General features: G+C 39.5%; 2 protein-coding genes and 3 pseudogenes across 6 annotated transcripts; 2 read left to right on the plus strand and 3 right to left on the minus strand.

Annotated features, from left to right (window-relative positions):
* Positions 1-13,030: 13,030 nt before the first annotated feature.
* On the minus strand, positions 13,031-98,145 carry MOSPD2 (motile sperm domain containing 2). 2 transcript variants are annotated; one of them, XM_043896162.1, is made up of 15 exons: positions 97,995-98,145; positions 97,766-97,835; positions 75,700-75,855; positions 73,706-73,792; positions 71,935-72,089; positions 67,647-67,707; positions 64,973-65,011; positions 55,580-55,704; positions 28,407-28,583; positions 27,515-27,627; positions 25,397-25,493; positions 24,521-24,617; positions 24,011-24,140; positions 16,096-16,198; positions 13,031-13,932 (listed from the first exon to the last, which is right to left on the minus strand). In XM_043896162.1, exons 1-15 carry the CDS (start codon positions 98,019-98,021, stop codon positions 13,891-13,893), a joined length of 1,479 nt encoding a protein of 492 aa, XP_043752097.1. In that variant the 5' UTR covers positions 98,022-98,145; the 3' UTR covers positions 13,031-13,890. The 2 variants fall into 2 exon arrangements, with proteins under 2 accessions (XP_043752097.1, XP_043752096.1); XM_043896161.1 differs by having other exon boundaries at positions 13,031-15,541.
* Positions 98,146-98,321: 176 nt separating this feature from the next.
* On the plus strand, positions 98,322-213,608 carry FANCB (FA complementation group B). Of its 4 annotated transcripts, XM_043896171.1 has the most exons (15): positions 98,322-98,510; positions 108,739-109,803; positions 114,110-114,262; positions 115,037-115,129; positions 120,359-120,487; positions 123,369-123,535; positions 124,124-124,554; positions 124,673-124,910; positions 125,696-126,017; positions 154,383-154,631; positions 159,115-159,197; positions 159,388-159,475; positions 164,057-164,160; positions 203,307-203,450; positions 213,591-213,608. In XM_043896171.1, the coding sequence occupies exons 2-10, from the start codon at positions 108,871-108,873 to the stop codon at positions 154,398-154,400; spliced, it is 2,484 nt and encodes an 827-aa protein (XP_043752106.1). In that variant the 5' UTR covers positions 98,322-98,510; positions 108,739-108,870; the 3' UTR covers positions 154,401-154,631; positions 159,115-159,197; positions 159,388-159,475; positions 164,057-164,160; positions 203,307-203,450; positions 213,591-213,608. The 4 variants fall into 4 exon arrangements, with proteins under 4 accessions (XP_043752106.1, XP_043752105.1, XP_043752102.1 ...); XM_043896170.1 differs by lacking the exons at positions 159,115-159,197; positions 203,307-203,450; positions 213,591-213,608 and having other exon boundaries at positions 164,057-164,787; XM_043896167.1 differs by lacking the exons at positions 154,383-154,631; positions 159,115-159,197; positions 159,388-159,475; ... (1 more) ...; positions 203,307-203,450; positions 213,591-213,608 and having other exon boundaries at positions 125,696-126,598.
* Positions 135,030-136,012, plus strand: LOC122689587 (annotated as a pseudogene).
* Positions 213,609-217,642: 4,034 nt separating the features above from the next.
* Positions 217,643-219,074, minus strand: LOC122690555 (annotated as a pseudogene).
* Positions 219,075-219,381: 307 nt separating this feature from the next.
* On the minus strand, positions 219,382-241,187 carry LOC122690556 (annotated as a pseudogene).
* Between the last annotated feature and the right edge of the window lie 1,177 nt (positions 241,188-242,364).

Consider the following 242,364-nt stretch of genomic DNA (forward strand, 5'->3'; position numbering starts at 1 on the left):
TGCACCACACATCATATGGGATCTTAGTCCCTGACGAGGGATCGAGCCTGTGTTTCCTGCAGTGGAAGTGGGGAGTCTTCACCACTGAGCCACCAGGAAAGTCCCTCTATGCATCTTCTAATGCAAGAGGTCTGCGGTGGACTCTGAGATGGTCTTTCCTAACATTTCTAAAGCCGTGTTAGTCAACTTGTGGTCAGGAGCTGCAGTATCAGCCTGACCTAGGTGCCTGTTAGAAATGCAGAATCTTTGGCCCCGCCCAGCCTTTCTTAATCAGATTCTGGCTCTTTTTTTTCATAGGTTCTTGATTCCTCTGAATTCACTCTTTGCAAAGGGCCAAGAACTCTTTATTGTGCACGCTCTCTTTCTTTCAGGTCACCAGGTCCTTCTTGAGAAGTGATATTTTCTTCTTATATCACTATATATAACGATATATCTTCTATAGCTCCTTTATAATTGATTGGTTTTTCCAAGCTGATAGTTGAGGGGCAACAAAGCAGATTTCTATCTCTTGTAACTTTCTGAAACCATAAAACTTTGAACTTGCAATCCATTTGAAACTATGTTTTGTTTAGGAGCTGCCTGGCAAATAGTCTAATAGTGTTTTTAAATAAAAGCAAACTGGTTCAAAACTGTGAAAGGTGTACAAGAAGCACAAGTTTGTAATCAAACAGTCTAATGCGTGCTACTTGCTGGAGGGCAGGAAAATCCAACATTGAATAATGAGTCCTGTGGACAGGAAAAGGCATGTGGAAATTTCACCTATAATTGAGTCAAAGAACATTAGATTCAATAACTAGAGAAGGATATACCTGAGGTAAATAAAATGCATTGTATTTAGGTACCTCACAGAGTCAGTCACCTTTTTTTTTTCCCTCCCCGAACCTTTAACAAAAAAATGTATATGGTTTTTTAAAAAATGTTATTTATTTATTTATTTGGCATACCAGGTCTTAGTTATGGCATGTAAACTCTTAGTTGTGGCGTGTGGGCTTCAGCTCCTTGACCAGGGACCGAACCCAGACCCCTTGCACTGGGAGCACAGTCCCAACCTCTGGACCACCAGGGAAGTCCCTGGATTTTTTAAAAAATAAATTTGTATTATGTTTTGGCAGCACTGTGTGGCATGCGGCATCTCTTTTCCCCCAACCAGGGATCAAATCTGCTACCCCTGCAGTGGAAGCATGGAGTCTTAACCTCTGGACCACCAGAGAATTCCTAAAAACTGTATAGTGATTTTTAAACCATGAAATGGAAGGGTTAATAGGTACAAGTAGCCAAAGATCGGAGCCAGAAACATTGAAATTCATGGATGTAAGTGAAGAAGAAAATACAACTGGCTTTAAGTAGAGCTCTCAGCAGAATTTCAGTCTTCAGAGAAACATCGAGATGGGAAAGAAGGCTCAAAAAGGAAATGCCATTAACGCAGAGGGAGAGGCAGGGTGAGGTGAAAGCATTATATGCAGTTATATCCAAGTCAGCTAATACTTAGAAAATGCAATTAACTTGAAACATACTTGCATTTAGTGGCTATAATGAAATCCTCTAAGTTAAGATTCCGATAAAGCCCTTGAGGTCTGTTTGGATTTGCCCTTAATGAAGGAAAGCCAACAAAATTAGGGATGCTTCCTGGAAGTAATACCTGCCTGTGGGCTATGAGCTGGGTTCCAAAGTCATGTACAGGTTGGCTGAAATCCTGCTGAGCAGAGAGCAATGATGGCTGGCTTTCATGATAAGCTTCTATCTAAGGGAGTCACAAATACACTTCACATGTTTGATCCACAGAAAGATAACAGACAATATTGGTCCAGATAGGGATAGGAATGTCTAAGGGAGAGTTAGACATCTGTAGTCTGGCCATGACTGAAATATAAACTAGCTATAGGGAGGAAATTGGATGTGGAAAAGGAAATCCATGGATAGTCTTGGAGAGTGCAGGTTGCTTTGAGTTAACTCTTTCCGCCATATTCAGTTAATTTTACAAATGAAATTTAAAGAATGGGAGTCGAAAGAGCTGTAGCAGGCTGAACAGTATAGAGCTTTATGTTTACAAGTGTCATGGCATTTTAACTTTGTAGCATCACTTTGGCCTTAATACACTTCTTACAGGTATACAGGACCCTTCCAGTGTTAATACTAACACAATGTTTTCCCAAGTGTAGGCTCAGGATCCTTAGCCCCAAAATATATTGCTTGAAAAGGGGATTCCATGGTTATAAAAATTGGGTAAATACACAATATTCTCAGAGATTTGTCATGTACATTTGTACCTTAAAATTCTGAGAAAGTCTATGGGAGAAAGCTACAATTTTGTTTAATACAGGGTTTCTCAAAATTGTATGACGATGGAAATTTTTTGGCCCAGAATAAACTATACAGTTAGTGCTCTGGAGGATCTCCTAGGATGGGGGGTGGAAATGCAGGCCTATGGAAAGAGAAGGCAGCACTTGAGCAACTGTTCAGGCATGATCTCAATGAAGCCAAAGTTATCTCTGCTGTGATATGAGTAGGGTAAGAAAAGCTGGGGGGACTCCTTGTGCACTCAAATTGTGGGTGAGCCCAAACACCATCCTACCCCCATGAGCCCTTGACAAACGAAGCCGGAAGGAATTCCATCAACGTGAGTCTTGGAAAGACAATGAATGGCCCTGCTGACCTATACTTCCCATCAGGGCTGCAAACCAGCTATTCTCGATTCTTTGAGAGCAGCCACTGACTATTTTACTCGCTCCTTTTTCTCGGCCGCTAAGTTATATGCTTTGTGTAAAGCTGGGCTTGGTAAATGTTAGTTAATTGACGTACTTGGGGGAAAAGGCTAGAAAAGAGGAAGGGGAAGGCTAGCCTTGGACTTCCGGATAGTCTGTTTTTATTCTTTTAAATTGATTGATGATTGCTTTACAGTATCGGTTTGATTTGTCATACATCAACATGAATTAACCATAAGTATACATATGTCCCCTCCCTCTTGAATCTCCCTCCCACCTCCTGCCCATTCCCACCCATCTAGGTTATTACAGAGCCCCAGTTGGAGTTCCCTGAGTCATATAGCAAATTTCCATTGGTTATCTATTTGCATATGTTAGTCTGTTTTTTAAAACCTAGGAATTAATTCCTTCATCAGGTAGGCTATACCCCTGTGGCATGTATGTACTTGGTGCTAGGGATTCGATGGTGACTGTCATGTCTTCCCATGCGGAGTTTATAGTCTAACAGGGAGAAAGGCATTAATAAATATCACACAAGCAGCAACATGGATGGACCTAGAGACTATCATAATAAGTAATGTATATCAGACAGAAAAAGATAAATATCATATGATATCACTTATGTGTGGAGTCTAAAAAAATGATATAAATGAACTTATTTATAAAATGAAGCAGACTCACAGACATAGAAAACAAACTTATGGTTACCAAAGGCAGGAGAAGATAAATTAGGAGTTTGAAATTCACATATACACACTACTGTATATAAAATAGATAATCAACAAGTATTTACTGTATGGTGCAGGGAAGTCTACTCAGTATTCTGTAATAACCTAAATGGGAAAAGAATCTGAAAAAAAAAAAAAAGAATAGATAATGTAAATGCATGTGGGTTTCCCTGGTGGCTCAGTGGTGAAGAACCTACTTACCAATACAGGAGATGTGGGTTCGATCCCTGGGTTGGGAAGATCTCTTGGAGGAGTAAATGGCAACCCACTCCAGTATTTGCCTGGGAAATCCCATGGACAGAGGAGCCTGGTGGGCTACAGTCCATGGGGTCACAAACACGACTGAGCGACTAAACAACAATAACAACAGCATAACTGAATCACTTTGCTGATTTGAAACTAACACAGCATTGTAAATTAACTATACTTCAGTTGTATTTGTGTGACATCACACAAATATCTAAATATAAGTAGCAATGAATGCTGTGAAGAAAACATGGTACTATCAGAGGACATCTGATAGGGGAAATTGACCAGTCACAATCACATCCTTGGAAACAGAGGCCTTTTCTTTTTGAGATATCACTGATATAGAGCATTATATTAGTTTCAGTTGTAAACATAAGGATTCAGAATAGGTATATATTGCAAAATGATCACCACAACAAATCTAGTTAATGTCTACCACCACATGTAGTTAACAGAATTTCTTTTCTTATGTTGAAAACTTTTAAGATCTACTCTCTTAGCAACTTTCAAATATCTAATACAGTATTATTGACTATAGTCACCATCCTGTACATTACATCCCCAGAACTTGTTTATTTTATGACTAGCACTTTGTACCATTTAGCCTACCACCCCCCTCTGCCTCCATGCTCTGTAGCTATGAGTTCATTTTTTTCAGTGATTATTTTTTGAGCCCACAAATAAGTGAGATCATATGGTATTTGGCTTTCTCTGTCTGATTTATTTCACTTAGCATAATGTCCTCAAGATCCATCCCTGTTGTCATTAATAGCAACATTTCTTGTTTTTTATGACTAATACTGTATTGTGTATATATTGTGTATTTATCCATTCATCACTGGACACAGGTTGTTTCCATGTCTAGGCTATTGTAAGTAATGCTGCAGTGAACATGGGGGTGCATGTATCTTTTTGAATTAGTAATTTTGTTTTCTTTGGATATATACCTAGGAGAGGAATTGCTGCATCATACAGTAGTTTTGTTTTTAGTTTTCTCAGGAACCTCCATACTGTTTTCCATAGTGGTTGGAACAATTCATATTCCCACCAGCAGTGCACAAGTGTTCTGTTTTCTCTGAATCCTCATGAATGCTTGTTATTTCTTGTCTTTTTGATGATGCCATTCTGACTGACAGATGTGAGGTGATATCTCCTTGTGGTTTTGATTTGCATGTCCCTGATGATTAGTAATGTTGAACATCTTTTCGTATGCCTTATATCCTTTACCTTGCTTACCAACCATCTATATGTCATTTAAAAAAAAATTTCTTCAGACTTTTTGCCAATTTTTTAAATTGTATTTTTGTTGTTATTGCCATTTGGCTATATGAGCTCTTCATGGATTTTGGATATTAACCCATCATCAGATATATGATCTGAAAACATTTTCTCCCATTCTGCTGGTTGTCTTTTCTTTCTTTCTTTCTTTCTTTTTTTGTTGTTCTTGTGCTTTTTAGCTTGATATTGTCCCTCTTGCTTATTTTTACTTTTATTGCCTTTGAATTGGGAGTTAAATCCAAAAAAATCATAGCCTAGACCACTGTCAAGGAGCTTACTTACCCTCATATATTCTAGGAGTTTTATGACTTAGGTCTTACATTCAAGTCTTTAATCCATTTTGAGTTAGCTTTTGTGCATGGTATATGATAGTGGTCCAGTTTCCTTCTTTTGCATGTGCCTATCTAATTTTCCCAACACAATCTACTGAAGAGACTACCCTTTTCCCATTGTATATTTTTAGCTTGTCATAAACAAATTGACCATATATGTGCATGGGTTTCTTTCTGGGCTCTCTATTTTGTTCTTTTGATCTGTATGTCTGTTTTTATGCTATTTACCATACTGTTTTGATTACTATAGCTTTATGGTAGAGTTTGGAATCAGGAAGCATGATGCCTCCAGCTTTGTTCTTCTTTCTCTGTATTGCTTTGGCTACTCAAGGCCTTTGTGGCTCCATACAAATTTTAAGATTGTTTGTTCAATTTTTGTGAAAAATGGCAGTGGAATTTTGGTAGGGATTATATTGAATATGTAGGTTGCTTTGGGCCATTGGGCCATTTTAACAGTATTAATTCTTCTAATCCATGAGCACAGAATATCTTTCCATTTATTTGTGTCTTCTTCAGTTTCTTTCACTAATGACTTATTGCTTCACTGTATGTGTCTTTCAACTCCTTGGTTGAACTTATTCCTAGGTATGGTAGTCTTTTTGATGCACTTGTGTATGAGATTATCTTCTTAATTTCTCTGATAGGTCATTATTAGTGTGTAGAAATGCAACAGATTTTTGTATATTGATTTTTGTATCCTGTCACTTTATTGAATTCATATAGTCTACATTTTTTGGTGAGGTCTTTAGGATTTTCTATGTATTTCTATGTATATTATGTCATCTGCCAGTTTTATTCCTTATTTACAATTTAGATGCCTTTTATTTTATTTATCTTTGCCTAGTTGCTCTGGCGAGGACTTCCAATACCATGTTGAAGAAAAGTGGTGAGAGTGGGCAGAGAGGTGCCTTTTATGAACAAATGAGGAGCTGAGAACCATCTTGAAGAAGTGAGAATGGGAGGTTGGGATGGGAGGAAGTTCCAGGCAGAGACATGAAACCAGACTTTTTAGAGCAAGAGAGAGGGGGAAATGAGGCTGGGAAGGTAGCAAAGGCCAGCTCATTCAGCAGCTTGTAGGCCAAGTTAGGAAATTTAATCATGGGCTGAGAGCCATGGAAGCCACATAAAGTTTTAACCTGGGTATGACAAGATGTTCATTTTCAAGGGTCCTCAGTGTCCCTGACTATGGAAATGACTGCTTAGAGTCAGAAGGAAAGCCCAGACACTGCCTAAGATTGTTGCAGAAGTCACGTGAGAGACACTGTGGATTGAAGGAGGGAGTTTGCAGTGGGGAGGGGAGAGGCGCTGTAGGGTCAAGGGTGAAGGTCAGGTTTCTGGCTGGTGTAAATGTGTTGCCAAACCAAACTGGGTTTCCCCCTCTCACATCCAATGAAGCCAGTCTATTGATACCAGGTTGTGGTGAAGGAAAGTGCAGGCAACAAGCAGGGAATATGAGTGGTTAATGCTCAAAAGACCTGTTGGCTTTCAGCGAAAGGTTTTTAAAGATAGGGCTCTAGGGTACACGATCAGCTTGTGTGCATTCTGATTTGGTGGTGGTAAAGTAACCTGGCCTCAGCATTATCAGTCTTCTGGTTCCAACTGATCTAGGGTCTATGTGCTTGTGGTTCACATACAGTTAACTTCTTCCAGCTGATGGGGGTTTCAGTATTTGCAAAATAGCTCAAGGATATGGTCATAATATTATCTATAGTCCCTGAGGGGGAACTAAAGGTCCTTGACATTGTTCAGTGACTAAACTATTGTCATTTTGTCTTGCTTGCTTGTTTTCCTTTGTTTTTGCATTTTCTCACTCCTCTGATTGAATTTGCTTGTTGGAATTCACGGAAGGCCTAAAAGGCTCAAGTTTTTCTATAAACGAGAGGCAGGCAGAGGACATGGTGGGGAGAGGGTCTCTCTTGGGAAGGCCCCACAGGGTCCTGCTCGGTTACAACACTCCCTTTTCCTTGATACTCCTCAATCTTGAGGGGGAATAGGTGCAGGACAAGAAAGGCAATAAGGTTTTGGGTAGAGAGGTTAATCATAAACTTGGTTTTAGGGATACTTGGTTTTACATGGATGGAGGTTGATACCTTCCATTGAGATATAGGACCTGGAGGACTGGGTATGGGGGAGGATCATGAGTCGTTTTTGACATTTTCTGATGGACACCTGGAACTGCTGAGTTGGGGTGATGGGATGGGGGGTTACCCCCCTCATTCCTCCATGCCGCCGTGCATCACCCTGGGCCCGGCTCCCGGCATGCCCGGCTCCTTGTGCTCGCTTGAGCTTCCCTGATAACTTAGTTGGTGAAGAATCCGCTTGCAATGTGGGAGACCCTGGTTCGATTCCAGGGTTGGGAAGATCCCCTGGAGAAGGGAAAGGCTACCCACTCCAGTATTCTGGCCTGGAGAATTCCATGAACAGTCTATGGGTCGTGGAGAGTCAGACACAACTGAGCGACTTTCACTCACATGTGTCTAAGACCTAGAGGGGGAGTTGTGGTTAGACCATCAGAAGGTTAATGGCTGGCTAATGCTAACTGTAGGTCTGGGTATAGAGGAGGTCACCTTTGGAGAGAAAGGAAAGAGAGCCCACTTTTAACTTGAATGCCTTAAAGACATGGTGGAGGAAGAGGAGGCAAGGAGAAAAGAAAAGCAGGAGTTTGTTGTGTCAGAAACCTTGTGGTTAATACAGTCAAATGCTGCTGCATGAATTCACTTCTGATTCAGATTAAAGCACGTGCAATGGATGACCTAATAAGGAGGTCATTGCTTGACCTCAGCAAGTATTGTTTTGCTGCAGTGACAGTAATAGACACTAGGATGGAGTTAGACAGCATGGAGCAAGATGGAAGTGGAGATATGGTGAGGACCCTTCCTAAAGAGGCTTGTCTAAGAGGAAGACCATATTTCATTTCTGACTTTGGCCCTAACTATGTAAGCAACCTCACTTATATCTGGCTCTCAACCCTTAGAAACAAGATGATTGTACTTCACTGTGGATAGAATGGTAAATATGTTTTCCTTTTAGTCATTTGCAATTTTCTTGTGTCTTTCAACAGAATCTTGCTGATGGTGATTCTAGTTTTAGGACTCATTGCATGTATTTATTATACTAAATGACCTCCACCACCACCATGAAATGAAGCAAACCAAATGCTTTATCTGCTGTTAAAAAGGTTTGGACTCACCAGGATATGGTTACTATATCACCTCTGTTTTGGCATCTTCCTAATGAATTTGACTATACTCAATTCTACCCTAAGCACTGACTTTATAGTTCCAATCTCTATAAGACATACCCCCACCTCTGATGATTAAGATCTTAAGTGATTTAAGAGATCTCAGAGCAGTAAATACTGGTTTGCAAGGAAGCTTTGCTTTTTGCATCAGTTTCCTTTTAAGCAACTTACTAGTTCAGTTGCATGAAAAAAATTTAAGTTTGGGTAGACTGCATCATATGATTGTTATTCCCCCTATTTATAACTTTCTCCCTCTCCACCTCCCTAAAAAGAAGTCACTGGAGTTACAGAGTTGGAAAAGTACCCAAAACACATTTCTGGCATTTATTTTATGACCGAGAACAGTGATTTGGTATTTGACTCAAGCACACTTTCCCGTTAGTGGGTGAAAGCGGTTCAGGGAAAATTGAATTACAAATAGGAAGTTCTACTGAATGAGTCTCTGTGACAGTATTAGGGTGAGGGTTTGCTGCAGAAAAGAGAGGAGTATTGGCATGGGAAAGACAAATGATTCACTTCTTAGTTTGTTATAGTCCCAGATTCTGCAAAAGGGGATAGTCATAATATTAGTGGTTTTAAAGTTTCTTGCAGTCAGAAAGAAACAACACTACATACTTACGTAGAGGGAACGTCAAGTTAGAATTTATGGGGCAGTTGCAAATCCACATAGAAGGAGTTTGGGGTGGCTTCCAGAAACTACTGAGACTTTTTGACGCTCACATGTACATACACAGCTCTAGAAGGACCTGAAAATTTGCAGAGGACTTTCTGGCATAATAGAACTCAAGGCACTGGACTTTGATCCAAAGTAAATTAGACAGTAACTATGCTGGGAGTCCCAAGGCAAGTCTCCATGAGGAAAGGAGTTTTTTTCCTTCCTTTGTTTTAACCTTTTCTTGTAGTTACTTTAAGAGAGTATATATAGGTCTAAGAAAACTAACTTAAAAAAACTAACTGAAATGGATTATTCTGAAAGAAAAGAGAAAGTTAAAAAAAAACCAAACTGTTTTTCACTGGAGCTTTTTTGACAAAAGCACACAATTACTGGAAGTCATTTTTGCCCCAGCACATGAACTCATTGTGAGAATGTTTCTTGGGTGTTTTTTTTTTTTTTAACGACTTAATCAACGTTGACATAGTGGTGGCATTCTTTCCCTTACCAGATTATTTACAAAAGTTTGAATTGTTGTGTGCAGTGAAGTTATGAGGTGAGGAAACCAGCTGGGATAGAGACATACTGTCCTCCACACCTGTCTTTCGGTGCCTAACACAGAAGTTCTAGTCTGTTTCTTTTCATGTGCAGGACGTCTGTGAATTCAGAGCACTCAGACTGGGTAAGATTGGGTCAGCTTTCTGATCCTGTTTCCTGATCTGTAAAATGAGGGGACCATATTGGTTGAGCTTGCTGATTCCACCCAACACACACCCTTTCCCCTTGAGAGGGGACTGGGGCTCATGAATGTGATGGAATAACACTTATCCCAAGCTTACATAGAGGAAGGGATTTTGCATATGTGATGTTTCTTTCTTTAAAAAAAATATTAATTTGGCTGCACCAGGTCTTAGTTGTGGCACTCAGAATCTTCAGTCTTCATTGCAGTATGTGGGATCTAGTTCTCTGACCAGGAATCGAACCCAGGACCCCTGCACTGGGAGCACAGAGTCTTAGCCACTGGACCACCAGAAAAGTCCCCAGATGTGATGTTTCTAATCAGTTACCTTTGAGTTCATTAGAAAGGAGATTGTCCGGGTGGGTCTGATCTAATCAGCTGAGCCCTTGGAAGGGGACCTTTATCCATCTGAGCCTCCACGGAGGACGCAGGTGACTTGACAGTTTGATTTTAGTCTTGTGAGACATTATCCAGAGAACCTAGCCAGGGTGTACCAGACTCGGCCATGTGAACTAGGAAATAATCTGGGTTGCTTTAAGATGCTGAGTTTATCATGATTTGTTACATGGCCATAGCTCAGATGGTAAAGAATCTGCCTGCAATGTGAGAGAGCCAGGTTCGATCCCTGGATCGGCAAGATCCTCTGAAGAATGGAATGGCTACCCACTCCAGTAGTCTTGCCTGGAGAATCCCATGGACAGAAGAGCCTGGTGGGCTGCCACAGTCTATGGGGTCGCAGAGTCGGACACGCTGAGTGACTAACACTTTCACTTTACTTTTAATAGAAAACTTACATGATTTGAGTTCTTGAGGTGACTAGACTGTGGCTGAGACAACTAGTAGCTGCACCCTGCTAGATGCCCTTCTATAGACTCATGGATAAACCTCTCTGAAAGTTGATGAGGCACAACGCGGCCCTTCATCAAAGTAAACAGGACATTAACCTGTACCTTTCAAATCTTTTTCAATAAGGTCTGTCTGTAGCTTAGAATACCAAGAAACTTTTCCAGCCAAGGGTCTTGAGTGGTTATTTGTGTTTTGTCAACTTTGCTTCTCAAGTTAGCTATCTTCTCTCATTTTCCTCTCTTGCTGTTTAGGGAATGTGGAATTCTCAGACCTGTCCTTCGATATGGTAACCTGTTACTCAGTCGAGGCAGTTTTGAGTGGTTGTAACAAGCAGTGGACTTGGGAGACTAGTTCAACTCTTGGCTCTGAAACCAACTAGCCTGTGACCTTGGGAAAAAGGGTGATTTCTCAGGCTTTTGGTTTCCATATCTGTAAAACACAAGATCTTATCATGTCTTCTCACACTGTTCAAACAAAGGAACATGAACAACTGGTAGTTTCAAGCATCACTCAAATTCTCAAGTCTAGAAAGACTTGAAAGAAAGCTCAGCCAAGTGTGCATGATCTCATTTCTGTGGGTCAGGGAGATGTTCCTTTATATTCTTGCCAGCTGAACCAGTTGTCTCTAACATTTTAACATGTGCCAGAGATTAGTGTGGCAGGGGACCTGAGAGGGGTAGGGAAGAGGATCTTCGGACATTACAGGGAAGTAATTATAGTCAGTGTTAAAGATGGAATTGTCATGAAGATATAAAAGATCCTATGTGATATTTTTATGGAACTGTTACAAATACAGGGGGAAACTGTTCTGGGTGGAAAATTGTGGTATCACTTTAGGGTGTGGGTGTGGTGTTTTGAGGGGTCTAGGTGCCATGGCGGAAGGAAGCGTCAAAACAAGTCTTCCTCTGACTGGTGGGGGATACTCCTTCATGGGGTTCAAGGCAGCCGATCTTCACTGGCTTTCTCCATGTGTCCCTTCACCTGGAAAGCAGAATTCAGTGATGAAGCAATAAAGGGATAGAACAAAACAGGGAAAAAGTCTGGGGCACTGATGTGTGGCTTTGAGTGAGATGGGATATTCAGAAAGACCAACCCCAGTGTGAAAAGCTCTGGGGGCTGGGAAGGAAGGTGGTGGAGGCAACATCAGCAGAGCCAGGCGAGCCTCTCCAGGGCAGCTTTAAATGCAAGATCTCCTCCCTCTCACACTCCTCTTGGGAAGTAGTGCTTTGATGATCACAGTCACTTGGGGATGAGGAAACTGAGGCAGAAAGGTTAATGAACATTCCTGAGTCACACAGGAATCAAATGACAGTAAGGGGACTGGAACCCAGGTGGTCTTGGTTCAGAACCCTCACTCCTGGCTACCCCTGCCCCAGTTGAGACAGATGGGATTTCCATTCTGTGCTCTTGGTCCAGGGAGAAAAAGGGGAGCCCTGTGCTTCTGGGGACCCATGTGGTGCTGACATCAAGAAACCTCAAGTTGCTAGTAAAAATCTAGAGGAAGAGCTGGGTTGCTGTAAAGTAACTGATCCTTTTCTAGCTCTTCTGTTCCCTATAACACTGTGTCTTTTGGGAAAGGTCACACCCTCACTGTCCTGGGTTAGGTATGGGGCTCCCTCGTGGGTTACTACTGGTCTTCGTGGCTCTATTTTTAATTTCGCAAGTGGTTTTCTATCTCCATCTCTTTTACAGTTTAGAAGATGGACCTGTCCTTTTGGTCCTATTTTAATGGAGCTGCACTTGGGAGTTGTGTTTTCCAATGGCGAGGAGCCCACACACTCTCCGGGGCCTTTGTGGTTCCCATCCAGGGCTGCCCCCCACCCCCAGCCACTCTGATGCCTTCTCGCAGGGATTTTCTGCCACATGCCCGGCAGCCAGGCAAGACTTGTCAGCCTGCTTCCTTACAGGTTCCTGGCAGGCAGGCAGACAGGCAGGTGTGTGGGTACTAGGACGGGGGATGTGGGGCAATTGTGATTTGGGTGGCCGCTCTAGTGGTAGAGTCCACGATGGAGCCCCAGCTGTGACAGTGAGGCCAATGCTGAGGCAGGAAAATGGAGAGCGGCCCCAAGCAGACCCTGGGCGACAAGAAACAGGATACAGTGAGGTCGGGTTCTCCCGAAAACACAATTGTCTTTGGAATTCTGCAGTGCCCTCCTTAATAAAAAGATAAGCATGTCCAGGAGAAATTAATGTGATCTCTGAAAGGTCAGTGTGAGCCTGAGCATTGATTTTTTAAGATGCTTTATGAATTAGAGACCAGAGGTTTTTCCTGATGATATTTATTGCATAAATGTAATTATTTTTCTAAAACATATTAAAATAGAAAGCATGTTCTTTTGATCAATTTATACAAAGAAAATACCAATATAGTAATAAAAATACTGAAAATATATGAAAAGCACCAGAACATTAGAGAAATTACACTGGCAACAATTCTAGGAATATATTTTTTTCGCAATTGTACAATAAAGTGCTATTAAATCCAGTCAAAATTAGTGGCAAGATATAAAAACAGTTATGGTATATTATGAAATTTGAGGCTAGGTTTACCAGCAATTGTATTTTTAGGCTACTTGCCTATAATGATACTTCATTAATGTTTTCATGGAAACTCTATGAATTTCCATTCCCAAGTGAAAACAATCTAAATGTTGGTCCTTGGTAATCTGGTCATAAACAGGTAATGACATATTAAAAAATAATTATAGAGTACTCAAAATAATCATACAAATGTGATTAAATAAAATCAAAGGAAGACAGAATAAAATCAAATATATGTAACCAATCAAGACAAGTACAAAAGTTTAGATGCCTTTGATTTTATGGTTAATTTTCAGTACATTTTGCTTAGTCACATTTAATAGACACACAAATGTTAACAAGATACGTTATTAAATTCAACTGGCCAGACATCAGGGAAAAACATTTTAGTGAGTTGATGTAATTTTCACATGAAACATTAAAGGGACACCGTTAGGACAGTACATTTCCAATTTTGACTAATTATTTCCACATTTATCTGCCGAAGAACAAAACACAGACAATTAGATTACGGTAAAGCCAGCGATCTACCATATAAGGGGCAACCGCTGTGCACACACAGGGAGAAACTATGAACAGTACTCAGGGTGGACTGCAGTCACTTTCACTTCTGGAGGTGGCAAACTGAAACAGAAAAACCCAAATTAAGACAAAGTATGAGACCAGTGTCCATTTAAGGTTTTATTTCCTAGGCCAATTTTGAAGGAAGTCTCTCTCTCCATTCTTCATAATGCCACTTTGGATTCATCAAATTCTCAAGATGAAAGCCGCCAACACTACAACTTCAGAATAAAACATTCTCCAAACGTGGCTCAATCACAACTCAAAATTTATTTTACAGGCTATTTTTTGTCTTTCATATAAAGTAGATTTACATGTGAACCAACAGGGACCCGAACTGGTTATATTGATGAGAAAACAAACTACTTTCATCAGGCTCTGCTCCTGCGAGGTGTTTCATGTTAGGAATTGAGGAACTGTCCTCAGTATTGCTGTGACAAAGGTGGAAGATCAAGTCAGTTAACCTTGGTCTGAAGGTTGGACAGTCAATCATCAAGTAATATTTTTCACTCTTAAACAGAGAACTGACAACCTAGGTTTCATTTTTTTTTCCCACCCTCTTAAATACTCCAGTCTTTTGTCAAGTTCCCCTCTCATGCCTGATTTTAACAAGAAACTGAAATGTAAATGAATTATACTGCTAGGCATCTTTTTCAAAAATTAACTTTTCAAAAAATATATTTATCTAACTCCTTTCATTTAGAAAAGAAGGTGAAGATGGTCCAATGGAGGATCAGGCCTTTATAATAGGTGAAGCAAAAAGGTGTGTGTCCAGCCAGAGAGCAACATGAAACTGCATAAAAAAGACTGGAGAGTTCTCCTTCCAGATGTTACTGACAGATTTCAGAGAAAATCCAACCAGACTTAGTTCCACAGTCCTACCTCAACGAGAGTGTGATTGTTCAATACAAAGTCTGAGATTAATAAAAGGCAGGCAGGCCTTTAAGGAAGACGGATAGGAAACAAAGGCTGAAGGTGGTTTGGCATTAAGTAGTTGTACATTCCAAAAGAACATCAACTAGCATGTGTTAGTAGTTCTCAAAATGACAAAGTCCTGGTTACAGAAATGACTCTCTATAAGTACGTCTCTTTTTTTTCAATATACATTGTTCTATATACACAGTATAGAAAAACTAAGTTGGCTCAGCTATAATAACTGTGTTAAAAAAAAAAAAAGCAGATGACGTTTTTTGGCTGCAACAAAGCATGGTACTTTTCTGTTCAGCTAACATATATATATATATATATTATATATATATGATAAAACGAGCTTTCAAAGTATTCAGATCAGGAGGGGAAAATAAATTATCTCTAAACTATTAAGTCACACAACAGATATGCCTTTACTTACTTGAGTACCTATAGACTCTCATAATCAGTCTCTTCAGTGTTTGCTTATTCTACTAGTTTATTTCAAGAATGTTTCAGTTCTGCCCCTAAATGCCGTACATCTTGGTGGAAGCACAGATGTGCGACACTTGGAGCATGGTGGTGAAGTTCTGAGTCTTATTTTCTCCCACTAAGGCCCACTTCTTTAACTGTACAACAGATAGAAAAAAGAAACCATAAAAGCAAGCGAGAGCACAGTTAGGGCAAGCAGCAGCTGCTGGAACCAGATACATCGTTGGACTTGGTCTTCAAGCTTCCTAGTGCTCTCTACCAAACGATTGAGCTGAAGAGGGAAAAGAGGACGAAAGGTTTGTATCAATACAACAGTACATTAATCATGTGCATGCCAAACGAATATTAGAAACCCCACAAACATGTACGGGAGAGAGTCCATGTACTCTGAGAGGCTGGGATGGAAAGGCAATGAGGAGTTAGACTTGGCTGATGTGGAGATGTGCCTCTCTTTATTCTTGTTTTGAAAAGGTCTAATTTTCAAGTTGAGAAAGGAGCGAAGATATCATTTCCTGGAGGTACTGAAGCCAACTCTTCAGAAAGAGGCCCTCTACCTTTTTCAAATGTAAATGCACTACATGGTACCTTTTCCCAGAGATCATGTTTTTCGATGAGCTTTCAGAAAGTACAGAGCTTTCAGAAAGAAACAGCTCTCTGAAAGTAACTCACTGCTTACCATTTCTGATCTGGCTTCCCTTCACAAAGAGGAGAGCGTTTCTGTCATGTCTATGCCAAAAGGCTTCCTTATGTCAGTGGGGAAAAATGAATTTCTAATATTGATTAACATTAAGGACTTTGTTTTAGTTGGGAAGAAAGAACACTTACCTGATGGTAGAGGTCTTCGCTGGTTTTATCTGACGTGTTAAAGGCGTGATCTTTCAATGTAAGACTGGATGGTTTACAGCTCTCAACAATATGGCATCTTAACCTATGAAAATCCAAAGGAAACACAACTTCTTGAAGCTGTTAATGAATTTTTTAACAAGTAAAATATAAGGTGAAAAAAAGTAAACACAGAAAGAAGTGTGTGTCACAGTGGTGAAAGCATTCACTTGTCTGCCCAGAGATACCTAAGGGAGCCGCTGAGCGTGTATCTTCGAAGGGCAGCAGAATTTGTCACCCCCTCAAAATATGCCTCTGTGGCACAAGGTTTATCTTGAGCTGGTTCCTGTGACTCTGGTAGAGACTTTTGTTTTCAGGACTTCTGTTTTCTACTGGTCCTCTTTCCTGCCAGAGATGGTTGTTGTTTTCTCTCTGTCTTTTGTGGTGTTTGGCATAAGGAGAACCACAGGACAGGTGAGACTTTGCTTTTGTTTCATTCTGTCCTGAGAGCTTGGCTTTATGACCATTGAGAGTATTCTCTCTGGTCACTGCCAGCTAAATGATGATCTTATCTACATGCATCTCATGACCAACTGCATAGGCCGGGGATCCGAGACACAAAGTGATAAGCAGCCTTCTCTGATCCTTCCAGCTGTTGTGGGAGTTTGGCATAAAGGGCCCTTGTCCTCGCAACCTTGCGTCCTTTAGTGTGGGAAAAGTCCTGTTCCTATAGCGCCCACCCGGTGTCACAGATAAGGAGGTTTGTAACTGAAAGCATTATCACATTCTTGTGGGAAACTGGAGACACTTATGACACTGTCCTTAGCACCTGTGACAGTGAAGGTCTTGGCTTCCTGAAGCTAACTCTGCAAGTGAGCTTTCTGAAATTTTGAGGGCTGCATCTTTGCACCCCGTTTTGGGCTGCCTCTTGCATCCATGGTTAAGTCATCAAAAGGCTTATTGGTGTGGGTTGCTATTGAAAGTAATATAAGATGTTACTTGTCAATGGCCAAATGATGGATCTTTTGAATTGGAGAAACTTTTGTGTTTAACATGTTTCAGAGCTCTCATCCTAAACAATTACCTTCTTCGCTATCTAGGGAAAGACTAACTTGAAAGGAGGACATGAAGGAGTATGGTAGTCAGCCTTAGGGACATCCTTAGCAAGATGAAATGACAAAGTTCTTTTTACCTCCACTTTTAGAACATATCTATCAAATTTAGAGAAGAGTTAAAAAGATCAGTTCCCCGCTCCCAGGGACCTTGATTGGCTGTGCAGGGGTGTTCTTAACATCCACAATTATACTGTAGTTATCAGATACACCAGATGGCCCCCTGGGGAAAACAGGCACACTCACACAGGAAATATGACCACAATTCCTCCCAAATTATCAGGAAATGGATAAACCAATATTCAGAGGCTGTTAGAAGCAATAGTAAGGGCTTCCCCTACCCGCTCCCTGAAGGTGAATTGGTCCAAGGCTGAATTGTACACTCAGAAAAAGAGCATTCAAAGGCCTTTGTTGAATGCTTTATCTGAACTTTGTAAAGCATGCTGCATTAAGCCCTGAAACTCCAGAACATAGAAATCATTTGATTTCCATCTTAATTGGAAATCTTCTCCCTGATATAAAGCAAATTGAAGAAAATGTAGTTGGATGGGCAGGTCAGTCCCATGATATCATTCAGGCTTCAATCCAATTTTTTGAGGCATTAAAAGCAACTGTCTTTGTCCTGCAAATCTTTACAAAGCCAGAAATTCAGCTCTAGAAGCAATTCATTTCAAAAACCTGCCCTATTTATTAATACCTCAAAATATCTGTAGGCATTGTAAAAGACCAGGACACTGGAAATAGAACTGTTCTGCATTTGGAAAAACTTTAAATGGTAATTACTCTAAACCTCTGATATTAGGCAAAGTACCTCCAAAACTCCAGGCAAGAAACTTAAGACACTTTCTCTGTGATATAAATTTTCTATCCCCACCTTCTTTAGGACCTGATAGCCAGCTCTTAGAAATGCAAATTCTCGGAAAATGATTTTCATAAGAAGGCAAAAAAGGAGCTATTTTGAAACTGGACAAATGAAAAAACATATATATATATATTAGTTAAAAAAAAAATCTTAGCACCCTGAGCAGGTAAACTTACTCCAACTGCCAGAAACACAATTTGGATTCACCTGTTCTTTTATAAGCTAGTGAGTTTTTTGTTACTGTATCAAAAATTAGGGCTAAAATTTTGGAACCAAAGCTTTAAGGTCTCTGTATGTTTACATGTGTTTATATATGTGTTAACAAATGTGTGGTATTTTTCTATCTCTGAATGGTACTGTAAAAACTAATTCATAAAAGTTATATTTAATTGGCATAAAGAAAAATAAGTGCTTTTCAAATTAAATATTCCTAGAACTCTCAAATATAGAAACTAACCCCAATTTATTTTTCAAGTTCACATGATCTGGGATAATTTTTGGTAAATAAAAAGCTGGGTTAAGTTTGTTGGTTTAATTCAACAGGCAGATCTTCCGAGTTATCAAGATGAATACAATGAGAGAGATGCAACTTATTCTACCTGGACTTACCTCTCAAAAAAGCTCATGTTAGCTCTGTTACAAAATCCGTCAGCAAGAAAAACACCTCTGACACTGTGCCTTGATGTCTTTATGAGTAAACTGAACAATTCTATCTAAATCACTTGACCTAACAAGTCACAGGGATAAAAGTTTGTAGGTGAGCTTTTCAGCACTGAGGATGTTTTATATCTCTTAAAAATAGTTTTCTAAATATCTTTGATTACTTGAAAGTTTAGAGTTTTGCTAAGTTAAATGATAGGGAATTAACTGAATATCTAGGTCATTTCCAAATAAGATAAAATACTGAAACATTACTAAACATAGGTTTATCTACTTTGGGCTTCTTAGTACAGAATGAAAGATATTTGGATATGTAAGACATAGTCATATCTTGTGCCATGTTAAAAAGCTATACTAGGAGGAAACATCTGCTTTTAGAAATTATGAACTATATTCATAAATTTTCCAGTTTAAAGAATGCTGGTGTAACAGATTACAAGTGCTTGTTTTCACTAGAAATTAGTTTCCAAGAGTTATGAAAATTATAATGCTAGAAATTAGTATAATTACTATATGCAAGAGTTAGGATATTTTTGACCAGGAGAAGTGAAAGTAGTTATATCCTAAAGTAAAACTAGTTATTTCAGAATAGAAAGTAGGAGAATAAAGGACAAATTAAAGGCATATAGAAAGCTGGGAAGAGAGAGGAACAGAAAATGTTACCTTGTGTAGTCAAGAGGGCTAAAATTGAATAACTGTTTTAAGAGTTTTAAAAATAAGCTTAATATCAATAGTCTAATTACATAAAACAAAATTTTCTTTCATTTATTGGTTAAAGGACAGTTTTATTAGACTACTGGTCTGCCCCTGATAGGAGATTGTGAAAGGTTTTTCTTTACCCTTTCTAAGTAATCTGCCTAGAAATCAAAGATTTTAGATTGTATTAAAATGATTTCCTGTACTTCTAGTTATCTTTATCATCAGGTCTTTGATTACTTTAGCAAACAGTCTTTTAAAGATTAAGAGCTAAGTTTTGGTCACAACTATATGACCATCTGTATTTGCCTTTGAAAGTTAACTGTCACTTTGGTTAATTGGATCCTTAAATATTGTTCCATATTAATTTATGATTCTATTTAGTCAAGTGTCCAAAACCCTTTGATATTTTTGACAAACTTCCCCACATCAAATTCTAAATGAAATCTTTCTGACCTCTAACTAACTTTGGGATTTTCCACAGGGCCTCTGTGGAAAGATGTGTTTTCTTTCATTATAAAAATATATTAAACCACTTAGGCTTATTTGATAAATTATGTGAGTGAAAGTGTTAGTTGCTCAGTCCTATCCGACTGTGATCCCATGGACTGTAGCCCGCCAGGCCCTTCTCTCCATGGGATTTCCCAGGCAAGAATACTGGAGTGGGTTACCCGTTCCTTCTCCAGGGGCTCTTTCTGACCCAGGAATCAAACCCAGGTCTTCCGCATTGCAGACAGGTTCTTTACCATCCGAGCCACCAGGGAAGCCCCAAATTATGAGAGACACATTGTCAAATAAGAATACTAAACCTTCTTGATTGTATTTGTAGAGATACACGTTTCATCTTCAAAGAGACTCACAAAAAGGACTCTGACAAATACTGTAGGATTCAGGTTTCTGATAACTTGAAGATTATAAAACTGAACTGGGTAGGAATTTCCAGAACTAATGGAAAAACTGGACTCAAGCAGAACAAAAATTAATAACATGGAATTGAATGAAGCTGATGAAAATGATTGTAATTTTTATGACTTTTGGTTAGAAATAGAATGTTTTGTTTTTCCAGACTTAAGGAAAACTTTTTCTCTTAAGGTATCTGTGATTTACTGCAATTTGGTGAATTATGCCTTTGTAAGCAGAATTGAGACAATGTTTTCCCCTACCTGATCCCTCCAAAATCTGGAAACACTTAGTGTGATATTCTCATTTTCATGGTGATACAGTTATTTGCGTAAGTTCAATGAGAATCTGTTCCCCTTGTAACAGGGCACAATTGGAGACATGGTTATATTATCAAGGTTGATGACTCAAATGTCCTATTGAAAATGAAATGCATAAAGCAGGTATGACCAGATGGCTGTAAGGAACTAAATACACTTGGGGAAAAAACTCACCTGGTACCTTGTTTTCAGACAGCCTTACTAGGTAAGGAAAGTCACTTCCTGGCAAGCTCAGGAACCTCAGGATACTTTGGGGACCTCAAGAAGAGAGGAATTTGCCTCAATTGGCACAATAACCTTACTTACCCATGTTTACTGTGCTTTCCCTGACAGCATCTCAGAACTGGCTTTCTTTGGTCTTCAGCTGGAGGTGGTGATGGCCTGAGCCATTTGGCTGAGTTACTTAGTTTTCCTCGGTTTCTCCCACATATACAGGAGGTATCCATGTTATGAAACTTCTGTTTCTCTCCTGTTCATCTGTCTCTTATACAGTGGGTCTCAGCCAAGAACTTAGAAGGGTAGAGGGGAAATTATTTTTCCTTTCCTACATCTTCTAACTTTATTGCATAATCAAAGAACACAATTACACACAGTCCTCAATAACCTATGAGAAGTTTTCTTTTATATAAAGTATTCAATAGAATTCACCCAATCTTAGGATCTGAAGGAAACCACCCTTTCTACATGGGAAGCAGTGCTCTCACCTGGCCTTCAGTACTAAACCACCAAGTCTCCCTGTTTCTGTAAGTGATGGATTGTCTTTTGACAGTTATAGAACAGCAAGGCATTAGGAACTGATTTACAAAATAAGATAACAAAACAACTCATATGTAACAAGACTAGGAAAAAAAACCCAGTAATTTTAAGGTATGGTTTCATAAGCAATTCAAAAGTAGGCCTAATATAACTTGAAATTTAAATATCTAAATATGCCATTTAAAAACACATCACAACCAGCATGAGCCTTATCTAGGATCTGTGTTCCTTTCTTCCTCTTGACTTAAGGCTGACCTCTACCTGGGTTTTAGGTTTTGTTCCTTCTTTCTCAGGAATTTCATGGTCAGTGATTTACCTTGTAAGGTCAGCTTCTCCTTCTAAAATCGTTCTTACCGTGGTTTTAAACAGTGCTCAAACAACTCCCACTAAAAACCCCAAACATATTTGTCCTTCTAAAGATGACCCTGGTCCCACCTAAATAAGCCAAACCTTCACGAGACCCAAACCTTCAGGAGACTCATTACCTATGTTTCTTGGGCAGTTGACTCCTGCCAACTGAAACTGATCCTCGTGAGGTCATCAAGGACCTCTGTGATGTCATCAGCAGTGGCCACCACTCACACGTCATCTTTGACAGACACTGGTAGCAGTTTGCTCCTTCATGAAACATACTCTAACCTGGGTTTTGAGGGCACAGCTCACTTACTGGTTTCCCTCCTGACTCCCTGTATTGTCCTCCTTTGTTTGGCCACTAAATATTCCTCTAGGCTAGGTCTAACTGTAACTTTTACCCTCTTTCACTGGGGAAAAGTCAGACCTAGCCTAGTGGAAATACAGCTTGTCTTTCTAGACCCTTTCTTATTTCTCTTGCTCTCTTACCTATGAATGACCTGAAAATGGTAATCTTGTCCAAGGCATTTCACATCAGGTCAGTGTTCTCCTACAAAGGTGACCAGACTCCTCCTCTGGGCCCTGCTTCCTCTCCAACAGTCTTTCTTAGTATGGGTCCTCTCACATTCTGTTCCCGCCATATGCGTTATATAACCTCCTCTATTTTTGTAGATTTAAATCAACCAAAACCATTAATAGACTTCCCAGCTTCTCGTCTATAAAGCGAGAAAAATAATTACCTATACCTAACTTTCCCAGGTGGCGCTAGTGGTTAAGAACCCACCTGCCAGTGTAGGAGACATTAAGAGACACAGGTTCGATACTGGGTCAGGAAGACCCTCTGGAGAAGGAAATGGCACCCCACTCCAGTATTCTTGCCTGGAGAATCCCATGGACAGAGGAGCCTGGTGGCCTACAGTCTATAGGGGTCACAAAGAGTTGGACACGATGGAAGTGACTAAGTATGCATGCAGAGTTGTCCTAGTAACTAAAAGAATAAATATGAGTAACACACTTACACCAGTACTAGCATATAGGAGGTTCTATTTAAGTGTTAATATTATGTCTGCCACAGTCTATTTTCTACACAGCCTCCCAGAGTAATCCTTTACGTAAGTCACTCACCTCATGGCTCTGCTCATCACCAGGTAATGGTCTCTCCTCTTAGAATCAGCAGTTCTCACTATGGGAATGATTTGGCTCCCTGCTGCCCCCTTACTTGATCCAGGCTCCAATGACTTTACTGTTCCTCACACAGGCTAGGAACACAGCTTTTTCATTTGTGGTTCTCTCTACCTGGAAAGCTCTTGTCCCAGTTATCTATGTGGCTTTCTCTCATTTCCTTCATATCCTACTCACATGTCATCAGAGTGGCCATCTTAACTATCCTCAACTGAGCTTCCTCAATACCTTCTGGGCTGCACCATTCTTCAGCGGTGGGTGGGGGGGTGGGTGCAGAGGGGTACACTGAGTGGCATCCCTGATGTCTACCTGCTAGATGCCCACAGCATCCCAATGTCCAGTTAGGACCTCAACAGTGTCTCCAGTATGACAAACAACTGTCCCTTGGGGGGCAAAACTGGGCACACAGGGAAAAAAAAGACCCATAACCAACCTTCTCTTTCCTATACATCTTTTTAAGATGTAAAAGACTTGCATGCATGCACGCACAGATGTACATGTGTAATATGCCTATACAGTCACGGGGTTTTCTCCTCTTAAATAGGCTAATTGTCATACATATTTTTCTGTGAGCAGGTTCTTTTCTTTTCCTACTACTATATCAGATGTCTTTTTCCTGTAACAGAACAAATAGACATACTACACTCTTGAATGGCTGCAGAGTGCTCCCCAGTGTGGCTATTCTCAAATGCATTTCACTGTTACTTTCCTGATGATCATTTGGGCTCTTTTTCATTTTTCACTAGTACAAACAATGCTGCAGCAAACATTCTGGTACATAAGGTGAGCATTCCAATAAAGGTTAACTGCTGGAAGAGAAACACCTGTGCTTGTAATTTTGACACATCCAGAATCTTGCACTAGCCTGCCAGCAAGTCTCTGCTGTTAGCAATCCTAGAGCCACTCCAGGTCCCATTCACCTGGGCACCCTAGAGCCTTTCAGCACGTGGGGCCCACAGTGTAAGCCTAGTGTCTGCCAAGCGCAAGAAGGAAGGAATGCCTGCCTAGCCCAGGTAGACACATCCCTCTGTGGGATTTTTCCCATCGCAGTTTGAGAGCTTATGAGTCAAAAAGTGTACCTGTGCTCCATCACTTTGTTTCTAGGAACTTCCTTCCAGAACTGAGTTAATTCTGCTGGACCCGTGCCAGATGTCTGTTCCATTTCTGCAGCCATTACCAGAAAACGGTCTTGGGCAGAGACTGTTAAACCTGCATTCCAAAAGGGCAAGTTAATACATAAACAGGAACCTTTACAAAGGGTTGGGCATGTGGTTTAGGCACTGTTCTAGAAAACAACACTAAGGAAAAAGAATAATATGGAACTATTGTAAAACAGGCAGCTCTCCTATAAAGATGAGGACTTTTGTGGTTTGAAATTCAATTTCAGCTGGCATTAGTTTCAACACGTTTAGTTGTTCAGTTTGTTAAATGAGACTCATTCAACCATCTGGTTTTACAGTTGGCCAGAGTATGGTGAGGTGACTTGCTGACAGTCCAGTTTTGGGATTCCAGTCGAGCTCTGCTGACTCATCGCCCAGCCCTAGGTCCCCCATAAATACCCTGTTGCAGCCACTCAGGTGACAACTCACCGCCATGGGGAGACACAACTATATCAACTGATGCACCAGGGTCACAACTGCTATTGCTGGGCTTGACTCTGTACTTTTCTGGAGCAGTTGTTCTCACCTGTTTATGAGGACAGTAGTCACAATAACTTTCATGCTCTTTGGGGGGAAATGGTTTAAAAATGACTTTTAAAAACCAGTTAATAAAGTCCATAAAACCACCTTGGTGGTTAAAATGTATCTCTTCCCATCAACAGGTAAAAAGCACCTCAATTTATTGGGAAGAAACATTCATCAGTCCAACTGTCACTGAGCCCTCCTCTTAAATTAAAAAAATGAGCCCAACTGTTAATTATTAAATTCAGGTGGTTAACAGGATAAATATTTCATATTCAAAAACACATCCTACATTAGAATACATGTTACAACAGTGTTTAGAAATTTAAAAACATTAGATAATCAAAGGGCATCCAGAAAGATGATTTAAGGAAGTAAAACCTACCATATGGGTAATAGTGGGCTCAGTCCTGTTCTACTTACTGCTCAGCAACAGGTTAGTATCCAGTATAAACTACACTCCAGAGTATACCACACTTGGGGGGAAATGCACTTTTGATTTTACAGCTTTATTTTTCACTCTTACGTATTATTCATATAATGAAAAAAGGATTTTTGTTTTTTTTTAAATAACAAACATTAAACCCTGGGACTAATTTGGACAGTACCCTATTACTGCATATTAAAGACAGATACAGACCTCAAGGGAACATTTTAGATAAGCTCAGAGCTAAAAGGCACTTTAACAAGCCTAAAAATATCATAAATAAAAACATGCAAGCTCAAAATTATCAATCTTTCAATTTCCACACATAACTTATAAGTTATCTTTCAGATATTTACCTTAAATGCCACTATGTTTTTTGTTACATTTGTCAACACTATCAAAGCTTTCTTCTCTCCTGAGTCTGTACTTCCAAAATACAGTTCTTCCGCTGGGCTACGTGGTAATAAAAGCATAAGGCATTGGTATTGTTCAGGAGAAATGAAAAACCTAATCATCAGCTTGAAGAAAAATATCTGGTTATGCCCATTTGTATAAAGAGATTTCATCAAAGATTACAAAACAATTACCTAATACATTTTGTATTTTAATCTTACTGACTGAATGAATGCATGCTATTTGAAAAGTCCTATGGTTTCCCCCCAAGATCTAAAAGAAAAATAGGCAGGAACAGAAGGGAGAATTAGGAGGATTCTAAATTAGTCCCATAACCAGCACCATCTTCAGGTTTATTTACTGAAACTCTTTGGCAGGTGATAGGTAAGAACCAGAAAAGAAATTGCCACTTCAACTTTACCTAATTACAAACATTAGAATGGGGCACATTTCTATACACCAACTTAAAAAAGTCAGAGATATATTTAAGTAACAGAATAATTCCTGACTATATATAGTTTTTTTCTAAGTAACATGGAAGGAGAATAACAAAAGATTTGCTGTGGGAACTATAGGAAAATTGGCCAAAAAAATCACTAAGCTTCAAAAAGCAATTTTTACTGTTAGCCACTGTAATGCCCAGGATCTAAAATAAAAATGTAAAGACTCAAGCAAAGTTTGTATAATTTAATTACATGAGCTAAATTTAAATTGCATCAGGTGCCTCTCCAAACAGTGCAAAGGACTATGATTTTTTAATAAAAAGGTGAATTCGCCAGATAGCCCTTGACTTTGAGCTCCATCTTTAAACACTCATTTTATATCAGCAATGTCTGCATATCGGATATTTATTCATGTAGAGAACACACACTGTTAAATAAGAGCTCTCCCTGGAGAGCTGTGCCTAGCTTTGGACAAGACATAAATTGGCATGACTGCTGGCTTCCTTTAAAAACCCATGTGAAATATACCACAGAAAAGATAGGAAGTTTCTGTCTTCAACTGCTCTCAGTACCCAGCACAAAAACCATGAAAAGGTCTGGGGAGACAGAGGCTGGTTAGGTCCCTGGGTCTATGGAGGAGAAGCACTGTGATTTTCTGGTGGGCATTGCAGAGTTGGCTTTCTCCCTAGCTGGCTCTTCCAGCCATATCACGATAGCTGTAGCCCAGGAACTAAGGCTGTGACAGGCCTCCAGAGGGAAAAAAACACTAGTTTGCAAACTAGTAGAGGGCAAAATGGGGAAAAAAATTCTGAAGCAGGGAAAATGACAAAGCAAAACCATGGAAAGGAGAACAGGCACGTGTGTTTCCCTCCCTGCAGCCCCCACATACACACTCATGCAGATGGACAAGATAAATCCAAATATAACAGTAATCAAAATATGTGTCAACAAATCAATCTTGTCAGTTAGAAAATTTCAAATTCGATCTTTAAAATGTCTGGCTCTAGTGTTCATGAGTCTTTAACAGTTATATAGAAAGGTTTCAAGTAAAAGGATAGAAAATGATACAGTAGGCCGTTACTAAAGACAGTTGATAAAGCACTGTTAAATAAGGTTATATAGATTTACCAACCAAAAGCATCATTAGTGAGAAAGCTCTCTACATAGTGATAAAGAAATGATACTAAATTTTTTGGATTGAACACCCTGGAGAGAAAAATAGAGATGTGCTGAAATCTGGCTTTGGTAAAAATCCTATTTTTCTGGTTCAATTTTAGTTTTGGAAGGTTAAATCAATAAAGGGCTACTTCAGTGTCATTTCTGGCAACCTCAAACTTATGCAAGTCAAAGACAATCAGTAAAATGAGAAAAATGTATGTCATTCAGATTTGTTGTTAGTACAGGAGTATTCATTATTACCTGATGTGGGATAAAGGCCTTTTAAACTCACCAGAATAAATAAAAAGGTAGCTACAACTATCCACTATGTTTGAAAACCAAGGTGAGACTTCAGATACCCCTTAATTTTATATTTCCACAGTTTCAAAAAAAGTCCAGAAATTTTCTTAACTTTGCAGTTCTCTCAAAACAATCAAGATATGTTACAAAAGCATAGCTAATAAAATCCTCAGCCATTACCTGATGTGTAATAAGGGCCCTTTAAACACACTCAGTGGTTTCTTGAAAGTTTTCATTTTGGAATCAACTTTTTCATTCTCATCTGCTTTGGATATAGGTTCCATTATGTTACCCTAAAGACAAATTATATATATATATATATATATATATGAAGAAAGATAAAAAAATTCAGTTTCACACAGGCAGTGACAGGCAGTTCATTAGGTCACAAAGTAAGCATTATAGTAACTCGATCCAAATTATAATCTTTAAGCTAGGTTTACTATATGTTAAATATATAATTTAGATATAATAATCAGATCATTAACCTATATTTGAGTGCCTACTATATAAAGAAGCCCCTTTAGAAAATGTAACATGGTCTTTCTCTTAAGAGTCTTTTTTAGTTTTTTTGGCCACACTGCATGGCTTGTAGGATCTTAATTCCCCAACCAGGATTAAACCTGGGCCCTGGGCAGTGAGAGCACTGCATCCTAACCACTGGACCACCAGGAAATTCCCCTCCCTTATGGATTTTTAAATCTTTTCTACATAGAATATATTTATATCCTATCAAGTTCCTGATATAAAAACATAACAACTCAGTGCACTTTAAAAATGACAAAGACGGGGTAGATCAAGGGTACGTTTTAAGATACTTTTATTTTAGATAAAAAAATTTTTGGATAAAAGGATTCTTTCAAGGTGTGTTTTGCCAATTTTTATATAAAGCATGGAATCAGCCTTTTATATAATGTAGTGGTACTAAGAGTCAGCTACTGCCATCCTTCTTCTTTTTACATTTCAAGATATAGAAGGGCAGCAAATTTAGTGAATTATCCAAACTCACATAGCCAGCTGGTGGGACGAGATCACATCTTTTGTCTCTATTACATTTTTTTGTTAAAATTACCTTTTTAGGAAGAGTTGTTTGTTCTTCATTAGAAATTGTTTCCAAGGTATCTTTGCCATCACTTTCTATATCTTCTTTACTTGAAGCTTCATCCTCACTGGCAATAGGCCCATTTTCACACAACGGTGTTTGGAAATCATCATCTACAAGTGGTGGATAGCTATACTTGAAAGGATCCTGAGAAAAAGAATTTTGTATCAGCTTGCTGAGAGGTGGGTGGAGAAAAAATTCTCTTAGTAAAGTTAAAATCCATTCCTCTGGCCAAGGAAACAGAGTTAATTAGATAGGGAAATTTAAAACAAAGCAAGCATTTCAAAACAGCATGGGAAAATGCAATAAGTGGTGTGGGACAACTGGCCAGCCATCTGTAAAAGAACCAAGTTGGATCTTCAGCTCATTCTTTATACCAAAAAGAATTTCAGATGGGTAAGAGCTTTAAATGTGTGTATTTTTTTAAAAAACCATGTAAGTTTCTGGAATAGGGGGATTAAAAACAACAACAAAACCAAGAAACACAAAAGCTGAGTAAGGAAAGGCCTTTCTAAGTATAACACAAAACCTAGAAGGCATAAAAAATATTTATAAAAAAGGAAACATTTCTGATTGAGGGCTGAGACAAGATGGCAGAGCAGAAGGATGTGAGCTCATCTCTTCTCATGAAAACACTGAAATCACAACTAATTGCTGAATAACCATTGAGAATAAAACACTGGAACCGACCAGAAAAGATACTCTATATCCAAAGGCAAACAAGAAGTCATAAGGAGACAGTAGGATGAGCACAAGAATGATAAAATCAAATCCCCTACCTGCCAGGTGGGTGACCCACAAATGAAAATAATTGTATCACAGAGGTTCTCCCACAGGAGTGAAAGTTCAGAGGCCTACATCAGGTTCCCTGGCCTGGGGGTCTGGCATTGGGAGTGGGAGCCCCCAGAGCATTGGGCTATGAAGGCCAATGGGATTTGATTGCAAGAATTCCACAATACTGGGGCAAACAGAAACTCCACTCTCAGCGGGGACACACAAAATCTTGTGACCACCAGGACCCAGTGGGAAAGCAGTGACCTCATAGGAGCCTGGGCTAGACCTACCTGCTAATACTGGAGGAACTCCTGCTGAGGCAGGGGGTGGTTATGGCTCACTGTGGGGACAAAGACACCGGTAGTGGTAGTTCTGGAGAGTATTCATGGGTGTGAGCCCTCCTGCAGGCCACCATTTCCTCACTGAAACCTGGTCCCTCCCAATAGCCTATAGGTTCCAATGCTGGGATGCCTCAAACCAAACAACTCACGGGGTGGGAACACAGTCCTGCCCATCAGCAGACAGTCTGCATGAAGTCTTCCTGAGCCCACAGGTGCCCACTAAACACACCCCTTCACATGATCTTGCCCACTAGAGGTGTTCCAGGACAGAAGTGACTCCATGTCTGATCTTTTTTTGACTTTTGACCATTGCCGGATTATTGCAACTGGATTACAACTAGTTCCACGAATCACTGTTTTGTTTCTTGTCTCCAAAATGTTTGTGCTTTGTGTCTCCCTGCTGCATTATGTCTTTGTAAATGTTGCTTGCTGCATTACTTATATCCTATCTCATTTATAAGATGAGTTGTCTATCACAGTACCAAGTGTGCAAACAGGCCTCCAAAGAAACTTCTCTGGCTAATCATCTTAGGGAAATACATCACATTGATAACATAAAATAATTTTAATAGTGTGGTTCTAGGTATGGGAAGAGGTAATAATTGAAAATGTCTCCTGGATCATAATTAGACAGATCTAGAGAATCATTAATTATTGATGGGGGTCTACTGACTCAATAGATGCTGAGTTTGAGCAAGCTCTGGGAGTTGGTGATGGACAGGGAAGCCTGGTGTGCTCCAGTCCAAGGGGTCACAAAGAGTTGGACACGACTGAGTCACTGAACTGAATCCAAAAATTAGCACCTGGAGTGGCATATTAAGTACTTTTGCCTGATCTGGGAGGGGCCTTCCAGTGTCACAGGACAAAATTTCATCATAAAATGTCTCCCAAGTATTGGTTAAATTTCTGACCAAGAGGGGAGGATCTGAGAAATGGAATTATTTCCTGCCATATCAGACATCAGCGATTGCAGCCCCCTGCCCAACATGACCTGGTGAGCCATAGGACACTCAGGAAGGAGAAGAATATCTCCCATCTAGCAGCCATCAAGACTTCAGCCACTTGCTATGGTGAGTCCTGAGGAAACTCGGGATATGAGAATACAGGATTATAGGCCCCAGATACCTGAGGTACATGTCAAGGAAATGATTTCAATGAGCCCTGACTCTTGCATCTTCACATACACAGAAAAGTTGCTAAATTCTTTACCTGAGGGGCTGCCTCTCAGGCCTTAAGTCCTCAAAATTCCCACGGAAAAGAACATAATTCTTAACTTTTAGGTTGTGAATATTTTTTAAGTGTACAGGTGTAAAGTAGACACTTCCCATATAGGAACAAAAGAAGCAACATTTGGAACACTGGCACTGATGGCAGACATTCCCACAGACATCTGTCTGACAAGATACAGCAGGAAGCAATTAGAATGGTCATGGCCCCCTTTCTACAAGACTGTGGAATGGACATCGACAGTGTGCAACTGTTACTGGGAAGAACTGACTCCACGTTGGATCTGTTTCTTCTACTTTAACCTTTGCTTCCCATTGCTTTTGTTCACTAAAAGGATGCTGTCCATACATAGTGGCCTGCCTTGGGTAACCCTGCCCCACTGCCGGAATGTTAAACCAAAATGCCTTTGCTCCAGGCCCTGTCCACCTGTGGATGGCTACAGGAAAGAATTAATGCATCCTCTCCACGAGACTGGCTATTCCAGGAGATATTTGCAAGATTAATGGAACTTTTACTTGACTTCCTCGCCTTCTCCCATCCCTGTTCTATAAAAAGAACCTGGCATCCAGACCCTGATATGATGGCTTTGGAGACACTAGTCTGTCATCTCGGTCTGCCAGCTTTCCAAATAAACTCGTATTCCTTGCCTCAACACCTCATCTCTCGGTTAATTGGCCTGTCATAGCAACCAGAGCAAACTTGGACTCAGTAAAAGAGACACAAGACTCAGCTCTGCCCACAAGTTGGCAGGAACCAGTCCCTCCTAACAGGAAGCCTGCACAAGCCTGTTAAATAGTTTTTCTTTTTTAACAATGCTGTATGGCTCGTGGAATCTGTTTCCTAACCAGGAACTTAACACGTGTACTCAATAGTAAAAGTGTGAACTCCTAACCACTGGACCACCAGGAAATTCCCAGGACAAGCCTCTTAGACTGGCCTCATCCACAAGGGGAGAGAGAGTAGAAGCAAAAATGAACTACAACCCTGCAGCCTGCAGGATGGAAATCACAATCACAGGAAGTCAGACAAAATGAGACCAGCAGAGGAATAAGTCCCAGATGAAGGAAAAAGATAAAATCTAAGAACAACAACTATGTTTAGTGGAGACAGGCAATCTACCTGAAAACGAATGCAGAGTACGGACAGTAAAGATGATCCAAGGTCTTGGAAAAAGAATGGAGGCAGAGACTGAGAAGAAAGAAAAAATGTTTAATAAACACCTAAAATATCTAAAGAACAAATAGAGACAAAAACTACAATAAGTGAAATGAAAAACACACTAGATTAAACCAATAGCAGAATAAATGAGAGAACAGATGAGTGAGTGGGAAGACACAATGGTGGAAATCACTGCCACAGAAGAGAATAGAGAAAAAAGAAAAGAAATGAGGACAGTCTAAGACACCTCTGAGATTACATTTAAAGCACCAATATTCACATTAAAGGGGTGTCAGAAGGAGAAGAGATAAAGGACCTGGGAAAATGTTTGAAGAGATAATAGCTGAAAACTTCCATAACATGGCAAAGGAAATAGTTACCAAGGTCCAGGAAGTGCAGAGAGTCCCAGGCAGGATAAACACAAGGAGGAACATGCCAAGACACATGTTAATCAAACTGACAAAAATTAAAGAGAAAATATTAAAAGCAAAAAATAATGTACAAGGGAATTCCTGAAAGATTATCAGCTGATTTTTTTAAATCAGCTGATTTTACAGCAGAAACTCTGCAGACCAGAATGGAATGGCATGATAATATTTACAGTGATGAGAGGAAAAGAACCCATAACCAAGATACCCTTCCCATAAAGGCTCTAATTCACAGTTCGCGAAGGAATCAAATGCTGTCATGCGAAAGTTAAGAGAATACACCACCACCAAACAAACTATGCAACAAGTGCTAAAAACAATCTCATTTATAGACTACTGTATCAAAACACGGTAACAGCAAACTGAAAATAATAAATACACACACACAAAAGGAAAAATGAAATCAAACACAACACTAAAGTTAGGCATCGAATCATGACAGAAAAAAAGAGGAAGCGGGGAAAAAGACCTACAAAATCAAATTTAATAATTAATAAACTGGCAATGACAAGAGAATTTCCTGGCAGTAGCGTGGGTAGAATTTGGTGCTTTTACTGCCATGGCCTGGATTCTATCCCTGGTCAGGGAACTAAGATCTGCAAGCCATGCAGCAAGGCCAAAAAAGAAAAGACAGTAAAACAAAAACATATCAATAATTACCTTAAATGTACATGGATTTAATGCTCTATCCAAAAGACAGACTGGTTGAATGTATGCAAACTCATACATACATAAGCTGTCTACAAAAGACCCACTTCAAATCTAGAGACACAGACTGAAAGTTAGGGGACTGAAAAAGGTATTCCATGTAAATAGAAATCAAAAGAAAGCTGCAATGTCAATACTCGTATCAAACAAAATAGACTTTAAAATACATACAGACTGTTTTAAGAGAGAAAGGACACTATACAATGATCAAGGGATCAATCCAAGAAGATAAAACAACTGTAAATATACTTGCACCCAATATAGGAGCAGCTCAATATATAAAGCTGGTACTAAAGGCTGGAGCCATAAAATGAGAAATCTACAGTAACAAACTAATAGTGTGGGATATTAACACACCACTTACATCAATGGAAATATCATCCAGACCAAAAGTCAATCAGGAAAAACAGACCTTATATGACACATTAAAATAGATCAACTTAATATTTATAGAGCATTCCATATGAAAGCAGCAGAATACACTTTCTTCTCAAGTGTACATGGAACATTTTCTAGGATTGATCACAAGTAAGGCCACAAAGTAAGGCTTGGTACATTGACGAAAACTGAAATCACAACTATCTTTTCTGACCACAATGCTATGAGATAGAAATCAACTAAAAGGGAAAAAAGTAAGAAACACAAACTTGTAAAAGCTAAACAATATGCTAAGAAACACTCAGTGAGTCACTGAAGAAATCAGAGAGTAAATTAAAAAATACCTAGTGACAAATGACAATGAAAACATAAAGATCCAAAACCTATGGGAAACAGCAAAAGCAATTCTAAGAAGGAAGCGTACAGCAATACAATCTTACCTTGGGAAACAAGAAAAATCTCTAATAAAAAACCTAAACTGAGTTCTGACAATACATGGTCCACTGGAGAGGGAATGGCAAACCACTTCAGTATTCTTGCCTTGAGAACCCCATGAAAAGTATGAAAAAGCAAAAAGATATGACACAGAAAGACGAACTCCCCAGGTTGGTAGGTGCCCAATATGCTACCGGAGAAGAGTGGAGAAATAACTCCAGAAAGAATGAAGAGATACCACCAAAGCGAAAACAATGCCCAATTGTGGGTGTGACTGGTGATGGAAGTAAAGTCCGATGCTATAAAGAACAATACTGCATAGGAACCTGGAATGTTATGTCCATGAATCAAGGTAAATTGGAAGTGGTCAAACAGGAGATGGCAAGAGTGAACATCAACATTTTAGGAATCAGTGAACTAAAATGGACTGGAATGGGCGAACTTAATTCAGATCACCATTATATCTACTACTGTGGCCAAGAATCCCTTAGAAATTGGTGTAGCCCTCATAGTCAACAAAAGACTCTGAAATGCAGTACTCAGACGCAATCTCAAAATTGACAGAATGATCTTGGTTCATCTCCAAGGCAAACCATTCAACATCACAGTAATCCAAGTCTATGCCCCAACCAGTAATATGGAAGAAGCTGAACGGTTCTATGATGACCTACAATACCTTCTAGAACTAACACCAAAAAAGATGTCCTTTTTATCACAGGAGATTGAAGTGCAAAAGTAGGAAGTCAAGAGATACCTGGAGTAACAGGCAAGTTTGGCCTTGGAGTACAAAATGAAGCAGGGCAAAGCCTAACAGAGTTTTGCCAAGAGAGTGCACCAGTCATAGCAAATACCCTCTTCCAACAACACAGGAGACGTCTCTACACATGGACATCACCATATGGTCAATACGAAAATCAGACTGCGTATATTATTTGCAGCCAAAGATGGAGAAGCTCTATACAGTCAGCACAAACAAGACTGGGAGCTGACTGTGGCTCAGATCATGAACTCCTTACTGAAAAATTCAGGCTTAAATTGAAGAAACTAGGGAAAACCACTAGGCCATTCAGGTATGGCCTAGATCAAATCCCTTATGATTATACAGTGGAAATGACAAACAGATTCAAGGGATTAGATCTGATAGACAGAGTCCTTGAAGAACTATGGATGGAGATTCATAACATATGGTACAGGAATTGGTGACCAAAACCATCCCCAAGAAAAAGAAATGCAACAAGGCAAAATGGTTGTCAAAGGAGGCCTTACAAATAGCTGAAAAAAGGAGAGAAGCAAAAGGCAGAGCAGGAAAGGAAAGATATACCCAAATGAACGCGGAATTCCAGAGAAAAGCAAAGAGCGATAAGAATGCCTTCTTATGAGAACAATGCAAAGAAATAGCGGAAAACTACTGAATGTGAAAGTCTAGAGATTTCTTCAAGAAAATTAGAGATACCAAGGGAACATTCCATACAAAGATGGGCACAATAAAGTACAGAAATGGCAAGGATCTAATAGAAGCAGGGGAGATTTAGAAGAGGTGACACAGAAGAATTATACAAAAAGGTCTTAATGACTCAGATAGCCATGATGGTATGGTCAACAACATAGAGCCAGACATCCTGGAGTGTGAAATCAAGTGAGTGTGGGCCTTAAGAAGCACTACTATGAACAAAGCTAGTGGAGGTGATGGAATTCCATCTGAGCTTTCAGATCCTAAAAGATGACACTGTTAAAGTGTTGCAGTCAATATGCCAGCAAATATGGAAAACTCAGCAGTGGCCACAGGACTGGAAAAGGTCCATTTTTATTCCAATCCCAAAGAAGGGCAATGCCAAATAATGTTCAAACTACTGCACAACTGTGCTCATCTCACATGCTAGAAAAAGCAAGAGAATTCCAGAAAAACATCTTCTTCTGCTTCATTGACCATGCCCAAGCCTTTGACTGTGCAGGTCACAACAAACTGTGGAAAATTCTTTAAAAGATGGGAGTCTGAACCACCTTACCTGTCTCCTGAGAAACCTGTATGCAGGTCAAGAAGCACCAGTTAGAATTGGACATGGAACAATGGACTGGTTCCAAAGTGGGAAAGGAGTACATCAAGGCTGTATATTGTCACCTTGCTTAATCTATGCAGACTACATCATGTGAAATGCCAGGATGGATGAATCACAAGCTGGAATCAAGACTTCCAGGGAAAATATCAACAACCTCAGATATGCAGGTGATACCACCCTAATGGCAGAAACTAAAAAGTAACTAAAGAGCCTCTTGATGAAGCTGAAAGAGGAAAGTGAAAAAGCTGGCTTAAAACTCAACATTCAAAAAACTAAGGTCATGGCATCTGATCCCATCATCTCATGGGAAATAGATGGGGAAAAAATGGAAACAGTGACAGACTTTATTTTCGTGGGCTCCAAAATCACTGCAGATGGTGACTCCTGCCATGAAATTAAAAGTCTCATGCTCTTTTGAAAAAAAGCTATGACAAACCTAAAGAGTGTATTAAAAAGCAGAGAAATCACTTTGCCAACAAAGGTATGTATAGTCAAAGCTATGGTGTTTCCAGTAGTCATGTACAGATGTGAGAGACCATAAAGAAGGCTGAGCACAAAAGAATTGATGCTTTCGAACTGTGGTGTTGGAGAAGACTCTTGAGAGTCCCTTGGACAGCAAGGAGATCAAACTAGTCAATCCTAAAGGAAATCAACCCTGAATATTCACTGGAAGGACTGATGCTGAAGCTTGAAAACTTTGGCAACCTGACGTGAAGAGGTGACTCACTGGGAAAGACCCTGATGCTGGGAAAGATTGACGGCAGGAGACAGAAGATGAGATGGTTTGATGGCATCACTGAGTCAATGGACATGAGTTTGAGCTAACTCTGGGAGATACTGAAGGACAGGGAAGCCTGGCATGCTGTAGTCGGACATGACTGAGTGACTTCACTTTCACTTTTCACTTTCATGCACTGGAGAAGGAAATGGCAACCCACCCCAGTGTTCTTGTCTGGAGAATCCCAGGCACGGCAGAGCCTGGTGGGTTGCAAAGAGTCGGACATGACTTAAGAACTGAACAACATCACCTAAAGCAAATAGAGAAAGAAGAAGAAGCAAACCCCAAAGTGAATAGAAGGAAACAAATCATAAATATCAGATCAGAAAGAAATGAAATAGAGATGAACAACAGAAACGATCAATGAAACTAAAAGCTGGTTCTTTTAGATGATACACAAAACTGATAAACCTTTTAGCAAGACTCATCAGTAAAAAGGAGAAGGCAATGCCAACCCACTCCAGTCCTCTTGCCTGGAAAATCCTGTGGACGGAGGAGCCTGGTAGGCTGCAGTCCATGGGGTCGTGAACAGTCGAACATGACTGAGTGACTTCACTTTCACTTTTCACTTTCATGCATTGGAGAAGGAAATGGCAACCCACTCCAGTGTTCTTGTCTGGAGAATCCCAGTGACGGTGGAGCCTGGTGGGCTGCCATCTAAGGGGTTGCACAGAGTCAGATACGACTGAAGGGACTTAGCAGCAGCATCAGTAAAAAAAAAAAAAAAAAAACAAACAAAGTGAGGACTTCCCTGATGGTCCAGTCTTTAAGAATCTGCCTGATAATGCAGGGGATACAGCTTTGATCCCTGGGTCACAAAGATACAACAAGCTACAGGGCAACTGAGCCCATGTACCACAACTATTGATGCCTGAATGCTCAAGAGCCCATACTCCACACGTAAGAGAAGCAACCACAATAAGAAGCCGGCACACCACAACTACAGAGTAGTCCCTGCTCACAGTAACTAGAGAAAGCCTTAACAGCAACAAATACCTACTGCTGCCAAAAATAAATGAATAAGAAAAAAAGGTGGAGGGTTCCATTAAATAAAATTACAAATAAAAAAAGAGAAATTACAATAAATACCACAGAAATACAAAGGATCACAGGAGACTATTATAAACTATAAGCCAATAAAATGAACAATGTAGAAGAAACAAATTCTTAGAAAGTTACAATCTCCCAAAAATGAACCAGTAAGAAACAGAAAATATGAACCAACCAATCACAAGTATGAAACTTGAAACTATGTTAGAAAAATTCATAACAAACAAAACCCCAGGACCAGATGGCTCCACAGGCAAATCCTTCTGAAAATCTTCAAAAAAAAACCACTGAGGAAAAATCACTCCTAAACTCATTTTATTAGGACAGCATCATCCTGATACCAAAACCAGATGCATATCACACACCCCACAAAAAAAATCACAGGCCAGTATCACTGATGAACACTGATGCAAAAATCCTCAACAGAATACTAGCAGACCATATTCGACAATACATTTAGAAGGATCATACACCAAAATCAAGTAGCATTTATCCTTAAGGACACAAGGATTTTTCAATATTTGCAAATCAGTGTGATATACCACACTGACAAACTAAGAATAAAAATCATATGATGATCTCAATACATGCAAAGAAGGTCTTGACAAAATACCCATGAAGAACAGTATGTAGATTCCTTGATAAACTAGGAATAAAACTACCATATGATCCATCACTCTTACAGCAGAAAGTGAAAAGGAACTCAAGAGCCTCTTGATGAAGGTAAAACAGGAGAGTGAAAAAGCTGACTTAAAACTCAACATTCAAAAAATTAAGATCATGGCATCCAATCCAATCACTTCATGGCAAATAGATAGGGAAACAATGGAAACAGTGACAGACTTTATTTCCTTGGGCTCCAAAATCACCGCAGATGGTTACTGCAGCCATGAAATTAAGATACTTGATCCTCGCAAGAAAAGCTCTAACAAACCTAGACAGCATATTAAAAAACAGAGACATTACTTTGTTGATAAAGATCTGTCTAATCAAAGCTATGGTTTTTCCAGTAGTCATGTAAGGACATGAGAGTTGGACCATAAAGAAAGCTGAGCACCAAAGAACTGATGCTTTTGAACTGTGGTGTTGGAGAAGACTCTTGAGACTCCCTTGGACTGCATGGAGATCAAACCAGTCAATCCTAAAGGAAATCAATCCTGAATATTCATTGGAAGAACTGATGTTGAAGCTCCAATACTTCGGCCACCTGATGCAAAGAGCTGACTCAATAGAAAAGACTCTGATGCTGGGAAAGATTGAAGACAGGAGAAGAGGAAGACAGGACGAGATGGTTGGATGGCATCACTGACTCAATGGACATGAGTTTGAGCAATCTCTGGAGACGGTGAAGGACAGGGAAGTTTGGCGTGCTGCAGTCCATGGGGTTGAAAGAGTCGGAAACAACTGAGCGACTGAACAACAACAACAATGATCTAGCAATCCTACTACTGGGTGTATACCCTGAGAAAACCATTATTCAAAATGTACCCCAAAGTTCGCTGCAACAGTATTTACAATAGCCAGGACATGAAAGCAACCTAGATGTCTGTTGACAGATGAATGGATAAATAAGTTGTGGTATACACATACAATAGAATATTATTCAGCCATAAAAAGGAACAAATTTTAGTCAGGTGACTTGAGGTGGATGAACCTAGATCCTGATACAGAGTGAAGTAATTCAGAAAGAGAAATACAAATATTGTGTATTAACCCTTATATGTGAAAAGTTGAAAAATAGTACTAATGAATCTATTTGCAGGGCAGGAAGAGAGACAGACATAGAGAACAGACTTGTGGATACACTGGGGGAAAGAGAGGGTATGACGAATTGAGAGAGTAGCCCTGAAACATGTACATTCCCATGTGTAACAAGCCAGCAAGTGAGAAGCTGCTGTATAACACAGGGAGCTCAACCTGGCGCTCGACAAGCTAGAGAGAGGATGGGGGGTGGGGAGGTTCAAGAGGGAGTGATACACATGTATTTATGACTGATTTAGGTTGTTGTAGGGCGTAAACGGACATAACATTGTAAAGCAATTATCTTCCAATTAAAAATAAAATTTTAAAAAGTCACCCATTTATGCTAAAAAAAACCTCTCCAAGAAATAGGCATAAAGGGAACATTTCTCAAAGTAATAAAAGTCACCTATGACAAACCTACAGCTAACATGATACTCTATGATGAAAAACTGAAAGCACTTCCTCTAAGATCAGGAACAAGGCAAGAATATTCACTATCACTTTTATTCAACATAGTTTCAGAAGTCCTAGACACAGAAATTAGAGAAGAAAAAGGAATATAAATTGGAAAAGCAAAACTGTCACTGTTTGGAGATGACATGATACTATATACATAGAAAACCTTAAAGATGCTTCCAGAAAACTACTAGAGGTCATCAGTGAATTCAGTGAAGTTGCAATATACAAAGCTAATACATAGAAATTTCTTGCATTTTTATACACTAACAATGAAAGCTCAGAAGAGAAATTAAGGAAACATTCCCATCATCATCACATCAAAAAGAAGAAAAATGCCTGGTAATAAACCTACATAAGGAGGCAAAAGGTGTATACTCTGAAAACTGTAAGATGCTGATGAAAGAAATCAAACAGAAGGAAAAATATAGCATACTCTTTGATTAGAATAATCAACTACCGAAGGTAGTCTACAGATTCAATGCAATCCCTAACAAATTACCAATGGCATTTTTTTGCAACCTAGAACAAAAATTTGAAAAATCTGTGTGGAGACAGAAAAGACCCCAATAGCCAAATCAATCATGAGACTATACTACAAAGCTACCAGTTATCAAAACAGCATCATACTGGCACAAAAAGAGAAATACAGATCAATAGAACAGAAGTACAGAAATAAACCCACACATGTACAGTCAATTAATGTACAACAAAGGATGTAAGACTAAAAGTTGGGGGAAAAAATCTCTTCAACAAATGGTGCTGGGAAAACCAGTTACATGTAAAAGAATGAAATTAGAACATTCTTTAAAACCATACACAAAAATAAACTCGAAATGGATTAAAGACCATTTAATGGTACTATTTAATGAGTACTATTAAACTCCTAGAGGAAAACATCGCAGAACATTCTTTGACATAAATTGCAGCAATATCTCTTACAAGCTGACTCCTACAGTCATGGAAATAAAAACAAAAATAAACAAATTGGACCAAATAAAACTGAAAACCTTTTGCATAGCAAAGAAAACCATGAACAAAATGAAAAGACAACCCAGAGAATGGAAGAAAACATTTGCAAATGATGTGACTGACAAGGGATTAATCTCTGTAAAGAGCTCATGCAGCTCAATATTAAAAAACCCAAACAACCCAATCAAAACATGGGCAGAAGACGTATATAGACAATTTTCCAAAGAAGAAACATGGAGAGCCAAGAGGCACATGAAAAGATGCTCAACACTGTTAATTATTAGAGAAATGCAAATAAAAACTACAAGATATTCCTCTAAGATCAGGAACAAGATAAGGATTTCCACTCCCACCATTACTATTCAATATAGTTTTGGAAGTCCTAGCCATGGCAATTAGAGGAAAAGAAAATAAAAGGAATCCAGATTGTAAAAAAAGAGGTAAAACTCTGTTTACAGATGACATGATACTATACATAGAAAACCCTAACAGTGCCACCAGAAAATTTCTAGAGCTAATCAATGAACTTAGTAATGTAGCAGGATACAAAATTAATACACAGAAATTCCTTGCATTCCTAGACACTAACAATGAAAAAACAGAAAAAGAAATTAAGGAAACAATCTCCTTCACCACTGCAACAAAAATAAAATACCTAGGTATAAACCTACCTAAAGAGACAAAAGATCTATAAGCAGAAAACTAAAACACTGATGAAAGAAATCAAAGATGACACAGATGGGGAGATAAACCATGTTCCTGGAAGAATCTATATTGTGAAAATGACTATAATACTCAAAACAATCCACTATCAAATGCAAATTACCTAATTATCAAGATTCAGTGCAATCCCTATCAAATTACCAATGGCATTTTTTACAGAACTAGAAGAAGAAATTTTAGTTTGTATGGAAACACAAAAGACCTCTAATAGCCAAAGCAATCTTGATAAAGTAAAACAGAGGTGGAAGAATAATCCTTTCTGACTTCAGACTATTCTACAAAGCTACAGTCATTAAGACAGTATGGTACTGGCACAAAAACAGAAATAGAGACAAATGGAATAAGCAGAAATCCAAGAAATAAAGTGCCCATAGGTGCCTGGGTTTATCTTTGACAAAGGAGGCAAGAATATACAATGGAGAAAAAACAGCTTCTTCAATAAATGGTGATGGGAAAACTGCACAGCCACATGTAAAAGAATGGAATTAGAACACCTCCTAACACTATACAAAAAACAAACTCAAAATGGATTAAAGACTTAAATGTAAGGCCAGAAGCTATACAACTCTTTAAGAGGAAAACATAGGCAGAACACTCTGACATGAATTGCAGCAAGATCCTCTTTGACCCACCTTCTAGAGTAATGGATAGGAAAACAAAATAAACAAATGGGACATAATTGAACCAAAAAGCTTTTACACAGCAAAGGAAACTATAAAAAAATGAAAAGACAACTCTCAGAATGGGAGAAAATAATTGCAAATGAGGCAACTGACAAAGGATTAATCTGCAAGATATAAAAGCTGCTCATGCAGCTCATTATAAAAAAAAAAGACCCAATTAAAAAAGGGCAGAAGACCTAAACAGATATTTCTCCAAAGAAGGCAGACACATGACCAATAAACACATTATAAGGTGTTCAAGATCATCAAATATTAAAGAAATGCAAATCAAAACTATAATGAGGTCACCTCACACTGGTCAGAATGGCTATCATCAAAAAGTCTACAACAACAACAACAACAACAAATTCTACAACAAATGTTGGAGAGGGTGTGGAGAAAAAGGAATCCTCCTACACTGTTGCGGGGAATGTAAACTGATGAAGCCACTATGGAGACCAATATGGAGATTCCTTTAAAATAAACAAACTAGGAATAAAAGTACCATATGACCCAGCAATCCCACTACTGAGCATACACCCTGAGAAAACTACAATTCAAAAAGACACACATATCCCAATGTTCACTGCAGCACTATTTACAAAAGCTAGGACATGGAAGCAATCCAGATGTCCATCAACAGATGAATTGGTAAAGAAGTTGCAGTACATATATACAAAGTAATATTACTCAGCCATAATATGGAACAAATGTGAATCAGTTGAACTGAAGTGGATGAACCTGAAGCTTGTACACAGAGTAAAGTAAGTCAGACAGTGAAAAACAAATACTGTATATTAACACATATATATGGAATATAGAAAAATGCTACTATTGAACCTATTTGCAGGGAAGAAATGGAGATGCAGATGAAGAGAATGCACTTGTGGACACACTGGGGGAAGGAGAGGGTGGAGTAAATTGAGAAAATAGCACTGACATATATACACTACCATGTGTAACACAGAAAGCTAGTGGGAAACTGCTACATAACATAGGGAGCCCAGCCTGGTGTTCTGTGACAACCTAGAGGGGTGGGGTGAGGGGGTGGGAGGGAGGTTCAAGAGGGAGGGTATATGTGTATATATGTGTGTGTGTGCATGCGTAGTTATGACTGATTTGCAATGTTGTATGGCAGAAATCAGCACAACTCTGTAAAGAAATTATCCTCCAATTAAAAAATAAATTAACAAAAAAACTATGAACTATCACCTCACACCAATCAAAATGGCCATCATCGAAAAGTCTGCAAACAATAAATGCTGGAGTGGGTTTGAAGAAAAGGGAATCCCCACGAATTGTTGGTGGGAATGTAAATTGGGATAGCCACTATGGAGAACAGTACAGAGGTTCCTTAAAAAAAAAAAAAAAAAGAGCTACCATATGATCCAGCAATCCCACTGCTGAGCATATATTAGGAGAAAACCATGTTCAAAAGGTTACATGCACCCCAATATTCACCAAAGCACTGTTTACAATAGCCAAGACCTGGAAGCAACCTAAATGTCCATTGACAGAGAAATAAATAAAGAAAATGTGGTACAAATATTCAATAGAATATTCAGTCAGTTCAGTTGCTCAGTCATGTTTAACTTTTTGCGACCCCATGGACTGCAGCACACCAGGCTTCCCTATCCATCACCAACTCCCGGAGCTTGCTCAAACTCGTGTCTGTTGAACCGGTAACGCCACCCAACCATCTTATCTTCTGTCGTCCCCTTCTCCTCCTGCCTTCAATCTTTCCTAGCATCAGGGTCTTTTCCAATGAGCCAGCTCTTCGCATCAGGGGACCAAAGTATTGGGAGTTTCGGCTTCAGCATCAGTCCTTCCAATGAATATTCAGGACTGATTTCCTTTAGGATGGATTGGTTGGATCTCCTTGCAGTCCAAGGGACTCTCAAGAGTGTTCTCCAACACCACAGTTCAAAAGCATCAATTCTTCAGCCCTCAGCTTTCTTTATAGTCGAATTCTCACATCCATACATGACTATTGGAAAAACCATGGCTTTGACTAGACGGACCTTTGTTGGTAATGTCTCTGCTTTTTAATATGCTGTCTAGGTCAGTTAGGTTCTGATAATAATGCCACAGGAAGGTAGGCTCTGGTTAACTGATTTCCCATGAGGGCAGAAGAACTGAGTCCTCTGGTGCATTTCAAAATGGCTCTTCTTCCAGCTCCCCCTGCAGGAAGTTCTAGGAGATTTTTCCCTAGTATTTACTTTAGAAATCTGGTCGAGCTCCTGGAGGTAAATGTCACAGTGTTGTGGGGTCCCTCTTGTGACTGGATCCCTTGGAGTTGTTAACTGAGAATTTTCCAGTGAGCCTCCAGCAATCCACCAATTGCCATTTAGGTTTTTAACTCCTGCAGTGGTTTCTGCTTTGTGAGTCTCCACTCTGGAAAACCTAGACTCCCTACATAGACTTGACTGTCTGAGTAGTCTGCCTTGTGTCTACCCCTCTCTTACGAATTCATGAAGAGCTGTTGCTGTCATCACTCTCTTCAGCTTTTTACTTTTAGGACAAGGTAGCAACTTCCAAGCATCTAATGTGCAAAACCAGAAACTGGAACTCTCTGTCCACTTTCTAAAACGAAAGGATTCTGGATTTCTTTATCACCTTTCATGCTTTTTGTCATACTGAAATTTGGATAGCAGGCTATTTCTCCAGATAATCAATGAGAGGCAGAGTAGAAATTTTACTCCTCAACACCTAGGCTTAGAGGAGCAGAGAAAGGAAAATTGTGAGATAGTAAGTTGAGAGTTGAGTCTAGTTGCTCAGTATTACTCAGCCATTAAAAATAAGGAAATTATGCTATTTGCAGAAGTATGGATGGACCTGGGATGATCATACTAAGTGAAGTCAAAGATAAATATCTCATGATATCACTTATATACAAAATCTTAAAAAAATGGTACAATTGAATTTATTTACAAAACAGAAACAAGTGCATAGACTTAGAAATCAAACTTATGGTAACAAAAGGGAAAAGCTGGGAGGGGAGGAATAAATTGGAAATTTGGGACTGACATATATACACTCAGTTCAGTTCAGTTCAGTTGCTCAGTCGTGTCCAACTCTTTGCGACCCCATGAATTGCAGCATGCCAGGCCTCCCTGTCCATCACCAACTCCTGGAGTTTACTCAAACTCAGATCCATCGAGTCGGTGATGCCATCCAGTCATCTCATCCTTTGTCGTCCCCTTCTCCTCCCGCCCCCAATCCCTCCCAGTATCAGGGTCTTTTTCAATGAGTCAACTCTTCTCGTGAGGTGGCCAAAGTATTGGAGTTTCAGCAGCAAGGGGACATATGTACACCTAGGCTGATTTCATGTTGATGTTTGACAGAAAACAACAAAATTCTGTAAAGCAATTATCCTTTAATTAAAAAATAAATAAATTTAATAAAATACAATAAATAATGAACAAAGATCTACTGTACAGCACAGGGAACTCCACTGAATATTCTGTAATAACTTGAAGAATAGATACACATATATGTATAACTGAATCACTTTGTTGTATACCTGAACTGTGGCTCAGTGGAAGAGAATCCGCCTCTAATGTAGGAGACCCAGGTTTGATCCCTGGGTTGGAAGATCCCCTGGAGAAGGGAATGGCAACCCACTCCAGTATTCTTGCCTGGAGAGTCCTATGGACAGAGGAGCCTGGCGGGCTACAGTTCATGGGGTCGTGAAAGAGTCAGATATGACTTAGCTACTAAATAACAACAACTAGTCTCTAGTTTGGGTGTGGGGGGAGCAGCAGTTTAGGGCTTCCCTGGTAGCTCAGCTGGTTAAGAATCTGCCTGCAAAGCAGGAGACCACAGTTTGATTCTTGGGTCGGGAAGATCCATTGGAGAAGGGATAGGCTACCCACTCTAGTATTCTTTGGCATCCCTTGTGGCTCAGCTGGTAGAGTCAGACACAGCTGAGCAACTTTCATTTTCACTCTCAATAAGCATTGTAAATCAACTATACTCCAATAGAAAATAAACAATAAACAGAAATATTTCTGAATGGCAACAAAACGAAATCTAACCAATAAATCAACCAACCACAAATTAAAAAAAAAACTTTATAAACAAAGCATTTTTAAAAAGTCCGTAACTGGGAAAATATGTATTACATATAATAGAAACAAAAACCACTTTTTCTTATTATAGAAAAATCAACAAGAAAAGAGTAACAACTCAACAAAATAAGGAATAAAGGAATGATGGAGAGTTCATAGAAAAAAGTAGATTGCCTTTTAAACCATTAAAAAATGTTCAACATCACTTACAATAAAAAATGCAAATTCAAACCATAGTTAAGTCTTTTTCACCTGAGACTGACAAAGATTAAAATAAGGAAAATAGGTGTTGGCAAGGATGTGATTCAAGCATTCTCACACATTAAATAGGTACAATCTCTTTACAGAAATTGGTAACAGGTATCACAAATCAGCTATTGAAGTTTAAACTAAATGTAACGACTGACCTAATGATTTCAATTCAAGGAGTTTATCTGCTACAGATACTGCTGCTTCCATGTATTAAGAATTCGTTATGAGAATATTCACTGAATCAGTGTTAGTAATGGTAAAAGATTAGAAAATTAATGGTAGTTTAAAAGAGAATAGAATAATAATACATCATTAGATCCACACAATGGAGTATTCTGCAATGGTTTAGAGAATCTATTAGATCTCTAGCAATCAATATGGTATGACCTAAAAATAAATGATATGAAAAAAAACACAACAGAATAATATACTAAATAGCATATAATGACTACATTAAAAAACAACAATGGACTGAGTATTTCTAGAAGAAAAAACTCTGAAACAGTGACTGCTTGGGGGAATTGTAGTGGCAGTGATTTGGAAAAGTAAACATACTTTTAATTTTCATTGTGCTGCTATAATTTTCAGTCCTTGGTATTGTTTCCTTTATTTAAGGAAGTGTGTATGTATTTAGGGGAAAAATGTACTTTAAGGAACAGTAGTCCTATTACTATTGTAACTACAATTCTGAGGAAATAAATCTCCAACAACAGAGAAGGGAAATAAAATACCTTTTTCTACCCACAAAAATAAAATTAATAGCATGTAGTAAAAACTACTTTTAAGAAACAACACCTGTATTGGCAAATTATTTAACAGAACAAACCAATCAAATAGTTATTTTAACCAAGGGTAGTATCTGAAATGAAACATACTTTTTGAAATGAACCATACTTTGTTTTTCTAGGTTTAGAAGTGAAATGTAAAGCCTCAGAAGAGGAACGGAGGAAACATGAAGTTTAAAATAGTGCTTCGGGGGAGGAGTCAAGATGGCAGCCTAGGAGGACAGGGAGCTCACCTCTTCCCACAAATACATCAAGAATACACCTACAGATGGAACAATTCTCAGAGTACATGCTGAACACTAGAAGAGGACTTCGGACAGCTGAAAGGACAACAAAGATCTCTGCATAACCAGGTAGAATGAAAGAAAGAAAGAAGAAACAGGAAGCTGAATGGGATCTTGCACCTCAAGGAGGGAGGGGCAAGAGAGGAGACTCCTGAGCCTGGGGAAGCCCCCTCATTGGCAGGGATATCAGCTGGGACAGAAAAGGAGTTTCAGGGGCTCAGAGAACGCAGCAACCAGTCTGTGGCGGGCAGCAGAGTGAGACCTCCACAGGTGGTCCATGCCACAACCTGTGCACCCCAGCCCAAGATGTGTCTGCAGATGCAAACGGGCTGGATGCTGGAATGTTGGGTCTGGAGAGAGCAGACCTGGGGAAAGCCTGCGGCCCGTGGTGGGGGGAAAGCCTGAAGGGATGGGCGGGTGGAGCTCTACAACCAGGAATATTTATGGAAGAAGCCTGGGACGCCATAGAAGCAAAGTGCCATTGTTCAGAGGCATGTAAAGGGTGAGGCTGTCACTGCAGGCTCTTTCAACATGTACTGACCTTTGCCTTGGTGGGCTCCAGGAGGGGCTACCTCCTCGGTGGTCCACACACACTGACCACTGCCCCAGTGGTCTACTGCCTGAGCAGGCTCCACAGGGCTGGGGCGAGACAGATCCTTCGCTCTTGGAGAGTACACACAAGGTCTCAAAAACTGGGCTCCAGGGCAAAGCAATGACTCCATGAGAGTCTAGACCTACTTATGGGTCTTGGATAGTCTCCTCGCCAGGTGCAGGTTGGCTGTGGCTCCCTATGGAGGCAAGAATACTGGTGGCAGAGACCTCAGAGAATATTGATGGATATGAGCTTTCCCAGATGGAGGTCCCCATTTTGGCACCAAGACCTGGCCCCATCCAACAGTCTGCAGGTTCCAGAGCTGAAATACTTCAGGCCAAACAATCAACAAGACAGGAACACAGCACCATCCAGCATCAGACAGGCTGCCTCAAGTCATACTGAGCTCAAGTGAAGTTAAGTGAAAGTTGCTCAGTCGTGCCCGACTCTTTGCGACCCCATCCATGGAATTCTCCAGGCCAGAATACTGGAGTGGGTAGCTGTTCCCTTCTCCAGGGGATCTTCCCAACCCAGGGATCAAACCCAGGTCTCCCACATTGCAGGCAGATTCTTTACCAGCTGAGCCACAAGGGAAGCCCTTACTGAGCTCAAAGACGCCTTTAAACACATCCCTTGGCATGGCCCTGCCCACTGAGGGCAGGCACCAGAAACAAGAAGAACTAGGATCCTGTAGCCTGCACAAAGATGACGACAAGCACAGAAGGTTAGACAAAATAAGATGACACAAATATGTTTCAGATGAAGGAACAAGATAAAAACCCACAAGAACAACTAAATGAAGAGGAAATAGGCAATCAAGCTGAAAAAGAATTCAGAGTAATGATAGAAAAGATGATCCAAAATCTTGGGAAAAGAATGGAGGCACAGACCAAGAAGATTTAAGAAATGTTTAACAAAGAGATAAAAGATTTAGAGAATGAAGAATTAGAGATAAACAATTCAATAATTGGGGCTTCCCTAATGGCGCAGTGGATAGGAATCCACCTGCCAATGGAGACAATATGAGTTCAATCCCTGGCTGGGGAAGATTCCACATGCCAGGGAGCAACTAAGCCCATGTGCCACAACTACTGAAGCTGGTGCACTCTAGAGCCTGCAAGCAACAAGTACTGAGCCTATGAGCCACAACTACTGAAGCCTGTGTGCCTAGAGCCTGTGCTCTGCAACAAGAGAAGCCACCACAACGAGAAGCCCATGTACAGCAATGAAGAGTAGCCCCCACTTGCTGCAACGAGAGAAATCCCACACAAAGCAACAAAGATTCAGTGCAGCAAAAAATAAATATATATATTTTTAAAATCTAAAAATCAAAAAACACAATACAAACTAAAAATATACTAGAAGGTATTAATAACAGAATAACTAAGGCAAAGAATGAATAAATGAACTGGAAGAGTGGTGGAAATCATGGCTGCAGAACAAACGAAAATAGAATGAAAAACAATAAGAAATGAGAAAGAAAGAGGGAAAGGGCCTGAGAAGCTATTTGAAGAGATTACAGCCGAAGTTTCCCTTGAAAAAGGAAATAGTCACCCAAGAGCAGGAAGTGTAGAGAGTCCCTGGCAGGATAAATCCAAGGAGGAACACCATGAGGTACATATTAATCAAACTGACAAAAATTAAAATACAGAGAAAAAATGTTGAAAGCAACAAGGGAAAAGCAACAAATAACATACAAGGGAATTCCCATAAAGTTATCAGGTGATTCTTCAGCAGAAACTCTGCAGGCCAGAAGAGAGTAGCATGATACATTCAAACTGACAAAAGGGAGAAAACCTCCAGCCAAAAACACTCTAACCAGCAAGGCTCTCGTTCAGACTCCACAAAGAAACGAAAAGCATTACAGACAAGCAAAAGCTAAGCGAATTCAACATCACCAGACCAGCTTTGCAACAAACGCTAAAGGTACTTCTTTAGGTGTTAAAAAAAAAAAAAAAAAGGCCACACCTAGAAATATGAAAATCCACATGGGAAAGCTTACCAGTAAACATACAGCAAAAGTAGGAAATCATCCACACACAAATATGGTATCAAAACCGGCAACTGTGAGGAGAGTACAAATGCAGAAAATGGGCAATGCATTTGAAATTAAGTGAACAGCAACTTAAAACAATGTTGTATATATATACATGTAGATAGATAGATTGCTATATCAAAACCTTATGGGAAGACTTCCCTGGTGGTGTAGTAGATAAAAATCTGCCTGCCAATGCAGGAAACACAGGTTCAATCCCCGGCCCAGGAACATTCCATATGCCTCTGGCAACTAATGCCCATGTACCACAACCACTCTGCTCTAGAGCCCACGAGCTGTAACTATTGAGCCCACATGCCTCAACTACTGAAGCCGTGCACTCCAGAGCCCATGCTCTGCAACGAGAGAAGCCACGGCAATGAGAAGCCTGCACGCTGAAGCTACAGAGTGGCCCTCACTCTCTGCAACTAGAGAAAGCCTGTGAGCAGCAATGAAGACCCAGGGCAATAAAAACTAAATAATATTAAAAAACATTATGGGAAATGTGAACCAAAAAACTACAACAGATACACTATAGATACACAAAATAAAAAGCAATACAAACACTCAATCATGAGAAGAGAACAAAAAGGGAGGGAAAAAGACCTACAAAAACAACTTCAAAAGAATTTTTAAAAATGGCAATAAGATAAAAAAAATGGCAATAAGAATATACATATCAATAATTACCTTAAATGTAAATAGGTTAAATGCTCCAACTAAAAGACACAAACTGCCTGAATGGATGCAAAAATAAGACTCATATATATGCTGTTTATAAGAGACCCATTTCAGACCTAGGAATACATACAGACTGAAAGTGAGGGGATGGAAAAAGATATTCTACGCAAATAGAAATGAAAAGAAAGCTGGAGTGGCAATACTCATATCAGACAAAACAGACTTTAAAATAAAGACTGTTATAAAAGACAAAGACATTACATAATGATCAAGGGATTAATGCAAGAAGAAGATATAACAATATAAATATATATGCACTCAACATAGAGACCCTCAATATACAGGGCAAATGCTAAGGGAAATCAACAGTAACACAATAATGGGAGACTTTACCCTTCACTGTTCACCTGAAACTTATCACAATATTGTTAGTTGGCTATATCCCAGTAAAAAATAAAAAGTTTAACAAAAAATAGAGAATAAACAGAAAATAATGGGGGACTTTACATCCCACTTCCACCAATGGACAAATCATCTAGACAGAAATTCAATAAGGAACATAGGCCTTAAATGACTCATTAGACCAGATAAACCCAACTGATATTTACAAAACGTTCCATCTAAAAGCAGCAGATACACTTTCTTCTCAAGTGCACATGGAACATTCTCTAGAATACATCACATCTTGGGCCACAAATCAGGCCTTGGTAAATTTAAGAAAACTGAAATCATATGAAGCATCTTTTCTGACCACAACACTGTAAGATTAGAATTAAATTACATGTAACAACTGTAAAGAAAAAAAACACACACATACAATCACGTGAAGGCTAAACAATATGTTACTAAACCAATGGATCACTAAAGAAATCAAAGAGAATAAAAACATATCTAGAGACTAATGACAAAACATGACAATCTAAAACCTATGCAAAGCAACAAAAGCAATTCTAAGAGGGAAGTTTATAGCAATATGATCTTACCACAGAAAACAAGAAAAATTTCAAATAAACAACCTAAACTTACACCTAAAGCAACTAGAGAAAGAGGAACAAACTCCAAAGTTAGCATAAGGAAAGAAATCATAAAGATCAGAGTAGAAATAAATGAAATGGAGATAAAACAATAGAAAAGATGAATGAAACTAAAAGCTGGGTCTTTCAAAAGATACACAAAATTGATAAACTTTTAGCCAGACTCATCATGAAAAAAAGGGAGGACTCAAATCAGTACAATTACAAATGAAAAAGAAATTACTATAAGCACCACAGAAATACAAAGGATCATGAGAGACTACTACTACACATGCCAATAAAACAGACAATCTAGAAGAAATGGACAAATTCTTAGAAAGGCACAACCTTCCAAGACTGAACCAGGACAAACTAGAAAATGTGAACAGACCAATAACAAGTGATATTGAAACTGTGATTTTAAAAACTCTCAACAAAGTCCAGGACCACATGGCTTCAAAGGTGAATTATACCTCACATTTAGAGAAAACTTATCACCTATTTTTCTGAAACTCCTGCAGAGGAAGGAAAACTCCCAAACACGTTCTAAAAGGTTATCATCACTCTGATATCAAAATCAGACAAAGCACAAAAAAAGAAAATTATAGGCCAATATCACAGATAAAGAGACGCAAAAATCCTCAACAAAATACTAGCAAACCAAATCCAACAATACATCATGATCAACTGGGATTTATCCCAGGGATGCAAGGATTCTTCAATGCAAGCCAATTAATTAGTGTGATATATCATATTAACAAACAGAAGAATAAAAACCACATAATTATCTTTGTAGATGCAGAAAAAGCTTTTGACAACATCATGCATATCGATATTATTTTAAATGTAAATAGATTAAATGCACCAACCAAAAGACATAGACTGGCAGGGTGGATGAAAACATGTGCATGTACACACTTCTACTTACCACATCAGTCTGCTTGACCTCCCCACCAAATTGTATGTAATTATTTTATATTGTTAAGTTAATCATGTTCCCATTACAGCTTACAATTGTTACTTTTATTTTTTGTCTGGCTATTGACTGTGAAAACTGATAAACATCTTTTACTTTTGTGATTATATTACTCACTTAATACCACTGTATCATGATTGGTCAACAGAAAAATAATAGACCTTTATATCACCAAAACTAGGATCTAACAGAAAAAACCTGTAATCACTTTTTAAAATCTAGATGCATATCAGAATTATCTTGAAACTTTTTGAAATATACAAATGCTCAGGTATTTCTTTTTCTCTCCAGAACTCCACATATGTTTCTAACGAGCAGTCATGTTTAAAAACAACTCGACTATATCATGATCTTTTAGTTTTATCTAGTATATTTCACTTGTTTCTATTTCATATTCAGGGATCCCATTTCATTTAGTTTATGTTCTCTAATTTTTCCATCTCTTCGTTTTTTTGGATACTCTTTCTCAAGCCTTTATCAAGTGTAGTAGAAAAACTTTTGTATAAACATATGTAAATGTGTAATATATATATATTTTAGAAAACTTATGAATTTTTGCCTAACTAAAAAATTATGACATTTTGATTCCACCTGTTTGATTTAGTATGACTAGAATGCTAGATTTCTAATTAAAAACTAGATATGCAATAAGCAACAAAGTTTTACTGTATAGCATATGGAACTATAGTCAATATCTTGTAATAACCTATGATAGAAAATAATTTCAAAAATAATATATGTGTATTTGTATAACTGAATCACCTTGCTGAGCACCTGAAACACTGTAAGTCAACTATACTTCAATAAAATATATATATTAAAAAAATGGCAAAGTTCAACAATGCAAAACTGCAATTACTTTTGCACCAACCTAATAACAACCTACTATATAGAACAGGGAACTCAACATTCTGCAATAACCTATATGGGAAAAGAATCTGAAACAGAATGGATATATGTACAACTGATTCATTCATTTTGATGTACACCTGAAACTGACAATAAAAGTTAAAAAAATTAGAAATAATTCAATATTAGGGGAAGAAAAAGAAACATCTTTGAAATCATCTTTAATGACCATCATTCAGTAATAAGAGTCTTTTCATTTGGTTTTTCAGATGTCTAGGAATCAAGATACTCATAACCAGTTTAAGGTTCAGTTTGGCTGAAGAAATAATTGTGCATGTCTCTATATGAAAAAATTTCTATTTTTGTTACCCTCATCCCATCCAGTTTCTTTTGCAGTGAGTTGAAGTGCTGTGGAGTTCTCTGTAGGATTATGTTGTGATAGCCCGGAAATAGTCTCAGACATAAGGATATATATATTTTATATCTTTTAAAATAAATCTAAGTCTCAGTTCATAAGTATTATCTAAGGACCTCATACTATTCTGCCTTTCTTTTCTTAAAATCATCCTTAGCTGGTTGTCAAAAGCTGCTGAGAACTTTCTGTATAATACACCACTCTGGTGGAGAGTCAATTGTGGTTCAGATACTTTATCCAGTCTTTCATAGGTTCCAGATGTACTGTACAAACAAAAGATTGATAACTTCCCCCCAAAATTAACAATTCAAGTTTTTTTTCCAATAAAAGAAAACACAGAAAACAATACACAAAAACTTTTCATTTTGCTACTCCTTTGATTCTAGTTGAATGTAATTTTGCCAGTACAAAGTAGATTGCAAAAGTCAAATAACTGAAGTATTATCAATTAAATTAACCCAAAGCATACAAAATCCATAGGTTTAACAGTTTATTTTAAAAAAAAGTCCTTATCCAATTATGTTCATTGCTACGGAGTACTAAAAATTTAACACATAACTACTTACTCCTGGTCTCTTATTTGTAAGTAGTATGATCATTTCCAAAAAATATTATAGTATATATTAACTTTAAAAACTGTTCAACAGTAAATAACTGAAATCAAACTAAAGTGACATCAAAAGGCAATGAAGTGATTTATAGTCATTCATTAAACAATTTATGGGTCATCTCTAGACAGTGGAATACTATGCAGCCACGAACAAGAATAAGACAGCTTATCACATAATGATTTTGAATGATTTATAAGAGATTTTGTGAAGCAAAAAGCAGCTCACACAATAGTGTATAAATACACTACTTGGTTAAAACCATGATGTGAGGGAAAAAGAATTATATATATATATGAATACTATAGTTGTTTATATATTACATATTTAGTGTAGTTTTTTATATAGGTAACACAGATCCCTGGAAATAAAAAAAAAGAAATTAAACTAAAGCGGAGAACAGGATGGTAGCCATAGCAGTACAAAGAATTTTTATCGAATACTTGTTTCTGAATACTTTTACTGAGTATCTTTTAGTTTAAAATCATATAAAACCATGACCTATTCAAACATAATTTAAAAACTCAAAATTTTTAATAAAAAATGTCTATAACTCTGGTTGCTATTTTAGAGTATCTAATTTTTCTTAGGATGTTAAGATATTGCTTTTCTGTTTCTGTTGAGGAAAGAATACAGCCTCATGTGTCACGACCCAGTCTTATTTTAAAAACAGGTTTTAGGTACTGTACTTACAGTTCCACCCATGTGAGGAGGCAGGTATTCCACACTGACATAGTCTTGGATGTCATTTTTACTCGTAAACTTCAACAAACTCACTGCTTCTGGACCAAGCCAAGTTTTCACAATTTTGAAAGCAGCTGAAGAAAAAGACAATCACTGTATTAAATTCCTTTCATTCTCTTTCTCGATTTACTTACCGTATGTGCTAATGTAGGTCCTCTGAGATTAGTTTGGGCTATAATCTGTTAATATGTATTTTTCCATGGCATGATAGTTATATTCACATTCTCTAACCCCTTATGGCAGAAAGTGAAGAAGAACTAAAGAGCCTGTTGATGATGAAAGTGAAGAGGAGAGTGAAAAAGTTGACTTAAAGCTTAATATTCAGAAAACTAAGACCATGACATCTGGTCCCATTACTTCATGGCAGATAGATGGGGGAACAATGGGAACAGTGAGAGACTATTTTTTGGGGCTCCAAAATCACTGCAGATGGTGACTGCAGTCATGAAATTAAAAGATGCTTGCTCCTTGGAAGAAAAGTGATGACCAACTTAGCATATTAAAAAGCAGAGACATTACTTGCTGAAAAAGGTCTCTAGTCAAAGCTGTGGCTTTTCCAGTAGTCATGTATGGATGTGAGAGTTGTACTATAAAGAAAGCTGAGCACCGAAGAACTGGTGCTTTTGAACTGTGGTGTTGGTGAAGGCTCTTGAGAGTCCCTTGGACTGCAAGGAGATCCAACCAGTCCATTCTAAAGGAAATCAGTCCTGAATATTCTTTGGAAGGACTGATGCTGAAGCTGACACTCCAATACTTTGGCCACCTGATGTAAAGAACTGACTCATTGGAAAAGACCCTGATGCTGGGAAAGATTGAAGGTGGGAGGAGAAGGGGACGACAGAGGATGAGATGATTGGATGGCTGACTCAATGGACATGAGTTTGAGCAAGCTCCAGGAGTTGGTGATGGACAGGCAAGCCTGGAGTGCTACAGTCCATGGGGCTGCAAAGTTGGACACGACTGAGCAACTGAACTGCACTGAATCCCTGTAGGCATTTATACTTTAACTGTGCCTGATGGATTTCAAATGTTCCAGGAAGATTCTGGATTAAATTACCTTGATGTTCATTAACAAACTTATGGTTTTGGCCTGTGAACAAATCCATCAATGATCCTGACTTCTAAGATTTCCAGACAATGAACCAAACTGCATTGTGATTCACTACCTGTACAATACTATGGGAAGAGTCATTTGCCTTATGCTTCTCTGATAAATCCCCAATCTAAAAAATCTTCTAAAATGGGAAGTCAGGAAGAGAAAGAAAAAGCACTTCCCTTATGTATGTGAGCCAGACCCAGACTTTCCACCCTAACCTTAAACTTCTGTGCGTTTCTCCTAAGCCCTGCAGCTTAGAGTTATGACGATATTATACAATCTCCAAGAATAAAATTCTCAAACACAGCTATTTAGTAACTACAATTTTGTTCTATCATGCCATTTTGATAAACTTTTTAACCTTCTTTCCATCATGACTTCCTAAGCACATTTTAATGGAATTAAAAGAGAAATCCTGAATTAATTTGCAAAAGCATCAATGAAAAAGTCAGGAAATAAAACAGCATGATAATGAACATTAAACAGTAGTTCAGAAAATTGCATTTTTACTTTGGCTAATTATGTTTAAAATTTTCTACATAACATTTACATTTTCATTAATTTCAATTTAAAAAGTCTGAGTTGGCATGTTTGAAGCTATGGTACTTGAAAGTAACTAAAGTGCTAAAGCTGACTTTTTATAACAGTTTTTATTGAGATAAAATTTACATACCATAAAATTCACTTTTTTAATGTATACTCATCAATGATTTTTCTTTAGTATATTCACAGAGTTGTGGAACTCATCACCACTATCTAATTTTGGAACATTTTCATCATCCAAAAAGAAATCTCCACCCATGGGCAATCTCTCCTTATCTTCCTTTCTCCCTGACAACCATTAATCTAGTTTCTGTCTTTATAGATTTGCCCATTTTTATAACTGTGTTTTTATAAATATGTGTTTTTATTTCCTACTAGCTTTGTTCACTCAGCATGTTTTTAAGGATCATCTGTAATGGAGCATGTATCATATTTAATTCCTTTTTATGGCTGAATAATTTTTCATTTCATGGTTATATAACATCTGTTTATTTGCTGTTTATTAGCATTTGTTATTATCAATAACCTCAGATACACAGATGATACCACCCTTATGGCAGAAAGTGAAGAGAAACTAAAGAGCCTCTTGATGAAAGTGAAAGAGGAGAGTGAAAAAGTTGGCTTAAAACTCAATATTCAAAAAACGAAGATCATGGCATCTGGTCCTATCACTCCATGGCAAATAGCTGGGGAAACAATGGAAACAGTGACAGACTTTATTTTCTTGGGCTCCAAAATCACCTGAGATGGTGACTGCAGCCATGAAATTAAAAGCTGCTTGGTCCTTGGAAGAAAAGGTGTAACCAACCTAGACAACATATTAAAAAGCAGAGAGACATTACTTGCCGACAAAGATCTCTAGTCCAAGCTATGGTTTTTCCAGTAGTCAAGTATGGATGTGAGAATTGGACTATAACGAGAGCTGAATGCTGAAGAATTGATACTTTTGAACTGTGGTGTTGGAGAAGACTCTTGAGAGTCCCTTGGACTGCAAGGAGATCCAACCAGTCCATCCTAAAGGAAATCAGTCCTGAATATTCATTGGAAGAACTGATGCTGAAACTGAAACTCAAATACTTTGGCCACCTGATGCAAAGAACTGACTCACTGGAAAAGACCCTGATGCTAGGAAAGATTGAAGGTGGGAGGAGAAGGGGACGATAGAGGATGAGATGATTGGATGGCATCACCAACTTGATGGACATAAGTTGGAGCAAGCTCCAGGAGTTGGTGATGGACAGGGAAGCCTGGCCTGTTGCAGTCCATGGGGTTGCAAAGAGTCAGACACGACTGAGCCACTGAACTGAACATTTGTTTATCCATTCATCAACTGATGAACTTTGGATTATTTCCACTTTTCACTACTATGAATAATGCTACTATGAACCTTTGTGTAGAACTCTTTGTGTAGACACACATTTTCAATTCTCTGGGACATATACCTAGGAGTGAAATTTCTAGGTCACATGATAACTCTGTATTTAATTTTTTGAGGAATGGCCAACTGTTTTTCCAGTGGCTGAACTATTTAACATTCTCACCCACAATGTATGAGGGTTCCAAATTCTCTACATCATTATGGACACTTGTTAGTTTATTCTGTATTTTTGATTACAGCCATCCTAGTAGATGTGAAGTAGTATCTCATTTGGTCTTAATTTGCATTTCTTTAATGATGTTGAGCAGCTTTTATGGGTTTATCAGCCATTTGCATATTTTCTTTGGCAAAATATCTATTAAAATCTTTTGTCCTTTTCAACTGGGCCACTTGTCATTTTATTGTTGCATTATAAAAGTCATTTATATATCCTACTCACAAGTCCCTTTTCTGATGTCTGATTTGTAAATATTTTCTTCCATTCTGAGAACTGTCTTTTTACCTTCTTGATGGTGTCCTTTAAGGTAAAAAAGTTTTCAATATTAATGAAGTACAATATATCTATTCCTTTGTTGCTTGTGCTTTTTGGGTCATACCTAAGAAACCACTGTCTACTCCAAGGTCACACTGATTTACCCCTATGGTTTTTCTAACAGGTTTATAGTTTTAACTCTGATCCATTTAGAGTTCATTTTTATAGATGATGGAAGGTAGAGGTCCAACTTCATTCTTTTGAATGCTGATATTCAGTTGTCCCAGTATCATTTGTTTAGAAGGCTAATCTTTCTCCACTTAATTGTCTTGGCACCATTGTCAAGAAATCAATCATAAATGTTAGGATTTATTTCTGGACTCTCAATTCTATTTTCCTGATCTTTATTTCTATTACAATGTTCACACCACAAAGTCTTAATGCTTTATAGTGAATTTTAAAATCAAGAGATGGACTTTCCTGGTGGTGCAGTGGGTAAGAATCCACCTGTCAATGAAGAGGAGACAGGTTCGATTTCTGGCCTGGGAGGATTCCACATGCCACGGAGAAACTAGGCCCGTGTGCTGCAGCTACTGAGCCAGTGCTCTAGAGTTTGCGAGCTGAGACTACTGAGCCTGTGTGCCATGATTACTGAAGGCCGCTTATCTAAAGCCAGTGTTCTGCAACATAAGGGGTCACCACAATGAGAGGCTCACACACTGCAACCGAAGGGTATCCCGCATTCTCCACAACTAGAGAAAAGCCCAGACAGCAGTGAAGACCCAGCATAGCCAAAAATAAAAAAATAATTTAAAAAAATCATCAGTCAAAAATAGTTTAAAAATTAATAAAATCAAGAGGTGTGAGTCCCTCAATTTCACTGTTCTTACTCAAGACTATTTTTATTACTCTGGGTCTCTTGCATCTCCATATGATTTAAGGACAAACTTGTCTGAATCTGTTTAAAAAAAAAAAAACTGGGGGCAGCAGTTGGAATTTTGACAGAAACTGCATTGAATCTGTAAATCAACTTTGAAGCACTGCCATCTTGGTAATTAATAGGTCTTCTAATCCATGAATAAGACATGAATATTTACCTAGATCTTGAATTCCCTTCAGTGGTGTTTTATAGTTTTCAGCGTATGAGGCTTCAACTTTTTATTATTTTTATTTCTAAGTATTTTATTCTTTGTGATGCTATTACAACTGGAATGATTACATAATATCATTTTGGGTTATTCATTGCTAATGCATAGAGACACAATTGGTTTCATGTATTGACTTTGCATCAGGTCACCTTGCTGAACTTGTTTACTGGTTCTAACAGGCTTCTGTGTATGTATGGTTTGTATTTCTTAAAATTTTCCATATAGATGTCAGTTGCAAATATGAACAGTATGACTTCTTTTCCAATCTGGATGGCTTTTCTTTTTCTTGCCTAAGTGCCCTGACAATCTAAATGGTAAGAGCTGACAACTTTATCTGGCTCCTGATCTTAGGGGGAAAGTATCCGTTCTTTTACTAAGCATGATGCTAACTGGGGGTTTTCAAAGATGAAGTTTTACACAGATGTCCTTTATCAGGGTGAGGAAATTCTCTTCTGTGAAGAATTAACTCTACCCAAAGAAAGGTCTGGCCTTTATCCTCAGTTTTCAGAAGTAATCTTCATGTCTGTTGGAGTGTCTTTGTTTGCCTATACGCTTGAGTCACTGAACAATATGATTTAGTTTGGGGGCTTTGGGTCACACCGTATCTGTAGACCCCTGGAGAGACTGGAGACTGAGATGAACCATGTGATAAACTGGTCAGGCCTAAGTAATGGAGCCCCAATAAAAACTGTGAACGTCAGTGTTTGGGTGAGCTTTCCTGGTTGGCAATACTCTACGAGCACTTGTCACGTACTGATGGTGGGAAAGTAATGCACTTCACATTTGATACTTTCCTGGTTTCTGCCATATGTTTTTCTTCCTTGGCTGATTTTAATCTGAATCCTTTCTCAGTAATAAATCATAGCTGAGTATAACACCTTTCAGTGAATTCTGTGTGACCGTAGTAAACCTAAGGGTGGTTTTGGAAACCCCTTTGCATTACAGTTGGTATCAGAAGTGAGAGTAGTCTTGTGTGAACTACTGTGATCCCCACTAACTATTCAGACATTCCAACTCTTTCTGCCTTCTATTCCTAGTTTCTTGGGTACTGTTATCAGGAGAGTGCAGTGGATTTTCTCAAATTTTTCTTGTGACTATTAAAATTATCACGTGTTTTTTTTCCTTTATTAATATGTTGAATACCTGGTTAATTTTCATATGTTGAACCGACTTTGCATTCCTGAAATAAATCCCACTTGATCACAGCATATAATACCATTCACATGCTTGCTAGATTCAGTTAGTTAATACTTTCTTGAGGGTTGGTTCATTTATATTCATAAGGAATATTAGTCTCTAGTTTTCTTTTCCTGTGATGTTTGATATTAGGGATATACTTGCCTCATAAAATGAGTTGGGACATGTTTTATATTTTCTGGAAGAGTTTCAGAAGAGTTGGTATTTTCTTCTTCTATATAGGTCTAGTAGAATTTACTAGTGAAGCAAATACCTTGTTCTAACAACCCAAGAGACAACTCTACACAAGGACATCACCAAATGGTCGATACTGAAATCAGACTGATTTATATTCTTTGCAGCCAAAGAGGAGAAGCTCTATAGAGTCAACAGAAACAAGACCTGGAACTGCCTGTGGCTCAGATTATGAGCTCCTTATTGCAAAATTCAGACTTAAATTTGAGGAAAATAGGGAAAACCACTAGGCCATTCAGGTATGACCTAAATCAAATTCCTTATGATTATACAGTGGAGGTGATGAACAGATTCAAGGGATTAGATCTGGTAGCAAGTGCCTGAAGAACTATGGATGGAGGTTCGTAACACTGTACAGAAGGCAGTGACCAAAACCATCCCAAAGAAAAAGAAATGCAAGAAGGCCAAGTGATCATATGAGGAGGCTTTACAAATAGCTGAGGAAAGAAGAGATGAGGAAGGCAAGGGAGAAAGGGAAAGATATACCCAACTGAATGCAGAATTCCAGAGAATAGCAAGGAGAGATAAGAAGGCCTTCTTAAATAGACAATGCAAAGAAACAGAAGAAAACAATCAACTGGGGAAGACCAGAGATTTCTTCAAGAAAACTGGGGATATTAAGGGAACATTTCACACAAGGATGGACACGATAAAGGACAGAAACAGTAAGGACCTAATAGAAGCAGAAGAGATTAAGAAGATGTGGCAAGAATACACAGAAGAACTGTACAAAAAAGGTGTTAAAGACCGAGATAACCATGATGGTGTGGTCACTCACCTAGACTCAGACATCCCACAGTGTGAAGTAGGCCTCAGGAAGCACTACAAAAGAATAAAGCTAGTGGCGGTGATGGAGTTACAGCTTAGCTATCTAAAATAGTAAAAGATGATGCTGTTATAGTGCTGCACTCAATATCTCAAAATCTGGCAAACTCACTGGTGGCCACAGAACTGGAAAAGGTCAGTTTTCATTCCAATCCCAAAGAAAGGCAACACCAAAGAATGTTCAAACTACCATACAACTGTGCTCATTTCATATGCTAGTAAGGTTATGCTCAAAACCTTTCAAGCTAGGATTCAGCAGTACGTGAACCTAGAACTTCCAGATGCACAAGCTGGGTTTAGAAATGGCAAGGGAACCAGAGATCAAATTGCCAACATCCACTGATCATAGAAAAAGCAAGAGAATTCCAGGAAAACATCTACTTTGGCTTCACTGACTACACTAAAGCCTTTGTGTGGATCAAATCAAATTGTGGTAAATTCTTAAAGAGATGAGAATACCAGGTCACCTCACCTGCCTCGTGAGAAACCTGTAAGTGGGTTAAGAAGTAATAGTTAGAATCAGACATGAAAACAACAGACTGCTTTAAATTGGAAAAGGGGTATAACAAGAATGAATATTGTTACCCTACTTATTTAACTTATATGCAGAGTACATCATGTGAAATGCTGGGCTGGATGAATCACAAGTTGGAATCAAGATTACTGGGAGAAATAGCAACAACCTCAGATATAGAGATGATACCACCCTTATGGCAGAAAGCAAAGAGGAAAGAGCCTCTTGATGAGGGTGAAAGAAGAGAGTGAAAAAGCTGGCTTAAAACTCAACATTCAAATGGTTATATTTGACTAATTTAAAATTAAATACTCTGCCAAATAAAAGACTTGTTTTCTAAGTAAACAAAAACACTCAACATTTAAAAAGCTAAGACCATGGAATCTGTCCAATCACTTCATGGCAAATAGAAGGAGATAAAGTGGAAGCAGTGACAGATTTTATTTTCTTGGGCTCCGAAATTACTGTGGATGGAGACTGCAGCCATGAAATTAAAAGACACTTGCTCATTGGAAAGAAAGCTATGACAAACCTATTCAGCATATTGAAAAGGAGAGACATCACTTTGCCAACAAAGGTCCATAGAGTCAGAGATATGGTTTTTCCAGTAGTCATGTATGGATGTGAGAGTTGGACTATAAAGAAGGCTGAGTGCTGAAGAATTGATGCTTTTGAATTGTGGCACAGGAGAAGACTCTTGAGAGTCCCTTGGACAGCAAGGAGATCAAACCAGTCCATCCTAAAGGAGATCAACCCTGAATATTCATTGGAGGGACTGATGCTGAAACTGAAGCTCCGATATTTTGGCCATCTGATGGGAAAAGTCAACTCACTGGAAAAGACCTCGATGGTGGGAAAGATTGAGGGCAAGAGAAAGGGGTGACAGAGGATGAGATGGTTGGATGGCATCACCAAGTCAATGGACATGAGTTAGAGCAAACTCTGGGAGATTGTAAAGGACAGGGAAGGCTGGCATGCTGCAGTCTATGGGGTCACAAAGAGTTGGACATGATTTAGCGGCTAAAGAACAACAGCTAGGGAAGCCATTTTGGGTCTTGGCTATTTTTTATGATTTTTTAAATTAATAATTCAAGTTCTTTTGTTATACTTATTCAGAATCTTGAGTCCATTTTCATAGTTTGTGTCTTTCTAGGAATTTGTCCATTTCATCAAGGTTATCTAATTTCTTGGCATGCAATTATTCACAATATTCCCTTACAATCCTTTAAATTTCTCTAAGGTCTACAGTGATGTCTCTTCTTTTATTCCTGACTTTAATAATTTGAGTGGTTTTTTTTTCATTCATCAGTTTAACCAAAGTTTTGTTAATTTTGTTGAACTTTTCAAAGAACCACGTTTTAATTTCATTGCTTTTCTGTACTGCTTTCTATGTAACAACTGACTTTGGCAAACACGAATGAAAATGCACATTCTAAAAATAACATTAAATTTACAACCACACTGAAACTGCTAAAGAAAGTTTTTCAATGGTTTAAACTTTTTTTGTCAAAGAACATATCATGACTGTCATAAGGATCATGTGACAATAGAGATTTGAGTAAGTATTAGATTCATCCCATTTTCTTGCTCAACTCTTGAAGCCCAGGAGAAAACCTAGCTAAGGCCTGCGTTCTGTGATATACCTCATCTGAAGGTGACGACTGAGGCTTCTGGCTACAGTTTTACCTGAATGGTTCAATATTTAAAAGCTGTTTTTAGGCATGACTAAAGGGTGTCCCCAGAGTCTGGGAACAGAATGTTAGCCCAGTTTGCCTAGGAACAGCCTTTGACTATTCCATCTCCAGCCTGTTAAAAGTACACACTGAGCACAATACAAACATTGTTTTAAAAAACAAGTATAGAAATATCGCTAAACTGGGAAGAAATAAAGGAATCGGACATTTTGTATTATGAAAGTATAAGTAATATACTCACCGTTCATTATCCAAGGCATATCGAAGATCACAATTTTTGCTGAAAGATGGGGGAAAAAAATTCATTGACTGTAACTCAGTCCTGCAATAGCAGTATCACTCACACCTGATCAAGAAAAAACTAGTGACGTAAATGTAACTAAAAACTGAGATATATGACTCAGGTTTAATCCCGTGAAGTGTGAGTAGTGCTAGAAGTAAACTAACTTCTCACAATGGTGAGGGGTTCACCCAGGAGGATGGCTTATGTGTAATGAAAAATGCACTATCACTGCCCGCTGGCAAATACCCTGTTCCTTTATTCATTTATAGCTTTTGTTTTTTGCAGAAAAGTACAAAAAATAGTTAAGTGGGTAAGTGGAGACTATGGATATGGCATGTGGTATTAGTGCTAAAGTCCACTGAGCTTTAAAATGATTTCAATGTCTAATTTATGGTTTCAATTATAATTTTATAGAGATTATATTGTTAAACCCACTCTTGACAGTTGTCCTCATTTTTAGTAAGTCATGTTTTAAGAAACAAAACTTGTTTCAACTTTTCTTAATATTATCAGCCCTAGGAAGCCAATAATTCCGAAGTATACAGAAACATTAGTTGTATACTTAGATGAAGATATTAAATAGCTCTATTAACAATTGTGACAAAGAATCAGAACTCACAAAGGGGACTTTTGATATAAAATTTATTCTATTTCAGATGAATCAAAAGACAATTTCATTCTTCTCTGAACAGGGAACCTCCTAGAATAATTAATGTAGGACAAGTAAAGTACATGTAGGGCAGAAGGTACATGGAAACAGGTACCCTGGTGCTTAATACCTCAGTCTTCATCTGAGATATGCCTCAAAAGATCTGGATTCAATAGTTTAAGAAATAATAGTTACATTTCATGACAAATTTTAAAGCCTGGGTGTTCACTGGAAGGAATGATGCTGAAGCTGAAACTCCAATACCTTGGCCACCTCATGTGAAGAGCTGACTCACTGGAAAAGACCCTGATGCTGGGAGGGATTGGGGGCAGGAGAAGGGAACGACAGAGAATGAGATGGCTGGATGGCATCACTCACTCGATGGACATGGGTTTGAGTAAACTCTGGGAGGTGGTGATGGACAGGGAGGCCTGGCGTGCTGTGATTCACGGGGTCGCAAAGAGTCGGACACGACTGAGTGACTGAACTGAACTGAATCTAAGATTCTATAAAATTCAATGTCTGCAAAGCATTATGCAGCTAGAATATATACATTATACAGTTATTTGGAATAATAGTGTTCAATTCATCTTCACATAGACCCGTGAACTTATTAACAGTTTCCTCAAAAGAATCTTAGATGTATTTTATAAAGTAGTAATAATATTTGTGCTCTTCAAAATGGCTCTTCACCCATTTTTAAAAAAAAAACTGAAGTGTTAAGTATAAAAAAAAAATGGCTCTTCACAAACTGCTTTGGATATTTCAATAAACGAGGGGAGATTTTTCTTTCATCTTGTACATAAAAGAAAGAAAACCTAATAATATGGGGTAGTGTTTCCCTACTGACCAATGAGTGGCACCACTCAGCAAGTCTTAATGAATCAGGGTACATGCCAGATCCAGGAAGAATTCAGAAGGAACAGGAGATCCTACAGGTTCCCCAAACCAAACATTCCTTTTACCTAAAAATGTTCATGAATACTCTCTCTGAAAACATGAGAGCACAGGGCTACGAGTGGCACTGATCCTTGATATCCATCATGCTTTCTGTCTGCTCTTCACTTCACATTAACACTAACGTGAAAGCATGTCAGCAATAACCACCACAATGTTGTAAAGTTATTAGCCTCCAACTAAAATAAATAATTTAATTTAAAAAACTCACCAAAAAAAAAAAGCTTGACCTAAAAAAAAAATATAATGACTTAGGGATTTCCTGCTTTAGTGTCACCTGAGTTACAAGTTCCAAAAGATCCCAACTGTGGAATTTGCCAGGGGTGTATCCAACCAGACCTCAGTTTTTTTCTGATATCCCTGTTGCATCTCTCCTGTCTCTTTACTTTCATCCTACAGGGGTTAAAAGTTTTTGACTATCTATGTGGGATGGCATCTTGATTCTTCAGGGGGAAACCATCATATAAATCTAATCAATCAAACATGAATATATAACATGTAGGAGTGCCTCATTTAGGTAATTAACAGAAGACTCACAATTAAAAAACAAAATCTAAATGCCAACTAGTCAAATGTTTTCTTAGTAACAATTTAAAAATATCAAATCAATAGAAGCAGTGCATTTTATGTTTGAGTATTGCTTATCACACAGTATACTTATCAATACTGCTCATCTGTTTCTTGCATGTAAGAAGCTCCAAATAATACTTAAAATTAATTTCTCAGTTGAAAATATTAGTTAAAAATGGTACAATCTTAGAAATATATGTATGTTTTTATGTCTCTACATGTGTGTGTATGTGTGTGTTACAGGATGACAAATACACAGATTATAAAGGACAGTGATTATTTATTTATGAAAATTTTCTCCTGTACCTACAAGGATATGCACTTAAACTTCTATTAACACATTTAAAGCTCTTCACCAAAAAGTAATGTCTCAGGTTTTAAAGGCTATAATAATATAAAGCTCACAATTGTCGTCTATGGTTTCAGTATATTTTTATAAACAAGAAAGTTACTTACAGAGGTATTTAGGGTAATAAACCTTAAAGCAGTTGATGATAAAGCGTACAAAGTCCATGTCCTAAAATAAAGAATATACATTTAAATTTGAATAATGTCCACATTAGAAGATTTTAAATTGCATATTTCTAAGGGTGATCAATTAAATAAAAATGAGGTAATTATTAAATTCTTTAAAAATAGCTCATAAAATAAGTATCTATATTCCCAGAATTTGGTTTTTAAGTCATTAACATACTTAAAATAATCAATCTTAAAACTGAATTAAATATATGGCTGAGTCCCTTTGCTGTTCACTTGAAACTATCACAGCATTGTTTGTTAATCGGCTATACCCCAATACAAAATAAAAAGTTAAAAAAAATCGAGTTAAAGAAATGAAATGCTTACACATCATTCATCTTACCTCAAACTAGTTAGATACTGAAGGCTGCTAAGGAAATGTGGCATTATAAAATGGATCTAAGAAGGAACTCTCATAGAAAAAATCTAAACATCTGTTGAACAATTAAAGAATTATTTACAACATCACTCATTATCAGAGAAATGCAAATCAAAACCACAATGAGGTACCATTACACGCCAATCAGGATGGCTGCTATACAAAAGTCTACAAGCAATAAATGCTGGAGAGGGTGTGGAGAAAAGGGAACCCTCTTACACTGTTGGTGGGAATGCAAACTAGTACAGCCGCTATGGAGAACAGTGTGGAGATTTCTTAAAAAACTGGAAATAGAACTGCCATATGACCCAGCAATCCCACGTCTGGGCATACACACCCAGGAAACCAGATCTGAAAGAGACATGTGCACCCCAATGTTCATCGCAGCACTGTTTATAATAGCCAGGACATGGAAGCAACCTAGATGCCCATCAGCAGACAAATGGATAAGGAAGCTATGGTACATATACACCATGGAATATTACTCAGACATTAAAAAGAATTCATTTGAATCAGTTCTAATGAGATGCATGAAACTGGAGCCCATTATATACAGAGTGAAGTAAGCCAGAAAGATAAAGACCAATACAGTATGCTAATGCATATATATGGAATTTAGAAAGATGGTAATGATAACCCTATATGCAAAACAGAAAAAGAGACACAGATGTACAGAACAGACTTTTGGACTCTGTGGGAGAAGGCGAGGGTGGGATGTTTTGAGAGAACAGCATCAAAACATGTATATTATCAAGGGTGAAACAGATCACCAGCCCAGGTTGGATGCATGAGACAAGTGCTTGGGGCTGGTGCACTGGGAAGACCCAGAGGGATGGGGTGGGAAGGGAGGTGGGAGGGGGGATTGGGATGGGGAACACATGTAAATCCATGGCTGATTCATGTCAATGTATGGCAAAAACCACTACAATATTGTAAAGTAATTAGCCTCCAACTAATAAAAATAAATGGAAAAAATAAAAAAAAAACCCTAAAAAAAAATAAAGAATTATTTAGAACAAATATACAGACTACAGCCTGACTACTGGGAATGGCAATATATATATGTACATAAATTCTGATATGTCTCTTTTTTAAACCTAATTTCTATACCTCATAATAGTCATAAGATATATTTTATTAATCTTTTACACAGCAGTTAATCTGATCATACCAGCTCGCTGGATCTACTTCTACCTTTATTCCTCTTATGTAGGAATCAAGAATAAGAATTTTGTTAGTGTATATTTAAATACTCTTCATTGACTTCAATTTCTGGGAAATATAGCTGACTGTTGGTTCTACTGCACCGAACACAGCAACATGAAATTAGATTATCAGGGATACTATTTACATGGATCATTTCATTTTGTATGTTTCCACTGGCCATGGGATGACTTACTCATCAACTATCTTGTAAGGACTGTAGGATGAAAAATACAACCAGGTAAACTTAAAGGCATCAATTACTAAAAGGTGAGCTGTCCTGGAGATCTGAGTCTATAAAGTTATTCCTAGCATGTGAGTTATAGCATCTTTTAACTCCAATAAACTGAAAATAAGCATCCTTAAGTATCTTAAGTATTTACTATGGAATAAACCCTAGCATATAATAATACTTTTATAACTAGTCATTATATCTACTGTACACAGGTTTTAATAATCTGTAGTAAAGTAAGAGTCAAAGAGAATAATTCAAAATTTACATATTTAACTACCTAGTACATGATCTGTGGCCCCCAGACTTTGCCTAAAAAGTCCTTGTCCAATATTCTTGTTTTCACCATTTATTTAACTGAATCACCTGGCTTATAAAATCCCAAATTACTGCTAATTCAAGTTGATTTAATAGGATGCCACTGGTGTACGTATATTGGTAGGTACTACATAAAGAAGTTCCATGAAACCCACTGCTCCGCAATCTGTGAGGATATTTTCAAGGATGCTATTCATTATCCTGTAAGACGTCTTCCCTTTGAAGACCCATGAAAGACTTTTCTTCTAGTTCAAGTATCAGGAATGGATGAACTTCTCTTAAGACACAGGTTTTAAAGTATGTCCACTGAGTAATTTTAAATGTTTCCATTTCTTTCAGGCAAGCTTAAAGCCAAATTGGTGGCCTAACTCTAATAAATAATTGTAAAAATTTTTGACTTACAATTCTGTATACATCTTTACAGGCCAGCTTAAATCTTTTGTGAATTGTGAGGATTACATATAATTATATATATATAAACATTATTATGTATAAACATAGAAATATATAAACTATATAAACATAATTCAGTAAGATTCTAGTACTTGGAAATATTAATGATTTACATACTAAGTAATGCAAATAAATCTTATTTATAAATTAAAGTTAATGAAATAAAATATAAGTAGTTTGAAAAATTATCAGACAGCTCAACTCTCTGCCCCTGTATTTGTTAATAAAAAACATTAACATTTTTTTATGATTCTGGGTTAATTCAAATACTAATTATTAGAATACTATCATACATAAAGGATAACAGAATCATAATTTATTTTCATGGGATATTTATTTATCTAGGCATTTTGGTTTAGATTTGAGATATAAAATGATTTACTCTGTAATCTAGAACTCACTGACATGGAAACTAGATTGAAAAATGAATCAAGGGCAAATGACTCAGAGATACAGAAAGATGAAAAAAAATGTGGGCTTACTGCCTAAAAAAACTCTAGCTTTTTTTTTTAAATGTCTAAAGTTTCCCTTTTTGGGGTGAGATATCACTATGATATAATTTTGTCACCTTTTTCATCTAAAAAAAAAGCTATTTTCCAGTATTACTGCAAATTCTTTATAAACAGCATTGTACATAGCTACACATACGCCATCAGTTAGATATACCATAAGTCACCACTTCACTGTGTTGACATTTACATTTTTCTAATTTTTCACCATTTTAAATGACACTCTGAAAAAAAAATTCTGATGTACAAAGGTTTATTTTTTGTACCAAGGTTTATTTCTTTAGAATAGATTTCCAGAAGTTAATTACCAGGCAAAGAGTATGAATACGAACACTTGAACGATATTAACATACTTTGCCAAATGGATTTTCAAAAAGATTTCAACACTGATGCAGGCGGGTCCCCAAACGCCACTTCACTGCCACCAGCATTAGCCTAGGTTTGAGGGTTAGAGACAACAGCTCTAATAAACAGACAACAAATCCCCATCACTGCTGAAGGGTTTGCAGTCAGCACTAAGGGCTCAAATGAAAGACTGGTAAGTTTTATTTATTTTGTAAGATTGGCAAGAATCACCTGAAGAAAACTGGGTTTGAAAACTAACCAAATCAAACAGAAAGTGAATTTAAAGGAGCAAACAAGAAACTCCAACAAAATCACAAAGTGCTGGATATGCAAAAACACAAATGAACATCCTGCCACTGCAAAATCATGGCATGCAGTAATGGTATGCTGGAGAGCCTCCACCACCGTGCTCCTATTTTCGGAGTGCATTCCTCTGTGCCAGGCACAGGGGAGGTGCTATAGAGGATATTGGCTCTGATAGAAAAGTTACTGTTACCACATCTACTCATTACCCTGCCAGCCTTGACATCCAATATCCTGCATATCAGGCAAGGAACATTTCTAGGAAATATACAGTTTCAATGCCAAATAGGTTTAGGTTTTTTGCAACTCCTATTCCATGTTTGACTTCAATCACAATTCTGGGCAGGGGGAATAAATTCCAAACATGACTTGATTAGCTCAATTTTATAGGATTCTTTGGTTGAGTGGCCGGTGATGGGAAGGACAGGAGAGGAGGATGACACCATGATAAACAATGATTCAGAATTAATGAAAAATGCTTACTATGCTATTCAGTCCAGTCTCTGACAGGTCAAACATCACTGTAACAGGCTTCCCATTTTCTCTCTTAGCATACCGTTCCAACCAGAATGCAATAAGCTTCTTTTTGTCCAACATGGTCTTATGGTCTTTTATATGGTACTTCACCCTGATCCAGACTTTAAGCAGAACATAAGATAAAAAGAAAAAATATTTAGAGCATTTTAATACTATTTTATGCATATATCATTCCTTTCCCTTGAAATTTTTAAATTTATATTTCATTATGTTTATCAGATTAAAAACATCTCTTCCTTCTTTTAAATGAGAAACAGTGTATACTTGTTTCTCTTACTCTTAAAGAGTCACAGGCATTTCCGCCCCCTTAGAAAATACACTTTCCCCCTTGGTAAGCAAGGGAAGAAAGACAATACAGGTGAACAAGTAATATTTGCTAATAACCTACAAGTACTCTACCCTGTGCTTAACAATAAAGAAGGCACTAGAGAAGCATGTTATCCAGAGGAAAAGCCCAGACAGAAGCACCATGGTGGCAAAAGCGGGTGTCGTGCGTGGGGGCAGAGCGTGGCGCGTGTTGAGAGTGGTGGCAGCTAGGACAAAGTGTGACGAGCAGTGGGAGGAGTAGCTGAACAGAGAGACAGGGCTGGGCTCGGAGGACTCTGCGTTAAATGCTAAGGCGTTTTCATTTTCCTATTTCGAACATCTCTAGGCAGCAGCACAGAGGGGAGGCGGCAAGAGGCAGAGAGGGAGGCCCAGCAGGCTGCATCCTGGGGTGGGGATGGGCTGGGACTGAAGTGAGGAAGTGCTGCTGAAATCAGAGGAGGGGCTCAAGTGAAGCTCTGTCCAGGGAAGAGTCGATGGCTTGTGGACCTGAGCTGGGCAGTACAGGGAAGGCGGTGGCGGGATGTGTGTGAGTGCTGTGTTGAAGGCGCCAACCGCCGAGCCGGTGCGCAGCTGGCCATGTATGTGCATGTGGCCTGGGGGCCAGCCTGGGGTCACCGCGGTGTGGTGGATGGGGGCTGAAGGAGCCCGGGTACTTGACATCACCCAAGGAGGCGGCATCAGCTAGAAAGGGAAAGAGGCCAGGAAAGGAACAAAGCCTGGGAAACACCTGTGAGGCACCAAGTGGAAGAAGAGAAACGGGAAAGCAAGCTTGAGCAGGAGCAGCCGGCACTGGGAGGAAAACGCTCCGAGAGGCCGCAGACCGGGCGTGCGAGGCGGGCACGGAGCGTGCAGCACACTGCTTTGGCAGGCTGACTGCCTAGGATGGGGGCTCCGCCGCGGCCGCCGAGGCCCAGCCGTGGTGCCAACCAAGCTGTGTTCTGGGCAAAGGGGAGAGAGGACTGATGAGGGAGACTGGCAGGCTGCCGGTCGCCGCACTCAACACACTGATTTAGGAAGAAGCAAGGGGAGAAGACTGTGGGAAACTCGAGAAGAAAAAAAGTCCATTTAGCCATCCTCAGTGACTGTCAAAAACATTCTCCATCAGGATGCGGGTTGAATTTTCATATCAGTAAATTAGAAAGAAGAAAATGACTCTGAGTTACATCGTTTCGGCTGTGTGATGGGATGCGGCATTTGGGCCTTTACAGCCTGCTTTATTATAATGTAAATGGCACATTCAACTACTTGGTCCACCTGGCCCTAACCACTCCCACTGTAGGAAACCTGACATGTGGTTCATACACAGAAAGTTATGCCTATAATCAATTCAGTTGAGATGGATGACGTCTCAAAATCCTGAAAAGCCAGTACATATATTAAATATACTCACACAACTTGTTGCCTTCTTTGTCATAACCGTGGAGATAAATGCCACCAATTTCCAACAGCCACCTGGGAATGGAGGCTTCAGTCAGGTCTAAAAGGTGACAAACTTTAATGAGTAATTCTAACTCAGAGGTCTTTTAAAGAGAATACTTACAACGTAAAGGTTACTATTACATAGTGGTTCTGATACAGAAAAAGATAAGGCTATTTTTTTTTAAAAGATACAGCTTTTGCAAACATCCGGAAAGTACCTCTGATGATAAAAAAAATAGTGTTTCTTACTAAGTAGGAAAAAACTACATAAAGACAGAGATGAGAAAAATGGAAAAAATCCATTTCCTTTTACATGTCAGCCATTATGATGTGGACACATTTTCATGTTCTGATTTTATTTCTCATAATGACTTGCAAACAAATATTACTATTGGACAATTTCAGAAGAACATGGCAGTAAATATCCACATCATAGTCTCGGAGGTGATGTAAGAAATCACTATGGTTTCTCTAGTAAAATGTTTTTCTACAAAGTCTATTTTTCTACAAAGTCTGATAACCAGCAGAGTTTAACACATTTATAATCTTGGCACAGGTGGGAAATACTTCAAGAAAAATGCTAGATCTTTTAGCAGGAGGCCTCCTCTCTAGCAAGGTCAAGAACCAACACAGCAAGGCAGCAAATGCCAAGGCTTTTGTGTCATTCATCAGTACTTCCCTAAGAACTCTCAAAGATGTCTTTATCTTTCCCCACCCCTCTTTCATCATATCTCTGCCATTGGCCACTAGAAACTAGCAATTCTATGTAAGAGAAAACTATTGCTGAGTTTAGGTTTATCCTGTACTTAAAACGATTTAGGAATATCAGGTTTATATTTCTTGCTGGATTAATAAATGCTCACTGTTCAAATTACCTACAGTTTTTATATTTCCAATCAAATTATTTTTAAAATACCCTCCTTCTGATAGATTCCTTCTCCAAATATGATGACTGGAAAGAGTATCTGCTCTGGATTTATTTGTTGACTATTTTATATTAAATTTCCAGACTCGGTCACTCCAGAGTTTATAATCCTTATAGTCAGGAAACCCTTCTTTAAACCTCATTAAAACCAGTAGTTTCAATGACTTATTTGAAAAGACCCTGATGTTGGGAAAGATTGAAGGCAGGAGGAGAAGGGGATGACAGAGGATGAGATGGTTGGAGGGCATCACCAACTCGATGGACATGAGTTTGAGTAAGCTCCAGGTGATGGACAGGGAGGCCTGGCGTGCTTCAGTACATGGGGTCGCAAAGAGTTGGACACGACTGAGCAACTGAACTGAAACCAGTAGTTATGCCTGTTTCTTCCTGTTAAATTTTTTAGGAGGAGAGAGATAATGGGTAACTTTTCCTGAAAAGAGATCATCATTTACTTGAAGACTACTACATAATCCCCTCTAAGATCTAAAACTCTTTTTTTTGGGGGGGGCACAATTTCAATCTAGAATTGGACCTTGAAATCAAGATGTTAAGAGGAGGCGGCTACAGGCATCCTTGGGGATAAGCTTGCATTTGGGGGATTCCCATTCGTCTAGTAATTCCACATGGAGCACCTATTAGCACAAGCAACCCTGGGAATAGAGGCAGACACCAGGCAACAACTGAGAAAAACAGGCAAATAGTATCTCTCTCCAGGCCTGGTGGTGAAGATGCTGAGCTGCTAGTTTAATTAAGGTTCTAAACCAAAAAGCTACAGAAGAGGAGACTGTGCTGTTAGTGAAGAACTTGAGTGTGATTTGGCTCCTTGGCAATCTGATTTCCTTGTGAATAATCCGACATTTAAGACTTATTTATAAGATGCTTCTCTCAAAGTGTTACTGGGTCTTTATAAAACCTCGTACCCTGATATTTATGGTGATGCCAAGAATATTTCCAAATACGCTATTTGATAAATGTAAAATAGTAACATTTATGCAGGGGAGGGATACAGTACACAGTCAAGGTTAAATTGAACAGCTTACCATTGACAGCCATTTCTTTCCTCCACTGAAAACTCTCATCAAGCATCTTCAGTGTTTCATCTACGACATTATGCCTCCAAGCCAAGTAACTTTCAACCCAGTTATCATCTTGCTGTAGTCTTTCAACATCACGTGAATCATACTTATCTGACTTATCTAGGGGAAAAACAGTAATAAATATCCATGTCAGATAAATTCTGCAGTGAATGATAACCAATACTAATACCAAAGGAGAAGAAAGACCCGAAGGATAAAGCTAAGCTATTTGAAGATAGACACAGGGATGCAGTTCAGATGAAAATGCAATTTAAAGGATTGATGGAATTTCTAAGTGTGACTAAAATAAAGTTATCTAAAAATTGCAGCTTTATTTCAAGACAGGCCACCACAGGTGTAAAAAAAAAAAGAACATAGTAAAATATTTTGCATAACCCTCTCTAAAACCATAAACGAAGATCTTGGAAGAGCAATTACATTATTGGAACTTGAAGTCCTCACCCTAGTCAATGAAAAATGAACTTTTGTGTAAAGAAATAACTAAGTTGTACTTAAAAAGACATGTATTTGACAAATGTCTTTTTTGAAAAGGAACTAAATCCAAAATGGAAATGATGTATGTAGTAGTCAACATTTCCCATAGTTCACTGGAATGTGTGTGCGTGTTGTGTTAGTTGCTCAGTCGGAGTTAGTTGCTCCGACTCTTTGCAACCCTCTGGACTGTAGCCTGCCAGGCTACATTCATGGACAGAGGTCCATGGAATTCTCCAGGCAAGAATACTGGAGTGGGTTGCCATTTCCTTCTCCAATGCATGAAAGTGAAAAGTGAAAGTGAAGTTCCTCAGTCACGTCCGACTCTTCGTGACCCCGTGGACTGCACCCTACCAGGCTACTCCGTCCATGGGATTTTCCAGGCAAGAGTACTGGAGTGGGGTGCCATTGCCTTCTCCACATCAACCTCTACATACCTCTATACCCTCCTTCCACGCCCCACTCTATTCTCCTGTAACTGAAGTTTCCTTGTCTCCTTACAACCACCTCTGCACATCCAAATTCTACCATTCTCTAACACTCGTTTCAAATGCTTCCTCTCCCATAAAATTTTCCCTAGGCCCAGAAGTAATTCCTTCCCTGTGAATAGCTAGTGGACCTGAACTATGCCTTTCTTAAGGCACTTAGCGCATTTCCCCTTGAATCCGAGTTACTGGCATTTATGCCCTATCTTCCTGTACAGAAATCTTAACAGCACAGTCTATACATCCTAAGAAGCCCCCAGAGCGGATTACAGCAGAGCCGATGAAAAGACTTTTAGGAAATATTTGTGGACTGAATCTTTTCCTTTCCTATTTTTATTTTCTTGGGCAATGGTACCCTCCCAGGGCCCCAAGGAAGATATTTCAGAAAATCACCTTCATCTCCATTTTTTTTTTTGCCCCTAGTTAGTTACCAAATTGTATAGATTCTATCTCCTCTCCATTTGTTCTGACTTATTTCAGGCCCTCATGGATAACAGATGAAAGGGCAGGGGAATATAAAGTGCATTCATGGAATTATCTTCTTTGAGACCCAATTTCCACATCTTTAAATTGCATTAGATACTCACAGAGTTGTGTGAGGATCAGATGAAAATGTATATATATATAAAAGTAGTTGAAAGTTTAAAGCACTATAAAATATAAGATGAGGCCATAAGTCATGTATTGTAGAGTGTTAGCTTGGATATGGCTTTCAATATCTGGTCTCTACTTTTCAAACGTATACTCCGCTGTAGGTAAACCTTGGAAAATGGTATTTTAGCTCTGCTATTCAAACATTCATCAATATTCAAAGCAAAAAGGCCCCTGGGAACACCTGCCCCTCCAGAAGGACCATCCAGTTTGGCCATTGGACAACTTTCTCCAATGGACCAATATGGTTGAAATTACTGTCTGCCTTCAAGAAAATTTCTCCCAAAAACCCAAGTCTGAATAACCACAGTTTACTTAACAGTTGTTCTTTCAAATAAAAAGGGTGGTCCACGAAAAATATGACTAATTTAGTTGGTAATTCAAATGCACAAAAGTATTTTATGCATACTTCTCGACTTTGTTTTTCAGGCCCTCATGGATAACAGATGAAAGGGCAGGGGAATATAAAGTGCATTCATGGAATTATCTTCTTTGAGACCCAATTTCCACATCTTTAAATTGCATTAGATACTCACAGAGTTGTGTGAGGATCAGATGAAAATGTATATATATATATAAAAGTAGTTGAAAGTTTAAAGCACTATAAAATATAAGATGAGGCCATAAGTCATGTATTGTAGAGTGTTAGCTTGGATATGGCTTTCAATATCTGGTCTCTACTTTTCTAACGTATACTCTGCTGTAGGTAAACCTTGGAAAATGGTATTTTAGCTCTGCTATTCAAACATTCATCAATATTCAAAGCAAAAAGGCCCCTGGGAACACCTGCCCCTCCAGAAGGACCATCCAGTTTGGCCACTGGACAACTTTCTCCAATGGACCAATATGGTTGAAATTACTGTCTGCCTTCAAGAAAATTTCTCCCAAAAACCCAAGTCTGAATAACCACAGTTTACTTAACAGTTGTTCTTTCAAATAAAAAGGGTGGTCCACGAAAAATATGACTAATTTAGTTGGTAATTCAAATGCACAAAAGTATTTTATGCATACTTCTCGACTTTGTTATCCAGGACACTTAAAGAACATGCACTTTCTTTAAGATTTAATAAAACTTACTGCTTTATTAGGGGCTTTCTAAAATAACATTGAAAAAAAATAACATTGACTTTAAAAAAAAGTTTTAACTGAGAGTGCTGGCAATGAAGACTATATTGGCCGTTCACCTTGATTCAGGCTGAGGAGGTGACAGCTTTGCATACCAATGCTTCCATGTAATCAGAGCAAATGAAAAGTGCAGAAGGCTTCTTAGCATCACTGTGAAAACAGCTCTGACCTCATGGGTTCCTGGAGAGACCTTGGCATCTCCAAGGATGCAGAGACTAAGCTCTTGAGAACCCCAGGACAACATGTGGTTTAAGTGGTGAAAACTGGGAAAATTATTTGCCATAAGCGGAAGAATCAAACATACTTGCTGTTATTATCATTATTCCTACCCCTGTTGGTATTACCACTACAGTGTCCCTTACCAAGAAATGTAAAGCTTACTCCTCCTGGAGAGCTTTTAGGAATGAAGATTTTTGCAATCAGAAATCTCCATTTAGATGAAAATGATTGTTATTAATAAAACATGTACTTAAACACATGAGATGCCTGTTGTTAGACATTATCCCTAGATACAAAGAAATGGAAATAGAGCGCTAGAAAAGAGAGAGCAAGAGAGGACTGGGGAGAAGGTTCTGTAGGTGGAGGGAGAGAGGCGAGACAAGTGGGGGCAGAAGAGGACCGAGAAGAGGGCTACGGTAAGGAGACGGAGAGAAGGAAGGAGACAGAGAAACAGAAAACTGAGCATTCGAGGTAAGGAACACTTGACCTGGACCACAAGACCAAGTGCAGGACTGTTTATGACATCAGTCTGCTGCAACACAGCTCCCAGACAACTGAGCTGAGGGGAGGCCAAATACACAGCCCCAAACATGCTTCTCTGGTATACTGATTATTTTGAGCTATTTTTAATAAACAGCAGATACAGGAAAATCTCTAGAAGGTGAGCAGAAGTCATCCTTTTATAAGAAAAAGTTATCCTTTTATAAGAACTCATCCTTTTATAAGGGAAGTCTCCATTTGTAAGGATGCCGCCCTCTCTGTAACGGGAAGAGAAGAATGATACGAAATCTCCTGAAACTCTTTGTCAACATAGAAGGCAAGGACTTAAATCTGCACAACCATACCCTTGTTTACTGAGCTCTTCCTGGTCATCTCTAATACCTGACTCCCCACCCCAACATTTTCTTTTGTCTTTAGCTGGAGATGGTAGTGAAGGTGGTGACTTGGGCCACTTTGGAGAGTGACTCAGTTCTCCTGGGTCTCTCCCAACGTATAAAGGAGGTATACATGTTATTAAATGTGTTTGTTTTTCTCCTGTTCATCTGCCTTTTATCAATTTATGAGTCCAGTTAAAGAACCTAGAAGGGTAGAAGGAATTTCCACAGAACCCTCAGGTGTTAGGGAGTTTTCTGAAAACCTGTCCTTTGGTAAATCCAGATGTTACAGGGAAAAGCTAAAGATGTACACCCAGAAGGTATCTGAAGATATCAAAACACACAGAAAGATATCAAAACCTTCCCCACTCCCCACCTAAGACATCACTTTACTTCTCAGTGACTAAAGCACAGAGATATAGAGATCAGTCTCACACATAGATATATGTGTACACTGTCAATACCTCGTCCTGATTACTTTCACCTTGCTGAGGACCAGTGAAAACTGCATCACAAACCAACGTGAATCCCAAGTAGCAGACTTTTAAACCTCATCCTTGCACTTGTTCAAAACAGTTCAAAGCTCATTTCTGGCCACTCCTCCGTTAAGAAACCCTAATGAACTTTGCCACACTTACTATGGTTTACTGTCTCTTTCTACTATTTCTCCTTATATGAATTTTGCTCTATAAATTGATCTTATATTTATACAGTATATCACCAAGCCAACTGGACACTCCTAATTTTGCTGAGAAAGCAGCAGATAAGTGGCAATGGTGATACCTCTGAGTGAGACAGGACTAACTGTTCCAGAGAAAAGATGACTCCTCTCAACTCTCTTTCTTCCCCCACGTGCACATGCACACTTCCTTCGAGCTCTCTCACATACACACTTTTAAACGTTGCAAGATAAAGAGAATACAGTGCTTACTCATAAAACAGCAAATTACTAATTAACTAATCCATTACTAACTTTTCTCTCTTGTATTTGTTGGCTGGTGAAATTACAAACCAGCCAGAAACTATGTTTTAAGGTTAACAAATATGAAAAAAAAAATTCATAGCCAGATTCAGGATATGGGACAGTGATGCAATCAGAAGACCCCTGCTATTAACTATGTTCAGGGAGACTGAGCAAGTCACTCCAGGCCTGACTTTTCTTCTCTGTAAAATGTAGATAAGGTCTGCCTTTTCAGTCTTATGAAGATCAAGGACACTTTGAAAACTTTTAACACAATACCAATGAATTTTTATTAACATAAGATAGAATGCTACCCATGAACAGAAAACTAAATTCTAATTGACCTATTAGTCAGTTGAGAAAATCTTGAAATTATATTGTAGTTATTAATAAATGTGCCTAGAATGCATATAAAATGTTAAAAAATTCAACAGTATTTTGATAATGAAAAACAGAGAACAGTTATCAACTGGGTGTCGTAATGTCAAAATGCAGCAAATATACAACTCAAACATTACAGTAGTGTGAAATCTCATGTGTGTGTGGGTGCGTGTGTGTTTGGTCACTAAGTCATGTCCAACTCTTTGCGACCCCATGGACTGTAGCCCACCAGGCTCCAATGTCCATGGGATTCTCCAGTTAAGAATACTGGAGTGGGTTGCCATTTCCTTCTCCAGTGGATCTTCCTGACCCATCAAACCCGAGCCTCCTGAATTAGCAGGCAGATTCTTTACCACTGAGCCACCAGGGAAGCCCTTAAAACCTCTTAGCATCTGTTATTTCTCCAAGACTCTGAGCAAGATCCACTTAAAAGTCCTGCTGGGGCCCTGGAAGAACATTTGTACTGGATGGACGACTTCTATTGGCTGGAGCCTGTATATGTCAACAATGGGAGTGATCAGGCTGAAAGAACAAATATTCCCTTAAGGGCATCCTCTGCTGATTGGCCACAACCTACCCTGAATCTCCTCTTTCCTGTGAAGCTTTCAGGTGAAGAGACTGACAAGCAGGCGGCTGTCTACGGTGGGATTAAGCCATTGGCCATCACCAGCGATTCTCAAACTTTAATACCTTTCAGAGTCACCAGGAAGGCATGTTAAAACAGGGATGACTGGGGCCCTACCTCTAAATTCATGGGGCCCAGTAATTTGTGGGTGACATCTCAGAATCTGCACTTGCACCAAGTTCCTACAGAATGCTGCTGCTTCAGAGACCACACTTTGAAAACTCTGGGGCTACTACAGGGGTTGGCAAAATTGGTAAAGGGCCTGAGGATAAACATCTAAGGAGCTTAGACTCTGACGGCCACATATGGCCTCTGTTGCTGATTCTTTTTCTTAGCAACGCTTTACAAATAGAAAAACCATTCTGAGTTCCAGGGCTATTAAAAACAAACACAGGGACTCCCCTGGTGGTCAGGTGGATAAGAATCCACTTGGCAATGCAGGGCACACGGGTTCGATCTCTCGTCTGGGAAAATTCCACATGCTGCAGAGCCAACTAAGCCTAAGAGCCACAACCATTGAAGTCTGTGCACCCTAGAGCCCACATGCTGGAACTACCGAGCCTAAGCGCTGCAACTACTGAAGTCTGTGTGCCCTAGAGCCTGTGCTCTGCAACAAGAGAAGCCACCACAGTGAGAAGCCTGCACACCACAACCAACAGTAGCTTCCGCTTGCTGCAACTAGAGAAAGCCTGGACACAGGAAAGAAGAGCCAGTGCAACCAAAAATAAATAAATAAGACACAACACACAACAGAACTTTTCTGACTTCTGGTCTGTTGTAGAGAGGGAAGGGGCTTTCTGCTTCAGCTCCTATCCTTCAAGAACTGAATTCACATGCTCAAAGAACGTTGAAAGAAGATTCCAACAGATAGAGAGGCAAGTCACCAAGATATAATGTCTTGTACATATTGAGCATATGAATTCAGATTAGAGATTTTTGTGCTGCTATCATGAGCCAATAATGACAAGACTTGAAAACCTTACACCTCTTATTCTCCTTGCTGCATTGATAACTAGGTTGTAATATATCCTGCAGAATTATAGAAATAATGTTGGAGATCATTGTCTTTTGCCTGACTTTCTGGGAATCATTTTGAAGTTTCATGATTAACCATGACTTCTGCTGTAGGATTTCTAGAAGAGCTAAGAAAACAAGTTACCCCTGGTAAAAGTTCTGTTTGCTTTTCATAAAGGTGAATTATAGCCAATGTGGTTTCTGTCTTAACTGAAATACACATTTTCCCTTATTTAATCTTGTTACTGCAAATATGTTTGTCTTTGCTTCAACAAATATAGAAAAAAGAGAGAAAACAGATGTGGCTAGCTAAAAAGGCAAGAAGGAAAGGGAATGAAGAGACACAAGAGATGAAAGACACTTCTCAATACTTACCTTTCGAAATAGTTTTGGTGGTTGAACTGTGCCCATCAAAATTTAACTGAGAAGCATTTTGTGAACATAGTAAGTTCCTCCCCTGCATTTTCTAATCATGAATTATCTTTACATTCCTGGGGCTAACAAAAGTGCTTACTTGAGCCGTATGTGTGTGTGCGCCTTTGTGGTGGTAGGGCAGAGACAGTGGAGAGGACTATGGCTATCAATTCAATCTCCTTTAACAGTCATTGATATATTTAGGCTTTTTACTTTTTATTGAGACAATTTTAGATGATTTTTCTTTTCTCTGGAAAGTTTTCCATTTAATCTAAGTTTTCTAACTTACTGTGATAAAGCTTGTCATTATATTCTCTTTTATGATTTTTAAAATCTCTACCACATCTATAATTCTATCTGCTTTTTGTTCCTAGTGTATGTTTTTGCCTTCTCCTTTTCTTCCTATTTGGTCATCGTAGGTTTGTCTATTTTACTAGTCCTTTCAAAAAATCAGCTTAGGTTGATTACATCTACTATCTTTTTTCCTATACCATAATTATCTGCTCTTATTCCCTTCTACTTTCTCTTTATTTACTCATGTTCATTTTTTAGTTTCTTGAATTCAATCTTTAATTGATTTTTATTTGGGCCTTGATTCCTAAGAAATGAATGTAAAGACCACAGACATTCTCTTGGTCAGCTTTAAGTATTTTGTAATTTCCACTGTGATATCCTCTTTACTCTCTGGGTTATTTAGCAGAAGAATTGCATACATTGCTAGGAAGTTGTTAATCCATGGTTATTTAGAGGTGTTATTTTAATTTCCTAACATTCAATTTACTTTTAAGTACCTTTTGATTATGACTTCTCATACAGTTGCTTCCTGGGGTGAGACCATGGTCTGTATGATCTAGTTGCTTTGGAATTTCTAAGACTTCCTTTATGACTTAATATGTGGGGACTATTTACAAAAGTTCTCAAAGCACAACTATATATTCTACATACAAAGTTACTAAATCATATTACATGGTCTGTAGATATGCAATAAGGACAAAAATTGATAAACTCTTAACATCTTTTCCTCTTATTGTGACCATGACAACTTTAAAAAGTTGACCTGGAAAATGTCAGAGCACAATTTAAGGAAATCAAAGTGTCTGTCTATCTACCTATCTTCTAAAGGCTTCCTCTCTTGGGGATAAAACATAATTCAATAGTTATGAGCATCATATGCTAGCTCAAAAGAGAGCTAGGAATTGCAGATGCAAAATGAACAAAGCCTGGGTTGATTCCTTGGATGGTTCATAATCGAGAGAGTTTATGTAAAATATCCAGGAGTGTAATTACACTTTAAAAGTCATTTTCCTTCCACTCTTCCTTTCCAGAGAGGGCAGTTGATAAGAAAAATTCCAGTTTTATGTACTTTTAACCACAGAGGTTCCTTCTATTCACTACTTATCTTCCTGTCCCTGAAATTCTCCTCTCAGAGATCATCTATGATACTAAAGTTTCCTGGTTCTTCTACTTCTCTAACCACTTTCTCTCCCTCAGCCTAGTAAGGTGAAGGCATTCCTCAAGGGTAACTGTGTAATTAAAAAGGCAGTGGAACTGTTCAACATAGTGTTGGAAGTTCTGGCCACAGCAATCAGAGCAGAAAAAGAAGTAAAAGGAATCCAGATAGGAAAAGAAGAAGTGAAACTCTCACTGTTTGCAGATGACATGATCCTCTACATAGAAAACCCTAAAGACTCTACCAGAAAATTACTAGAACTAATCAATGAATATAGTAAAGTTGCAGGATATAAAATTAACACACAGAAATCCCTTGCATTCCTATATACTAACAATGAAAAAACAGAAAGAGAAATTAAGGAAACAATACCATTCACCATTGCAACAAAAAGAATAAAATACTTAGGAGTATATCTACCTAAAGAAACAAAAGACCTATACATAGAAAACTATAAAACACTGATGAAAGAAATCAAAGAGGACACAAACAGATGGAGAAACATACCGTGTTCATGGATTGGAAGAATCAATATTGTCAAAATGGCTATTCTACCCAAAGCAATCTATAGATTCAATGCAATCCCTATCAAGCTACCAACGGTATTTTTCACAGAACTAGACCAAAGAATTTCACAATTTGTATGGAAATACAAAAAACCTCGAATAGCCAAAGTAATCTTGAGAAAGAAGAATGGAACTGGAGGAATCAACCTGCCTGACTTCAGACTCTACTACAAAGCCACAGTCATCAAGACAGTATGGTACTGGCACAAAGACAGAAATATAGATCAATGGAACAGAATAGAAAGCCCAGAGATAAATCCACGAACCTATGGACACCTTATCTTTGACAATGGAGGCAAGGATATACAATGGAAAAAAGACAACCTCTTTAACAAGTGGTGCTGGGAAAACTGGTCAACCACTTGTAAAAGAATGAAACTAGAACACTTTCTAACACCATACACAAAAATAAACTCAAAATGGATTAAAGATCTAAATGTAAGACCAGAAACTATAAAACTCCTAGAGGAGAACATAGGCAAAACACTCTCCGACATAAATCACAGCAAGATCCTCTATGACCCACCTCCCAGAATATTGGAAATAAAAGCAAAACTAAACAAATGGGATCTAATGAAACTTAAAAGCTTTTGCACTACAAAGGAAACTATAAGTAAGGTGAAAAGACAGCCGTCAGATTGGGAGAAAATAATAGCAAATGAAGAAACAGACAAAGGATTAATCTCAAAAATATACAAGCAACTCCTGAAGCTCAATTCCAGAAAAATAAATGACCCAATCAAAAAATGGGCCAAAGAACTAAACAGACATTTCTCCAAAGAAGACATACAGATGGCTAACAAACACATGAAAAGGTGCTCAACATCACTCATTATTAGAGAAATGCAAATCAAAACCACAATGAGGTACCATTACACGCCAGTCAGGATGGCTGCTATCCAAAAGACTACAAGCAATAAATGCTGGAGAGGGTGTGGAGAAAAGGGAACCCTCTTACACTGTTGGTGGGAATGCAAACTAGTACAGCCACTATGGAAAACAGTGTGGAGATTCCTTAAAAAACTGGAAATAGAACTGCCATATGACCCAGCAATCCCACTTTTGGGCATACACACTGAGGAAACCAGATCTGAAAGAGACACGTGCACCCCAATGTTCATTGCAGCACTGTTTATGATAGCCAGGACATGGAAGCAACCTAGATGCCCATCAGCAGATGAATGGATAAGGAAGCTGTGGTACATATACACCATGGAATGTTACTCAGCTGTCAAAAAGAATTCATTTGAATCAGTCCTAATGAGATGGATGAAACTGGAGCCCATTATACAGAGTGAAGTAAGCCAGAAAGATAAAGAACATTACAGCATACTAACACATATATATGGAATTTAGAAAGATGGTAATGATAACCCTATGTGCAAAACAGAAAAAGAGACACAGAAATACAGAACGGACTTTTGAACTCTGTGGGAGAATGTGAGGGTGGGATGTTTCAAAAGAACAGCATGTATACTATCTATGGTGAAACAGATCACCAGCCCAGGTGGGATGCATGAGACAAGTGCTCGGGCCTGGTGCACTGGGAAGACCCAGAGGAGTCGGGTGAAGAGGGAGGTGGGAGGGGGGATCGGGATGGGGAATAAGTGTAAATCTATGGCTGATTCATATCAATGTATGACAAAACCCACTGAAAAAAAAAAAAAAAAAAAAAAAGGCAGTGAAAATAAAGACACTTTCAAAATTAAATTTACCACCAAGATCGCACCAAGGGAAAATCTAAAGATTATACTCAAGATAATAATGATACCAGATAAAAGATCTGACACTTAAGAAGAAATGATAAAGATATTGGCAAATACATGGTATAAAAGCAAACACTAATGTAAAACAACAACAACAAATTGGAAGAGCAGTTAATTTATGAGGAACCAAGTTAGAACTACACAATGACCATTTCTTTCAGGGAAGAGAAAAGAGGAAACACTCCTAACTGATTTTATGAAGCCTGAATAATTCTGACATCAAAGTCACACAAGAAAAATACAAGAAAGGAAATTTACAGACCAATTTTTGAATACAGATGCAAAATTTCCAAAGAAAATATTAGCTACTGAAAATATCAACTGACTATAGCAAAATAAATATTTAAAAACTGATTAATACAATAAAATATATTAACAGATTAAAAGAGAAAAACCAAGCGAACATTTCAGATACAATAAATGTATTCAACAGATGAAGAAACTGTATTTAGTAAAATTCACCCCTTAATTGTGATGGGAACAAAACAAAACAATGAACAAAAACCAAAACTAGCAAAGCACGAACAGAAGGAAACCTATTCATTCTGATAAAAGACATTTACAGAGATCTTGTTTGGGGCTATCCAAGATCAGGAATAAGACAAGTAGGCTTTTATGACTGATTCAACAGTGTTCTTAAAGGTTCCAGCCAGTATAAAGCAAAAGCACTTAAAGTTGTAAAAATCGTTAATGACAATTAGTTTTCTTTCTAAAAAGTTAGAAAACTATCATTATTTCAAGGTGATACTACAATATACAAAGAAATTGCTAACTTATCTAGCGATAAATTAATTGAAATGAATAAGAATAAGGTTCTTGAGTCCAATATTAATGTAAAAAGTCAAACATACTTTCTATAAACCAGCAACAAAAATCTAGAAAATACATTCTGAAGAGATACTGTTTAAAGCACCACAAAAATAAAACATATAAAATATGTGGAAATAAACTGAATAAAAGTGGGTTAACCTTTATGGACAAAATTATAAATTTTTCCATAAGGAAGAGTTTGGCTGATGGTTTGAAGATTTAACCATTGTTATGTCGTTTCCCAAAATTGATCTTCTGATTTAACACAATTCCACTCAAAATCCCCAGAGAGGTTCTTTTTTTTTGGTGGGGGCGGGATTGCAAAACCATAATAAACTGATTCTAAAATTTATACATAAGAACAAAGGGCCAAGAAGAATCTGAAGAAGTGATTTTCATAAGCAGAAACCAAATGGCCCATAAAGATATGAAGAGATGCTCAATCTCACTTGTACTCAAAGAAATGCAAACTAAAACCACAATAAGATATTTTAACAATGGCATCAGATGGGAAAAAATTAAAAAAACAAAACAAAACACTGCCAGTTTTTAAGGTGTGGAAAAACAAGGACATTCAAAAATTGCTGGTTAAAATAAAAGCAGGTGAAATCACTTTGGAAACTAGTTTGGCATTATCTAGTAAAGTGGACTGAGTATCTATTCTACCACCCACTCAGTTCACAGTTGGCTACAGACTAGAGACGCAGTTTTCAAACTTCTTGGTCTCTGGACCCCTTTTATGCTGAGGGCTCTCCATTCCATCCCAGGCAACAGAATAGGACTTCTCTGGTAGTCCAGTGGTTAACAATCCTCCTTCCAATGCAGGAGACATGGGTTCAATCCCTGCTCTGGGAAGACTGCACATGCAGTGGGGCAACAAAGCCTGTGCACCACAACTACTGAAGCCCATGCGCCCTAGAGCCTGTGCTCTGCAATAAGAACCCCATGCATGGCAACAGAGAGTAGCTTCCACTCACCACAACTAGAGAAAGCCTGCATGCAGTGGCAAAGACCCAGCATAGTCAAAATTAAGTAATAATGTTGTTTAAAGCAGCAGAAGGGGAGTGTGGGGAGAATGGATACATGTATATGAATGCCTGAGACCCTTTGCTGCTCACCTGAAACTATCACATTGTTTGTTAATTGGCTATATCCCAATACCAAAAAAAAACACACAAAAAAAAACCCAGCAGAATACACATTATTTCCAAATGCATATGTAATGTTCTCCAGGACTGACCACATGCTGGGCCACAAGTCCAGTCTTGGTAAATTTAAGAAAACTGAAATCATATCAAGCATCTCTTCCATCACAATGCTACAAGGTTACACAATGCTACAAGCAACCATATAAGAACAACTATAAGAACAACAACTATTAAAAAATATAAACAGGTGGATGCTAAACAACATGGTACTAACCCACCAATGGATCACTGAAGAAATCAAAGAGGAAACCAGAAAATAGCTAGATACAAATGAAAATGAAAGCACAATGATAAAAAACCTATGGAATGCAGCAAAAGCAGTTCTAGGAGGGAAATTCAGAGTAATGCAATTTTACTTCAAGAAACAAGAAAAATCTCAAACAGCCTAAACTTACACCTAAAACAAATACAGAAAGAAGAACAAACAAAATCCAAAGTGAGTAGAAGGAAAGAAATCATAAAGATAGGAGCAGAAATAAGTGAAAAATGAAGAAAATAATAGAAAAGGTCAATGAAAACTAAAGCCTGGTTCTTTGAAGAGAAATGCAATTGCTAAACCTTTAGCTAAGCTAAAGAAAAAAATGCAGAGGACTCAAATCAATAAAATTAGAAATGAAGAAGTTACAACTGACACCACAAAAATACAAAGGATCCTGAGACTACCACAAGCAACCATATGCCAATAAAATGGACAACCTGGAAGAAATGGACAGTTTCTTAGAAAGGTACAGTCTCCCAAGACTGAACCAGGAAGAAATAGAAAATATGAACAGATCAATCACCAGCACTGAATTGAAACTAATTTTAAAAAACTCCCAACAAACAAAAGTCCAGGACCTGATGGCTTCACAGGCAAATTCTATCAAACATTTAGATATCCTTCTAAAACTTTTCCAAAAAATTGCAGTGGATGGAAAGCTCCCAAATTCATTCTATGAGGCCATAATCACCCTGATACCAAAATCACAAAGATACAAAATCTTTATGATACCACAAAAAGGAAAATTACAGGCCAATGTCATTGATGAACACAGATGCAAACATCCTCAATAAAATATTAGCAATCTGAATCCAACAATAGATTAAAAGAATCTTACACCAGGATCAAGTGTGAGTTATCCCAGGGATGTAAGAATTTTTCAGTATCTGCAAATCAATCAGTATGATATACTACATCAACAAATTGAAGAATAAAAATCATATAACCATCTCAATAGACTCTGAAAAAGTTTTTGACAATATTCAGCAGCCATTTACAATGAAAAACTCTCCAGAAAGTGGGCATCAAGGGAACCTACCTCAATATAATAAAGACCATATATGACAAACCTATAGCTAACATCATACTCAATGGTGAAAAACTCAAAGCTTTCCCTCTACGATCAGTAACAAGACAAAGATGTCCACTCTCACCACTTTTATTCTAAAGAATTTTGAAAGTCCTAGCTACAGCAATCAGAGAACAAAAAGAAATAAAGGGAATCTAAACTGGAAAAGAAGTTAAACTGTCACTGTTCACATATGACATGATACTATACATAGATGATCCTAAAGATGCTACCAGAAAACTACTAGAACTCAATGAATTTGGTAAAGTTGCAGGTTACAAAATTAATACACAGAAATCTGTTGCATTTCTATACACTAACAACAAAAAATGGAAAAGAGAAATTCAAGACACAATTCCATCTACCATCATCAAAAAGAATAAAATACTTAGGAATAAACCTACCTAAGGAGAGAAGAGATCTGTACTCTGAAAACTGTAAGACAATGAAAGAAACTGAAGAAGACACAGACGGATGGAAAGAAATATCGTATCATGTTCATGGATGGGAAGAATCAGTATCGTGCAACTGACTCTACTACTGAAGGCAATCTACAGATTGCAATCCCCATCAAGTTACCAATGGCATTTTTCACAGAACTAGAACAAAATTTTGTATGGAGACACAGAAGACACCAAACAGCCAAAGCAATCTTGAGAAAGAAAAATAGAACTGGAGGAATCAGGCTCCCTGACTTCAGACTATACTACAAAGCTATAGTCATCAAAACGCTATGGTACTGACACAAAAACAGAAATACAGATCAATGGAACAGGACACAAAGCCTAGAAATAAACGCATGCACCTATGGCCAATTAACCTATGACAAAGGAGGCAAGACTTCACAATGTTGGAAAGGCAATCTCTTCAACAAATGGTGCTAGGAAAATCAGACAGCCACATGTAAAAAAAATGAAATCAGATCATTCTTAAACACAATACACAAAAATAAGCTCAAAATGTATTAAAGACCTAAATGTGAGACCAGACACTATAAAACTCCTAGAGGAAAACATAGGCAGAACCCACTCTGTCATAAAACCCAGCAATATCTTTTTCAATCTGTCTCCCAGAATAATGAAAATAAAAATAAACAAATGGGACCTACTTAAACTCAAAAGCTTTTGCACAGTAAAGGAAACAATTAATAAAACAAAAAGATAACCCAGTTCAGTCAGTTAAGTTGCTCAGTCATCTCACTCTTTGCGACCCCATGGACTGCAGCACGCCAGGCCTCCCTGTCCATCACCAACTCCTAGAGTTTACTCAAACTCAGGTCCATTGAGTTGGTGATGCCATCCAACCATCTCATCCTCTGTCGTCTCCTTCTCATCCCATCTTCAATCTTTTCCAGCATCAGGGTCTTTTCCAATGAGTCAGTTCTTTGAATTGGGTGGCCAAAGTGTTAGAGCTTCAGCATCAGTCCTTCCAATGAATATTCAGGACTGATTTCCTTTAGGATGGACTGGTTTGATCTCCTTGCAGTCCAAGGGACTCTCAAGAGTCTTCTCCAACACCACAGTTCAAAAGCATCTATTCTTCTAACCCAGAGATTAGGAGAAAACATTTGCAAATGATGCGACTGACAAGGGATTAGTCTCCAAAATTTACAAACAGCTCATAATGTTTAACATAATCAAACCAATCCAATCAAAAAATGGGCAAAAGACCTAAAGAGACATTTCTTCAAAGAAGATACACAGATGGCCAAGAGGCACATGAAAAAATGTTCAACATCACTAATTTTTAGAGAAATGGGAATAAAAACTACAATGAGATATCATCTCACACCACTCAAGATGGCTATCATCAAAAAATCCAAACAACAAATGCAAGAGAGGATGTGGTGAGAAGGGAACCTTCCTACGTTGTTGGTAGGAATGTTAAATTTCTACAAGTGATATGGAGAACAGTATGGAGGTTCCTTAAAAAACTAAAAATGGAGCTACCATACCACCCTGAAATCCCACTCCTGGGCATATCCAGAGAAAAACATGATCTGAAAGGATACATGCACCACAATGTTCAAGGCAGCACTGTTTACAATAGCCAAGACATGGAAGGAACCTAAATGTCCACTGACAGAGGCACACACAAAGAAGATGCAACACATATACACAATGGAATATTACCCAGCCATAAAAGAGAGTGAAATAATGCCACTTGTAGCAACATGAATAGACCCAGAGATAGTTGCACTGAGTTATGTCAGACAAGAAGAAATACCCGATGACATCCCTTATATGTGGAATCTAAAAAGAAATGATACAAATGAACTTACTGACAAAACAGAAATAGACTCACAGACTTAGAGAATGAACTTATGGTTGCCAGGGGGGAAAGATGAGGTTAAGGGATGGTCAGGAGTTGGGAATGACAAGTACAAACTGCTCTATTTAAAACGGACAGCCAATAAGGTCCTACCATATAGCACAGGGAACTCTGCTCAGTGCTATGTGGCAGCTTGGGTGAAAGGGGAGTTTGGGGGAAAATGGATACATGTATGTGTATGGATGAGTTTCTCTGCTGTACATCTGAAACTATTACAACATTGTAAATCAACTATACTTCAATATAAAATAATGAGTTTTAAAAAAATAACTGAGGCCTCTAAAGACTTTTTTGTTTCTGTGGGCTGTATTTACTGGTAGTTACTACATTAGGTATCATAACTGAGAAAAAATTTAAATATAATGACACACAAGCACTGTATTCTATCATCTGTCAGAGTAATATCATCACATGCCATGTAACCTCTGGGAAACCCCACTGTATGCTTGCGAGAGAATGCCAGTGAAAAAGGAAAATGATGTCTTAGTGTTATTACGAAAATAGTTTGGACTCTGAAGCTCTCTGAAATTGTCTCAAGAAACGATAGTTCCTAGACCAATTTTGAGAACCACTGCTCTAGACAAAATCTAGGCATCACATGTTTAAGAATGTTTATAGCAGCATTGTATACAGTAGTAAAATCTAGAAAGAACCCCAAATTCATCAATTGGTATTTTCAGTCTGTGAACTGTTGATACACCATGACTGTAAAAAGGAATCAACTACAACAAGAATGACTCTTGAGCAACAGAAGCAAATCATGGAGAAATATATTCAGCTTTTATTTCAAGTTCAAAAAAGAGGTAAACTTAATAAAGCAATGGTGAGGAATACATCACAGGTGGCAAAGCTAATGAAAAGCAAGAGACTGAGTAACAGCAAATGCAGGACCAGCAACTACCGTGTGAATGGCAGGGTCGGGGATACACAGAAAGTTCTGAGTAGTGAATATACGGGTGTTTATTTTATGTTTTATATATTTTGTATGTAAAATATACTTCAAAATTAAGAAATAAGAGACCAACACAAAACAACAGCACTAGAAAAAGTTACTGAATGAAGGACAATTATTTAACGCAACAGCAATGGAAGAAACCACAAAGGAGTGGGTAATTTTGAATACATTCATTCAAAAAAATGAAAAAAAGTCAGAGTGACAAACAAGAAAAGCCCAAACCAATTTTAAAAGCCACACACTAATGAAAAAAAGAATTTTAAACTACAAATGGATATAAATATATGAAGTTTATTCTTACTAGTAATCAAATGCAAATTAAAACCAAGAAAAAAGCATTAAGAAATGATCCTAATCTGCGTAAGGCTGTAGTGACCCTAACACTTTCCTATGTACTGGTGGGAATTAAGCTTGGTGCAATTTATATAGAGGAGAATTAAACACACATGTCAGTGTCCTAAACTATTCACTCTTCAAACCAATAATCCTACTTCTAGACATGACTCTTCAGGAAACAAACTGAACTACTGCACAAAATATTATATTAACAAACAAACAACAACAACAACAACAAAAAACGGGAAAAAATCTAAATGTCCAAAAGAGGCTATTTCAGATAAAAGAAAATTCTCTTTTATTTACAGAACTGAATATTAAGTAATGTTAAATGTTGGTTACCTCCTAATATGGGGAAATAAAATCATGGCAATAAAAAATAGAACACAGAAAATTACATACAGAATGATCTTTTAAGTGTTTGTTTTAATGTACAGAAAAAAGTTTGTTCACTGTTGTAAGAGCTATATCTCTTTATGATAAGTTTATAGGAGATCCTCTGGACAGTTTTTGGTATAACACAAATTTATTTAAATAAATTCACATACTTGTAGAATCAGACAACAAACCTAAAACAATAAAACCCACAAACCTCAGTTGTTTTTCAAACTCACTAAAGTACAAATGTATTGTTTCAGTGGCCATGGTTCGCCACACTATACTCCCAATAATTTTAGTCAGGTGTGCTTACTCTCCTTAAGGATCATCAAAGTGGACTTCCTCTGGCTTCTCAAACATGCCCCATACCCTCTCACTTAAGCATCTCAACCTGGACTATTTGATCCACCTGAATCACATTCGCTATCTGGCTGGCCGAGTTCTAGCATCTTCCAAAGTTCTTGAGAAACACCGCCTTTTCTGAGAAGGTTTTTCCAACTCTGGGCTAACCCAGTCACCCAAATTAGATGTGATTTTTCTTGGTCCTGGACTCCTACAGAAATGATTTTAGCATTCCTATTCCTCTGGGCAGCATTTGCCTTTAGTATTTCTGTCTTAACGCCTTTACTAGATTGTAGTAGTAGTTCAGGAAGGGGCTCTATCTCTAATATTGGCACACTGCTCCCCAGAATTAAACAGGAACTGAATAAATTTTTGTCACAAGAGACTAGTCTCCTGCCCTGGACACAAGAAGGAGGAAGAGAGAATGGGAAAAGTTTCTCATTTGAGACTCAGCATGAAATTTCTCAGAGAAACAATGAGGGATAAAAAGGACAATTAGCAGTGCTACAACAATTATGACCTTCAAATTTGTTCTTTTTGCAGCTACAAATCTATCCATAATTGGTTAACAATTTCTGTGGAAACAAAAACATGCTTGGAATTTCCAAGAACCCACCTCCAAAAGAGCTGTTGGAGTTCAGCCAGTGTGTAAACTGATACACTGCAAATAATATTTTCCTTTAGAAAAAACATGTTTGCTTAAGTCTACCTAAAGCCACTTCTGAAACAAAATAGTTAATGGTGAGAGAAAGGGGAAAATCAAAGAGGAAGGAGGAAAGTGGTTGTTCTCAATACCTAACTTTTATTTTTTTGTTTTTTATTTTTTTAAATTTTTTTTTTCTAACTAACTTTTAAAAAGTAAACTTGAAAGGGAGAACACAGGCAAATCATACAACCCTCTGTGCCAGTTTCCTACTCTACCTATACCCAATGCTCTATTTCACGAAACAACAGAAACTTTAAGGGGAGAAAGTCTCAAGAATTTTTCTTTTCCTTACCAATGCAAGTCTTCAAATTAATTAAATCAGTATTTGCCATGGCTGTGCAGATAACTCATTCACACATACCCAGGTGTGACAAAATCCTCCTTAAACTTAATACCAGACAGTGCTTTACTTTGAAACAACACTGGTCTTTATGAGACATTTTGTGAGGGCTGCTCTTTGCCAGATTTTTGTGGGGGAGAGGAGACAGGACAGCTCTTCATACAGACTTGGACTCATCTTCATATATATATATTTATATTTAAGTGTTGCTATATTCAGTCAATGACTATGTATTGAGAACTATGCTAAGTATATAGAGATGAGTCAGACCCTGCCCTCAAGGCCCACAGGTTGCCCCAGACCCACATTTTGCTGAAGGAAATAAACAATAATAAGTCAACAAATGAACGAGGAAGGTTACAGGTGATAACCATTAGGAAGACAAGACAGGGAGGCCATTTAATAAACAGCAAAGGCCTCTCAGATCCAATTAAACCAAGATGGAGAAGCAGAACTTAGCTATGCTTGGTAGAGTCTTCCAGGCAGAGAAATGGAAAAGTCCCAAGATGGAAACAGACTCAAGTCAGTTTAAAGGGCATAAAAGAAGCTGGTCACACTATTCTGTGGGTCACATTTGTAGGTTATGATGTTAATTTTGTGCATCAGTGTACCAGGGAGTCATAGGTTTTCAACAGAAGTATTCTTTAATGAACTGTTGCTTCAGTAATGTGTATAGAGTGTGTACTAGACTGCAATATATAATACATTTCTTATTGTGGGCAGTGGTGAAATCTGCACTGACCCAGATAAGCAGTAACATGAAGATGGTGTTGCAGGTCACCAAAAATAATTTGAGATTTTTTTTTTTTCCTAAACACAGTAGAATGGTACTAGAGGGTTTCAAACTGGGGAGGGTCATGATCTAACTAGATATGCTGGTGTTGTCGAAAGATTACTACAGTGAATTCAGAAGACCCAGCCCCAACTTAGCTACCAAGGAGTCTGAGCAAATCATTTACTCTCTCCAGAGTTCACTTTCTTCATTGTAAACATGAGAAGGCTGGACGGAGATGACCTTTAAGATTTTATCTGTTACTAAATTCTCCTGGCTATATCCTGCTTCCTCCCTTGGGCCTAAGCAAACAACTATTGGTGAGTACTAGCACATTAGGTCAAGTTCCGGGTTACTTCTTACAATATTATAAACTATACAGCTAAGAATTATGTTTCCATAGAAATCAATTTTAGAATTATCTCTTTACTGGAACCAGCTATCTCATTTGCTAAAAGTGAATTAAATGCTTTTGCAACTCTCTGGTACAAGATTTGGGGTGTGAAGAAAATTGACAGGGAGGGATGAAAAGATTTACTGACCAGGTTATTCGGAACAGATTTATTTGTTCTAGGTCATCAACTGACATACAAGCTAGTGGCATCTAAAGTTGCAGGGAACCCTCAGCACTGAAGTCAGGATGTAGACACTGAACTTCTTTCATGTAACCAAAAAGACTACTGAGGAAAACTACTTACTGAGAGCCTACTATATGCTAACCCCATGCTACACAGTTTGCTATACATATTTTCATTTAATCATCCTCGTTAGTCAAACTTCACAAATATGGAATCAGGGGCTCAGAAAAGACAAGTAAGCTATTAAGAGGCAGGGTCAGGATTGGACTTTAGTCCCTCCTTACAGTAAATTATCCTGCAGGATTTTGAAAATTACTGTACAGGTATTAAATCATCAGTTAAATATTGGACAACTCCAGTTATCTGTGACATGTGGACAGAGAAGTTCACCCAATAAATCAATTTGGGATGCACGGGTACTTTGCTAGGTACATTGTGAGATGAAAAGAACCTGCTCCAGCACAGGGGGGCCTACTTCGCGGGCGCCTGCTGGGTTGTATAAAGGGGAATTAGGCAAACTAACCTAGGGATTCAGATACCCAATTAAGCACACGTGAATAGTATTTCGGCAATTTCCAGGTTCATTATCTCGATTGTTGTTCCTGACAGGTCAGCAGAGGAACGGCGTCACCTGAGCTGAGGGCCTAACAAGTGTCCTGAAAGTTCCATAAACTCGAGATACTCAAAACACGAATTTCCAACTCACATTAACCCTTTAGGAAGCAAGAGACACGTCACTTGCCCAACTGGAGCAGTATCCTTGCCATACTACGGAGAGAAAACCTAGAAAACGTGGAAGGCACGGTCCTCGTGAGGATCGAAATGGTCCCTAACGGCTTCCACAGAGACCCAAACAAACATCTTAGCAAAGTTGGGGCCGCTCATGGCACACCTGCCTCAACACCAAAATCGCGGTACCCACCTGTCACATACTCAGCTTCAAACCTCCGTCGGACCTCAGAGATGAGCTTGGCTTTATTCTGGGCTTGATACTAGAAGAGAGACACGAGGGGACGCTTAGACATTACAGGCATCATCCCACTTCCCCTCAGCCCAGCCCACCTGCACCTGGGCGCGCGGCCCCCTAGCCTCAGAGGCTGCTTCGGGGTCCGGGATGGAGGGGCCCGGCAGTGATGCGGTCAGCTCCTCACCTCAGCGATAGTCGCGGTCGTGGACATGATCAGAGTTGGCGTCGCCCCTTTCCACAGCTGCGGTCCGAATATCTCAGCACTGGGCAAGCTGGCCAGGAGGTAAAGAGAGAAGGGCGGGAGGTGGAGGCGGTCGCGTGACAACGGAAGGAGGGCGGAAGCGTCGCCACGCCGCCCAATCTGGTGCGTCCGCTCGGGTCTGGAGGCGGGACCAGGCCTTCAACCTGGCTTTCCATTCGCTTCGCGTTCGGGCCCCGCCCCCGACGTCCCCTGAACTGCGGACTCTCCCCCGCCAGCCCGCGAATCTCGGGCTCTTCCCTTGCAGAGGTCCGCCCGTGCGAGCTCCGCCTGCCATTCACTTTTACAACATTCCCCGGAGGCCCCGCCTCCTCAGGCTCCCATGGCAACCGAGTTCTGGCCGGTTAGGCAGGCTCCGCCTCCTCTGCGCTGGACGCAGCCTCCGGCCTGGACCTCCCAAGATGCAGCGCGCAGGCGGGAGGTTTGGAGCTGCAGGACACTGTAAGTATTTTTGGCGTTGCTGCTCCGGGGCTGTTGCTATTGTGTTGAGCGAGGGCCTCACGCGTAGAGGTAGGGCTGGCGGCTTGTTCCCTGACCCGATCTTCGCCTAGAGGTAGCGGGGCTGGGCTTGGCTCCCCTAGTCCCGTTATTGCGGAAGAGCGGTTAGGAAGTGGGCATCCCCAGGCCTGTTCACCTCTTTCTCTGGAATGACAACTAGATTATTCCTAGTACTTTCTCTATTTGGGAATTACTTCACTTGCAACTTCCTTCACTTTTGCAGCATCTTTCTCACTTGGAGTGTGAGATACTTAACACAAGATTTAACTTTGAAATCTTTGAAACAGTTATATAAAGTTTAAAGATATAAAGCGTGTTCAGTTCAGTTCAGTCGCTCAGTCGTTTTCGACTCTGCAGCCCCGTGGACTGCAGCACGCCAGGCCTCCCTGTCCATCACCAATTCCTGGAGTTTACTCAAACTCATGTCCATTGAGTCTGTGATGCCATCCAACCATCTCATCCTCTGTCGTTCCCCTCTCCTCCTGCCTTCAATCTTTGTCAGCATCAGGGTCTTTTCCAGTGAGTCAGTTCTTTGCATCAGGAGGCCAAAGGATTGGCGTTCAGCTTCGGCATCAGTCCTTCCAATGAAAATTCAGGACTGATTTCCTTTAGGATTGACTGGTTGAATCTCCTTGTAGTTCAAGGGACTCTCAAGAGTCTTCTCCAACACCACAGTTCAAAAGTATCAATTCTTCGGCGATCAGCTTTCTTTATAGTCCAACTCTTACATCCATACATGACTACTGGAAAAACCATAGCTTTGACAGGACCTCTGTTGGCAAAGTAATATCTCTGCTATTTAATATGCCGTCTAGGTTGGTCATAGCTTTTCTTCCAAGGAGCAATTGTCTTTTAATTACATGGCTGCAGTCACCATCTGCAGTGATTTTGGGGCCCAAGAAAATAAAGTCTCTCACTGTTTCCATTGTTTCCCTATCTATTTGCCATGAAGTGATGGGACCGGATGCCATGATCTTAGTTTTCTGAATGTTTTAAGCCAGCTTTTTCACTCTCCTCTTTCTCTTTCATCAAGAGGCTCTTTAGTTCTTCACTTTCTGCCATAAGGGTGGTGTCATCTGCATATCTGAGGTTATTGATATTTCTCCCAGCAATCTTGATTCCAACTTGTGCTTCATCCAGCCTGGCATTCTGCATGATGTATTAAGATAGTTCTCACCTGGGGCAGTTTTGCCCCCCAGGGGACTTTTTGACCATGTCTGGAGACATTTTTGCTTGTTGCAACAGAAAACTGCAAAGAAATTATAAGAAGAAAAGAACAGTCCCCCATACTCCCACCAGGCATAGTCAAACAGGATGGACACTTGAGCATCTTTTTCCCCAAACTTTTTTTGTATCTTTACTTTTTTATGGGGGAAAATGAACATTGTGTTCATTTTATTTGTAATATTGTATTTGAATATATCCTTGAAACAGTATCTCAAGTATGGCTAAAGTCTCCCCTACTCTGATATCCTTCTTCTCCAGAATAGACAGTCACTGGGATTTGTCATGAATCCTTACACCTTTGCTTTTTCATTTTGGACCAGGCTGCCTACGTTTGAATCCTGTCTCTGTCACTTCCAATCTGCAGGCCTTTGTGAATATCCTTAAATTCCATGTCTCAGTTTCCCCATCTGAGGATAATACTACCTATAGCATAAGGATGTTCTGAGGAAGAAATGCATTAGTCCAAAGTGCTTAGAACAGTGCCTGGCACAGAAAAAGCAGTCAGGGAATGTAGCCATTGTAGGTAAACAAAGTATATCATGCTGTTTTATCATGCTGTTTTATCTGTTTTGATTTTGATGCCTAATATACTACAGTATACATATTTCTGCAACTTTTTTCATTTGATTTTTGAAATCAAGCCACAATGTTGCTGTTTAGTCGCTAAGTCGTGTCTAACTCTTTGCAACCCCTTGGGCTGCAGCACACCAGGCTTCCCTGTCCTTCATTATCTCCCTGAGTTTGCTCAAATTTATGTCCATTGAGTAGGTGGTGCTATCTAACCATCTCATCCTCTGCCTCCCCTTTCTCCTTTTGCCTTCAGTCTTTCCCAGATCAGGATCGTTTCCAGTGAGTCATCTCTTTGCATCAGGTGGCCAAAGTATTGCAGTTTTAGCATCAGTCTTTCCAATGAATGTTCAGGGTTGATTTCCTTTAGGATTGATTGGTTTGATCTCCCTACTGTCCAAGGGACTCTCAAGAGTCTGCTCCAACACCACAATTCGAAAGCATCAGTTCTTTGGTGCTCAGCCTTCTTTATGGTCCAACTGTCATATCCATGCACGACTACTGAAAAAACCATAGCTTTGACGAGATGGACCTTTGTCGGCAAAGTAACATCCCTGCTTTTTAATATGCTGTCTAGGTTTGTCATAGATTTTCTTCCAAGGAGCAAGTGTCTTTTAATTTCACGGCAGCAGTCACCATCCACAGTGATTTTGGAGCTCAAGAAAATAAAATCCGTCACTGCTTTCATTTTTTTCCCCATCTGTTTGCCATGAAGTGATGGGACCAGATGCCATGATCTTAGTTTTTTGAATGTTGAGTTTTAAGCCAGCGTTTTTGCTCTCCTCTTTCACCTTCCATCAAGAGGCTCAATGATACACATATAATTCATTCCTCTTAGCTATAATATGCTATTCCATCCATATCTATTCATTCCCCTATTGGTGGTCATTGAAGTTTTTGCTTTTGGGAAAAAAAAATAGCATGGTGAACATTCCAGAAAAAAGTCTTCATTATTATGTAGGATTATTTCTCTGGGTTCATATCTAGAAATGAAATTTCTAGGTGTATGCATTTCTGTTCACTGCCAGGTTGTCTTCCAAAGTCTCCCTTTAATTAAGTCCTTGTAATTATTTCCTAATTTATGACTCCACCCCCAGTGTCACTTCACTCCCCTGCCTTCAACACTGTCACCAGGATCTTTATTACTCAGAAGTACACTCCTGCGGTTTCTATTTTTGAAATCTTTCAGTGGTTTAACATTCCTTAGAGAAAGTTAGAAGTCCTTAGTATGGCATCAAGAACCTTTAATCTTTCCTGATTCTCTTAGTGGATCACATTCATCCACATTTCAGACACACTAAGTGTTTCTGGGAAAGGGGAGATTTGACTCTGGGCAGGCCTGAACAAGTGACTTTTAGTTATATAGGTAGAAGAAGTTTTAACAGTGAACCTCTTCTGTAGCCAAGTTAATTTACTAGGTAAACAATGTCCTGTATGTTGGAAAAATGATTATCTCTGTGTATTATGCTCATACTATTATTATGCTTAATATTATTAGGTGAAGTTTACAGTTGAGTGTCGTAATTCTACCTTTTTCCCAAAGGTAGAATTCCAAAGACACTTTCCACTGGTCGCAGTCTATCGATTGGTTTCTTAGAGAATTTTATAGCTTTCATATATAAATAATATAGTGCTCTTTTATGATCTTCCTGTACCAGACCTGGTTCTGAAATTTATAATGCCAAATGTATTTATTAACATTTAACAGAAACATTGTTTATTTGTTGGGAGACTGAGAGAGAAGGATGGATAAGGGTGATAATTTGTTGCCTATATTTAGGTTAGCATGTATCATTTTTCTAATATACTCGTACATCTGTTTTCATTTTATGTGTAAAATATACAGTCAACTTTGATGTGTGGTGACACAGAACAGGAAAAGCTCAAATTAACTGCCTAGTATTTTATAAATAATCTGCATCCAAATCTTCCTTCCTGCTTCTTTCTCTCCCCCAGCCTCCTCCAGAGCTGTGACTGAAGGTAACACTTAACTGGTTTGAGTTACCTGTTTTTTTCTGCAGCCACTGTCGTAAGAGTACTAAGTAAAAAGTCAAATGACTAATAGGCTAGAATACTAAGCCTGGTGTCCTGATTTGATTAATCAAGACTTGTTTATATTGGTTTAAGAACCTCTACACTGAACCTTAGTTTCACTTGTTTCCAGATTATTTATATCTTAAAAATGAATATTACCACTTATTCCATAGCTTTAAAGTTCTGTTTTGTGAACATATGCTCAGAACTTTTACCTTTAATGTAGATGTTGCATTAGTATAAAATAAAACATATTCACAGATATGTGAATTCAGTAAGCCTTGAGATTATTATAGAAAGTTTGAAGGAAAAAAAGTAATCTTTATAAATTAGTAGTTTCGCTTCTGATTTTTAGCTCTGAAGATGATCCATGTAAAATAGCGTATCTTGAAAATGTGCATGTTTTTGCAGTAGTACTTAAAAATAAAAAAATAGCCTTTCATATAACAGTTGTGTTTTTAAATCTATTTGAATCTAAGTCCATGAGAATAACTTTGCTTTTTGCCTGGAGCTCACAGTGAAAGCTTGTAGCAGTGGTTTGCAACTTTTTATCTCTGTTATCACTCAGCGTCTATCTTTCCAGGTCATAGTTCAGGGACACAAATCATAGATTTGGGGGCTGGTTGGGGCGGGAGTGGGGGAGTAGAGCAACAGGTGCATGCAAAACTTTTGAATTAGGGACCAGTTACCAGATAAGTTTAGGGACCAGTTACCAGATAAGTTTAGAACAATAACCGAGGCAGCATAAATGAATGGACATATTGGAGGAGAGAGAGACTAGAGTAAGGAAGGCTGATTAAAGGGCGTTTGCTGCAGCCTAAATGAGGGATGAAAGCTTGAACCATCACAGACACAACTGGGACAGAAAATTGTAAGGAAGAAGTTTCTAAGTTAAGGAACTTAGTGATAGCATTAAGAGAATACAATGTAAGGTGCCCAATTTTCCTAACTCTTCACTTTATGAAAGGGCAACAATACATACTCTCAAGTTTATTGAAGGGGATGATTCTACTGACCTTTTAGCACTAAGGTCCTCCTTACTCCTGCCACACTTGGGTGTGGGTAAACCAGAGCATTGTGTTGATGACCCATTAGTTGTGACATTTAATATTAAAATTACAAAATCCTTTTCTGGATGCAAGTTATTTTTGTTTATTTTTAGTATTAGGAAGTCAAGACCTGTTGATGTGACTAGGTAGTAAAAGACGATGAGTTCTTGTATCTTTACCTCGGAATATATAATGTTTAAAAGTATCATTTAGTGCCAAAATAGGAAACTCTGTTATAAGTCTCCTAAGAGGTCTGAGATGTCTGTGGGAAATTTGAAAAAAAGAAGGTATTAGTCATACATTTTCATGTAATGTAACCAATTTCAAGTAAAACATAGTTTCACAAGTAAAAGCTACACCTTTGGTTTCACTGCCTATCTGCTTTACTGATAAAGCTGAAGCTGCTCTGGGATACCTGTTTCCCCAGATCTTTGCATGAGTTGCCTAACAAGCCAGGAAGTCATTTGGCTTTTGCTAGTTTGTATTAGCCAGTATCTCCAGTTGCTTCAGTAATTCTTCTAGAAATTCTCAAAAACAATATCATAAATTTGATTTGAAAAGAAATGTTGTGTAACAGATTACTCCCAAATTTAGCAATGTAAAACAGCAAGCATTCATTATCTTAAAATTTCTGAGGACCAGGTTTTTGGGAACAGCTTAGGGGTGGTTCTGGCTCAGGAAGGCTGGACTGGAGCTTGGAGATGTGATCCCAGGAAGGCTCACTCACATGGCTCTTGGCAGAAGGCCCCAGTCCCTTGCTAGCTGTTGGAAGGAAGCCACAGTTCTTTGCTGCGTGTGCATCTCCACGGGGCTGCCCGAGTGTCTTAACGATATGGCAGGGGATTTTCCCCAGTGCAAATAATCCAAGGAAGAGGTCACTGAGGAAGCCACCATGCTCTGTAACCTAGTCTTCTTCTGTATTCTGTGCCTGAAAATGAGTCATGATGACCAGGCCTCACTCAAGGAGAGGAGATTTAAGTGCCACTTCTTGATGACAGCAGTTTCAAAGAAATTTGTGAGGGTCTTTTAAAACCACAAGTGATGTATTTGGAAGTTCAACAATAAGGTGCAGCATCTCCAATTTGAATGATTTAATATACTTTTAAGTAGAATTGCCTGTAAATCAAGTCATTTTGATAAAATGCAGGCTACATTGTTAAATCAATAGATTATGGTTCAGTGATACTTTTTTTTCTAATTGGATTGTTGGTAGATTTTTATAATAAAAGAAAAAACCTAAGCCTTTGGAGTTTGCTTCTCATTCAAAAGAGGAAAACTATATTACTTACTTGTACATGACCTCATTTTCATTTATTTCTAAAGTACTTGATTTTCTTGGCGTAAATGATCCACAAATAAGAGAAAAGAGAGAGTATGAGTTAGAGTTATTTAAAGTGACAAGAGACCTTTCAGCATTCACAAACCATTAAGTATACAGTTGCTCTGATGTTTCTAAGATTAGGTACTGTATGAACCACAGCTAGCCATGATGATGAGAATGAGCTAGCCTTGTCTAGCACTTTCTATGGGTCAGGTTCTATTTCAAGCGAGTTCTATTCATTAATTCTAGTACCTTGTAGGTTTGGTGCTGGTACCACACCCTGTTACACAGATGTGGATGTCAGGTGGCATAAAGGGACTAAATAACTTGCTCTAAATCACACATCTAAAAAAAATAAAATAAATCACACATCTAAGGAGAAGCAGGCCCACCATTCAGAGGGTGCTCTGATGGTTCTTAGCGTATGCTAAGCATTTGGTAACTGTTACAGTAGTGACTCCTGGGGCCAAACTCTGGTGGGGGTCATGAAGATAATGGCGACCTCCTTCAAAAGGTCCCATGCACGCACTGCTACACTCGGTGCCCCCAACCCTGCAACAGGCCACTGCTGACCCACGCCTCCACCAGAGACTCCTGGACACTCACAGGCAAGTCTGGGTCAGTCCCTTGTGGGGTCCCTGCTCCTTTCTTCTGGGTTCTGGTGCACACCAGGTTCTGTTTGTGCCCTCCAAGAGTCTGTTTCCCCAGTCCTATGTAAGTTTTGGCAGCTCTATGGTGGGGTTAATGGCAACCTCCTCCAAGAGAGCTTATGCCACACCCAGCTCTACTGAACCCAGAGCCCCTGCCCATGTGGTAGTCCACTGCTGACCCGTCCCTCTGCAGGAGACACTCAAACACAGCTCTGGCTCAGTCTCTGTGGGGTCTCTGGGTCCTGGTGTGCACAAAGTTTTTTTGAGCCCTATGAGCATTTCTGGTGGGTATGGGGTTTGATTCTAAACACGATTTTGCCCCTCCTGCCATCTTGCTGGGGCTTCTCCTTTGTTCTTGGACATGGGGTATCTCCTCACAGTTGCTTGAGCACCGCGCAGCCGCCGCTTCATCTGGTCCCATCACTTCATGGCAAATAGATGGGCAAACAGTGGAAACAGTGGCAGACTTTATTTTGGGGGGCTCCGAAATCACTGCAGATGGTGACTGCAGCCATGAAATTAAAAGATGCTTCCTCCCTGGAAGAAAAGCTATGACCAACCTAGACAGCATGTTAAATAGCAGAGACATTACTTTGCCAACAAAGGTCCATCTAGTCAAACCTATGGTTTTTCCAGTGGTCATGTATGGATGTGAGAGTTGGACTATAAAGAGAGCTGAGGGTTGAAGAATTGATACTTTTGAACTGTGGTGTTGGAGAAGACTCTTGAGAGTCCCTTGGACTGCAAGGAGATCCAACCAGTCCATCCTAAAGGAAATCAGTCCTGAATTTTCATTGGAAGGACTGATGCTGAAGCTGAAACTCCAAAACTTTGGCCACCTGATGTGAAGAACTGACTCATTAGAAAAGACCCTGATGCTGAGAAAGATTGAAGGCATGAGGAGAAGGGGATGACAGAGGATGAGATGGTTGGATGGCATCACTGACTCAATGGACCTGAATTTGAGTAAACTCCGGGACTTGGTGATGGACAGGGAGGCCTGGCGTGCTGCAGTCCATGGGGTCGCAAAGAGTTGGACACGACTGAATTAAACTGACAGGAGTGACTCAGCATACATAACCAGTGAATGAAGAGACTTCACCATCTTTTACTTACATGTTTTCTCACATGGATTCAATGGAGGGGGTGTTCCTTTGTTCTTTATTCTGTCTTACTAATTATCTCAAGTTGCCTTTCTTACAACCAGTCTTCAGAGCAAGGGAATACGTGCCAGGACAATGTAGTGGTTAGAAGTATAGGGTCAGGAGCCACAGGGCCCCTCTTCTAAATCTAGTGCTATTGCTGATTAGCTTTGTAACCTTGGAAAATTTTCTGACCTTCATTAAAATACAGTTTTCTCATTTAAGAAGCAGGGCACCTAAAGCCGGTGCTCTGGGACAACCCAGAGGGATAGGGTGGGGAGGGAAGTGGGAAGGGGGTTCAGGATGGGGGGGACACATGTATACCTGTGGCCAATTCATGTTGATGTATGGCAGGAACCATCACAATATCGTAAAGTAATTATCCTCCAATTAAAATAAATAAATTTTAAAAATTAAAAGATGGGATATTAAGAATTCTTACTTTAAAAGAATATTCGTGAGTATTAAATAATGCATGTATTGTACCTGGCATATAATAAGCATGAACAATTTATGGCAATGTTTTAATCCTTGTGTTCATTACAATATCTAATCCTCTGTTTTTTTCTACTTTGAATAAGAATAGTGACTTCCTTAGGATGTAAAACTGCATTGCTTTTGCAAAATAAGATTTAAATTTTATTTCTATTACTCCTATGAAGATTTTTTTTAAAGTCATGTTACAGCATTTCCTGGTTTCTACCACCCCCCGCCCCAGTCCCCCACCTCACCACTCTTTCATTTTGACCATCAAGTCTGTAGAAGCTCCTTTCTCAGGGAGACAGAAACCCAAGTGCCTGGGCTATGGGAGCAATCTAATATGAATCCTTGACTGACTGAGATGCCATTGCAGAGGGGCTAAGACATAGAGGGAGAAACCAGGTTAGGACTGTATGTTTGAAATTCCCTGAACCGGAAAGTTTGCAGTTCTTTATAATGGAGCACTTGTACCTTTTAATAGAGGCTGTTAACAAATTCACTTATCTTCTGTGATGTACTTATTTGCCTTCTTTGCAAACTGTTTTTTAAGGGCTCTACAGAAATGATATTTGGGATACAGATTTTTTTTAAACTTTTTATTTTATATTGGAGTATGCAAGAATTAATATGAATTGCAGGATACATCGGGCTTCCCCGGTGGCTTAGCAGGTAAAGAATCCCCCTGTAATGCAAGAGACATGGATTTGATCTCTGGGTCGGGAAGATCCCCTGGAGGAGGGTATGGCAACCCACTGCAGTATTCCTGCTTGGAGAATCCCATGGACAGAGGAGCCTGGCAGGCTTCAGTTCATAGGGTTGCAAAGAGTCAGACACGACTGAAGTGACTGAGCACATAGTCGATTAACAATGCTGTGATGGTTTCAGGTGGACAACTAAGGGACTCCGCCCCACGTATACATGTATCCGCTTTGTTCTTTCTGGGGCTATTAGTAGTTGTCCTCCGCTCTTCTCGAGTAGCATATTGGACACCTTTCCAACCTGGGAGACTCGTCTTTCAGTGTCATATCTTTTGGCCTTTTATACAGTTCATGGGGTTCTCACAGTAAGTATACTAGGGTGGTTTGCTGTTCCCTCCTCCAGTGGATCATGTTTTGCCAGAACTCTCTGCTATGACCTGTCCGTCTTGGGTGGCCCTGCACGACATGGCTCATAGCTTCATTGAATTATGCAAGCCCGGTTGGCACAACAAGGCAGGGATCCATGCAGGGGATACATGTATCCATTCTCCCCTAAGTCCCCCTCCCATCCAAGCTGCCACATAACATTCAGCAGAGTTCCCTGTGCTATACAGTAGGTCCTTGTTGGTTATCCATTTTCATGTCTACATGTCTATCCCCAACCCCCTAACTATCCCTTCTCACCATCCTTTCCCTGCCCCGCAACCATAAGTTCATTCTCTAAGTCTGTGAGTTTGTTTCTGTTTTGTAAATAAGTTCATTTGTATCATTTCTTTTTAGATTCCACATATAAGGGATGTCATATGATGTTTCTCCTTTTCTGTATGACTTCACTCAGTATGACAGTCTCAAGGTCCATCCATGTTGCTGCAGATCGCGCTATTGAGACAGTTTTTGATAAGTGTGACAATGTTAAGATCGCATAAAAAGCTAAAAAATATTGATAACGTTTACAGTTACCTGTGTAACAGTTCTCTAACTAAAACATGTGTTTTCTTTTCAGCTCTGCCTACTCAGTGGCAGTTTTCCTCATTTCATTTTTAGGTTTAAAAGCATCAACTGGAATTGACTTACTTTCCAAAACTGGACCAACACAAATTGGACTTGATACTGTAGATTCACTGGCAAACAAGCAATGTCATCTAATGAACAAGAAAGGTTCTGCTGTTATAATGGAGAAGTCCTTATTTTTCATTTGTCTGAAGGAAATTTTGTAGATGTAGGGCCTAAAACAATACCTGTGTTACATGTCAGAAGAATGGTGTTTGGCAGAGGACCAGGGGGATTTGTTCAGAAATCCACTGGATTCTTTAGCATAAAAGAAGAATGTTCTCATTTAAAAATTATGTGCTGTGACTGTGTTTCAGATTTCAGAACTGGAATTAATCTGCCTTATGTTATGATACAGTGCATTAAAGAAGAGAACATTTTCAAATATTTTCTACTGTTTCTTCATGGCACCAATAAATTTGAAAAGTGTTTGAGTTTTAGACTAGGCTATGAGATGAAGGACAGTATAAGGGTCCTTAATGGCCCTTTAGTTTTATGGAGACATGGTCAGACATTCTTTTATATCTCTTCTCAAACTGGTAAAGTTGTCAGTGTGTCTATGAACTTTTCCTCTGTTGAGTGGGCAGGGGAGATTGAAAATCTAGGTATAGTTTTATTAGGACTAAAGAGATGTTATTTATCTGCAGAAGAATGCACTCCAAAGCCTTCAAAATCAGATTATGCAACTTGGAATACCCACTTTTGTGCATACTCTCTTGAAAGGGCAGAAGTAATAAGTGATACATACATTATCCCTCCTGCTTATACCAGCATGATAACATTTGTGCATGTCTATTCAACTGAGATTGTCAATGACCAGTTAAGAATGTCACTGATTGCCCTTACTCGAAAAAATCAGCTGATTTCATTCCTAAATGGGACTCCTACAAGTGTGTGCCAGCTTCCATTTGGAGATCCTTGTGCAGTTCAACTTGTGGATTCAGGTGAAGAAGGCCTCCTTTTCATCATATCCTTTAGGTCCAGTGATGCTTGTGCTGTTTGGGAAAAGAGCTTTCAGGTATGGTACTTATAATCATTCAGTTGGCATCATCTTAGACCTACTAAGCATCCCTAAGCTTCATAGGATTCATCCTAGAGTCTTATTGTCCAAATTGGTTTTTAGTCCTGCACTTAAAAGGAAATCATGTATGTTACAGCATTCCTTTTTCTTAAAATGATTATCTGAATGTTATTTGATAAGTTTTGCCTTGCCATTTTGAGTCATAAAACCCTTGAGTTTTTGGAAATACATGAATACATAACTACAATTATTATCTATCTATTTGTCTTTTTACCATAACTGTTTCTAATTTTCATAATGTGATAATAATTGGATTTGTATTTTTACTTAGAGCAAGACCAGAAGCCTTTCTGGAAAACTCATATCAGTTGTTGAACTTTGAAAGAGTTGGAAAAAAAAGAAAAAGTTGGTAGTTGTCGTTTTAAACTTGAAATCCAGAGGAGTTCCTTGAAGCCTGTCATTGTCCTTTTAGAGACATGATGGTTCTCCAGAGAAAAGCAACGTGTTAATTTTTCTAGAAAATGTTGCTTAGAGAATTGCATTATGTTACATTTTGAAACTCAGAGTTGTCCTCTGAAAAAGCATTCACATTTTATCTATAAATAGTCATGTCTTTTAATGTAAGGTTTGAAATTGCTTTAAAATACTCACTGTTATTGAACGTTCAATAACAAGTAAAAAGGTGTAGAAAATGAAAAGGAAATTGGAGGATTGGAATTATTTGTCTCCAATAATATCTCTCTGACCCTGATGTTTTGTTAACATTGCATCCTCCTGGCATAAGATGTTTATCAGCACATTCAGTTATGTGTGCTGAAGTGTTAATAATTTGAGATCTTCCAAAGCAGTTTTTAGTACATTATACAGCTTTTTAAGTTCTTGTGCTACTTTGGAAAACAAGAAGCAGATACTGCCTTAGTTGGTGTGCCCTGTCCATTTCATTAGAACCTCAGTTGAAATTTCTCTCATGGTATTATCACCTTGATATGAAATATTGATAAATGTTTCAGAAAACTTGAAAGGCTTTTTTTTTTTTAATTTGAATGTGTATACGTGTGTTTGTGTGTGTGGAAATAGGTTGAAATTGTGTTTTATGGGACTTTTCCTTGTAGATTACCTTGATGCTAGTAGGAATTATGTGACCATGTTCAACCTCTGCACCACACAAAGGACTTAAATTCTCAAAAGGAAAATGATTTGAAAACTGTCCTGTTTTTATTTTGAAAGCAATCTTTAAAAGCTCATCACACTTTTATTTCGAGGTTTTGTGGGAAGATAGCATTTTCTGTCTTTTTCTACTCTTCATTTGAAGAAATGGTGTGGGGAAAAGCATCTGTTAATAGTGAAGCCTATAATCCTTATTGGGGTCAGAGTAGTGGGAAGAATACTCTTAACCTTGGGTTTCAATCCCAGATGAACACCATACTAGTGTTACCTTAAGGGAGGTATTTGCTTTTTGTGAACTCATTTTCTGTCTGTATGAATTTGCACTCATCCTGCCTCGAAGAGGGGAGAATTCAATAAGATGACATTGTAAAGTGACTTGGACAGCGCCTGGTGCTCAAAAGAAGCCCAGAAAGTGGTAGCTACTATTGTGTTGGACGAGGGCTAGGGCTGTCATCAGCAATGGTGCTTACCTAAGGTTCCCTCTTCACCTGGCTAAGGAGTAGTAACTTTCTGTCTCATTCACTCAGTGGAATAGTCCTCTCTTACTTGAAATGGGTCCCCTGCTCGGACACCATAGAGCTCTGCCACCGACACATTACCCAGGGCAGAAGACTGCATCACTGTTTGTGCGTGGGCCTGTAACTGGTGGGCTCCCTGCTTTGAAATCGGATCCTAGGGTTCTTTTTCTACACTAGACACCAGCCTTTCCACAGGTTATTTACCTTCGTCTCTACTGACAATCGCTATGCTACCTCTTCAGGGATTCCGTACTTCTAAGCTATTCTCAAGTGCTCAGTACTGAATGCTCGGGAGCTGATACCTACAAGTTAAGTGCTTCTAGATTGTCTCCAATACCTTGCCACTCTGGGAGTTTCACAGCTCCTATCCCTATCATGGTGTTTATTTATACATACCTACTTAAGAAGAAAACTTGATGTAGCTTATGGTAAAATACTTGATTACTTTAGCAACAAGAATAAAGGTTAAGAATCTACAGATAAAAGGGGGAATAATCGTGTCAGAAAACCTGAGTTAAGGGAAGTAATTGCATTTGAGCAATTACACTTTGTTTAGCAGTTAAGAGAAATAAAGTAAATAAAGGAGGTTTGTAATTGAGTGGAACATACTAGTAAGGGGGAAAATATTTTTTTCATTGCCTAGTGAAAGGAATTTCCTGTTTGTGGTATCAAGAGGTTTTAAATAGTAAAATGAATATATTATTGAGTAATAAAATGGTGCCTTGGATGGTTTTGCCCCCAAATGGGAGAAAACATCAGATGCAGTCTTCCTTTGGGTTGGCTATGGATTTCATCCATCTGTCCTTTTACTACTTCTTTACAAACAGGAATTAAGGCAACTTACAAAGATAGGTGAACTACAAATAAGCATAAATTAGAATAAATAGTGAAAATCAAGGTTACTGTGTTCTGAGATCAATGCTTCATGAAGGCCCTAGTCCTTAATCCAGTGATAGGGCTTGAAAGAGAGAGCTGAGTGTGGAGAAAAACACGATTAGCTTTTCTCCTAGGCTTTTTCTTTTGAGTAGAAATTATCTCTGCAAGTTGTGACAAGTATCTTTGTAGCAGGCATTTCAAAATTGAGATCATTGTCAAGTATGTGTGAAACAGGTAGTGGTGTGTTGTCAGGTAGAAAGAGGCCAGTATGTTTAGAGGTGTGATATCTGATGTGGTCAGTAGTCACTGGCTCCAGGTGGTGATTCAGCATTTGCAGTGTGGCTGGTCAGATTTAGGATGTGCTGTCCATGTCAAATACACAGCAGATTTCAAAGGCTTAGTATAAAGTGGGAGTAAAATATTAATAATTTTTCTTGATTCTGTTGAATTGAAATGATAACATTTTAGATAGACTAAAATGCCTTTTAAAAGTAAAATCACCTTTTTACTGCTACTAGAGAATTTTCTTTGATTGGCTACTGGAAAATTGAAAGTCATGCATGTGCCTTGCGTTGGTGGTTCACCTGTATTTCTTTTGGACAACCCTCTTCTGGAGCTAGAGATTGCAGATGTATGTACATGCATGTGTGCAGAGCTGTGGTGTTTGCGTGCTGAGCACATTCTTATTACCAGTGTCTCTTGGCATGGTTCATTATAATGCATGCTACTCGTGGTGGGGTGGTGGGAAGAAGGGAGGCTATGGGTTTACAAATAAGCTTTCTCCCTGCATGAGTGAAAACTCACTGTTTTGAGTGAAACATCACTGCTTTGGAATTAGCCTTACAGGGGAAAGATCGATATTTGATTATGTAGCTTGAAGAGTCTTATGTATTCTTGCTTGAATGCAAGTTCTCCTCTACCTGGAAGATGATGTATCCATGCTTCTGGGGTTCTGCATGGGGGTTTCAGCTTTTCTGCCTGAGGGAGAAGGAATTTCTGATCCTTTTCTGTGTTAGTTTTCCAGGGGATCAATCTGGAAGCCTTCAGCTTTATGGATCTTTAAGAAGTTGTCTTCTATTTTAAACTTGGGATTTCATGTTCTTGTATAAATTTAACAAATCATTCCAATAGGCTATGATGATTCTAGGTGCCCCACTATTAGGATCTCTTCCCTTCTGTGCCCCACATAATCACTATGTTCTCTCCTACCAGAATTCAGGATATATTAATTAATTATCATTTCATATGGACTCTTACTCTGCCTTGAGAGCTCTTAAAAATGTTTGCTAGTACCTTCTAGTTACCTAACGCAACTGAATTCCTTGTGTAATTGGTCTGATCATAAATATATATCCACCAAGGCTCATGGGAGTGAGGGTTATCATTAAATTAACCAGTTAGAGAAAGAATCTTCACTAGAGTTAGTCATGAGAAGTGCTAACATTCATAAATTATAATAAAATTTTTATATAGGAATCAGGAACATGACAGCCCCTGGACAAATGTTGAATAAATATTAAATATAAGCATCTTGCTCTCTACAAATTTATGACTCCTTATGTCTTCTGATTTCCCAATATCTTTATTTTAGTTTGGTTCTTAGTGTTTGCACTACCATTTTCATGACTTACTTGTAAGGTTGAAGATGACAAAGTAGAACTACTTGCAGCAAAAGGATTTAGCTCACTTTATGTGTATTCATGTGTTTCTTTCTTTGTTCCTTCTTTACCACTCTCTTTCAGATCGCTGCCAAGTGGGAGAAAATTAGTTCAGTACTGATAGATGACTTCTTTGGAACTGGAACGGAACAAGTACTGCTACTTTTTAAGGACTCCTTGAATTCAGATTGCCAGAGTTCCTTTGAAATAATAGGCCATGACACCTTCAACTCTTCAGTAGGTTCTGTTTACTTTTTATACATTACTTTAAAAACATTTTAGAAAATTTGAAGACTTTAAAGCTTTTGACTTACCTTTAAATATTTATTTCATATTTTTGACCCACCTTTTAAATATTTTGATTTCATACTTAAAACTTTGAGAACTTAAAAATACATACACTGAATCTTTTAAATAGTATATTGACTTTCCTTTCAACAAATGTTACACATTTGTAAACCAAATGTTATACCAACAGTATACCATTACTGTTTTTGGTGTAAATTTGAAATATAATGTATCTGGTATTTGCTCATGACAATACAGTAAATTAACATCATCATTGCTTCTGAAGAGCACATTTTATGCCAATAAAGCATGGTGATATTAGATTTATTAAGGAATAAAATCAAATGAAAGTGCTTTATTAAAAGAAGTAACAGTTCACAATGTGTTAAGATCTTGAACCTAAGAGAAACAATACCCCGAAAGTTTCAGGCCTATCTTAAATACCTCTGAGCCTCAGTTTTTTTATTAGTAAAATGACAATAATTCTTATTTTCTCTAGTTAGGACATTTTATAAAAACCTAGTAAGCTGATACTTTTTGAGGCAGTTTACAAATGTTCCATGGGTGGTAATAGTGGTATTCATTTTTTTCCTAGTTAGGAGAAAATGGTGTATAATGTGGCACACTGCTTTTCGGATAAACTTTAATCGTATTTTGTTGATCTTAGGAATTTTTTAGTTTATTTCAAAATTTCAGTTTTAATGTGCTTTTTTTGTTTACTAGGGTGAAACATTGGATAGCAGTGAAGATGACCTGTTTGAGGACAAAGAGGAGAATTATTATTTGGTGGTCCTACCTCTGGAAAGAAGATTGCAAGTTAGTGTCTGTTTCCTTTTGCTTTTTTTGGGTTAGTGCTGTTCTAAATGAAGGAAAGAACATTGAAGGAAAGGTCCTTAAAGTATAAGCAACACAGTGATTGGGGACAAAAGAAATGGTACAGGTTATCTCCCGCTTTTCAAAAGTTTGCTTTATGCTACTTTGCTTAATGCCATTTTGCTTTACGCCACTTTGCTTTTATGAAAGACCTCCATTAGCAAAAACTGTTTTTTGCTAACCAAAAGAAATCTGAAGAGGAGTTTTGCTTTCGTGAAAAAAGTTGAAAGCGAAAAATAGTGTTCAGCATTTGTTTTGCAACAAGCCATTGCAGCACACATCCCAAGCAGCAACAGTAGTCCCGCCAAGCTCCTTTTGCAGACCTTATCTCAGCCTCTCAGCAGCCAGCCGCCTTGGCTTTCACCTGGGTGTGTGAGCACCTGGGCTCTATCTTGATTTATTTGGTGCATCCCTAACCAAGATGTGTCCTAAGGTAATTGCTACTTTGCTTTATACCGTTTCTTCTTGGTTAGTGGGGAAAACCTGTATTTCAAAGGATCTATTTCCTTTTTCGGTCCCTCTGTAAAAGCCATTAAGACATTACTTATAAACGTATCATCTAAAATGATAGTTTTTTGATTAAGATTGTGTAAATTTGATAAAACTTATAAAAGATAAACATCTGACTTTTGGAAAACACGTATTTTGTAGTTTTAGGATCAGTATACCGTTGCTCTTTTAAAAGAGCAGCAAATATGATGAATGATGACATGTTCCAAACATGAATAGTTTACCTTCAAGTTTTCCATACAAAGCTCTCTAAAAAAGGTTTTGATTTTCTCCCAAGTGTACAAAGGTACTGCATATTCCTTGTAAAATACTCAAACTTTAATGCCAAGAAATATTAAAAAGAGACTAACAATTATCTTTAATTCTATTACTGTGATATAGCCAGTTTTAACACTCTGACTTGCATATTCTTATTGATGTTTTTAATGAATATATACAAGTTTACATGGAAATGTGATTACAAGTTGCTTGTTCTCACATAATCTGCCTTTTTTCATTCATAAAAATTTTCAAATATATAGAAAATTCATAGAATAATACAGTGATCATCTCTAGTCCCCATGTAGATTCCCCTGTTGTTACTTTATAAAAATCATATTTGCCTCATGTGTTTCTGCTTGTGTGTATGTACATGTATTTGAAAGTTGCAAATATTCAATATTTCACTCTTATGTGTTTTAGCAGGAATTTCCTAAAATAAGGACATTCTCCTGTATAACCTCAATACCGTTATTCACTTAGAAAGTTAATATAATCTCTTAGTTTTATTTACTCTTCAGTCCATATTCAGAGGGCTTCAATTGCCACAGGAATGTTTCATATGGCTGCTTTTTTCAGGATCCAGTCAGTGTTTGCACTTGATTATTATATGTCTCATTGGTCTTTTTCTCTAGAATAAGCCCTCCCCTCCTTTTGAAAATGACACTGCTGAGGCCAAGCCAGTTGTCCCTCCTTTTGGATTTGTCTGACTGTTTCCTTGTGTTGTCCTTTATGTTTTACTGTATCCCTGGCAAAGTTTTTTGGCGAAGGGCCAGATAGTAAATATTTATACTTTGCAGGCCCTTAAAAAAAATTTTTGCAAGTATTTTAATATTAAAGTGAATTCACTAAATACTTAGTGAACATATATTAGATGTTAATGTGAACAGTAGATAAATAAAGCACCATAATGGACAAAGAACCGTAAAGGAAAAGGTAGATTACATTAAAAACTTTTGTGCTCCAAAGTAAAATAATAAGACAAATTTTATAAAAGGAAATTGTAAAATTTGACAGAGGATTAATTTTCTTAATATAAAATGCATTCTAAAACAGTATTGTTGAGTATATAAAGTGGCCCAGTCTCTTGAAAGGAAGTTTGTTATAGCTATTAAAATGTGAATTGCATGTCTTTTTACTCTTACAATTTCACTTCTAGAAATGTGTTCTAAGGTTGTACTTATACATGTAAGCAAAACTGATTTTATAGGAATAGTTAAGTAGTATTTATAAATACAGTTCAGTCAAAATCTAAACATCCATCATTAGGAGTATGGTAAATCAATTATGATTTAACTGAATCATGGAATACTATGTAGCTGTCAAAAAGGATAAGGTACGTTTTAATACAATCTTTAAGTGATGCCAAATAATTTAATTTATAAAAGCATGGCTTTCTGGTAATATGTCACTTAATTTTTTTGAATCAACTCTAATAATAAAAACAACTTAAAATGGTAGTTGAAATATATATTTTTTAAGCTTCAGAAAGCTGAAAATATTAATATAAGAGTAGATTAGCAGACCAAACTCTAAAGGCTGGAACCCAGAGAGACAAGCAGAACACGATTTTTGCCCTGGAAGCATTCTGTATTTAAACTAAAGCAGTAGGACCCTCAGTTCAGTTCAGTTCAGTCACTCAGTTGTGTCCAACTCTTTGCGACCCCATGAACCGCAGCATGCCAGGCCTCCCTGTCCATCACCAACTCTCAGAGTCCACCCAAACCCATGTCCATTGAGTTGGTGATGCCATTTAACCATCTCATCCTCTGTCGTCCCCTCCTCCTGCCCTTAATCTTTCCCAGCATCAGGGTCTTTTCCAATGAGTCAGCTCTTTGCATCAGGTGGCCAAAGTATTGGAGTTTCAGCTTCAACATCAGTCCTTCCAATAAACACTGAGGACTGATATCCTTTAGGATGGACTGGTTGGATCTCCTTGCAGTCCAAGGGACTCAAGAGTCTTCTCCAACACCATAGTTCAAACCCTAGTCACCCAGCAAAACCAACATAAAGTCCTCTGCAGGAACACATTTATCCTAGGCCTCTTCTGAATCTCACAAATAATTTTTTAAAGAAAATGAGCCACCCACATGAGTGGGTGAGTGAGCACATGAAGAAACAAGGCATTCTGATTAATGATTCACAGAAAATAACCAAATACCATCTGTAAACAAGTATCCACATGTTACCACTAGCTCTCACTGTGGCTAAAAACATTTCTAAGTGCTGGAAGCCCTTTTAGAGATGAACAGATATACCCTCTCCACCATTTTGCATACAGGGAAGCTGATGGCGAGCCAGAAATATGAGGTGGTTTGTGGAGCTGGAACTGGAGTTCGGCTCACTGTTCTTTCCGCTCTAGAGTTTATTTTCCAGCCACTCGTTGAAGGGGGTAAGGCAAGGCCAGGACCTTGGAGACAGTTGTGCGTGGGTCCAGGAAGGTTCACAGTGTTGGTGGGAATGCTCCACGACTGGGCATCCACCCTGATGTCCACCAGCAGGAGGGGGCGAGGGAAGCTGGGGTAGTGAGCTTATGGGGTGCTGCAGAGCAGTGGCAGGCCCGAGCTACAGCTACTAGTGAGAAGTGGATGAGCTGAAAAGTGAGTGCATACAGAATGACTCCACCTGCAAAAGTTCAGAAGCAAAAGACACACACAAAGTAAACATATTCTTTAGGAGTTGATATGATGATGGTAAAGTGATGAAGACCAACAAAGAAGTTATCTTAAAAGGGGAGAGTAGTGTTGCCTCCAGTGGAGAGAGGTTCTCGATTGGGGAAGGCCCATGGGTTGCTCCGAAAGTGCTGCTTTTTTGACCTGAGTGTGGTTCCAGTGGTTTCTACTTCATCCTTAGTCTGTGAATTGTTTATTTATCTTGTGTACTTTTCTGCGTGTATGAGAGCAGTCACAATAAGAACAGGAAAGCAAGATTCAGTGTTACCCAGTACTGTGTGCTCCTGTATTTGGTTTGGGGTGGGTTTTATTTGTTTTTGGGGAGAAGAATGAAAACATCCCTTAACATACACATGAGAAAGTTCTGGAAAGGTAAACAGTCTTTTGTCTTTATCAGTGGGATTGAGGGTCTAGGAAGGGAAAGTGAGATGTCTTTGTATGTTGTTTCAATACATTGTCATGGGCTTATTTTATAGTTTTATAACAAAACTTGTAACAACATAGAACATTTCAGTAGTCTGATGACTCACGATTTATTCCTGGAGTATTGGGATCATGTTGACAAGAGTCAGGAAGAGAGAACACGGAAAATTTCTGAGGGGGTCCTCATTGTCAACCTGCCCGTGTGTCCCTCTTCTTCCACCCCCTGCCCCTCCAGCATTTTCAGACTTGGTTCTCCACCTTGGACAGGTACATCTCACGTCCCCTCAGTCATGAATTACTCAACCAGTGAGTGATGGAGTGTGAGTGATGTGGAACCCTCAGAACTAGGCCAACATAGGAAGTTTTAAAATATTAGCTAGAAAAATAAAATGAAATGAAATATTAGCTAGACACTTGACATATTTTGTGCAGTGAGGTAAGATAGGGTTCAGTCTTCATTCTCCAACTTCTATTCATTGATAGAAGGAAAAAAAATTATCTGTTTTAAAATGTAATTTAAAAGAAAGGCAAATACAGGGTGTATCTTGTTTTTTTCAATCTAGAAAAGCATATTATATTAAAAGCCAAATTAATACTTGAACAGTCTCAGATCACCATCTGCAATGAAACAGCTTCTAAAAGTTCAATGGCGTGACTCTTTAAATTTTCAGAAGTAAAATATATTTCATGAATGTTTTATCCTTAGTACTGATATATATTTATCTGGTATAATAACAGTAACAGTTTGCTCTTTGCCCATTGAGAGCCATTTTATCCCCCTTGTAGTTAAGAGTTAACCCCAGCATCGAGTTTATTTGCACAAAAATAAACATGTGACAGTTGGGATCTGTTATGTGTTACCTTGAAAATTTTGCTGTAAAGGTCACATAAACAGAAGATTTCAAGCAATATTAAATCATAAGTAAGCATTTCTATTCATAATGAGACATCTTGTTTTTGCAGAAATTATTTCAATAAGAAAAAGTTTTCTTGTTGGTGTAGTCCTTATTTTTTATGCATATTGATTAAATTCATTCATATTCATATCGATACTTAACTCAGTTGTGAAACATGTGAATACACTGACATTGTCTCAATTTGATATGGCTATTGCATTTATTTGCTGTATTATTTTCCTTTGTAATTAGAGATTTTTTTAAATAAAATAGTTTTGCTCTGAGTATTCATTGCTGTCTGTAGGAAAATGAATTAATAAGCAAATTTGGAGAAGATACCTACTGAATTATTAGTATATTTGGTTTCATTTGAAATTATATCTCTGACAATGGTTTTTCTTTATGCTTTATAGGTTGGTTTCATTTCTCTTTGGGAATTACAGCAGCATCTCTTGCTTAAGGAAAAAATTATATCAAAATCTTACAAGGCTTTAATGAACCTGTTTCAAAGAAAAGATGATAGTACATTAAGTGCAGAGGAGGTAAAGTTAAAAATGTGACCATTTTATCATTTTACGAATTGAAAATCTAAAAGCTATTTAAGAGTTATTTAAATTGGAATATTGGAATGTATTAGAAAGTGCTGCTCAGTGAATCAAGAAGCACAATGGCAGGGATTATGTAATGGTGGGCTTTTATGACATTGAAAAGTGGTTAAAAAACCAATATTTAACCAATTTGCAAATTATTCTGTAAGATATTAAAATCTCAGTTGTCAGGCACCTTGAGGAACAAGTTTTTTTTTTTTTTTAAAGATGTAACTATTAAACTGTTTTATTTGTATAGTTTGAATAGAAATTGCTCTTAAGTGAATTACAGTTAACCCTTGAACAACAGGGTCAGGGGCTCCAGCCCTATGTGCAGTTAAAAATTCACAAGTAGCATTGCTGTGCACCCTCTGTAATTAGTTCCCCATCTGCAGATTCAACCAAACGGGGAGTATGTAGTGCTGTAGTATTTACTATTGAAAAAAAATCACATATAAGTGAAAGTGAAAAGTGTAGTCACTCAGTCATGTCCGACTCTTTGCCATGGACTTTAGCCCACCAGGTTCTTCTGTCCATGGGATTCTCCAGACAAGAATACTGGAGTGGGTTGCCATTCCCTCCTCCAGGGGATCTTCCCGATCCAGGGATTGAATCTGGGTCTTCTGCTTTGCAGGCAGATTCTTTACCATCTGAGCCACCAGGGAAGTCCTCACATATAAGTGGACCTGCACAGTTCAAACCCTTTTTGTTCAAGGGACAACTGTATATGTTTTCTGACTTCTTCAACAGAATATCTTAATTATTATTTTATTTTGTGTTAATGGTGACTTAATTTTATCTTTAATATAATGATTGTTCTTTTAGTCTGTTGCATGATTCATTTCTAAGAATATTTATTCCTCTAGTTAATGTCCCTAAATTGCTATGTCTTTTTAGTCCTCCTATTTGCTTTTTATAATTTTATTCTCATTTTCCTTGTGGTTGACCATCGTAAGAACCTCTTCAGGTACCTTGCAGTTACTTATGCTGGTGTGGTAGTGTAAAATATTAGCAAAAACTGCTTTGACTTCATAAAAAATAGTGTTTATATATATTTGTTTCATACAGAGAAAGACAGTATAGTATGGTTGAATTACAGATAAATCAATACAAGCTGGACATAGACACACTTGAAGTTGCATATTTTCTTTCCTCAGGTGACTTTAACATCTTACTCTGACTTCCTCTAAGATTTACCATTCTTATAATGGTCTTTGCCTTTTGTCTGTATTTCAGTCTTAGCAACATGAGGATTTTGGCACCAAATGATTCCATTAATGTAAGAAACAGAAGCACATCATGTTGCATTTCTGTATTACTATTCTCATCTCCTGGGGACCCTCATGCAAGTGCTGTTGAAAGCCATTGTTCGGTCTCCCCATTTCCCTTCCCTACTTGAACCCAGTGATTTTGCTGGTATTAGAAAAGGGGAAGAAAGGTTAGAAACTAATGCAGTGAAATCATGGTCTGCAAGGCACTGTTTTGAGCCCTTTAACACTGTTATCTTTAAAAGCAATTCTGGCAGGTAATAAAAACTTCTGTTTCAGGTGAATACCCTGCCTCAAATCTCACAGTTAGTGGCAGAAGTATCAAATTCCTAGGAACACATTTAGTTCACTAGAATGTAGATGCCCATATCTTTTTTCAATAATTACCATGCAGAGGGGCAGTATAGAGTAATGGTTAATATGCACCATGGGCTCTGGAAGCGGTTGGTTCCGGTTCAGACCCCAGCTCTGCCTCTTGTCAACTGTGTGACCTGGGACAAGGTACTTAACCTCCCTCTGCCTCAACTTTTCCTTATCTGGGAACTGTAGATAATAATACTACCAACCTAGGGTACTAGAGTTATTGTGATGGTTAAACATATTTATACGTGAATGGCATTTAGAACAGTGCCTGACATATAGTAAGCATTCAGTAAGTGTTTTGTATTTTTTTTATTATCATTACTCCTCCTCCTATTTACATTTGTATTATAAATCCATATGTGTGTGGAAGTGAGTGAGTGTGGCCTGGACTTTTAAGAAGAAAACTTTACCATCAACTGTACTTGAATTTTAAAAAAAAAAAAGGAAAAAGAAGAAAATTTTGGCAATAACTACACTTGAATGAAAAAAAAAATGAAGAAAATTTTCACAAATATAGTTTAATCAGTGTTATTCATACAAAAATTTCCAATTCTAAGTTTAGTGTTAGTCACGGATAAAATAAAGATTGCATTGTCTTCAGCATGCCTTGGGCACGTATTGTCAGATTATTTTTCAAAATGGACTCAAGGGTACATCCCTGCTGGCTCTGTATTGGGTATCCAGAGCCTTATTTACAGTTAGGCCATGCTTCTTGATCCAAGGGTGGTGGTTGTTCAGTCGGTCAGTCGTGTCCGACTCTTTGCAGCCCCACGCACTGCAGCACGCCAGGCTTCCCTGCCCTTCAGTATCTCACGGGGTTTGCTCAAACTCATGTCCATTGAGTTGGTGATGCCATCCAACCATTTCATCCTCTCTCACCCCATTCTCTTCCTGTCTTCAATCTTTCCCAGCATCAGGGTCTTTTCTAGTGAGTCAGCTCTTCACATCAGGGGCAAAGGATTGGAACTTCAGCTTCAGCGTCAGTCCTTCTAATGAATATTCAGGGTAATTCCAAGTAGATAGTTAATTGTATGTTTTTTAAATTTTATTTTAGTGAATTATGTATTGTCTATATCATTGATAATAATTCACTTTAAAATATGTAAGCCATAAGGCCCAGCCAAAAACTGGTTTACATTGTATTTTTGTTTTGCTGCATTTGGTATGTTTTTGTAATCAGTTATTTAAACATATTTTTCCATAAGGAATGTCTTGTTACTCTTTGTGGTGAAGAAGAAAATCCTGTCTGTACCTTCGATGAAAAGTTATCAGACCATTTTCAAGATTTAGAACAGCTAGTAGAGAAGATATGGTATCGGGTAATAGAAGATAGCTTGGTTGTTGGAGTGAAAGCCACATCTTCTTTGAAGGTGTAAGTAAATTCTAACATGATAGTGTCATCTTGATCTATGGAATAGCACTGTCCAACAGAAGTATGATGCATGCCGAATAGTAATCTAAATGTTCTCGTCGTCATACTAAACACAAATAGAGGGCTTTCCTTGTGGCTCAGTGGTAAAGAATCCACCTGCCAGTGAAGACATGGGTTTGATCCCTGATCTGGGAAGATCCCACAAGCCGGGAAGCAACTAAGACCCAGCATAGCCAAAAATAAATAAATATTTTTTAAGAGAGTAGGTTTTTTTTTTCTTATTTAAGAAGAAAGGTGAAAAATCTACCCCAGAAAGAAAATACTGGCGTTATTTTACCTTTCCTGTCTCTTAAAAAAAAATCCCTTTGTAAAGTCCAGCATATTTACAATGTTTTTGCTTTCTGGTTTCAAGAGAAGTGCTATTACAGGATCTTTGGAACTATGTTTGCTTTTATACTTAATTTTCAAATCTGTTTTACATTTGAAATGAGAGGGAAGGAGAGAATAAACAATTTTTTACTGTTTTAAGGCATTTAATCATCTGGTTGATGACCTTTCAGACTTAACTGAGCTCTGTATTTTTTACAGGTCTCTGAATCATGTGACTTTATTGCTGTCAGTGGATCAACGCCCTAACTCCACCTTTCCACTTATTAAGTGTCAAAATAGGATATTTAAGTTGACTCGGAATTCTTCTCCAGTACTAAGCTCAGTGCCATATGAAGTAGGATCAGAGGTAAAAAGAATCAAGTTGAGTGTTGATAGTAAAGAAGAGAAAGAGAAAAGCATTGTTTGCGAACAACCCTTGAAGAAAGAATATGTGCAGATGATTACAGCTGTAACAGCTCTTCCGCCACTTTTAACATTCAGTAATTTTTGTTGCATTGTGCTGCTACAAATAAGAGAGAATGGTAACTCTTCTGAAGCTCATTATGTTCAATGTGGCAGAATTTTTTTAAGTGTAGAAGATCTTTCAAGTGGGAAATACGTGCTGACATTTCCAGAGAAGAAACCTATAGGTAATTTTTGTGGGTCCTTTTTAATCATATACCTAATTGAATCAGAAAATTTTAAGAACTCCTTTTATGTGATCCTGGACAGAGTCTAATGACAGTGCTTGTGGTGTTTTTGCCGTAGAACACATGGAAGATCTCTTTACACTTCTTGCAACATGGCACAGAGCTGGTTTTCAAATCACGTCACCCATGTTCGTTCTGACTTCAGTGAGGCTATGGCTCTTAGAACACATGAAGTGTGAAGTCATCAAAGAATTTCCAGAAATTTGCTTTTGCAAAAGGCCAGGAAGTTTCTATGGGACACTCTTCAATTGGAAACAAAGAACACCATTTGAAGGAATTTTAGTAGTCTATTCCAGGTATTTCACGTCAAATTGGAATTGGTCCAGGGAAGAGTGCGTGTGTGTGTGTGTGTGCGTGTGTGTGTGTGTATTCCAACAGGGATCCCTCTAGTAGTGTTCTGTGCCATTGTAGGACATGTCCAGGTCATCACCTGGTACAAGGTGAATAAACAGGTGGTCTCATTTAGAAACCGAAGCTGTTTTAATTATGTTTGTTTTTGGTTTTTTGGTGGGGTTGATTAGGTAGGGCCTAATAATTTTAGGATTTGCCTTTGCTCCCCCACAATGGAATTTTACAAATATAATTTTGATTTCATGACTCAGAGAAAAACTTTAATCAGGAAGCAACCTAATCAGGTTATTAGTCAGTAGGGAGGCCTGGCGTGCTGCGGTTCATAAGGTCGCAAAGAGTAGGACACGACTGAGAGACTGAACTGAACTGAACTGAACTGAGTTGGTTAGGATATGTATACAGTTGTTCCTCTGTATCCACAGAGGATTGGTTCCAGGACCGTGATGGACACCAAAATCCGTGGATGCTGAAGTTCCTTTTATAAGCTGGCTTAGTACGGTCTGCCTTCCATATCCATGAGTTCCATATCCACAGATTCAACCAACCACAGGGCTGGCTGTGTCTGATTACTACTGTCTGAATTGTATCAGTGACCACCTGCATGCATTATAGGTTCTATTCATTACTAGAGGATGTAGAAATGAGTGGTAACTGATTATTACAATATGTTGTACATGACCATTTTGCACTAAGTTTTGTAATACTGTGTTTGTTTTTTTTTTTATTCCAGGAATCAAACAGTTTTGTTCCAGTGCCTTCATGATCTCAGCACAGTTCTCCCTGTGAACAGTTTCTTCAAATATCTAGAGTTAGAAAGTGAGGATTTTCTAGTTGGTCATTTGGCAGTAGCTTTGGAGAAGGAATTGGTCACCCTTGGTTCTCCTTCTTCTGCCTTAGTGAAGGTTGAAACGAGCTTGGTGCAGAATTGTGAAGTAAGCAAAGAAAAGAGTAGTGATGATGTGGCTGCTTTATCAGACATAAAGGAAAGCATCCATCGCTACAGAAAAGAACTTCAGAGAGAAAAGGAGCAAATGTTGGGGACGAACTTAAAAGTGAGTGCTGCTCTTTACAGAGAAATGACTTTAAAATTAGCTGAAGTTCAGCTGAAATCAGACCTTGCTGCCAAGCAACTGACAGATTTATAATTATATTCTCAGTTTGATTATATTTTAGAATATTTTCCCCTGCCATAGCGCTTTGGTCCTACTTTTTCATTTTACATTATATGCCTCCTCTGTAAAATGAAGATTGAGGCTCACTGTGGAGTCTTTGGTTTTGAAGATGCATAAAATAGCCTGCCTTAGAGCAGCACTTCTCACCTGGGCTCATTTTGCCTCCCAGAATGGGTAAAGAGACATTTGGCTGTAATTGGAGATACTGTTTGGTTGTCAAAAGTAGTAGTGGTGGGTGGGGAGAGCAAGAGGTGGGTGCTATTCGAATCTAGTGGGTTGAGGCCAGGGATGCTGCTAAACTTCCTACTCTGCACAGGACAGCTCCACAGCAAGGAATGATTCAGCCCAAATGTGAGTACTGCTGGGGTGGAGAAATCCTGCCTTAGCGTTTCCACTTAACACGCAAGTGATTGAACGATATTTTGTTTTAAATCTTCAAAAAAAAACTTAAATAGTCCTTTTATTATTTTCTGCTTACTGAAATCTTGTTGTTGTTATTGTTCAGTTGCTAAGTTGTGTCCAACTCTTTGGAACCCTGAGGACTGTAGCCCACCAGGCTCCTCTGTCCATGGGATTTCCCAGGGGAGAATACTGGAGTGGGTTGCCATTTCCTTTTCCAGGGGATCTTCCTGACCCAGGGATCAAAGCTGCGTCTCCTGCATTGGCAGGCGGATTCTTTACCGCTGAGCCACCAGGGAAGCACTCTAGTAAAACCTAGCATATAAAAATCAACTTCAAACAGATAAACAAGGTTTTCAGGATTCAGAAGGTTTTGTAAATATCAAGCCCCTGTGGAAATTTAAATGGCAGAGTGTCTAGGTGATACCACTAAAATGAAAATGGTGGAAACCCTTATTAAATTCAATTTTATTAGAAAACCTCTCTGAAACTGTAAGTCTACAGGCATGTGAAAATTTTGGGGCATTTCTCTGAAAAGCATCTCTCTTAAAAGGCTAAGTATACCTCGCAGGCCACTATTTTCATAAAGTTGAAAATGCCTTTAAGCCATCTGAAATTCCAACTCTTGGCAAAGCTAAAATGTAAAATCCTAACTAAAGTAACTTAAAGAATGGGACACTTTTTAGGGACTGAGAAATTTAAGTGAAAATTCTCTTTAGTTGAGTGATTTTTAAGGGGTCAAATTAGGCATTTTAAAGGAATAAAAATTCAACCCATTCTCTTTTCTTTTGGGAAAAAAATAAGATTTCTGAAATAATAAGAGAATGTCAGGAGAAGGGAAAAGACACAGAAAGATATGGGCCAAAAAGAATGTTTCTGATCCTTTTTGCTCTAAAATCTGTAAGTGGGATAGAAGTTTCTGTCCCAGTTGAAAGAAAGATGATTTTAGGAAGCAGCATTTCACGCTAGTAGCAGTGAAGTGCTAATTTTCACCTGTGCCTCAGATGTGCTTGTCCTTAATGATCAGATGATGCAAGTGGGTTTTTACAAAGCTAGGTTATTACTGTCTTGGTTTTTATGGCTGTCCATATAATATGCTACTTCTTTTTTTAGTAATCCATTGCAAATTGAGATAGCACTTTATAGCTCTACTTCTATGAAATTTCAATGAAAAATATTTCAGACTTTCTGGAAATGGAAATATGATAATTTCAGGATTAATTGTGGAAATCTGGAAGCAGTATGTTTCCATAGATGTAATGAAGCTGCCCATGACATGTTCTGAAAGAACAACCAGGTAGAAAATATAGGAACTAAGCTGTAAAATGGAGGCTGCCAAAAAACTACACAGAATTTAATTATAATAGTTTATGTGTAGAAAAGCTAGAATATTTTTTAAAAGCATGTTTATTTTTTATTTATAAAGCAACTAAAAGTTATTAATCTGTGTGTATCAAATAACCTCTTTACAAGTGAGCTTTGTACTCCAGTATAATTTTTCTACATACTACAGACTAGAAAGGCCAAAGTTTGAGGAAATGACGCCCTTGGCTGTGCATGATTCAGTTGTATTTGCCTCTGTAATAATCATATTCCTTTGACCACTTCATCAGGAATCTGAGACTCCCCTCAGAAACCTGTCCTCCCAAAAGGAAACCCTCCTACATTGTTGGTGGGAATGTAAATTGGTGCAGCCATTATGGAGAACAGTATGGAGGTTCCTTACAAAAACAGCATACAGTTACCATATGATCCAGCAATCCCTCTCCTGGGCATATATCAGGCACGTCCTGTCTCTTCACCATGCAGTTTTTCTTGTACTGCAGATGTCAGCAGCTTTACGGGACAAAAGTGCCTGTATGCGTAACTGGAGGTCAACATAATCGTCCTGAGCAAGGAAACTTCTTTAGCATCTTTAACTTCACCTTGGATTATCCATTTCCCCACAGCATCAGTCACTTACCCCCAAAGTATGAGCAGTGTTAGGGACCAGTAAAACATACTTCTAGTAACCAGCCAAGGCATTTAGCACGAGATACCGAGTCTATCAGGAGTAGGAGGCAGGTGTCATGTGGTTGACTGCGTGTTCCACATCGATTTCCTCCTTTTCTCCTACCAGAACTCTCATTTTGCTCAGGAAATTTCCTTCCCACTAATCACGTGACTGGGGAAGTACTTCCCCAGTCTTGACAGTCAGCAAAACTTTGAGAGAAAGTGACCATGTAGTTTATGTGTTGGGCCCAAGAAGAGGATGTGGGGAATTGTTGTGCAGACTGGTCTGGTGTTTCCTGAAGCCAGTGCCACCTGGAAGGGGAAATAATTAGCCTGGAACTATAAATAGTAGGAAAGATGATTACATAAAATTTTGGAAAAGAGGAAAACTGTAATCCACACTTGAGTACTAGTTTTTTACAGTATGTCATGCTGGAAAATAGTAGCTAACATTTATGTACCACTGTGTATCAGACACTGATTTGACTGCTTAGTCCATATGATCCTTACAACCCTCTAAAACTATGGTTTCCAGGACACTGCCACTAGTCATGTGGGGCTATTTAACTTTACATTTAAATGAACGAAAAGTAAATTAAAAATTCAGTTTCTTAGTTGTGCTAGCCACATTTCAGATGCTTGATAGCTACATGTGGCTAGTGGCTACCATTTGGACCATACAGAATAGAACATTTCCATAGTCTCAGAAAGTTTTATTAAACAATGCTACACTGTAAGATATCCTCCATTAACTGTGTCTTATGTACAAATCAAGAAACTGAGACTCACACAGGTTTGGTACTACACCCAAGGTCATCTGGCTAGTAAGGAACTGAGCCAAGATTGAAATCCAGTGTAGCTCTAGGACTTTTGCTCTTTCACCACTATGCTCATTGTAGTGAAAGAGCAAAGCTCGGTTTGTAATAAAGTCAGTTTGTAACAAAATGGTGCCGTGTCTTCTCACAGTTTTATATTAACAAAATGCACTTACTGTTTAAAAAATTTACAAATGTGCAGTTCAATAAAAGTATAAATTTATTAATATTGCAATATCAGGGGAAATGTGGGACATGTTATTTTTAATATTTTTATTGAAATATAGTTAATGTACAATATGATGTAGGTTACGGGGATATGATATGCTAATTCATAATTTTTAAAGGTTATACTCCATTTATAGTTATAAAATATAGGCTATATTCCCTGCATTGTACAATATATCCTTATAACTTGTTCTATACATAATAGTTTGTCCTTAATTCCCTACTCCGATGTCACCCCTCCCCCCTTCCCTTGCCCCACTGGTAACCATGAGTTTGTTCTCTATATCTGTGAGTCTGCTTCTTTTGTGTTATATATATAGTTTGTTGTGTTTTTTAGGTTTCACATATAAATGATTTCATACAGTATGTGTCCTTTTCTGTGTGTCTTATTTCATTTAGGACAATGCCCTCCAGGTCCATCCATGTTGCTGCAAATGGCATTATTTCATTCTTTTTTATGGCTGAGTAATAGTCCATACACACACACACACCCACACCCACATCTTTATCCAGTTATCTGTTGAACTGGTGTTTGTTTTGGTTTTTTCCCGGATATACCCAGGAGTGAAATTCCCAGCTTACATGGTAGTTCTATTAATATTTTTAATTTTTTGAGAAGCCTCCATAATGTTTTCCACAGTGGCTGCACCAATTTATATTCTCAGCAACAGTATACAAGGGTTCCCTTTTCTATACATCCTCACCAACATTATTTGTGTACTTTACGATGGTAGGTGTGAGGTGATGGTAGACGTGATGACAGATGAGGTGATAATCTCATTGTAGTTTTGATGTGCATTTCTCTAATGATTAGTGATTTTGACAATCTCTTCAAGTGTCTGTTGGCCATCTGCATGTCCTCTTTGGAAAAATGTCTATAGTCAGGTCTTCTGCCTACTTTTTAACTAGATGGTTTGTTTTCTTGTTATTGAGTTGTATGAGCTGTTTATATATTTTGGATATTAACCCCTTAACAATCACATCATTTGCAAATATAGGTTGTCTTTTCATTTTATCATGGTTTCCTTTGTTGTGGGCCACGTTATCTTAAATCCTGTAATAGGTGAGTTCTTAGAGGTGATTGCTGGTCCCAGCCAAGTTTTCTCTCTTGACTGTTGCCTTCAGCTCTATCTGAATACTTGACTCTCTATTTCTTACTTCATTTCAGTTATCTTTGTTAGAACCATAACTGTGTAGAATTATTGTACAATAATTTATATTTGGGAGTTTCTTAAATGAAAGTGTCAATTCTTTAAATAATCCTTAAATAACTTCTCTTTGAAACATCTCTAGAAAGTCTTGAGATTCCCTGAAGTGTTTGTCATTGACTGGTAGTCACTGCAGTAGAGCTTGGAATTCCAGGAAAACTTAGCTCTTTTAGAAAACTTAACGTCTTTATTCCACATTAGTACATCACTTGAGAAGAAAAGGAGTGGGATTCTATTTTCTTTTTTCATCCTTTGTATGCACTAATCCTTCCCAATGATGTGCCTATAGAAAACATTTGTCTCTTTCAAAATATCAATGGTGTATGAAGTGGAAGAGGATGTGGAGATCTTTCATCTACTCATGTGTTTATTGATATTTCATCGAATATGTGTCCTGCCTAAGTGTATAAGTAGCTGCTAGGAATCTAAAGATAAATATGACTCTTTGCAGCTTGATAAAAAACTTGCAGTCTTAATGGGAGAGACAGTGGCACAGAGCTCTATGCTATACTAATTCTTAAAAGTATTCCTGGGGTCTTATGGAAATACCCTTCTGGGGCACTGTACCCAATAGGGACAGTGTTTGAAAGCACGAGTTCTTCATTTTCCATGACAGGCCTCTTTAGGGATCTGATAAATTAAGGATATTCTTGTTGGGGTGGTTGTGGACTAAAGTGGTATTATCATATACTGGTCTTGTGCCTGATGATTCGGCGATCATCCTCCAGACATGTTGCTGTCACATTAAGAAAGGGCGAGAGAGGGACTTCCCTTGTGGCCCAGTGGCCACGACTCTGCACTCCCAATGCAGGGGACCTGGCTTTCATCCTCGGTCAGGGAACTATATCCCGCCACAACTAAGAGTTTCCAATGCTGCAGGGAAGATAGAGGATCCCTCGTGCCACAGCTAAGACCTGGTGCAGCTGAATAAACAAACTAGAGAGTAACCCCCACTCACTGCAACTAGAGAAAGCCCATGTGCAGCAGCGAAGACCCAGCACAACCAAAAGTAAATAAATAAATATAATAATTAAAAAAACACTTTATTTAAAAAAAAATGAAAAAGAAAATGCTCAGAGAGTTACATATACACAAAGAAAGAAGTTCAAACCAGAACATTTGGCACAGTAAGAAGGGATCTAAAACATTTAAATCATGCAATTTTGAAATACTTATTAATTGAAATTGATTATCTGAATTATTTACCTATGTGGTAAATGCATGATATTAAATTTGCCATCTTAATCATTTCTAAGTATACAGTTCAGTCATGTTAAGTATATTCACGTTTTTGCACAATAGATCGCTAGAACTTTTTCATCTTGTGAAACTGAAACTGTATTCATTAAGCATGAATTCTCAGTTCTCCTTTTCCTAGCCCTTGCTTTACACTAATAATTCTCAGCCGTGGTTGTTGATAAGAACCACCTAAGGACTTCTTAAGCCTCACTCCAAAGATTCGGATGCAGTTGGTCTGGGTTCTGCCTTTGGCCTTGGCATCAGTTTAAAACCTCCCCCAGTGATTCCAATATACAGCCAGAGCCAGTGCCTTACAACAAGCAGAAAGTCAGCTTGACCGTTTCAGGGGGCACGGCTTCACAGATTTCTCTTTGTCATCTTTCTCTTCGTAATGTAATATGCCATTGTTTCTCATGCTTTCATGTACATACAAATAATCTGAGGATCTTGTTCAACTCTACATTCTGATTCGGCAGGTCTCGGGGTGGGGGACCTGAGACGGCATGTCTAACAAGCTCACGGGTGATCATGATGCTGCTGGTTCATGACCATAATCTGAAAGGCAAGGTGATAAGCAACTTCATGGTATTGTTAAAGTCAGGACGTTTGTGTTGGGGAAAATGGAAGTTTTCAGATATCTTATTTTCCTTCCATAAAATCCTCACAGTCTAATGTGAGGTTAGCTAACTGCAAGGTCATCCGTCTCTCGCATTGTGCTTCCACTGGTACAGATTCTACACCGAAGTGTTGCCATGCATTGTCTATGTCTCAACAGCTCTGGTGATGAAAGGAAAGCCAAAGAATACATTAGCTTACTCTTACTTTCTTCTTTGACATTTCCCGATTTAGATTATCTTCAATGCCTTATATCCATAATCATTGTGGAAGGGTATCTTCTCTTTCATTCCAAAGAATGAAAACTTATGCCAAATACTGAAACAATGGAAAGACAATGATTGTACAACTCCAGATGACACCTTTTATCCATTAGGTCTTCTATTAAAGGAACATCCAACACAAAACAAACTTACCGGTGGAGGAGATGTCATAGTTACTGTAATTGGTGAGAGGTGTGCAAGCTTGAGATGGCTTGATTCAGCAGCTCAGTAGTATATTAAGGTATCCATCTCCACACACCAGTCCATCCAGAAGGAGGAAGCTTACAGAAGAGTGAGGAACCTTCTTTTCCAAAGCATAATCTCCCCTCATGTCTTGCTGTCCACATTCAGCCCTGAAATGGCCTGTGGGCATTTGAATATCCTGTATTGATTGGCTCAAGCATGGGTTATGAAAGGGAGACTTACCTGCTTCCTGTTTACTACTATTTAAATGTTTTTACATAGGCATTTGTTATGGATTAAATTGTGTCCTCCCCTCACATCCCCCGCCCTCCCCAAGATAGATTGAGGTCCTAATCCTTAGTATCTCAGATTGTGACTTAGTTTGGAAATAGAGTTGTTACAGATGTGACTAGTTATTGTTGTTCAGTTGCTCAGTCATGTCCAACTCTTTGCAACCCCATGGACTGAAGCACACCAGGCTTCCCTGTCCATCACCATCTTCCAGAGCTTGCTCAAACTCATGTCCATTGAGTCAGGGATGCCATCCAACCATCTCATTCTCTGTCATCCCTTTCTCCTCCCACCTTCAATCTTTCCCAGCATTAGGGTCTTTTCCAATGAGTTGGCTTTTCGCATCAGGTGGCCAAAATATTGGAACTTCAGCTTCAGCATCAGTCCTTCCAATGAACATTTAGGACTGACTTTCTTTAGGATTGACTGGTTAGATCTCCTTGCAGTCCAAGGGACTCTCAAGAGTCTTCTCCAACACCACAGTTCAAAAGCATCAATTCTTCGTTGCTCAGCTTTCTTTATGAAGTCCAACTCTCACATCCAAACGTGACTACTGGAAAAACCATAGCTTTGACTAAACAGACCTTTGTCAGCAAAGTAACGTCTCTGCTTTTTAATATGTTGTCTAGGTTGGTCATAGCTTTTCTTCCAAGGAGCAAGGATCTTTTAATTATATGTCTTCAGTTACCATCTGCAGTGATTTTGGAGCCCCCAAAAAATAAAGTCTCTCACTGTTTCCATTGTTTCCCCATCTATTTGCCATGAAGTGATGGGACCGGATGCCATAATCTTAGCTTTTTGAATGTTGAGTTTTAAACCAGCTTTTTCACTCTCTTCTTTCACTTTCATCAAGAGGCTTTTTAGTTCCTCTTTGCTTTCTGCCATAAGTTGGTGTCATCTGCATATCTGAGGTTATTGATATTTCTCCTGGCATTCTTGATTCCAGCTTGTGCTCATCCAGCTTGGCATTTTACATGATGTACTTTGCATATAAGTTCAATAAACAGCGTGACAGTATACAACCTTGACATACTCCTTTCCCAGTTTTGAACTAGTCCATTGTTCCATGTGAGTGGGTGTAATTTTTAAAATTGTGGAGACTAGCATGGAATTGCTGTCTTTTTGTTATACCATGTAAAAATGTTTTTAAAAATGGCTCCCACACCTGCATCATTTTGTAGAACAGAATATACTGATGCTAAAAATATAATCATAGAATGCACATTATTTAAACTGAATAAATTTAGTTTCATAAAAAAATCACCATGTTGTCTTAATTGTTCTCAATCTCGTTGTGCAACACACCAACGGAAACTTAGGGACTGGCACTTGTCAGTGGATCAATGTTTAAGAATCATAGATGGGAAGTTTTGAAGGAATTTATGTGAGCATGTGGCACAGTCTGCTTTTTCTTTTACATATATGGCCCTGTTAGCTGTTTAGAGGCTGGATTGTAAGGGACAAAGAGTAGATTGTAGAGTCGCAATGAGGAGATTGCTGGAGTGGTCTAGGCATGAGATGATGAAGTATTGGTTTAAATTGGGATAAGTAGAACTGAGCCAGGCTGGGCTGGGCTGGGCCAGGCGGCCAGGGTCGCTGCTTCCTTGGTGCTTGGCTGGAGCCCACCAAGCTGTCCATGTCGGGGAGCCGGTGGCAGGGGACTCATTGGGGATGCTCGCAAGCCTGTGAACCTTGCTCTGGCGCCTCCCCCACCCCACCCCCACCTAGCCCTCATCTGCATAGGAAACCCAGGGCCTGGCCTCTCCATCTGGAAAACCTGTGATCTCACCTGCTACCTGGACACCAGCTCCACAGCTTGGCCGGGACCGGTCTGAACTACCTGAGCCCCCCCCTTTCAATGAGCCTGACTTCAATACACCTCAGCTGGGGGCAGAGACTCTGCTCAGGCCCTCTGTCACCCTGGAGGTGTGGCGAAACCTCAAGGACAAACCGCTGTTGACCCAGAACTATGACGCCTACAGCTACCACGTGTTCTACTTGAGTGGCCCTACCTTCAAGGCCATCACTGTCAACCAGTGCCACAGCCGGGCCCACCTCTGCACCAGCCTCTAGGGTGTGCTGGGAGACACGTGGGTGTTGTGGCAGCTCTGGGCTACCCACTGCCCAGCCTCTGCCTGGGACTGAGCCCCCCTGGGCCCCCGGCCCTGCCCACAGTGACTTCCTCCAGAAGATGGACAGCTTCTGGCTGCTGAAGGGGCTGCAGATCTGCCTGTGACACTCGGCCAAGGACTTCAGCGGGCTCAAAAAGAAGATGCAGCCTCCGGCCACTGTAGTCAGTCACCCTGCCCCTGGAGGTCTGTGACTTGTAACCTCTGACCTTCCTTTACCACCTTCTCTTTCCCCTCCCCCTTGAAACCCTGCTCCCATGCTGGGAAGGAGAAACCTATACGCCAACGCTCATTGAGCCAGGAGGCCGAAGCCATGAGCCTTTAGCCCTCCCTGGACTTGGAAGAGGATGTGATTCAATAAGACCCATCCACTCCCAGCCTTCCTGACTCCTCCAGGCCTGGGGAAGAGGTGCAGTAGGCCCCATCCCATTTCCACCTGATGTGATGCTCAAAGGAGCCCAAAATGATTGGTGCAAGGCTCTCATAGCTTCATGCTTCCTGCCCACTACTTTCCAGCACCCACCCAAGCCCTCAAGTGGTGCTTCCAGGAAGCGTGCCTGTAGGTAGGGAGTGGGCCACCGTCTCATGTACCTTTCTGGCATGAAACCTTCTGACTGCCATCCTCTCCTTAGATCGGTGTTGCTCCACTTACCCCCAAATAACTCAACACATCCAATTCAGGAAACACACATGGTAGCAAGTCAAAACAGGAAGAGATGGGATTAAAAAGGGAAGAGCTGGGGTCTGCGTTGGAGGTAATAGTGAAAGCAGAGTGGGAGGGACAGACCAGGCACAGGGGTCACCAAGGCAGTCAATGTCCCAGGGTGGCAACCAAAAGGACATTGCTAAGGATTTTCTTGCTAGCTTCAGGACCCTTCCCCTCCACCCTCTTTCCCAGAGTATGTGGGTTGTCAAGGCTGAGGAGGGCAACCATAGCCACAGCCACAGAATTTCCTCAAAGTTTATATTGCAATAGCATTTTGAGGTGTGGGAGCAGCTCCTCCAAGCCCTAGGCCTCAGCCCCACCCACTCATGACTCTTCAGTTTGTTTGTTTATTTATTTGAAGGTGTTGTATATTCAGTTCAGTTCAGTCACTCAGTCGTGTCCGACTCTTTCCAACCCCATGAATCGCAGCACGCAGGCCTCCCTGTCCATTACCAACTCCCGGAGTTTACTCAAACTCATGTCCATCGAGTCGCTGATACCATCCAGCCATCTCACCCTCTGTCGTCCCCTTCTCCTCCTGCCCCCAATCCCTCCCAGCATCAGGGTCTTTTCCAATGAGTCAACTCTTCACATGAGGTGGCCAAAGTATTGGAGTTTCAGCTTTAGCATCAGTCCTTCCAATGAACACCCAGGACTGGTCTCCTTTAGGATGGGCTGGTTGGATCTCCTTGCAGTCCAAGGGACTCTCAAGAGTCTTCTCCAACACCACAGTTCAAAAGCATCAATTCTTCAGTGCTCTGCTTTCTTCACAGTCCAACTCTCACATCCATATATGACCACTGGAAAAACCATAGCTTTGACTAGACGGACCTTTGTTGACAAAGTAATGTCTCTGCTTTTTAATATGCTATCTAGGTTGGTCATAACTTTCCTTCCAAGGAGTAAAATATATTAGGTGATATTTATTACCGAATTTCTATCCTTGTATTAACCAATAAAATGCTTGCCTCAGAAAAAAAAATTGGCAAAGGTAAAAATGGAAAAGTATGTGGCAGAGATATTTAGAATGTATGGTCAACAGGACTTAGTTTTTTATTTATTAATAATTCTTAAAAGCAGGGGCATCACAATCACTGGAGTTGAGTGTGTATACACACACATACACATGCCTAGACTTACCCTAGACCTGAATCAGAAGGGTCAACTTGGCTGTATGTATTTTTAAAAGCTACAAGTATGAGTCCAATGTTCACCATTGGTTAAAAACCAATTCATAGATGGTCAACAGAAGGAGAGGGGGTAGCCAAGGAGTGCTCCCAGGTTTCTGAGTTAATGATAGAATGGACATGAATCTGAGCAAACTCCAAGAGATGGTGAAGGACTGGGAAGCCTGGTGTGCTGCAGTCTATGGGGTCACAAAGAGTTGGACACGACTGAGTGACTGAACAACAACAGTGATAGAAATCGTGGAAAAGAATAGCTTGAACTCCTTCAATGAAATTATTTCATTTTATGAAAACAGTATTTTATTGAATAGGCTGAACTCAGTGTAGGCAGTCTTCTTGTTTCTGGAACATCCCTATAGCTTCTTTGGTACTTCTAATACTGAAGAGCAATCTCATTTTCAAGTATTGAAAAATTCATTCCAATCCATTATCCACAAAATGAGACTATGTAAGAAAGCAAATATAGCATAATTATAGTAAGAACAAAAAAGTACCCCTAACAAGAAAGGTGCAAGACCAGAAGAAAGGAAACAAATACTGCTAAAGGACCCTCCCCTCCAAAAAAATCAATAGTGACACATCTTTTTAAATAGAAACTCAATGTCATTAAGTTGTCAGTTCTCTCTATGTTCGTTATTGGATATAATCCAGTTCCAATAAAAATACCAGTAGATTTTCTTTGAAACAAGTCATCCTGATTCTAAAGTTTTTGTGGAAAAATCTGCAAGCCAGAAAAGTCTTGAAGATTCTGAAAAAGAAAAAGCAAGTGGAGAGTCACCCTACTGGTCATTAAGATGTATAGTAAAATTGCTGTTGTTTAGTCACTCAATTGTATCTGACTCTTTTGCAGCTCTGTGAACTGTAGCCCTTCAGGCTCCTCTGTCCGTGGGATTTCCCAGGCAAGAATACTGGAGTGGATTGTCATTTCCTTCTCCAGGGGAATCTTCATGACCCATGGATCAAACCTGTGTTTCCTACATTGCAGGCAGGGTCTTTACCACTGAACCACCAGGGAAGCCCATATAGTAAAATATCAATGAGCAAAAATGTGTTTCTGGTGTACACATAGACACACCAGAATAGAACAGAAAGTTCAGAAATAGAACCAGATGCATATAAGAATATGTACATTGACAGCATTCCACTTCAGTGAGCAAAAGGTGATCTTAGGAAATCCAAGTAGCCATCTGGAGAAGACATGTGAGAATGTGCACATTACCAGGATCAAAGTTTCAAGTATAAAAAAAGGAAACAAAAAACTAGATGAAAATAAGGGATAACTTCCAAAGATTATCAATTTATTTCACAACGTCCAGAAGCCGTAACATTCAGTCATATAAAAAGAAAAACTCAAAACATCTTTATTAAAAAATAAAGTCAAAAGACAACATGGGAAATATGTTATTTGTGATATGGCTTAAAATAAGGACTAACATCTACAATACAGAGAAGATATCTTGCAAATGGTAAAGGGAACGTGTCAATAGGGATAATGGTAAAGAAAAAACTAATGGAGAAGGAGATGCAAATAAACATTTTAACAACATGTGCAACTTAAAGCAAAAAGAAAAATGCATCCATAAAACTGGACTCTCACTAACAACTTTCAGCTCTGTGATCTTGGTAAACTTTGCAGATGTATGTGTTGTTTCAGCAAGCCTAAACCTTGAGATGCGTGCTGGAAGAAGCTTTCAGACTGGTAGGAAGTTTTGCACCTAAAATTCAAAGTCCATAAATGAAAATAAAGAGCAAATACACTCAGTGACAAAAAAAGCAAACCCTGATTTTCATTTAACAGTGAAATGAAATACATTGCCACTCTCCCACCAGACAAAACTGGATGCACTACAAAGTCACATTTTAAAGGATTCAGAGAGCTGTGGAAACAAAGTGGATGAACTGAAATTACAGAAAATGGCAAGTTGTTCCAAAATGACTCGATAATTGCTGGTCCTTTGTTTATCTCGGGGCAGGCTGTAGATCACGCTTGTTCCAGGCAAAGGGCTTCTGCTTGAAGACAGAGAAGCCAGCAGCCTTTTAGCAGTTGCATAGTACTGTAATGACATTGAAATATTAAGGGGCTCTAAAGGCGCATAGTTTTCACCTTGGAATATTTTCATCATCGGTGGCTGTACAAGAAATGGAGGAACTAGCACAAAAACTTTTAAAAGACAAATATCTGAAATATCTTTCAATTGTACAGTGCTGCCAGAGAGGAGCATTGCTTCAAACACATGGTGAGTTTCCCCTTAAAGATATTTCCCAAATTTTAAAGCTGCATGAAGTAGGAGGCTAATGGAGGCTGAAAACATCTGAAAGTCAGAACTATCCGTTAGCTTCTAGGGCCAAGGAGATCTGTATTTACAGAACCTATGAACAGAAATATACCAGAAGGAGACAGGGTCTTACAAAGTTTGCAGTATGTTCCAGATCAAGCTGAATTTCTGATTGGATTGAGTTTATTAGCTACTCACCTTAATTGCATAATAAAAGGGAAACCCTCTTTTCTGTGAAACTGCTGTGGTTTTCCTATTCACACTATCTGGCACACAGTTAAATTTCTAGATGAGCAAAAAGCAAGACTGGCAATTAAGAGGAAAAAAAAATAGATGTGTATCCATGGATGTTGCTGATACTGAAGCTAGCTTATAAGTACTCTAAAATATGGTATAGGATATATTCTAAATAGAGAATACGGACAAAAGAGATGAAAGAACAGATAATTTAAAATGATTGGGATTCTAAATAATCAAAATGAAAGTTTAGAACTGAAAAAGGCAGTATCTAAAATTTAAAGCATCATGTATGAGTTTGGCATCAGAGGGGACATGGCAGGATGTAGGATTAGTGAACTGGGATATGGGTCAATGGAAAATGCTCAAACTGAAGCAGAGGAAGAAAGAATGGAAAAAAGATTAGTGTATACAAGACGTGTAAGACCTACTCAAATGGTTTAACATTCATGCAATTCACATTCTATAGGAAAAGAGAATGAGGCAAAAGCAATATTCGAAGAGGTCATAGTTGAGAATTTGTTTGAAACTGATGCAAGACATCAACTCAGGGACTCAGGAAACAAGTAGGAAACTGCACTTAATGTGCATTAAGGAAAAACAGCTGATAAAGTCAAATCTAAAATCTGAAAAAGGGTTAGAGAAGAATACATTGCCTTCAAAAGAACAAGAGTATAACCGACAGTCAGTGTCTTATCAGAAACATTGAAACCCAGAAAGCAACGGAATTTCACCTTTAAACTGCTTATAGAAAATAACTGAGCTGAAAACTATGGATGTAGTAAAAATATGCTTCAAAAATGAAGATAACATACATACATTTTCAATCAAAGACTAAGGGAATTCATTGCCAGCAGACCTGCTCTAAAATATTAAGGGCATTTCTCCAGGCAAGAGCAAAATGATGCTGTATGAAAACATGAAAATTGCAGGAGAGAATGAAGAGCATATTAAAAGATAGTCAATATACGTGAATCAATATTGTACAAAACAGTTATTGTTATGTCTTCAAATTATTTGTAGAATTAAAGTACATTACGACAGAAAAGTGATATTACCAAGATGGCAGAGCAGGACACCCAAGCCTCTGTCTCCCTCCAGAGAACAACAATGAGCAATCCACAAACAAAAATAGCTCTGGGAGTATTCAGGAGTCCACTTAGGAAGCTTCAGCAACACAGTGGACCACTAACCTGAAAATAACTGTATGAAAAAAGAGTAGAAAGAACAGCTCCATTTTGCCTGCATCATCCCAGTCCCAAGAGAACACTGCAGTGCCCGGAGGGAGCTCCCTGGCCCAAAATAGTTCCCTTTGCTGGGAAAAGAAAGGAACAAGTGATGAGTGACCAGCTTACCCAGCCTTTCAGGATACTGCACAAAAGACCTGCTTCATTTCACGCTACCCAGAGACTGGCATAGTTGTGACATCTGGAGATGGCTAGGAATATGGAAGGTGGGCAGGGGCTACTAGTATCAGCCATGCAGTGGGAGTGAATGTGGTTCCCAGTGACCTGCTCTGCAAAAGACCCCAGTAGCCTTTGCCACTGAGGACCTCGACAAGCCTTGAGGATGCTGCAGATCCCTGCAGCTTTCATCACTGAGGACCTCATCACAGGCCCCAGCAGACCACTCCACAGAAGGTCCCCAAAACTTTTGACATTAAGGAAACCAATGGCCAGCACAGCCACCGTGGCCCCCTGCAGCTTCTGTTCCTGAGGGCCTCATTTTGCCTTTGCAGACAGACGCCAGCTGCCTGAGTCCCTTCCTGTTTTCCTCTGTCTTCGCCCAGAACTTGCTGCAGGATGTCCAGGACCCAGGATCTGCACTGACAATTAGCCACAAAACCCACTCCAGTAATCCTTGCCTGGAAAATCGCATGGACAGAGGAGCCTGGTGGGCTGCAGTCCATGGGGTCGCAAAGAGTCAGGCACAACTGAGCGACTAACACACTTGTGACTGTGTGGGTGCATAATGCCAGCTTAGGTCCATGCAGTACCACCCTGTGGCTACCTGCAGCTAGCCCCAGTAGATGCATGAGGGTGTGCCAAAAGTCCAGGCACCTCAGCTGCTTGTATGCCTGGAGCTGGCCCTGCCTCCTTTGACTGGACCTTACTGCCATGCGTGTACTTGCAGCTAGCTCCTGCAGCCACATGAGGGCACATTAAATAGCCTGGAAGCCTGCAGTTACTTCTGTGTCCACCGTTGGCCCCAACCCTTGACATTGGCCCTTGTCACTGTATGTGTCCCCTCAGCTGGCCTCCACCCCCACAAAGGCACCTACAGCCAGTGTCCATAGTTGAACATGTGCACACCACCAGCTCTGGCCAGAACTAATACCAGCCCCAGACCCTCCCTTCTGGACCTGGAGGTATCACTAAGGACCCCAACATCCATTGTAGCCACCAGATACCCTGCAGCTCTCACCACAGTGGATCCTGGAGTTGTCAACGTTGTGATCAATGACTGACTGAGTCGATGAGCAACCTTGCACCGCCCCAGACCCAGAGACACCACATGCCCCCACACTTGGCACCTCACACCACTAGACCAAATGCCACAGCATGCACTGTGAAGGTTTTTCCTTACCAAAATCAGTCTGTTATATCTGGAAGAGGTGACTACTTTGAGTATACAGACAAACAAGTTTACACAGATCACAATGAGTTGAGAAACATGACACCACCAAAGGAATACAGTAAACTTCCAGTAACTGATTGCAGAGAAATGGAGATCCACAAACTGCATGACAGGTAGTCCAAAATAATTGGTCTAAAGTTCAGAGAGCTATAGATGGACAATTTAACAAAAGCAAGAAAAAGATACAAGAACAAAATTAAGTTCAACAGAGAGAAAAAAAAAAACATTAAAAAGACCAAACACATTTTGGAGCTGAGGAATATAATGACTGAAATTTAAAAATGCAATAGATAGTTCCAACAGCAGACTTGATGAAGAGGAGTGAACTATAAGACATTTCATTTGAAATTATCTAGTCAGAGAAGAGAAAAGAATGAAAAGGAATGAAGAAAGCTTACAGGACAACTTAAGCCAAATAATATTATAGAAATCCTAAAAGGAAAAAAGAGAAAGGAGCAGAAAGCTTCTTTAAAGAAATAATGGCCCCAAATGCCCCAAATCTGGGGAAAGATATGGATGTCCAAGTACATAAAGGTCAAAGGTCCTCAATCAGGTTCAACCCAACCAAGACTTCATTGAAACATTGTAATAAAACTGTCAAAATCAAAGACAAAGAGAGCATCTTTCCAGGGAAAGCAAGATCAGCAAGAGAAAAGAAGCTCATTACATACAAGAAAAACCACATCCCAACGCCCAGCCTTCAACATAAGTAGGTTTCTCAGCAGAAATCTTGCAGGCCTTTTCACCTTACTTATAGTTTCCTTTGTAGTGCAAAAGCTTTTAAGTTTCATTAGATCCCATTTGTTTAGTTTTGCTTTTATTTCCAATATTCTGGGAGGTGGGTCATAGAGGATCAACTAAACAAACTAAACAAATGGGATCTAATGAAACTTAAAAGCTTTTGCACTACAAAGGAAACTATAAGTAAGGTGAAAAGACAGCCCTCAGATTGGGAGAAAATAATAGCAAATGAAGAAACAGACAAAGGATTAATCTCAAAAATATACAAGCAACTCCTGAAGCTCAATTCCAGAAAAATAAATGACCCAATCAAAAAATGGGCCAGAGAACTAAACAGACATTTCTCCAAAGAAGACATACAGATGGCTAACAAACACATGAAAAGGTGCTCAACATCACTCATTATCAGAGAAATGCAAATCAAAATCACAATGAGGTACCATTACACACCAGTCAGGATGGCTGCTATCCAAAAGTCTACAAGCAATAAATGCTGGAGAGGGTGTGGAGAAAAGGGAACCCTCTTACACTGTTGGTGGGAATGCAAACTAGTACAGCCACTATGGAAAACAGTGTGGAGATTCCTTAAAAAACTGGAAATAGAACTGCCATATGACCCAGCAATCCCACTTCTGGGCATACACACTGAGGAAACCAGATCTGAAAGAGACACGTGCACCCCAATGTTCATCGCAGCACTGTTTATAATAGCCAGGACATGGAAGCAACCTAGATGCCCATCAGCAGATGAATGGATAAGGAAGCTGTGGTACATATACACCATGGAATATTACTCAGCCGTCAAAAAGAATTCATTTGAACCAGTCCTAATGAGATGGATGAAACTGGAGCCCATTATACAGAGTGAAGTAAGCCAGAAAGATAAAGAACATTACAGCATACTAACACATATATATGGAATTTAGAAAGATGGTAATGATAACCCTATATGCAAAACAGAAAAAGAGACACAGAAATACAGAACAGACTTTTGAACTCTGTGGGAGAATGTGAGGGTGGGATGTTTCAAAAGAACAGCATGTATACTATCTATGGTGAAACAGATCACCAGCCCAGGTGGGATGCATGAGACAAGTGCTCGGGCCTGGTGCACTGGGAAGACCCAGAGGAATCGGGTGGAGAGGGAGGTGGGAGGGGGGATCGGGATGGGGAATACGTGTAAATCTATGGCTGATTCATATCAATGTATGACAAAACCCACTGAAATGTTGTGAAGTAATTAGCCTCCAACTAATAAAAAAATTAAAAAAACAAAACAAAACAAAACAAAAAAAAAGAAATCTTGCAGGCCAGGGAAGAGCAGGATGATATATTCAAATTGGTAAAAGAGTAATCTGCCAGCCACAAATACTTTGCCCAGCAAAGTTGAGGGACTTCCCTATAGCTCAGATGGTAAAGAATCTGCCTGCAATGCAGGAGACCCGGGTTCAATCCCTGGGTCAGGAAGATCCCCTGGAGAAGGAAATGGCAACCCACTCCAGTATTCTTGCCTGGAGAATCCCATGGACAAAGGAGCCTGCGGGGCTACTGTCCATGGGGGTCACAAAGAGTCGGACACGACTGAGTGACTAATACACACACAGAGCAATGAAGGAGATGAAGGAGAGAGAATTACATTCTTAGGCAAACAGAAGCTGAAGGAATTCATCACAACTGGATATACTTACAAGAAATGCTAAAGGAAGTTCTTCAAGTTGAAAAGAAAGAATGCTAAGTAGTAACATGAAATCATATGAAAGTATAAAACTTACCTGTCAAGGTAAATATATAGTCAAATTAAGAGTACACTAATATTGTAATGATAGTATCTGGCTCACTTATAACTTTGGTGTAAAGGTTAAATAATGAAAGTATTAAAAATATAGCTGTAATAATTTGTTATTGGGTATGCAATATAAAAGATGTAAATTGTCACATCAAAAACATTATCTGGAAAAGCAGTGTATTCTTGGTGAGAATGTAAATTGATACAGTCACTTTCCTCAAAAAATCCAAAATGGAAATTTAATTGAAAATAAAAAAGTCATATTATCCATCAATTCTCACTTCTGGGTATATATCCAAAGGACATAAAATCAGTTTCTTGAAGAAATATCTGCAATCTCATGTTCATTTCAGCATTATTCACAGCAGGCAAGATATGTCCATTGATAGATGAATGAATAAAGAAAATGTTACATATATGCAATCCAATATTATTCAGCATTAAAAAAGAAGGAAATCCTGCCATTTGACAACATGGATAACCTGGAGGACATTATGCCGAATGAAATAAGCCTACAGAGAAAGAGAAATATCACATGATCTAATTTATATGTAAAATTGTTAAAGAAAAAAAAAAAAAGAAAGAAAAGTATTGATCTCATAGTACCAGAGAGTAGATTGGTGTGTATCAGAGCCTGAAGGGTAGAGGAAAAGGAGAAGTAATTGATCGAAGGGCACAAACTTTCTATTATAAGATGAATAAGTCCTGGGAGCCTAGTGTACAGCATGGTGACTGGAGTTAATGTCTGTTTGAAATTTGCTAAAAGAGTAGATCATAGAAGAAAAAACTAGCTACAGGGAGGTGATGGAAATGTTAGATTGTGGTAATCACTTCACAATGTATCAAAAATATGTTGTACATCTTAAAATATGATTTTTGTTTGAGAAAAATAAGTATATAAATGATTAAAACAGTAATATAAAATGCATTGCAACAATTACAAAGCAGTCTGGAGGGGAAATGGATTTTAAGACTGTTAGGTTCTACTGAAACAGCAATGTAAAGCAACTGTACTCCCAATTTTTTAAAAATGAGTATTAGGTTCTAAACATATCAGGAAAATGAAAAAATAATAGTTTGTATTAGGCTGTAGTAAGCCAAAAAAAAGCATTTTATAATCTATAAGTTAAACATTAAAGATGAATAGATGTTTGGATGGCTCAGAAATTCTACTTCTAGGTACTTACTCAAATAATATATCCCTCTAAAGTCTTGTACACCAGTGTTTATGTGGCTTCATTATAATAACCCCTGAAGGAAAGAACCCACATGTCCTTCAATAGGAAAACAGGAACCCTATATGCAAGACAGAAAAAGAGTCACAGATGTATAGAACAGACTTTGGGACTCTGTGGGAGAAGGCGAGGGTGGGATGATCTGAGAGAATAGCATCGAAACATGTATATTATCAAGTGTGAAACAGATCGCCAGTCCAGGTTGGATGCATGAGACAAGTGCTCAGGGCTGGTGCACTGGGAAGACCCAGAGGGATGGGATGGGGAGGGAGGTGGGGGGGCGTTCAGGATGGGGAACACATGTAAACCCATGGCTGATTCATGTCAATGTATGGCAAAACCACTACAATATTGTAAAGTAATTCGCCTGCAGCTAATAAAAATAATTGGGAAAATAAATAAATAAAAAATCCAAAGGAGGAAAAAAAGAGGAAAACAGGTAAACAAATTGTGGTATTGTATCCCTACCATGAAATACTATTTAGGAATAAAAAAGAACAATGATATAGATTAAGTTCATAAACATAATATTGTATTGAACAAAAACATAAATGAGTAAATACTTTATGATTTTATCTATGTGAAGTTCTAGAACAGACAAAATTAATCTATGACTGGGGAAGATGTTAACTAGAAAGGGGTATGAACTTTTTGCAGCGATAGAAAAGTTGTAAATCTTGATTAGAGTGATGGTTACATAAGTGTATAATATACATTTGTTAGAAACCATCAAACTATACCTTTAAAATCTGTGAATTTTATTTTATGTAAATTTACCTTGATAAAAAATTATTGCTAAAACAACTAGGGATATAGTAGTCAAAATGTTATTAATTAAAAAGAACACAAGTGAAAAGGGAAGAAGGAACATAAACCAGATGGGCCAGATAGAAAACAAATACGGTTGTAAGATTTTGTTGTTGTTATTCAGTCACTCATTTATGTCCAACTCTTTGCAACCCCATGGACTGTAGCATGCCATGCTTCCTTCCCTTCACTATCTCCTGGAGTTTGCTCACACTCATGTACATTGAGTCAATGATGCCATCCAACCGTCTCATTCTCTGTCTCCCCCTTCTCCTGCCCTTAATCTTTCCCAGCATCAGAGTCTTTTTCAGTGAGTCAGCACTTCATGTCAGGTGGCCAAAATATTGTAGATAGTATAGTAAGATAGTAGACATAAATCCAACAATATCAGAAATTGCATTTAATGTAAATGGATTGGGTATTCCAGATAAAAGACACAAGTTGTTATCATTATTTGTATATTTCTTAGTTTAGGTTTGTCTGTCTTACATATAAGAGATACACTTTAAATAGTAAGATACAGAAAGGTGAAAAGTAAAAGTATGGACAAAGATATACCATGCCAACATTAAGCCAAAGCAAGCTAGCATAGTGATGTTAATCTGCAGACAGTAAGAATAGAATCATGTTTCAGTTTACATGTTGTCTAGAAACTGTAGAATATACCCACATATAAAGTTAACACTGAATATTTTGTGATCCCCATTTTCACAGTGAAAAACTACCATGGGTCAGGTTTGTGAGAACATTCTTTTCAGGTGAAAAGAGCAAGCAGTGTTTTGCAGAGTCATTAGAGGGAAACAAACTTAGAAATATAGTTAATGGGAATTTTCTAGAGTTTGTAGAACTGGGAGAGTCATTTCTCTCAACCGCACACCTGGCTTTAGGAGGGCTCAGATCGAAAATTAATACTGCCAGAACCCTGTGAATTATTTGCAATGAGTATCAAGTCTTACAGTTGTTGCTGTTCAGTTACTAAATCACGTTTGACTCTTTGCGACCCCATGACTGCAGCCCACCAGACTTCTCTGTCCTTGTGGTGAAGTTTACTATTTTTGTGAACCCTGCATGGCTCATCATGGCTTTATTTACTCTCAGCTAATCTTGTATATTATTCTGATTTTAGAAAACAGTCCAAGTTCAAATCTGGGACCCACCACTTTATAGCCAGGCATGTTAGGCTAGTTATTTAGCCTCCAGGGGCCCAAGTTTCTGTCTGCAGCTCAGCTGAGCTACGAAGAGCTGAGCTGCCAGGTGTCAGAGTAGCTGATGAAGACAGCCAGCCAAAAGAAAAGTAGCGTTCAAGCATTTACTCACCTGCTGTGATAGTATAAGCAAGAGCAGAGAGAGCACCAGTGACCCATGGTTCCATTTTCCACCGAGGGAGGGCCCGCTAGGTGGGTCAGCACAGGCAGAGGGATCATCTGCCTGTTGAGGGAGGCCACACAAGGGGCTGCTGCTGCTCTATGGACCTGGGAGTAGGGGAAGGGATAGGGGAGAGGCTAGGAGTAGAAAAGGACTGAGTCTGAGTGGAGGAAAGTGTGTTCAAGGATCTTGTCTTCTTCCTCTGATAAAGAGGCCTCAGGGGAGGCACCAGAGGAAGGCCCCAGATAAGAAGGAGGCCTTTGAATGAAGGTGCCTGGACTAGGAAGTCAGATACACATCAGGACGCCTGCCTCTGCTTGGGTCTGGAAAATCACGTGTAGGTTTTTGGCCAGAAGCTGGACTCCTCAGTTTCGACTGTAAAATGGGGGATCATAAATGGAATGATGGAGACTTCCCTAGCACTACAGTGGTTGGGACTCCACAATTCCAATGCAAGGGACATGGGTTCAATCTCTGGTCGGGGAGTTGAGATCCTACACTATATATAGACCAGCAAAGAAGAAAAAAAAATGGCATGATACATATAAAATGTTTAGGAGAACTCCTGGTACCACATGATAAATTCTCAAGTGTCTATTATTTTAGTGTTGTTAGTGTTACCCTTGAGTTAAAACTCCTTACTTGTGATGTTGTGATATATAATAAGAAATGTATATGTGTATATATATATGTATATATATATATATATATCTGTGTGTGTGTATATGTACACTTGACCTTTGAACAACATAGGTTTGGACCTCAAGGGTCCACTTATACTAGGATTTTTTTCAATAGTAAACACTGCAGTATTACGTGATCCTTGGTTGGTTGAATCCGAGAATTCAGAAACAAGGATATGGAAGGATGACTATAAGTTACACTCTGATTTTTGACTTTGAAGAGTTAGTGCCCCTAACACTTGCATTGTTCAAGTGTCAACTGTATTTAGTCTTCATCCTCATTTCTGGCAGGCTTCCCAGGTGGTGCTAATGGTAAAGAACCCACCTGCCAATGCAGGAAACATAATGAAATGTGGGTTTGCTCCCTGGGTTGGGAAGATCCATTGGAAAAGGAAATGGCAACCCATTCTAGTATTATTGCCTGGAGAATGTCATGGACACAGGAGCCTGGCAGGATATTGTCCATTGAGTCACAAAGAGTCGAAAGGGAATGAAGTGATTTAGCATGAACATAAGCCTCATTTTTGGCACAGAGCTCCTAAAATCCTTGGAATTTCCTGTAAGTTCAGTTCAGTTGTTCACTTATATCCAACTCTTTGCAACCCCATGGACTGCAGCACGCCACAGTTCACTGTCCATCACCAACTCCTGGAGCTTCCTCAAACTCATGTCCATCAAGTCAGTGATGCCATCCAACCATCTCATCCTCTGTCATCCCCTTCTCCTCCTGCCCTCAATCTTTCCCAGCATCAGGGTCTTTTCAAATGAGTCAGCTCTTTGCATCAGATAGCCAAAGTATTGGAGTTTCAGGACATCAGTCCTTCCAATGAACACCCAGGACTGACCTTCTCTAGGATGGACTGGTTGGATCTCCTTGCAGTCCAAGGGACTCTCAAGAGTCTTCTCCAACACCACAGTTCAAAAGCATCAATTCTTCAGTGCTCAGTTTTCTTTATAGTCCAACTCCACATACATACATGTCTACTGGAAAAACCATAGCCTTGACTAGACGGACCTTTGTTGGCAAAGTAATGTCTCTGCTATGTAATATGCTGTCTAGGTTGGTCATAGCTTTTCTTCCAAGGAGCAAGTGTCTTTTAATTACATGACTGCAGTCACCATCTGCAGTGACTATGGTGCCCCCCAAAATAAAGTCTCTTAGTGTTTCCACTGTTTACCCATCTATTTGCTATGAAGTGATGAGAAAAGGCAGAGGAACCAGAGATCAAATTGCCATCATCTGCTGGATCATAGAAGAAGCAAGAGAGTTCAAAAAAACTCATCTATTTCTGCTTTATTGACTATACCAAAGCCTTTGACTCTGTGGATCACAATAAATTGTGGCAAATTCATAAAGAGATGGGAATACCAGACCACCTGACCTGCCTCTTGAGAAATCTGTATGCAGGTCAGGAAGCAACAGTTAGAACTGGACATAGAAAAACAGACTGGTTCCAAATTGGGAAAGGAGTACGTCAAGGCTGTATATTGTTTCCCTGCTTATTTAACTTATATGTAGAGTACATCATGAGAAATGCTGGACTGGATGAAGCACAAGCTGGAATCAAGATTGCTGGGAGAAATATCAATAACCTCAGATATGCAGATGACACCACCCTTATGGCAGAAAGTAAAGAAGAACTAAAGAGCTTGTTGATGAAAGTGAAAGAGGAGAGTGAAAGAGTTGGCTTAAAGCTCAACATTCAGAAAGCTAAGATCATGGCATCCAGTCCCATCACTTCATGGGAAATAGATGGGGAGACAGTGGAAAAAGTGTCAGATTTTATTTTTGGGGGGCTCCAAAATCACTGCAGATGGTGACTGCAGCCATGAAATTAAAACACACTTACCCCTTGGAAGGAAAGTTATGACCAACTTAGACAGCATATTACATAGCAGAGACATTACTTTGCCAACAAAGGTCCGTCTAGTCAAGGCTATGGTTTTTCCAGTAGACATGTATGTATGTGGAGTTGGACTATAAAGAAAACTGAGCACTGAAGAATTGATGCTTTTGAACTGTGGTGTTGGAGAAGACTCTTGAGAGTCCCTTGGACTGCAAGGAGATCCAACCAGTCCATCCTAGAGAAGGTCAGTCCTGGGTGTTCATTGGAAGGACTGATGTCCTGAAACTCCAATACTTTGGCTATCTGATGCAAAGAGCTGACTCATTTGAAAAGACCCTGATGCTGGGAAAGATTGAGGGCAGGAGGAGAAGGGGATGACAGAGGATGAGATGGTTGGATGACATCACCGACTCAATGGAGATGAATTTGAGTAAACTCTGGGCATTGGTGATGGACAGGGAGGCCTGGCGTGCTGTGGTCCATGGGGTCGTGAAGAGTCAGACACAACTGAGCAACTGAAGTGAACTGATGGGACCAGATGCCATGATCTTAGTTTTCTGCATGTTGAGTTTTAAACCAACTTTTTCACTTTCATCAAGAGGCTCTTTAGTTCTTCGCTTTCTGCCATAAGGGTGGTATCATGTGTGTATCTGAGGTTATTGATATTTCTCCTGGCAATCTTGATTCCAGCTTGTGATTCATCCAGCCCGGCATTTCATATGATGTACTCTGCATATAAGTTAAATAAGCAGGGTGACAATATACAGCCTTGACGTACTCCTTTCCCAATTTGGAACCAGTCTGTTTTTCTATGTCCAGTTCTAACTGTTGCTTCCTGACCTGCATACAGATTTCTCAAGAGGCAGGTCAGGTGGTCTGGTATTCCCATCCCTTTAAGAATGTTCCACAGTTTGTTGTGATTCACATGGTCAAGGGCTTTGGCGTCGTCAATAAAACAGAGATTTTTTTTTCTGGAACTCTTTTGCTTTTTCAAATATCCAATGGATGTTGGCAATTTGATCTCTGGTTCCTCTCGCCTTCTCTAAATCCAGCTTGAACATCTGGAAGTTCATGGTTCCTGTACTGTTGAAGCCTGGGTTGGAGCATTTTGAGTATTACTTTGCTAGCATGTGAGATGAGTGCAATTGTGCGGTAGTTTGAACATTCTTTGGCATTGCCTTTCTTTGGGATTGGAATGAAAACTGACCTTTTCCAGTCCTGTGACCACTGCTGAGTTTTCCAAATTTGCTGGCGTATTGAGTGCAGCACTTACACACCATCATCTTTTAGGATTTGCAATAGCTCAGCTGGAATTCCATCACCTCCACTAGCTTTGTTCATAGTGATGCTTCCTAAGGCCCACTTGACTTTGCATTCCAGGATGTCTGGCTCTAGGTGGGTGATCACACCATCATGGTTATCTGAGTCATGAACATCTTTTTTGTATAGTTCTTCTGTGTGTGTTCTTGCCACCTCTTCTTAATATCTTCTGCTTCTGTTAGGTCCATACCATTTCTGTCCTTTATTGTGCCCATCTTTGCATGAAATGTTCCCTTGATATCTCTAATTTTCTTGAAGAGATCTCTAGTCTTTCCCATTCATTTGTTTTCCTCTGTTTCTTAGCACTGATCACTGAAGAAGGCTTCCTTATCTCTCCTTGCTATTTTTATCTCTCCTTGCTATTCTTTGGAATTCCCTGTAAAGAGAGATCCAGTGGTGTGTTTTGCTAAGTTAATGAGGTGACCTTTGGGCTGCACTTAAGGATGGGGGCTGGTTGTCAGTGGAGCCATCCTTGTGATTGGAGGGTTGGAAGGTTCAGCCCTACCTCCAACAACCCCTCCCCTGTAGAGGAGGGGCTGGAGATTGAGTTCCTTTGTCAGTAGCCAGTGATTATATCAACCATGCCTACCTAATGAAGACTCCAGGGTTTGGGGAGCTTGCAGGTTGGTGAACATGTGGGATTTTGGGACAGGTGGCATCTGAAGAGGGCAAAGAAGCTCTGTGCCCTTCCCTATACCTTGCCATATGTGTTTCCTTCACCTGGCTGTTCCTGAGTTGTATCCTTTTATAATAAATTGGTAAGCTAGGGAGTAAATTGGAGAAGGAAATGGCAACCCACTCCAATATTCTGCCTGGAGAATCCCGTGGACAGAGGAGCCTGGCAGGCTATAGTCCATGGGGTTGCAAGAGTTGGACGTGAGTTAGCATCTAAACCACCAGGGAGTAAATGGGTTTCCTGAGTTCCGTGAGCTGCTCTAGCAAACTCATGGAACCCAAGGAGGGGGTCATGGGAACATCTGATATATAACTGGTTGGTAAGAGGAATAATAATTGTGTTGTTGGTTTAGTCACTAAGTCGTGTCTGACTCTTGCAATCCCATGGACTATAGCCTGCTGGGCTCCTCTGTTCATGGGATTCTCCAGGAGAGAATACTGGGGTGGGTTGCCATTTCCTTCTCTGTACAAAAGTCTAATAACTTGGGCTTGTGACTGGTGTCTGATGTGGGAGGACACAGTATAAGACACCCAGTAGTTGTCCAGAGAATTGTTTCTTGGAGGTGTGTGGAAACCACCACCCCCACACTTTGAAATTGGGTCCAAAAACCCAAGAGACTTGTAGTTGCTTATGTGTGTGTGCTCAGTCGCTCAGTTGTGTCTGACTCTTTGTGACACCATGGACCGTAGCCCTCCAGGCTCCTCTGTCCATGGGCTTCTCCAGGCAAGAATACTGGGGTGGATAGCCATTTCCTTCTCCAGGGTATCTTCCCATCCCAGGGATTGAACCTGAGTCTCTTGCGTTCCTGGATTTCCCTGGTGGCTCAGTGGTAAACAATCCTCCTGTCAATGCAGGAGCTGCAGGTTTCATCCCTGGGTCAGGAAGATCTCTTGGAGTAGGAAATGGCAACGCAGTCCAGTATTTTTGCCTGGGAAATTCCATGGACAGAGGAGCGGGGTGGGCTACAGTCCATAGGGTCAGAAAAGAGTCGGATAGGAGTTAGCCACCAAACAGCAGCAACAACAGATAGAGCTAGTTCCTAATCTCTGGAACCTGTGTCTGTTTCAGTGGTTGCAGACATGAAGAGAAGAGAAGGCAGTGTGGCCACGAGGGCAGAGAATAGAGTGATGCAGCCGAGGTCAAAGGATGCCAGCAGCCAGGTTTGTGGTAGTCTGATTCAGTAGCCAGAAGAAACTCATTCAGAAACTAATAAAATTACCCCTTATGAAGAATTAGGTGATTGAAACAGAGTTCGGAATAAGATTTTTTCATCGATGATCCTTTTATAGTATCTATTTTGTCAAACAAGATGAGTGCATTTACCTTTAAAATGTAAACCATCAATCTCTCCTTTAATTCAAAGATTTCCTCTCTTCACAGCTCAGACTGGGACCCTAGTCATGCAGACCACTGTGAGGAAGGGGAGTAGACAGTATTCTGGACTTCCACTTGCTCTGCTGTGCCAGCTTGCTCCTGACGTGGAGATTCAAGACAAAGAGCTTGGCTTTAGCACAGTCTGGCTATTGGTACCTCTGTCCAGGCAGCTGGCCCAACTACAGGCTCTTCATCTCATCTCTTGTTTGCATGAGCTCTTTGGAGGCCTTCACCCTGCCACATTCCAGGACCAAGGTGAGGAATGACTTCCTATGATTCCCCTATATCTCCTTCCCTTTGAATCTTAAAGCTGGTATGCAGTTCCCACAAGTCTTCTCAAGCTGAATAGTGCTGCCTTCTCTTCTTATATTTACATCACGAAAGGAGTTCAGTAGCTTTTACACAACAGTGAAAATGAGTTTCAAGAGTATATCACCCACCTTGGGCACTCCATCCAACATCTGCCTTAACAGGCGATCTATTACACAAGCAATCACAAAGTTCTGCCCTTTTCAATGCCAAAATGTTTCCCAATTCCCTTCATTTGCGTCGCCACCACCTTGTTCAGGCCACGTCTTTCACCTGGATTGTTGTGGTGGCTTCCTCACATTGCCTGCTTTGTACTGCTCTGGTCCAATCTATATCCCAAACAGTAACCAGAATACTCTTTCCAAATGCAAATCAGATCTTGTCACCTCCTGGTTCAACACAAGTCAGATGCTTCCCACTGACCTCCTAGTGAACCCCTTGACATGATTTTACAAGACCATCGTGATCTGGTCACTGTGTATAATACTTCTTCAGCATTATGTGATATCTTCCTCTGCCTCCCCCACTGCTCACTAATCATCCCATTCCTTCTTTCCTAGTTCTATCCTCTTATTTATTTTCCCTTTCTTGCAAATACTAATCAATCAATATCTCTTTCTTCCTCTCTCCCTATCCAGGCTCCCCTCCCAGCCTTCCCCCTTCTTATTCCCTAGCCTGGCGTAATCTTCCCTCCATTCCTTACTGGTATACGTCCTACTTCTCCTTTGTGTCACAATTTAAAGCCAGTTGATGGGAAAAGTCTTTGCTGATCCCTCAAGACTAGGTTAGAGTCATGTTTTATATATTCCCACAACCACTAAACTAATTTTAGTGTATTGTAATACCCATCATGTGGGAATTATAATTTCCCATCTCATTTGTTCTTTTTGGTTTGTTTGTTTCCCAACTAGAAAGGAAGCTCATTGAGGGCATGAACTTTTAAGAATTTAATCAATAGAAGGTACAGAATAAAAATGTGATCATTGGAGGTCACATACATGAATAAAACCTAATAGAATTTAATATCAAAATTAACTGAACTATTCAATGCAAGGAAGTGGTAATAAATAGCATTTGTTAGGGTGCAAATCCAATTAGACCTAGATTTTACCTCCTTGAAGGTTAAATCTAGAAAAGACAACTGAGAAAGTAGATGGCAATAATCTCAGCTGTCTAAATTTTTACATAAAATAGTATTTTATTACTAAAATGCATTTTGTTACAGTTATATAAGATGTTAACATAAGAAGAGTTTGGAGGACTGGTATACAGGAACTCTATATGGAAACTCAGGGTTCCCCAGGTGGCTCAGATGGTAAAGAATCTGCCTGCAATGCAGGAGATGTGGGTTTGATCCCTGGGTCAGGAAGATCCCGTGGAGAAGGAAATGGCAACCCACTCCAATATTCTTGCCTGGAAAATTTCATGGACAGAGGAGCCTGGTGGGCTACAGGCCATGGGGTTGCGAAAGAGTTGGACACAACTGATCGACTAAGCACATACAGGAACTCAAATTTAAAAGTTTTAAAAATGCTTTTTTTGCATGCATTCTTTCCTTAGCTATGAAATCCCCTTCAAAAAAATGAATTCCACAAATAAGTCACGACAAAAGAGAACATTTTTCAAAGTTAATACTGATCTAGAAATTCAGATATAGATATTTGAAGTACCTAAAATATTCTATTCATTGCTTTACTAAAGTATAATTGTTTTGATCTGTTATAAATTTCTTTTATTGCTATAAAGATAAATGCATATACAGAAAATTGATATTTTTACCATAAGCAGCTTTGAGTCTCAAAATTCCATAATGCCTACAATGGCTAAAATATTGTTTAGGTAAGAAACTGCCACATCAATTTAGTTGAAATATACTACAATTTTACCACAATCCAGTAGTAGGTTATATGCCTCAATTACAGAAAACCCTTGAGAGAGGAAAAAAAAATCACATGAAAAGTGAAGCCCCATACTGAGGATATAAGCTTGATAAAAGCCAGTAAAACAGGGAAAAAGACATCTATCTAATTTCATGTTTTCAATATATATGTATATTCCGAAAATGCTGCCATCTAACAGATTAACCCTCTGTCATACAGTTGACAAATGATGATGACAGTTGACATAACATGGGACTTCCCTGGTGGCTCAGATGGTAAAGAATCTACCTGCAATGTGGGAGACCTGAGTTCAATCCTTGGGTCAGAAGATCCTCCGGAGAAGGGAATGGCTACCCACTCCGTTATTCTTGCCGGGAGAATTCCATGAACAAAGGACCCTGGGGGGCCACAGTCCATGGGGTCACAAAGAGTCAGACACCACTGAGAGACTAACACTTACACTTTCATGACATGACATAGAACATAACAGAATAAGATAAAAACATTGAATGTGATATATATATGACCTAATTATTTAAACAGATGATTATTCCAGAAGGTTCTCTTTTAGTCTGCTAAATTCGTGTAGTCACATAACCAGGCCATGTTAAACTAATGTCAAGTGATATTAAGTGGGGGCTTTTCTTATTGTCTGGGGTGTCCCATGAAGCCCCCAGAGCTGAGACCAACAGGTGTCAAATGTCTAGTCACTCTCTTGGCAGGTGATGACTGAATCACATAAGTGGTTGGTTCAGTGCCCACCTCCTACCTCCAGCTTATTCAGGAGAAACTCAGAGAGACTTATTAGAAAAATTAGAGATTTCTCAAAATGAAAAGCAATGAGAACCACCTGATATTTTTGTTTTCTTCCTCATCAGGAAGAAAACATATTTTGTTTTCTTCTCTCTTCCTTCAAAGTTAGGTCAGGGAGGTCAAGGAGGCAACAAGAAACTCCTTTGGGGAAATGGGAGCATAGGGCTAGGAAAGAAGGAATGGGATGATTAGTGAGCAGTGGGGGAGGCAGAGGAAGATATCACATAATGCTGAAGAAGTATTATACATAGTGACCAGATCACGATGGTCTTGTAAAATCACGTCAAGGGGTTCACTAGGAGGTCAGTGGGAAGCATCTGACTTGTGTTGAACCAGGAGGTGACAAGATCTGATTTGCATTTGGAAAGAGTATTCTGGTTACTGTTTGGGATATAGAATTGGACCAGAGCACTACAAAACAGGCAATGTGAGGAAGCCACCACAACAATCCAGGTGAAAGACGTGGCCTGAACAAGGTGGTGGCGACGCAAATGAAGGGAATTGGGAAACATTTTGGCATTGAAAAGGGCAGAACTTTGTGATTGCTTGTGTAATAGATCGCATGTTAAGACAGATACTGAATGGAGTGCCCAAGGTGGGTGATACCCTTGAAACTGATGTTCATTGTTGTGTAAAAGCTACTGACTCCTTTGGTGATGTAAATATAAGAGGAGAAAGCACCCATATTCTGTGTGGGAAGACATGTGAGAACTGCATATGTGCTTCCCAAGATTCAAAGTTAGGAAGACTTATAAACTTGGGCCAGAAAGATCTCTTCTGCAAACCAGTGGTAGAGACAGACAATGGGACCCTATAAATACAGTGAGTGAGGAAAGGGGGCTTGTGAACAGAGACCAGGGCAGGTTTTGGAGTTTATGGAGAAGGGCTGGTTTAGGCATAGTCTATGGCTTTAGCTGGAGGCTCCTCCAGACCTAACCTCGCGAGCTATTACGGTCCATGATGTGGCAATCCTTGTAGCCTGAGATGGGCTGTTGACCAGACTTTCCAGCAGAAGTCAACTGTACGGAACTTGTTTACAACTGCAAAATTGTGGGAGAACTCTGACAGAAAGCAGTTCTCTACTTGTTTCTCCAGAGAGAGTTTGTATGAAAAATTAATACCATACTTTGTGTCCTGGTCCCACTTCTGGAATTGGGTAAGGCCCTGGAGGCTGTGGTCAATTGTGGGGAGATGTGACATGGAGGGAGGAAGTGGACTTGCTGTTACCAGCAGGGGTAGAGCCTTGAATGTATAATTGTTCATGTCTGTATTGTCTTCTGTGATGGTGAAACAGGTGACACTGGTCCTAATTGGGTGTTAGGAGTGAAGGAGAAGGAGGAATAAAGGATGTTTCTTAGGATTTTGCTTTGGGATCTGAGTCAACAATGGCATCATTCCCAGACATGTGGAATTTACTTTCTATGTATGTCCTGTACTTGGCTAGGTTTTTATGTCTCTATCCAGACACCAGTTAGTAACTAATATTTGCATAGTGCATTACCATTTGTCAAGAGTTTTCACACATTATCAAATGTGGTGCTTTCCAGCGTCCTACAAGTTCACTGGGCAGTCCACTATTTCTCCTTATTATGATAAGGAAATTGAAGCTCAGAGAGGTGGAGTGAGTTGCTCAAGGTGGTAAGAGTTCCAACTGAATATTACCACCTGAAGATCGAATCCAGTTCTTCCAGTTCGTTTGCTTGATCATTTATACATCCATTCTTTATTTCTTACAGAAATATTTCTCCAGATGCTTCCTAGACCAGTTACGGGTACTCTCCGGAGATACAAAGATGTGCATGAAGGTCCTTCCCTGAAGGTCTGGCACAATCAGATGTGTTCATACATAAGAAAAACACAAGTAGATTTCTCCAAAAGAGTAGAGGTTTTATAAGGGTGCAGAGGAGTTCACGTGAATGATTTGTAGGAGATGTCAGATGAAGAGGGAAGAAAGACACGCCAGGCAACTGCTTTTTCTTACTGCATGCTCTATGGTTCTCTGATTTCAGAATCTTGAATATCACGGAGAGAAGTGTGGAGTTAATGAGACTGAATTTTACCTTTTATGAAAAATTTGGAAAGAAGGACTAAATTGAGGTAAAGCCTTGTTTTATGCAAATGGTTAAATTTAATGAATAGATTGTTCCTTTAAAGTTCTTTTTTAAAAAGTCAGCTATGCAATAAAAGGAATTACATTTCCAAGATGGGTAATTTTCTCTATTGTATTTCACAGTTTGAACTCAGAATACTAAACATTCCTCCAAATTACAAAGCAGAGGAAATAGAAGTTTCATAACTAACAAATGAAAAATCACAACTGTTCACCAGGGTAGAATGGAAATCTATTTGGAGCAAGTGAAAATATGGTGGTCCCGTTGATCCTTAGTGGAAAAATATTATGACATTTCTATGCAAAGAGAAGTTACAAAGTTAGACCATTCTATCCTAATTCAGTTTGAACACTATTCCTCTCCAAAATTAAATGGTATAACGTGCCATCTGTTCATATTGAATTGGATGTCCTCTGGATTTTCTTGCATCATAATTTATGTCATTTCTATACCTCCACACCCATCTTTTTGTATCAGCTAATGGATGAGAGACCAACACTAACTTCCCTCTCCCAAGTCCTGTGCTGCCTTTAGCACCATCTCTACCATGAAGATTTCTCATCCCACCTCTCCATAGCCCCATCTTCTCTTTTCCCTTTAAGATATGAATCTAATTACTTTGCTGTTGATAGTAACAGTAAGATCTTCCTTGAAGAGCATTGTTAGAGGTGGCAAATGAATCATCAAGTGGAAAGAATATGATTTAGACTGACCCATCTCTGAAGCCAGAACCCTGCCAGTGACCCAGAGCATGACTCTGCTGTGGACAGAGGGTATCTGAGCTTTAGTCCTGGCTGAGATCCTAACAGGGCTCTCTCCCAGGGTGGTTCACCTCACTTGAATCTAGAATGCACACACTGAGGCCTTTGTCTCAGTAAATGTTGACCAAGTGAATGAGGCCCTGGAACAGACCCCTAACCTGTCTGGTTCAGTCGCTTACCACATTGGAGACATTCCTTTGAAGGCTTCTCTGTCCCTGGAAATGAATTGATCTCTGTCACTCAGATGGTTTGATCTATTTATTTGTTGGTAAATCCTAAATTCAGAATTCATCGCTTCTCCTTCTATGTCTCCTCCCCCCTTTCCTCCCCTCCCCTCCTCTTTTCTCTTTCATTCCTAACAATAGACCCTTTGCATTCCCCGGCGTTCCATCTCAAGAATCCATGAGCTCCTGGGAACTGCTCTGGACTATAATTTTTCCTGTTAATCCTCATAGAAGAGAGAATAGAGAAAAAGCACAGAACAAAAACCCAAACAAAACACAAAACCAGGAAACAAAACCCAGGTCCCTCTGACTTCTTCAGCGGATGGCCCTTCTTCTATGTCCCATCTATTCTTCAGTCCTGTCAGTTCTTGTGTTTAACAAACAGCCTCTCAGATCAACTCCTTCCCACTTCCAGCTCTAGTCCTCATTATCTCACATTTTACTTATTACAGTGAGCTGTTCCTTGGTCTTCCTGACTTTGCTTTTTTCTCTTTTGTTTTCTCTGTTCTGTTGCAGATTAGTCTCCCTGGAGATCTATTTTTATCTTGATATCTCCTTTCTTCTTGGCGAGTAGGAGAGGGTGACACCCTTTGCTGTGCTAACTCATACGCAGAGGCTCCCTCCAGGCACTCTGAGTCAGCCATCCAAGGGCCCCAGGTCACCTGGCTGCTCTGCTTCCCACTCCTGACACCCACATCTAGACCTGCAGAGCCTAAAGCATAGCCACTTTTAGTTTATTTAGTTTTATTTGATTTGTTTTTAAATTTAAGAACTGAAGCACTTTTGTCAATGTGGTTGGGAATATTAACAGGAAATGATTTTTAGTATTTGATTAAGTTATGGGGAAACTTTTATGTATATGTATTTGCAACTGCTTGGGTAGGTGAATTCATCTTTTCAATTGTAAATTTTATAGAATCTAAGTGCAGATTATTTCTGATGAGTTTAACATCCAAATTGAGGTATGCTGTAAGTGTGGACTGCATGTTAGATTTCAGAGACTTAGTAAAAAAATGTAAAATATGACATTAATAATTTTTATATAGAGAGTACATACTGAAATAATATTTTATATGTTTTGAGTTAGATAAGATATATTTTAAAAGTGAATTTAATCTGCTTTTTACTTTTTTAAATAGGGCTGCTAGAAAATTTTAAATTATACATGTAACATGTATTATATTTCTATCAGACAGTGCTAGTCTAGAACAATTGGGTCATTTTATTTATTCTCTCTTCAATTTAGATTTTCCAGGGCAGGTTAAATTTTTAATATTTCCTGTAACCACCCCCTCCATCTTCATAAATAATTCATAACTGTTAGATAACCTGTTCGTGTGAATGATTTAGAAAATGTGATCTAGGCTTCCAGCCCCTTCTAGTGTTTTCTAACATTGTTCTCTGCATCTGGAACATCCAACTCAGATGACCTGTCCCACCCCATCTTGACCATCCTTGACCACATGCCATGGGTTGATGTCTCTTATCTCTTAATTCCCAGAGCATCTAGATTTAGTTTCTACACACTCAGATTCATTGCCACCCTCCACACCACTTTGCATTGTTCTGACTTCTTACATGTAAAACTTCCCTTCTCTTCTAGAAAGTTCAATCACTGAGTCAAGCATCATGCTTTCTTTTTCATTTGACCCATCTACCAGATTTAAACTATGATTTCCTTTTTGAGCAACACAAAGGCTCAATAAGGACCAGTGCAAGAATATTCCAAATAGTTGAATTGTACCCTTACCGAGTTGCCAAATATTAAACTTGGCTATTATAATAAATTAAGGAAATATATTTATAATTTTGAAGATGTACTGGAAAAGGAGTTTTCCATGGAGTCAGCAAGCTAAGATTTTAGTTCTATTCCTGCCTGTCTGGGCACCTGACCTTGGACAAGTGTACTTCACCTTTCCAGAACTTTCTTCATATAGAAAACAGATAAGCTCTAAGATACATTGCAAATAGCATGTTTTATAAGTCTGTGACGGAAATCTTTCTCAAATGCCTTGCATACTACTCTGAGTTTTTAAAATAGAACATGCTGAGCAGAAATTAGCATTTTTTAAAATGTCAGAGTCATTATTAGGGATGTCAATTATTATACACTGACAGTGTAATGCAGCTAAGGGGTTATTGTGATGTGTATGACTGCTTACTCTCCAGAGCAGCGGTTTGTATTTGTTAATTAATGTCTGCCCTTTAATGTCCTCTTTTAATGTCAGACTGTCACCTGTCACTTATTGCTAATGCTGATCTTGCCTGTATTAATACCTTCCCTGTCCTCATCCCATGTAATTTGGGATTCCTAACCTAAGGTGATGTTGGGAAACCCGATCATGAGGAGCTTATTTGACTTCTGTCTGAAATTGGGAATTTAGTCCCTCAACAACCATTTATTGGGTCCCTGTACCTGTGTGCAAGATGGTGCAGGGGCTGAAGAAGAAATCATTTGTGAGCCATCTGCACAGTGAGAAAAGTGTCTGAACTTCAGTGCAGAGGGTTTGTAGGCCTTTTCTTCACTTGTTCGTTTCCAACTCCTGTCCTGATGGCTAAGTTTCCCAGACAGGTCACCTATAGATAATAGAGGGCCTAATGATAATAATGGTTAATCAACACAGTGAAGAACTCTCACAGAAGTATGCAAAGAGACAGAACAGAACAGAAAGTCAAGATAGGTTCCATGTATGTGCTTGAACTGGATATATAAAAAAGTAGTTTCCCGAGACAGAGAGAAAAGCATGGGCTATTTAGTGTCTCAAATTCCTACAAAAAAACCTTGTGAACCAGGTAACACTATTCTCCCCACTTTATAGATTAGACAAAGAAAGGTTCTGAGATTTGCCTAAAGTCTCCATGGTACATCTGAAAGAAAGTGTATTATCTTTGGTCTGTTTCTCCCCTTCCTTAGTACTGAGTCCTATTATATGTTAAATGATCTGAACACTTCTAGAGGTCCAGAGAAGCAAATAGAAAAGCAGTTCTCAACCGGTAGTAATTTTACCCCCCAGGGACATTTAACAGTGTCTAGAGACATTTTTGGTTCTCCAGACTGAAGTGGGAGAGATGCTGTTGGTATCCAGTGGATCGAGACCAGGGATGCTGCTAAATGTTCTGCAACACAGGGCAGCTCCCAAGGATGGCCCAGCTCTGAAGATCAATAATGCCAAGGGTGAGAAACCTTGCAATAGGTAGAAAGAAAGCTTAGTCCTTCTCTACTGTGGATTGGATTAAAACAAATAATTATTGGAAGTCTGTTTTTATTTATTTTTTTTTCTTGGTTACACCATACTGAAGCAAGGAACAAGTAGGAGGAAGGTGGGAAAGAGCTTGAAAATACCTGGACACATTTTTATTTTATCTTTTCTATGGAAATATGAGTAAAATCTAAAGATCTGCTACATTTCTGTAGCAAACAATACTAATATTTGCCACTGAGATTACTCATCTTTTCTGGGGCTGTGCTAAGGGGTGGGGGGCCTGTTCAGCCCATGCCTCTTGCAGTTAGGTGTAGTCATGTGGCTGAAATGGAAATTATGGGTGGAAGCCTGTTCATGATTTTTCATGTTGTCATCCTAGACCACAGCAACCATGGAAGTGTATATTGGTATGGAGAAACCATAATATCTAAGCGATGTGGAAAACTGCACCAATGGAGAAGAGCAATCCCACCCAGTCTCCAGGTCTGCTAGACTTTGCATTAGTAAGAACCAATCTTTTTTGTGCTATATTACTGAGAATTTTGAAATTATTATTGTAGTGTATTCTAACTTATCCTAATACATCCAAGTTAATTAGCAAGTACTCTGAGATTCTTGAACCCCACCCCACCCCCAGTCCCGCCAAATTTCTGGGGGTGTTGCTTCTGCCTAGGGTTTCAGGATGTATTGATATTTTACATACGGATTCATTCACATTGCTTTCTCAAATTCCAATTAGCATTGAAGTCCTAGAAAGATGTTAGTCTTTATAAAAATCCAGTGAGTCGGCAGTAAGCTCCAAATGTTCTCACACATAGTTTCTGGGACTGCATGTGAAAGAGTATATTTTTTAGACTTTGAAAAATACATTTTTATGTCTGAAATGATTGTTGTTGACATTAAAATATATCCTGAATTGTGACATCTCAAGCTTGATGGCTTTTACCTACTCATTATATAAATTCCATTATGTAAGCTAGAAGATAAAACCTTATTTCGTTTACCTGAGTTTCTATATTAGAGATTGTGAAAATTCTAGGACAATGGTAATCAACCTCTCATCTTCTGTTCCACACATTTCTTTCTCTCTTTCTCCCTAATTTGAATCAAAACCATGTCATTATTTCTCTCACCTGTTGGAAACGGTTTACCTTTTTTGGTAAGGTAAGTCTTCAGAAACCAAAGACCAATCTTTTTAGGTTATCGTCAGTCCCTTGTAATGTTACTTTATATCTATGATCCAGCATGCTTTTTACCACCCTCCTTCTATAAGTTTATCCATTTTAACTTATATTTAACATATTTATTATTGCATTTATTTACCTGCTCAGAAGCATCTATGTACGTCATAGCACTCCTTTAACTTTACTATGAGTTATAACTGTAACATAAGGGTCAGCTGCCTATAGGAGTTTCTTCTCCTCTTTTTCCTTGGATGTCAAGTAAACTGCCCTGAATTGCAGTCCCTTGGGTGGGAGAAAATCTAACATGCTGACTAAAGACATCCAGACTCTTCTGTGCACCTGATTTTCTTGTGGTCGGTCCACACTGTGGCCTGTTCCCCTGTCACCCCTGGTCAGACAGGGCAGCACGGTCTGTGTGCACACGCCCATCAGGACAGTCAAGATGATCCATACAACACTGCATCACAGGCACGCCGCTTCTGAAGCATGCAGGGGCCATCCGCATTACCGGGAATTGCTCAGTGGGGGTCTTTCTTTTCAGACTTAGCATGTCACTGTGATACTGGGCTCTCCTTCATCTTCACACTCTCCTAACACAGTCTCTACCCTGCTCCTTCTCAGGGCTCTCCCTCCATCTCTCCCAAGCTCTCCTCACCCCACTCCTTTGAAGCCCAGAATCCCCCCTCTAGTATGTCCTACACTTTGACTTTCCTAACCTTTAACTCAACCCTAGTCCAGCTTCTGTAGTTTATTTTTGGCCACGCAGCTTGCAGGGTCTTAGTTCCCCAACCAGGGATTGAACCCCTGCCTCTCAGGAGTGAAAACATGAGTCTGATTTTTTTTTTTCAATGCTCAGTATATGGTTTTATTATCAACAACCAGGACTGACTTGGATTGACAACGGATTCTGTTATATAATAGTTTCAGGAAGAATTGCTACAGAGCATTGTTTATCAAACTAATATACTCAAATATGTAAACATCTCTCCATATTAAATTCCTTATGGAAAGCATCCCTATCTAGCAAGCTAATTACTTGCTTATTTAAGGGTACATTTTGTAATTAGAATATATTGAAAGGTTATGTTACTTTGTGGGAATCTTACTAAAATATCATGTGCATCAGGTAAATATTTGGGTGTCCTGCTTTAAATTTTGTCTAAGTGAAAGTCTTTTAGGGATATTGATCTATACATTTGGCACCAACATCTTATAAATGTCTTTATGTTAACATGGCACCTAATCTCTTTCTGAGCAAAATCTTAGCTCTGGTTGGGATTTATTTCTTGGCCTGTCACTGCAAGTATCAAAACTTATTTTCAGGAATACCTGATTTTTCAACTCCTTGTTCTAATTCTTAACCCAGCTTAGTTGAACCAAAGCATATAGCTGTATCCTTCATAGGAGCATAGAATAGCTATTTTCCAACCCAACTTGTAACTTCACCGTAATTATCAAATCCTTATTTAAGAAGGATTGTCCAAAAACATGCAGTTTATTGATTCCTTTAGATGTTTTGAAATTCATACCTTGACTGCTGAAAGCTACATTTTTATGCTACATTGTTTTGACTTTCATAAAATTGCCTTTACAAAGTTGTGTTTTATCCTCTGTTCATCTTGAAGAATAGAATGCAGAAGAGTTCAGTGAATCCTGCTAATAACAATGATATGTTGATAATAATCATGATAATACTCATTATTAATTATATGATGATAATTCTTAAATTCGAAAGCATGAGGCTTAACCACTGCATGACCAGGGAATTCTCCTGCTTCTTTATTTGATAAACTTCAGCCAGAGATTCTGCCAAATAGAGGCCCTCTACTCTGAGTATACACCCTTTGGAACCACAGGCTTTCAGATTAGTGTTTTCTTTTATCTAGCACATTGTTAGAAATGGAAGTTCCTAATTTCTAGAACAAGAAGAAAGCTATATGAGGCCTCCAGGCATTTGAGGAGCGTGAGAAGGAGTAGAGGACTTGGTGGCAAGAAAAAGTAGCATGTGAGAGCACAAGAGGCTTGTTGATCTGTGGTTGATGGGGTCAGAGTGGTCAGAATGGCCAGTGCATGGAGGCTCTTGGGAAGTATCATGTGGGCAGAAGAAAGCTTTTGAAAGAAGTGAAGGAGCAGAATGCCATGCTCAAAACTACATTCTAGAAAGATCACTCTGGCTTGGGTCAGAGGGCCACGGTGTCAAGTCTAGACAACAGTTATAAGACTTTGATTGCAGAAGGAGCTATAGCGACTTCCCTGGTGGTCCAGTGACTAAGACTCTGTACTCCCAATGCAGGGGGCCTGGGTTTGATTCCTGGCGAGAGAACTAGGTCTCACGTTCCACAGCTAACAGTTTGCATGCTCAATGAAGATTCTCCATGCTGCAACGAAGATCAAAGATCAAAGACACTGAGTGCTGCACCTAAGACCCAGTATAGCCAAATAAATAAGTAAATTTTTTTTAAAAAAGAATGAACTATAAAATGAGAGGGCTGTTGCAGGACAAGGATAGTGATGTGAAGTGGATTTGAGAGCTATTGTGCAGTGGGATTGAAGGGGCTCTGCAACTGTGTGGGCAGATGAATCAGTGAGAGGATGAACCCGACTTGAGCAGAAGAGGGGTGCTGGTGCCCTCTCTGAGGCGAGGTGACATGGAAGGAGGAGCACTCTGGGGGGGGTGGGGGCGGGGGAAACCATGGATTCAGTTATGCCCATGGTGTGTTTGAGGTACCAGTGCCACCCTCTCAAAGATGTTGAATCAGCAGCTGTAGACCCTCAGATACCAGCGCCCATGGACTTAGCATGCTTGGTTTTGAATGTTCTTAAGGAGCATGACAGGGCTTCCCTGGGGGCTCAGGCAGTAAAGAATCTGCCTGCAATGCAGGAGACCCAGGTTTAATTCCTGGGTCAGGAAGATCTCCTGGAGAAGGGCATGGCAACCCACTCCAGTATTCTTGCCTGGGAAATCCCATGGACAGAGGTGCCTGGTGGGTGACAGTCCATGGGGTCACAAAGAGTCAGACACGACTTAGCAACCAAACCACCACCACCACCACCACCACCACCAAACAGGACGTTGCTCTACAACACAAATATATATCAGAAAGTGATGGGTGATGCTTAAGGGTGAATCACTGGTGCTTAAGGGTGAATCATGTGGCCTACAAGTGAGACTCACACAGCTACTTTTTGGGGGATCAGGAGAATTCAGGAAGGATGGGTTCAGAGATAAAAGTCAGAAATGGTGGCTAGTACAGTGAGGAGGAGGAGACAATAAATACCATCTGAGCCTATGGAATCTGAGTGGACAGAGTGACATAGAAAAGCCACTCTAAAGTCAGCACTGGAGCTTGGGTGGTATCAAGACTGGAGCTGTAGGTTAGCAAAACAGAAGTGGGATCCCTTTTGCCGAACTGCAGCCTTTGATGTCTTGATTTCTTACCTCTGCTAAACTGTGTGGAGCCAAGAAGCAGGCCCTCACCTTTTGAGTTTGCTCACCTTTCTTCAAGGCACCCCTTGCAATTGGCAGAGGCAGGTAGTTGTTTAACAATCTGCAGAGAGATTGAGGTAATGAACTTGGAAAAGAGGATGAAATCTAACCCAAGTCAGCAGAACTATATCTGTTATGTCTGAGTGCCAAGGATGAAAAGCAAGCATGGTGTTTGAAGCCAGAAACATACTAATTTTTTTACTTCTGACACTTTTTCTGATCTTAACTTTACTAATATTTACATAATATTCCCTGTGCCTTCCTCCCCTTCAGCACCACCCCCCCCCACCAAAAAAAAAAACTCTGCATAAGTTTCTTCTCTCCAACACTCTTCTGCCCCCAACCGCACCCCCCACCCTACCTACACATATCCAAAGTTATTACTGGGTAATTTAATTCAGAAAGGCATTTCAAAATGTAATTTCTTCATTGATGAGGAAATACATGGTGATCATTTTATTTTATTTATTTTTTTTTGAATTTATCAAAATCCCTGTATTTATGTTTGTGATATTATTAAGCTTTAAAATATATATATATATGTATACACACATATATATATGATCTGTTGCAATTTCTTTCTCTTGTACTAAATGTTTTTTTTTTTAATTTCCACATTTCTTTTTTTTTTTTTTTTTTTTATTTTTTTTCCAGTGGGTTTTGTCATACATTGATATGAATCAGCCATGGATTTACATGTATTCCCAATCCCGATCCCCCCTCCCACCTCCCCATGGTGATCATTTTAAAACATTGAGTGGCAAAGGAATTCCTGAGGTCTTTAAGACAACAGATTAAACTGGAGTCTTGTTCTGCAATAACATTTGCCGGGACCAGGTTTATTGCTGAAATCCCAGTGGCATGTTTGTTTTGTCTCAGCTCCGTACATGCTCATGGCTAATCAACAGACAGGTCTTGAAATCGCTGGGTGACCTGTACATCTTGTCCCTAGGAATAAATATCACTCCCTTTGGGAGAGCTCAAGGCTGAATGAGTCATAACCCAGTCCTTTTGGTGTGTACAAAACAGTAGTTTTCTTGGAGTCAGAGACAAATTTGTGACTGACTCTTTTCCACCAGTGCAAATGTCTTGGCTCTCAAAATGAAGCTTGGTTTTCATATCCTGGAATGAAGAGAACTTATTCAAGTCTTAGCAGGACCTCGATCTGAAGATAACAGCATTGGTGCCCTAATTTCTCCAGAATTTTTTGTATTCAGTGCACGCCAAATCTTTTCTTCTTCTGAAATATATTTTCAAGGGCTATAGTAGGAACCACTGCCTGGCGACTTTAAAGGAAAACGTTCATTGATTTAACGCCTATACATTTCTTGAGTTGTTTGATTGCATTTCAGCTTAGAAAGCAAAAGAGGGTACCAGATTCTATTATCTAATATCCTTATTCATTTGGATGTCCTGTAGTCACATGAATTGATTTTAGCCCAAACAGAATTTGTCATCTCTCTCCAGTGTTGCTTCTCCTCCCATAATTCCTGTCCTAATAGATAGTACAGCCGCCCATGCACGTATCCAGTGGGAAAGAATGGGAATTATCCAAGACTCTGCTTGCTTCTTCACCAGTCTCCAAATTCTCTCATTAAAAAAAAATATTTATTTTTACTTTTGAATGTGCTGGAACTTTGTTGCTGCTAGGGGCTACTCTCTATTTGCAGTGCTTAGGCTTCTCATTGTGGTGGCTTCTCTTGTTGTGGAGCACGAGCTCTAGGGCATATGGGCTTCAGTACTAGTAGCATATGGGCTTACTTGCCCCATGGCATATGAGATCTTCCCAGACCAGGGATCCCCTGCATTGACAGGCAGATTCCTAACCACTGAACCACCAGGGAAGTCCTCTAGATTCTCCTGATTCTATCTCTTTAATCTCTTATTTTCTCCTCTGTGTTCCTACACCAATGTAATTAATGTCCCCACCATGTCTTACCTGATCTAAGGTAATAGTGTTCTGTCAAACTTTCCTGCTTCCAAAAGCTTACCATCCCTGATCTCAGCAATCAGCCTTGTGGTCCTTACAAAATGACCCTTCTATGTTGCAAATCTGATTGTTTTGTTACAACTTAAGACCCCTCGATGGTCTCCAATGACTACTGAGTATGTCTGAACTCTAGTGTAACTGCCAAGGCTTTTCCTCTATGACCTGGTCTCTGCCTTCACTCCTTACCCCATGGTCTGACATTCTGCCATGTGACCCAACGTTTCAGCCACATCATATGATGCCATGCCATCCTATGACATGCCAGGCCCCATTGCCTCACCATTCCTTTCAAGTACCCTGCATATTCCATTCTCTGCCTGCAGGGTCATTCCTCCTCTCTGATGGGGAAACTCCTAGTTATCTTTTAAGAACATCCTGTCCTTGGTAGCAGCTACCTTGTTTTTCTCGAAAGCACTCACATTACCTTACAGTAGCACTATCTGAAATTTCCTGCTTTGCTGTCAGTCTGGGAACACCTTCAGGAGAAGCCATGATCCATTTCTCTTTGACCCTCTTACCTAAATAGCCAGAAAAAGAGACTAAGACAGGTCATGTGGCCACAGTCCAAAGGTTTCAAGCAAATTACCAAGCTCTGAAAGGAGAATAAGCCACAAAGCTCTTCTTATTGTCCATCATGCTCTTTTCTTTGTGTTTTCTAGGGACTGGAGTCTTTGCACTTTATTTTCCCTAGCAGGCACCAGTGGCCTGGGGACATAGTGTTACTAAAAAGAAGTGGAGATGGAGTGGCTGTGTTAACTGTGCAAGGGGCTAGTGGTCTTTTAGATGAAAGGGAATTTGAGAATCATGATTATGCTTTGAGCTCTGTTTTTCAAACATTTAAAAACATGATCCCCCCCCCCATCAGAAGGATACGCAGTTTTGTTATGATCTAATACACATAAACACATACACAAACATACTTTGAAAAAAACAAGTGAAGAAGACATGGTTACCTTTCCTATATGGCAGGCATTCTGATGTTTCAGTTCTAATTAGTCTAGCCTGGTCTATTTTGTCTTTTAAACATTCTGGTTACGACCTAGCAAGAGATGTTTCAATTCTCCAGTGGGTCGGGATGCCTATTCTGAGGAATCCTGTTGCCAGTGCGGCCTCTCTCTGACTCAGGTACCTGCTTGTAGATGTAGATGAAGACAGCCACATTCCCAGAGGCCCTGCTGACAAACAGCTGTTTGTGGGAGGGAGCCATGCATGGTTGGTGGCATCAGTATCAAACTGAAGACGAGAATTCCTTGCAGTTTTAGAGAACTGAAAGAAATGTGCAGTGCGGCTCAATTCTGGCTCTCCCAAGAGCAGAATACAGTTGCCTGATTAACGGCTCGTGAGCTCAGTCACTGGAACGGCCGACGACTGACCCTTTGGTCCTAGGGATCTGGAAGCCTCCTCTATGGCTCCGGCAGTTGAGACTGCTTCCAGCAGCCACACCGGGCGGGGATCAGTCTCATCAGTCTTGTGCCTCTGTTTTGGTAATTTCCACTGCTGTGGTTCACTGTGCATACCAGGCTGACTGACAATTAGTGTCTGAGTATGTAAACAAAGCCCAGGCAGAATTTAAATCCCTTACTAATGAGCAGTGATGTTTGTCAAGAGAACACTGTTGTTTATTCCATTGGATTTCACCTGCAGAAATCTTGTTTGGTATTTTCACAACAGTGTGAGAGGGGAAAAGGAAATAGGAGATCAAAGCAGAGGCAAACAGCGCAAAATGACAAGTAGTAGAACTTTCAAGCCAAGTCATAAATGAACTTAGTTAATCATTAGTTAATTTAACCTAATTATTTATTAGATCAGAACATGTATCTGTTGTTCTGCCAAGCAGGTACAGAATGTATATAAGTTCAGTGAAAGAGGAAATTTTAGCTAGTATCTATTTTCCATGCTTCCTGTATTCATTTCCTAGAGCTGTTGTAACCAACTACTACCAACCAGGTGGCTGAAAACAACAGAAATGTGTTCCTTCGCACTGTGGAGGTGAGAAGCCTGAAATCAAGGTGTCAGCCAGGCCCTAGGAGAGGGTCCTTCCTTGCCTCTTCCTGACTTCTGGTGGTTTGCGCAGTCCTTGACATTCCTTGGCTTGTAAATGCATTGCTCCAATATCTGCCTCTGTCTTCACGTGGCGTTCCCCTGTGAATCTCTGTCTCTCCAAGGTATTCGTCTCTCTGTCCCTCTCAGCACAGGGTGACAGTGTTTTTGCTGGTATAAAATTCTCAAAAATTTGTTAGTCTTCAGGTGAAAATCACAGGCGTCTGAGCCATTAGACATGAGAATCCTCCACAGACCTTTCCTGAATCACAACCTCTCTATTCCTGGCTTTTGCTGAGTTGGTTGATTGGATCCATAAATCATATGTCCGGTCCCTTTAACAAACTGTTGTCCGACCACACTCTTGATGTTCTTACACACTTTCTCATTTTCTGCTGCTCTCTGAATTGGCTGAAAAATTTCCAAATCAAGTGCTGGTTGCTTTTTGCTGATCAGTTCTTTCTCAACTTGTCCCTTTCCTTTAGCATTTTATCATAAGCAGCAAGGAGAGCACTTTTCACACTTGGCTTAGATATCTCCTCAGCCAAATATCCAAGTTGATCACTTTCAAACTCTTTCTATAAAACTCTAGGACACAATCCACCCAAGTTCTTTGCCCCTTTTGAACAAAGATGTCTTTTCTCCACTGTGCAATAACATTTTCTTCATTTCCATCTGTGACCACACTAGAGGCACCTTTGCTGTTCGTATTTCTATTACCATTCTGTTCATGATGACACTGTGTATTCTCAGAGATCATAGAAGCTTTCTATACTGTGTTGCTCACATCCTCCTGAGCCTTCATCAGAATCACTTTAATGTCCAGATTCCTACCAACCATTTCTTCAAGGCAGTCTAGGCTTCTTCTGTCCAGCTCCTCAAAATTCCCCAATTTCAAACAGTTTCCACATTTTCAGGTATTTGTTACAGCAACACCCCACTTCTACATACCAAAATTTATATCTGTCAGGGATCTCCAGAGAAACAGAACTAGTAAGATGTATACAGATAAGTTATGTGTGTGTTCGTGTGCTCGGTCATGCCCGACTCTCTGTGAGCCCATGGACTGCAGCCCACCAGGCTCCTCTGTCTGTGGGATTTCCAGGCAAGATACTGGAGAGCTTCCATTTCCTCCTCCAGGGGATCTTCCTGACCCAGGGATTGAACCCAAGTCTCTTGCATCTCCTGCATTGGCAGGTGGATTCTTTACCACTGCACCACCTGGGAAGCCCGCAGATATGTTAATCTGTATCTAAATATCAAATATCCACATCTGTATATGTATATCTATCTGTCTATCTAGTTTCGCAGGATGGAAACACAGGCAGCAGTTGATGTTACAGTCTTGAGGCAGAATTTCTTCTTCAAGAAGCCTCAGTGTTTGCTCTTAAGACCTTCAATCCATTAGATGAGACTCAATCACATTATGAAGGGTAATCTTCTTAAAGTCAAGTGATTATAGATGTTAGTCACACCTACAAATACCTTCACAGAAACATCTAAATTAGTGTTTGATTAAATAACTATAGCCTAGCCAAGTTGATATATAAAACTAGCCATCACACCCCCAAAGTCAGACTTGGTCATATTCTGTTATGAATTATCACTAGGTATCTGATCCTTTATAAACTTGAAGTATCATTTGCTAATATGTTTATTTATGGCAGAAAGCAAAGAGGAACTAAAGAGCCTCTTGATGAGGGTGAAAGAGGAGAGTGAAAAAACTGGCTTAAAACTCAGCATTCAAAAAACCAAGATCATGGCATCTATGGGATGTCATCGCTTCATGGCACTTCATGGCACATTTGTCACTTCATGGCAAATGGATGGGAAAAATAGTGGAAACAGTGACAGATTTTATTTTCTTTGGCTCCAGAATCACTGCAGACAGTGACTTCAGCCACAAAATTAAAAGACACTTGCTCCTTGGAGGAAAAGCTTTGACAAACCTAGACAGTTAATTAAAAAGCAGACATCACTTTGCTGACAAAGGTCTGTATAGTTAAAGCTATGATTTTTCCAGTAGTCATGCACAGATGTGAGAGTTGGACAGAAGGCTGAGCACTGAAGAACTGATGCTTTTGAATTGTGATGCTGGAGAAGACTCTTGAGTCCCTTGGACCGCAAGATCAAACCAGTCAATCCTAAAGGAAATCAGTCCTGAATGTGCATTGGAAAGACTGATACTGAAGCTGAAGCTCCGATATTTTGGCCACCTGCTGTGAAGAGGCGACTCATTGGAAAGGACCCTGATGCTGGGAAAGATTGAGAGCAGGAGGAGAAGGGGGCGACAGAGTTTGAGATGCTTAGATAGCATCACTGACTCAGTGGACATGAGTTTGAGCAAACTCCGGGAGATAGTGAAGGACAGGGAAGCTTTAGTGTACTACAGTCCATGGAGTCACAAAGAGTTGGACATGGCTTAGTGACTGAATAACAACAATAAGTTTGAGGCTTCATACTTAACCAGAAGTCTCTTTTATTTGTTTTACTTTATAGCCTTCCTTTGTAATACATATGATTTTGAAAATTCTAGGTATTAAATGCTCTTCTCTTGAGTATCAGGCCTCTATGTAAAATATACCACTTGGTTTTTCTCATTAAGAAAGTATTTTGATTATTTCAAAAAAATTAATGAAATTGAGTTCTTTATCAGAGGAAGTTTTCGCACCCACTGGCATGATACTATGCAACATTAGAGCTGGTGAAGTGCAAATCACAGGGCTGTGTGCTTGCTTGCTGAAGGCTTACTATTAAGAGACAGAAGAGTGGATGCATATGCTAGAGGGAACACTTGGCTGCCCATTAGAATTACCTGGACAGCTTAAAAAAAAAAATCCCAGGCTGATTAAATCAGAAGGGCTAGGGGTGGTAGGTAGTCACCCCTCCTTTCTTCAAGAGGTAAAACTTAATTTCTTCAGCTCATTGAGAGTGAGCTGGACTTAGTGACTTGCTTCTACCAAGAATATTTGGCCGCAGTGACTGTATGTGACTTCCAGTAATATTGTGTCATAAAACACTGTGAAGCTTCCTCCTGGCATTTTCTTTTTTGAATCACATACTTTTGGAGAAACCAGCTACCACGGCCATGAGGACACCTAAGCAGCCCTAGAGAGTCTCATGTTATGAGACCTCCTGTCAACAGCCAGCAAGGAACTGGGGCCTTTGTGATGGTTAATTTTTTTTTTTTTTTAAATTTTTTTATTAGTTGGAGGCTAATTACTTCACAACATTTCAGTGGGTTTTGTCATACATTGATATGAATCAGCCATAGATTTACACTTATTCCCCATCCCGATCCCCCCTCCCACCTCCCTCTCCACCCGATTCCTCTGGGTCTTCCCAGTGCACCAGGCCCGAGCACTTGTCTCATGCATCCCACCTGGGCTGGTGATCTGTTTCACCATAGATAGTATACATGCTGTTCTTTTGAAACATCCCACCCTCACCTTCTCCCACAGAGTTCAAAAGTCTGTTCTGTATTTCTGTGTCTCTTTTTCTGTTTTGCATATAGGGTTATCGTTACCATCTTTCTAAATTCCATATATATGTGTTAGTATGCTGTAATGTTCTTTATCTTTCTGGCTTACTTCACTCTGTATAAGGGGCTCCAGTTTCATCCATCTCATTAGGACTGGTTCAAATGAATTCTTTTTGACGGCTGAGTAAAATTCCATGGTGTATATGTACCACAGCTTCCTTATCCATTCATCTGCTGATGGGCATCTAGGTTGCTTCCATGTCCTGGCTATTATAAACAGTGCTGCGATGAACATTGGGGTGCATGTGTCTCTTTCAGATCTGGTTTCCTCAGTGTGTATGCCCAGAAGTGGTATTGCTGGGTCATATGGCAGTTCTATTTCCAGTTTTTTAAGGAATCTCCACACTGTTTTCCATAGTGGCTGTACTAGTTTGCATTCCCACCAACAGTGTAAGAGGGTTCCCTTTTCTCCACAGCCTCTCCAGCATTTATTGCTTGTAGACTTTTGGATAGCAGCCATCCTGACTGGTGTGTAATGGTACCTCATTGTGGTTTTGATTTGCATTTCTCTAATAATGAGTGATGTTGAGCACCTTTTCATGTGTTTGTTAGCCATCTGTATGTCTTCTTTGGAGAAATGTCTGTTTAGTTCTTTGGCCCACTTTTTGATTGGGTCATTTATTTTTCTGGAATTGAGCTGCAGGAGTTGCTTGTATATTTTTGAGATTAATCCTTTGTCTGTTTCTTCATTTGCTATTATTTTCTCCCAATCTGACGGCTGTCTTTTCACCTTACTTATAGTTTCTTTTGTAGTGCAAAAGCTTTTAAGTTTCATTAGATCCCATTTGTTTAGTTTTGCTTTTATTTCCAATATTCTTGGAGGTGGGTCATAGAGGATCTTGCTGTGATTTATGTCGGAGAGTGTTTTGCCTATGTTCTCCTCTAGGAGTTTTATAGTTTCTGGTCTTACATTTAGATCTTTAATCCATTTTGAGTTTATTTTTGTGTATGGTGTTAGAAAGTGTTCTAGTTTCATTCTTTTGCAAGTGGTTGACCAGTTTTCCCAGCACCACTTGTTAAAGAGGTTGTCTTTTTTCCATTGTATATCCTTGCCTCCTTTGTCAAAGATAAGGTGTCCATAGGTCCGTGGATTTATCTCTGGGCTTTCTATTCTGTTCCATTGGTCTATATTTCTGTCTTTGTGCCAGTACCACACTGTCTTGATGACTGTGGCTTTGTAGTAGAGTCTGAAGTCAGGCAGGTTGATTCCTCCAGTTCCATTCTTCTTTTTCAAGATTACTTTGGCTATTCGAGGTTTGTTGTATTTCCATACAAATTGTGAAATTCTTTGGTCTAGTTCTGTGAAAAATACCATTGGTAGCTTGATAGGGATTGCATTGAATCTATAGATTGCTTTGGGTAGAATAGCCATTTTGACAATATTGATTCTTCCAATCCATGAACACGGTATGTTTCTCCATCTGTTTGTGTCCTCTTTGATTTCTTTCATCAGTGTTTTATAGTTTTCTATGTATAGGTCTTTTGTTTCTTTAGGTAGATATACTCCTAAGTATTTTATTCTTTTTGTTGCAATGGTGAATGGTATTGTTTCCTTAATTTCTCTTTCTGTTTTTTCATTGTTAGTATATAGGAATGCAAGGGATTTCTGTGTGTTAATTTTATATCCTGCAACTTTACTATATTCATTGATTAGTTCTAGTAATTTTCTGGTAGAGTCTTTAGGGTTTTCTATGTAGAGGATCATGTCATCTGCAAACAGTGAGAGTTTCACTTCTTCTTTTCCTATCTGGATTCCTTTTACTTCTTTTTCTGCTCTGATTGCCGTGGCCAAAACTTCCAACACTATGTTGAACAGTAGTGGTGAGAGTGGGCACCCTTGTCTTGTTCCTGATTTCAGGGGAAATGCTTTCAATTTTTCACCATTGAGGGTGATGCTTGCTGTGGGTTTGTCATATATAGCTTTTATTATGTTGAGGTATGTTCCTTCTATTCCTGCTTTTTGGAGAGTTTTAATCATAAATGAGTGTTGAATTTTGTCAAAGGCTTTCTCTGCATCTATTGAGATAATCATATGGTTTTTATCTTTCAATTTGTTAATGTGGTGTATTACATTGATTGATTTGCGGATATTGAAGAATCCTTGCATTCCTGGGATAAAGCCCACTTGGTCGTGGTGTATGATTTTTTTAATATGTTGTTGGATTCTGTTTGCTAGAATTTTGTTAAGGATTTTTGCATCTATGTTCATCAGTGATATTGGCCTGTAGTTTTCTTTTTTTGTGGCATCTTTGTCAGGTTTTGGAATTAGGGTGATGGTGGCCTCATAGAATGAGTTTGGAAGTTTACCTTCTTCTGCAATTTTCTGGAAGAGTTTGAGTAAGGTAGGTATTAGCTCTTCTCTAAATTTTTGGTAGAATTCAGCTGTGAAGCCATCTGGTCCTGGGCTTTTGTTTGCTGGAAGATTTTTGATTACAGTTTCGATTTCCTTGCCTGTGATGGGTCTGTTAAGATCTTCTATTTCTTCCTGGTTCCGTTTTGGAAAGTTATACTTTTCTAAGAATTTGTCCATTTCATCCAAGTTGTCCATTTTATTGGCATAGAGCTGCTGGTAGTAGTCTCTTATGATCCTTTGTATTTCAGTGTTGTCTGTTGTGATCTCTCCATTTTCATTTCTAATTTTGTTAATTTGGTTCTTCTCTCTTTGTTTCTTAATGAGTCTTGCTAATGGTTTGTCAATTTTGTTTATTTTTTCAAAAAACCAGCTTTTAGCTTTGTTGATTTTTGCTATGGTCTCTTTAGTTTCTATTGCATTTGTTTCTGCCTTAATTTTTAAGATTTCTTTCCTTCTGCTAACCCTGGGGTTCTTCATTTCTTCCTTCTCTAATTGCTTTAGGTGTAGAGTTAGGTTATTTATTTGGCTTTTTTCTTGTTTCTTGATGTAAGCCTGTAATGCTATGAACCTTCCCCTTAGCACTGCTTTTACAGTGTCCCATAGGTTTTGGGTTGTTGTGTTTTCATTTTCATTCATTTCTATACATATTTTGATTTCTTTTTTGATTTCTTCTATGATTTGTTGGTTATTCAGAAGCGTGTTCTTTAGCCTCCAGGTGTTTGAATTTTTAACAATTTTTTTTGAATGCCCCAACCAAAAGACAAAGACTGGCTGAATGGATACAAAAACAAGACCCCCATATATGCTGTCTACAAGAGACCCACCTCAAAACAAGAGACACATACAGACTAAAAGTGAAGGGCTGGAAAAAAATATTTCATGCAAATGGAGACCAAAAGAAAGCAGGAGTCGCAATACTCATATCAGATAAAATAGACTTTCAAATAAAAGCTGTGAAAAGAGACAAAGAAGGACACTACATAATGATCAAAGGATCAATCCAAGAAGAAGATATAACAATTATAAATATATATGCACCCAACATAGGAGCACCGCAATATGTACGGCAAACACTAACGAGTATGAAAGAGGAAATTAACAGTAACACAATAATAGCGGGAGACTTTAATACCCCACTCACAACTATGGATAGATCAACTAAACAGAAAATTAACAAGGAAACACAAACTTTAAATGACACAATGGACCAGCTAGACCTAATTGATATCTATAGGACATTTCACCCCAAAACAAGCAACTTCACCTTTTTCTCAAGTGCACACGGAACCTTCTCCAGAATAGATCACATCCTGGGCCATAAATCTAGTCTTGGAAAATTCAAAAAAATGTGATGGTTAATTTTATGTGTCAGCTTGACTGGGACACAGGTGCTCAGACATTTGGACAAAAGTTATTCCGGGTGTGTCTGTGAGGATGTTTCAGGATGAGATTAACATTTGAATAGATAGACTGAGGAAAGGAGATTGCCTTCTCTAATGTGGATGGGCTTCATGCAATCAACTAAAGACCTGACTAGAATAAAAAGACTAAGAAGGGACTCCTCTTGCCTAAGTCCTTGAGCTGGGACATACGTCTTCCTGCCTTCAGAATCAAACTGAAGCAGTTGTTCTTTTGGGGTCTCAAGCGTGCTGGCTTTTGGACTGTAACTGACACCTTCAGTTTTCCTGGGTCTTGGGCTTTTGTACTTGAACTGGAACTACAACATTGACTCTTGTGGATCTCTGACTTTTCGACTACAGATCTTGAGACTTCTCAGCCTCTGTAACTGTGCAAGATAATCCTCCATTTTATATATACATTATATCCTATTGGCTCCTCTCTGGAGACTCTTGTAAAGTGCAGCCTTCTGCCAGTAGCCATGTGGGAGAACCATCTTGGAAGCCCCAGTCAAGCCTTCAGATGACTGCAGCCTGAGCTGACATCTTGACTGTGGTCTCATGAGAGATGCTGAACCAGAACCCCCACCTGAGCTATTCCCATATTCCTGAGCCACAGAAACTGCACAGGGTAGTAAATGTTCTTTGTTTTAGGCTACTAAGTATTGTGGTAATTTGTTATACAGCAATAGATGACTACCACACTAGGTGATTCCAATAAACTTGGCTAGTTTAAGGAGCACTGCCTTACTCTTCTGTCAGTAAAAATCACGAAATACCTGCATTTTAGGCACTCAAAGGGATCTTGAGCACTTACTTATATTGTAAGGGGCCTGTCAAATGTCTAGGTAAAGCCACAGATCTGTAGTGCTGACTTTTCTTTGCTTCTCAATATTTTCCAGTTTCGTCCTTATGTCCAAGCAAACCCTCCCATCAGTGAGCTTCATACCTGGACCAAATTACAATTCCTTGGTCCTTGTCTCTTTGTAGTCAGAATTGATTTCCCAGCTCCAGTAATTCTGTTACGTCATGTTTGGGTGTAGGCATCTTTGTGTTTGGGACAGGGCAAAAACCCTGTGAAAGACATAATATTGTTCTAAAATTTTCTGCTGATTTGAAACTTTCTTCTTGATTTTCAGAAGAAAATTCCACAAGAAAAATAATAGATGCCACTAGACACAAATTCCTTTCATTTTCTTGTCATCAAACTGCTTTTGTACCCAATCTTTCTTCTCCTCTGGCTGTTATTCTTAAAGAGATGTCCTCTTTTCATAGGCTAATATTTCCACCTGTGCTGTGCATCACATTGTCTCGCCCTGTCTCATGGGCAGGTCTGCATCTTCATTTCTCCCTCTCTAGTAGCTTCTTCTCATTGAAACTACTTGTGATTGAAGACTGAACTCTTTCTGCAGCTGAACTGTAGTATTCTAGAAGGCAAGAGCAGTGTCTTGTTAATGAAGAGTCATTGAATGCATGAGTGAATGTATTAATTTTGAAAATACTGAAGCATTTAGTAGATAATAGTTACTCTTTTTCATTGTCTACCCCAAAATTTGTATTTCATTTTCTTGAAAGAAAAACTAAGATGGAAGTTATAGCCTCTTCTCCAGAGATATAGTAAAGGAAGCTAGAAAGGTATTAAAATAGAGATGTGTCTGGTTGGTGGTCAGCTACCAATTTGGCAATCTAATGGCCACTCTACAGCATTTAAAGGATCATATTGAAGCTGAAAGGCTGGAGACCCAAGACACTCTTTCTTTTATTGCTACCTAAGTGTTCTTGATTTCTCTCTACTTTGCCATGTCTGAAAGTCACATTCACTCAAAGAGCCTGATGAATTTTTTCCTGGAAAGTAGAGTAACAGCCCTTAATAGGCATGAGAATCACTTTATCAGGGTAGCTACTGTCTCTTTCGTTCAACCACACCATTTCTTACATTCTCCTTGTGGAATGTAAACTACAAGCTGGCTGCATTTGATTTTTCCATCACACCCAACACTGTACCTACTCTCTCCTCACTCTATAGGCTTTTCATGGGAGAGTCAGTCACTGCCATGACTTAGAGAGGGTCAGCAAGACACAGAGGAAAGAATGTAAACTTTGTATTTAATAAGAGTTAGTTGAATCCTGGTTCTGCTGCTTAACTAGCTACATAGCTTTGGGGAAGTGATTTAGTCTTTTAGAATTTCAGTGTCCTCATCAATAAAAATAATGTATAACTCAGAGTTGTCATGGACATTAAATAAAATAATTTTGAAAACATTTATTACGGTGGCAATTTCTTTGCCTTCTATATTCACAGATGACTTACGAATCTATATAGCCTCACTTTTCTCCTTAGATCCAAACCCATGATTGTAACTGCATTATATCATAGACATCTCATAAAGGCCTCTTCACCACAGTAACTCATTATCTTTCCTTTCATCCTTTCTCCTCTGTTGTTCTCTAGTTTAATTAACAGCAACATCACTCAGTCATCCAATCTAAAAACCTTTGCATTATCCTCTAGCTTTAATTTTCGTCTCTCTCAGTCTTAATCCCCAGGATCTGTCAGTCAACAAGCTGTTGATTCAGTCTTTAAAATTACAACATGTCCTCTTCCTCCTTGATTCTGACCCTGGATTCTTCAACCTGGACCATTGCCTGGTTCTATGTAAACAGAAGCATGCCTCTCATTTGATTACACACAAGATGCATTTGTAACAGTGTCCTTAAGGACCCCAACGTCTCTTGTAACCTCTGTGGTCCCTTTACATTGTTCACCAAGGACCATGTATTGGTTGATGCTGTGGTCCCCAGTACCCAGAACCACCAAGTCACCATAGCCCCCCAGAGACAGAGTCTCTGCTTACGCCTGCACCTGGTACCTTTTACCACAAGGCACAGGGTCATTGCATACACCAGTATGCCCCACCCACATTAGAGGTCTTTCCTTACTAAGGGCAGCCAGTAAAGTCTGGGAGAGATGACTGCTTCTTCAAATGTGTAGACACCTGTGGAAGTCTACTGAGATGAAAAAGATTCAGGAAAAGATTACTCCACCAAAGGAATATAGGAAACCTCTAATAACTGACCCCAAAGACGTGAAGATACAGGAATTGCCCAATAAATAATGAAATAATTCTTTAAATAATTGAATAATTATTCTAAAGATGTTCAGAGAACTATAAAGCAACATAAATGATTAATTTAATGAAATCAAGAAAATAATACAAGAACAAAGTTAGAAGTTCAATGAAAAGATGGAAAAAATAAAATAACCTTTGGAGCTAAAAAATCAATGACTGAACCAAACTTCAGTGAGAGATTCAACAGCAGATAGGACCAAAAGGAGAAAGAATCAGTCAGTTTAAAGACAAATCATTTGAAATTATCTAATCAAAGGAACAAAAAGAAAAAAGAAAGGGAGTTTCCCTGGTTGCCTAGTGGTTATTATTCCAGGCTTTAATTGCCATGACCCGAGTTCAAACCTTGGTCAGGAAACTGAGATCCCACAAGCCACACAGTGTGACCAGAAAAAAGAAAAGAGTGAGAAAGAAAAAAAAAAATGAAAAGAAGTGAAGAAAGCCTATGGTCCTTAGAGATACCATTAAAGAAATAATCTATGCATCATTGGAGTCCTAGAAGAATAAGAGAAGGAGACAGAGGTAGAAAGCTTATTTAAAGAAATAATGGCCAAGAACCTCCAAAACCTGGGGAGAGACTTGGAAATTCAAATTCATGAAGCTAATGTTACGCTTATTTGTTGTTGCGTCCGACTCTTTGCAACTCTGTGGACTATAGCCCACCAGGCTCCTCTGTCCATGGTATTTTTCAGGCAACAACACCGGAGTGTGTTGCCATTTCCTTCTCCAGGGGAATCTTCCTGACCCAGGTGTCTAACCTGTGTCACCTGTGTCTCCTGCATTGCAGGCAAATTCTTTACCTGCTAAGCCATGGGGGAAGCTCATGAAGCTAACAGACATCCTCAAATTTTGATCCAAATTGATCTTCTCCAAGATACATTATAATAAAACTGTCTAAAGTCAAAGACGAGAGATTTTAAACAGCAGAAGAAAAAAAATTCTCTCATGCGAGTGAACCCCCATAAGGCTATCAGTGGATTATTCAGTAGAAACTTTGCAGACCAAGAGAGAATGAAATAATCTATTAAAAGGACTGAAAGGAAAAAAACAAAAAACCTACCAGCCAAGGATAGTTTACCCAGCACAGCTGTCTTTAAGAAATGAAGGTGACGGCTTCCTTGGTGGCTCAGTGGTGAAAAATCCCCCTGCCAGTGCAGGATACAGAGGTTCAGTCCTTAATCTGGGAAGATCCCACATACCACAGAACAATTAAGTCTGTGCACCACAACTACTAAGATAAAGAAAGATGGCAGAGTAGGAGGATGTATACTCTTCTTCTCTTGCGAGAACTCCAAAATTACAACTCACTGCTGAATAGCCATCGACAGGAGAATGTTGGATCCCACCAAAAGAAGACATCCAAGGGCAAAGGAGAAGCCCCAGGAAGACAGTAAAAGTGGCAAAATCATGTTTAGAATCAAACCCCATAACCCCCAGAGATGCTCAGAGGGCTCAAACAAAACATTGTGTGCACCAGGAAACACCCACAAAGACTGAGCCAGACCTGCCTTTGAGTGTTTGAGTGTCTCCTGCAGAGGTACAGGTCAGCAGTGGCCTGCTGCAGGGGCAAGGGCTGTGGGTGCAGCAGACCTGGGTGTGGCATAAGCCTTCTTAGAGGAGGTCACCATTAACCCCACCATAGAGCCTCTAGAACTTACACAGGACTGGGGAAAGAGACTCTTGGAGGGCACAAACAGAACCTTGTGTGCCCCAGGACCCAGGAGAAAGGAGCAGGGACCCCACAAGAGACTGACCCAGACCTGCCTGTGAGTGCCCAGGATCCTGGCAGAGGTGTGGGTCAGCAGTGACCTGCTGCAGGGCCGGGGGCACTGAGTACAGCAGTGTGTACATAGGACCTTTTGAAGGAGGTCACCACTTTCTTCATTACATCCATCATAATTTTTGTCTCAGGTCAAACAACAGGGAGGGAACACAGCCCTACCCATCAACAGAAAATTGGATTAAAGATTTACTAAGCATGGCCCTGCCCATCAGAATAAGACCCAGTTTCCCCCACAGTCAGTCTCTCCCATCAGGAAGCTTCCATAAGCCTCTTATCCTTTTCTGTCAGAAGGCAGACAGAATGAAGACCACAGTCACAGCTAATCAAACTGATCACATGGACCACAGCCTTGTCCAACTCAATGAAACTATGAGCCATGCCCTGTAGGGCCACCCAAGATGGATGGGTCATGATGGAGAGTTCTGACAAAACATGGTCCACTGGAGAAGGGAATGGCAAACCACTTCAGTATTCTTGCCTTGAGAACCCCATGAACAGTATGAAAAGGCAAAAAGATAGGACACTGAAAGTTGAACTCCCCAGCTCAGTAGGTGCCCAATATGCTACTGGAGATCAGTGGAGAAATAACTCCAGAAAGAATGAAGGGATGGAGCCAAAGCAAAAACAGTGCCCAGTTGTGGATATGACTGGTGATGGAAGTAAAGTCTGATGCTGTAAAGAACTGCATAGGAACCTGGAATGTTAGGTCCATGAATCAAGGAAAATTGGAAGTGGTCAAACAGGAGATAGCAAGGGTGAACATCGACATTTTAGGGATCAGTGAACTAAAATGGACTAGAATGGGTGAATTTAACTCAGATGACTGTTGTGTCTACTACTGTGGGCAAGAATCCCTTAGAATAAATGGAGTAGCCATCATAGTAAAAAAGAGAGTCCAACATGTAGCTCTTGGGTGCAATCTCAAAAATGACAGAATGATCTCTGTTCATTTCCAAGGCAAACCATTCAATATCACAGTAATCCAAGTCTATGCCCCAACCAGTAATGCGGAAGAAGCTGAAGTTGAATGGTTCTATGAAGACCTACAAGACCTTCTAGAACTGACACCCCCAAAAGATGTCCTTTTCATCACAGGGGATTGGAATGCAAAAGTAGGAGAGTCAAGAGATACCTGGAGTAACAGGCAGATTTGGCCTTGGAGTACAAAATGAAGCAGGGCAAAGGCTAACAGAGTTTTGCCAAGAGAACACACTGGTCATAGTAAACACCCTCTTCCAACAGCACAAGAGAAGTCTCTATACATGGACATCACCAGATGGTCAATACCGATATCGGATTGATTGTATTCTTTGCAGCCGAAGATGCAGAAGCTCTATACAGTCAGTAAAAACAAGACTGGGAGCTGACTGTGGCTCAGATCATCAACTCCTTAATGCCAAATTCAGACTTAAATTGAATGAAGAAGGGAAAACCACTAGACCATTCAGCTACGACCTAAATCAAATCCCTTACGATTATACAGTAGAAGTGGCAAATAGACTCAAGGAATTGTATCTGATAGACAGAGTGCCTGAAGAACTATGGACAGGAGGTTCGTGACATTGTTAAGGAGGCAGAGAGCAAGACCATCCCCAAGAAAAAGAAATGAAAAAAGGCAAAATGGCTGTCTGAGGAGGCCTTACAAATAGCTGTGAAAAGAAAAGAAGCCAAAAGCAAAGGAGAAAAGGAAAGATATACCCATTTGAATGCAGAGTTCCAAAGAATAGCAAGGAGAGATAAGAAAGCCTTCCTCAGTGATCAATGCAAAGAGATAGAGGAAAACAATAGGATGGGAAAGACTAGGGATCTCTTTAAGAAAATTAGAGATACCAAGGGAATATTTCATGTAAAGATGGGCTCAATAAAGGACAGAAATGGTATGGACCTAACAGAAGCAGAAGATATTAAGAAGAGGTGGCAAGAATTCACAGAAGAACTGTACAAAAAAGATCTTCATGACCCAGATAATCATGATGGTATGATCACTCACCTAGAGCCAGACATCCTGGAATGCAAAGTCAAGTGGGCCTTAGGAAGCATCACTACAAACAAAGCTAGTGGAGGTGATGGAATTTCACTTGAGCTATTTCAAATCCTAAAAGATGATGCTGCGAAAGTGCTTCACTCAATATGCCAGCAAATTTGGAAAATTCAGCTGTGGCCACAGGACTGGAAAAGGTCAGTTTTCATTCCAATGTCAAAGAAAGGCAATGCCAAAGAATGCTCAAACTACCACATAATTGCACTCATCTCACATGCTAGCAAAGTAATGCTCAAAATTCTCCAAGCGAGGCTTCAACGGTACGTGAACCATGAACTTCCAGATATTCAAGCTGGATTTAGAAAAGACAGAGGAACCAGAGATCAAATTGCCAACATCCGCTGGATCATCTAAAAAGCATGAGAGTTCCAGAAAAAACACATCTACTTCTGCTTTATTGACTACATCAAAGCCTTTGACTGTGTGGGTCACAACAAACTGGAACTTTCTTGAAGACATGGGAATGTCAGACCACCTGACCTGCCTCCTGAGAAATCTGTATGCAGGTCAAGAAGCAACAGTTAGAACTGGACATGGAACAACAGACTGGTTCCAAATTGGGAAAGGAGTATGTCAAGGCTGTATATTGTCACCTTGCTTATTTAACTTATATGCAGAGTACATCATGTGAAATGCCGGTCTAGATGAAGCACCAGCTGGAATTAAGATTGCTGGGGGAAATATCAATAACCTCAGATATGCAGGTGACACCACCCTTATGGAAGCAAGTGAAGAACTAAAGAGCCTCTTGATGAAAGTGAAAGAGGAGGGTAAAAAATTGGCTTAAAATTCAGCATTCAGAAAACTAAGATCATGGCATCTGGTCCCATCACTTCATGGTGGTAGATGGGGAAACAATGGATACAGTGAGAGAGTTCATTTTTGGGGGCTCCAAAATCACTGCAGATGGTGACTGCAGCCATGAAATTAAAAGATGCTTCCTCCTTGGAAGAAAAGCTATGGTCAACCTAGACAGCATATTAAAAAGCAGAGACATTACTTTGCCAACAAAGGTCTGTCTAGTCAAAGCTGTGGTTTTTCCAATAGTCATTTATCGATGTGAGAGTTGGACTATAAAGAAAGCTGAGCACTGAAGAATTGATGCTTTTGAACTGTGGTCTTGGAGGAGACTCTTGAGAGTCCCTTGGACTGCAAGGAGATCCAACCAGTCCATCGTAAAGGAAATCAGTCCTGAATATTCATTGGATGGACTGCTGCTGAAGCTGAAGTTCCAATACTTCGGCCACCTGCTGCAAAGAGCTGATTCATTGGAAAATACCTTGATGCTGGGAAAGGTTGAAGGCAGGAGGAGAACGGATGACAGAGGATGACATGGTTAGATGGCATCACCAACTCGATGGACATGAGTTTGAGCTCTGGGAGTTGGTGAAGGACAGGGAATCCTGGTGTGCTGCAGTCCATTGGGTCACAAAGAGTTGGACATGACTGAGTGACTCAACTGAACCAAACTGAACCACAACTACTGAACCTGTTCTCTAGAGCCCAGAAACCACAACTAATGAGCCAATATGCTGCAACTATTGAAGCCCATGTGCCCTAGAGCTTGTGCTCCACCCCAAGAGAAGCCATGTACTGAAACTAGAGAGTAGCCCGCATAAAGCAATGACCTAGCACAACCAAATATGAATAAATTAATTTTAAAAAAAGAAATGAAGGTAATATAAAGACTTACCACTACAGCCCCCTTATATTAATGCTGAAAGGAGTTCTTCAAGCTAAAATGAAAGCTTATAAATTGACAAGATGGCAATAGTAAGTCCTTACCTATCAATAATAAAATTTAAGTGGATTAAATTCTCCAATTAAAAGGTGCAGAGCAGCTGAATGGATAAAAAACAAGACCAAACTATATGCTGCTTACAAAAGACTCACCTTCAAGGACACAGATAAGCTGAAAGTGAGAGGATGGAAGAAGTTATTCCATGAAAATAGAAGCTAAAATTGGACAGAGTCTCTATGTTTATATCAAGTGAAACAGACTTTAAGTCAAATACTATAATAGGAGATGAGGTCATTATATAATGATAAAGGGATCAATTCATCAGGAGAATGTAACAATTGTAAATATATATCAACCCAATAGCAGAGCACCTAAATATATTGAGCAAATAGTAATATCTGAAGGGAGTAATAAGCAATGATAAATAATAAGAGTTAAATACCTTACTTTCAAAACAACCTAAGTGTCTATTGACAGATGAATGAATAAACAAAATGTAGTGTATATGTATACAATGGAATATCAGTCATAAAAAAGAAAATCTTGCCATTTGTGATAACATGGATAGATCTTAAGGGCATTATGCTAAGAGAAATAAGTGAAACAGAAAGAGAAATACTGTACAATCTCACTTATATATATGGAATCTACAAACATTGAACTCATGGAAACAGTGTGGAATGGAAGTTATCAGGGCCTGAAGGGCAGAAGAAATTGAGAGACGTTGGTCAAAGTGTTCAAACTTCCATTTATAAAATAAATCAGTTATGGGGATCTAATATACTGCACTGTAACTATAGTTAAAAATACTGTATTTTAAACTTGAAAGTTGCAAAAGTAGAGCTTTAATGTTCTCACTGTAAGAACAACAACAAAATGGTAATTACGTGAGGTGAAGAATGTGTTGACTCGCCTTATTGTGGTAAACATTTTGTAATATATACGTGTTAAATCATCACATGATACACCATAGACTTACACAGTGTTATATATCAATTATATCTCAATAAAGCTGAAAAAAAGAAGGAATGAGAATTCATGTTAGAGAGACTTTCCTGGTGGTCCACTGGTTAACACTTCATGCTCCCAATGTAGGGGGCGTGATTTCGACCCCTGATTGGTTGGGGAACTAAGATCCCACATGGCAAGCAGCACGTGGCCAGAAAAGAAAAATGAATTCATGTAAGAAAAATCTGAACTTTAAGTTCCTCATCCAACAACATAGATCCTAAATGGCACATTTCCTTTTTTTAATTTACAGTATTCCAAATGGAAATATTATTTATGACGAAGTGTCCAAATTACTTCCAACTTACTTTTTGTGTTTTAAACTCTTGACAGATTAGCACTCCTTTTACAATGAGGCAATAGGTCTAATTTTTTTTTAAATGAGGCATTGATATTGAAACCCAGCCCTTTATCTCTGTTGGCCAGCAGGGTTCAGTGTATATATTCATCCCAGAAAATGGTTTACTTTCAGGAAGGACAGGTCAGCCAGGTGGGGAGGGAGAGTCAGGTTCTAACCAAAGTAGGGCATGATGACTTCCATGGAGAGCCTTGCTTTTTCTTCAGATCAAACATTCAGTGTCATGAAAAACTCTTCTCACTAATTTGTGCACATATTTCTTTTGAGATTGATGCTTTTGGAAGGAAAGTACAAAATGACAGTGTCTGAGAACAGCAGTTTTAGCAGGATATTCCTGACCCAGTTAAAGAGACTCAAATTTTAGGCAAAAATCCATGCTCCCAATTTCCTCGCAGTTCTATGACACATTTGAGTGGATGCATTACAATTTTTAAACCTTTCCCAATAAAAAATATGAATATAAATGTAAGATTTTTAGGTGTAACATGATTGTCATTCATTTTTCGTTTTTGCCATTCTTACCCTAGAAGGAATGGAGGCTGCTCTAGAAACCAGGCTATTAAAATGTCCCTTTGTTGAATGTGTTAACAAGTGTAATTCATTCATATAAAAGAGGACATGGAATCTCAATAGCTGCCTTAGGAACAAAAGTTGTATTAACAACTGAGAGGATTATAGGAGGGTTTATCACTGCTTTAAGTATAGTGAACACACAGAACATATCTTTTGACAGTCTGGGTTCTAGTTTTAGCCATTGCAAGTTATAGTTTTCTCACCCTTTCTTGAAGGGGAGCTGAAAAGCAACAGGGTTATCTCTCAGCTCCAGCACGTCCACCTTCTAGGAACTCTTTACAAGATGTTTTTAGCACCCGTGTCACTTCCCTCGCCTGGGCTCAGCCATTTCTGGGTCACACCGTTCCTTGCACGTCCAGATGTGTCTCAGCAGCACGTACATTAGCTTGCTAAGGCTGCAGTAACAAAATCCCGTGAGCTGAGTGCCTTACACAACAGAAGTGAACTGGCTCACAGTTTTGGAGGCTAGAAATTCCAGATCATGGTGTTGACAGGCCACGCCCCCTCCAGAGGTGCTAGGGAAGGTCTGTTCCTGGCTGCTCTCCCAGGATCTGGCAGCTCCTTGGCTTGTGGCAGCAGAACTTCCCTCTTCACGTGATATTCTCCTTCTGTGCTTATTGTTGTTCTCTAGTTGCAAAGTCATGTCCAACTCTTTGTGACCCCATGGACTGTAGCCCACCAGGCTCCTCTGTTCATGGAATTCTCCAGGCAAAAATCCTGGAGTGGATTACTATTCCCTCCTCCAGGGGATCTTCCTGATCCAGGGATCAAACCTGCATCTCCTGCATGGGCAGGCAGATTCTTTACCACTGAGCCACCGGGGAAGCCCTATCTGTGTCCAAATTTCCTCCTTTCTCTAAGGATGCCAGTCATGTTGTATTCGGGCGTATCCTAATAACCTCATTTTAATGTGATTATCTTTGTGAAGAATCTGTCTTCAAATAATGTCACCTTCTGAGGTGCTGGGACTTAGAATTCCAACATGCAGAGTTTGTGGGGGAACACAGTTCAACCCATAGCAGCATCACACCTTAAATACACCTTGCTTTCTGTCTCATGGCCTTATCAGAGCTAAAGCTGTGGAAGCTGCTGGGCTCAGAAGGGGACACCCTTGGGGCAGTCCTCAGTCAGTCAGGGACAGGACCCAGTGAAAAAGTGCACCAGACTCCTCTCATTTTGATGGATTATTCTGGCAGGTATTCCATCTTTTCTCAAAAGTCCTTTTAAGACTGGGTCCCAATTGCTACAACAGTAACTTCATTAACACACCCAGACGTTGACTTTCTCCCCTGTCTCACTGTTCTTTTCTCTTTCTATAACTTCTTGGGATTCCCTCAAACAAATCACCAACACTCTGCTGACATGATCTCTTTGTCTCAAACTCTGCTTTGGGGACTATCCAAACAGCTGCTTTTTCAATCTTCAGTAGAAAAACTAAGCAATCCCCTAAAAGGTTACATCTAAAGTTATGCATGATAGTAGTGCCTCTGATTTGAGCTTCTCAGGTGGCTCAATGGTAAAGAATCTGCCTGCAATGCAGGAGATGCAGGTTTGATCCCTGGGTCGGGAAGTGCCCCTGGAGAAGGAAATGGCAACCCACTCCAGTATTCTTGCCTGGGAAATCCTACGAAAGAGGAGCCTGGTGAGCTACAGTACATGTAGTTGCAAACAGTCAGACATGACTTAGCGACTTAAAAACAACGACAACAGTGCCTCTCATTATATTAACTATGAAAAACTATATTTTTCTACTCTTCATAAATGTGGCATCTTGCTAGTATGACTATAGTAGATGTGTAGAAATAACTTTATTGCTGATAATACCTACTCCCATTTTGGCAGGTGAGAAAAATTGAAATTCACAGAGTGTAATTGATAATACAAGAAGCTAGAAGCAGGGAGAGGACTAGAACCTAGATTCTCTGATACCTAAATTAGCATCTTTTCCCTAGTTAGTTGCTCTGTCATGTCCGACTCTTTGTGACCCCATGGACTGCAGCACACCAGGCCTCCCTGTCCATCACCAACTCCTGGAGCTTGCTCAAACTCATGTCCATTGAGTCGGGGATGCCATCCACCCATCTCATCCTCTGTCGTCCCCTTCTCCTCCTGCCTTCAATCTTTTCCCAGCATCAGGGTCTTTTCCAGTGAGTCAGTTCTTCGCATCAGGTGGCCAAAGTATTGGAGCTTCAGCTTCAGCATCAGTCCACCCAATGAATATTCATGGCTGATTTCCTTTAGGATGGACTGGTTTGATCTCCTTGCAGTCCAAGGGACTCTCAAGAGTCTTCTCTAACACCACAGTTCAGAAGTATCAATTCTTCGGCACTCAGCTTTCTTTATAGTCCAACTCTCATATCCCACTACATGTTTAATTCCTGTTGCCAGGAATACTTCATATGTTCATAAATGTTCCTTTTAGAGGGTGTTTTACATGCTTTTTAATGTAATGGAATATAAAATTTGTAAAGACAGGGAGGATTCCTATTTATATTTGTGACAAATGGGGTAATGTCGTTTATAAAATGGATGGTGACTATATATAATGTTATTGCCATAATGACACAGATTTTTGTCTGATATGTTCATTGATATGTCCAAAGAACCTGGGATAGTGTATGGCACATAGTAGGCATTTGATAAATGTTTGTTGAGTGAACAAATAACTGTAGACATGCTTGAAAGACAAGAAATAATTGTTTCTGTCTCTTTTGCCTTCTGTTACAGGACCATCTAACATCCATTAATAATAGCACTATCATACATGTCCAAGAATGTTCAACATTGTTTACATATATCTATGATCTAATTTAATCCTCACAATATCTGTGTGAGATAAGGAAACTAAGGCTTAGAGAAACTTCATAGCTATTTAATATCACAAAGCTAATAACTGACCCAATCATGTTTTGATCATGTGGCCTCTGATTAACATAACTTAGATAACTGTGTTGTTAATGCAATAGAAAATGAGGACACAAGGAGGTTTAATCTCTATTCATAAATTAAGCAAAAATCTTGCAAACAAATCATTCCCTTTTCCAGGAGATCTTGCTGAACCAGGGATCAAACATGGGTTTCCCGCATTGCAGGCAGAGTCTTTACCATCTGAGCCACTAGGGAAACCCAATTGAAAGGTGTATGATTCAATCCAAGATATTTCTTAACATTGAATCTGATGGAGTGGGATGACTCAACAAAAAACCAGAAAGAGCCTTTATTTCTCCTCACTGGGTTGTTGTAAGTCTGCTAGGAGTGAATTTTATTAAAGTAAAATTACTTTCATTGTCATAATTCCTTATGTTATTAAACACCACTATTAATTGTTGGTTTTCTTGGCCCAATTAATTTTTTTCTGAGAAAATAATGTTCTACCAAACAATAGCAAGCAAATAAAATCTCCTTGTGACGATTTTATAGCCTGAGAAAACATATTCCAGATATTAAGTCAAGAGTTTGGCTGTCAACTGTGTGGTTTTGACAAGTTCCTTACCCACCCTAAATTCCTCTATGTCTGTATCATAAAAGTACTCAGCTGTTAGTGCTGTGTTATTAAATGAAATCCTGAAACCAAAATACTTTGAACAGGACCTGGCTCTTAAATGTAAATGCTTAATAAAGTATTGCCACTGCCCCGCCACCACCATCATATTGAAGAAAAGTTCTTTTTAAATGACATAAGACTATTATTTTTTTGAAGAAAGTGTGCCTTTGCTACAGTATGAATGGTTCCTCTGGGTCTGAAGATACAACATAGGAAGTGAAACTAATCCAGATGAATTGCATTCCTTCTTAAGTGATTTAGGGCCTCACCATCTCCTACAACATGGTAGCCACTAGCCACACATGACTCTTGAACACTCTAAATGCTGATAGTGCAACTGAGGAACTGAATTTTTAATTTCACTTAATTTTCATGATTTAAACTGAAACTTAAATAGCTGCTTGTTTCCAGTGACAACCAGACTGGACCGCGCTGTGTTTTCTTGCTGGGGATGAGACTTTGCAAGCCTTTGCCAGGTTCTGCCAGTAGGGGGCACTAGAGGGAGACTTCAAAGTTGGGAGGAGAAGGCACCTGTTTTTTCCTGTCCACGTTTGTTCCTGTTAGTCAGTCACCACAGCAGTGGTTCTTCACTCTGACAGTGGCAGTTGGTTTCAGTACTTGCCACACTCCTAGTAGGAAGCCCGCTTGGACCCCTCAGAGCTCATCAGGACCAGCTGGACCGTGCCCGCCCCTTCCACCCATGCCCCCAGCTCTGGGTTCCAATTCCGTGGGACTCCAAACCTTTAAATTCCAATAACTCTAACCTCTTCTATAGGGACAGGTTGCTGCTTTAGTTTCCTACCTTTCTCTTATGGTTTCTCTGACAACAGTTCAGTCAGTTCTCTAGATTAAATCTTTTCTATTAAAATACCTGGCATGGACCTTGCCTGATATCAGCCTCCTGGGATCTCAGTCTGTGGGTCATACTCCTGCTATTTCAGCCAAATGCAACTCTAGCCCCGGGACTTCACCTGGAACTTCACCTCTGACACAATCCAGCCAGATTTCCCCCTTTTTTCTACTAATTCTTAACCTCGCCTTTTAACCAAAAAAATTTAAGGTTTATTTTAACCATACCGCCTTCAGTTTCTGTTTTTGTTGCTTTTCTCACTGGATCTCAGCTTCTTATTCATAGTAATTTTCCATTTTCTTTAGATTGGGTTTTTACTTATTCCTGTTTTTGTTTTGTCTTTTTATTTTCTCCTGTCTTATTCTTGACCTCCTCATTTAAAGTCTCATCTATTTCATGTATTTATCCTTCCTGTTACTTATTTTGAGTGGATTTATTTTAAAAAAGCTTTAAAATGAACAAATTAACTTTCTTTTATTTTTAATTTATCGATTTGTCTTTTTGAATATTATAGTAAAATACATGCAACGTAAAATTTACCATCTTAATCATTTTTAAGTGCACAGATCTGTGGTATTGAATGCATTCACATTGTTGTGCAACCATCACTACCACCCACCCCTGTAATTCTTAACATCTTGTAAAAGGTGAAACTATACCCATTAAACAATAACCCCATATTCTCCCCTCCCCCCAGCTCTGGGCAATCACTATTATACTTTCTATTGTTATTGCTTTGACTACTTTATGTACCTTGTATAAACGGAATCTTACAATATTTATGTTTCTGTGACTGGCTTATTACACTTAGCATAGTGTTCTCCAGGTTCATCCATGTTCCTGCAGATTGCAGAATTCCTTCCTTTTACAGGCTGAATAATATTCCATAATGTGTATATCCATTGCTCTGTCAATGGATACATGAATTGAGTCCACATTTTAGCTGTTCTGAATAATGTTGCTGTGAACAGGAGTGTGCATCATATATGCTTTATTTTTTTTATTTCTGGTTGCACCGAGTCTTTGTTGCTGTACGCGGGCTTTGTCTAGTTGTGGTGAGCAGGGGCTCCTCTCCATTGCAGCGCATGGGCTTCTCACTGCAGTGGCTTCTCTTGTTGTGGAACACAGGCTCTAGGTGCCCAGGCCTAAGTAGTTGTGGCATATGGGCTCAGTAGTTTTGGCTAGAGGGCTTAGTTGCTCCGTGGCATTTGGAATCTTCCCGGACCAGGGATTGAACCCGGGTCCCCTGAATTGGCAGGAGGATTCCTATCCACTGTACCACCAGGGAAGTCCTGTTTCATATATGTTTTGAATGACTTTTCATGAAGAAAGCAAGAACTGAGGGAGTGTCAGAGGGCACTGATGGGAGATTACTTTAAATGCTGAAGGACATGGAGGTGTTCCTTCCTCTCACATCCTTGCATTTAATTCTCTGACTCCCCCTAATGGAGCTCCCAGCCCAGGGAGGCGTGTTCTCCCAAGAAATTCACCATATAGTGACCAAGGCCATATATAAGTTACCTCTCTTCAGAATCATAACCCCCATTTTGCCTTTGACCCATTTTCTTCAGTGAAGCATTTTGCATGCTGACCTTTCTCATCATTCAACTCACTGGGCTCTAGATCCATTATCTATGAAATATATTATCATTGGATTCGTGACAAGGCCTTCTGGTGTCACAAACGTGGAGAACTTGGCACTAAGGAGTTGGCAACTGGGGCAAGGCTAACCTCATGGTGTTCTCAGGTGGTCGTGAACTTAATGCCAGTAGAGGCCCGATAATAGATTATGTGGCTGCTTCTTGGACAATTTTACCCAAGTCTGCTGCCTGTCTACTAATTATGGAGCTCCTTGTTCTCACTTTCTTATCAGGGATATGATAAGGCTCATTCAAGGTACACTTTTCCTCAGCTCCCTTCCCTTGCCACAAGGGCCTGAGAGAGACTAGATGAAACATGCATTAGCACAAATGGGAGTTTAAAATAGTTCCTTTCCTTTGGGGGAGGTCCTTTGATTTGTCAGGTTCCATTCTTGGCAAGCAATGACAAGGAGAAGGGCCAGACCCCACCACTGTTAGATGTTAGGTCCAAGACCCCACAGCTTCCACTTTGGGGCCAGGAAAAGTCCTCTCAACATATCAAAGCTGCCGGGGCAATGCTTTGAAAAACTTTTGATTTTTTTTTTTTTTTGTTGTTGTTGTTCGTTTGTTTACCATTTCCTGGTAGTAGATGCTATCTATCACCCAGGTTTCTTTGGGGACTGAAGCACCAATCCCCTCATCTGCTGGATGCCAAAGTCCCTTTTTGAGGATTGCCCTTCTCTGAAGAGAGCCACATCACAAGGGTCATGGCCCTTCCTCAGGGACAGCCATAGCCGTTGATTAGCTGATGCAGTAGGAATCCCTGGCCCCCTTGCCTCGAGGCAGGACCCTTTTTTTTTTTCATTTATTTTTATTAGTTGGAGGCTAATTACTTTACAATATTGTAGTGGTTTTTGCCATACATTGACATGAATCAGCCATGGATTTACATGTGTTCCCCATCCTGATCCCCTCTCCCACCTCCCTCCCCATCCCATCCCTCTGGGTCTTCCCAGTGCACCAGCCCCGAGCACTTGTCTCATGCATCCAACCTGGGCTGGTGATCTGTTTCACACTTGATAATATAAATGTTTCGATGCTGTTCTCTCAGATCATCCCACCCTCGCCTTCTCCCACTGAGTTCAAAAGTCTTCTATACATCTGTGTCTCTTTTTCTGTCCTGCATATAGAGTTATCATTACCATCTTTCTAAATTCCATATATATGTGTTAGTATACTGTATTGGTGTTTTTCTTTCTGGCTTACTTCACTCTGTGTAATGGGCTCCAGTTTCATCCATCTCATTAGAACTGATTCAAATGAATTCTTTTTAATGGCTGAGTAATATTCCATGGTGTATATGTACCACAGCTTCCTTATCCATTCGTCTGCTGATGGGCATCTAGGTTGCTTCCATGTCCTGGCTATTATAAACAGTGCTGCGATGAACATTGGGGTGCATGTGTCTCTTTCAGATCTGGTTTCCTCGGTGTGTATGCCCAGCAGTGGGATTGCTGGGTCATATGGCAGTTCTATTTCCAGTTTTTTAAGGAATCTCCACACTGTTCTCCATGGTGGCTGTACTAGTTTGCATTCCCACCAACAGTGTAAGAGGGTTCCCTTTTCTCCACACCCTCTCCAGCATTTATTGCTTGTAGACTTTTGGATAGCAGCCATTCGAGGCAGGACCCTTTAAGGGACCGTCTCAGTTTCAGATTGCTTCAGATATGCTCGCCTGAGGCCAAGGTTGTGAAAACATTGCAGTTAACTTCTGTCTGTGCCCAAAGCTGCTTTCCTCATACCTTTACGTGTGTTCCCAAGAGCACTCCTACAACCTAAGAGATCTGGTGCCAGAAATGATCTGAGGAAGCTCACTCTAAAACAACTTGGAAGGTGGGGTTGTTAAAACTTTCAAAAGTGGCAAACAGGGATAGAATGCTTTTATATCCTGCAGCCAGTTAGGAGAGAAATTGGGGTGATGTCACAGCACAGCCCTGCCAGAAGCACTGACCTTCCAAGGGAGAAAGGGGACTGTGTCCCAAAGTTGCTGCAGGAGCCAGCCAACATATGGTGTTAGGATCCAGAAGAGAACTATGGTATTGGAGCTTGAGAGTGCTGGATTCAGGAGGAGAGAGCAAAAGGTTGGATCCAGGAGAGGGTATTGATTTGGGAGCACTTGTCTGAAGGCTCCAGGGGACACTTTGATCTTAGCCCAAGGAGACCCATTTCAGATTTCTGACCTCCACAGTTGTAAGGGAATAGATTTGTGTTTTTAAAAGCCACCGAGTTTGTAGTAGTTTCTTACAGCAGCAATAGGAAACTCATACTGACCCACGCACGTATTGCTAACGTAGCACATTTGCATCCATGGGCATTTGAAGCTGCTGCAAACAGCTGAACAGTGAACAGGCAAGTGTCTGACTACTCCAGAATACTAGTCAATACTAGTCAATAACTCCTCCCAGCATTCTCATCCTGAAATATGTATTGTTTTTTATTGTGCATTACATTCTTTTTTCTTCTTCTTTTATACATTCTTTCCTTTGGGTTCAAAATCCTCAAGATCTGTTCCCAAAAATATCCCTCTGATTTTCATTGCTATAATTTAACAAATTCCTAAAGGTCTTCCATTATAGAAACCTTCTCTTATTTGATGCCATCCTCAGCCTCTCTCCCAGGGCATGCTGAACTCTGATTATGGTTATTGACTGGGTGACAATGACTGGTGGGGTACAAAATATTAATTTGTTCTATGAAGGCACACACTCAGGCAAGGTAGTCAGAGTTCCTCTAAGCAAGGATAGGAGAACTGCTCTGCAGACTCACGAGGCCCAGTGGGAAGCACTTCCTGGGGAATTGGGGATTCAGAGTATTCATCAAAGTGTTCTAGATATTTCCATTCGAATTGCTAAAATTGCACTCTTTCCAGAGCACTGTCTTCACTCACATTAAAGACATGGCAGGGCTATGAATCCAACTGCTACTGTGATTCAGCAGGCAACCTTGAATGTGATCAGACTCAAAGTCAGAGTTCGATTTTTGGGTATTTTATTTTTATTGCTCTAAGAGAGAATGTTTTAAAGCATGTTACAGAAAGTCTTTGATTTTAATCTGTGCCTCAAGGTGAAAGTTTAGGCATATGAGGTTTTTGTTCTCCATGCTTTCAGCTTGGCACTGCCATCCAGAGCCTCCCATTCTTCAGAGGGGAATGTCTGAGCACATTTTACTGGTTTCTGAGAGAGTCCTCGGTGCCATCGAGTCCAGCTGCCCTCAGTAACGGATACGATTCCACATCCTTTGTTGGCTGTTTCTCTTTTCCAGTCTTTCTCTCTCTTCATACTCCTTCACTCCCACTTCCTGGGGTCACCTCCCAAATAAACTACCTGCACCCCAAACCTTTGCCTTAGCCCTACTTTGGGGACACCCAAAACTAGGACCCTAGTTTGTTGAACCAAACCCACCCCACTGCCTGTTTTTCTGTAGCCCGCTCGTGAGCTGTGAATGATTTTCGTGTTTTTAAGTGGTTTAAAAAAATCAAAATACTTTGTGACATATGAGAATTACATGAAAATCACATTTCAGTGTAAAGTTTTATTGGAACACGGTTGCACTCATTAAGTTTTGTATTATCTACAGCTACTTTTGCACTGCAGAGCCATGTTGAGTAATTTTAACAAAAACCATCTGACCTACAAAACCTCAAATAATTCTTATCTAACTCTTTACGGTAAAAGCTTGCTGACCAATGAATCTGGGCAATACATGTTCTACTAAAATTGAATTGTAACACTATCAAGTATACACTAAAGTCTAACCTTCTATGTAACATCAAAATCAATTATTTCAGAATATTTCAGGCATTTAAAAAGTTTAGACGTATTTCTATCCAATTATCATTAATAACTTACTTTTTAGGCCTCAGACTAAAATTTAATGTTGTAATGTCTCTCTTCTTGTTATATGTATAGCACATAGACTTAAAAAACCCAGAAAATGATTTCAGTGTTTAACCTTAAGATTTACTTCTTAACTAATCTTATTGAATGCTTGGCACATAGTAGGCAGGTAGGGAATAGTCAGTAGTAAAGCAAACAAAAAATGACCATACTTTTCTGAGAGACCAAGTGTCGATAGTTTTCCTTTCATGTTAGAAACTTAACTTGTCATAGAGAGAAGTGTTTCACTTTGTAAGAATTTTTTATTTTCCTTTGTTACATTTTGCTGTACTTGCAAGTTCCCCATTACTTACTAATACACTTGGAAAATATCCAATAACTTACTTTTAGTATCAACTAAGGTTTATTAATGTAGTGGATTCCATTTCATGGAGAATGCTCACCCTTATTACTAAAAAAAAAAAAATTGAGGATAGTTTTCCATTGCTCACAGGCTGCGTGCAGATTCCTTGGTTGGTCCTGGATGCCACCTATCTTGCTGAGCTTATCTCCCATGATCCTCCAGTTCAATGTCCTTTTACTTTGAGAAGCATCCCCAACCTCCCTGACCTCCACACTATCTCTTCTTATGCATTAGGTGCCCCTAGCAGCAGACTTGGAGACAAGGATTTGTGTGTAAGTGATTTCTTAAGGAAGTGCTCTCAGGAGAAAAGGGTGAGGGGATGGGGCATGCAGGATGGGGAAGAGTGGTATTGTAGGTGAGGTCCCATGGAGGATACTCCAGCCTCATCCCATGGGGGAGCTCTGGGTGGGCGTTACTTTTTAGCCTTTGCCTTGCCTTGAGAGCAGGAGCTAGACTTCTGTACTTTGAGGGACCTGAGTTACTGGCTGAGGGCTGCTCAGGGCCAACTAGAATCCCAGGCACTGTGGGCTTTCCATGTGGGCAGGCCAAGTGACTCTTGGCACCTAAGGATGTCTTCTAAACAAAGTCACAGGTACATCTCTTACAAGCAGAATCGTGCCAAAGCTAGGGAAGGGTGCGCAGAAGTGGTAGGAGGGATCTCAGTTTCTGTCACGTCATCTCCTCCAGCATGTGCTGCTGTGTTTCAGGTACCACCTTCTACTTCCTAATACCATGCGAGGTAAGCCCTGCAAGTGAATCTTGGCTCCCTACCCAGCCAAGAAACTTTGGTCATGTTTAAACTTCTCTTAGTCTCTTAGGTTAGGCTTCTTTAAATGAGCATAGTTCTGTATACCTCAGAGGATTACTCTGCAGATTAAAAAAGATACCTAGGAGGGCTTCCCTGGTGGCTCAGTGGTAAAGAATCCACCTGCCAATGCAGGAGACACGTGTTCGATCCCTGGTCTGGGAAGATCCTACATGTAGAGGGCAGATAAGCCCGTGTGCCCCAACTATTGAGCCTGTACTCTAGAGCCCAGGAGCCACAACTACTGAGCCCACTTGCTGCAACTACTGAATCCCTTGTTCCCAGATCCCGTGCTTTGCAACAAAAGAAGCCACTGCAATGAGAAGCCTGTGCAACTAGAGAGTAGCACCTACTCTCTGCAACTAGAGAAAAGCCTTCAGGCAGCAATGAAGACCAAGTACAGCCAAAAATAATAAATAGAGTCATTAAAAAATATATCTAGGAAGCTAGCACATAAGAGATCTTCCACACATGTCACATCTGAAGTTGTCCCACTTTGCCAGTGTCCGGCAACTCGTACTCTCTCAGCCATAATCTTGAATTGGTCTCTCTTCTGAAATACATGGAATGAATGAAGAGCTTCTCTATTTAGTCCAGTTAAACACCATCCCCAAGGATGCATCATTTGTAATTGAGTTAAGCAGAACTTCCCAACCTCTACTGACATTTTGGACTGGATAATTCTTTGTAATGTGGGGGGCGGGGGCTGTGCCATGCACTGTGAGATATTTATCAGCATCCTCGACATCTACCCAGTACATCTGAGTAGACCTCCCTCAAGTTATGACAACCCAGAATGTCACCAGAGATTGCCAGATGTCCCCTAGGGAGCAAAATCACTTGTGGTTGAGAACCTCTTAATGAAAGAAATTCCTAGAAACTGTGCAGAGTTGATTTAAATTTTGGAAACCATGCAGGCTGAATAACAGCAGGACTTTTTAAATTCTGGAAATATTTTCCTCTTTTTTCTCTTTAAATAATGCAATTTTTCGTGCATCATTTTGGTGTTTTGGTTGCTGTTGTTTCACTTTGCTTGGTTTTTGACATTGGAGAAAGTAAAGGTGAAGAAACTCACATATTTCAAATTCAAGAATTTGAGGAGCCATGCTTTGAGCAACATCTGAATCTCCAAGACCAGAGCGCTCACATATATCATATCTCAAGTCTCTGAAGGAGCCAGGATTTGAGTAGAGACTGCCTTGCTCCATCCAGTATTTGAGAAGCAGCCATTGACAGACTGTGATATTGGATAATGATTGATTGTTTCCTTGATAACATTTTATTGGGGACAAGAAGAATAGAATGAATGTTATTGGGTCAGACAGCATGTGCCAATTTATTATTTAAAAGGACAGATTGACAGTGTTTTCTGACTGTGATTCTAATGAGGCATATCTAGGAGTGAATATTTCCATACCAAATGTTGTCTAGTAATCTTATCTTTATATGACCTATGGATTCCAATTTCAACTTGTTTCAGTCATACTTGTCAAAGAGAAAGCCAGAGTAATTGAAATCGTCAAATTACTATAATTGCAACTTTACCCTAATCCAGTAATTATCCCCTTAATTCAGTTTTCACCGTTGAATATTTATATCTCTATTAGGAGCAGATAGAATTGAAAAAAATATTGAGTGTTGCAAATTGTAATCTCAGGAATTTGAACAGGTACAAAGTCATTACTTTCTCATCCTAGAAAAATAATTTGCTGTTTTCAAGCTTTCCCACAGTGATGATAGTAACTGCTGAGAAACTGATCCCAGCAGGTGCCCTAATAGGTAGACCCCCTGGGAAAAACCAGCTAATTTACACTACACCAGACCTTCATTTAAGAGTGGCTTTTGAATTTTGCGGATTTGGGTTTGTAAACCTTTAAATATTTCAGCATTATAATTATTGTTTTTATTTTGGTAAACCTGCTTTTAGACCCAGGAATGCCTGGCAAGTTTTCTTGAAACAACCTATTCTTACCTGTGGGAAGGCAGAAATATCTGCAGAGAGCAGTAGACAGGGCCAGCGTCTCTGACCACTCCCCTGTAAGCATCTTCTAACTACGCAGATGAACCTCACGTGAGTACTGAGGATGACTCCTGCCTCTCTTCCTCTTTCTACTTCTTATTCCGGCCTCTTCCCCTAGCTTCATCCCCATGACTGCCCAAAAGCCTACCCGTTCTGGTCCAGATGGCAGGTCTTCAGCCCTTGTGTTAGCAAGCCCCATTTTGCTCCAAATCCTTATTAGGTTCACAGTGGCATGCTACAAATAAACACCCCTATCTCTTGCTAACAACCATCACTACCCACAGCTCTACTTTGATGTTTTCTTATGAGTAACTGTTTTAATCTGGTTACTTGTTGCTTAGTTGCTGAGTCATGTCCGATTCTTTTGGGACCACATGGACTGCAGCCCACCAGGCTCCTTTGTCCATGGGATTTCCCAGGCAAGAATACTGGAGTGGGTTTCCATTTCCTTCTCTGGGGATCTCCCTGACCCAGGGATTGAACCCCTGTCTTCTGTGTCTCCTGCATTGGCAGGCAGGTTCCTTGCCACTTTGTCACCAGGGAATATACAGTATTTTTCTTTCTGCATCTGGCTTATTTCACTTAGCATAATGTGCTCCATTGGTTCATCCATGTTGTCACAAATAATAGAATTTCCTTCTTTTTTATGGCTCAGTTCAGTTCAGTCGCTCAGTCATGTCCCACTCTTTCTGACCCCATGGACTGCAGCATGCCAGGCCTCCCTGTCCATCATCAATTCCTAGAGATTACTCAGACTCATGTCCATTGAGTTGGTGATGCCATCCAACCATCTCATCCTCTGTCGTCCCCTTCTCCTCCTGCCTTCAATCTTTCCCACCATCAGGGTCTTTCCAATGAGTCAGTTCTATGCATCAGGGGCCAAAGTATTGGAGCTTCAGCTTTAGCATCAGTCCTTCCAATGAACATTCAGGACTGATCTCCTCTGGGATTGACTGGTTTGATCTCCTTTCAGTCCAAGGGACTCTCAAGAGTCTTCTCTAACACCACAGTTCAAAAGCATCAATTCTTTGGCACTCAGCTTTCTTTATGGTCCAACTCTCACATCCATACATGACCACTAGAAAAACCATAGCTTTGACTAGACGGACTTTTGTTGGTAAAGTAATGTCTCTGCTTTTTAATATGCTATGTTGGTCATATTTTTTCTTCCAAGGAGCAAGAGTCTTTTGATTTCATGGCTGCAGTCACCATCTGCAGTGATTTTGGAGCCCCCCAAAATAAAGTCTCTCACTGTTTCCACTGTTTCCCCATCTATTTGCCATGAAGTGATGGGACCAGATGCCATGATCTTAGTTTTCTGAATGCTGAGTTTTAAGCCAACTTTTTCACTCTCCTCTTTCACTTTCATCAAGAGGCTCTTTAGTTCTTCTTTGCTTCCTGCCATAAGGGTGGTGTCATCTGCATATCTGAGGTTACTGATATTTCTCCCGGCAATCTTGATTTCAGCTAGTGCTTCATCCAGCCCGTCATTTCACATGATGTATTCTGCAGATAAGTTAAATAAGAAGGGTGATAATATACAGCCTTGACATACTCCTTTCTCAATTTGGAACTAGCCCGGTATTCCGTGTTCAGTTCTAACTTGCTTCTTGACCTGCATACAGATTTCTCAGGAGGCAGGTCAGATGGTCTGGTATTTCTATCTCTTGAAGAATTTTGCAGTTTGTTGTGATCCACACAGTCAAAGGCTTTGGCATAGTCAATAAAACAGAAGTAGATGTTATTCTGGAACTCTCTTGGTTTTTCTGTGACCCGGTGGATGTTGGCAATTTGATCTCTGGTTCCTCTGCCTTTTCTAAATCCAACTTGAACGTCTGGAAGTTCTCGGTTCACGTACTGTTGATGCCTGGCTTGGAGAATTTTGAGCATTACTTTGCTAGTGTGTGAGATGAGTGCAATTGTGCGGTAGTTTGAACATTCTTTGGCATTGCGTTTCTTTGGGATTGGAATGAAAAGTGACGTTTTCCAGTCCTGTGGCCACTGCTGAGTTTTCCAAATTTGCTGGCATATTGAATGCAGCACTTTCACAGCATCATCTTTTTATGGCTAGATAATATTATTAATGCATTGTGTTTTTATAACACATTTTTTCTTTGTTCATTCATTGGATAATGAGCAGTTTAGTTGTTTCCGTATCTTGGCTATTGTGAATGGTGCTGCACTGAACATGGCAGTTCAGATATCTGAAGATACAGATTTCATTTCCTTTGGATAAATACTGCAGTTGCTGGATCATACAGTGGTTTTATTTTTAGGTTTTAGAGCGACTTCCATACTGTTCTCCATAGTGACTGTACAAATTTACATTCCCACCAACAGTGTAGGAGGGTTCCCTTTTCTTCACACCCTTGCCAACACTTGTCACCTTTTTGGTAATAATCCTTCTAGTAGGTGTGAGGTGATATAAAGAGAGCTTGTGTTGAGTAATATTGAGCAATGTAAGATAGATTTTCCCTCCCTCCCTCCATGCCTTTGTTTAGATGTGAGGATCTTATTGAGTGTTGAATATCCTCTAAATTGTGGTCACGGCCTTTCCACAGGTATCCCTTTCTCCTATTCCTTCCCACACCCTTCATGTCAGCCAGACTGCTTTATGACTACACCTTTCTTGCCTTTGAAACCTCTTCCAAGACTCCCAGGGCCTCTCATTTTCTGATTCGAATAGCACTGTTATGATACTTCGCCTTTCATAAGAAGTATATTCAGAACACTCATGACCCTCACCTTTCCTAACTTGAAATGTTTGTTCAGACTTTATTCTGAGCTGAAGTTTTGTGCAAGGCATGTGTATGTCCTAGAGCTAGCTCTTCAATCATCATTGAAGTGGGTTTCACTCAACTGCTGTTTTTTAAAACACCTTTTAAAAATAACCTCTTTGTAAATTGCTATATGCTGTATAAGGTTAAAGAAAATTGAAAGTGAATCAATGAAAACAGTCTTGACCAGCTAGCATCACACAGAAGCCCAATGATGCTGTCTTTGCCGAGCTTATAGACTTGTGACAACTGCTCTTTAAATGTTTGTCCAAATAAAATTACCCCTTATTGGGATTACATAAAGTTTTGATTGTTAAGTCAGCAGGATTTTGCTTTATTTTTCCTGTTTTCTCTTCTGTTTTCATTTAGTATTAACTCAAAATTTGATGTTTTTTGAGGGAAGGACGCAAATTTGATTCATTAACCACATTACATATAGGTGCTGACTAATTTATTTAATGGTTAAGTGAATTGTCTTACGTTAGTTTTTCCCAAAGCACCTCAAAAATTTATTGAATGAACAAATAAATGTATGAGTATATGAATGATTATAGACTGAATAAATGAAACTATATAGAATAGATCAGTGAACAAAATGTTTTCAAAGAAGAAATTTTCTTTTTTTTTCATGGAAAGGCATTTTATTTTAAGTGTAGCACTATGTGCATGTCAGTCCCAACCAACCAAAGTAGAGATTTTCTGAGTACCAGAGAATTATAGCAATCTGACTTGTCAATATAACAAGTTGTTCATTTCTATTTCTCTTGGGCAGGATATGTCAACCTTGGCATTGATGACATTTGGGGTCAGATAATTCTTTGATGTGGGAGTGGACTGTCCTATGCACTGTAGGATGGTTAAAAGAGTGCCAGGGCTCTTCTCACTAGATGCTGGTAGCTTCCACCACCTCTGGCCCCCATTTTGACAACTAAAATTGTCTCCAGAAATTGCCAGGTGTTCACTGGAGGGCAGAATCATCCCAGATGAGAACCATGGCTATTAAAATCCTTCGGTTCCCCATTTCCTCCTTTCTTTCCAGCTATGTGTTTACTAATATGTTTATCGTTTTTAAACATCTTTCCATTCCTCCAGTGGCTGATTGGATCCTGGTGGCTCTCTCAGTTGTCTAATGTGCATTTGCCATTCCCATCTCTGCTTGAGGACTAGCAGGACCTCATATTTACAACAGACATTGCTTGCCTGTCATCAGCATTTTGGGGTTGAATCAAGCTGTCAGGCTTTGTTATGTTGAAGCTGCCATTGCCAACCTCAGTAAGCAGGAACAACAAAAAATGCCTTCTGACTACTCTAACCAAGAGGTCCTGTTTGACAGATTTAATTCAATCAAATAGATACTGAGGCATTTCCTTAATAAATGACGAGCTCAGCTGTCATTTCTGAGCTGTCTTCTTACTTTTCGACTAGAGAAGGTGTTTGCTTCTTATATGATGGAACCGTTCTTGGTTTTTGTCTCAGAGAGACAGGCTGACTGGCCAAGATAATGGGTAGACAGTTATCTATTATATTAGTCATTATTTACTGTGTAACAAAGAACTCCCTACCCTTAGTGGTTTAAAATAACAAGCATGTATGATCTCAGTTTCTGTGGGTCAGGAATTCAGGAGCAGCTTAGGCAGGAGATTCTGGCTCACAGTCTTTCCCAAGGTTGCAATCAAGATGTCAGCTATGGCTGCAGTGAGATGAAGATTTGATTGAAGCTGGACAGAGGAATTCATTTCACTTACATGGCTGTTGGCAGGTTGAGTTAGCAGATTGTGGAAAACAAACATAAAAACAAAACAGTTACATTTGAATTTCAGATAAACCACAAATAATTTTGTAGTATAAGTGTGTTACAAGTAATATTTAGAACATACTCAAACTATTATTCATTGTTTATCAGAAATTCAAATTTCTGGCAGTCTTTTTTGCATCTGACAGCCTTATTGGCAGTAGGTCTCACTTTCTTTGCTATGTCTCTCTCCAGGGCTCTTTCTTTTAATGTCTTCATAGCATGGCAACCAGGGGTTCCCTGGTGGCTCAGATGGCAAAGAATCTGCTTTCAATGCAGGAGACCCAGGTTCGATCCTTGGGTCGGGAAAATCCCCTGAAGAAGGGAATGGCTACCCACTCCAGTATGCTTGCCTGGAGATTCCCACGGACTGAGGTCCCAAAGAGTTGGACAGGACTTACTGACTAAACAACAACAACAATGGCATGGTGGCCAGCGTTCCTGAGAATGAGTGTCAGAGAGGTGGAAAATACATTGTCTGTTTTGATCTAGCCTCAAAAGTCACATGTCATCATTTCTGTCAATTTCTTTTGGTGACATAGACCAATTCTGATGCTTTAATTGGGGCTTCCCTGGTGGCTCAAGGGTTAAGAATCTGCTTGCAATGCAGAGGCCGCAGGAGACATGGGTTCGATCCCTGGGTCGGGAAGATCCCTTGGAGGAGGAAATGGCAACTCACTCCAGTATTCTTGCCTGGAGAATTCCATGGACAGAGGAACCTGGTGGGCTACAGTCCTTGGGGTCACAAAGAGTCGGACACAGATGAAGCAACCTAGCAGCAGATACTATAATAGAGTGCTGAAGTGCACAGCCCTCCGCGAGTGTCCATTGCTGTGCGCTGGGCAGCCCATACAGCATCATGAGACAATAGTTACCACGAGACCCTTAATGGTTGTTCAGCCATTGGGCAGTGCCACAGTGGGCTCCTACCCCAAGCCAGCACCTGTCACTGAGCAAGCAGTGGTGTTCCTGCTCAGCCATTGGTCAGCACCGCACTGGCCCCTCCCCTAAGTGAGCAGCTGTCACGAATGACCGTTGGTGGGCCAACGGTCCGGGGAGTCGTGGTCTGCAGGTGGAGACTGAGGCAAGAGGCAGATCCCAGCCCTCTGAGGGGGCAGTTAGCTCACCTGTCCTCCAGCTGGTGGGAGAGCTGGGGGGACCGGCGGCCCAGGGGACAGGCTGGGGGCTGTGTCTGGAGGGCTCCAGAGCCCTGGCCAAGGCCGCCCACTGGCCAGGCCCAGGCCTTGAGGTGGCAGTGACCTTCTCCCCCACTCCCGTCTCTGCGACCTAATGGCAGCGGCCATCTGCATGGGTCACAGACTGTGGGTCCTGACTGGCCCCCGATTTCAGGTACCTGAGGAGCCTGGGGACCGGCTGGGCCCTGGGCGCCTAGCTCCCTCAGCAAGGATGGCTAGGCGAGATCTGGGGACCCGGCCCTGAGGGCGCCACCAGCTGAGATCTGTCTCCTCAGCCAGGCCTGGCACTGGTTGGGAGGACCCAGCCTGGGTGCTGGGTGAACACTTTGGGGCAGGGTGACCAGCCGGCGCAGGGACCCCCTCCTCTCAACCAGGACCTGGAGCTCTGAGGGTGAATGTTGAGCCTTGGGACCTTGCCCTTTCTTGTCAGAACGGAGAATAATACTTGTTTGGTGGAGGTTTGCAGGAACTTTGTCACCTGACCTCAAGAACAAAGGATTTGACACCAAGACGTTTGCCCCTCCCTACCCTTTCCTAGAAAAGGACTCTGCTGAAAACTTTTGGGGAGTTGGAGTTTTTAAGGCATGAGCCACCCATCACTTTCCAGGGCCCTGTAGCAAACCTTTCTGTGCTCCGAATTCTGATGTTTTGGTATTGTTTGGTCTCTCTGAGCGTTGGGCACACGGACTGACATTTTGGTAACATTGCAGCATGGGAGGGGTTTATAGAAGGATCTGATCATAGGTACCCTCTTGGAGGCTGGTTCCCTCATCTACATTGTGCAGTTTCGTGGCTAGTAAGATGGTCTCAGTCTCCAAATATTACCCTACTGTGGTAGACCGCATTCTAAAGTAACCCCTAGTGAGTTATGCCTTTGTATCATACCCTCCCCTGGAATGTGGGCAGAAGCTAGGACTTTCTTCTAGCCAAAAGAATATGACAGAGGTAATGAGATGTCACCACCTTGATTAGGTTACGTTATATGGTCAAGGAGATGAGATTTTATTTGCAAAATTCTTTTGCATTGCCTGAGTCCCTCTTAGCCTGCTAAAATGAGAGACTCTCCCTTGCTGGCCTTGAGGAAGCTGCCCTGTTGAGATGTCAGCTAGAGAGTGTGTGACGGGGAAGTTGGGTGGGCTTTAGGAGTAGAAAGAAAGTGGCCCTTGGATGACAGTCAGCAAGAAAGTGGAGATCTCTCACCAGCCCAGGTTGGATGCATAAGACAAGTGCTCAGGGCTGGTGCACTGGGAAGACCCAGAGGGATGGGATGGAGAGGGAGGTGGGAGGGGGTATCGGGATGGGGAACACATGTGAATCCATGGCTGATTCATGTCAATGTATGGCCAAAACAACTACGATACTGTAAAGTAATTAGCCTCCAACTAATAAAAATAAATGAAAAAAAAAAGTGGAGATCTCAGTCCTACAGTGGCAAGGGACTAAATTCACCCAAGAGCTGTGTGAGCTTGGGAGCAGATCCTGGGTCTACTGGGAGAAATACATCCCTGGTGACACGTTGATTTATGCCTTGATCATGAGACCCCAGAGCAGAGGACATGGCTAAACTGGACTTGTGATGCACAAAATCTCTGAGAGAATAAATGTGTGTTGTTTTAAGCTGCTAAATGTGTGGTAATTTGTTACAAAGCAGTAGAGCACTAGTTCATCCCTTCTGTCTTTTGTGCTGCGTTAGGGCTGACAGTCTACCTTCGGGAGAGTATTATTAAATCTTACTCCCTTTACATGCCCTCTATTAAACAGCGTGCACTTTCACAATGTGCCTGAAAAGAGATAGAAAGCCAATTTGCAAAAACTTGATTCAACAAGTAGTTGTAATTAAATGTGGAGAGTTGTTAAGATAAGTGAACAACAGAGGGACTTTGAACACACACAGGGTTAGTTAAAATAAGAGGAATTCAGGAAAGGGCTTCTGGAGGAAGGGGTTTTAAAAGTTGGAAGAGCAAATTATTTAGGCAGAAAGAAGAGATGCTAAATACAAAGGCAGAGAATTTTTCAAAAGTATACACTATTGTGATATGACAGAAAAAGTACACAAATCCTGTGTGTGGCTTGACAAAGTTTCACAAAGTGACCACCCATGCAACTATCACTCAGCTCAGCAAACAGTACGCCCTGCCTCTGAGGAGCAACCCCCCCTTGCTCTGCCCACCCCCTCCCCATCCCATTCCAGAAAGTAATCTGCCCTCTTTCTCTGCAAGGGTAATCTGGTCTTGACTCATAATACCATAGTTTAGCTTTGATTGTTTTTGTACTTTGTATACTCAGACTAATATAGCCTGTGGTCTTTCTTCTATACCCGAGTTTCCTCCCAGTTTTGTTTGTGAGGTCCATTCCTGTTGTTGCATGTAGCTGTAGTTACTTCTTTCTCATGGCTGTGGATTATTCCCCTTTCAAGAAGAGGCCGCTTTATTCATGCTTATCTGGGTGATATGAGTTGTTTGCCATTTGGAGCTGTTAGACGCATAGTGCTGCAATGAACATCCTTGTGCAGGGCTTTGGTGAACTACAACATTTGTTGAGTAAATACTCAGCAGTGGGTTTGGGTCATAGGATAAAGGCTTTGAACTTTTGAAGTCAAGGAGTGGGACTTCTAATGTGGCTTACAGGCTACAAAGCAATGTAACACCAGCCTACCTTTCCAAACTTGGTTTAGACTACCCTCTGAAATACAGCTATTCAGAGGAGAGGATAATCTAAAGAGATGTCAGAAGGGGAACCCAGTGCTAGATTGCTCCCTGCCCTGCAAGCCAGGTTTGAATTCAACTTTATTCCAAGGAACAATTTAAAGGCTTAGAGTAAGTGAAAGCTCAAAATTAGTTTAAAATATATCTTCCTGGCTAAGTTTTAGAGAATGAATTGAAAGGAAGCAAGTCTGGTATGGGCAGACAAATTGACTATTTCAATAATTGTGAACCACAAAAATGTTTGATCTTGAAAGAGTTTATTGAGTCTGGTGTTGATGTTTTCTGGTAAAGGACTTTGCATTTAATCATTGATTTTTCCTGGATCAGCCAGAAGACTTAGCTGGCATTTTTCATGAAAGAATGGGGAGGTTTGTGGAGCTGTTGGTTTGCTTTTGTCGAGTATCACACATTCCTATAGTAGGCAGACGTTCTGCAAATGCTACTGTAAAGAACATAGAAAAAGCCTGAGGGCCACTATCCAAGTGCCTGTGACCATGATTCCAATACGTTAGTAATGGAAATGCAGGCCTATGCTTGGGCAAAGAGGGCATCCTGTATTCTCTCTGGTTAGACATGTGTCTCCTCCATGCACTGAGACAGTTCCATCTAAAGTGGTACTTTCCTCATGTTATGATTAGACTTACCCCAGTGTACTCTATTTATTCACCCCTACCCAGGGTTGCCCATTGTGTCTACACTATGCACAGCTTTAGAGCGCCTCCTTCTTCACTCTTTTAGTACATGCCTGTCCTTACCAGCAAGGATCATAGCTGTCTGAAACCTGTTTCATGTCTATTCCCCATGTATCCACTATCCACCCATCATCACCCTCCACTCATTTCCCCCAGTCTGTCATAGTTTTTCTCTCCACCATTCACTAAATCCCATCCACTCTATCTCAGAAAACCCTTTCAAGACCAATTTTTGCTTTCCACACCTACTGCTGACTTTCTACTCCTTTTTTCATGCACTTACCTTCTCTTGAATGACTTGGACACAATGACTCCAGATGACTTCCTTGCCCAGGCTCCCTACCCTACTTCATTTTTTTTTCTTATGTCAAGAAAATGTCTTTTGGACACTTTCCTTTCACCTACACCACAATCAGGATTCACTTTTAGAGTTTCTGAGACTGTTACTGCCCATTCTATAAAACCTATGGTCACTATTCAGAAAAGTGAAGAGATACATGAACCGAAAATAGACTTACTTTCCTTGGGGCTCGTCAAAGGAGGCAATTGTTTCTTAGCAATTCGAAAAGTTCAGTCTTTGCCCAGATGTCATAATCATGCTGCTAATCCATTGACTACACACCTTCCCCTAGTCTGTGAAGGCTTAAGTACCAGGACTCCCTTCAAACCTGTTCCTGGTGTTATCACTTAACCTGGGTAACAATACCATCTTCTACCAGCACTGTGTCCCCAACTCCTTCTGATCTCTCACCCTGCACCCAATCATGAACTGCTCCCCATTCTGTTTCAAAAGCTTATATCATAAAAAGCTTAGCCTTTTTACTTCTTCTGCCATGCTTTAATCCAGACCCTTATCACCTCTGGAATCATCTGCAACTGACCTCCCTGTCACCACTCCCCCCTTCTGTAATATTTACAATTATCTGGACTCTTCCACAAATACTAAACTGCTATGTTACTCTTTAAAACTTTTGAAGATTACCTCTGTAACAATACATATATTTTATGTCTATTATATTCATTGTACAGATATACTGTGCTGTGCTGGGCTTCGTCACTCAGTCATGTCCGACTCTTTGCGACACTATGGACTGTAACCCACCAGGCTCCTCTGTTCGTGGGGATTCTCCAGGCAAGAATACTGGAGTGGGTTGCCATGCCTTCCTCCAGGGGATCTTCCCAACCCAGGGATTGAACCCAGGTCTCCTGCATTGCAGGTGGGTTCTTTACTGTCTGAGCCACCAGGGAAGCCTGTGAATACTGGAGTGGGTAACCCATCCCTTCTTCAGGGGAACTTCCTGGCCCAGGAATCAAACCAGGGTCTCCTGCATTGCAGGCAGATTTTTTTTTTTACCAGCTGAGCCATCAGGGAAACCCCATATAGATATACTACATTTTGTTTATCCATATATTCGTGAATGAACATTTCAGTTGTTTCTAGATTTGAGGGATTATGAATAGTGTTGCTATGAATACTTGTGCTCAAGTTTTTATTTTAATACCTGCTCTCGGTTCTTTTCGGTCTATATTAATACCTGGGAGTAGAATTGCTGAGTTGTATCTTAACTCTGTGTTTAACTTCTTGAGTAACTACCGCAGGGGCTGCATTGTTTTACATTCCCCTCAGGGAGGTATTGATCTCAGCAAGGCAGCAACAAGCAGTGGCATGGAGTGAGATCTTAATTCCCTGCCCAGGAATTGAACCTGGGTAGCCTGGATGAGACCCAGGAATCCTAGCCACCAGACCAGCAAGGGCTAGAGGCTAGAAACTAATTTTCCCTGGATCTTTGCCCCCAGTGAAAAATGCGTGGAGGCAGAAACTGTAAATGCAGGTACAAAGTTTATTATTAGAGATATAGCACAGTGGGAGAGTACCTAGAGAAACAGCTTAGTTGAGACAGAAGCAAGGCAGAGATGCTCACTGGGAGAGAAAGGGTGTGGGTGTCCCCCTTAGTGAGGAAGAGTGCAGTGAAGAGATGGTTAAGTCATTTATATTGGGCAGTTCTTCCGGGTTTTGTCTTCCTTCAGGCCAATGATCTGGTTTCTTTTTCCACACCTGACCTACCCTGGGACCCTCCCCTGGGATGTGCATGCACCCCTCAGCCAAGATGGATCTCAAAGTGAAGGCTTCTGAGATAAGCAAGACTCGTTATGGCCTCAAGTTATCTCTTGACTGTTGACCCACAAAGAGCCTTTCTGCACATGTGTAATGTCTCCCTTGTCCCAAAAGAACGGGGGAGCAGAGATCCCTTAATCATTTACTCAAACAGGATTTTGCCCCTCTTTGTCCTTGCCGTGACTGTTACCTTAAGGTGTTTACAACAGACAACCACTAGCTATTTACCCTGTTTCTGTTGTTACTTCCATTTTGGAGAGCAAACAGGAGGCTGATTGTAAATGCCTCAGTTGGAGCCCACCTATCTCTTGCCTCAGGAAATGCAAACCGGAGGCTGCTTGTAAATGTCTAACCTGGAGCCCAGCAGCAAATGGCACCATAAAGAAAGTGAAAAGACACAGCTTTCCAGGTGGCTCAGTGGTAAAGAATCCACCTGTGATGCAGGAGACACCATATGTTCCATCCCTGGGTCGGAGGATCCCCTGGAGGAGGGCATGGCAACCCACTCCAGTATTCTTGCCTTGGGGAATCCCCTGGACAGAGGAGCCTGGTGGGCCACAGTCCACAGGGTCTCACAGAATCAGACATGACTGAAGTGACCGAGTGCGTGCAATGTGGAGCCCATCTATTTCCTGCATCATTATGACAGTTCTAATATATCTACATCATTGTCATCTCTACATCTAATATTGCTAGCTGTTATTTTCTGTTTATTTTTTTATTGTAGCCATTCTAGTACATGTGAAATGGTATCTCACTTTGGTTTTGACTTGCATTTCCTTAATGATTAATGCCATTGAGCATCTTTTCATGTGCTTATTGGCTTTTTGTACATCTTTTTTGAAGAAATGTCTCTTCAAGCCCTTTGCCCATTTACACATAGATTTGTCTTTTTTTGTTGCTGTGTTTTAAGAGTTCTCTCTATATTCTGGATATGAAACCCTTATCAGATACATGATTTGCAAATATTTTCTCCCATTCTGTAAGTTGTCTTTCACTTTCTTTATTTTTTAAAAAATTTTTGGCTGTGTTGGGTCTTTGCTTCTGTGCATGGACTTTCTCTAGTTGTGATGAGCAGGGGCTACTCTTCATTGTGGTGCAGGGTATCTCATTGTGGGCTCTAGAACATGGGCTCAGTTGTAGCACACAGACTAGTTGCCCTGTGGCATGTGGAATATTTCTGGACCAGAGATCAAACCCATGTTCCCTGCATTGGCAGGCAGATTCTTTACCACTGCGCCACCAGGGAAGTCCTGTCTTTTTACTTTCTTTATAGTGCCATTTGCTGCACAGAAGTTCTCAATTTTGATGAAGTCCAATTAATCTATTTTTTCTTTTGTCATTTGTGTTTTTGTTATCATAACTAAGAATATATTGCCAAATTCAAGGCCGGACCTACTTTTAATTTCCATTCCCCACCAAGAACCTTCATCCTGTAGATTGATTAACCAAAGTGAATCTCTAATGAGTCCTTGGACATGCAGCTTCCTTTACCTGGCAAACCTTTTCTTTTCCTTCCAGATCCAATTCAAATATCACCTTAGTGAATTCTCAGTGTCCTCAAGGAATGATGCTTTTTCAAATACCCACCTCCTTCAGGCACTGATCCTGTCTGTGTATTCACCTGGTGTGTAAATTTATCTGCGTCTTTTTCTTCTTTTAAGGTTATGGTGCTTTGAGCACAAGGATGAATTTTGTTGTGCTCTGAAGGCTATCAGTTCAGTTCAGTTGCTCAGTGGTGTTCGACTCTTTGCAACTCCATGGACTGCAGCACGCCAGCCCTCCATGTCCATCACCAACACAGAGCTTGCTCAAACTCATGTCCATTGAGTCGGTGATGCCATCCACCCATCTCATCCTCTGTCGCCCCCTTCTGCTCCTGCCTTCAATCTTTCCCAGCATCAGGGTCTTTTCCAATGAGTCAGTTCTTCGCATGAGGTGGCCAAAGTGTTGGAGCTTCAGCTTTAGCATCAGTCCTTCCAATGAACATTCAGGACTGACCTCCTCTAGGATTGACTGGTTGGATCTCCTTGCAGTCCAAGGGACTCTCAAGAGTCTTCTCCAACACCACATTTCAAAAGCATCAATTCTTTGGCGTTCAGCTTTCTTTATGGTTCAACTCTCACATCCATACATGATGACTGGAAAAACCATATCTTTGACTAGATGGGACCTTTGTCAGCAAGGTAATATCTCTACTTTTTAATATGCTGTCTAGGTTGCTCATAACTTTGCTTCCAAGGAGCAAGTGTATTTTAATTTCATGGCTGCACTCACCATCTGCAGTGATTTTGGAACCCAAGAAAATAGTCTGTCACTATTTCCATTGTTTCCCCATCTATTTGCTGGGAAGTGATGGGACCAGATGCCATGATCATTGTTTTTTGAATGTTGAGTTTTAAGCCAGCTTTTTCACTCTCTTCTTTTACTTTCATCAAGAGGCTTTTTAGTTCCTCTTCGCTTTCTGCCATAAGGGTGGTGTCATCTGCATATCTGAGATTATTGATATTTGTCCCAGCAATCTTGATTTCAGCTAGTGCTTCATCTAGTCTGGCATACCCTTAGTAAATGCTCAGTTTGTGGAATGAATGGATGAATGAGCATTTATGAGAAATAACACATTCTCTTGTCATATAGTTTTAAAAGCCACATAAAATCTATACATTTTGTGGAAAGGGGAGACAAAATTCCCACTGAAAGGGTCAGATAGATACAAAACTGATTGGATATGTGGCATTATCATTTGTTACTGAACACCCAGCAAGGTCTTCTCAACTCACCTACTTCCTGTGGTCCTTTTTGGAGATTCCCCCAATTTTCTAAGGCTCCTTATGACTCTCTTTACATGAAAAGTCAGGAGAAGGGAATCTCACAAGACATCTAACCTGTGCTTCATATTTATTTTTTTTTATTTTATTTTTCAGTGTCTATAATCAACTTTATTTTAATATAATCTAAACACATATCATTTAGAAAATACCAAGAAAAATTTATGTACAAGAGTCGATGCTATCGCATTTGGACAAAGCTGGCAAGTTCCTGCTATGAGCATATCCCAGGAGAGACCACCAAGGAAACCTAATATATTGGAATAGATGTTGTGGCATTTGGCCCACAGTTTGATAGCCCTCAGAGTTAACCTGAAGTTGTCAATGTTTGATACTAGATGTAAAACATCTCATAAAACCATTTCATTGATTTGCAACAAAATCAAAACCCTGCAATCATTAAGACTTCTTATACACATGTAAATTTTTAAGCAGACTGTCATGTTTTAAGTCCAAGTTTCCTGGAATAGTCTGCACTGCTAATCTTGCAAACAAAATATCAGTCTCTATCCCATCAAACAGTTTGATAACTGGTACAAATGCCTCTTCAACAGCTCTTAAATCATTTACTTCTCCCTGTAACTTCAACTTATCATAGAATGAGGTGAAAAAGTCACTTCAGTCAACATGTCTTGGTGCAACACACAATGCATCGATATTGGCATTTTTTTGTATGTACTCCTAATCTGTAAGATCCAGATGTAAACATTTCCCCATCAGCATGTTCAGTTACAGATTGCGGAAGATTCTTGCTTTCGCCGATTTCTCGTATCCAGTCTTTCACCAGGTTAATTTTCCCAAAATTAAAATCCTGCACTGAAGTTCCTCTTTCTCTTCAAAAACCCCAAAGGGCTTCAGAGTCTCCACTAGTTTCTGTGTAATAGGCAGTTAGTCTTCTTGGGGGCTGCTAAGCGGGAGGGGGAAGAAATGCCACAGTGCTTCTGTGGTGGGTGTTTGCTGAGATCCCTGCTTTGTAACTGCAAACAGCTTTGTCTCAGCCGGCACCGCCCAGCTGCCCAGCCGTACTCCGCCCTCCTCGCCTGCAGCCGCCCCCTACTCTGGGCAGGATCCACTGAGATGGGAAGGAGGGGCGTCCGCTGCCTCAGCCCTGGTCCAGCCTCACTCCTGCTCCGGCCTAGAATATTTTTATTTTAAAATAAAAGTTTTAATTTTAAAATTTTCTAGTTGCCTTTTTACTAGAGGCACTATAATGTATTATTCAATCTGGAACACTTAAAAAATTATATATAACTCACATATACATAGAATATAGACATCTTAAGTGCATAGGTTGTGAATGTTTACATATGGATGGGTGCATCTAAGTAACTGACACCAAAAAGAAGGTAAGCTCACCTAATTATGCTGAGACAAGAGGCATCATCAGGACTGATTGCTTCCCTGTGAATAGATTCTTTGGGGCAAGAATATTGTCAGTGACAACACATTTCTGCTTGTACCATGCCTGGTGATGACAAGGTTGAATATCTGGTTGAGGTGTACATGACCAAATTGCAACTGTTGCCTATAAGATCTGTCTTGTCCAATGTAGAAATTTACTTGAGGCATTTTCAAGCAAATTAATTCCATTCGGTGACTTAGTATTTTTAAATGTCCCCATCTCCTTTATCCTCTGCTCCCTTAGGGCTGGGCATCTTTGGAGAGACAGTCACTTCGGCTTGTGTTTCCCATCAGTTCACAGGCTTTCTTTCTTCATGTGACCTTGTAAGCAGGCTGTGCACCCTGGAAGCCAGACGCATGGAGAGAGTGGAGTGGCCCCACTATCTAAAGTCTAAAGTCACCGTGGAGTTGATTGTAGTCATTTCTCTATCATTAATTATAATCATAGCTGTACCCTTTTCCTGCTATTATGATCTCATTGCAGGCTTTTTGTTAATACTTTATTCCTATGTACACACTCAGGGCACAGCATATTGTCTTCTAGGTGTGGGGGTGGAAAATCACCAGAAGGTATCAGGAAGAGTGAAGACACCCTCCTTCGCTTTCCAGGCACCCAGGCCTGCCCGGCATGAAACTGTAAACGAACCCAGCCATCTGTGTTAGCTGGGAGACTTCTCCCGTGGACCACGCACCACCGGACCTCACAAGTCTCTTGTGAGCGTACTGGCTCCGTCTTCACGGCCCTGGTTGTCATCCTGCTCCAGGCGGCAAACACAGCTTCTGAGTCGGGGGCAGAAGTTAATACAACTCCCTCAAGAGGCGGAGGAGCTCCCTGAAGGGCAGGTGGCCCCTCTGCAGGAGGAGCAGCTCCTTCAGAGCATTCCAGTGGTAGCTCCCCCTTTTCTATCTTTATCCTTTTCGATAGTGACGGGATCCTGGCCTCCTGTGCCGTGGCAGGAAAGTTTTTTTGATGAGGGTAAGCATATTCACAGAGTCGTTTATATCCATCTAGTTTCGGGCCTTTGGTGCTCAGTTTTAGCTGCTGGCATCAAGCTCGAATGACGTCCCTGTCGACCAGGTTGACAGGCGGCAGGACAGAAGGAAGAGGGGGGATGGGGATCCGCGTCGGTGTCCTCGGAGGTTTCACACCGTCACAACGTTGTGATGTGTCTCCTGGACCGCAGGCTGTGCTATTTTTTTGTATCTCTTTTTCTTTTGGTCCCCCGTGCTGAGTTTTTTGCTATCTCTGCTTCAGCAGAAGTTCCCGGTCTCTCTTCAGCTTCTACTGATGTAAGCCTGCAACTCATATGTTCTTCAGATTTCTCTGTGGAGTTGTTCTGGAAGGTTTTTTTCCCCTTAACCTGTGCTTCATATTTCTAAAGAGGTAGTCCACATCTTATTTAATTTGAAGCTAGGGACATGCTATCAATAAGGGTTAAAAAGTTAGTCATGGGATTCAGGAACTCTTTCACAGAAGTATATAAAAAATGAGTGCTGTCCAGCTGGCTGAATTTTAATATATTTCCTGATTTCAAACATAGTTGTAATAAGACATAAGACTAACTTTACCTTTGCTTCTTATTTCTTTCTCCTTTTGTTTCTCTTCAGTATCTCATGCTCTCTCTTATTCTCCCCTTTTATGCTAGTATTGGGGTAATTAGATTATGCTGTTAATAGAACATCATTTTGTGGACTTATGGTTTTTGTAGTTCGTGATGTTGGGAACGTTACCTTTCAGAGGAGCAAGATCTCCCCATATACATTGATAGAGCTCTTCTTAGATTGAGATGAGATGTAGCCCAGACTTTATACTTGGGCAGCCATGACTTCACAGAGAAGCTCTACCCTATGTGGTACTAAACTCAGCTCCTTGTGAAGTAGCATACATGCCCATGTGAAGCTGTGGCAGTGTAACCCTTGTGGTATCTTCCATTGTTCTACACAATTCTGCTAATTCACAAAAGCCCTTACATCTCTCTAAGGGGACTGGAGAATGACAGGTCACTCTCTAGCCATGGTAACAATCAAACCTCAGAATAGGATCAGTTTTACTCATCACTAATTACTCTCTGAAGAGCAGCCAATCGGCAACAGTCTCACACTTTGACAGTCAGCTGATGGAAAGCTGCTGATTCTTCACATTTCTGAGGCTGACCACTCCTGTCTCTTTGATAAATGTAACCTGGACAAACCCATCCCCTAAATCAGCAGTTTATTTTTCTCAGGGAGACTCTACTTGACTAGTAAAACTCTCCCTTACTTATGTAAGAAAGAAATTCAGGCTTTTGGTTTCAGAAATTGTGTGATAGTCTTATCCTTTGTCAGTTTTCCATTGTGTCTTGAATGTCTGCCTATGCCAGTATTACAGAGTACTGTCTATATAGGAAAAGGAGTACGTCAAGGCTGTATGTTGTCACCCTGCTTATTTAACTTATATACAGAGTACATCATGAGAAACGCTGGGCTGGAAGAAGCACAAGTTGGAATCAAGATTGCCGGGAGAAATATCAATAACCTCAGATATGCAGATGACACCACTCTTATGGCAGAAAGTGAAGGGGAACTAAAAAGCCTCTTGATGAAAGTGAAAGAGAGTGAAAAAGTTGGCTTAAAGCTCAATGTTCAGAAAACTAAGATCATGGCATCTGGTCCCATCACTTCATGGGAAATAGATGGGGAAACAGTGGAAAAAGTGTCAGATTTTGTTTTTGGGGGGCTCCAAAATCACTGCAGATGGTGATTGCAACCATGAAATCAAAAGACGCTTACTCCTTGGAAGGAAAGTTATGACCAACCTAGATAGCATATTAAAAAGCAGAGCCATTACTTTGCCAACAAAGGTCCGTCTGGTCAAGGCTATGGTTTTTCCAGTGGTCATGTATGGATGTGATAATTGGACTGTGAAGAAAGCTGAGCACCGAAAAATTGATGCTTTTGAACTGTGGTGTTGGAGAAGACCCTTGAGAGTCCCTTGGACTGCAAGGACATCCAACTGGTTCATCCTAAAGGATATCAGTCCTGGGTGTTCATTGGAAGGACCGATGCTGAAGCTGAAGCTCCAATACTTTGGCTACCTCATGCAAAGAGTTGACTCATTGGAAAAGACCCTGATGCTGGGAGGGATTGGGGGCAGGAGGAGAAGGGGACGACAGAGGATGAGATGGCTGGATGGCATCACCGACTCGATGAAAATGAGTTTGAGTAAACTCCGGGAGTTGGTGATGGACAGGGAGGCCTGGCGTGCTGCGATTCATGGGGTCGCATAGAGTTGGACATGACTGAGTGACTGAACTGAACTGAACTGAACTGTTCTATATAGGATATATTATGCTAAAAACAATAGTTATGGAACATAAAGGCTTAGCCTTGCTATATACACGATGCTGCGTCTTTTAGTTACTGAGCACAAATCAAAGTATGTTTTACACAGTCACCGGTTAAGAGAGGTATTATATCTCTATAAGGGAATTGGATAAGTATTTCTTGTATTCAATTTTTAAATGCTCTCTGTTCTTATAGGTTGATTTTTTAAATTTTAGTTTAGAAAAGTCAAGTTTTCAAATATGGCCTTTGGGCCTAACTCAGCCTGAAAATGTGCTCTTACAAATACTTAAACCAATATTTAGAAGTCTGGAAATTTCACACTTAAGTCTAGATTTTGTTATTTAAAAAAGAAAAAGTCAGCGTGGTATTCCAGGGCCTCCCCTGCTACCTAGCAGCACTGAGCATCTGGGAAGGGGAGGATCAGTTTCCCTTTATCAACATTCTCTCTGTGTTGTTTTTCTTGTAATAGGGACCTATCACTCTACACAGAACTCTCTGTCATTCAGTTATCTGTGTTGAGTGCATTTAAGCTTCAGCGGGTGAGCATTCCAGTTCATTTACAGCCTTTAAAATGTGACCCCTTTGACCAATAAAAACAATCCAGGTGACAAACCCTTTCCCAGTCAGCTTGTGTTATAGATCATTTTCCCTCACTGGTGTTGCATCTTCATTTCAAATTCTTTCAAGTCATACATTTAGGTGTTTGTGTATCACTGTTTTGGAGGCTTTTGTCTTGTCATTACTTCCATTAATAGCAAATTTTCTTCCTTAAAAATGACAACAACAATTTTATCCCCTGCTATGATACATTGTGAAAATGGCTACAATTTTTCTACTTCTATCCATGATCTAGTGGCGTGCTGTCCCTCACTGACTCCAGGCTGGCCTCATGACTTCTTAAGTCATCCTTGTCACCCCAGCCTGTGTTCAGCCAACTTCCAGACACATGAAAGAGGGCATCCTAGGCCATCCAGTCCCAGCCAAGGTGGCCCAAACCAGAAGAATTGTTTAGCGTCTTGCTGAGTTGTGAGAAATGATAGATTTTTCTTCTAATAAATTTTTGTTTTAAGCTTCTAAGTTTAGGGATGGTTTATTATATAGCAGAAACTAACTTGTACAATCTAAGTCAAAGAATGTTCTGTTACCAAAAAGACCTACATTTTTCAAAAATGTCAGTATCATAGAAGAAAAGAAAAACCAAAGAACTGTTCCAGATTGGAGAAGAGTAAAGATGCATGAAAATTAAATGTAACATATCATACTGGATTAGGTCTTGGACTGGGTAGGGGAAATGTTCTAAAAGACGTTGATGGGGACAATCGAAAAAATTGGAATATGGGCAATAGAATAGAAAATTGTGACAGTATCAATCTTCTTAAAGTTGGTAATTATATTGTGACTGTAAGAAAATATCTTTGCTCTTAGGAAGTAAACACTGAAGTGTAAGAGGTAAAGTGACATGATTTATGCAACTTACTCTCAGAGAAAAATAGCAATAATTATATTTTCTCTTAAAGAATAAGTAATAATAATAATGTGTATGAGAGAGAGAGAAAGGAGGGAGGGAAGAAGAGAGAGGGTTAGAAGGAGGAGGAGGAAAGTGGGAGGAAGAGAGAGTTATAAAGCAGTTGGGCAAATGTTAAAAGTTGATCAGCCTAGATAAAGTTATATAAAGGTTTTTATACTATTCTTGTATCTTTAAGTTACAAAATATTTTTAAAAAGGAGAAAGGAAAAACTCAACAATTGAAGAAATAAAATATTAACTGATGTAGCTTTCTTCAGAAACCCCTAACAACATTATCTCAATACATTTGTTGTAGGCCAAAGCCAAGATAGGTGTTTATATATACATCAGATCTAGGGGCTTATGATTGAAATGGGAAATGGAGGATGCTAGAATCTTGTTCATTTTATGCCCAAGACATGTGGAGGTCAACAGAAGCTCTTTAAGAGGTAGTGAAGAGGCTGAGGGAGAGGGGTCAGAACATCTGGAATTTTGTCTTCTTTCTGCCACAGCTATCTTTAAGTTTTAAAGCAAGTTATTCAACTCTCTTCGTCTCAGTTTTCTTTATCGATTACATGGGAAAGTAATCTCTCAAGGGTCCTACTAATGCTAACATTTACAAAATACTTATAAAATGAAGCCAAATGTGTTGATCAGTGACTTCAAGTGTTGTAATCTCAGTGACCCTTTGTTACTATGTAATAACTACCATGTATTTATGGCTGTAGATAGGTGCCTCATTATGTATATAGAAGTATAGTGGGCATGGGCTTGAGTTATTGCATGGTTCCCCCTGTAGAAGCTAGGCTATCTGGGGTGATATTAGCAGAGAATGACTTTTACATGATCATGATATTGGAGGGCCTCATTGGTGATCGGGGTAAGTGATATAGATTGCAAGGACTGGCATTAGGCAGGATCAACACCTTCTCCTCCCTCTCAATAAACACACATACATATAACCCTAGCTCCCCAAACTGACACAGGAGAGAAGAATCACAATGACAGAAATGACAGGATGGCATATGGAACAGAAAGACACATTATAATCTGGAAGACATGTGGTGGAGTGCCCATAGGAAAGATTTGTATTTTTAGCAGCATTAAAACTTAGCCCAAATAAGAATACCAATGTCACTGTGTAACAGTGGCTTGGACCCTTTTGTTATTGTCCGGGATTTGGGATACATAACACAAAATGGCATTTTTTAGAAAAGTGGTAGATATCTATGGTTCTTGGTACTCTGCATCCTTATTATGCATCCTAACCATCTCACCTCCCTCTTTATGGCTTGCTTTCACATTTCTCTCCTCCTGATCCTTTTTGCACCCCACCCTTCTTCAAAGGCTTGTGGCACTCAGGAGCAATATTTAAATACTGTGAGAGTCTCTCAAGGGAAGGATGCTATTTGTAAAAAACCTTTTTATTGTTGTAAGTACAGCTTAATGACTTTGCACACGCTTTGTGACACTGGCACTTTGTTGCCAGGTACCCACCCCCATTTCAAAAGAGGACACTACCTGCATCCCACAAGCCATTCTCACTCTATTCCTAGTCAATAGTTCCCTCTGAAGGTAGCCATCATTCTGACTTCTCATAGCATATAAATTGTGTCTACTTGGAACTTTCTAATTTATTTGCACATGACTTTTATGGCCCAAGCACCTTCCATGCCATCCTACATGAAGCTTACACTGCTTCCGAAGATGCTGAGGTTTAGAAGGGTTAAGTAAACTGTGCAGAGTCCCGTATTATTTGAATTAGAGCAGAGATTAGAATCCAGCCTGACTTGACTTCAAAGCTTGTTGTTGTTGTTATTTTTAAATGACACCTTACCCTAAGCTTACCTACATCTGATCTCAGATTTAGAGCTATGCCAGACTATTTTCATACAATTTAATGATAAATGGTAGTGTCTTTCCAAGCAATGCTCTTTATTTTATTGGTAACATTTCTAGCTATAAAAACTTTAATGTGTGTATTATCTAGAAATGCTGGGAAAAGAAAAGAATGCAAAATGGTAGAGATCTGTGTTCTCTCTGTTCCCAGGTGAGGCAGAGAAGCTACTGGTTTTCCCAAAATTTGAGCTCCCTTGTTGTAGTGTTGAGTTGGTGCTGGCAAACCAGAATCTATGTTTCTTATCTTGCTTGTATCTATTGGAACCGCATGACAAATTCTCACTACAGAAATGTATGTGATAGTGATGTGTGTCATCTCCAGGCATAAATGGTTCAAAGCTGATATTCCTCCTTCTCCCTGTCTTTTTCTGCATATCGGACAGACATAGACAATTCAGTGTGGGCCTTTATGTCCATGGTGATGCTGAAGCCTTCAAGGGAGTCTGAGTCCCAAATCACAGCTTGAAAGAGATGAAAGCTACCTGCGCATCAGGAATGCCCATTTGGACTTTGCAGGAGTGAAGAACAATAAACTTCTGTTGTGCTAAACCTCTGAGATGTGGGGGCTTGTCTGTTACAGCAGCTATTGTTACCTTAGGGCTTCCCAGGTGGCGCTAGTGGTAAAGAACCCACCTGCCAGTGTAGGAGACAGAAGAGACATGGGTTCCATCCCTGGGTTGGGAAGATCCCCTGGAGAGGGTCATGGCAACCCACTCCAGTATTCTTGCCTGGAGAATCCCGTGGACAGAGGAGCCCCATGGGTGGACTATAGTCCATAGGGTTGCAAAGAGTTGGATACAACTAAAGTGACTTCACACACACACACACAGTTACCTCAACTAATACACATGGGCCATCTCCAGGCTCATCTCACCATTTCCTCCTACTTCTGTCATTTGGATTCTGGTGCTTTTTTCGTGGCTGAAACCCTGAAGACTAAATTCCCTGCCTTTTCTCACTGGCTAGAATCATAGGAAGGAAATGCTGTGTTCTTGTAGGGCCCCGATCTGATTATCTTTGTGAATCATCTTAAGCCCCATTATTTATTGCGTGTGCTATGACAATGTGATGTAATTTCATGTAATTTAGCCTTTGAACCTCTTTGTTCTTTGTGAAGAAAGCCATTATAGAATGAAAAAAAAAAGGCCTTTTTGTGGCAACAATAGAAAACTTAAAGGAACCTTTTTTATATATAGCCGTGAATTTGTACAGCTCTTTTATGCTTTTCAAACTTCAGCCCTCACAGAAGCTTTGTGACATGGGACAGGCAGCTTTTATTATCTCCAGTGGGCAGTTGAAGAAAATGAAGTGCAGAGAGGTTCAGTCATGCTGAACTAGAAACCAGACTAGTGACTGCAGTCTGCTGTCTTTTTGACTCCTCTCTGATGCCCTTATGTCTGTGTCAGGAGTCAGAGAATTATGGCAGAATCTACCAAACCTCATTATGATTGGCTATTATTACATTTAAGATTCTTTAATCTGGGTCTGAAGAATTAGTAATTTAAAGAAATCAGTTTCCTAATAATTTCTTTACTGTTGACTTCTTGTGGGTTAATTTTACATGTTAGTTCACAAAGCCTTATTAGACTATCACAGGGCTGTGTTGTACAGCATTGTAGACGGATCACAATATAACCATATCTGGCAGCTCATATGGTCATAACAATGACAATACTCTTGTCACAAGATCTGGGTAAGGGGGAAGACCCAGAGGAATCGGGTGGAGAGGGAGGTGGGAGGGGGGATCGGGATGGGGAATGCATGTAACTCCATGGCTGATTCATGTCAATGTATGACAAAACCCACTGCAATGTTGTGAAGTATTTAGCCTCCAACTAATAAAAATAAATGAAAAAAAAAAGATCTGGGTAAGGATTTTGGCACATTATAAGCACAGATCTGAGCCCTCTACCTATAGATAGAGGCTTCCTCTTTTCTTCTACTTTAAGACTGGGAAACTAGCAAGTTTCCCAAATTCTGATGCTCATTAACTTTTTCTGCTGGCATCTTTTTCTTTTTTCCTCCCAGTTTTATTGACATGAGGTTGACATACAGCACTGTATAGGTTTAAGATGTACAGTGTAATGATTTAACTTACATCATGAAATGATTACAAGTTTAGTGACCACCCATCATCTCATACAAAATTGAAGAAATAGAAATTTTTTTCTTGTGATGAAAACTCATAGAATTTACCCCTAAGAACTTTCATGTGTAACAGTAGTGTTAATTATATTTTTCAAGTTGTTTATCACATTCTTAGTATTTATTTATTACTGAAGTTTGTGCTTTTTGACTGCCTTTTATCCAGTTCCACCTCTACTGCCTACCCATTTTTCTTACTTCCAGATTCACTCTGGCTACCTGCTATAAAGTCTCATGTGAGTATTCCTTGCTTGGTTTATCTGTCCACCAAGATTTGTCCTTTTTCCTCTGCTGACTTCTCTTCCTTATAGGTACAATTTCTTTGCAAGGACTTCCCACCCTTAGCTTTCACATGATCTTCAAGTTAATTGACCAAACCATGAAGATTTTAATTCTCATGAGGTGCCCTCCCATAACTATTTTTCTGTCATATGCCCCTTGTATGTAATGCCTTCCCTCATCCAACCTACTCTTCCTAGCCCTGCTTGAGCCTTACTTTCTATAATCAGAGTTTCTGCAGCCCTTCTCATATTCCTGTCCTCTAAACACTGCCATGGGATGCTGCAGAAGAGCCCTGGAGAAGGGACCAGAAGTCCTGGATCTACTCTGACACTTCCAAGGACCTTGTGGCCATGGGCAAGTCACATAGTGCCTCAGAGCCTCAGTTTTCATTTCTATAAAATGAGAGCATTTGGCTGATGACCTCAAAGTTCCTTTCCAGAAAGAAATTCTCTGAATTTAGGCTTGATTTACACTGATGGGATCCATCCAATTTTGGGGCTCATGCCCTGTTTAGTTTTCTATGAACACCAGAGCAGATTCAGAAAGTCTTGGTTGATTTCCTAGCAGTAAGTACCTAAGGATTCAAATCAGTTGAGCTCTTTGGGGAATAATTTGTCATGCATTTAATCTTGCTTCAGCATTCATTTACTGAATGTATTAGTTATCTATTGCTGCACAATAAATGTCCTTAGAATGTAGCAACTTAATACAACTAACATATATTTTTGCCCAGTTTCTATGGATGAGGAATATGTACAGGGCTTAACTGGGTCCCCTGGCTCAAAGTCTCTTACAAAGCTGGAATCAAAGTGTCAGCCAGGACTACAAGCAACTCAAGGCTCAAACAGTGGAGGATTTGTTCCCAAGACCATTTATATGATTATTGGCAGCCTTCAGTTTCTTATAGGCCTCATAGGGTCTGAAGGGATTCAGTTTCTTGCTGGGTGTTGACCAGAGACCTCCCTCAGTTCCTTGCCACATAAGCCTTCCCGTAGGGCAGTTCACAACATGGAGCTTGCTTCTTCAGAGCAAGTAAATAATAAAGAGAAGAGAGAGCAAGACAGAAATCACAGTCTTTTGTAACCTGACTCCAGAAGTGACATCCTGTCCCTTTTGTCATATGTAATTTATTAGTGGAGACCAGCAAAGAGCTGTCTGCTTTTTCCATTGAGTTGTGAACTAATTGAAAAGTCAGACAGATAGGTAAGGCAGATGGGAAGGCCAAATGCAGACATCTCTTGCTTAATACTGGTTTTCTGTTAGTTAAATTATATGTTCTGCACACAAATTCTAAAGGATCCCTTTCCCAATTATTTTAAGTGGGAAAAAATATTATGTATTACTAATCAACCCATGCCCCCAACCAACTAAAGCACATTAAAATGCCCATATGTAAAGAGCAAACTGTCATATTATGAGGTAAAATGCTTAAAACATGGCTTCCTTGACACCAATAGTTAATATGGTTGTTAACAAGCAGTTGCTTTGTCACAGTCACCTCTTAGTGCCAATAACATCCTAGCCTTTGTTGACACTCTGGAGAACATCACAATGTCTCTGCATGCTTCTGATTCATCCAAACTTGATTTATTCTAAATGCCAATTGTATTAGGAGTGAAACTTGAGAACGTTTCTCACACACTCTTTTGTTAAAAAGGTTGTATTGATTTTTAAGGCATAAATGTAATTTTTTAATACAACCCTCATTCCCCTGTAAAGTATTCAGGTGAAATTTTGATATTAAAAACCAAGAGACATTTTCCTGAGAAAACATTAACCAAAGATACATTCTGTGTGGTATATACCTGTGTCACTTTTTTTGCAAATAGTGCTGATATTTGAAAATGTGATTTACATCTGTGGGTGTGCAGGCTCTAAAACTCTGCTCTGTAGAATTATTCAGACTTATCTGTTGAGTCATACATCATGCTGAAGAACCGTGGGCTTTCCCTAAAGGGAAATGTTGAAAACGTTTCCTTTATGGGAAACATTTCCATTATGTTGAAAGCATATGGCAAGACCAGAGTACAACATGTAATTTTGGAAGATCAGCCATTCCCCAAGAGAAAGGAGAGAGGAGCGGGCAGGAAAACACTTTCAAACTTCCCAATCAGATTCAGTCACTTTTCCAGGAAGGAGCTGAGAGAGGCCAGAAGAAATACCCCAGTAAGTTCTCTCCACATGTAAAGAAAGCCCCTGAGTTTGGGAGACAAGACCCTTGCTACAAATCCTATGGTTCTAACACTTTACAAACTTGAATCTCACAATGGTGTTGCAAATCAGGTGTTGCTATCATTATTGCCATTACAGACAGGGAATCTGAGACTGTAAGAGAAAAAGCAACACATCAAAGGACCTGAGACAAAAAGGGACGGAGAATGACACATTTGAGACTTGACCCCAGTCCTATCCAATGCTAAATCCTATAACCACAGAGTGATAATACTGTATTGTTTTGCGTACAATATTTAAATCTTGATTGTAACCAGAAGTGAAATGTTGCTGAATTTTTAGCTGATAACATGGTGAATTTAGACAAATTTTAACTAGTAAAAAATTGTATCCACATTTCTAGGATCTATTTTGTTTATGTCTTTGTCTAGGCCAGAAGTTTTCCTCCTTTGCTTAGGTTATGTTCAGAAGTAGATGAATCTTGTCAAGTTACAACAGGAATATTTAATTTAAAAACTTTAGAGATCACCTCTCTTTCATCTTTGTCTGATCTCCTTTATACTCTGCAGCCAGAATTATGTTCTGAAATGCAAAATCAATCTTGTTCTTCCCCTGCTTAAAACCTTATAATGGCATACCATTACTTACAAGAGAAATCCCAAGGTCCTTAACCAGGCATGCAATGTTATATTTTTCATCCCCGCTTTTGTTTTTCTAGACTTATTTCTCATTCCCATTCCAGAATAAAAGCCAGCCATTTTAAGTTATCTGCAGCTGGCATAGTTTCTCTATGAAGGAGAATGTGGAACACTAATAGTGAACACTGAATGATTTAGTAAAAATATAACCATAGAATCAGATCCCCAAAAGGTCTCAAATACAGTTCCAACTTGCCCACTAAGTGCCCCAAAGTACCCCTAAAATATTCATAATTACTTAAGACTGTTTCATAAAAATCCAGAGTCCCCAGTCATCAGTTTCAAGGCTTTTATTGTATTTAGAAGTGACCATACACTCCCAGCAAAACATTGGATTGTTTGTTTGTCCAACTAAATGAGAAAGGCAAATGTCGTTGTCGGATTCTGAATACTTTGGAAGGCAAAGAAGCTGAGAAGATATAGCTGGAATAAAGAAAAGATCATATCCTCAGTGGGACTAGAAAGGAAAGTGGGACTATTAAGTCAACCTTAATTCATTTTTAATCTGAGGTTTAGAGTTCTGTTACCCCTGCAGTCAACCCACAGACTGGATGGAGCCAGGACACAGTAACTTCAGGTTGATATGTAGCCTGGCGTTGTCTTGCCACTTCATTAACAGCTTGTTAAACCAGTCACCAAAGCCATTAAGAAAATTCCTGGTAAAAGGGAACCAATAGGAGCACCATGCATTGAGCATATTGAATGTCACTTTGATATCTCCCAGAATTCACTAACAGACTTTTTTTTAGCCTGTCTTGATGTGTGATGTTCTGATATTTGCAATCTGCAGACTCTTAAATATGAGCCCATTTTAATGACACTGGAGAGCAAAAAAGGGGAAAAAAACGTAGATCCAGCCAAGGCTTTCTTGAGATCAATACCATAATTACATTTTAGACCCTCCAGGTATTAATCTCTTTTCTTTCAGAAAAGCAATTCCATTTTCCTAGCATTGGTCTCTTAGAAATATTACTGCTTATTCATGGCTCTGTTGAATTTTTTTCCCCTTGAGGGAGAAGGAAAAGCAAGCTTTTGTTTTCACTGTCTTTGCTCCTATAGCCCTTTTCTTTTTTAAATTGAATGTTCATTCATGCTCTAAAAAGACCATGCACAGAGAAAGGGCTAATGTGACAATATTTTATAATATCAACAGCTTGAACATAAGCTGTTTTCAGTGCTTTCTGACACTCCTTGATTTCATTATTTTATTTAGCAAATGCTGTGTTTTTTCCTCTAAAAATAATGCTAATACTATTTGTTAAGCACTTGTTATGGGCTAATGATTTTTCTAAACACTTGTCATGAATTGACAAATTTAAATCGCATTAGAACTCATGAAATAAGTACTGTTTTCACATTAGAACTCCACTGCACATAGAGTTTGGAACCTTTGCCCAAAGGCTCACAGCTAGTAAAGGCACAACTAAGATATGATCCCAGGCAGTCTCACTCTAGAATCTGCATGCCCAACCACTAAGCTATATCTGGCTGAATCTATATGTACCTTACACTGCTACATGCATAGAAGGTGGTAAAAAATTAAACACAGTTGGTGCATATACTGGGTTGAGTAGTGTTTCCCCCAAGTTCATGTCCACTCAGAACCTCAGATTGTGTCCTTGTTTTGAAATTGGATCATTGTCGATGTAATTAGTTAACATGAGATCATACTGACCTATACTCTGAAAACTATAAAACACTGATGAAGAAAATTGAAAATAATGTAAAGAAATGGAAAGACATCCTGTACTGTTGGATTAGAAGAATTAATATTGCTAAAATGGCCATATACCCAAAGCAAACTACAAATGTAATGAACTCTCTGTCAAAATACCCATGACATTTTTCAGAGAACTAGAACAAATAATTTTTAAAAATATATGGAATCACAAAAGACTCTAACTTGCCAAAGTAATCTTGAGGAAAAAGAAGAAAGCTGGAGGTATTATCTGTCCTGACTTCAGATTATACTACAAAGCTATAGTAATCAAAGCAGTATGGTACTGTCACAAAAATAGACTTATAGATTAATGGAACAGAATGGAGAACCCAGAAATAAACCCAGGCATGTAATCTACTACACTGGAGAAGAGACAATTTCTTCATTAGTGCTGCTGGGAAAACCAGACAGCTACCCATAAAAGAATGAAATTCCAACATTCTCTCACACCATATACAAAAATAAACTAAAAATGGACTAAAGACCTAAATATAAGACTGGAAATGATAAAACTCCTAGAATAGAACATAGGCAGAATACTCTTTGGCATAAGTTGTAGCAGTAGTTTTTGGAGCCATCTCCTAAGGCGCAAGAAGTAAAAGCAAGATCAAATAAACAAATGGGACCTAATTAAACTTAAAGGCTTTTCCACAGCAGAGGACACCACTGATGAAACAAAAAGACAACTTATGGAATGGGAGAAAATATTTGCAAATGATATGACCTATAGGAGGTTAATATTAAAAATATATAAACAGCTCATACAACTCAACATCAAAAAAACAAACAACCCAATAAAAAAAAAAAAGGGTCAAAGACCTGAATGGGCATTTTTCAAAGAATACATACAAATGGCTAACAGGCACATGAAAAGATGTTCAGCATTGCTAATTATTAGAGAAATGCACATCAAAACCACAATGAGATATCACCTCATACCTTTGAGAATGGCTGTCATCAAAAATAACATATGTTGGTGAGAATGTGGAGAAAGGGAGTCCTTGTACACTGAATGTAACTTAATGCAGTATGAATGTTGCTCAAAAAAACTAAAAACAGAACTACCATATATCTGAAAAAAATGAAAACATTATTTTGAAAAGATGCATGCCCCTCAATGTTCCTAGTGGCATTATTTACAGTTGCCAAGATACGGAAGCAACCTAAGTGTCCATCAACAGATGAATGGATAAAGAAGATGTGGTATGTGTACACACACACACACACACACACAATAGATTACTACTCACCCATAAAAAGGAATGAAATTCTGCCATTTGTAGCAACATGGGTGTGTACCTGAGAATATTATGCTTGATGAAATATCAAATACCATATGATATTACTTATGTGTGGAATCTAAAAAATAAATGAATATGTATATAGCAAAACAGAAACAGAGTCACAGATACAGAAAACAAAGTAATGGTTACCAGTGGGGAGAGGGAAGAGGGGAAGGGTAAAATAGGGATAGAGGATTAAGAGATACAGACTACTATGTATAAAATAGATAAGCAACACAGATACTTTGTACAGCACAGGGAATTCTAGCTGTTATTTTGTAGTAACTTTTAATGAAGTATACCTATAAAAGTATGGAATCACTATGCTGTACACTCGAAAGTAACATAATATTATAAGTTGATTATACTTTGAGTTTTTAAAGAAGATGAGCTCATACTGGATTAAGGTGACCCCTGTACAGTGTTCTCATAAGCCAACAGAGTTTTGGAGAAAGAGAGATGCAGAGGGAAGACAGCCATATGAAGATACAGGCAGAAATTGGAGTGATGCAGCTACAAGCCAAGGAATGCCAAGGATTGCCAGTTACCAGAAGCCATGAGGCAAGGAAGGATTCTTCCCTAGAACCTTCAGAAGAAATGTGGCCCTGTTCATACCTGGATTTCATGTTTCTGGCCTACAGAATTGTGAGAGAATAAATTTCTATTTTAAGCCACCTAGTTTGTAATAATTTGTTATAACATCCCTGGGAAACTTAATATTGTGCCCTTGAAAGTCTCAGAGACTGTAGGGGAAATGGATAAGGAAATAAATAATTTTAAATGACATGATAAAATCTGCCAAAAATAACCATAGTATACCCATCATGATAATTGTATATATAATCATATATAAATGTATATCAAGATCATTTTTATATTGAAGATGCAAAATAACATGACTAAGAGCACAGATTATGCAGAAAGAGTGACTGAATTTGAATCTTGGCTGTGACATTTCATTTATAAACTTTGTGCTCTTGGCAAGTTATTTTACCTCCCTGTGCCCTATTTTTCACATCCCTATAAGTTTTCAGATACTTTTGACATCTGTAGTTTCATTTTAGTCTCACAGCATCCTTGAAAGGTGGGCAGGTGAGGCAAATATCATCATCATCATTCTGCAGACATTGCCTAGTGTCACATGTTAAAACTATAGTGTCGTTTCAGTTTCTTTCTCCCTAGAATGATAATTGCAGTGATGATGATGGTTGTCATGCACAGATCAGGCTAGGATCTCTGATGGGAAAACATTCTTCTCTAGTTTACGGGAGAATAAACTGAGGCTATGAGAGAAACTTGCCCAAGGCTACCATGCCTGTGATCACAGGATGATCTGGCAGAATTTTTTGTGAAAGCAATTTGTAAACTGTCCTGGTGCTGCACAAATGTTAGTTAAACACAGCAAAAGTCATAATAACTTCCTCCCACTGAACCTGGTATGCCAACTAAAACATTTTCAACACTTCAATCAGGAAAATATTCTCCTCTCTGTAATAGATCAAAGTGAAACAATATGAATTCTATTTCCCCCTTTTACCAAGGATGTTTTTTCAGACTATCTATAGAAAGGGTCTTTTCACTTTTAGTCAGGCTTTTTGATGTTTAGATGATAATTTAAAATTGTATGAGTTACAGTAGACCACACAAGAATAGATTTCATTCACAGGTGATAGATTCTGAATGATGTCCTAAGTGAAATAAACATTCATTAAAAGTAGACATAGAGGGAAATTAGATTTACTGTTTATTCAGGTACCAATCAATTTAGCTCTTACCTACAATTGTATAAGTAGATATTATTATGTTATATATATTTTATAATATCTTCAGTACTGTGACTTAGAGACATTAAAGCTTTGCCCAAAGTCATCCTGACAAAAATGAGACAAAGGGAGAATTTGAACTCAGTTCTCACTCCACAAACTAAGCATTTATAACCATGCCACCTGCCTTCAAAAAGAATGGGCAAATGATTACATAGAGGTAGAATCATTTGAAGGAGAAAAATTCCATTTCTGTTTCTACTTGGGATACATGGAAAAAGCTGGTGGGAGTATTTAGAAAGGAACCAAGATAGCATTCAGGGGATTTTGCTTTGAGCCCAAAGTTATACCTATATGCTGTGTGGTATGAGGCATGTCACTAATGCTATGTGTCTTGGTCCTGTCCAGTTCAGTTCAGTTGCTCAGTCACATCCGACTCTTTGTGACCCCATGGACTGCAGCACGCCAGGCTTCCCTGTCCATCACCAACTCCCAGAGCTTACTCAAACTCATGTCCATTGAGTCGGTGATGCCATACAACCATCTCATCCTCTGTCATCCCCTTCTCCTCCTGCCCCCAATCCCTCCCAGCATCAGGGTCTTTTCAAATGAGTCAGTTCTTAACATCAGGTGGCCAAAGTATTGGAGCTTCAGCTTCAGCATTAGTCCTTCCAATGAAAATTCAGGATTGATTTCCCTCAGGATTGACTGGTTGGACCTCCTTGCTGTCCAAGGGACTCTCAAGAGTCTTCTCCAACACCACAGTTCAAAAGCATCAATTCTTCGGCACTCAGCTTTCTTTATAGTCCCACTCCTACATCCATACATGGATACTAGGAAAACCATAGCTTTGACTAGATGGACCTTTGTTGGTAAAGTAATGTCTCTGCTTTTTAATATGCTGTCTAGGTTGCTCATAACTTTTCTTCCAAGGAGCAAGTGTCTTTTAATTTCATGGTTGCAGTCACCATCTGCAGTGATTTTGGAGCCCCCCAAAATAAAGCCTGTCACGGTTTTCATTGTTTCCCCATCTATTTGCCATGAAGTGATGGGATCAGATGCTATGATCTTAGTTTTCTGAATGTTGAGTTTTAAGCCAGCTTTTTCACTCTCCTCTTTCACTTTCATCAAGAGGCTCTTTAGTTCTTCTTCACTTTCTGCCATAAGTGTGGTGTCATCTGCATGTCTGAGGTTATTGATATTTCTCCCGTCAATCTTTATTCCAGCTTGTGATTCATCCAGCCCAGCGTTTTTCATGATGTACTCTGCATATAAGTTAAATAAGCAGGTTGACAATATATAGCCTTGATGTACTCCTTTCCCAATTTGGAACCAGTCTGTTGTTCCATGCCCAGTTCTAACTGTTGCTTCTTAACCTGCATGCAGATTTCTCAGGAGGCAGGTCAGGTGGTCTGGTATTCCCATCTCTTTAAGAATTTTCCACAGTTTGTTGTGATCCACACAGTCAAAGGCTTTGGCCTAGTCAATAAAGCAGAAGTAGATGTTTTTCTGGAACTCTCTTGCTTTTTCAATGATCCAACGGATGTTGGCAATTTGATCTCTGGTTCCTCTGCCTTTTCTAAATCCAGCTTGAACATCTGGAAGTTCATAGTTCATGTACTCTTGAAGCCTCCATTTGTTTACATATTCTCTTTGTTTTCACACAGTAAGAGCAGGTTGAGTACTTTTAGCCAAGACAGTATGGCCTACAAAGCCTAACCATTTTACTATCTGGTCTTAAAAAGTTTGAACACTCCTGGTCTAGCGAAGAGTGCTAGGCAGAAGAAATAGCACCAGCAAAGGCTCTGATGTAGAAGTGTGGTTGGCATGTTTAAGCACTGGGCACTATGCCTGGAGGGAAGGGGTGGAAAAGGGTTGGGGGGGAGGTCAGATCATGTGGCCATAGTGAAGGTTCTGACTTATTCTCTAAGTAAGATGGGACACCATTGGAGGTTAAATGTAGAGTGGCATGATCTGATTTATGCCTGGAAAGGAGCTTTCTTGCTACTGTCTTCCTTTTATCTCTTCTGCCTTTTTCACTACCCTGCTCCTAAAGCCTTCTCCTCAGAAAGTAGGGCTAGCTTAAGAAATGATTATCCATGGAAGGTGATACAGCCCTGGTTAGTCCTAATCCTTGCATATGAAGAGTCTCCTATCTCTTGATTCTATCATTTTTGAGGACCAGGAACTTCTGATGAGACTTCAGTGTGTGTGAGGACTGACCGAGCTGTCTACTCCACGACCAATCTTACTGGGAAAAGGCTGGTGAAGCACACACTTCACAAAGAGCAACCCAGAGCTTTGCTCTCCTCTTTGAAGACACATTCACCTATTTATGAATCATTTATGCCAAATTAATAATGAACTTTCTAAATTCTGGCTCATGGTCTAAAAACATCTAATACACACTACCCTCACCTTGGAGGAAGCTGAATTGCTTATTATTTTTGAGATGCATTTTCACCAAAGTAGTAATATTGCATCTTTTCTTCAGTGAGGACATGTGTGACAGTGTGAAGGTCATTTTCACTCCTTCAAAAATGGGAATAAATACCTTCTAAACTAAATTCCATTTGTCTTTTTTTCAACTCCAGTGTGTTTTGGATCATTCAGTAACACAAGACATATACTCTCAGTGAACATGTTCTTAATACTATATGCACCATTTGTACTAGCTCTCTTAGGCATTTTCAATAGAAATGTTGTATGCTGTCCTTTACCAATTTATTTTGTTATCCATGAGTGTGGGTCAGTGGTACAATGACTTTTTACTTTCCAGGCTCTTATTTTCTTAGACAGTGTGGTCTCCAGGGGATCTTCCCAACCCAGGGATCGAACCCAGGTCTTCCGCATTGCAGGCGGATTCTTTACCAGTTGAGCCACAAGAGAAGTCCATGGATATAGTAAAAGGAAATAGTCTGAGGAGTTAGGAAACAAATATGGCAGATGTTCAACCTCTAATATGTTAGATGACTTGAGTGAGGTATATGATTCATGGAGCTTCTGTTTATTTATCAATTCTTTGTGATCTGGCTACCTTGGATTATTATTAGAATTGAATGCTGTTGTAGACATAAAATCATGTTTATATGTTGAAAGCACTATATGAATATGAAGTTGTGGTGCTATTTTCTACTTTGTAATCTGTGAAGAGCGTACATTACTTGAATCATTCAATCTGTACTGCAAAAAAGAGAAAAAAGCCAAACCCAAACTGGTGAAAATAAGAAACAGTTTAAAGCAGAAGTTAAAAGTAATTTAAAAAGAGCATTTGGCAGATATATGGCTTATATTCATTCAACAAATTGGCTTCAGGCTTAAACTAGGAGATGCAAAAGTCCTAAAAAATATTCCAAAGAGGTTTTTTTTTTTCCTTTTCCAAAGTGGTGAATCATATGATATGGAATTTTATGCTGTGGTTTAGTTAGAACCTACTTATTTGATATTAAAGGAGTAAGCAAAATGCAAAATGATATTCATTTAATCTTTATTGGAAAATTTGCTTTCAGAATTTGACAGTTTTTTTCCAGTGGCATGGATGCAGCATGTGTGTGTATGCTCAGTTATGTCCAACTCTGCGACACCATGGACTGTACCCTGCCAGGCTTCTCTGTCCATAGATGAGGAGCTTAGTGCTAATACTGTTTGGAAGGATTTTTAAAAATCAACAGCCAGTCTGGTTTGTAGAATCTGTTTTGGACCAAGGTGTTTGAGAGTGCCACAAAGAGTCTTAAGCCTTGAATCATCTCAATCTGTTCTTAAAACCAAGTGGTAGGAATTGAAAAATGTTTAAAAGTCAAATCCCCGAGTAATCCATTATCTGAAAAGTGGTAGCAGTAGTTGGTTACTTTTCATTGCTTAATTGGAAAAAACTTAGGTAAACTTTGTCCAACAGGCACAGCATAGCCTCCTTCACCAAGTTTTCCCTTAGTGATAGTAATAATACTCATCGAGCATTTCAGCTTTGGCAAGCAGTGCAGAAAACCCTTAGAAACATAACCATTTTCTTCCAGAAGCTTCCAATCTAGTGAAAACTGGTGGTAAATTCTTTTCCTCAGAGCCATGATTTTACTTTTGAACTATTTTCTTTCAAGTACTATTGTGAAAGAAAAAATATCCTCAATTCTTCCATTATAAGGGAATTATGTATTTTGTCAGAATATGTGGTGCTTAAAATCTTTCCCTTGAGATTTTATTTATATAACCCAAACTCAAGAGTGATTTCTAATGAAAGACAAATTCCATATGATGTAACTTATGTGTGTAATCTAAAATACAGCACAAATGAACCTATAGACCAAACAAAAACAGACTCACAGATATACGTAACAGATTTGTGGTTGCCAAGGGGGAGGGGAGAAGGGAGAGAGAAGAACTGGGAGTTTGAGGTTGGTAGATGCAAACTGTTTTATATAGGGTGGATAAGCAACAAGGTTCTAATGTATAACACAGGGAGCTGTATTCAATATCTTGTAATAAACCATAATGAAAAAGAATATGAAAATGAATATATATTATATATAACCGAGTCACTTTGTTCTACTTCAGAGATTAACACAACATTATAAATCAACTATACTTCAATTTTTAAAAAAGTTCTTCCCACTGAATGTGGACTATAATTAGAGAAAAGTCAAGAACACTTCTTGCCATCTAGGATGTCTTTATCTACTTGTGTGGCTGGCAGATACATTTAGACGTGAATATTTAAACATTTTTTCTAATGTGGGGACTACACCCTCCCTCTGAAAATTATACAGTCAGTATACACTTTAATTAGACATGATTGTTTAGCTTTGGGTTTTCCTCCAAGGTGCCTCCCCATCCCACCATATGTAGCCTCAGGGCTCTTCCTAGTACACTTATGTGGTCAGGCCCATCTTTGGGAGGCATTTTAGCCTCAATTTTACTACTTTACCGTGGGAGCAAGAGATTTGAGACCAATCAAAGACTTTGCCTTATTTGTTTGGGAAGGAGTGAGCAATAAGACAGAAATAGTGTTTTGGGAAAGAGGCAAAAAGCATGGCATTAATCTAGCTGAGGCTAGGAATTGTATAGCTTCTTACCTAGTGTAGTACAATTCATAATAATAATACTAATTTTATTATTATCTGTTAGTTATTGAGAATTTACTCTCTGCTAGACCCCAAGTTAATGGCTTTACTTGCATTTTTCTCAGTTTATCCTCTTAAAAGTCTCTGAAATAGGAGCTACTCAGAAAAATCAGGTAACTTATCCAAGGTAACCCTGTTGATAGGTGGCTGAGCTAGTCTTTGTCTCTAAAATTCATGCTTTTAGCCATTCTGCAATATTCCTTTCTATGGAAATGATTCAATATTTGAATAGGTTTAAAAGGCCATAAACATCAGCTTAGAAATCCACATCTTCCTGAAAATTTTATGATGAATACCTTTAGTTAAGAAAAATCTACAAGGGCCAAGATGAGTTACCTCTATTTCACTGGGGCTATCGGAATTATTTTTCGTCATGGAACTCTATTCCTAACAAAAGCAGGATGGATAGGTGAACAGGTTGATATTTTAAATTTCTTTTCAGTTTGGTATTTTATGATTCCTAAGTGCTCTTGAAAGTGTTCTGTATCTCATATCCAGTATTAGCTTCTGCTTACAGTGACTACTAATACTTCTTTGTCTCCATTTCCTTGTTTCTACAATGAGAATGATGTATTTTTTCTTTCTTCATGGAGATACTATGAGCTACATTTTTATGTTACAACAAAAGTGTAATAGCTATGTAAGTACTTCAAGTTTATGAGGAAGACCAGAAACAAAAGTCTAAGTTACCATTCTCATCTAAATTATTTACATTGTAATGCAAAAGTGGAAAGACTTAGCTTCTGTGGCACACTTAGCTTTATTGAAATTGAACAAATATTTTTAATAACCCCTTTTACAGCACATGTAAAATTTAATTTTTCGTTATATTTTTTACAGGTTGTCTTTTATCTGAGTAAGCAAAAATACGTCTTTTTTTTTTTTTTCTTACTTAAAACATGTAGCCAGGATTCAAACCACATAGCTCTGGTACCAAAAAGGAAACAGGTTATGAAAATCACAGTACAACTTTAAAATTCTTTAAATTAGTTAAAGATATTTCAAACAATATTCACTTGGATTGACAGTAGAAATCATGGGTCAGTTGACATTAAGATTAATAGTTACACCTACAATGAAAGCAGAAATGGGAAGTTCAAGCTAATATGAGCTACATCGTTTAGGACACATCATCTTCATAAATACTGTGGCTGAGAGGCTGCAATGGCTAAGTCACACTTGAGCACTTAACTGCACATAAATATAGGCAAAGCGGAAAAAAATGTTGTGTGCTAACTTGGATCTAAAAGAAAATGGGCATTTATTTTCAAGAGGGCATATGATCAAATCAACTTCACAATATACAATTCAAATCCCCAAATTGCATCTCAGAAAGAAAAAGAATATTAAAATGCACACTTACACAGACAATAAAGTAGAAACCTGTTCTTTGTGATTGGTATGTATTGTTGTTGTTGTTTTCTCAATAAGTAGAAATTATTTATGACCACAAAAGGATTTCTCAGGTGAAACACTAATTACAGACATTGTAAAGAACATAGCTCAGGAGGCTGTTTTAAAAACAAGGCAGCATTTTCCTGAAAAAGTTTGG

The sequence above is a fragment of the Cervus elaphus genome, chromosome X (assembly GCF_910594005.1).
Source record: "Cervus elaphus chromosome X, mCerEla1.1, whole genome shotgun sequence".
NCBI classification, from domain to species: domain Eukaryota; kingdom Metazoa; phylum Chordata; class Mammalia; order Artiodactyla; family Cervidae; genus Cervus; species Cervus elaphus.

Coding starts and splice junctions, on each gene's coding strand:
- MOSPD2 (XM_043896161.1), bottom strand. CDS start 98,021: ATGTCCACGACCGCGACTATCGCTGAG. Junction 55,705..64,972: donor TATGCCTTGGATAATGAACG/GTGAGTATATTA, acceptor CTTTTTCTTCAG/CTGCTTTCAAAATTGTGAAA. Junction 15,542..16,095: donor GCGAAGACCTCTACCATCAG/GTAAGTGTTCTT, acceptor TTCCCTCTTCAG/CTCAATCGTTTGGTAGAGAG.
- FANCB (XM_043896167.1), top strand. CDS start 108,871: ATGTCATCTAATGAACAAGAAAGGTTCTGCTGTTATAATGGAGAAGTC. Junction 114,263..115,036: donor ATGACACCTTCAACTCTTCA/GTAGGTTCTGTT, acceptor TTTGTTTACTAG/GGTGAAACATTGGATAGCAG. Junction 123,536..124,123: donor GCCACATCTTCTTTGAAGGT/GTAAGTAAATTC, acceptor TATTTTTTACAG/GTCTCTGAATCATGTGACTT.